Genomic DNA, 241,426 nt, shown 5'->3' with positions numbered 1-241,426 from the left:
TGATGACACATTGGATGATATCAGGGGAGAGTCTCAACTATTAAACTACTGATCTGGACCATAAAACTAGAATATGGACCGCTACGGGTCGTACCGCTACGGGTCGTACCACTACGGGTCGTACCACCACGGGTCGTACCACCACGGGTCGTACCCTCACGGGTCGTACCACTACGGGTCGTACCACCACGGGTCGTACCACCACGGGTCGTACCACCACGGGTCGTACCACTACGCGGCCGCCATGTTTGTTTACAACTGGATGAGCAGGAGGGAGGGGGGATGAGCAGTAACAGGCTCTGTAGCCTCCATCAGTCTCTGCAGGAGGGATTAGAGCCGTAAAAGAATCTTTCCACTTTGGGAGCCGGATTAAAAACTTTGTGGATACAGAGCATCAGAACACTGGTGTCGTGTAAACGGACCCCCCAAAAGTGAAGAAAGTTTTGCGGATACACTCGAATTCGTCATTCGGCCTAAGCTGAGTGAATCCTTTCCAGTCCTTGGATCATGTCCAGATTTTAATCCTGGTTTTTATCACCACTCGTTTAGACTATTACAATGTACTTTACGTTGGGCTCAGCCAGTTCTCCGTCTCACGTCTTCAGCTGATCCAAAATGCCTCCGCTCGAGGATCCAGAACACACCAGCACATCACAACAGTTTTAGCCTCGGTTCACCGGCTCCCTGTTCGTTTTACGATTGATTTTAAAATTCTTTTATTTGTTGTTAAATGTCTCCATAGCCTCTCCTCACAGTATTTGTGCGACCTGCTCCGGCCGTCCACTCCCTCGCTCTCTCAGGTCGGCAGGTCAGTCGTGGTTGTTCGTCCCTCAGACCAACAGGAAGCAGAGAGGCGATCCTGCCGTTTCAGTCGGAGCACCAATATTGTGGAATGACTTTCCTCTGCACATCAAACAGGCCGTACAGCACTTTGGCACACTGTGTAGTTTTTAAAGTGCTCTATAAATAAAGTTACTAGTAGTAGTAGTAGTAGCAGTGAGCTAACTACACGCGTCGCAGCTGTCGCCAATTAAAGGTTAAATCAGCAGAATGCTCCGGTTTAGTAATATTTTTGTGAACTAAAAACGCCAAATTAGTGATAGGAAGTGAAGATTGTCAATAACTTCACCATTTAATCCCTCTTATATTGGAACTGGCATTAAATATAGCGTGATTTTCATCTTAAGACACATTAATAAGTTACCAGACCACTTAAAAGAATAACCTTCCACACCCCAGAAAAACTCTTCATTTAAAACTTACATCATATTCTTGGGTTGTGTGGGTTGATTTTATTGTGACAGATTGGAAAAGTTGTTAAGACTTCAGAAGCAGCTAAACTACAATTCATAACAGCTTTGCAGGATTTAATCAGCCTGTAGTCTGATTAAATCTCGGCTTCATATAAAACTTACATCACAGCTCTGATATATAAATATAATATATAAATGTGCTGCTTACCTAAGTTTCATTGCCGTAAAAATCTCCCGCGACTCCGTTTGTCTCAGATGACGTCGGCTTATTTCCGGTTGTGTGTGTGAGTGTGTGTCAGTTTTAAAATCAAATTTGGAAAATTGCCGCTAGGATGTTACACACATACACAAAATCACAGGTCAGGGTTTTATACTGACAGTCCAAAAAAATCTTATTTATATGATGTTTACAAATTAATGAACATATGATTATTATCCCAGTTGTATAGTAGGTTCATATATTCCTTGTTTTGGAGAAAAAATATAATTTTTTGACCATAAAAGATGCAAAAACAAGTCTTGAATTGGACCGACACTGGCTGTGTCACCCTAATCCCAGATGTCCACTTTCCCCAGGTGAGATGTCAGTCCATCCCATACACACACACACACACACACACACACACACACACACACACACACACACACACACACACACACACACACACACACACACACACACACACACACACACACACACACAGGGTTTCACTGTCAGGAATAAAACAGTGTTAATAGGAACAGAGACTTTCAGTGTTTGTCAGTTAAATGAAAGGACTGTGAACGTCGTCGCTTCAGCAGATTCAAACACAATCACAGCAGCACTTTCTGTTTATTTTTTTCTCTTGTGATCACAAAAGTGTAAATTTGAAATGAATATTCTCAAAGGTCCATCATTATTGCGCACTGTTTCAATGGGATTTTTTTTGTGACAGATTGGAAAAGGTGTTGAGACTTTAAATTTGGTGAGGAAAAAATTGTGCCACCCCGACACGTCATAAGATCCACCTGAAGCAGCTGAACTCCAATTCATAACAGCTTTGCAGGATTTAATCAGCCTGTAGCAGGTGATCTTCCCGTCTCACTGTAAAACAAAGACTTGAGGGCACAGGCACACAGTGTGGAAGTGGGGGTGCTTGTGAACATTGGGAGTTTGTGTTGCGTCACTCCACACTGGCGAGACTGAAAACCCATCCCTCACCAGTGCTGGCAGTAGTTACTGTACCAACATCCTGGGTTTGTAGTGAGGTCCACTACGCCACATGTCACTGACACACAGATTTTCAGACCAAATGGTGGCAAAACTCCCGACAGCACTCACCACACGCACTTCCTGTTCCTGCTCCCGTCAAGGCCCTTTCATGCTACCAATATCCGCGAGGGTCCGCGAGTGTGCGAGGTACTCGTCACGTCAAAATTGTCATCCGCCCCCGTGCGCGAGTGTGCGCTCCGACCCCTCTGCGGTGGACCAAGTGACTGTGCGCACCGACTGCCCATGCACCAGAGCCTACCTGACGCTTGTGCGAGGAGATCCTCCGTCTCCCCGTCTCAACAATAACAAATTAAAAGCAAATAAACATAGACGCACGTCTCAGAACTCCTGAAGTGAAACAGAAACTACTTGAGGAAACGTGGAGAACAGAAGTGGAGATATTTTCAGGATCATTACTTTACGTTATAGAACGCACACGGAAGTGAGCCCGGGGTGGAGCACGGCCACAATCGTGTTGGTGACTGGTTAAAATAATGTATCGTATATATTTTGAATGTGATAATGATTTTCTGTTTGCTGTGTACTTTATTATTACAATTTTTCAGTGATGTTAATTTATCGTGGGTTAAACACCTGTTTTATCCCAGCCTGTCCTGATTGGCCCATTTCAGGGTGGGGCTGGGCCTATTTAAAGAGGCAGAGCTTCAGTATGACAGATGACTGAGAGACGGAGTGAGCCAGCTCGCCGTGAGGCTGGAAGTAAATGTTTGTTGCAACTCTTGTAAAAAGAAAGTTTAAAATAAAACTAATGACATTTTTGGGAAAAAGACGACCTCACCTCATCCTTTGCTCGTCCTCTCGACCACATCCTGAGTCGGGGCGACCGCCTCGGTCCCTCACACCGACCCAGAGAGACGGAGGGACGGAGACAAGCGAGGGGTCAAAATGAGGCACACCCAGAGAGACGGAGGGACGGAGACAAGCGAGGGGTCAAAATGAGGCACACCCAGAGAGACGGAGGGACGGAGACAAGCGAGGGGTCAAAATGAGGCACACCTGTGAAGAACAAGCGACAGAGGGGAGAAAAAAGGAGTGAGAAGACAAACTGCTCCAGAAGAAAGAAAGGAAGAGATGTTTAGAGCCGAGAAGGAGCTGAATGTCTCAGAACTGTGGAGGTGAGCTGAAGCCAAGAGAGCACCTGAATGAGTTTCTAGACTTTCACAGAGCTGGGATTACTTCAGAAATATGTCAAAACCAAGCACCTTTGTTGGTGTGTTAAACACACTGAGGGTGTTAAACCTTTTCAGACCTGCAGATGGCAGCAGTATGAAGGAGACGGAGTTGCAGGTCTTGTTGGTTTCTGATTTGTAATTTGAAAAAAAAAGAAAAAAGTAATATGTTTCTGGTGTTTTGCACCTTAACTGACATGCTTAATGCAAAACATTTAGCAATTACATCACATCTCTTAATACACCATTATTTCTATAGAATTTTATTTTGTTAAATTGGGGTTCTGGAACTGGTCTAATGGTGTGTGTGTGTGTAGAGTTTGATCTGAAACGGTGTGTGTGTGTAAACTCGTTGTTGGAATGTAAATTTCAGCTCATTCCGTGGATTTGTGTGTTTAAGTTATCTAATTGATAGGTTAACATTGAATAAATAAATGCATCTATATATATATATATTCCCTAGATTAAAAATGTTAAAATGTTTGTAGTAGAGATTTCTGTATATTCAGTATATTCCTAACCTATCTAAACTTCACTGGAGTCACAAATAGAGAGAATATTTTCTACTAATCTCCCAAAATGACAGAATATTGCAAAAACGAAAAAAAAATATTTGGTATATATGAATAAAAGGACAGTTTATTACTGTTTTGACCAACTGGTGTATTTTTTTTTTATTCTATTAATCACACACTCACAACTCCATCTCCTTATTAATCTGTTCTTAAACGATCCCATTCAATTTGATGAGTTTGTCAACAGTTTTCTACTGGAACACACACACGGTGAAGGTTTTGAAAAGGTTCCACATGACCACCACATCCGACCGACGGCAGAACTTCTCGTTAAGTTGAAGTTCGTATTCACCCCCACCTGCCTTTAGGGTCGCCAGGTTTACGCCGCAGTCATCTCTTCCCACCACTTGGTAATCAAGTCTGGTGAAATGACGTCAAAGACATTGACATTGGCCGGCTGCCCTAACAATATGAAACATGGCTGAAACAATAAGGTTATGGGAAGATTTCCCCAGCAGGATTCATGTGGGTTCACTATATGTAACAAGGTTTATGTGCTGTATAATTCCACTTGTTGTGATTTGGTTTTATGTCATATTTCAGTGGCTCTATTGCGTCGATCTCTCAGGAATTGTAAGTACAGTATAAGCTGCTGCCAAGCGGCCAGCATTGTCAGCTCACCAGAGGCGTGCACAAGGTGGGTTGTCGATAACAGCACAGTGTATAAAACTCTATATTATTATTTCTACTTGTTCATTATGTAATCCAGTGTCTATTGTAAACCGCTGGAGTGTTGGTTTTCATGCGTTTGATGTGTGTCTCACAAGTTGAAATGTGTGTGTTTGTTTTACACGTTCCATGAGCTAGCTCGTTAGCGTATTAGTAATTAATGTGTATTTCTGTTATACTGTGCTGTGTGTAAACAACCATAGTGAGCCGTGAACCTGACCAGCGAATGGTCATTTTCATACCCAGGATAAGAAAGAACGTCCCAGCCTCCCGTCTTCATTTACCAACAAAATACACAAGGCAGAGTGGAGGAGGTTCTCTGAGCCGGCCTGCCACCGGCACTGAAGTGTGGCTGAGCATGGTCACGTATACACGTTGCTCACTATAGAGCTCAGCTGGTATACCGAACCGGGTTTAACATACCGAGACGTGCAGTTCTGGATGAGCGATACTACAAAGCTGGTAATCAACTTTGATTCAAAACAGGGTTTTCCTGTCATGATCGGTGTTGAAAACTTCCAGAGTGGAACATTTGTGATGCTTCAGTCGGTAGAAAAGTGTTTTTCCTTGCACAGAGTTGGTGTTCACCGACTTACACACAAGCAGAAAAACTAACGATGGAGGATCCAGAGTGTTTGTTGAAATTTAACAGGTCGTCTTACTACACTATCATCTGCATAAGTGGTGACACATTTCTTCCATCCAAATACTGAGTCGACCAACAACAGAGCTGACATGCTGACATCCTGCAATTCTGTGTGTGGTTACATTACTAAAACACAGCTCCCTCTAGTGGCATGGCATGTGAACTACAGCATTTTCAACCTTCCTTGTGTTCTCCTGTGTGGTGATTATTATTAAAATGCTGTCATTGGTTAACTTTTTGAAATGGAACAACAGCTTCAGCCGATGGTTCTGATGGGCCTCGGTGATTCCATTGGTTGGGAGTCCACTCAAGCAGAGGACTGAAGAAAATCGATTTGTTTCGAACAATACGTGGGGTTGTACTTTTTTGTAACTCCCAGTGAGAAGTGCACAACACAACTCGAACTCCTCGGTCAACCACAACTTCGATACCTTTTGATTTCACGACACTTTTCTTCTGGGAAATGGTACAAGGGCTCAAGAAAAAGTATTTTGTTTGTGACTTGCGTCATTCACAACCTATTTCTAATGTGAACTTCAGATTTCACTGTCTTCATTACGTCTGAGGGCATCACTGAGGTTTTATATAAAAATGAAATTGTATTGGAAAGTTGGGTTTTAAAGTGTCAATGACAAATGGAAATCAATGCAGTGGCATCTCAACACACTGTGGTGGAAAAGAAAAATGCAAAAAGTTTATATTAGGTTAAGGTTCAACACAATATGGTTGCGAGTTTGATAAGTTGGTGCTTTCCTGAGGTTTCTGAACAAGTTCTCTCTAAACTGTTGAATTATTATTATTTTTTTCTGAAGAAGCCCAAAGTCCTTTTCTGATCTTTGACATTGTTTTGTTCTGCTCCGATTTCATTTCTACTCAATCAATTTCAACATACATAGATACTTTAAGTTTGATAGCATAACTATCAAATTTAAGCTCAGTCTACTAATACGAACTAGAATATACTTAAATTTGAAACTAATGTCATGAAAGAGTAATCTTAAGTTAAAAGGGATGGAAGTTTTAAGTTTTGGTCATGACCACGCCTCTTAAAGTCCTGCTGCATTCAGGTAGTGTAGGAAATTTTGGGGTTCAACTTTGTGGACGTTACAAAGAAGCTGTGTTCATGTTTTAATACTCAAAACATTTTATATCAGTGATTTGATCCCAGACTTGTTGTATTCTACTAGTAGACTCTACAATACCTAAAAGTTTTAAATCACAAAAATATTGATTTGATGTCATTGATATTAGGATTTATGCAAATAAATAACTCACTAATCTGTTTTACTCTACATGGGCCGAAATTTACTGTCGCCTATTAGTGATTGTGTGATTTTCGTCATTCGGATTATCATTTAACCGATTATTCTGACAACACTCCAATGCAGCAAAAGGATCCAGAAGGCCTGCAACATATTGTGAAAACAGCTCTCTCTCTCTCTCTCTCTCTCTCTCTCTCTCTCTCTCTCTCTCTCTCTCTCTCTCTCTCTCTCTCTCTCTCTCTCTCTCTCTAATAAATAAATAAATAAATAATTGAATAAAGCCTGAATGATTTGATTCATCCATGGATTAGCAAGCTGACCTGGCCTCCAGTGACTGTAAATAGTTCTTCAAGTTCTCAACATTGTTGACGTTAATGGAAAGACGCGTAAAGTTAAGATGATATTTATGTCACATTAGCTTATTTGCACTGGGACTGATTTTGGAAACTGTCGCCCACTCATTCTATGGCATTTGCTCATTGAATTAAAAAGTCAATCAGCTGCTGTGCTGAGAGGCAGGGAGGGAGATGCGCTCTGAATGTGTGTAATTTAGTTTTGTTTTAAATTGTTTTGCATGTAGTCCTCATACAGGTGGATTGTGACGTAAATAAAGAACGATATGAGGCCGACACGGCTGAAAGGAGCACATATTTACGAGCAGGTGGCATTATTACTAATCAGGGCTTGGTGCTCGGATGCCAGAGGTTCATTTTGCAGTTTGTGGAGCCTGTGGTTGATTTACTGCGCTCTTGTGGGTTGCAATTTGCAAAAACCTATTCATCTATCATATATATAGTTATTTGATGCAGAGATGAAGCTCTGGGTGTGTTTCATCTGCATGTGGTATGATTTTGCGGGTTTGGACGGGTGTCTGGCAACTTCGTGGTTTGGTCTGGTTTTTATAGGAATGGGCGAGTTCTAAGACGCGATTGGGCTGGAAACCGTCAATCTGATCTGGCAACACTGTTTGCAGGGTGTCACCTGTACCTCTGCTGCGTGTCATTTCAGCTGTTGTGTCGGCCAGACGTACTGTACAGTGAGGCCTGGAGTAGTTTTTAAGCAGTGGAAACAGCAGTTTGTGTGCCTCGAGACGGGCGACAGGACTCCTGAATCTGGTGAGTGAGCGACCCTGTTTTACTCTGTGGTGGCTTTTGGTTAGCACTCGCTCCAATGACTGTTAGAACAGTGACATTTTTTTTTTTTCATTAGCTAAAGTGACGTAGTAATGTTAAGACACATTTGGCGAGCAGTGTAAAGCATTTTAACTGTCACTTTTCTCTTCTAAGACACATCGAGCTTTAGTAGCAGTTTGTGAGCAGTGAACATGATGTTTTAGTCAAAGTCAATGTCAAATTTATTATCAGTACAGGATAGGGTTGCCACCTTTCAGAAAAAAAAATAAGGGACGCCCCTGGGCCATGGCCCCCACGGGCCCGTCCCCTGTGGGGTGCGGCACCCATAGAACTGTTGTATCTAATTTGTGTCAGTGTTTTCCGTAAAGGGGTGATGAAGAAATCAATTAGTCAAAGTTAAAGCTTGAAATGCTTTATTATAAGGAACACATTCTAATGTGTTATCACTTAACACATTGAATGAAATCTATTATCTGAAACATGGTATTAACAGGAGCACCTAAAAGATGTCTGTATGGAGTGTGCAACAATGAACTTTTAAAAATAAATTTAATCAATTTAAAACATAATGCAATTTAAAATGCGTAACTGACATTCTATGAACACTTAGAGAGGAAAAAAAGAACATACACTTCTAAACATATTCACCTGCTTATTCGAATAAGAAAAAAAAAGTGCAAAACAGACTTAACCGTCTGGTTCATCAAAACCGGTCTGTGGAGTAGGCCACATTTGAACTGATTTCACTCTTTTCCTGCCTGAATCACTTATTTTTCCAAGTGTACTTCTTGTTACTCCTTGCAGAACTGAGTAACTCTTTGTCTTTTAAAGCGCTGTTGTAAAACTCTGAACAGGACTGCTCAAAGTTGAGAGTGATAAGAAGCTCACTCCTCATGAGCTCCAAGGAGCATTTGTTCCTGCATGCACTCCATTTGTTGGCCATTCTGGAAAATATTCTTTAACATTCAATTGAGGCCTTTTTTATTAATTTATTGCTGATGTTTTGCTTGTTTTAGAATTTGAACATCACCTTTTGGTGTATTTTTAAAAGTTGTGCCACAAATTGTTATTGATGGATGAGGGGAAAGTATGTGCATGTAAAAAACAAAACAAAAAAAAAAAACAACAACAACTACTACTACTACTAATAATAATAATAATAACAATAATAATGTTAAATAAAATAAATATGATTATTGTATAGACACATTTTTCTGGGTACCTCCTGAGAGGTTTTAGTACCCCCAGGGGTACACGCCACTTACCCCAGCTTGGGAACCACTGAATATACAGAAATCTCTACTACAAACATTTTAACATTTTTAATCTAGGGAATATATATATATAGATGCATTTATTTATTCAATGTTAACCTATCACTATGATTAATTGATTAGTAACACTGTAATAATAATTATTATTGTCAGACTCGAAAACCTCCACATCCTAAACATTAAATGAAATCCAAGTATATTTTATTTATCAATACAACCATGATGGTCCTTACTGTATCAGCTTCAGGGGATGCTTGAGGGATGAAAAACTGTGACACTGATGCTTGGGTCTTCTCAGACTGAACATATCGACGGTGCTGTTCTCCTGAGGCGCTGTTTGATATCAGACAGTCCACCGTGTGACACTGAAAACTCTCGCCGGCACACCTTGCAACTGGCTTTATAATCGCTCCCAATGACGCTATTTAGCCAATGATGCGCCTCTTCCCACTCTCTCCTGTACTTCTGCAAACGCTTTCTTTTTTGAGGAGGACGAGGTGAGGCACTGGGTGTACAAGACATCTTTAAAATTCGGTTTGTGCAGCGCAGGATCGCTGGTGTGTGTCATCGCTTTCTCTCTCTCTCTCCAACACTCCGTGACAGCGCAAGACGCTGTCAGTGTCCGCGTCCGGTGAAATTAGGGGTGGGGCAGACGCGCCGGAGGAGCAGGGGTCCTATGTATATCCCGCCACAACAATATTGCTGGCCTTGGCATTCCCTGCGTTTTATTTTGTTTACAATTCTCATATTTAGTGGTTTGTGTGTGTGTGTGCGTGCGATTGACGGCCTGATGGACATGTCTGGTTAAATTTATGCAAATACGGAACAAACAACGTTCCGTTTTAGCTCAATACGGGACGCACCATTTAATGACCAAATACGGGACGAATCCGTATTTTAAGGGACGGGTGGCAACCCTAGTACAGGACATACAGAGTTTTGAAATGCTTTTTCTGTCTGACCCCTGGTGTAAACATAAAAGCATAATAAAAAAATAAACAAATACAGGGAAATGAAAACAGCAAACAGAAATACAGAGAAACAGGTCCCTGACTTAATTTCCTATGTAAAAGAGGGTGATAGGGTTCAGTGTAGAAAGGTGGATGGTTGGTATTTGGGGGAGTCCAGGGTGTGTGTGAGTGTTTGTGTGTGTGTGTCAGGATCCAGCTTTCTTGTGTGAGCGAGGCAGTGGGGGCAGAGCAGGGAAGGAGTTGAGTGTCCTCACAGCCTGGTGGACGAAGCTGTCCCTCAGTCGGCTGGTCCTGCCTTGGAGACTCCACAGTCTCCTCCCCGATGGCAGCAGGCTGTTTAGGCTGTGTAACAGGTGGGTGGGATCGCATGCGATGCCGAGGGCCTTGCGGGTGAGGCGGGTGACGTAGATGTCATGGATGGCGGGGGGAGAGGCTCCAATGGTCTTCTCAGCTGCTCTCACGATGCACTGGAGGGTTCTGCGGCAGGATGCGGTGCAGGTGCCGCGGCACATTGTGATGCAGCTGGTCATGAGTGACTCGATGGTGCCTCTGTACAAGGTGCACATGATGGGGGGTGGGGCTCTGACTCTTCTCAGCTTGCAGAGGAAGTGCTGGTGAGCTTTCTTGGCCAGGGATGTGGTGTTGATGGTCCAGGAGAGGTCCTCTGTGATGTGAACACCCAGGAACTTGGTGCTGCTCACCCTCTCCACAGCAGCACCGTTGATTGACAGAGGGGAGTGCTGGGTGCACGCTCTCCTGAAGTCCACAACCATCTCCTTTGTCTTCTCCACCTTCAGGAATAGATTGTTGTGGCTGCACCACATTGCCAGGTGGCTCACCTCAGTCCTGCAGTCTCCCACCACGGTTGTGTTGTCAGCAAACTTGATGAAGAGGTTGGAGCTGTGCGACGGTGTGCAGTCATGGGTCAGCAGGGTGAAGAGGAGGGGGCTCAGCACACATCCTTTGGGGGGCCCCCGTGTTCAGAATGATGGTGCTTGATGTGTTGCTGCCGAGCCGTACAGCTTGTGGTCTTCTAGTCAGGAAGTCCAGTAGCCTGTTGCACAGCGTCGTGTTCAGACAGTTTGGCGATCAGCTGTTGGGGGATGATTGTGTTGAATGCTGAACTGAAGTCAATGAACAGCATTCGAACATAAGAGTCTTTTCTGAAGACCCTTTGGGCCACACTCGTACCTGCTTGTGAACTGGTTTGGTGACTTTAACCAGTGGTCTGTATGCCGGCATTAGCATGACAGTGATGTAGTCCGAGGCACCGAGGTGGGGGAGGGGAAGGGCCTTGTGAGCTCTTCTCTGGGTGGTGAAAACCTGGTCCAGCGTATTGTTTCCCCGTTTAGGAAAGTCTGTGTGTTTTTGCAGTTCTGAAAACACAGTCTTTGGGTTCGCATGGTTGAAGTCACCCGCCAAGATGAAAAAGCCTGCGTGGGCTGTCTGCTGCTCACTGATGTACAGATACAGTTCATGTAGTGCCTTGCTCTTGCTGTTGTTATTGGAGCTCAGACGGATGTAAACAGCTTTGACCATAACTGCTGTAAACTCTCTGTAGATAGAATGGCCGGCACTTAACAACCATACACTCCAGTAACGGTGAGCAGTGCTTGCGAACCATCACAGCGTCTCGGCACCAGGCCTTGTTGATGTAAACACAGAGTCTTACCTCTTTCGATGAGAACTCTGTTTGCTCAGTAGCATGTTAGCCGCTTGAGCTGAATGGCCGGAACGTTGTTGTTAAGCCATGTTTCAGTAAATACAAAAACACAGCAGTCTCTCACAGTCTTCTGGGTGTTTCGTAGGAGACGAGTGCAGTCCAACTTGTTATCCAGAGAGCGTACGTTGGCCAGTACGATGGTGGGCTAGCCGCTAGCCTAGCTCGGATACCTCCGCGCTTTCCCCTCTTCTGCTTCCTCTCGCGCCGCTTGTGGCGCCTCCACTCTGGGTGGAATGCAGGGGTGGCAGTGGACGGGGGGGGGGGGGGGGGGGGGGTTGTCGGTCTCCAGAGCAGACCGCAGCCACGTCGCTCTTCCTTCAGTTCAGGGTTTAACTCCAAAAAAGTGGTTCTGACAACCCGAAGCAGGAACTCACGGCTGGAGTTGCGCCAGACACAGAAGCACGATGAAGACTTAGAAAAACACTGTGACTCACATGACAAAAAACACGGAAACACCAGTTTGTCGGGAGAGAGAGAAGCCACAGCGTGCGCACACGCCGCCATGACGTCAGGTACGAAGTACAAAGTCTCGGTGGTTTGAGCGAGAGTCGGGGGTGGGGGACCTTCACTGCTCACTCTATAAGTGAAAATATCATTGTAAATGGCTGACCCCCAATTTGGGGCAACCAAGACTTTGTACTTCGTACCTGGTGTCTTAAAATATCTGTTTAAGCAACCTTTTGCTAAAATCGTAAATCGAATGGCAATAGCTGTCATAAAAATTGCAATTAGGTTTTTTGTCAAAATCGTGCAACCCTAAAGTGAATTTCAAACAAATTACATTACACAGTTTTATCACTATCCAGAATTAAGAGTCTCAAAATACTGATAGATTGTAGAGGATAACCTAGCATTACTTCCCTGTCTCTTATTTTGTTTGTCTTTTTAATTGTGTTGCAGGTCTCCAGAAGACATGTTGTGGAAGAGAAAAGAGAGCACAGCTATATAAGCACTACAGACATGGGAGCCATGCAAGAACAGAACCATTTCCATGTTTACACCAGGAATGTCTGTGGACCTTCAAATCACTCAATGCACTAAGAGTACACTTATCCCGCCTTCACACCAAAACTTCAGAACAGCAACCAACTGTAGATGTACCAGTAAAGTTTTGTTGTCTGTCATGTGGGTTTGCTGAGTCTTGTACTGAAACCGACTACTTTAGTCACCTGCATAATGCACACTTAGAAGGCAACCATAAACTTATAAAGACTGTGACTTGAAAGCAGCGACTCCACGTTCAAAGCACACAAAAGTAAAGGACACAAGGAACACAGCTGGAAGAGGTTCAAGTTAGAAATCATTGGTTGTGGTTATGAAGGTCTTGATCAGGCAGGGCTTGACATTAAGGACTTTGCCCTTTGGGCAAGTGCTTAAAACTTTTGACTTGCCCGGACAAATTTTTACTTGCCCGAAGTTTAATGGAAATTTATAAGGTTGGGTAAAGTATGAATTCGACCAATAAATAAATTGTGATATGTTTCTGTAATTGTTTTTTGAATAAACTTGAGGTATATTTGACTCCAGTTAAAAATGACTAGACAAACATAATAGGATTTCACAATTATTTTTTACAATTTACACTTCTTTCATGCAGATTCTGACCTAGTATGGAAACATTTGCCATCAGAGTTGATTTACATATATAATTTATTTACACATTAACAGAGTCATTTCAATTACCTTAGAATAGTTGAAAATAACTGTCTGTATTATATACAAGTACTACATTTATGATTTAAAGGGAAGAATTTATTTCTTGTGCATACTAGAGAATTAATGACTAGTTTTAGACAAAAAAAACCCCTGTAGTATCATATATTAAATTATATTATTCAGTGACTAGAGTACACCAATAAAAAGACGCAAAACTATTGCATGACAGAGTCCAGTAATGTATGAAACAAACTGACAAAATGTGTCTCCAGTTGTTGTCACTAAAATATTTAGAAAACAGGTATCGAAGCACAATTCATGGACATTCAAAAGTTCTTATTTCAGGAGTCTGATCGAGGGACAGCTTCAGGAACCTGCTCATCTACGCTGCAGTAGGGAAGCACCGATCTACGTTTTGTCACTTCCGATCCGATTTCAGTTGATGTTGAGTATCAACTACGTCAAGGTAACTTGTTATATCTCGGGGATGGAACCTTTCTCAACGTGACAAAAGAGCTAAAGCATGATATCCTTGAGAAATTGGCTGCGGCCGGGTATGCATTAAATACATAGATGTTGCAAAAGCTTGCAGAACCTTTCGTAGAAACGCAGCCATGTCTTAAAGAAGTGGAGTCACGCTCTGGCTGTGTTGGATCGAAGAACAGTTTGAAGTTCAAGGTTGGAAACTGCAGAGCCAAAGTGTTCAAGCGACTTGACATCACTATCAATGGTGGTAAACGTGGAAGATACTCTACAAATCGTGACCCTCCAAACACGGACATCAAGAAGCCAAGGAAAGGAGAAATAAATGTCCTGCCTCAGTATCCAGAGGGGCTGGATGACCACAGTCTGGAAGCAGCTCCCCAGGTTCTAGTCATTGAGATGATGAAGGCAAAGCCAAATGGGTTCCTTATTAAGAGAGAGTTTGATAGGACCCTTGCTCTTCGGAGGAAAGAAGTTGTGACAGACCAGCCTGCAATTACCCAGATCGTACAGCGATGGCCAGCACTTTACTCTGAAAGCCAGGTTTGTATGCCTGTTTTGAGTATTTACAAGAAGTGCTTTACACTGTATGACAAATCGTGTCGTGTTGAAGGTCATGAATGTCTTTCATTTAACCATGGGCCTAATCATGTTTGGCTATCTTTTATATTTTCAGGTGTTCAGGTGTTTTCAGGTGTTCACCCGAGTGGTGCGGAAAAATCTCAAAGAAAACTTCTTTGAGGCACCTGACCGTTTCTCGCCAAACTTGATGGACGTCTCCAGAAAGAAGCTCAGTGGACAGCTTCTAACTGACCTTTTACGTCAGACAAAGGTAGGCTGCCTAAGCTGACTGCCTCTCTTGCCTCTTTATTCTTCCCACCTTTCTTCTCATCTCATTACTTTTCGTTTCTCTCCCGTTTCTATTTCTTCCTACTCAATATACTTTGCTCTTCTTTTTATCGTTCCTCTTCTGTCCTTCTATCCACTCGTCTCTACTTTCTGTCCAGGAAGTTTGTAATGAAGTAGTTAAATTGTGGTAACTTTCTGGAATCTATTTAACCATATACAGTACGAGTGTACTTAATTGTGTCCACTGTCCTCCAGACCACTGAGCCAACAGACGTCAGGACCCTTTGTCTTCGGGGACTGCCAGTCGTCTTGGGGGATGACCCCTCTGCGTTCTTCAAAACCTGCTCAGTAAGTAACTGGATTTGTTTTGAATATCTGCATTATTGATTCACAACACGACCATCTGATATGAATTTACTATAAAAAATAAATAAATTACTACTACTTACTCTAAATTACAAACACATTAACATTGTACAAAAAATGGATCTTTCACCTTTTCCTTACTTTGTTCTTACTTTTTGAGATTAAAAGAACAATACTGGTCTTAAATGTGTATCAACTGCAACATTTGCATCTGTACTGGAAATAGTTTGGACCCAATGTTTCAGCTTGACTGGGACTAAAAAGCTCTCCATCTCTGCTGAGCTCCAAAACCATTTCAGCACTCAGCTTTTCAAACAGCTCTTGTAAAGCACAGTTCAAATGATGGCCATTTCAAATTGCTCTTGTCATTTCTTCATTGTTGTGGTCCACACAACATTATGGACATTACAATGTCCTCTCTTGTCTGTTTCTTTTTCTGTTAGGATGGAACTGACAAGGACTTGTACAGTGAAACTTTAGTTGGAATCATCTGCATTGACGAACATCCACAACTCAACCCCTCCAGAGTGAGCATCCTCTGGGAAGGGAGTGTGGTGATGGAGGAGCTGGACAACCTGCCACAAGCTTTCTGCCTCCTTGTTGGACTGACTGATGCCTTGCTCTTGGACTACCCCAAGTACATGAAAAGCACCTTCTACTTTATTCAGCAGGTCCTGATAAACCTGGGCAGAGGTGAGCTGAAAGCCAAAATTCAATCTGTGAAGAATCAGCTATCTGTTTAAAACAGGCTGCTGGATACTTACCACTGCTCTGGATCTGAGTACTCGGTTATTTGTAATGTTGCACATTAAAAATACCATGTTTACTATTGGCAGTGTTTGATATGACAGTTTATTATGCATTGCCACTGATGTTGCTGTTTGATTCCATCCTGATTGGGGTATGATTCATGTTATTTGCACTGATCTAGCAGTTTAGTTATATTACTATTTCGAGCTACGGTATGTTTTATGGCAGTGGCACTGATTGTATAGTTTAATTCCACGCTAATAAAAACTGGGTTCTGAATACTTAACACTGCTCTTGATCTGGGTGCTTGGGGTTAGGTCAGAATCTCTCCTGATCCTTTCTGGTCAAACTGCCCTAAGCAGGCCAGATACTATGGGACTGATAAACACTGCCACGGCCTCTTCTCAGAGGCTCTGTCATTGTTTTGCTTCGTGCTATCAGTAGCTACAAAACACAGAGAGCACAGAACAACTACACATTCATTCTTTGAATCCCAGACCGGTCTGCCTAAAAACCCTTTGACCAAATAAACTCTGTTCACATTGGACTAGTAATCCCTTCAATAAAAAGAAAAATGAATGAGACAGAGTCACGTTGAAGGGTCACTGGTCCAATTTACTCATTTCCAAAAGAATTGTAAAACAACCTTTGTGTGAGTTTTCTCTCATGACACTGACTTCATTTCTTTGTATTTAAATAATGTGCTGTTTTAAGTACATTTTTAAAACTTCTGTACAATTTAAATGATTGATTTCTTGTCTAGATTGCTCCATAAGTTGATCCCTTTTACAGAAAATCACTGTTCCATTAATTGGTCCCAGTTCTTGGTTTTATGAAGATCTCCGTTCCTTAAGTTGATACTTTCTCTTTTAACAAATCTGTTCTGGACATTGACTGGCAAAGTTTCTTGATGAGTTTTATACATAATTTGCAGAATACTACAGTCTACTTGTCACGATTCACACTCAGACAGAGACACGGTACCAGGAGTTCTCTCAAGAGTATTTTAATAAATAAAAGGTGGCAAAGGACTCAACCCAAATAAAGACAGCTGAGCGGTTACAAAAGGATAAGAAAGAAGACGGAGAACAAAAGGAGGGGAAGGGGTGACTGAACTACTCAGCAAACACTAACAAACTAAGAAACCGCCAAACTAAGGAAATACTTCAAGAGGGGGAAAAAATCTGAACCAAAGTACAACACAGGAATTATACCACTACTAAAGGTAATGCTCAAAAGTAGTATTCAGGCCCAGCTAGAGACTGTGGGGAGCACACTGCCTGGTACGAAGCGAGGAAGCAGGACGGAGGGCAGGCGCTGCAGCCCGATGGAGGGTGAACAGGGAGCCTTCCGCTGAGCTGTGTCACTGAATGGAGTCACAAGCAGGCCTGGTGCAGCAGGGTTGGTCCAAAGCTGCAGCAGGGGGGAAGACAGGATGAGAGCAGAGCTGAACAGTCTGGCACCGAGTCCTGATCTGAAGCCAGTTTTATGGGGAGAGAGGTGAATTGATTGGTGTAGCCACACCCTGCCTCAGGTGAGTGCACTCAGGTAATCAGACTGCACTCCACACCTCACCAGCGTGCAGCACACGCCCACCTGAGAAAAGGAGGGAGGGGAAGGGAAAATGCTGGCACTAGCCAGAGCCAGAGCCAGAGCCAGAGCCAGAGCCAGAGCCAGAGCCAGAGCCAGAGCCAGAGCCAGAGCCAGAGCCAGAGCCAGAGCCAGAGCCAGAGCCAGAGGTCATGACACTACTGTGTCGTGAAATGAAGGAGGGATCCCCCGTCCGGGTCTGGGCGGGGTCCCGGCCTGCTCAGCCCGAGAGCTCTACGCTCAGTCCGATTTTGGCCTGGTGGCTTAGGTTGGGTCCATGGGGGCCTGTGTCCCTTCTCCTTGTCCTGCAGACTCTAGCTGGGGGTGGTCTTCTCTACGTCCTCCCTCTGGGGCTCCCTTGTGGGGGTCTGGCACTCTCCAGGATGATTCGCTAGGGCCTCCTCGGGTCTGGTGGGGTACTGGGTGCCTGGGTGACACTGCCTGTACCCCTGTCTTCTTAGCTTCAATTCATTTTGAGTTATAACAAAGGTTTTCAAGCTGACGTTCTTCTGTAAAATGGCAATAATAGCGACCAAATGTGATGCACCTGCTAATTTGTGATGAATTGTATTTTGTTTCCCCTCTGACCTTATTCACTTGCATTTGATTTGTTACTATTTTCTTGTTTAGTCTATAAAGGGGCAGATGTCTTTCCAAGCACTTTGTGAGCCTCATTTCGAAGAGGTTGAATAATTAAAGTTATGAAAAACAAACAAATTCTGGTGGAAGTGTCAGAGAAGTCTTTTTGTTTCAGACTAGTGCAGCTGTTATTTTCCCACTGGGTGTCCCTACTGCTTGAATGGCAAATGCTTAAAAATACACAAGGAAACACATCTGTGCAGCCGTGAGCATCCTGAGGGCTCATTTCTCATCAATACTGTACGCACATGCAGATCTGTGCAGTAGTAGTGCTGTGCGATACTGCAAGATATGGTATTGATCCAATACCAAGTAAATACAGGGCTAGCACAGCCCAAGATTAATGCATCATCAAAGTGCTAAATATGTATGAATTGTCATGATTTCTTTTTAATGATTTTTCCTTTGGTTTATTAATTAGTTAAGACGTAGAACAGAATTTGGGAGAAGTTAGGTTAACACAAAATACTTTACCATAACAATTTTTGTCCAAACTACAGCAACAAAACATTTTTTTCCCCGTACATTGTGATGTCTGGATTTTTTTTCTTAAACACAGTGTGCAAAACTATCACTCCAGAACTCATTTCTTGAAATAATATTTTGTTTTAGAGTATTCAGGATGGAGTAGCATGCATGCATACTGTAGAAAAACTGAAACTAAGTATGAAACTCATCGGTTTGGTATCATTCAATATCTTAACGTAGGTATTGATACTATGAATATTTCGATGGATTCAGCCACCACTAGTGCGAAGTGAGTGCGTACAAACATTCCCACGCAAAGTATGGAATTCAACTTTTTATACTTCGGAATGTGCGTGACTATAAGCTCACCTCTGAAAATGCTTATGCACATAATCTAGTGGTATAATGATGAAACTACAAATGAAAAGCATTAAAAGTGTCACATCAGGTGCTCAACAACCTCAACCACATCTATATCCTTTCATTAAAAATACTCAATTAGTATCTTTGAGTAAGCAATAGATGTTTTGTTTGTGGATTGAAAGGCTATAAAAGACAGCAGTGACATGTATTTGAAATGTACATAAGTGCCACAACCTATTTTACGCTGTTGGAAGATTTGGCAAATCGTGTTTTGAAGCCGATGCGAGGAGTAGATAGCGTTTGCAAATCTTATTTTGAAAGGCAAATTGCAGACTTCCCGTTGGACGTAGGTCTGGGGTATCAGCATGTGATTTAAAAACAAGGACTTTTATTTTGAAAAAGTTGGGGTTATTATTTTGAAAGCCAGCTCACTCGTAGTCAAGCTAAACACTTAATATTCACTTTGAAGGTTTATCATTGTCATTATAAAAAACAAGGACTTTTATTTATGAAGGAGTTTGGAGCTTTGACATGTTAGCATGTCAGCAAGTCCACAAACCCCTTGTTGGCATTCTAGCTCTTCCACTAACCGCGTGTTAGCAAGACCACAAATTGCACGTTATCATGTTAACTCGTCCACGAACCACATATTAGCATGTTAGCTAGTCCACAAACTACACGTTAGCATGTTAGCTTGTTTATGTAGCACACGATAGCAGGTTAGCTCATAAACAAGGACTTTCATGGTATTAGTAATCTTGGGTTCTGATTAAAGAGACACGTGATAACATCAGAGTGTATAATTGGTAAACTGGGAGGTGGAAACAGGCCTGTGCCTTTGAACAGGCAAGTCTGCATAAAGACGTGGGTTCATTATTGTACAAGGGCTGAAAAAAACCCAAAGATAAATAAGAATGTAGTTTGAAAGAAAGAGCCAGCAGGAGTGACTTTAGACATTTTGCAGCCTGAGTGAGTTTCTCTCCCTTTTCGCTTCAAACAAAAGCACCAATCTTTTTTTTCTTCAGTAATGTAATTTCTGTTCAGAATTGTGAGGGGGTAAAAAGTATACATTATGAAACATGCAGCTGGGATCCAAAATTTTACACTTTTCACATCCAACATTTGAACTTCTGAATATTTTTTACCTTCTTAAATTTAAAGTTTCAGATGATTTGTGTAGAAATGCTTTGTCCTGTACTGTATGTTGTATTTGTACAGTGACCTAGCTTGTTTACATTTATATGTAGGTCAACACAGTAGTGTCATGGACAGCTCTGGCACCTCACAGCAATAATACATGGTTCAAACCTTGCCTGGGGCATGCTTGCATTGCATGTTGTTCTTATGTGTACATTGTAGGTTTGGGTGATAGTACAGTAAAAAGAAAAAAGAAAAGCAACGGTATCCGTTTCATTAACGTCATTTAAAATAAAATACAAAAAATCCAGGCCTATAGGGCCCTAATATTTTGATAGATATAATTTATTCTCACAATGGGCGGGTCCTTTCACCTCATTGGTTCCCCTGCACATCAAGTCAGAACAGATCGATCCCAGAGAGACGATTGATGCAGAGCTAGTGAAAATATTCCAATACACTGGGTGGCGCTATACACCACTACGTTGGTCTTGGCAACCAGCAAAATCCAAGGGGAAAACGTGGGCCTGCTGAACGCCTCATACGCATGTGATTTGCTGGACAAAATGTCAAAAACTTGCCCAGAGCTGCTCAGAGAGGCAGCAAATTTGATTGAGGAAGCTCTGAGCAGAACTCCTCTGGCTCCTTCGGCTCCTTCGGCTCCTGTGGCTCCGGCGGCTCCGGCAGCTCCGTCACAGCAGATACCGGCCGCTCCATCACGTACACCTGTCCAAGCTAAGCTCAGTAATTTAATGTGAGCCAGGTGTGCTGCTACTAATCAATGACTCGGAACACACGTGTGTGTAAAATCACATAATTTGATGTCGCATGGAAAGTTTTATTTGTAAGAGGCAGGCTCATTGTGATTTGTGATTAATACGTTAGTTGTTAAAGGTGGAGGCATACAACGAGCTCGTTAATGTGCAAAAATCGTTTGAGCTAGAAGTTGAGGCTGTTTTAGCTGACTGGTGACCATTGAGTTGGAATATTTCTCTGTGTTGCAGCCGAGGTAGCAAGGCTCGTATGGCGGTGGAGCCAGAAGAAATATCAGACGATCACTCGAAGTCACTCGAAGAAGCTACACGCACACTTCCTGTCGTTTGGCTGACCACAAGGCCGGTAAAGTTCCAAGCGTACTGCTGAACACGGACCTTCTCACTGCTGGACTTGGAGAGCAAAAAGTTACATTTTCAGGTCAGTATGAAGCTAGGACTTTACCCCCCAAAACGTTTTTACTGGGGCTCATCACTTATTTGCAGTTGTACTTGGCATTGCTTTATATCATCACAAGTACTTTTAAATATTCATAGCCAACTCAAACCTAATGAATACTCATCGTGTGAGTAATGGATATCACAGACTGAACTTGCTTAGCTTTGGTTTGTTTAAGTGTGTCCAGAGGAGTCATGTCTTTTTTCTGTTTCTTTTATACAGGGAGTGACAATGATCCCATGGTGATGTCAAGTAAACTGATGGAAGTGTTTCTAAAGATCCAAGAGGGGGGGGGGGGGGGGGGGGGGGGGCTTTGAATATTTAAAAAATGCAGGATCTACTCGCAGTTGAAATCTTACATTGCTTCAGTGTCCCAGCACTGGATACACCCTTGCCTATCTGAAATATCCATCAACAATGATTGGACAAGCTACAATCTACATATGTCCACTTCAACGGGATCTATCTTTAGATTGTGTACATAACATTTACAGAGACTCAATTTAATTCGTATTCAAAATGAAGCTCAATGCTAATTTTTAATCTTTAATTAAGAGCCATTTGTGTTTTATCAGGAGAGCTCAAGTCCTGCCTCTGGTCCAGTCATCCTCTGCATCACTTGCCAAAAAGAAGTTCCTTTTTCAGAGATGAAGCTTCACCGATTGAGCTGCAATGGGTAAGTATTTTCTAATGAAATGCAAGGGTAGTATATCCATGTTACTTTGGGAAAATGTCTCTCTTAGAGTGTGTACACACAAATAAGGGAGTATGACCATAATTTAGATTTTTGTTAACTTCAGGGACACTCCCACAAGAATCCAACGGGGAGCAAGATGGAGGCCAAAGTGAAGAAAATGATGGAGAGATGTCATCAGTCAGTGACAGTGTTCAGGTGAGGCCTGGAACATCTACTGAGGATGACAACGAGGAGATGCATCATAAAGAAACAGACAATGGTTTATGTCACTGCAGTAGAGTTGCTGTAAGTCGTGCATAAATTGACCTCAGTCAAAAGAAAAATAACTCAACTCCCTTCAATGGAAATGTTAAATTGGAGAATGAGATCCTTGACCAAAACATTGTGTAATTGATGAGCACTACTGAAAACATGCAGTGCACAATTTTCTCCCGTTGACTATTTTTTTCCCTTGCTTTTTAAATATTACCCAATCCTGTTGCCTGTATTAGGCCCTGTTTACACGACAACGTTTCACGTGACAACACCTAATCCGCTAAATAAAAGGAGTGTGTTTCCACTGCAGCAGCGGACACAGAGACAATGATGTAGTTAGTATGCCGGGCCACTGGAGGGCGCTGTTGCTTGATTTTGTAATGAAACTACACAGACGTGTGGGCAGAGAACAATGCGTATAAACGTGAAGAAAATGGAGAGAACCTGACATCCGTATGGACTGATGACACATCGGATGCTATCAGGGAGAGTCTCAACTATTAAACTACTGATCTCGACCATAAAACTAGAATATGACTACGGGTCGTACCACTACGGGTCGTACCACTACGGGTCGTACCACTACGCGGCCGCCATGTTTGTTTACAACTGGATGAGAGTGGGATTAAAAACTTTGTGGATACAGTGCATCAGAACACTGGTGTCGTGTAAACGGACCCCCCAAAAGCGAAGAAAGTTTTGCGGATACACTCGAATTCGTTGTCGTGTAAACGGGGCCTTAGTCAGCCACTGTTTTAACACTGTATATTTTTTCAGGTGACATTGCAGTTGGAGAAGGGGTGATGCGGTACTTTATGACCACAATAATATCCAAACTCCAGTTTGGATTCAGGTCAGTCTCTTTATTATTTTAAAGGTTAATATGAGGACTTTTTTAAATGTATTTAAGAGGTTAATTGTTGTGACTCTCTGCTCTCTTGGTACTTTACAGGAGGAATGGGTGGAACACTGCTGTTTGAGGGTGAACCTGACCATCTTGTTCCAGCATCAGAGGCCCTTATTGAAAGCAACCTCTTCCGGGTTGCAGGAAGGATGTTGGCCCCCTCCTTTCTGCACGACGGCCCCCATGTCACTGGATTAAGTCCTGCTGTGATTCATGTACTGTTCAACGGAGACCCTGAAATAGAAACTGTTGTTGCAGAAGACTGTCCTGACCTGCAGATCAGGAATATCATAAACCTGGTGTGTAACATTAAAAAACAGTATTTTGGCAAATGTAATAACCTGTATGGTCTTGATTTTAGCTTGAACATGAAGGAACAGAAGGACACAGTTTCAGATCATTCCCTGTCTTGGGATCTCCCATCCGTCACCAAAGCAAATACACTCAAAAAAATCTACTATGCAGTTTTTCAGTTGACATATGAAATATGTATGTTTAGCATTAGCATATTGAGTTTCTTGTTGTTAAATGGTTCATTCTAATACATGTTGTTCAGATAATATGAATAAATGGAATTCTATCTACTTAATATGACTACATGGAAATGTGTGACATGATTAAATTACATTAACTCAACAAATTCTTTTTGTGTTTGTGGAAATGACTGAGAATAATTTCTTTCAGTGTCGGCGATGGCGACACAACAAACCTCTCCATGCAGTGAGTTCCTGCTGGTTAAGTGACAGAATTCATTGCTGTAGTTGTTAAAATTATGTCAAGTGTGTGAGCCCTGGATTGCTATGTCAACACTGGCAGAGATGGAAATGGTCACATTTTGCTGAAATTCACACTATGAATGCTCATTTTAGAAGAATATAAACATATTTAATCGTTGCCTATGGTCATGTTAAAGTTCTTCAAAACCATATATTGCATATATAGTTGAACTTCTACAGTATTTCTCTGAGCTGCAAGTGTTGAGAACAGTTACATATTTAACAAAACCCCGATTTCACATTGACACAGTAGGAAAAAACGATTACGAAAATGTAATCCTTCACGGGAAGAAAAACACTATGGCGTAATTGGAGCATCTCAATAACAGAGATCTGGGTTTGTGAATTTGCATTTTGATAATGTACTTTCTAAAAATGTGATGCAGTCAAGTGTTCACCACTGTTGCCTTTCCTTCATTTACAGTGTTTGAGCATTGAAGACACCAGTTGCTGAAGTTTACAAAATGGATTTTCCCCATTCAATCATGTTTTCAGTAGAACAGTAGTGTCAAATGTGCATGAAGCACCACATAGTCTCAATCATTGCCAAACTGGGACTGTGTGTAGGACATGTGTTGATGGGCCATCCTGGAAGAGCTATCTGTATAACAGCATACATTATTCTAAAATGTGTATATGTCTCATTCAGGGTTGGTCTGTAATATGAGTGGGGTCTGTGTCTTAGGTCCTTGGGAGGACCATGCGCCAGATTAAACAGCTGAGGAAGGGACTGAAAGATGCGATGGTGTGGCCCCTGCTGATTTCTGGGCCGGATGTTGTCCCACGTCTTTCCTCCAAAATGGTACAAATGCAGTTCACACCCCAGGTACGTCATTTAATGTGTGACTTAATAAATTTACATGTATTTTCAATGGCTAAGCTAGTTCCCTTTCCATTTGCCAAGAGTGTGAGCTGCATATTCCTTCTCCCAAATAAGATCTCTTTAAAAATAACATGGTGTTCTTGAAGACGCTCCCAGAAAAACTCCTGTGGCCTGTTGAGGATAGTGAGGATGAAGAATTTGACATCGAGTCCACCTGACTGGCTTCCTAAGGATGTTTAGTGAAACAGGTATAAACACCTTATTGGTCAAATGAATTGCTCTGTTTACAAATGCCCTTATGTCCCATGGACATTTATGATCAATTAAAGATGAAATACATTTTGTTGTGAATCCATTTGATGACTTTCAGCTTCATCAGGTACACTGACTCAGCTGCTGACATTCTGGATTGGCTGGGAGATGCTTCCTCCTGAACTGAAAGTGGAGATTTCTGGGGGAACCCTTCCTACATCCTCCACATGCTTTGAAACACTGAAGCTGCCAGCTCGTTTCAAGACCCACACAGATTTCAAGGATGCACTTGTCTCTGCTATAAATAGTGAACACGCTGGCTTTGGACTTTTATTTTTCCAGTCAGATGTCATTACATGAACTATTCAATGGGTAAATTCACACAAGTTCAGTGACTTTGAATAGTTTCACACTGTGCAGTAATTGTATGTTTTAAAACATTTTTTCAATCTACTGAAGCCAAACAGTTCTGCATCTTCAGCTTTCAGTATTGACATAATGGACAATAATAAAGCTTCAAATTATGAGTTTTATTTTTCAAGGAAAGAGTGTCAAGTATTGCTTCCTCGTTTGTCCTGCTCAATAAAAGCATGGGTTGGACATCAGTCTATGATTCTTGACGAAACTTGCACCGTCTCTACATATGATCTCAGTGCATCAGTTACAGAAATTCCTAGAACGGGCAAACTGGCAACCTCTTCATCCGAGAGCTCACGGGCCAGCTGAACTTCAGGGACTGTCACAGCGCCTCCATGAAGACCGTGAGGTCCATTCCACTCGATCCCATAGTCTTCATGAACCTGAATGAAATAAAAGCATGCTCAGTCTTGCACTTGCAAGGGATCCAGATTAGTTTTGGTCTTTCAAGTTGGTGAGAAATTTAATCTAGTAATACATGTTGCCTATTTAGTTTGTTAAATCGGTATGCAGGTTATTTGAGGTGAATTAGTTATCATCTAAAGTAGCACATTCAGCACATTCTTTCCCACAATTCCTTTGTAAAAACAGTTTTATTTTAACCTCAATAGGATCCTCCTTAGGGCCTTGCTCTCTGTGTCTTTTCCAGAGTTGCTGTGGTGACTGATTCCTTTCAGTTCTAAGACCATGGAAGTTCCAAGCTTCTCTGAAAGAGTCGAGACTTTGCTGAATTAGTGGAAGGAAGAACCGGTGCAGGGCAAAATGATGGATTTCATGGTCTGGATTCAGTGTTCCCTGGTCTTCCAGTGAAGTGAAGATCTGATAGAAGAGGTCCAGGGCATGTTCACAGACATCTCTCCACATCCTCTCAATTCTGTGTTTAAGATAAAATTGACAGTATTAATTAAACATATCCTGAAGCTGTACATTCAACTGATTTGTTTGTTGTGTGAGCCTAATTGCCAAACATTTATTTAAAGCTGATTGTGTTTCTTTCCTGTTGGAACCTTTGCTCCTGACCATGAATTCTGCTCCATCTGCATTCTACCCCCCCTGTACTTGTTGAAGTTATTTTCCTTTAAAGCACATGTGTCAAACTCTGGTCCTTGAGGGCTGCAGCCCTGCACGTTTTGCATGCCTGCCTGCTTCAACACAGCTGATTCCAATGAGCAGCTGGTTACCTGGCTTTGCACTGAACGTGGATATGAACCGTCAGGACATTCAGAGGAGGGAGACATGGAAAATGTGCAGAGCTTCGGCCCTAAAGGATCTGAGTTTGACACCCCTGCAAGGATACGTGAGTTGACAAACTTTAAAGCATATTGCACTCGTGGTGAAGGTTTAGGTTAAGATTTGTAAAAATGCAATGTTCCTATTTTGTTTTGAAGCTTAATCTACTTTGAAGTGTTACTAAGTTTAGGTGTAGACACAATATTGTGATGCAACGTTGAAGTACACAGCACTTACAAATGTAAGAATCCAAACTTAAGCCTTAGCTTTCAAGTAGTTTCACAATGTCTCACACAAGCAATAAAGTCCCCAGTGAAACAGACAAAACCGCTATACAAGCTGAACCTAAAGTTACTGAAATAACAGAAGAAGCAGCTGGGCCGTGGAGGGGTAAAAGAGTTAGAACCCTAACAGCAAAACGGAAGGGATTTTAAGAAGAAAAATTAAAGGGTGTACAGCGTTGATACAAAATCCTTTATGAAAAATGGAGATGTCAAGCAAGAATGAGCAAGGGAATATTAAAGTATGAGACATCAACAGAAGATTTAACTGAGCTGATTGATAAGATAAGCTGCACCAGTTCTAATGTAATGAGTGTTTATGAGGAGTTACGTCAGATACAAACACCTGAATCAGATGTGAGGCGCAAAGTTGACTTATGCATGTCACTGCTGGGATTTATGGTTGGTTAAATTACTGTAAGTAATATATTACTGAAAGTAATAAATCACTGGAAGTAATTTATGAAACATTTTAATTATTAATGGTAGTATTTAGTAAAAAAAGTCATTTACTCATTAACACCTCCTAAAGTAATTTAGTAATTACTTAAAAGTTAATAAATTATCGAAAATAATTTATTAATGAAAAATTATTAATTTGAATAAATTTATTATTTATTTATTAATAATAAAAGGGGGGCACCACCAGATAAACTGGAAATAGCTAATACCAACATATCAGTCTTGTTTGTAAAAGGTTTATTTAGGTTATATATATTATTATATTAGTAAAAATCTAACAATGTAAAATAAAAGGGAAGGTGTGAGATCCGAGCACAGAATTATACAAACCAGTGAATTGTCAACACTAAATACACAATAATCACCAAGAATCGTTCAATTCAGCTAACAGGTGTTTATTAACAAAAACATATTAATCCATAAATAATTCTGAAATCATCTCATAAATCAACACATTCAAGTAGCAAACGACATCTAACATGGAGTGTGTGTGTGTGTGTGTGTGTGTGTGTGTGTGTGTGCGTGGTCTTAAATGATGAGGATGATGAGTGTAATGACCCCAAACGTCCACCAGGTGGAGGCAGACGTTGTCGGGTCAATGTGAGTGGGTGTAGCAACCTCGAACGGACGCCAGAGGGAGGCAGGCGTCGGTTTCAGTGTGGTGACCGTGACGACCACTAGGGGCGTGCGGCAGCACGCAGAGGGAGAGCGCAATGACCTGATGCGTCCACCAGGTGGATGTCATGAGGGATTGCGATGACCCACGCGACCACTAGAGGTGTTTGAGTCACACTGTCTGGGGCTGCGGTTGCTTAGCGACCAGATAAACAAGACGCCCGTCACGCGTGCATATGCGAGGGGGGTCTCGGAGCGAGCTGTCCACCGAGGCCGTAGTGAACAAGTGGTTTTGTTGACCCGGTTCTGAGTGCCAGAGTTCTAAGTGGATGTCAGGACATGCAGTTAGAACTCCGGTGATCGAAGCGGATGTGGTCTTGCAGCCCCAGATAGCAGTTTGGTTGCTAAATGTGGCTGTGTGTGTGTGAGCTTATCTTGATCAGATAACTCAAGCGTAGGGGAAGCGCAGACTCGGGTTAGTGAAAGAGGGGGAGATGAGAAAGGGGGGAGAGAAGAGAAAGACAGAGTTCTGGTGAGGTTCGGTTCTGAACCCTGGTTCCTCCACACAGAGATCCCAGTGGCCCTGGAGCTCATTTGGACCTCTGGTTCTGAGGTGGAAAACCTGAGTCCCGGACTTGGGTTGGTGCGCGTGAACGCGCGTACACAAACATATGAGCCGCTGTTAGCATGTTAGCTTCAGGCTCATCTAACAATTTCTGCCCAGGTGCTGTGCGGTTCTGTGAGGCTGCAGTAACTGGTTGTTACCGGGTCGGAATTCAGCGTCCTGAATTCGGACGCTGGCGCTTCAGCTGCAGGAGTGGACAGCGAGGCAGCTGAAAGGGGTGTGGAGACGCTGGCTCCAGTCTCCAGAATCCCCCCCAAAAAAGGGAAAGAGAAGTAGTCCAAACAGCCCGCTCGTCCAGCGGGCTGAAACTGGGTTTGGTCCTATGGTTCCACTTTTGTGCTCTCTCTTCCGTCCCGAGGTGGCAGGGCCGTGTATCCCTCTCGGTGGTCCGATTGAGAAGCGAGGAGCAGTTGGTAGGAAGGGAGTTTCACCAAGTTTGAATTTCGGACCCCTGTGGTGTCCGGGTCGGGTTCGACCGGTGATTGGCTGGCAGTGAGGGCTTCGCATTCGCTGTTGAGTTTCCATTGGTCGCCAACCTGGGGGTTGGAGACTTCCTGGGGTCGTTGCTTTCCTCCCTGCTGTTTTATGGCCTGTTCATTGCTCCTGGTGTTTCTCCTCTGTCTGAGAAAATGCTTGGAGGAGTTGAATGTAATATTAAGGCCCAACATCACTCACTGGATTCATTATTGAAAAGGCTGAAAGACAACTTAAAGGACATGCATCGGAAGAGAAAGAAGAACCTTGGCATGATGTTGGATCAATCTTAGACTCAACTGGTTCTCTATCTATACCATCCTCTAAACAAAGTCATAGTTCCACTTCCTCAAGCGTCTAGTCACCTCAAAGAAACAAATTTTAACTGTAATGGAAGAACAAGAAAGAGAAGCCATGGAGCTACAAAGGTTGGAGGCTGAGAACCTGGCAAAACAACAAGCAATTCAGGATAAGAAGAGAAAGCTTGAATGTCTGGAACAAGTCAAGAAACTTAATGCTGCAAGGGCAAGAGTTAAAGTGTACGATCAAGCCGAAGAAAACTTTGAGAGAAGAAGCTGCCAGTGTGATGTTAAATCAGAAAGCGAGTCTCTAAGTCTTCATCTTACAAGCCTTACATTCATTCCTCAATCAATACCAGTTACTGCACAACCTCTAAATGCTTTATGTCCTCCATTCATCCCACATCTATCAACTGTAAGGTCCATGGTTCAAGTTCCAGAGCCTGCAATATTTACTGGAGATCCTCTGAAATTTAAAGATTGGAGACTGTCTTTTGACATATTAATTGACAGAACATTCCAAAGAATGAAAATCTGAACTCCCTCAGAAAGTATTTGGGTGGCGCTGCAAAGAAAGCTGTTGAAGGATTCTTCTTATGAGGTACTGAAGCAGCATATGATTCGGCCTGGCAGTTATTAGAGAAGCACTTTGTAGACCCATTCATAAATGGTAAGTCCTTCAGAGACAAATTACATGGATGGCCAACGCTCAGCTCAAAGGATGGTTATGAGCTAAGAGAATGTGCAGACTTCCTTAAGAGTTGTGAGGCAGCATTGCCCCATATTAAGACACGTTCTCAACGACTGCAGTGAGAATCAAAAACTTCTACTGAAACTACCAGACTGGTTTAATAACCAGATGCAACCGGAAGGTTATGGAAGCAAAGGATACAAGGGATGAATTTCCGAAATTCAAAGACTTTGTAGATTTCATCTCAAGTGAAGCAGATTTTATCATCATCCCATATCATCAATGCAAGCCTTAAAGGGCATTGAGAGTGAAAAACCAAAACGAAGTCAGACCATTCAAGCAGAAACGATGTACACAAACATGACCCAGAGCAGCATCCCATCATGCATTTTCTGTAAAAGGACAGGACATGTACTCGACAGATGCACAAAGTTCTCTGAGACGACGTTACAAGACTGCATCACGTTTGTACAAACTGAGAAGCTTCGTTTTGGATGCTTAAAGACTGGCCATCAATCAAAGAAATGTCAAAACAGAAACTCTTGTGAAAAGTGTCAGAAGAGACATCCAACATGTCTACATGATGACAGGTTCAAAGAAAAAGACAAGAATAACCAAAAGTTCACACCAGTAAAGGAAGATCGCGATCCAAGAGACAAACCAGATACTTAAAGAAATTACTGCAACAGCAACTGCAAACAGTCATGCAAGTCGGCAATTTTACACAAACTTCTTCAATCGAGCCAGTGTGGGTGTCATCCACAGAACAACCAGATAAAGAAGTTCTTGTCTGTGCACTCTCAGACACTCAGAGCGACACCACCTTCATCTAAGAAGAAGTTGGCCAAGCTCTAGACAAAGAAAGACAATGTATGTTTAAAACTATCCGCAATGTCGTCAAGATCAACGTCCATACAGTGTCATAAAATAAGAAACCTGCAAGTAAGAGGATACAATGTGAAGAAAACGATCCAGTTGCCACCACTCTTCACAGGAGAGTTCATTCCAGCAGATAGGTTGCACATCCCAACTTCTGAAAGTGTTTTAAAGTGGCCTCATCTGGAACGGCTGGCAGACAAGATTCCACCACCCCTGAAATGTGAAGTAGGTCTTCTCTTTGGCTATAATTGCCACCAGGTCCTTTTTCCAAGAGAAATTCTGTCTGGTGAAGAAAGTCCACCATATGCACAGCTGACGGATCTAGGCTGGAACATCATTGGCTGCTCAGATCCTGCAAATAACTACACTCTAAAGAATAAAACATTGGTTTAACAACAGAAATGATGTTAACCTTCTCCACTACAATTTTTAAGCTAAGCCAACTGGCAGAATTCCATTGAGTGATGGCAATATCTTGAGTATGGTGAATTACCATTTCTAAGAAACATGAACGCAACTGTCGCGGGGTCCACCCAACAACCTTCCCAAAAAGGGAAAAACGATGGCGTAGTCGTCAGCTGTGTTGTTTTTTCAAATTTATTTTTCAGGCCTCTCCAAAACAGTGAATCATAATATTTACAAAGTGCAAAACAAATGGAAAAAAAATACCCAAATAGGAAAATAAACAAAGCAAAGAAAACTCTATATACAAATCTGTACAGGTTATATACATAAGAGTTAATCCTCAACTTCAGGATATAAGAATAACGCTCCACAGGTCAGTACTTGTCACCACCAACCGCAAGAAGATGACAGACACCTTCTGAAAGGTTGTTCGGAGTATATAGAGGCATGAGGGGATTTCAAAACCTGGCAACCGGACAGCAGCTAAGGGTGCTCCAAAAGAACAGAAACTCAGATAGTAATTTTCAAATGATTTCGAACCGTTTACTAAAATGAACAGAATCACTAAATCCTTAAAAGCATTTGTAGGATTCTCCTAAGACACTAAACAACATTACTCAGAAGCTTTATGAGGAGGAACAGTGTTATAGAATTAAGTAAAACTCTGTGCATTAATCACCACCCTACAAGTACACATGAAAAGGATCCAAAACAAAAGACAGATGGCTGTACATTCAGGGCACTCATTTCAACATCAGATGAGCAAAGCTTCTTTCAATCAACTTTGGCAATACTAATATCATCTTTTCGGTCATCAATCTCAGACTGCTCACACACCTGACTAACTCCAGGAAAAATATCCAGCAAGAGAAGGCACCGCATATAAAGTTCCAAATACACTAACACCCTCAGAGAACAGAGGTCATCCTTTAATAGCCTGATAACTTCCACTGATTTACACCTCACTCAGTAGGTAACAAAGAAAAGAACAAGTGTGTGCGTGTGCGTGTGCGTGTGCGTGTGCGTGTGCGTGTGCGTGTATGTGTGTGTGTGTGTGTGTGTGTGTGTGTGTGTGTGTGTGAGAGTGATGTGAGCTTCACCGTCACACAAAGTCGATCAACTCTGCTCTAGAAAATACCGTACTTGAGATTCATTACTTTGAATCTGGCTTTTTGTCCATCGAGCTCAAGGCACAGCTTCTGGAAAGCCTCAAAGGTAAATTTCAACTGCTTGGGATAGCTAAGATTAAGAGCATAGATTACTCCCATCAGCAAAGCACAGGATCTGGCGACATCAATGCCCTGCAGCACCTTGGTGCCCTCGACGACGATGGTTGCATTACCATCACCGATGATGGCACCGATGCATCGCAAGGTCGGCGTCCAGCTCCTCCACATCCAGGCAGAAGACATTTAAAGGTGTTAGGATGTACAAGAAACATGGTTCAACCTCTTCAGGGTGAGCCCACAGGAGGCTGGTGCATGGAATTGAAACGACCATATCTCCATGTTGGAGGCTACAGAGACATGCAGTTCAAACAAAATTAAAAATTAAAAGCATACTCAATTACTGACACGGTACTGTTTGGAAAAGGTCCTCTTCCTTCTCTCCAAGATAGACTATGAGGCAGCTAATGGCAATTTCTCTCCGCCTTTCAACTGTGTTGTCCTGATTCATAGAAAAAATAGATCAGGTGTTCAATAAAAATCAGAGACAAGTATAACCCAAATCACAAGAACTTAAAAAAAATGAGTGTGAAGCCCCGTTTTCACCTCGCAGTTTGTTTCAGTTCGTCTCAGTATCGATCCCACTAAAAGGTGGAGCTAAACACTGCAGTCCGTTGATTGGTCGAAAGGATCGTCACTTCCCATGTGAAAGCGGCAAACACAACCCCCGCCATTTTTAAATACACGGTCGATTGTTTATTCGTCTGTATTTCTCCTCGCTGCACACAGCCTTCTCTGAAACAAAACTGGACTGAGTTTTGTAATAAAGAGCCTCATGCCAATGACAAAGTAGAGGAATTGCTGGATGTCTTCCATCGTTGGTCTTTGTTTGTGTCGCGTTTTTCTCCTTTGTTGAATTTATTAGCGGGTTAGCTGTTAGCGATTAGCTACTATCATGTGACGCTATTATGTAGCTGACGCAGCTATCGACATCCGGCTAACACGGCGCCTACCAAATAGGGCATGGTTGGCTGGGGAAGCGCAAACGGGTTCAGGCTTTACCCAACCAAACCGTACCAAACTGTATTGATCCATGCCGGACCGCTGAGTTGAAATGGGGCATAAAAAACGAGTGTTAGTTAGGGACCGAGCCCAGAGGTTTCTGAATCTGCCAGCAATTGTGCAAATTCTGCAAATATGCAATTGACCTCGTCCATAGCCGCCATCTTGACAATTTACATGAAACAGTAAGGCAGAAACATGTATTTAAAATAAAGGTCTATTCATAATAAAGTTAATCATTATACCTCAAGAAGCATGTCCTAAATGTGCCTTATCTTCAGGCCTGCAGCTCCTCCTTTTCATTGGGTCAAGGCCATCGATTTCAGGGTGCATTGGTCAAGCTTGGCCGGAAAGGTTGATTCAAAGCTAACTGTTGTTATCCTTTTAAATTCTTCATTTATCTACAGGGCACCAGTATGAAGGACCAAACATGCACCAAGCATAAACAATTGATAATGACAATTTAAATAAATGTGGACATGTATCCTCATTGTATTACTCCACAGTACAAAAAAACAATAGTTTAATAAACATTTTTTTATCTCACCTGTACTTGCTCCATGCAGTAACTGATGGCATGGACCTCTTTCACTATTTCCTCCCGACGAAGGCTGAACATCTTGGCCATTTTCTGAGCTACCTCCTTGGAGTTGTCCTTTTTCTTCATTTCACTTAGGAGCTCCACTCTCTGTTCTTCCAAACTTGCAGTAGTCTCACCTTGAGCATGAGGGGGTAGGAAGTTCACCTCAGCCTTCTTTGTTTTTTTCAGTCTTTGCCGGATACTAGTCATGTGTTTGTTTCCATGTTTGTTTGTTGAGCGAGTTCACCTTAACTTCAGGGTAGCCGAGACCTCGAAGTTTGCTTCTGAAATTGTTCATCTTATATTTTAGGCACTGTGCCCATCCATAGGACCCATTAAAAGAACCTGGTCCTTTGAGGCAGGGATGCTTTTGAGTGAGGGCCATTGCAACCTCACTGATCTGCAGACTAGATGGATAAGCGGTGTACTCATAAATAGCATCCGCTAGTTTTCCAAGGATGTCTGGGAGTAGTGGAATTAAATCTTTTGTGGGGAGAAGAATCCCATATGTTTTGAAGCGCTCATTGGCTGACTGAATTTGGATCTCTGTGAGGCCAGAAAAGTTGGGAATTGAAAACTGAGCATGCCAGCGCTGGGAGCGGTGGCCTGGAATATCTTCAGATGAAAGAATCAGTGTGTCATTGGTTGACACAGGTGCGGTGTCATCATCATTGTGCTCCTCACAAGGCTGACCAGTCATGTTGGTCACATCAGTTAAGGTTAAAGTTATTGCAGGCTCCCGGTCCTGGATAAACACAACTTTGATTGTGTCCTTATCCTTGAGGTCAGTTGTAGAAACAAGGGTGAAACACTCACCAAAGTCAACATCTTTATAGTGAATACTGAAGTCTCTGGCAATGGAAAATGCCTCACAAATGACTGAGTGAAGGTCATCCACTGTCTCAGGGATTCCACATGGTAGGACATTTTTTATGACATCATGATCAGCAAGGATCACTTGAAGATGAGCCAGTTCTGACATTATGCCTCCTTTACACAACAACATGTTTCAGTAATTTTTAGTAACAGCTAAATGGTGAATAATGTTAAGAGCAGATTATATTTGACCTCTAGGTGTAAAAAAAAAGAACACATTTACTGTGCATGCCAAGTCTGTCATGCCCTCCACTTCTCAACCCTAATTTGGTCAGTTGGCACCATCTGGTGGCCTCCCTGCCTCATGGGCATGACCTCTCACCTCCAATCAACTCAACTGCTTCCAGCTGCAGCGGGGAGTGGCCTTCCCACCTGCACCTCTATATAAACCCCGGCTGACCACGAACCGACGCCAAACCGTAATCGACTTCATTCTGGCCCTCCTCGTCGCTGGATTCCTGTCTGCCTCCTGCCTGCCTGCCTGGAACTACGATTCCCTCTAACCGTCCCACTCTTCAGCCGATTCTCCCCACTCCTGTGCCAGACTCCTCCGCCCGTCCTCTTTGGCTGCGATCGTTTGTACCTTATGTTTTACGCAGTTAGTTTAGCCCCCCCCCGAGCCTGCTTTGTTGTAATTACCTTTTCTAGTAGCTTTTCCGTCAGGAGTTTCCTGATCGTTTTCTGTTTACTTCTTAGTATTAGTTTTTGCCTTAGTAGTTTTTTTTGTTCCCGCTCTTCTTTTGGTTCAAATAAATCCGTGTACCAAATTCTGTGTCTCCTGTTTTGCTGTCTGCGCTTGAGCCTCAGTTCCGTCCCATGCCAAGTCTGAACACAGTAGGGAGTCTGCGTAATGCAAGTTTGAATCATTTCATCTGACAGTCTTCACAAAATATGGACATCTATGGAACATAAATGCTGCGCTTCAGAGTCATAATGCTTGTCCCACCAAAGATGTAAGATATTAACTCACTGACTGCCAGGCATTTTCAGCTTTGGGAAGTGCGTTCTGCCAGCGTTTTCAGGGGATTTGACCCAACTTTGAAGGGCCACAGAATATGCATTTTGTTAGACTATGTAAAACCAAGGGCATCAAATTAAAGATTAGGATCTCTGCTTTCATCTGGAAAAAACTGTTTGTTTCTACCTTTTACCGTTCATGAGCAATCTGCCGTAGAACATAGCAAAGTTTCACCCAAAACACCTGCTTCTGACCAAAAAATAGAGAAAACAAGCTTTTGTAAACAGGAACTTATCAAGCAGAAAAGTGACTTTTATATGCATTTTTGTTGCTTTAGTGACTCCTCACACATCTTAACACCTTTTCCAATATATAAATTATAAAAACATGACTCAGAAAAAATACTTTTGATGGCAAATTTTTGGAAATTTATTCACAAAACAGAAAATGCAACTTTTTTAAACCATCTCAAAAAGTACACAAATTTTGAAACAACAGAAAAATAGATAATAGAACTAGAAATGTATAAACTAGAAAAAAAGTGAGTGTGTGAGTGAGTGAGTGAGTTTGTGCGTGCGTGTGAGTTTGTGAAGAGTGTGTGATTGAGTTTGTGTGTGTGACTGTGCGTGTTAGAGTGTGTGTGTGAGTGTGCGTGTTAGAGTGTGTGTGTGTGAGAGTGTGTGCTTTTTCAATCCTCCCAGGCCCAGTAGTTCGGCTTTGTGTGGTAGAAGGTGAAACAGTCTCCTGTGTGCAAGGGAACACGACACGCTGCGCACCACTTGTTGGTCTCCTTGCGAAGACCCCTGCGTGCACACACCCGACATCTTCTCGTCGGTCTCTCCTTCTTGCTGGTGGCCATCAGGTGTTCCATCTTGTGCCTTTTTGTTTGTCCATCCAGCCTGCTCTCTGGGTCAACCATATAAGGAGCCCTGGTGTTGTGCGCACCCAAGACAGCCCCCACAACAGCAGCAACATCTCCTTCTCCTCCTCCTCCTCCTCCCTCCTGCCTCCTTGACGTCCACGATCTTGCAACACTCTTGAGAAACTGCAAGAGGTGTTTGCTCTCTCCTCTCGTATGATGTCTGGCTCTGAACAGGATGAAGGCATTGAAAATTGCCAGCTGAAAGAGATAGGCCACAAATTTTTTTGACCAATTCAGTGACCGTCTGATGAAGGGGTAGTAGGCCACGTTTTGGTCCAGTTTATCCACCCCGTTCATGGATGTGTTGTATGCCACAACACACGCTGGCTTCCACTTTGGCACCTTCTGCTTCGCTCCCTTCTGCCACACTTCAACCCTCTCCATGGCATCGTGGTGACAGGTCGTCACCATCTTGACCAGCCTCTTGTCCTGCCACGCCACCACCATCACCATTGTGTCGCACAATCCTGTCTCCAACCTGAGTTTTTGTGACCTCTTTTATGATGTTTGGTTCCCCCCGATTTTTTCTAATTGTTCCACACACATTTGTTTTTTTTATGAGTAAATGTTCACTGAGTGACACGGAATTGTAGAAATTGTCCATGAAAGGTGTGTGTCCTCGGCCTTGGAGACGATCCAGGAGGGAGAAGACCGTGTCCTCCAGTGTGGAGCTTGTCCCAACATAGGGGTGCATGTTGTGGCAGTACCCTGCGGCTGAGTCACAAAGGATGTAGGATTTAATCCCATATTTGACTGGCTTTTGAGGGTTGTAAACTCTAAAAGCCAGGCGCCCTCGCCAAAGCATCATCCCCTCATCGATGCAAATGTTCTTCCCTGGATTGTACAACTCCTTGAATTTAGTGACCAGGTAATCTAATACAGGGCGGACTTTGTACATTTTGTCATTAGCATCCTGTGACCTATTGTCATTATAATGTAGGAACCTCCAGATAAGTTGGTACCTGTTCCTTGACATTATCTTTGAAAAGTATGGCGTAGCATCAAGCTCATCCATTGACCAGTACATCTCAGCGCTTGGCTTTTTGAGGTAACCAGTGATGAAACTGAGTCCCAAGAACCTTTTGAGTTCAGGGACAGAGAGCTTCTTCCACCTGTTACTCCGGCTGTGGGGCAAAGGGTCTGGGTTGGCCTCCAAATACTGGCTGGCATAGAGGTTGGTTTGAGCCACGATGTGTTGGAGCAGCTCCTCCGTCACGAACAGCTCCAGAAAATCAGCTGGATCAGCTGAATCCAGCTCCGCAGCAGCTCCCTGGGGTCCAGGCGCTCCTGTGAAGGGCAACTGATTTGGCTCCCACTCGTCCTCCTGCCAGCCATCTTCCCCACAGCCTCTGCTTGATGAACGGGCTGTAAATTTGAAAAATACAATTACTATATTATACTAATAGTATATACTATATTATACTATACTATGGTATATTATATTGCCATGTGATGTGCAAGAATAGAAATAAGTTTATTTACCTCTCTTAGCACAGGAACCTCTTCTTGCACCACCTGTAAATAATAGGAATATGTATATCACTATACCAGGACAATATACAAACAAATAATATTTACAGTGGTATGAGAAGGATTTATCTTTACTTCTGCGAGTTTCCACGCCTCCCCTCCTTTCAAGTTTGCATATGATAGGCAACTTAGCAAGTTCTTACCTTCAGCTCTTTCTGGAGCTTCTGGAGATGAGTCTCTGCTGGATCCAGATGGCAACCACTCATCTGAGGAATCCGGATCTGGTTCGCTGTAAGAGCCCGCGTCACTCGAGCCAGCCGGTGATACGCTCCGTGAGGCACCAGGTGTCTCCCGGCGCCGCGGTCTTCCTCCCCGCAACGCTGGCTCCCCAGATGGACCCTCACCTGGATCTCCGCTATCTCCCCTCTCAACCTCACTCACCGATCCGCGGGTCAAACTCTCCCACAGTGTTAACTGTTTATAACCGCCCTTCTTCGCCATGTCTCTTGCTATCCTGTCTCTCTCTAAACCGCTATCTCTCGCTAATGCTAACTCCCGCCGCTACGCTACCTGCTCACACCATGTTCTCCAAACACTCCACACACTTCCGCCTCTCGGCAGACTTTTGACCCCACCGATCGCGCAATACTGCATTCTAGTGGCATCAATTAATCATTACAGGTAATGTCTCAGTATAAAGGCTCATTCATCAGGTGCGCCAGACATTTCTACAGCCCGCTGTGTAAAAAAATTAAAAAGTCGTCAATGGCAGTGAGCGTTACGATACATTATACTCGTCAAACTCGTCAATGGCAGCCAATGAGTTAAGGGGAACATATCTGATAGCTCAGCTGGCTCTATGACTTTCACAGGACCATTTTTCTCAAGCACATAGCTCCTCAGATGCTCAACTGACCAAGTAGTCAGACCTTTCACAATAAATCCAACGCTCCCCTTCACAACCACAATTTGGATCAACCAGACCACCAGTGGAACCATAAGCTAAGATCATTCCACTGGTGTGCTTGGTGCCCCTGTAACACACACATTTGGCTATCTGGACACATGTCTCACCAGGAAATTTAGCCAGCAGTGCTTCTTGGATATCCTCTCTTAGCACACTAACATCCACTGTAGACAGTGTTGTAGCTTGTCGTAGAGGTCTGACCGCTCTGGAATCATGTTGGTTATAAGCAAGCAACAACGGATGCTTCATGGTGAGTGACCGCAGAATATTTCTAAAGCTACGAGTATGTCTGACAACACGCTTAAAAAAGCTGTGCTTTGCCTCAAACCACATTGTCCACAGTGACACCAGAGGACCATAAACCCTGATCAGTTCTAGATGATGTTCCAGGAAATGGTGTTTTGGGATGAGGCGTTGCTCCGGGAAAACCATGAGAAACCTGTATTTATGCTCAGATATCTTACTATCCAGGAAGCAAATGGTCTTCTCTATGTGGACTGGGTTTACAATAAGCTCAACAATGTCTCTGAGCACAAGAAGCTCTTCCCATGCAGGTTCACCTTCAGGGATTTTCGCTCCAACCTTGAGTGGCAGGAGTCGCAGCAAAGTCCAATTCTCGTGGGCATTGCCGCCCACACTTTTCCGTGTGGCAAAGTTCACAGAGACAGGCTGTGGTGCATCGGTTTTATCTGAGAGTGAAGTTTCTGAATGAATACTCTGAGGCACAGTGCTATTTCCAGGGCCACTATACCTTCAAAGAGAACATGCAATGCATCAGGTGGATACCCAGACAAAACATCAAAATATTTCAGTTTTGCCGTTAGTGCACACTCTCTTCACTCCATACACATGCATCACACTATCATTCACCTGTACAGCCTGAATATGCAGTGTGTGTTGTTCTTTCGTTCTTGGTGGAAATGCCCCTGCTCTCACTTCTCCATCTTGAAACTGACTTTTCACCGAGACAAAATCTGGAGACGTATGAACTGGAAAAGCTCTCAACAAATCCCTTCCAAAGAATGGGCACTGAGATTGTCTGCAACCACACTAAACACTGTGCCTTTGACTCTTTTGCCCAGTGCTGGAACATACAGTCCATCCTCCTCTAAGTACACGAGATCTTTGAGCAGTGGCTCCAACACAGCACTGTAACCCAATCTCTTCACATCCTCAGCCTTGCACTGAATTGCTAAGAAGATTGAGTTTAGCTCAGATCTGAGCAATGAGGGGACATCAGCTAACACCCAATACACAGCTGTAATTTTGTGTTTTTCCTGGATGTACCAAGAGGATTGCTGTTATGGAAATCTTGTTTTGTCTCATAAAGAATGACATGTAATTTTGCCGTCTGTGTTCAAAGATGACCTGTGTCAGCACTGTTCAAACCTCTGTGCTGCTTTTGGTGTCCTTCAATGCAGACTCAAAACAATTCCTGCCTTTAAGAAGGAACTGTCTGACTTCAGAGTGAGACAAGCTCCTGGACAATCATGCAGAGGTTGGTCTGTGACTTTGTCTCTTCTTGCAAGAATAATGTAATACAATTGTCTTAAACTTTCTCAAACGGCTCTCAGTCTGATTCCTGTGTTTTCTGTCTCCATGAGGTTTTCTTACTAGGAAAATTCTCCTGACAACTTGGTCCTTGGAGCCGGATTCCAACGTCCCTCTCGTCTCCAGAATCGGAGCTGAAACGTGCCGCTCAGGCTTTTCCTACAAAACGTCCTCCAGCTGAATTGTTGTAGGACGGATCCACTGGAGGTGAGAGGGGGACGGAATCCCAACAACAGTAAACAAACAGAGACGGATCCAGGATCAACTGAGACTGAGTGAGTTCTCTTTTGTATGAAAGATCCTCTTGTGTGGAAGGGACGGTGTGGACATCCGTCCATAGGGTGAGTAAGGCTGCACAGTGAGGTCAAAGTGAATACCAGCTTATTCCAGACAAATAATATCGGGTCAAACTTCTACTTGCTAGGTATCGGTATTCAAGGTTACCCTGTTTCAGGGAGGTAAAGGCGAATATAATATTATGGACAAACAATATTTGGTCTACTTTCCTTAATGCTGAATAGGCCAGAGTCCCTGTAAGAAGACGACAGGAATAAAAAAACGTTGTCCCGGACGTTAAAGATTTCAAGAGTGTTGGTGAACACTGGCGTGAATGAGAACTGGGTGAATGTGAGTTCTTCAGTTTTTTCTGGTACTAAAGTTGGGTGGTAGATATCCAGCGGTGTCTCAGTGTGAAGTACATTTACTGTGTAAAGTATATTTACTGTGGGGCCACACAGGACATGGAAACACACTGACTGGCCCGGTTGCTCAGGAAGTAATTTGCATACAAACCGGCGGCCGCTGGAGGGAGAGAGTATGAAAATATTCTTAAAGAACGCAATGAGTAAGTCCTGAAAGGGGGGGGGGGGGCAACTAATATGAGAAGTGATGTGAAGTACGATTCAAATGAATCTAAAAAGCTTGACTTTCTTTTACAATAATTCAAAAATAAGAAGTAACAGTTAATTTGAGACTCTGACAGACTGACTGGTGACAGGAGAAGGAGAGAGAGTGGGGGGGGTGGGGGGGGGGGGGGGGGGGGGGGCTCATATCATGAACGCTCCTCATGGTTCATACACAGAGTGAACAAGGGCCACCGAGAGAGACAGATATTCCTCTTTCTGCCTGAAAAATACTGGAAACATTCACAAACTTTTAGACTTTTTAGACAATTTGACTTATTGCCTTTTTCAAATGTTTCTTTCAGTACAGCTGTTTAGACAATTATGATTTGCTTGTTTGATTTGAGGTGTTTTGGGTGATTTAGAGTCTTATTATTAATAAATCAGTCATTTTGAGTTTTAAAAATGTTGTCTTCCTTCAGTACTTTTGCAGTACAGACAGAAGACACAGACAGTCCAGTGTGTGTGTAGGGGACACCTCACCACACTGAACAGCCTCGGAATAGAGAACATGGAACCTAAAACCAAAACAAACAGCAGCCTCCTAAAGCTCCAAAACTAATGTGTGAATGATAACTTCTAAAGACCGGAAGCTGAGTACTAAACTTGGTTAGAGACTATTTTAGTGGTAATAAATTCAACAATTTATTTTAAATTTAAACTTAAAAACAAAATAGATAAATTACGGAATACAATGGATGGAATAAGTGAAACAGAGAAGGTGAGTTCACTCCACAGCTCCTCCTTATCAAACTGCTGTTGAGCCCAGGAAGCTGAATGAAAACAACCATGGAGACACAGCCTGAGGAGGACATGTGAGTGATTCACTAGTTGTTCTGTTTAATAGAGAAATGTAAACAAACAAACATTAATACCAGTTTTTCTTTTCTTTTCTTTTGCTTTGAGTTTTGTTTGTTAAAATTATGTATCGGCAACGCCGCTCCGATCCACCGCTCCGATCCACCGCTCCGATCCACCGCTCCGATCTCTACTCTGCTTCCACCGTCACCAAACTCCAGGGTGTGGACTTTACTGAGACGTTAAGTACAGACACAATGAGAACTTCACTACAGCGTTAAGTACAGACACAATGATAACTTCATTACAGCGTTAAGTACAGACACAATGAGAACTTCATTACAGCGTTAAGTACAGACACAATGAGAACTTCATTACAGCGTTAAGTACAGACACAATGAGAACTTCATTACAGCGTTAAGTACAGACACAATGATAACTTCATTACAGCGTTAAGTACAGACACAATGAGAACTTCATTACAGCGTTAAGTACAGACACAATGAGAACTTCATTACAGCGTTAAGTACAGACACAATGAGAACTTCACTGAGACGTTAAGTACAGACACAATGAGAACTTCATTACAGCGGTAAGTACAGACACAATAATAACTTCACTACAGCGTTAAGTACAGACACAATGAGAACTTCACTGAGACGTTATGTAGAGACACAATGAGAACTTCACTGAGACGTTAAGTACAGACACAATGAGAACTTCACTGAGACGTTAAGTACAGACACAATGAGAACTTCACTACAACGTTAAGTACAGACACAATGAGAACTTCATTACAGCGGTAAGTACAGACACAATAATAACTTCACTACAGCGTTAAGTACAGACACAATGAGAACTTCACTGAGACGTTATGTACAGACACAATGAGAACTTCACTGAGACGTTAAGTACAGACACAATGAGAACTTCACTGAGACGTTAAGTACAGACACAATGAGAACTTCATTACAGCGGTAAGTACAGACACAATAATAACTTCACTACAGCGTTAAGTACAGACACAATGAGAACTTCACTGAGACGTTATGTACAGACACAATGAGAACTTCACTGAGACGTTAAGTACAGACACAATGAGAACTTCACTGAGACGTTAAGTACAGACACAATGAGAACTTCACTGAGACGTTATGTACAGACACAATGATAACTTCATTACAGCGGTAAGTACAGACACAATAATAACTTCACTACAGCGTTAAGTACAGACACAATGAGAACTTCACTGAGACGTTAAGTACAGACACAATGAGAACTTCACTGAGACGTTAAGTACAGATACAATGAGAACTTCACTGAGACGTTAAGTACAGATACAATGAGAACTTCACTGAGACGTTAAGTACAGACACAATGAAAACTTCACTACAACGTTAAGTACAGATACAATTAGAACTTCACTGAGACGTTAAGTACAGACACAATGAGAACTTCATTACAGCGTTAAGTACAGACACAATGAGAACTTCACTGAGACGTTAAGTACAGACACAATGAGAACTTCACTGAGACGTTAAGTACAGACACAATGAGAACTTCATTACAGCGTTAAGTACAGACACAATGATAACTTCACTGAGACGTTAAGTACAGACACAATGAGAACTTCACTGAGACGTTAAGTACAGACACAATGATAACTTCACTGAGACGTTAAGTACAGACACAATGAGAACTTCACTGAGACGTTAAGTACAGACACAATGAGAACTTCACTGAGACGTTAAGTACAGATACAATGAGAACTTCACTGAGACGTTATGTACAGACACAATGAGAACTTCACTGAGACGTTAAGTACAGACACAATGAGAACTTCACTGAGACGTTAAGTACAGATACAATGAGAACTTCACTGAGACGTTAAGTACAGATACAATGAGAACTTCACTGAGACGTTAAGTACAGACACAATGAGAACTTCACTACAACGTTAAGTACAGATACAATTAGAACTTCACTGAGACGTTAAGTACAGACACAATGAGAACTTCATTACAGCGTTAAGTACAGACACAATGAGAACTTCACTGAGACGTTAAGTACAGATACAATGAGAACTTCACTGAGACGTTAAGTACAGATACAATGAGAACTTCATTACAGCGTTAAGTACAGACACAATGAGAACTTCACTACAACGTTAAGTACAGATACAATTAGAACTTCACTGAGACGTTATGTACAGACACAATGAGAACTTCACTGAGACGTTAAGTACAGATACAATGAGAACTTCACTGAGACGTTAAGTACAGATACAATGAGAACTTCACTGAGGCGTTAAGTACAGACACAATGAGAACTTCACTACAACGTTAAGTACAGATACAATTAGAACTTCACTGAGACGTTAAGTACAGACACAATGAGAACTTCATTACAGCGTTAAGTACAGACACAATGAGAACTTCATTACAGCGTTAAGTACAGACACAATGAGAACTTCACTGAGACGTTAAGTACAGACACAATGAGAACTTCACTACAACGTTAAGTACAGACACAATGAGAACTTCACTGAGACGTTAAGTACAGATACAATGAGAACTTCACTGAGACGTTAAGTACAGACACAATGAGAACTTCACTGAGACGTTAAGTACAGATACAATGAGAACTTCATTACAGCGTTAAGTACAGACACAATGAGAACTTCACTACAGCGTTAAGTACAGACACAATGAGAACTTCACTGAGACGTTAAGTACAGACACAATGAGAACTTCACTGAGACGTTAAGTACAGACACAATGAGAACTTCATTACAACGTTAAGTACAGACACAATGATAACTTCATTACAACGTTAAGTACAGACACAATGAGAACTTCACTGAGACGTTAAGTACAGACACAATGAGAACTTCACTACAGCGTTAAGTACAGACACAATGAGAACTTCATTACGACGTTAAGTACAGACACAATGATAACTTCATTACAACGTTAAGTACAGACACAATGATAACTTCATTACAACGTTAAGTACAGACACAATGAGAACTTGACAAAACACAAAGACACACTCCGACATGCATCCAACACTCCACAGGGTGGGGGGGGGGGGGGTGGGGGGGGCGGGAGATGTGGCTCACCCCAGCACCTCCCGCTGGGGTCTCGCCCCGGCTCGGGGTTAGTGCGGCTGGAATGCGGGGGGCGCGCTCCCTCAGGTGTGGTGCTCGTGGGGGGGCTGAGGTGCGGCGCTCCTTCCCCATTCGTTGTTAGATTAGTGTAGAATGGGATCTCATGGTGGCCGGATGGGGGCTGGGCTGGCGGCCTGGGGGGGTGAGAGGCATCGATACCGCCCCCCCCCCCCCAAGTGTGTGAGTGTGTGAGTGTCTGTGTCTGTGTTGGGGGGGTGGGTGTATCTATCAAAATCGGGGCTGTTTCATCATAAGTTTGTATATTTATGTAATTTGAGCCGTACGATGTGCATTTTCACATGTTTATACTTTTCATTTTTGTGGTGGTTGTAGTTCTCACGGCGTTCTGGTACTCACCAAGAAGTTATGATAATAAACGCCCGTTCCAAAAAACAGAATCTGTGTCCATGGTCGTGAGGAGAGCTACATATTCAATTTCTAAATGATAGGCGCTTGTCCAGCACTTGTGTAGGTGTGGTTGAGTATTCAATTGAATTCTCTTAAAACTATGACTAAAATGTTTCTCTTGTTATTTCGGGAGATGACAGTTTATAAAGTTTTTGGATGAGAGTCCTTTAACTCTGCTTCTAAATGAGATACAAGCATGAAATAAAGTGTTATATATAAAACTCCTGACTCATTCTAGCTGCTGTGCTGTGGTTTGGCATGTTCACCCACAGGGGACGACACAAAACATGATAGATTTCCCCAAATTGTCAATGCCAATTTTAAATTCTAACCAATCAGCTGTATTTCTTACCTAGCCAAACCCCCCAGGGCACCCCAACTTTTGTATGCCACATCCCCATTTCTGAGAAACAGCCATTTTTAAAAAGAACTACTTTTCCTTAAAGCTGCTCCTCACTCTGTGATGGCAGAGCCTGTGAGGTATGTAGTTCTTCTGGTTTGTAAACCTGCAGATAATTTCTTACCAAACGTTGTAGTGTAAAAGCAAATTACGACAAACACATGAATGGAGAGCAAAATCAATCAATCAACTTTGTTGTCATTGCAACAAGTACAACGAAATTCATTTTAAACTTGGGGAAAAGGGAGACGACGAGAGAAGAACGAAAAGCAGATTAAACTGTGCTCCCTTACAGAGCACAGTGTGTAATTAGGAAATAAAACACCTCAGCACATTGAAAGCATCAACACAGATTACAACATATCTCCAAGACAAAGCACATGTGGGCATGGTGGGGGGTCGGGGGGCGGCGGGGGTCGGAGCACACAGCCTCAAGTAGGCGTGCTGCTCACCTTCTCCAACTGCCTCTGTGTGGGGGGCGGGGAGGGGTGGGGAGGGGCGGGGAGGGGCCGGGAGGGGCGGGGAGGGGCCCAACAGAGGCGGTGAAGCAGGACCGTTTCTTATTTCTGCGTTACGTTTCCACAATATTTTTAGGGCATTTGAGCGCGTTGCCTGGGTGACCGTGACGACGCCCCGACCACTTTTACCGCACTCACAGAAGTTGAGATTATCCGCTGTCAATAGCTAATTTACAACAATTCACAGACTCATCTCGCTTACAGATTATCCATCGCTGCGATCAGAGTACATCTTCCTGTCGTCGTTTTCCTGCATCTGTTCTTTTTAGAACTTTATTCATTTGCAGAACAATGAATGTACCAATGAGAGCGTGGCCCAATGTAACGGAGTAAAAGAACAAATATTTTGTCAGAAATAACAATGGCTATGAATGATATTTTTGGAATTGCTTTCAGAGCAATCTCAGAACGGCTTCTCTCTCCGTCGCCATGGTGATGAAAGACGATCAGCGTCAGGACTGTCGCAGAACCTGCAGTGATTTTGGTTCATAGTAGTGTAGCGATTATAATGCAAACTGTTCCCACTGAAGGCTGCTGTACGTCTCACTCTATTTCTCTTGTTTCATCACTTTATTAGGTTTTGAAAACTTTTCAACCCAGAATCTAATCACGTCTGGCTTGGAGCCGTCACCCCGCAGAGGGGGTGGGGGCTTGTAGTGAGCCCTTATTGGCTAATTAACGTTAAACTTTTTACCTTTGAGTAAGCCTACCCCCAAACGCAAAGGAGCCAATAGCGTTAAACTACCAACCGACCGGAGGAGTTTTTGTAGAGAAGTACTAGAGCTGGCAACACTTCTGATGTTTACTGGGTTCAGTCGGCGATACGAGGCGTCTCAGCCGGCGAAGGCTCATATGTATTAGCAACAGTTGTTCAGAGCGTCGTCAAAGGTCAAACTCCGGCTCTGCATCTGGATTCGAGCTGTCACAGACTGCTGCTAAATACCATACTGAATGAACAGCTTGAGCTTAAAACATATATTTATACAATCACACACAATGAACCATCAAAATATGAAATGGAATACTCTAATCTCGACTGTTTTCCCAGTTTCTTTACCAATATACCCTTACAAATACAGCAGCAAGTCACAGACATTTCATTATTTTTCCGCTATCAGTTTGGAGGTGTCTCCCGGCGCCAGCAGCACCCTGTCCCCCTGAGGAACCCTGGGTCCTGGTCAGCAGCACCCTGTCCCCCTGAGGAACCCTGGGTCCTGGTCAGCAGCACCCTGTCCCCCTGAGGAACCCTGGGTCCTGGTCAGCAGCACCCTGTCCCCCTGAGGAACCCTGGGTCCTGGTCAGCAGCACCCTGTCCCCCTGAGGAACCCTGGGTCCTGGTCAGCAGCACCCTGTCCCCCTGAGGAACCCTGGGTCCTGGCCAGCAGCACCCTGTCCCCCCGAGTAACCCTGGGTCCTGGCCGGCAGCACCCTGTCCCCCCGAGGAACCCTGGGTCCTGGCCGGCAGCACCCTGTCCCCCCGAGGAACCCTGGGTCCTGGCTGGCAGCACCCTGCCCCCCCTGAGGAACCTTGGGTCCTGGCCAGCAGCACCCTGTCCCCCTGAGGAACCCTGGGTCCTGGTCAGCAGCACCCTGTCCCCCTGAGGAACCCTGGGTCCTGGCCAGCAGCACCCTGTCCCCCTGAGTAACCCTGCGTCTTGGCCAGCAGCACCCTGTCCCCCCACCGGCTCCGCTACAGAACCACCAAGATCACCAATGATTTTCACTTCATCCAGAAAATACCTGGAGATTGTTTTTCCTTTTCTCTTTGAAGGCTTAAGGAGTTGCTATGCAGCTAAACACATGGTACCTGCTAAGAGTAGGTCTTCACAAAATATTAATGCTTGTCAGTGTGGATACACACATCTTTAGTAGGAACTTATAGTCAGTGTTAGTGTGGACTGGCCATACAGTAAAATTAGTTGATGCCTGATTGTCGGAAGAAAAGAAAGACACAAGCATCACAGCATATGCACCGTCTACGCGCTGTCTAGTAGGGAGAGAAGCATGACCCAGACACGAAAATAAGTCCAATTGAAATGTATTAGTTTGAAATTTATTAAGGGTAACATGAAAAAAAGGGGCAAAACGTACCACAGAACACGAAAAATAAATTACATTTTGTGACCATTTGACGAGCGGCCATGAGACTGGGTTGATGACAGCACAGAAGTGAAAGTGAAACTAAAGAGAAGAAGGCAGCCAGTTGGTCTCTAAAGACTCTCGAAGCCGGGACAGTCTAGCTGCTGCGCTCAGAGACGAGCTTCAGAACTGACAATTCATTGAGAATAAACAGTTTGCAAAGGCAAAAAAATGGTGCGCCCTCGGATAATGCCGTAATGTTAGAGGGGCCTTTCTGAACTCTATAAAAGCTGAATTGAGACTCCCAGAGCAGACTGCACACTGCCGCTGTCTGTCTGTCTGTCTGTCTGTCTGTCTGTCTGTCTGTCTGTCTGTCTGTCTGTCTGTCTGTCTGTCTGTCTGTCTGTCTATCTTGATCGTCTGTCCACTAGAATGTCTAGGTTCTCCCGTCGTTAATGCTAAGAGCCGATGGTTCTCTGCTGCCGTGTGTGTGTGTAGTTTCATTACACAAACTAACAACAGCACCAGCTAGTGGCCCAACATGTTAAATACATTGTTTTCAGAAAGTGTAAACTTTTCTGAAATGAAAACACAAAAACTATGTAAACAGAACCTTGAAATCATGAACTATTGTTAAACTCAGAAGTTTCAGCTGTCAGAGCCGGTTTTGAAAAGGTCTGTCAGGTATTTGAATTTATTGTAGTCCTTCATGAGATGCTCTTCAACACACACACACACACACACACACACACACACACACACACACACACACACACACACACACACACACACACACACACACACACACACACACACACACACACACACACACACGGTACAGGGTGGATCTGACAGATGGATGTGATTAATATCCTAATGAAGCTCTGCCGACGGTTCCTGTTTACAGCTCGGTTGCTAGGCAGTGACATCAGCTGATCCCTCCCTCTCTCCCTCCCTCCTCTCTAATCCCTGCTCTCTCTCTCTCTCTCTCTCTCTCTCTCTCTCTCTCTCTCTCTCTCTCTCTGTGGCAGAGTGTGGTGGTATCGGAGAGGAGAGAGCAGGAGGAGGTAGCAGTATGAGGCTGTCAGACAGCATGGTCTGGGTCTGAGGACACTCTGCAACAGACGCAGCAGCAGTAGCAGCAGCAAAGGAGAAGCAGTAGAGTGGTCCTCTCCTCACCCGGACCCCCGTGCACCCGGCAGCTTCCACCTCCTCCAGAAACCCCCGGGAGGACAAAGGAGGTTGGGCTTGTTTATCATTTTTTTGGGGGGGGGAGTGGGCTCCGGGCTGGACCGCATGCATGACACAACGCAAAGGCGAGAAGCCCACCATCAGCATCCAGGAGCACATGGCCATTGACGTCTGCCCTGGCCCCATCCAGCCCATCAAGCAGATCTCCGACTACTTCCCCCGGTACCCGCGGGGCCTCCCCCCTGCCGTGCCCCACATTGGGCCCCTGCGCTCTGCCCTCTCCGCCACCTCAGCCGCTGCCTCCCCCGCTGCCTCCACCGCTGGACCTGAGCGGCCCAATGAGGATAACCCGGACCGGGCTTGTGCCGGAGCCTCCGCCCCCGTGCAGACCAGCAGGAGGGACGAGGAGCCCGACGTAGAGGGATACGACTCCGATGACTCTAGTGAGTGCAGCTTTCATTCTTACTTATCTTATTTTGCCACCAGTTGCCAGGCACCCCTCTCCATCACCACCTGCAGGATTCTTTCACCTTTCCTCCCCTCGGTTCCCCTCATCCATCTCGCTCTGTGCTGCAGCGAACTCGTTCCCGACAGGCGGCCAACTGTTGCTGCTGTGAAGAATGCACCCCCTTCCTCCCTCTTCCTCCCCCCTCCTCCACATCCAGCTGAAAGGATGCTATGTGTGATTTGCCCAGAGCAAACGCCTGTCAGCTGGTGCATGCCAGCGTTCCTCCGTGTCTGCAGGTGGCTCGCTGCATGCTGTTGATCAGACGCTCACCGGTTCACATGTCTTCTCGTTGGTCGCAGGTTTTTCTGTGTGTTTTATTTTGGTGTGCACCTTTAAGGCACTGTTGGCAAGACAGGCAAGACGCATATTGTCTGTTTCTGTGACACTTTCCAAAAGGGTGTGTGTGTGTGTGTGTGTGTGTGTGTGTGTGTGTGTGTGTGTGTGTGTGTGTGTGTGTGTGTGTGTGTGTGTGTGTGTGTGTGTGTGTGTGTGTGTGTGTGTGTGTGTGTGTGTGTGTGTGTGTGTGTGTGTGTGTGTGTGTGTGTGTGTGTGTGTGTGTGTGTGTGTGTGTGTGTGTGTGTGTGTGTGTGTGTGTGTGTGTGAAAGCCTCCACCGAATGCCATTCCTTCAGTCCAACAGGTCTTTGGAGCCTCGGTGCTAAATGGGAAATTAAAAACACGCCGACGTAAATCAAAGACGTGTTTTTCACTCCCAGTAAAATGTGAAATGTGACGCTCCAACCAGGAGAGCAGAGTGAAAGCTGTTGCTACCTGAAGCATTTTTCAGGATGCGCTTGCATGAGCTGGACAGCAAAATGGAGGCAGATGATCGTCTGAATAGAGGCAAGGGGGCAACTGTGTCACTTTCTAATTCCATCCATCCTCTATACTGCTTTACTCAACTTAGTTAAGGGAGCTCATGGTCCCGCCAGCTCCCTTAACTAAAGGCGCAGTTCCATTGCACTTTCTGTGCCGGAGTGTCACGGGGCGGGGCAGGTTTTCCCGTGGCCCCACTGAAAAGTTGTGGATGGCACGGAAAGAATCCACGACCTCCGTACGATTTTCCGCTCCCCCTCTATTGAGGTACCTCGCCCCGAGGAACGGGTCTGTGAGGAGGAGCGACAACGCAGCCGTCTGCTGATTGGTAGTGACGATCGACACTCTCAACTCGCCCTCAATATTTCATCATTTCATCATTTCATCAGCTGTAAACCCAGCAGTTGTTGTTACACATGTCGCTTTGTGCTCAATGGTTGATATGTTAACTGGACTTATTGAAAAGTCAGCGCCCGACACAACATCGTGGTCTTTTAACGAGATACAGATGCTCCTCTCAGGAACAGGAGGAGGACGGTGCTGTTCACGATGAGAAAGTTTAACCTGATTCACAGAGAACTCGGACGGCCGCCGTCCACTTCCGTGTTCTTCATCGGACGCATCTCCAAGTCGTTCACAACCCCGCCTGCATGTTTACCGTACTTTCTGTGGTGGGACCGCGCGACAGAGTTGGTCCTGTGTGCACTTTGCCGTACCGTAACCGCCCATTGCGCCTCACTCCGACACATAATACACGGTGGAACGGCGGCTTTAGGTTATGCAATATAGAACAGTGGTTCCCTACCTTTTTCTTGAAGGACCAACATTATTTACTATTGTAAATTTAAACTTGAAAGTTTTTATTTCAGTATGTGAGCTTCCGAAACTCTTTAGCATGCAGTATGCACTACTGAGCGAGATCGGGATTACTGCTGGTGATTAAGTTGCTGGTGTTGTACGATCTATCGTTCTCTTCAGCTTTAATGAGTACTCCATTCAGTAATTATAAATAAATCGGTATCAGGATGTGTGCATCACTGGTACATTAGTCAAACAGAATTGTGTAGAAGATGAGCGCCTTCCTCAGATCAACATGTCGATGCTTCTCCGGGTCATTCGTCTCCAGCATCCCTCTATGGAGGAATTTTGTGTACAAGGCCCATGTGATGACAGGTTAATGTGTGACAGCAGTGCAGCTTCTGTGGGAGTTAATCCACGCAGAGCGGTGTGCAGCGGGGGGGACTTAGGCCTGCGCTAATCCAGAGTGGACAGGAGGGCAGAGGGCAGAGGGGGGGAGGCGGAGAGTGGGGGGTGGGGCTCGGACCTGGCAGATGTTGCCATCCGACCTCTGCAAGCCGAGCAGGATTTCACCCAGCAGGGAGAAAGAGAGGCAGAAATACATTCTCCTAATCTGTGAAAACAGCCCTTCATCACTGGGAGAGCTGACCTTTATAGCACTAGGGTTTTTTTTTTTCTTGTTCTTTTGTTTCCAGCCATCACAACATAGGGTTTCGTAATGTTCTTGTTGGTGTAGTGTGAAGTGTGTGTGGGAATCAATATCATCGGCCACAAAATGATCGCTCTGCTCGCTTTTGTACTGAAAGACTGATTTTCACTCTCACTCTTCTTCACAGTGGCTATTTATGAATCAGCTCTGTTTTTTACTCCAAAAATACCAAAAGATCCATTTTAAAACCTCAAAACTGTTTAACCTCGGTAACCCTTCAATTGTCAAGAGTAACTTTGGCGTTTTGTTTCAGAAAAGTTTCACGTTTACACGGAAATGGCAGGAACACTGAAAATGATGTAGTTAGCATGCTGGGCCACTAGTGGGTGCTGTTTTTTTTTTGCAATGTAACCAGACACATGCTCAATTTTTAGATTTCTTTCTTTTTCATTTTTTTTTTTACAATCAAAGCATCATTACAAAACATTCAAAGCAGAAAATATTGAAGCAAAATCCACAGAATCTTTCAGATCTCACTCAAAACCAGATAATTATGGTTAAGAGTTTTTACTTATTTTTTTAATCACATTAAACAAAGCAGCTCCAATCAGATTAATTAACAACCACTGGATGCTAAATGTTACTTGATATCAATGCCTTTTCACTTGAAACCTTGTCATGTAAATGGGGCCTCAATCTTGAATTAGACAACATCCTTGTTGCTTTGTAACGTAGAATATAGGGATTTCAAAATTTTACTTATGAAAGATGTGAAACTCGAGGCCCGTGGGCCACGTCTGGTCCGGCACTTCGTTTCATGATTCCTGTGGGAGCTTTGGATTAATTTAATCTAACATGCTGTGTGACAGCGTTAAGTCTGTATAAAATACCTATCCCACAATGCATTTCTCTGTGTTGTGGTGCGGTGCGTGCTGTGACAGCTTTGTGATGTTTTGCCTGTGTGCTTCTCTCTTAAGCTGAAGAGGTTTTAGATTCGAGAACAAAATATCACAAATATTAATGTTGAGAGCAAAAAGGTCAGTCTGAAAGGAACCAATCCTAATTCATGCCAACAGAAATATACCTCTATATGTTGTACAGCATGTTAAAACGTAATCAGAGGCGACAGCAGAGAGATGTCGCGACTCCCTCAAATAAAAGCAGCCGTGGTTTGGTTGGCGACCCTGTCGTGCAAATGAGTTCAGCTCTACTTCCTTCGAGGGTTAAACATTAAATCTTCATCTGTTCTCACCCAGAAAACATCAAACATGATCGCACGTTACTTTCAGATATGGAGGCTTTAAACAAGTACTTGCAAGGATTTGTTTTTTTGCTTATGATGGAACGAAGCCAAAACTTTGCAAACAGCCGACAGAAAAGTGTCCGGTGGTGTGACTTTGTTCCGTCCTTGTTTCCAGTCCAGACGAGACGAGTCTAACTTGTTCCGAGGGGATTGTTTGTGTCTGCGTGTCCCTCTGTGACCTGCTCAGTGCACTCTGCCTTCAGCCTGATGTGTGCAGATCCAAATAATCCTCCAGTAGACGAAGCAGGTTGAAGATTGAGAAACCAGAATGTATAAACCCTAAAAACAGAAGCTGAAAGCAGGAGGCTGTTGAATCGTGGGAGAAATGCTGTTGAACCCAGTGGCGGCTGGTGGTAAAAAGATTTGGGAGGGGGGGGTATTACAACATAACAATAAACTACTTAAACATAACTTCTGCTCTCCTCTCCTTCAGGCCAGCACATCTTTCAATCACTTTCTGATTGAAATCTGTCATTTCCCGAACAAGAGTCTTTTCCACGGAGAGCATGGCCAGAGCATGAAGCCTCTCCTGGGTCATGGTGTTTCTGAGAAAAGCTTTTACTCTCTTCAAGGTTGAGAAGCACCTCTCAGCTTCTGCTGTGGTCATGGTGTGGTGGGGAGGATCTTTCAAAGAGTTCGAGTTTGTTAGACCTCTTCAACATTGTTCTCCATGAAGAGCTGGAAAAGGTCCACAGCACCACAACAGACTCTGGACTCTTCTTTGCTGTAGATGAGACCAAGTTCTGTCTTCTGCTTGCTTCCATTCAGCATTGGGTCGGCCTTCACAGAGCTCTGAGGAACAGCTTCAGGAAGTGACCTGTGGTGTTCCTCAAACCTGTCCCCCTGCAACAAGATGGTCTGTGAAGGAGAAGCGCTCCCTGGTGTCCCAGAATGGTGTTGCAGACCTACACAGAGAATAAACACAAAAACACATAGAGAACAAAATGTATATGTAATTCATTTAGGCAGTTTTGGTGACACTGTTACCCTCTGTTGCTGCATGATTTTGGAAAAAAAAACAATCTTGCAGTTATTTTGACTACTGCAATTGTGATATGATTTGATATAATTTTGAATTGTTTTCATCGTCATAAAGAAAACCCTGACAAAATAGTGCTGATTGGGTGATAGGCTGTAACATCTCTGCAAAATGACAAGGATATATTTAAAATGGTATTTCAAAGTACATTTCTGCTCTAACAAATATTACAACCTCCAAATAAACATGGACTATGACAGATTTCTACAACATAGCCTCACCTCCTCTGCAACCCTTTGACGATCCTCTGAACTGAGTACCCCACGTCTCTTTGCTGGCAGAGCGCCACTGCTTTCCTCACCCATGGAATGGAGAGAATTTCCGTGAAGGATAAATCATGATTATAATCAAAAAGGGGAAAACAGATCATGTAAATAGTGATGACCATAATACTAACAGGAATACTTATGACCTGATGTTTTGTCTGTCCTGCTCAAACTGCCGGACGCTCCCTTTAATGAGAACAGAATCTCTGTTCTTCTTCTGGAGCTTGGCATGGAGGAGGTCCACATGTGGCATGATGTGGTGAAAAAGTTCCAGAAAGAACTGAAAGTTCTGACGTTGCAGCAGCATGGCCATGGCTCCCGCCTCTCTGATGGTAAAGGTGTCAAAGTCACCTGAGTCTCGTTTGTTCTCAAAACACTGAATGAGATCCTCTCAGTGTTCAAACAGTGTTGGTGGCTCGGCCGTGAAAGTTCCATCTGACATTGCTGGATGTCGGTGGTCTACGGGCCACGAGTTTATCAAGAACAGCTGTAGGTCTGGGTGATCTGGAAAAGAAGCTGGCAAATCCACAGAGGTCAGAGAAAAAGATTCTCACCTTGGAAACGTGAGCGGTGGCCTGCCGCATGATCAGGTTGAGTCGATGTGCAGAGCAGTGGATATAGCGGGTATTTGGGTACACATCTGGTTTTTCTCTGAACATCTGCAGTGGCACCCCTCATCCCACTGACTCCATCATACGCCCGGCAGACGAGCTTACTTTACTGATCCTCAGGATCCTCTTAACGCAGTAGCAATGGACTCGGAGGTCGCCGACTGCAGAGGAATGAACTCAAAACTCTTTCCTGCACGTTGTGTTTGTCATCAATGGAGGCAGTAGAAGCACAAGTTGGGACTGTGTTGAAACATCTGTGGTCTCATCTGCCTGGATTGATACAAAAAAACACTCTTTTGAGCTTCTTTGATTGTTTGCTCCCTTGTTCCAGACAGCAAACAGTCCAGGAGCTCCTTTTGAACAGTTTTTGAAGAACCCTTAAAGACAGTGGCGTTCTCAAGGTGCTCTCTCAAAGCTCCATCCAGAGAGGCAACACAATCCACCAACCCAGGAACTACCCCAGGGTTAACAGAGCTCTCTCTCTCACCATGGCCACGTAAAGCCAGCTCAAAGGCCCCGCGCAGTCAGTCTACTGTTCTGGATAGTTTGTGAGGATTCTTCGTTGTGTCTTCTAATGCTAACTCTATAGCCCTCACCTGATTGTTCAGCAATGCTAAATCTGCCCAAAAACTTCAGCTTCATGCTGTTGTCGAGATGGCTCCAGCTACTTTCAGAGTTGTTTCAGGTCCCTTACTCCCATTGTTTTCCACAAAGCTTCGGTGCTTTGAAAAAGCAGACAGGTAAAGCAATAAAAAGCATCGCTCACTTCTAATCCAGCTGGTGTTCAGCATAAACAATGCGGAAGAAGTCCCAGGTGGAACTCCGTCCTCGGTCACCTGCCTGCTGCTGGATCTTTGAGTCTGGTTGGTCCGGTCCAAGCTCCTTTATCCACTTTTTTTTTCTCCAGCGAACACCTTGTGACAGGACTTTTTTTGTAAATTAGTGACTGAATTTTCTTTTTCCGCCGCCATCGTCTCCTTTTCTGGTCGCTGTCCCATTCTTCAGTTTGCGTCTGTATGTTTGAGTGACAGTCACACAAGCACGTATACGCTGCCAGGGGCGTGACTTTGATTGACAAGTGTCATGATGAATCAATCAGATTGGATGAAGAAGGACACAAAAAGCATTGATTGGCCGAAGAGAATCTTTAAGTAGCCAATTAGAGACCAGAATTAAGTCACATGGAAGCCAAAAGTTTAAGAACACACATACACACTCATTTGGCCGACGCCCCGCCATTGAAACATATTGAAACGTATGTCTTTAGGTCCACACAAATAAACAACCCTAAATAAACTCGGTAGGAAATGGGAATGCTGAAAAATCAAAAGTCAGACACATTTTAGGAGTGACCAGATGTGACAATTACTTTTTACTACGTAATTTATGTTTACTGTGTCTATAAATTTTTCCTGCAATTATGATGGGGTGGCACCCTAGCGCCCCCTAGTAACAAGCCGCCACCTGAACTTAACATCCAGATTATAGAGCTTCTTCCTTGTATAACATCCAGATTATAGAGAATCTTCCTCCTCTAACATCCGGATTATAGAGCATCTTCCTCCCACTGCATGAGCAGATGTTTTCATTCATCATTACACCCAGTGTGGACAGCTTTGTCTTTATGACTCTCTAAAGAAGTAACCCATCACTTCAGTGAAGTACCGACACTATAAGTTGATCTGTCACATTCCAGGTTCATACAAACGCCAAAGCAAAGCCGCTCGCCATCCTCCCTGCTCATTAGGCAAATAGACACAAACATCTGCCGGAGCATCGTCTTAATGATTTTGCAATCACCTGAAGAGTCATCACTGATGGCGGATAATTACAATGTCAACACCACTACTCCCCTCCCCACCCCCCACCCCCCACCCCCAAAAAAGAAAAAATAGACATTGAAGGAGCATATGAAGTATATTGGATGAGTTATCCAAACTGTGAGTCATCTGCATGCTTGTCAGCAGCCTCAACTAGTGTCCAGGCGTGAATATACATCATGAAGAAAGAACAAGTCAATGTTTGGGCCGTAAGCAATGCCCCAAATAATCCCAAACTGTTTCTGCTGCTGCTCTGCTGCTGCTACATGTTTTCTACATGACGAAGCCTGAGCATTTTCAAAATGTTCCACCTTGGTAGCCGTTTCCACAAAGTTTCCTTTACAGAGGCTCCGAGCTCAAGTTTTGTGTCAACAGACACCCAGATCCCAACAAAAGTTTTGAGTGAAATCATTGTTGTGTAAACACGCCCTTAAGCTGAACAATCATCACATAAGATTCCTGCAACAATAAGATGATATATCACAGCTTTCTTTTCTGGGTGAGTTTAAGAGTGACTCACAGTAAAACTTCAGACTCGTCTTGTTTTCACCCGACAGATGAAGAACATTTATTTTTTAACTTCTGCAGTTGAAGATACATTCAGCTCGTCGGGTATCCCGGGTGTTGCACACTGACATGTCCCTGGAGCAACACATAAATAACAATGGTTCTTATGGCTACACTATACATCTCTTCCTTTGGTTAGGATGCTTTATTCAGCATGACTTTATTTGCAGCAGACAAAAACCGAGGCGAAGACTGGGTCCTGCTAGTTAAACACCTCAGTGGTGAGAGGTATTTTACACTCTGAAACATCTCTCACCAGCTGCAGATCCTCCAGGAACGTAGCCGCTGTGTTTTGAAAGTGTAGAATCCATTCCAACCCATTCAGGCTGTTGTTGTGGCAGCCCATCTCAGGTAAAGACTTTTAGGCCCCGTGTACACAACAACGACTACGAGTTTAAGCTTTAATGCCAACTACCAAAATCTAACAGCTGCAAAACAGAAATTGAAAACATAATGTCATATAAGCAACCCGTGTCTACTTTCTTCACTTTTGGGGGGGGGGGACTTTTACACGACACCAGTGTGTGGATTCACTGTGTCGGCAAAGTTTTTATACCGGTTTCCAAGGTGGAAAGATTTTTTCACGGTCGCTATTCCCTCCTGCAGAGATTACCAGAGGCTACGAACGCTCTTACCGCGCATGTGCACATCTCTCCCCCTCCCTCCCCCCCCCCCCCCCCCCCCCCCCCCCCCCCCCCTTCCTTCTGCTCATCCAGTCGTAAACAAACATGGCGGACCCGTAGTGGGTCCATATTCTAGTTTTATCCTCCAGATCAGTAGTTTTATAGTTGAGACTCTCCCTGATAGCATCTGATGTGTCATCAGACCATACGAATGTCAGGTTCTCTCCATTTTCTTCAGGTTTATAGCCTTTTGTTCTCTGCACATGTCTGTGTGGTTTCATTACAAAATCAAGCAACAGTGCCCTCCTGTGGCCCGACATAGTAACTACATCGTTGTCTGAGTATCCGCTGCTGCAGTGTAAACACTCCTTTTTTCAAACGGATTAGGTGTTGTCACGTGAAACGTCATGGAAACGGGGCCTTAAAGTTCATGCAGATCCTCATGATGATGTAATGCCGCCGTCATGTTCTGAAACTGACCAAAGCAATGGGTTTGTTTTTAACACACTTGATGAACTGTATGTCAACGAAAGTTTTCAAACTGACCCGGCGACCCAGTAACTCAGTGACTCAGGGCTGGTGTAAACATCTTTAATTGGCTTTGTGAGCTGGCTCAGCGAACCTGTCTGGCCTCCAGAGTTGGTATTGTGTCGGAATGCCGAATGCCAAAATGGCTCAATTATGTTGTTTAAACATTGTTATAATGCAACTGTTGTCATGGAAACACACCAACTACCAAAGAGTAAGTGGCTTGTGTTGAATATAAATTGTGAGGTACAGAGACGAGGGATCTTCCTTCAGGACAGCATTTGTCTGAATGTTACAAGAAAGGTGACCTGACCTTTGTGTACCTATCTGCTTTTTGTTGTTGTGGTGATCACGTCAATAATGCTGTGACATCACAGCTTGTAGAAAAACGTGAAGGAACGCGACCCATCTGTTCAGATTTGAACCAGAAACAGCAGTTATGACACGGCAACGATTTCAAGTGAAACCTTTCGTTGTGTTATGGGTGTCCGTTTACGCCACAATGGAGATCGGGTGTCATCCCAGATAGACGATTCCCAGTTAGATGATAGTGTTGATTTTCCAGATAGACGATTCCCAGATAGACTATTCTCATTTAGACAACTTATTATAATAAGTGAATTATTTGTGACATTTCAGTGACCTCGGGTGAATAGTATTGTATTTTTACACATAAAGAGGGGAGGCGGCCACTGCTGAGCTACTTTATGTGTCTTTATATAACACATGTTTTTAGTCCGACATCGGGACCCAGCTTTTTATTTATTTTTTCTTTCCCTGGCCGTTGTTGCTCTACTTTTTGTCTTTATAAAACATGTGTTTTTAGTCCGACATGCTTTTTTTTTTTTCTTCCCGCTACCTTTTCAAAGAATCTATGTGTCTTTATGTGTAAAAATACATTACTATTCACTCTAGGTCACTGAAATGATACAAATAATTCACTTATTAATAATTTACTTAGTCATCTATCTGAGAATCGTCTATCTGGGAATCGTCTAACTGGGAATCGTCTATCTGGGATGAAACCGGAGCTCGAAGCCAGTGAAAACACAACTTTTTGAAAATGTTCAAGCCCAGTCTCCCTGCAGACTGCAGAAATGCTGCTGCATATAACGGTGTGCACCATGGCTGTCGTAAGTAGTTGTGCAAATGCTCAGTTGCTGGATAATAACAACAATGATTTCCTTCGTGGTGTCATGACAACAATCCAACTTGGTGGTCTGTCCACTAGAATGTCCGTGTTCTCCCATTGTTAATGTTTAGAGCCCGTTGTTCTCTGCTGCATGTGTGTCTGTGGTTTCATTACAAAAACAAACAACAGTGGCCCAACATGCTGACTTACATTGTTTTCAGCATTTCAGAATATTGCCGTCCAAATGTGAAACTTTTCTGAAACGAAAACGCAAAACCGATGCGTTTTCACTTGAAGCGTTGTTGTGTAAACAAGACTTTAAAGTGTATTACACTTAATGGTTGGATTTGATTAACTTGCAATGTGTAAACACCAAAGTGTACTACGAAGCTGGATTTTCTCTTATCGAGATAACTCGAAGGATTAACCCTGGGTTTTCTGTACTACGACGCTCGTTCACTTCTCACTGGGAAAAATCACCCCGGCAACTGACCGGAGCAGGACATGTTCTAGATAGGAGGTCAGAGCTCCACTTCCTGACCAATCAGATATCTTGGAAAATGCCTCGCCCATTCTTAAATGATGGTGATTGCGGCAGAGCGGAGATGAGAAAGTCATTCAGAACAATCTTTTTGACATGATAAAATAAACCCTCGGCTGCAGCAGCAGTGTTGCTTTTAGCTGCTGGATGCGTTTTAATTCTTCATATTATCAGAGAATAACTGATCCTTCAGTAAACTGCTCCTGTAAACTGCGCTGCAGAGTTTCTCCGTGTGTGATTGGTCAGATGCTGCAAACTCCGCCCCTTTCACGTGAACGCGCACACGTAAGTCTGGGTTGAACCAGCGAGTTCATAACCTGCTTCGTAGTAACGGTGATCAGGATCGCGTACATCTAGATAAGTCAACCTAGGTAACAAAGAGATCAGGATATGTTGATCAGGGTTCGTAGAACAGGCCTCTGGTCTCGACTGTTACAGCCTCAAACTTCCCAGAATTCTTGGTCATTTACTGAATGTATATTTCCTGGTATGTTATGTTCAATACAATTCAATTGATAAAAACAGCTGCAAAACACTGCAACTCTCCTGACGACTTAATGAGCACCACAATGATTCACAGGGAAAATTTGCTTTCATTTAAAAAGAACAACATGAAAACATGTAAAAAAAAACCTGTTGCTTCACAAAATATGACAAAAGGGAAGTCGTTTCCTCCTGTTTGTGGTTTTAAAAGAACCGGCGATGCCCCAAATCAGCTCCTGGTAGTCCTGTGGGACTTGATCCAGTATCTGTATGCTTCCCCTGGGGGGGCTGGTGACGGGAGGGTGGAGCAGTGTGGCTGTGTTCTCCCTTGTGATCCAAATCACACTGGGACATCTCGATTGTCGCTGAGAAGCTGCCGACTAATCTGCATAACAGCAGCATTTTCTCATCCGTGGCAACTCAACCTTGATTTTAAATGAAATGGAAAAGTGCATCACTCACCGAGGGTCCGGGCTCCCCCGCCGAGAGGGGTAATCAAAACCGTTTGGATGCACGTATCTGTGCTATGTTAATTAATGATCGTTTGTAGTGGGTGTTGAGGGGCTGCATCCCTGCCGGGGCCCGGGGAAAATGGCCATCGTGACCCACATGGCGAGGCGGGCTCTTGTGTGTTGCAGAGATAAGCCCGGGAGCCATGCGTGTTGACAGGATTGGTGGGGGTGGGGGTGGGGGTGGGGGGTTAATGTATGCACGAGCCAGTGAAGAGAAAAAGGGTCTGAAACAGAGAAGGCAAGGCAGGAACAAAGAATCTGTTTGTCAGTCAATTCAGAAATGCACATTTTACTTTCTTCTCTCCAAGTGAAGATGAACGGGCCTTTTCTCCTAATTCCTTCCTTCACACCATCGTCTCCCTCGTTTTAACTTCCATGAGGAGGATTCAGAGCTACAGTGGATGAAAGCAGCTCATCATAACAGTTCTCAACAAATTAAAGAGAGATCAAGACCCAGTTTCCACCACGTTTCAAGTTAAAACGTATTGCTTTGTGTTTTTGTTCCAGAAATGTTTCACGTTCACGTCACAACATGCTGAAAATAATGTCCGTCGACGGGGCAACGGCAGAAACACTGAAAACACTGGAGCTCGCCTGCGAGGCCACGAGTTGGCTTTGGCACAATCTCCAGCTCAAAAGTTAAATTCTGACACATCATTGACAAATTAAAGAACATTCTAGAACTCTGGCACATTATAGAGCAGGGGTCCTCAATAGCCACCTGCCTGGCCCGCGGCGGCCCTCATCAACAGGAAATAAAGTGCAATTTGTGGGGGGAAAAATGCGCTGCTCTACCTTGTTTGCATCTCATCCCACACCGGAGTCGAAGCAGGCGTCGGAGCGCATCTGACGTGATTACATCAATGCGTGCTCGGCTCGGACGTCCGCACCCACGGATTTTAATTTTACGACCCGCGAAACCACCGTCATTGCGCAGAAAGTCAAAATTAAACAAAGAAACAACGTGGCCCGTTGAACTCTGACTGGACTGAACAGTTTAGTTTTATATTACCGGCCCATGCTTGATCTGCACGCAGACCGGAGCCGTCAGCAAACTGGATCATCTAAAGCGGCACTTCAACTTTCTGCATGCCGCCAGCTTTAATGCTAACTACCCTCCAAAATCCAACAGCCGCAAAACAGAAATTGAAAACATAACCTCATACAAGCCCTCCGTGTCTACGACATGTTGGCATTGGTACAAGAGAGCGCAAAAGTGGCATCATCGCTTGTTTCATGGAACCTTGCCAAAGCTAAGAAACCATTTGCTGATGCTGAACAAAACAAAAAGCACAATTGATGTGGTTGATGCAGTTTTAAGTCACAACGAGAAACGCAGGAAAACGGCTGTGGAGCTGTTAAAGGTGCGTTTACACATAGCGACGAGAAGTCAGGCACAAATCTCAGTTCCTGACCACGGATCACGATTTTTACCTGAATTATATGATTTAGGGCCGAAGTGTCATGCGCCGTCACGGACAGTCTCGAGCTTTTATCAAGCGTCACAAGTAAGAGCACGAAACGGACCACATTCTTTTTGTGACGTAATGCATCTGAATATAGTTCTTAAATGGGCGTGGCATTCTTGATATTCGTGGAACACCGTTTTGGCTGCCAATAAATCTTTCAAGAATATCAAGAGTCCCCTGTATTGGTGACGTTTGCAACTGAGCGTGTGGATTAGTTGTGATGCTTGGTGATGCGTCATACAGCGCGACAGCATTCGCTCTGCTGCTGCATCCTCCTCTCTGCCCAGCTGTATGGAATTTCTCTGGATGTGGTGCGATTTGGAGTGTGTGAACTGTACAGCAGCTGATGGTAGAATAACTGGGGTGTGTGTGGAGCCATATATATATTAGTGCTGTCAATTGATAGAAAAAAGAGTGACTTATTAATTGCACAATTTTCTGTAATCAATTGCAATGTTTTTCTACTGAAGACTGAAACCTGAAATGGATTCAGGGAAAACCATGGAAATAATGTCGACTCAACACACACTTTATTAGACTATATTTAAATTCAAAGACTAACTTTATAACGTCCTTTTAGCTTTGCGTGAATGCTGGTTCTCTCCCAGATGAGCAAGATAATAAAAACATTAATTAATTAATTAATTAATTAACATCTAACATTAGTCTGGGTTTTGTTAGAGTGCAGGTCCAACACTTTGAGAATATGAATAGTCCTAGAAACAAAGTTGTGAACCTATTACATGAACAAAGTGGCAATAATATACTGTAATACACACACATGAGAGAGAGAGAGAGAGAGAGAACAGTGTGTGTGTGTGTGTGTGTGTGGGGGGGGGTTACAATATCTTTTTCCACAGATGATTTTCTTTGCCGTCCACACCCTGGGATGTTCGACAGCACGAGCCGGGGTTTTAGAATTTCCCCACTCTGGGACCACAAACAGCTTGTTTAGGTTAACAGGTTAACCGTCATGCTGGTGTGGACGGCCCCTCAGTCTTGCAGCAAAATTTTCACCTCATGGACTTCAGTGTCTGATGGAACCTTTCCAATGCCCCCTGAGACTCCGGGTGGTAAGGACTCCATTTCTGATGTTTAATACTTAACTCCTTAACCACCTGAACAAACAGTCGAGACATAAATGTTGTGCCTTGATCAGTTTGGATTTCTTTGGGTAGCCCAAATGTAGAAACAGAATGGATTAGTGCCTTAACAATAGGTTTAACTTTTAGCTTGCGTAAGGGGATCGCCTGTGGGTAACGAGAAGCAACACTCATAATGGTTAGAATATACTGAAGCCCAGATTTAGTCTTTGGCAGCAGCCCCACACAGTCAAGCATCACTCTTTCAAATCACTCCCCAAGCACAGGAATTGGGTGCAAAGGTGCCGGTGGAACAGGTTGATTAGGTTTTCCAGCGAGCTAACGTGTGACAATATCGGCCACGTCTGTTTTCAACCGGGCCAAAAGAAACTGAGAAACGCATCAACCATATCAATTGCAATTTTCTTTTTATTAACTCAGCAACAGCAAATGTTTTCTTAGCTTTGGCAAGGTTCCATGAAACAAGCGATGATGCCGCTTTTATGCTCTCTTGTACCAATGCCAACATCTGGTAGACACAGAGGGCTTGTATGAGGTTATATTTTCAATTTAGCTTTTGCGGCTGTTGGAATTTGAAAGGTAGTTGGCATTAATGCTGGAGGCAGAGGCGCCGCAACGGGGTAGGCAACACAGGCAATTGCCTCGGGCCCCGAGCTTCAGGGGGCCCCGAGCTGCAGGGGGCCCCGGGGGACGGCTGACATTAGTCAATTTCAATGACAAAACAATGTAACTGCTTTGAGACGCTGCAACGACAGCGCGTTGAAAATCCCCTTTCCGAGTAGTTGCTGGCTAGTTGCTAGGAGGGGACCCCCGGACACGTTACAATGACACATTGGGAACCTCCCTAATGGGGCCCCACTACTACCGTGCATCAACGTGCAGTCCTCGTTGTCAAACACACTGAAACAAAAAAAGAAGCGGACATATACCTCCTCAGGGCATATGAAAAGAAAAAACTAAGAAGACGATGAAAAGAACAAACGTGACTGTGGTAGAGTGAGAGTGTGTAAACTGTGTGTGTTACATTTTAAAAAAGTTAGTCCCAGTTAGTCCCAGACACTTTGTCCTAAACTCCCAGTCCTCCACCAAGCAGCAGAAAAGTTAACTGCACATTTAAGTCCGTGTAAAGTGGATTCAGCCATTTTCTTCTGAACACATTCATAAAGTGTGTATTTATGTATGTATTAATCATTCCAATTTGACAGTGTGATTAACAACCCACTTCTTTGGTATGAGAACCTTAGAGCACATATTTATTCTTACTTCACACCCATTCTAACAGCTTTATTTAAAGAGTAGTCCAGCATTGCTTACACAGTATAATCACAAGTCTTGTTGCTGTGTAAATACATTCATAGCCACACAATAAGTTAGTCCTTTGCTGCCAATGATATTTTCTCCCAGAATAAAGTGTTTGTTGTCAAATGCTAAAACTGATTCCAGCATCAATGCTGCTGTCAGTTTAGTCTAGAGGCTCATTTGTATTTATTCCATACATATCTCAAAAGTTGAGTATTTGTGTTTATTTGTTGTCTTTTTGCTTGGTTACATTTTTATCATACTTAAACTTTTGCACATTTTGTTTTCTGGCATTTATATATTGTGTATAAAGTTTGCATTCAGTTTAGATATTTATGTTATTTATTATTTATTTTCTATGTTAATTATTTAATAAAGTATTTCTTTACTGATCCGTCGTCCTGGTCTTCATTCATCATCATTCTGAGCCGGGAGGCCCCATAGTCCTTCTTCCCTCGGGCCCCCAGGGGGTCTAGAAACGTCCCTGGCTGGCGGCATGCAGAAAGTTGAAGTGCCGCTTTAGATGATCCAGTTTGCTGTCAGCTCCGGTCTGCGTGCAGATCAAGCATGGGCCGGTAATATAAAACTAAACTGTTCAGCCCAGTCAGAGTTGAACTGAAGCTTTTCCTGGTCGACTTTGCGCTTTTTCACGCTGCAGCCGCGTTGTTTCTTTGTTTAATTTTGACTTTCTGCTTGATGACGGTGGTTTCACAGGTCGTGAAATTGAAATCTGTGGGCGTGGACGCCCGAGCCGAGAACGCATTGACGTAATTATGTCAGATGCGCTCAGACGCCTGCTCCAACTAAGGTGTGGATGAGGTACAAACAAGGTAGAGCAGCGCATTTTTCCCCCCACAAATTACACTTTATTTCACGTTGATGTGCAGCTCATGGGCGCCACGGGCCAGACAGGTGGCTCCTGTGGGCCTGATCTGTCCCGCGGGCCGCCTATTGAGGACCCCTGTGATAAAGGTTTAAATGATAAAAATAGTTAGTTTTTTAAATTTCCTTTTCGTGCATTTCAATAAGTGTATTATAAAGTGTGAAACATTTCTCAACCACGACTGCAGTGCAGGAGCATTAAAACTTTCATTCATCCAGGACTTGATGTAACTTGTGAAGATCAACAGCACTCTGGGGCTCTGCCACATCCTGCCTCCTTCTTAATTAAAATCATTAAAAATTAAAGCTAATGAGGCTAAAACTGATGTAATTTTCTTCCTAAGCCTGCAGAAACTCTTCAACGGCCCAGTGAGAGCAGGCGTCCACAAAAACTGCGATTGTGTCAGAAAAAGGAGGAGCGGCTGAAGTTTCTGCTGTGAGACAAGAATGATGTCCTCCTGATGCAGCTTCCCACTTTATATCCACCACATGTAGGATTTTCAGATCTGTTCAGCCAACCAACTCACAACGTGGACACACACAGTCCAGAATACCAAAAATACCCAGTATTTCTACTTGATTACTTCACAGGGATTCACTTCAGTAGTTTTTTTAGTTACCTGTCCTTTACTTCTTTGATTTTACTCGTTGCATTTATACTATTTTCTTTAATACCTGACAACATTTACTTTCATACATTCACTCAAGTAAAGAAGTTAAGCCATCTATAAGTCTTTCCTTCATCAGGTATCAGTACTTCTACTTCAGTTGAGAACGCAGTAAGTCATTAGGGTCCTGTTTACACAACGTTTCCAGTGAAAACGTTTTTTGTTTTTAAACAATGAAAATTATGCATTTATATTTATTTTTAATTCGTTTCATGTCTGGACACTTTGAAAACAAATGATTATGAACTGATGCTGAGTTTTATTGACAAATTGTTACTGCAGGAAATCTAAAAACTACTAATGAAATCAAGCTGGCGATTCAAAAGATTTACAAGATATCGGAAGTGTCCTGAGTTGAAAACAAGCTGATATTCAGGCCCCGTATACACAACGTCTCACGTGCATCAGTGTTAAGTTTTCGTTTCAGAAAAGTTTCACTTTTCCACGGAAATGGCAGAAAGACTGAAATTGGTTTCGTCAGCATCTTGGTCCACAAGTTGGTGTTGTTTGTTTTTGTGACGGACAGGGAGCAACACATCCGCCATCTGCTCTGGACGGAGCATGAACATTTTCCAAAAGACGTGCTTTCAGTGACCCCGAGCACGATTCTCCTCTAAACGCACACCCAAGTCACAACAAAGGTTTTTACGTTTTCACTTGGAGTCATTGCTGTGGGAACCCTGTCGCGGGTCGGGGGATGCTGTTTCCCAGTGTCAATTTTGAATAAATCACGATGATGCCAAATAATTTGAGGTTGAATCTATCGATGATTCCTTTCAATGAGCGGACATTTTAGACTAACCTTGACTGTAAGCCTCAGCAGCAGTGTGGCCACGCACTGAGCTTTCCCCCCCCAACACACACATGTGTTACACATCCTGATTCCAGCTCTGCACGCTGTTTCGAGTTTCATTACAAAATCAAGTAACAGCGCCCTCCTGTGGCCCGACATAGTAACTACATCGTTGTCTGTGTGTCCGCTGCTGCAGTGTAAACACACGTTGTGGTGTAAACGGGGCATGAGAGTCAGACTCCACATGTCATGAACTGATATCATGACAAATGAAGATTTTCTTTCCTTAGAAATGAACCAACTTTCTGTGGTCTGGTGAGATCCCAACAACTGTGACATACTAAGATCTTGGGACCAAGCTACAAGTGGCAAACTGATAACAAATAAGCCTCTAATAGTCGATTAAAAACTAATAAGAGGATGATAGAAACCATTTCAGAGTTAAGAGTCTACAGGTGCACAGTTTAGGGGGGCAGATAGAAGCAACGCGTCATAAACAGGAGGCATAAACAAGCTCATGTCGTGAAGTTTGGAGTGAGGTGAGTCAGGTACAGGTACAGGTACAGGTACAGGTACAAGTGAAAACCATCCCCATTGAAAAGAAGCTATTACCTTAAAAGAAAAAAAAGATAACTTTTAAACAAAGCAAGAAAAGATATAGGATGCATCAGTAAAAATGCCAAGGAGAAAAGGAATATATATATATATTACTGTCAAGAAGCAAAATCTGCAAAGAAAAACTTTTGGACACCCAGATTTTTGGGGTGGACACACAAAACACTGATTTCTACCTAACACCACGGTGTAACTGTACTGTTCCACCCAGTGTGACTGCTGTCCTGTCCTGGGATTCACAACCAGCTGAACTCTTCTCTGTACCAACTCCTCCAAGGTGTTGGAGTTGAGCCGATGTAATACAAAGAAGTGTGAAACTGAAATGCACATACAGAAAAACACAGGAATGCATTTATCAATAACAACACAAATCGCTTCTGACATGTTACATGTGACGTGTTATTGATGAGTAAGATGAATATAAGCTAAAAATAAAATACAAGTAAACCAGAAGCCTCAAAGCCGTTTTTACATTATAACATACCAGCAGAATGACAGCCTTGTCTTCTAACAACTATAAATATACTTTCTAACAATATTGTCAACACATTTACTCACTTATTTTTCGACTCAAAGCCCTAGAAACAAACGGGAAGGTGGAAACAGGGATTAGCATTCAAGGTAATGAAGCTGGGAGAGCTGCAGCCATTGGTTTCTTCAGCGTCTGCTCAACTGCTTAGTGACAAGGCATAACTGAAGGAACTGTTTCCCCGAGAGGCCTGGTAGATCCACCAAATATATGAACAGTGACGACACGGTAACTGCTCTGCTTTTTAATTGTTTGTAGTCGCTGCTACTGGGAAACAGTTGAGCTCTGATGTGTAAATGCTTTGGTTATCAGACAAAATCTGTAAATCTCCTAAAAACTCCGCCGACTCCTCCGGGGACGCATGGAGCCATCTGTTGCCTCTCCCTGACCAAGAAGCTTTCCTCAGACCTTTGGAGAATGGACGCCTGCAGCAATCCACTTGAAAACCTCCCCTGAGCCTCGTCAGGCTCTCTTCAATGTAAAGAGTGATTCCAGCTCTGCCCTGCCCGAGCACTGTAAAATCCTATTAGGAGTCTATCTGCAAGCTGTTATGCAGTAGTAATGACTCACTGCGGCTGCCCCATGTCTTTCCGTGACTAACCCAGCACTAACAAAGCAGGCCAGATTGTCAACCTGGTCAGATTGTGGGTTATTGTACCTGCTGCTGTGTCTCTGCAGGAATCTCTGAGTGGTTGAAGTTAACTGCAGCTCTGCTCCATCAGATAGAAACTCTGCCTCTGCCCTCCCCTCATCCCACTAATTACATTATGTAATGATAATGCCAGCTATTACACAGATCTATTTGGTGTCTGCGGCTGTCATCAGCAGGGAGGGATGTTATGTTGTTTGGCTTTAGCTTGTCACACTTTGCATGTTGAGGCAGCGTCTGGCTTCTGAAGTCTTTGTTCAAAAGTCTTTTAAAAAAAAAAAAATCCACCTGGTTTTAAAAGCACAAAGTTGTTCAGAGAGAAAGAGAGCATTTCATCGTGTGTCTCCAAGCAGCCAAAGACTTTGCTGTGTTTGAATTAATTTCCTGATTAGTGATCAGTTCTCTGCCCACAACAAGTGATGAATCAAAAGTTAACTAACTTAACGGCACTGAGTGGGCACACTGCCCAGAGAGAGCTCAGCCCGAGCGTTTCTAACTTTTCATCTCATCGCTATCCTTTAGTCTTGACGCATGAGTGTTCAGTTTAATGAGGCCACATTAGGAATGTCAGAGTATGAAAAGCTTTCAAGTTGGTAATTCTGGCTGCGTTCGGTACACAGTGCAATCATATTTATATGTAGTTTTAATAAGGGACCATTAGGGTGCTATCAAAGTACAGAGGGGGTTTCAACTCCAGCAGGGTGAGCAGTGACTTACAACTTAAGAGTCCAGGAACACAATTGTATATAAAAATGACTTAGGATGCAATTATATGGGAAGGGGAGATTAGTCCGGAAAGGAAATGCGCCTATTGAATACAACGGGGGCTTGAGTATTCAGGGTAGGGTTAAAGTTGGAACCTTGCTGTGGTCTCAGGATTCTTCTGAGTTCTTTCTTTGAGCAATAATTACTGTAGATTGAGGAAAAGACCATTTCTATGATCTAAAGAAGTCAAGGAAAACTACATCGAGGTTTTGTATGTTGGTGAGAGTCGGCATGTCCACCAGGTATCTGACTGAACACACGTTCTCTGTTAGAACTGTTCCCACTTTGTGCCGCTGACACGACCCCACAGCCAATAAACTCAATTTTACCCTTTAAAGTTGCTCAAAGGTAGTAATTTCGCACATTCACATACTACTCACGTTTCTGGAATATAGGTTCACTGCATAACATATGTAAGAAACCATGGAGTTGGTACACCCTAATCCATTACCGTAATGGTTTAGTGGATGAGGAAACGCTCAGACCAGTTGCATGTGAGTTAAGCCATCACACGTGAAACCACGCAGCCAATAAAATCTGTGTATTTTAGGGGCAAAACTTTGACAAACGGAGACAGTCTACAATGGAAAAGTCAGAGAAAAAGACAGAATAAAGGAAAGGATTCAGTTCTGTTCATTCTTCACACTGGCAGCACAGAACCTGTGTCTCATTTGCTTTTATTAAAAGTATCAATGTAAAACAGCATTAAGAGACAAACAATAAAGCTTTCGAACAGAAGAACCAGTGACCAGTCCACCAGGACCCTAAACCTGGTCTGAGAGTCCAGTAGGACCAGTCCACCAGGACCCTAAACCTGGTCTGAGAGTCCAGAGTGACCAGTCCACCAAGACCCTAAACCTGGTCTGAGAGTCCAGAGTGACCAGTCCACCAGGACCAGTCCACCAGGACCCTAAACCTGGTCTGAGAGTCCAGTAGGACCAGTCCACCAGGACCCTAAACCTGGTCTGAGAGTCCAGAGTGACCAGTCCACCAAGACCCTAAACCTGGTCTGAGAGTCCAGAGTGACCAGTCCACTAGGACCCTAAACCTGGTCTGAGGGTCCAGTAGGACCAGTCCACTAGGACCCTAAACCTGGTCTGAGAGTCCAGTAGGACCAGTCCACCAGGACCCTAAACCTGGTCTGAGAGTCCAGAGTGACCAGTCCACCAAGACCCTAAACCTGGTCTGAGAGTCCAGAGTGACCAGTCCACCAGGACCAGTCCACCAGGACCCTAAACCTGGTCTGAGAGTCCAGTAGGACCAGTCCACCAGGACCCTAAACCTGGTCTGAGAGTCCAGAGTGACCAGTCCACCAAGACCCTAAACCTGGTCTGAGAGTCCAGAGTGACTAGTCCACTAGGACCCTAAACCTGGTCTGAGGGTCCAGTAGGACCAGTCCACTAGGACCCTAAACCTGGTCTGAGAGTCCAGAGTGACCAGTCCACCAGGACCCTAAACCTGGTCTGAGAGTCCAGAGTGACCAGTCCAACCAAGACCCTAAACCTAGTCTGAGAGTCCAGTAGGACCAGTCCACCAGGACCCTAAACCTGGTCTGAGGGTCCAGTAGGACCAGTCCACCAGAACCCTAAACCTAGTCTGAGAGTCCAGTAGGACCAGTCCACCAGGACCCTAAACCTGGTCTGAGAGTCCAGAGTGACCAGTCCACCAGGACCCTAAACCTGGTCTGAGAGTCCATTAGGACCAGTCCACCAGGACCCTAAACCTGGTCTGAGAGTCCAGAGTGACCAGTCCACCAGGACCCTAAAGAGAGTCCAGAAGGACCAGTCCACCAGGACCCTAAACCTGGTCTGAGAGTCCAGAAGGACCAGTCCACCAGGACCCTAAACCTGGTCTGAGAGTCCAGTAGGACCAGTCCACCAGGACCCTAAACCTGGTCTGAGAGTCCAGTAGGACCAGTCCACCAGGACTCTAAACCTGGTCTGAGAGTCCAGAAGGACCAGTCCACCAGGACCCTAAACCTGGTCTGAGAGTCCAGTAGGACCAGTCCACCAGGACCCTAAACCTGGTCTGAGAGTCCGGTAGGACATTCGACTGCTGCTGCTCCAGAACCTTCTAACAGAGACAGCACAGTACTGTAGTGATTGGTCTCTGGGGAACAGGAGGTTTGGCACAGCTGTGATTGGATTTCTTGATAAATATAAGACAAACACTTGTTGGTGTTTCCCTCCTATTCTCCTCTAAGCTGCTCTTCTTCCTCCCTGAGAGAAACACTGAACCTGTTCCAACTCTTCTGGATCGATGAAAGGTCTCCGACCTCCTCCTTTGGACTGTTGGTACTTGGGTGTCTGGAGGACTGGAGGAGGGAGCAGACCGGCAGTCTGGCCTCAGACGTGCAGAGCTCACCTGGACGGATCCCAAGCAGGAGGAGGATTTCCCTGTATAGGTGTGTTTATGAGGAGCCTCGGTCTGCTATGGAGGGAGCGGTCTGTTTGTCTTGCCAGATGGTCTCCAGACAACTGCAAGTTTAGAGATTACAGATGTACTCTCTAATCACACCGAACTAAAGTTGCACAGAAATTCCATTTTCATGGGAGGTAATACGTATTAATTATGAATGAGATGAGGATAGTGAAGTGAGTGGATAATGGCGCTTTAAATACCACCAGATCATCAAAACAGGATGGGCTCATCCTTTTGGGAACATGAATGCACTCAGGAAATGTCACATTTTCAGCCTGTTGAAAACAAATCATGAAAAAGCTTTTATTTCTGTCTCGAATATGCCTTTGTAGAACTCTCAAGGTGATGATAGCGGTTATATTCTTAAATGGATTTGTGGATTTTCCTGGCTCGCTGCTGCACCCAGGGCTTCTAGATTTCTCAAATCTTTACCAGATGGTCTGAATATGACCCAACGGTATCATTAAACCTCTTACAAATGACTGTGCTCAGGATTCTGTGTTTTTTCAGAATAAATCTAGGTCAGACTGGTGCAGTTTCAGGTGCTGAGTGGACAGATTGTACAACGAGGACACACATTGGCCAAAAAGGGAAAGTTTATTTGGAAACAATAATCAAAAGATGTTTTTTAATCTCATACTTTGACAGAAATCTCCTAAAATTAAAACCCTCAGTGTTGGCAGTAAGGAAATATGCAGTTTGTGTAACAACCACAGGGCGTAATGCTTCATTCTTACAGGTGTTTGTTACCGCTTAAAAAAACAATTCTATGCCCGCTTTATTTGGCAATGACAGAAACACCTAAAATATTGTAGTTAGCATGGTGGGCCACTAGTTGGTGCTGTGGTGTGTTTTTGTCATGTAGCCACACACACACACACACACACACACACACACACACACACACACACACACACACACACACACACACACACACACACACACACACACGCAGCAGAAAACAGGTCTTATTGTCCATCTACATGTGCAGAACAGCTAGTTACTACAGCCGTGGTGACCAGGATCCAGAGCAGCACTTCTGGCATCTACACAGAGACGGAGCTCGAGCATTTTCACAAAGATGCCCTTTTCCCTGTTTCAATGGCGACATTTTTGGAAAAGTTCCTCCTCGGCAGCCATTTCAGAAAAGTTGCATTTTCAGTAAATCTGTGCAACAATCTTGTCGTGTAAACGGACACCAAAACCACTATGAAAGTTTAGATTGTTCACTTTCTCACGGGAAACTTCAAGGGGGTCGCGGAGAGTCACAAGTCTTAATCCTCAGTTGTGTCGCTGAGAAAGAAATGTTTCCACATTTGAAGCTCATCTAACAAGCTTATATTTGAAGACAGTGGTTTCCCAGTGAGGGACCCAGCGCCCCCCATAGGACGGCTCCAGAGATAATTGGGTGTGTGTGTGTGTGTGTACTCTGAGATTTTCATGGATCAAACCTGGGAAATCTGGTTGAATCAACGAGGTCAGCAGCATTTATTAGAGATAACCTGTGAGGGACTTAGACGAAAACAGGGTGTGAAGCACACAGAAACAGCCCCCTACAGGAAGGGTACCTGTTGGGGTCTGTAACAGCTACACGTTTTGAAGGAGCTCCAGTTGATTGGAGTTGATGAGTCATTTAGGGATTTTTGATCAGAGACAGATATGATCCTTTGTGTTTAATGACATTTTGAAAGAAATGTAGGTGTTTAACAGTCCTGAAGAGGCCCTGTTTACATGTTTTAGGTGAAAACGCAGCGTCTTTGTCTTTTCATTTCAGAAAAGTGTCACGTGTCTGCAACGTTCTGGAAATGATATTCATTCCCACAGAAATTACGGAAACATTAATAATTATGTAGATTTCATGTTGGGCCACTAGTTGTTGCTGTTGGTGGTTTTTGTAATGAATATTGTATTGTATTGTGTTGTATTGTATTGTATATGTATTAGATGACTTTGTAATGTAAATATTTACATATATAGAATTTCTTACTTTGACTACATAAAGATAATTCTAATGTATGACTTCAGTATTGGAGAAGGGGTATGTATGTATGTATGTATGTATGTATGTATGTATGTATGTATGTATGTATGTATGTACCTGAATATAGATTTTCAGTTTTTTTCTAAATATATTTTCATAAAATGTAACTTTAATAATATTAGCACTAATGGGTTTATATATGGATTTGTATATTTATATGTATGTGGGTAGAAGGAGTGTATATATGATTGCACACATAAACAAAATAAAATCACGTCAGAAAAGAATTAAGAAAAAAAAAACCACATGCAGCAGAGAACAATAGGTTCTTCAGAAAAGTTACGCATCGACACAGAACTGTTCTGAAAACGATGTCCATTTCAACGGCAACGTCAGAAACACTGAAGACTATGTAGATCTCATTTAGGGCCACAAGTGGGTGCTGTTGGTTGTTTTTGTAATGAAACCTCACACACCTGTGGCAGAGAACAACGAGTTCTAAACATTAACAATGGGAGAACACAGACATTCTAGTGGACAGACCACCAAGGTGGATCATTATCACGGGGACTGTGGTGCTCATGGCCAGTAGCAGCGTTTCTGCCGTTAACAAAGAGAAGGAGCCCGAGCGTTTTCAAAAAGTTGTGTTCTCAGTGGCTCCGATCACCGCTGCCATGTAAACAGAGAAGTCAAAACACAGCAAAACTTTTGTGATTTGACTTGAAATTGTTGCTGTGAAAACGAGATTTGCATCAGTTTTATGATGACACGGAGCTTCAGAAGCCACGTTCTTTATACTGAGTTTATATTCAGGATGCAGATTGACAAACACCTGCTCAGACACAAACGCAGATTTCACATCTGGATTTATATCGAACAGTCCAGTAAAGATTTTGCAGTGACGAAACCACGTCTCATTCCAAATCTGAGGCTGCTGCAGTCCTGGACGCGAGTGCTGCAGCTGATGAAGGGAAAACACTCGGCGTACCGTTTCCTCACCACGACGCAGGAAGGGAAGCAGTCCAGCTGCAGTCCCCCTCAAAGCTTCCATGAATCAGGAAAAACTGTGTGTGGCGACACACAGATGATTTCACACAGCATAACGTTGAAGACAGAATATAAATCACCGTGAGCGATCGTGTGAATGTGAAGCAGGAGCGCTTCAAATATTTAATCTCCACGAGCTGAGCAGAACGTAAACAGATTTAAACTTTAAAGTACAAAGAGATAGATGTTTGATCATTAGTGATCAAGGTAATGTTTGCACAGACCCTCAGTTGAATTTTAATACGGCTGAAGCTTTCTTCATGCTGCTTTAGATGATTGTGTGTTTTAAGTTGTTCCTATCATGTAAGATGAAAGAGAAATGCTCTGCTGTGTGTCGTTCGCATACTCGTGATCATACATTTTGTTAGGAAACACAATCGGAGCAGGTGGAAGCTTAGACCACAGGTGCAAAACCGTAGTGGGCCCCGGACTGAGCCTTGGGAAATTCCAAAAAGACATGAAAGTAGCAAGATAGGAACCTTCTAGATCTGATTCAAACGGTTTTAGTGCTGCAGGAGAGGCTCGACAAGGAGACGGGTAACTTCATATGTATTGCACACTCCAGCAACATGCTGAGTCAAAGAGATTCACGTTAACAATAATAAATAATAATAATAAATAATCAGAAATCAGGATACTATTTCTGAACATTCTTGGCTTTCTTATGAAAATCAAGTTTTTATACGCACTTTTAAATGCAGACGACTTCAGATAACTGTCACATAATATTGTTTGCCCAAGCTGCCGAGCAGGACAAGGGGAAAAAAAAGAAAAGAAAAAGAAAAAGACAAACACACTTCAACCTGGGCTTCACCTCAGTGTTGGTTTGGACTCTAACGCCATCCAGATAAAAGTGGAGACTCGTGCTCTACCTGTTGCCTCTCATAAGCTTCTCTCTGACGAGGTTTAGGCTTTGTTGTGAGACGCATCTTAAGTTTGCTTTTAAGGCTCAACGCGACAGTTAAAGACAAGCGACACAGAGAGAGAAGAGGGACTTGTAATTTTGTGGTATTAGTTTCACCTCGTCTGTCAAATGAGCCTGGATATTGGATTTAAAACAGCTGCTTCACGTCGTCGTGCAATTTAGCTTTATAATGGGTCATCCAATATAACACACCATTACTCAAAGAAGACTTTCCTAATTTTATTCAGAGTGATTTTATTGAAGAGAAAATACTGTGTCAAAGCAACGAATAAGAGGGAGTGAATCTCAACAAGGTTTTCAAATATATAATAATTTACAGATAAGATGTGGTGGAACAAATTTCTCCATTTTTCATCTCCCCTTTGTGGTTAGTTATATGTATTGCCGGCGGAGACAATCATTTCTCCTTGTATTGTTTGTTAAAGAATTACTTTATTGTGTGAGTTTATTGTATTTCGTCATCATATTTCGTTGTTTACACGACGACTACTCCCAAAAAAGCCACGAGACATTTTAGCAGCAGAAACAGCAGTGCCACGAAAAATGCAACTTTTTGAGAAGAGCTCCCTCCCAAGAGGGAACTTTTTGAAAATGCTAACCCAATAAACAAGCAATGCTTGCGGAAGCGTTTCTGCTGGTCATGGGTTTCATTATAAAACAACCAACAGCACCCACTAGTGGCCCAACACGCTGACTACGCTGTCTTCAGAATGTTGCTGTGTGAAATTAAACCTTTTCAAACAAAAACGATGCGACACATCGTGTAATCGGTGGTTGAATGTTGAATGATATTATAAAGATGTTTAAAGTCTCAGCTTGCAGCTGCCTCACGTTGCTCATTTGACACATTTAGGAGTTTGGTGGTAAATTAATTCAAAATATACCCAAAGTGGCATATAAATATTAAATTAGTTTTATTTGATTATTTTTTGTGCTAAACTTTCGACCTGTTTTAGCTGACGACACGTCAGTGACAAAAAAAAAGTCAACTCATCCCTCCTCCGCTCCAAACTAAACTTCATCATTGAGAGGGAGCCGAGAAAGAGCCTGCAGCTCTTTGCCCGACTCTCCATTAGCATTTGTTCTCATCCCACCAGGTAGAAATGTGTGTGAGAGCAGAGGAAGAAGAATCCCACGGAGAGATCCAAACAATCATGCAGAAGACTGAATCATCTCCACAGTTCACCACTTCCAAGAGCTGATGTAGTGATTTTCAAAGACCTGCCTCCCCACAGCTTCCTGTGTGTGTGTGTGTGTGTGTGTGTGTGTGTGTGTGTGTGTGTGTGTGTGTGTGTGTGTGTGTGTGTGTGTGTGTGTGTGTGTGTGTGTGTCTGTCTCGTCCATGCGATTCCGGACAACTCATCCCTGACTATTTATTTCAGCATTATTGATTTGAAGGATTGGATTTCAAAGTATATTTGACAGATTTGGAAGGATTATTAAGTGTATTTGACAACAAAGCATAAACGTTGGCAGCTGCCCAGAGTGCAAACTCAACAGGGGCACACCGTGCACCGGCTCAGATGCGGTCTTCAGAAATACAGTTTTCAGAAAGGTATTTCTGAAAACTAATAAGTCGTAAAGTAAAAACGCAGCTTCCTAGATGACGGCTTTGAGTGATGCGTTCAGGTGCTTGTTAACATGTCGGAAGCCCACCTTCTGACACGTTAACGAGCTGCGGCTCTTACAGTAGCGACGTTACATACTTTTTCAGCATTATTGATTTGTATGTAGACAATGGAAACAATGCTGCTGGTCCTGGTCCAGACGCTGATCCAGGTCCAGGTCTTCATCACCATAGTAACCAGTAGCTGTGCACATGGTCAGTAGAGACAATCAGAACATTGTTTCCTCCGTGGTGTCATGACTCCCAGTCCATAGTGTCCTGGACTTGGTAGTTTTATTTTGACAGTCACTGTAATAACAATCCAACCTGTTGATTTGTCCACTGGAATGTCCGTGTTCTCCCGTTGTTAATGTTTAGAGCTCGTTGTTCTCTGCTGCATGTGTGTGTGATTTCATTACAAAAACAAACAACAGCACCCGCTAGTGGCCCAACATGAAAACTACGTAGTGTTCAGTGTTTCTGTCGTTGCCATGGAAACGGCCATCATTTTCAGAACAGTTGAGCGAGTCTTCTGGTGCATGCACTGACATTAAAATTAACAAATCCCACAGTTCCGCTTGGTTTCAGCAGGAGTTTAAAGTTGACTGGAGGAATAACTACGTTTCATCCCTCATTAGAGCTTCTGCTGGTCGACCACTCACTGAGTCAGTGGACTGCAGGAACAACTCTTAGTTTGTGCGTGGGACTCGTGTCAAGCGGCCGGCTGGGCCGGACCCAGTGTGCCGTGACGCAGGGGAAGCGGAGGATTGTGAAAACGTCGAGTGCGGTGAACAAGGAGCTCTGATGTTTGAATCATCCTTTGCCCGCGTTGAAGCGCTGAATCAAGTCGAAGAAACACCGCCCCTGCATGTGTGTGTGTGTGTGTGATTCCATCAACGGCTCCAACTCGTGGTTCAACATGCCAGCCACAGGATTTTCAGTGTTTCGGCCATTTACGTGAAAATGAACATCATTTTCAAAACTTTGCCGTGAAAATGTGAAACGTTTATGAAACAATGTTTTCACTTGAAACAGTTTAATGTCTGTCGTATGAGATTAAATATTAAAACTGTGGATTAAAGGTTAGGAGATTGGGAGGAAGATGTTCTATAATGTGGTCATTACCTAAAGTTGTTGTGGAAACGGGGCCCCGACACAAAGTTCCTGTGATGCTTCCTGAAAAAGTTTCTGTCGTCAAAATGAACCTTTTGTTGCGAATGTTTGTTTGTCAAATGACGCGTCTGGATTTTATGAGCAGTTTTACTCCATTTACCTTTTTAGATGACGTGTTGGATCGTTTGGTTGAATATGGGCAGACTGATTGGTAAGAAATGATTAAACAGGAATCAGACTGTCGTATAAACGGACTGATGTTCCTTTTTCTCTTGATGCATCATCCAGGTTTTCTTCACACTCTGGTCACATTCTTCTCACTGATGAAGCCGATCATAGAAGTTACCGCTCGTTGTTATGAAACACCATTTCTCCTTGTTCGTCAAGGTCAACCGGCACCTCCTGCACTCCTCCTGCACTCATCATGGGTGTCTGAAGAGCTTCATTTGTGTGGACCTGAGTGCTGTCCAATAGGATCCTGCTGATGATAATAATGAGTGTGAGCTGCTCCTTGATCCCTCTGGAGATGCTTTCAAACCAAACACAGAAGGAAAAGGTCCATAAGCAGCAGATTGGTAACGTCAGCCACAGCTCGACAAGGTCTCCTCACCTTCCAGTTCCTTTCAGTGTGAAGGCAGTCCTCATTGAATTACTGCATTTATTCCAAGAAATTGCAACATTAAAAGTAGTTGTACTGCTCCCGCCTGAGCAGAGCCTAGTAGAAGACTGTGTGTGGGTCCGATGCTCTGCAGAAATGCCAGAATGGAGACATCAAGTGATTTCTTCTGCCAGTCTGGAGATGAATTGCTGGTTACACTTTGTTCTTTAACTCACCTCCATGACCTTCTGGCTCCAGATTTGAAGAATCACATGAAAGACTTACAATTGAGGCCTTGTTTTTTTCCCCAGGCAGCGTATTTGAGGTTCAACCAAACCTGATAAAAGAGGCTCCGCCTCGCTCTGGAAGCTTCAGGTACATGCTTGGTTACAAGCAGGAGGAATTCTCCTGTCAAAGCAAACTCACCCGGCAGCAATCCGCCAAGAGGACCTCTTTGTTTTGGCAGATAGTTGCCCGATTCCCTGGAAAAGTCACAAATTTTATTCCAGCTTAAGTCCATTTAAGCTGCATGTTTACATGCTTTAGTATAGTCTTAAAATTGTTCGATTCAATGTTCAGTCAAAACCACCTGAAGGAGCTTTTACAGAGAAAAACCAACAATTCCACAAACAGAGGAGAAGCATGACCACTGATCCTAAACCACAATAAAAGAGATCATCATGATCGCTCATCTTTTGAAGAAATATGAACGTTTAATGGATTTGTTCAGTGAATAGATGAAATATTCTAATTGTGTGTTTTTTAGGTTTAACACTTTCGGTTGCTCTGTAGTTCCCTGTGAAGTGGATTGGGCACCATATTGAACTGAGTTCAGTTCAAACTGAACTGCAAATCCCCATCAGTCCCTTCATATATGGATATACATAATTATATTTTTACATACCAGCTAATTCAAATTATTAGGTGCTGAAAAGAGCGGAGCTGCACAGCTGTACTGCTCAGCCTCACAGCCGTTTCAAATGTCATTAATTCTTCCATTAAGTTTTCCAAAAGATAGGAAGTAACCTGTGGGGGCTGCACAGAGGTCAGTTCTGGGGCCCTTACTCTTTATATCTACGGTTTTGATCTATGGTGGACGGATGTAAAATGACTGCAATAGAAAGTCATTATGTCTTTGGAGCGCAGCTCATTTATAAAGCAGCAACAAGCAGAGCTCACAAAATCAGAGTTCAAATCTTTTCCCGAGGAGCTGTAATGGGAAGAGGTACAAACATGAGCGAACATGTCAGGAGGCTGAACGGGAACGTGGTGTCCCTCGGAGAACAAATACTGTCTTCTCGCGTCGAGGCAGTCTCTTCAATCAGAACATGAAAAGAGTGAATGAGCATTTCGCAGCATGCAGCTGACTTGTCTCGCTTCAGTGCACTTCATGATGAAGCCCCGGCCACTAAAAGCTTTCACAGGCTCCGTGTGTCTGTGCATGTCCTACGCCGAGGCATTGTGTTGCTTTTATGGCCGCTCCCGTGCTGCGTTTATTTCATGGTCTTTTATCAATGGAGGCAGCGTCTTGCAGGCGATGTTTTCCGTCATTACTGCTTCTCACTTCATGCTTGCTGTGCCCCGGGTGGGTGGGTGGGTTCGTCAAGCAGCAAACTGCACTTTCTGCAATCTGTACTCAATCTGTTCTTGGTCGGGCCTCACTGGGTTTTTCAGACTTTTCGGGTGGCATTCTAAATGTATTTCTCTGGGATGGATCTGAGAGTGGAGAGAGGGAGACAATTATTAGACCAGAGAAGAAGAGAAAAAGCAGGCTGAGGACACGCAGCCAGGTTGAGCACGAGACACAAAGCTAACATGTCATGTTTACATCCCCTCAGGCATTGACATGCCCTCTGAGGTAAAATAAAAAACCACAACTTGGACCGTCGTCTCAAAGTCTGGCTGCAGATCATCTGTAGTGTCAGATCATGTACCCGAGGTTCCACATGACTCACTCACTCACTCGCTCACTCACTCACTCCCTCACTCACTCACTCACTCGCTCACTCGCTCGCTCATTCACTCACTCGCTCACTCATTCACTCACTCGCTCACTCACTCACTCACTCGCTCGCTCGCTCACTCACTCACTCACTCACTCACTCACTCACTCACTCACTCGCTCACTCACTCACTCACTCCCTCACTCACTCACTCACTCGCTCACTCACTCGCTCATTCACTCACTCGCTCACTCATTCACTCACTCGCTCACTCACTCACTCACTCGCTCGCTCGCTCACTCACTCACTCACTCACTCACTCACTCGCTCACTCACTCGCTCATTCACTCACTCGCTCGCTCACTCACTCACTCACTCACTCACTCACTCACTCACTCACTCACTCACTCACTCCTTCCCGTCCTTCATTGTGGCTGAACCGCTCCTCCAGGTCTTTCCCAGCGGTTGTGTTTCCTTCTCGACCGTCTGCACTCTGGTGATCTTCGTATGGCTTTGACATTGATTTCAAAATGCTGCAGCGTAAATCTGAAACTTTTTTGAAACCAAAACATTTTCACCTGGAACGTTGTTGGTAAAACGGGGCCAGACACAGAAAGTGTGTTGTTGAGATTCACGTTTCTCTCACCCTGTTTGTCTTCATCAGTCCATATTTCCAGTGGTTATGTCCTTTTCTGCTCTGCTGCTGTCTGTCAAACACAAGGTCAAGCATTGTTCAAACCCGCTGCGCCTCGGTGTTTCTATAGATACCTGTGTCAAGCCGTGCGTAGAAACCTGATGTGTGCGCTGACGGCTACTGTTTACATGGAGGGGGGAGGTGATGGGATCTGAAGGTTTAATTCCCTCTGACTCCCGTCATCCTCTTCTGCTGCTTCGCAGCTCAGGAACGTGAGTCTGTGTCTTACAGTAAACTCTCTCAGTGTCAAAATAATTGACATTTTGCAGAATAGTGAAATGTGGTTTGCGCCTTATGCCTTCAGGGGCGAGGCTCTGAGTGAAGCTTGGGAGTGACAATAATAATGGCTTGGATTTATATAGCGCTTTTCTCAAGGTGACTCAAAGCACGTCCATTTCGCGCCCACGGCCGCCACCAACATTCATGCACCATTCACACCCATTCATACGAGGCAATGTGGGTAAAGTGCCTTGCCTAAGGACACACAACGACAATGACTTGGATAGTGTGGGATTCGAACCGGTTTTTGGATGACCGACTCTACCACAGAGCCACAATCGGGAAGGAATTGCTGCCTTCATATTAAATTTCCTGAAGTCCTCCAGCAGCTTCACACTGTCACACACACCACCCTCCATAGTGGGTGCTCTGAAGTCAATCGTTAGCTCAAACAGATGTGCTGGTCTGGATCTGTGGGAACATCCATCAAATGTGTGGTGACCTATGCTGACGACACAACATTTATGATCACAATTTTATTCTATTAATCTCATTTTTAGTGTTTCAGGCCTCGTTTACACGACGTTTCAAGTGAAAATGCATTGTTTTTGCATTTACGTTTCAGAGAAGTTTTGTATTTACACTGTGTAGTTTTCATGTTGGGCCACTAGTTGGTGCTATTTATTGTTTTTGTAGTGAAACCACACACACACATGCAGCAGAGAACAATGGGCTCTAAACATGAACAATAGGAGAACACACACTTTCTAGTGGACAGACCACTAAGTTAGATTATTATTACGGTGACTGTCAAAATAAAACTACCAAGTCCAGGAGAATATGGACTGAGAGTCATGACATCATGGAGGAAACATTGTTCTGATGGTCCAGCTGCTGAGCATGTGCAGAACTACTAGATAGTACGGCCGTGATGTGCATGACCGTGCAGCGCTGCTACCAACTTGGGTCTTTATCACCCATTTCCACAGCGATGGCGCGTTTCCAAAAGGCTACAAAAGTTTAGCATTTTCACTTAAAATCGTTTTCTAAATTGGGCCTAAATCCTCTTATTTATATCCCTGTTCCTCCCATGAATTCCACTCTGTTGGGCTCCTACAGGGTGCAAATTACATTGAGTTTACTGTTTATCCATCTGGGCCTGGTTGTTCAAAACTGGGTTATTTTAACCACTGGTTAAGCCCTAACCGCGAGTTAAATCCTTAACCCGCCGTTAGCTATCCAACTGTTAAATATGCGTTGTTTAAAACATGGTTAGTCATCCCGTTTGTTGACGTCGCCGACAAAGTTAACTGTGAGGTTAACAACAGTGGTTAGCGTCCCTGACGCTGCTCCGCCCAAGGCTCCGCCCACTTTCAAGTCTCCGTGCTTCGGTGTTTTGTCTTAAACATTGTGGTGGAGGCAGCGCAGTGTTTTTAATCTGGTCTATAAAACGACCATAAAACATGACAAACTTCGCTGCTGCCAGGATTAAAGTGGAAGATGAAAACTGAGCTGGATGATCGGAGGCATCATGTTGCCTCTTCTTTCTTTAATTTGGACCCGAGAGAACGATCTAGAACGTGGACTGAGTGGCCATAGAGAAAAGAAAAAAACACACGTGGGAATGAGATAATAAGAATTAGATCCTCTCTTTTTCAACCAAGTTGAGTTTAACACGTCTGTATTTCACATGCTTCAGTTAGAAAGCACCAATATCTAATGTGGTCTGTGAAAACGTGGCTTTTAAAGCGGGACACAGTAGTCATGAAAGGGTTAAACCCTTTGATGAACATTAGCACCATAAATCTGGTTGCCGGTGACTTCGCAGTGACGGCAGGAAGGATGTGGGTAAAATGTACGAGCTATTACTCATAATTACAGATGCTTTTACACCTCACGCCTAATAAATAAACCCACCGGAGACAGTTCATTGGCAGGAAGCAGACGACAAAGCGTCTTGCAGTGAAGAGCATGAGGACGGAGAAAAAAAGATAAACGGTGGCTTTTCTTCCTGTAAACCTCTCAGTGTCGGAGAAAGTTACTGGAACATGTGGGAGTCACTGGAAAGGACCAGTTGGGATGAAGGTGGACAAGAAGAAGAGGCGGTTGATGAAAAATGACCATGAGAAAAAGAATGCACTCAGGGGCTCATCAGCATGTTCAGCTGCTCGTCGAGAAGACGGAGACGGTAGATTGGAGTCTTGATACTTTGGAGGAAACATTGTTCTTATTGTACATCTACTGAGCATGTGCAGTACTACTAGTTACTGCAGCCATGGTGACCAGGAGCAGGACTCCATACAGTCCAAACATTTTCAAACAGTTCAACCTTTTTTCAAGTTTTTTTTCAAGGAGCACCGTTTGCGCCCAAGTGTGAACGGACCCACCAAAAGTTTTGCGTTTTCCCTTGAAAACATTTTGGCGTAAATGTTGCATCAACGTTGAGTCGACTTTTTTCAGAGTCGAGGACCGAAGATGTTTTTCCTTTCTGTTTAACTTTGTTTGAGCACCAACGTCCCAAAAGATACCATAGATAGGACCAGAGATAGATCCTTGAAATATTGGCTGTTTTTATAAAACACAAACAAAAAACAGTTTTAAGTGCAATGTTCTGATGTAAATTTTTTTATACATCAATATTAAAGCACCAAAAGTCCCATTTTACCAACCTGCTGGCAACGTCTCAATATTGAGCAGCACAGCTTAGTTTTCCACCCACTCTGCTTCTCATCAGTAACATCGAGCAGAATTGAAATGAACTCAGAAAATGTAAATGTCCACCACTGCCTCCGGATATTTGATTTATCAGGATTGATTTAGAGTTCATTCATGTTTTGGATGCGCACTCATTTGGGCGTAGAAATAAACACAGCAGCGTGCGCTCAGACTCCGACACTTCTATCAGAGGCAACATGTGAAGGAGAAAATAGAATTCAGTCGGTGTATCAACGGAGGAAATCTGGTGCCGCTGTGCAGAAAGCGCTCGGCAGACGTTTTCCTGCTGCTTCCTTCAACACACTATCTGACCACAGACTCCTGCTGGCCAACATAATGTAATTCGTCTGCCTCCTCTGCTCCGTGCTCCCTCTCCGCACGGGGGAAAGAAGGAAAAGAAACCTCACAAACGCTTTTCAATTTAATCAGAAAACACAAAAACAAGTAGCTCCCTCCTTCTTTTACATCAGTGCGCACACGCACGCACACACGCACACACCTCTCTTTCTAAAACGTAGAGCCGTGACACAGTGTGATTCCTTGTCTGCGGTTGGTATAGCAACAGGTTTACAAGGTGTTTAAAATAAATTCTGTTCTTCGAAATCCCGCCTGTCCCTTTGAGGAAGAGGCTTTTTAAACACACCTCCTCGTCAGTCGCATCCTGTGTCCGCGGTGTGAAATGATGGCACACTTTCTCTTCTGCCACTCAGCTTAGAAGAAGCTGCATTAAAGCGTTCCAGGCTCACATGTGGACGCCGATTCTTCTGTTTCCTGGGAGGCAGAAACTCGTCCAGGCACTCCATCCAGCCGTGTGCTGCTCCTTCTCTTTCTCATTTCCCCCGAGGCTTGATGTGTGACCGGCAGAGCAGAGCTCCAGTTAAATCAAATCAAAACAATCTGGGTAGCAAAAAGCTTGAAATCCTTCAACTGTGTTGCCGATTGTCCCTGGAACGGTGGACTAGTTGTTTGCCCTGTCACGCCACTGCAGCAGCACTGTGGCTTTACACGACAACGTTCCCGTTTCAGAAAAGTTGCATTTACATCCGTTTCCATGCAGGCGAAGTCGTGCGTTTTCAAAAAGTTGTGTTTTTAGTGGCTCCAAAACGCGACCAAAGTTTTCTGTTTTTACCTGAAGTGCTTGTCGTGTAATTGAGGCCTTATAGTGCAAAGCCTGAAGTTGAAGATGATTGTGAATCAGTGGTTTGTAATGTCGCCTCACTGAGGCCATATTCCAGGTTTGACACCTGCTGGTAATCTCCCAGTGGAGAGTTTGCATGTTTGTCCTGTGCCTGGATGAACATCGTGTGGGTTAGATGATGAAAGGATGAAGTTTCTGGTTCCTCTGAAGGAATTTTGCCTTTGTCCTTCTGTGATTGGGTGCAGCTCTTTAAATCCTGGAATGCGGAGCCAGAGAACGAGTCTAGTCTGATGGTTCACTTCCTCTCATCAAGTGAGTTTACAAATCTGTTTGTGAAAGAGTGAAAACGACGAGCCAGCTAGAGACAAGCAGGCCCACGTTCAGAGAGAACGTCAGAACTAACATATACTGGGGAACACAATAACAGTGGTTGCAGACGATTTCAAGTGAAAACGCTGAACTTTCGGAGAGTTTTGTATTAAATGACAGCGGTGCCCAGAGCCGCTGAAAAGGTGGAACTTTTCAAAAATGCTCAGGCTATAGTAGACAAGTAGACGGCAGAAACTCGGCTCCTGATCCTGTTCCTGTTCCTGTTCCTGTTCCTAGTCCTAGTCCTAGTCCTAGTCCTAGTCCTAGTCCTGGCCACCACGGCCATAGTAGGTAGTTGTTGTGCACATGTGCAGAGACAATCAGAACAATGTTTTCTCTGTGACTCCGAGTCCATATTCTCCTGGGACTTGGTAGTTTTATTTTGACAGTCACCGTAATAACAATCCAACTTGGTAGTTTTATTTTGACAGTCACCGTAATAACAATCCAACTTGTTAGTTTTATTTTGACAGTCACTGTAATAACAATCCAATTTGGTAGTTTTATTTTGACAGTCACCGTAATAACAATCCAATTTGGTAGTTTTATTTTGACAGTCACCGTAATAACAATCCAACTTGGTAGTTTTATTTTGACAGTCACCGTAATAACAATCCAACGTGGTAGTTTTATTTTGACGGTCACCGTAATAACAACCCAACTTGGTAGTTTTATTTTGACAGTCACCGTAATAACAACCTAACTTGGTAGTTTTATTTTGACAGTCACCGTAATAACAACCTAACTTGGTGGTCTGTCCACTAGAACGTCTGTGTTCTCCCGTTGTTAATGTTTAGAGCTCATTGTTCTCTGGGTGAAGGAAATAGACGAGGGCGAGGTGGTCAGGTGGGATCAGGAGGAGACTTGTGTGGGAGGTCAGCAGCTGATTCATCCAGACCACAGATGATGCCCGGAAGAGGAGGAAGAGGAGGAGGAGGAGGAGGAGGAGGAGGAGGAGGAAGAGAAGGAGGATGAATGGATGAAATTCGGTGAGCATGTGAGGAATGAAAGAGAAGACTGAATGCATGGAAAGAGGTAGAGAAAGAGGAAGAGCTTAGACCAAGAAGGCAGAATTTTTATTTACTCTTTTTTTTCTGCTTTATGTTACTTCAGACAGATTTATTTATTTTTTGACAATGTTGACATGGGAAAATACATTTATACACACACGCTCGCCTTCCACTAATAGGGAACGTGAGCTGGGGTTGTTGCAATAGTGATCCTGCAGGATTACTATTGCAACAACCCATCATCAGTACGGTAAAACTAAACTGTCTCACGACGGTCTAATCCCAGCTCACGCACGCACGCACGCTCGCACGCACGCACGCACGCACGCACGCTCGCACACACACACACACACACACACACACACACACACACACACACACACACACACACACAGTAACTAAAGCTAGTGAACATTGTTGGTGAAAGCTGTGAAACTGTGTTTCTTTCTCCAGATGTGTTAATACGTGTTAACGTACAACTCACCACAAATGATTATTTCTGAAAACTTCAGTGGAGATTTAGAAAACCTCTGTGTCTCCGGTTGCATCTAAAGAGGTGTAGGCGGAGATTTACGTCACAATTCGTGAGGTTGTGTTTTTTCCCAGGATTCTGATTGGCTGTCATGGCTTCTTGCTTCTTGATACACTGCCCCCTACAGGTTTGCCTGCTGATAGAAGCTCTGAACCAGGTGTATATGCAGGTCCGTGTCAATGAAGACGTTTTTGTAAACGTTTAGGGGGGAATAATTTTTTGTAAAAAAACCTAGGGTGGACGTAAACGTGGCCTCAGACTGCAGAGGAAGTAACCACCCGGTCGGCACGATCAGTGAAGGAAATCAAACGCCTCCGCTGTCTGAGAATCATCCGGTGTGTCCTGATGGAGGAAACAGCTGAAGGCGACAAACCCACCTGAAGCTCCTGACTGGATCAGAGCTTTGAAGAGAAAGTCCGGGTGGTTTGATGAGACGGGCAGAGAAAATCATTCTGACAGGATGGAAGCGTCGACTGCTGCTGTCAGGTAACAGACCACCTGGGCTCTACTCTGTGTTCTGTAGACCCCCGCGCTGCTGGGAGAGGTGGTTCCAAATCGTCGGTTCACCTCTGATTCTCCCAGTAAAACCAGGACACTCATGAGTGAATAAGGAATATTTAGCTGACTCAGCAGAATCACATCATGTTATTTGGGTTAATGCAGTTCACCTGAACTTCGAAGAAAAGCCAAGAAACGTTTTCACTTGAAACGTTGCCATGGAAACGGAGTCTTCGAGGATAATCTATTGTATACCACTGCTGTCGACTTCCATGGTGAAGCTCCACCCCTCCTCCTTCATGTTGCCAGATATTTTAGACTTTATCTCCCCAAAGCTCTCTGAAGTGGCTTCACTTTCAGAGACAAATGACCAGAATCCAGTTCCAGCCTGGGAAATGGGAGAACGGCTACTGATTGGTCTGTCGGCGCTCTGTTCAGCCTGGAATGATGTGTGACAGACAGTAGGACAACAAATCCTGTCATTTCTATTGTCGTCTGCTTCCCGTCCGTCTGCAGCCGAAGATTAGCAGCAGAGCTTGTTGTTGTCGCCCGGAGAGAAAAACAAAACAGGTGACAGCATTTTGTTTTTTAAATCTCAGACTTCTCTCAGTCAAACATCCTCAGTGGGTATTCCACAGAGAATACTACCTGGGGAATACTTTGTGGTGAATACTTTGTGGTGAATATTGTGTGGTGAATACTTTGTGGTGAATATTGTGTGGTGAATACTGTGTGTGGTTAATACTGTGTGGTGAATACTCGATATTGAATACTGTGTGTGGTGAATACTGTGTGGTGAATACTCTATATTGAATACTGTGTGTGGTGAATACTGTGTGGTGAATACTTTGTGGTGAATACTGTGTGTGGTGAATACTGTGTGTGGTGAATACTGTGTGGTGAATACTCTATATTGAATACTGTGTGTGGTGAATAATGTGTGGTGAATACTTTGTGGTGAATACTGTGTGTGGTGAATACTGTGTGGTGAATACTGTGTGGTGAATACTCTATGGTGAATGCTTGGCGGTGAATACTATGTTGTGAAGACTACATGGTGAATAGTCTGCGGTGACTACTACCTGGTGATTACTACCAGGTATGTACTACCAGGTGAACACTATGTGATGAATACTCTGCTCCAATGTGTCCAGAACTCTGAACTGACCAGTTTCAAGAACTGACAAATTCGATCGAAGTAATACCTGCTCTCACGCCACGCTGAAACTCTACCACAGTGTGTCCTCACAACTCTCCTGTACAGTTCAGAATGTTAGCGATTGACTGAGAAGGATTTAACAAAGTTGTCCACGTTTCACACCAAGAGCCTCTGACCAAGAGAATTCTGACCATCTTTTCACCCAAAACCATTTCAAACAAAGACCCGTTGGCAGGGAGTGGAACCGACTCGCTAAAGAGGCGGACTGAGCATGTCGCCTGCCAGGAGGCCTCCATCACTACAACTGCCTCGCTCTGGATGGGAGAGGGGAAGAGAAGGAGGAGCCATACGAAGATCACCAGAGTGAGTGAGCGAGCGAGCGAGCGAGGGAGGGAGGGAGGGAGGGAGTGAGGGAGGGAGGGAGGGAGGGAGGGAGGGAGGGAGTGAGTGAGTGAGTGAGTGAGGGAGGGAGGGAGGGAGGGAGGGAGGGAGGGAGGGAGGGAGGGAGGGAGGGAGTGAGTGAGTGAGTGAGTGAGTGAGGGAGGGAGGGAGGGAGGGAGGGAGTGAGTGAGTGAGTGAGTGAGTGAGTGAGTGAGTGAGTGAGGGAGGGAGGGAGGGAGGGAGTGAGTGTTACCTGATAAAAGCTTTTAAAAGAGATGACAGTTTCTTCCTCCCACTACTATACTTATTTGTGAATGCCTGTTTTTATAAATGTAATTCTGTGAAGTTAATGAACCGCTCAGGTAAAGTACTGTGTAGTTTCACGTGTCCATGAAATACAACATAAGTACAAATCTTTAGGACTTTTTCACCTCTTCTGCTTTGGTGACTCATATTTTCATGATAATACTGACACTTTTGAAAGTTCATCATCTCTTTTGCCGATGAAGCTGCACTTTCAAAGATTTGTTCAATTATCTGAAGCCAAAGTCAGACGGGCGAGGGGCCAATCAAATAATCAGTCTGAAGAACAGCGGTGAACTTTAATTTAGCTGGAGGTTCACACCTGACGACGATCGCTATTTCAACACGAGAGGCTCTCTGAAGGGGCAATTTCACATTTCATCCCGGTGGCCTTGAGAGATGGAGTCGTTCCTTTTGATGGAATGAGAGATGGGTAGTTTCTGCTGTCGGTGTCTTCAGCGTGCCGCAGTTATGGTTTCATCATGTATGACAAACGCTTCGCAGTATTTATCCACGCTCTGTTTTATCTTCGCGTCAGACCGATCGAAGCCGTCGCAGACGCTCTACACGATCACTCTGGCCCCGTTTACGCCTCAAAAGTTTCATGTTTACACGGCAACGTCGTGAAAACTATGTTCGTTTCCATGGCAACGACAGAAACACCAAGAATGATGGAATTAGCCTGCCAGGCCATTTGGGTCCATTTCACGGTTTTTAGTCATTTTTTCTCTTTGACTGAGAGAAAACAACGTTTCCACTTTAACCTTCAAACGTCCTCTCTGGACTTTTCCCATCATCTGTCCACCTGGACCTCTCAGCCACCGCCCGGCCAGTCCACATGTAGTTTAAACCCTCATCCACCCACACTCACGTAGTCTGGAAGAATTTAATCTGTGATTTATGGCCTGGAAGTGATTTGTGAGGTGACGGTAACCTCGTCCTCCCGTCACCTAAGTACAGTAGTTATGGTGCCAAATGGAATGAAATTCCTCCTCGATGTTTCTGACACTCGTGAAGCCACAACAACCTTCACCTTCACCCTCCAGAACATAATCAGTTCATCCTCAAACCCGAGTGAACGACACGATAAGATGGATTCACTGAATCCATAATTGTCACACATGAAAAGCCGTAAAAACACGCCTGAAAAACCTGCAGACGTCACTTTTCAAAGCAACGATATGGATTTGACCTGCGATAACACGAAGCAAATATTTCTGTTCGTCTGTCAGCGATAGCGTCACAACGCTGTCATTTGTCACCACAAGGTGTGTGTCAGCCACTTCCTCCTGGTTCTTCTCTCCTCCCTGTTGCCATCAAGTAACCTTGCAGCCAACACCAATTAATCAGAGGGTATCTGTTGGCGAGTCGGGGCTTTTATCTGAGCGGCCACATGGCGTGTAAAGACATGGCGGCGTATCCGGGCCCGCGCGCCAGGTCACACACGCTAATGGACGGTTTATTAGGAAGGAGTTTGCGGATCACGTCAATGTGTCGGCCATATTGGTCACATTCAGCAAACTATGCAACGTTTGTTTGGTGTGGTGTGCCGGGTTGCCAGGTCTTGTTGCTGCAGGTTTATGTGTTGACGTGGGCAGACTTATTGATGACGCAGAATACATGAATAATATCTATGAATAAATATCTTAACCTGTTTTTTTTAACTTCACGCCAAATGTTCTCATCAACTTCCATTTGTGAATCTGTCTCTTTTGTAAAGTTGCCAAATATTTATATTAAAAAGCCAAAATTTAATTCAAACAGCAAAATCAAACGGAGCAAAAATGATTTATCCATCTTGTCCACTGCTGCAGTCAACTCAAACTCTCTGGGTCTCCGAGTCTCCGGGTCTCTGGGTCTCCGGGTCTCTGGGTCTCCGAGTCTCCGGGTCTCTGGGTCTCTGACTCTCCGGGTCTCCGGGTCTCTGGGTCTCTGGGTCTCTGACTCTCCGGGTCTCTGGGTCTCCGGGACTCTGGGTCTCCAGGTCTCTGGGTCTCCGAGTCTCCGGGTCTCTGGGTCTCTGACTCTCCGGGTCTCTGGGTCTCTGACTCTCCGGGTCTCTGGGTCTCCGGGACTCTGGGTCTCCGGGACTCTGGGTCTCCGGGACTCTGGGTCTCCGAGTCTCCAGGTCTCTGGGTCTCCGAGTCTCTGGGTCTCTGACTCTCCGGGTCTCTGGGTCTCTGACTCTCCGGGTCTCCGGGTCTCTGGGTCTCTGGGTCTCTGGGTCTCTGGGTGCTGATCCCAGCTGACTACAGGTGATGAGCTTGAAATGAGACGTTCTTGTTTTCAGGCTAACCATTGCACCACCATGTGGACCAACACGAGAATATATATAAGACAATTTGATGAAGAGGACTTTCTTTTAGAGCTAGGTGATGGAACTGTTTGGTGAAGAAATGCTGAACGGACCACATGAGTTGGCCTGTTTCTGTAGGATTCTACCAGCAGTGTGCAGTTTTGAGGCTCTGTTAACACAACAACGCGTCAGGTGAAAATGCTTTGTTTCTGCGTTTTCCTTCTCAGAAAGCTTCTCATTTACATGGTAACATTCTGAAAATGATGGCAGTCTAAATGGAAATATTTATGAACTTTATTCTTTTAATCTCATTTTGAGTGTTTCAGGCCACGTTTACACAACTTTTCAAGTTAAAACAAATAATTTCTTTCATTTTCATTTCAGAAGAGTTTCCCATTCACATAGCAACGTTCGGAAAATTATGTAGTTTCCATATTAGGCCACTCGTTGGTGCTGTCTGTTTTTGTGATGAAATCACGCACGCACGCACGCACGCACGCACGCACGCACGCACGCACGCACGCACGCACGCACGCACGCACGCACGCACGCACGCACGCACATTGTTTTAGTGAGTATGCCTTTTCTAAACACACTGTTGCTTTACCAATATTATGGAGAAAAGCACCATTTAGCAAAAAAACATAATGCTGTGCATAAAATGTGCTCTAATGTGATGCACAGGTCAATTATGGAAGGAAATGACCTCACAGGAAATTAATAGTGCAAAAATAATAAAAAATCTCATCTGCACCGGAACATTCTCTCGCGATGCGAGTTATCTCAAATTCTTTCTGTCTGGATTTGGTTTGGAAACAGCAGACGATCCATTTCTAGTAGCTGCTTCAGATGTGAGCAGTCAGGTAGGAACTCTGGGGTTCCTCTACAAAACCTGGGTCTGTTACCATGGTGACTGACTCAGATTGTAATTGCTCTTTCTGGAACGGATAACTCCGTGGTAATACTTTCATGGTTGACATACTCAGAGTTTTCACAAAACCCACTTTCTGGATACATTGACGTGGTCCAAAGTTCCTGTTGTTGGTGAATGTGGGCAGCTTGTTCCATAGAAGGCGACTCTGTGTCGCCCCCAACTGGAGAAACAGCCAAGCCAATCAGCGTAGATGAGAATGAAGGTGAAGATACTGGAGAGCAATATAACAGCGACATGAATCTCCCGGCAAAGAGAAGGTGAGCTCGAGGATGTGATCGGCCAGCGACACCGACACTGATGAAACGTTGATCACCGTGCAGTCAGGTTATCATGACTCTGGTTAAGACGTGTGGGGAGGCACTCAGACCAGGTGTTGGCACACCGGCTGTCACGGATGACGAAGTGGACTTTTGACTTGACTCATTATGTTTTCAGCCGACGCTGCAAAGTGTGAGTGACGCCGTATTTATAAAGTTTATTTTCACATTAATTGATTAAGTTTTTTACTTCATCAGTCAATGTGAAGTAAATGACCCGCTTACAGTCTGATGATGACGACTTAATAGATGATAATCAGTCTGACGTTTGATATTAGGGAATGAAAATCCAGCAACAATGACACACGTCACACCTTAGGGGTCTTTTTGGTTCTTGTTGTTTTCTTTATATGGCCATTTTCATGTCAATCTGGCCGAATACTGTCAGTATGAAAGATCACATTTCCTGTTTACATGAACTCTAATGAAAGTGATCACATTACAGATTTATATGTACAAAGAATATTATCACTTTCGGTGTGCCGGCAAACAGGTTCGTTGTTCCTTGGACTTTCCCTTGAAATTGAAACTACAGAGCAAACACAAACCACCATGGGAACCAATCCCATGAGCCTTTTACATGGACTCCAATCACGAACAGGACGACTCCACTTCCTCCCATCTGGAGGTCATTTCATTTGGATAGAAGAGATAACATGACACCACTTTAGGCCCCATTTACACATCAACCTCTCAAATGAAAACACAAATTTTGTGTTTTCTGTTGAAAAGTTTCCCATTTACACGGCGGCATTGTGAAAATGACGTCCCTTTACACGGAAGAAACACTGAAAATGATGTGTTTAGCATGTTGGGCCACTAGTTGGTGCTGTTGTTTGCTTTTGTAATGAAACCGCACACACATACATGCGTGCAGAGAACAATACGTTATAAAATGTTAATGCTGGCTAGTATACGGTCAATCGTAGGCACCGATGACAGACTGGATGCTGTTGCGGTTGACCTGGACAGGTGAGGGCGTTGAACACCTGGACGAGTCACCAGTCCATCACAGGCCTTAAAATATCTCGAACAGTCTTGGCCAGCTGCTCCTCAAACCTGTCCTTTCTTCTCTGATGGCGCCCATTTCAGACATTCTGACCAATCACACAGTAACTGTCAGATTTACACTCAGAGCAGGGTCTGGAGCAAATGACTGTATTCTTTATTATCTTTGTGAACGTTTCGTAAGGTTTTATGCCCCACAAAGTTAAATTTGGAAAAGCACAACCCAACAGAACCAACTTGGCGTGCGGATCACTACACACCCAATGGCTTCAATTTTGAGTCTTAGTGTGTGTGAGTCACTTTGTTCTATTGGCTTCATGCTTGTGGTTATGCAGCGTTCAGGCGGTCGCCCACACCTCCACCGCCATAAGGACCCTGTGTTATCATGTATAATTACCCTTCTCGTCAGTGAAGTGCAGTTTCAAACACGCTTCATGTCGGTCAGTTTTAATACGACTCTGACTTCAGTGAATTCCAGTTTGTAACACAACAAAGAAGCCATGAGTCATCCTCTGATGTGCAACCGCAGGGAGCGGCCTCGCATACAGCATCGTATACAGTCTGCACTTATTACATATGTCACTGAAGGATTACAGAAACAACAAGGAAATGAAAGCAGCTTGGATAAATCCTGAACTTTTTTTTTTAATTAAATCTCTAAAATCTCCTGCATATTCTCCCAGTCACTTCTTCGCCTTCTCTCTGTCTGTGCAGTGGTCAACATGGCTGCCTCTGGCTTTTCAACACATTTGTAAAACTGGCGTCATGCTTCAGGCGTCAACAGTGAAAACATTCCTGCTTTTAGTTCATATTAAAATTTATTCAGGGTGTTTATTGTGTTAATTACAGCAGACCCTCCGCAGGCCTTCAAACAGCCGCCCACTTGATCAAAACCAGACTGAAACCCAGGAAAAGCTAAATAAATGAGAAATATATTAATTACTTTGCTGACAGGTGAGTTCCACCTCGCATCTTGTATTGCTGTTAAACCGGTGGTCTGGCACAGCCTCCAAATCATCACACCAAGGCTTGTTGACTTTCAACGGGTACAATGTTTGGCTAAACTGCATTATACTGGAGAGATTTCCAATATTTGCTCGGTGCAAATTTTACCAGGTCATCGGGACGGATGTCAGGAAGACGTTTCTCTGCCTGTCCAAGTGACTTCATCAGTTCATGCTGTCCACGGGGCTGTCCACGGGGCTGTCCACAGGGCCGGCTCGTCCTGCACTGGCCCCGTTCACACCACAACCTTTCAAATGAAACGTTTTTGTGTTTGATTCAGAAAAGTTTCACGTTTCCACGCCAATGTTTTGGAAACAATGTCCATTTCCGTGGGAACAACAGAAAAAATGAAAAGGTTTTTGCCGAGTTTGCAGCTTTGACAAATCCTCAGTGACTTTAATGATATGAGCCTGTTGGTGTTGTGCTGAAAATGATGTCCATTTCAACGGAAACATCAGAGATTTTTGTAATGAAACCACAAACACACAGCAGAGAACAATGGGCTCTAAACATTAATAATGGGAGAACACAGATATTGTAGTGGACAGACCACCAAGTGGGATTATTATTACGATAACTGTCAAAATAAAACTATCAAGTCCAGGAGAATAAGGACGAGGAGTCATGACACCTTCGAGAAAATGTTGTTACGTCCGCCAACGAAAGCTGGGATGAAGGTTATGTTTTTGTGTACTTATTTTATTCTATTTTAGATAGATAACATCTATCTATCTATCTATCTATCTATCTATCTATCTATCTATCTATCTATCTATCTATCTATCTATCTATCTATCTATCTATCTATCTATCTATCTATCTATCTATCTATCTATCTATCTATCTATCTATCTATCTATCTATCTATCTATCTATCTATCTATCTATCTATCTATCTATCTTTGCATGTATTTGACCAATTTTTCACTAAAACTATTAACCCGGCTAACCATTTCCCCAAAAATCCGGAAAAACTGCAAATAAAAAGTCCCATGGGAGGCACCTCATGGAGGAGGTCAAAGGAGATCAGCATTGGTTGCCATGGAGATGCACTGGAGGGCTGCTGCTGCTGCAGTTAGCCGTCTGCTAGCACATTGCTAACTCCACCCCTCTTCTTCATTCTCAGCCAGTCACACACCAAATTCAAGGAACACAAAAGAATGAGAACCAACAAAACATCATCATTTAACCTTAAAGAGGACATATAATGGAAACATCACTGTCTAATGGTTTTCCTACAGTAATATGCGTCCCCATACCTGGAATGACACCCCAGAAGTGAAGTCTGTCGTCTATTTCTCTGGCTTGTATAATTCTTTCTAAAGTGTGTTGCTCCACTAAGCGATTCAGAAAGCAAACTCTGTGTAGCGTCACCAGGGTTTTTGAGCCAACCCCAATGCAGGTAGACCCTCCCTTAGACCCGCCCACAACCAGGCCGCTCCGCGAGCGCTCAATGTTTTTCCCCTCGCGACCGCTGCAGGTAAACAAACATGGCGACGATACGAGCAAAACACACCAGATGCGCCGTTATTAATCGTATCAACGAGCAGAGGAGTCGATTTTCTACTGCCTTCGTCTGAGCCTGTGAGGACCCGGTGGATTCATTTGATGTTTAATGTGAATCTACCAACAAGACTTCAGAAGGTAGTATCTGTCCGCTCCCAGCACTTCACGGAGGAACATCGGCCAGTACAACGCTGGATTCGCTGCAAAACTTCTAATAAAGCTTGGATCTGTACCAACTATCCATGACTCGACTGCAAATGTGGGAACTGTAAGTAAAATGCTCTGATTCATATGCCTTTATTTTACTTTTAGAAGCACCAGGCTGGTTAGTTTGCAACTGCCGAGGCCACATTTTTTGTTTTGTTTTGTTTATAGTGAGGTATTGTTCATGTCTGCAAAGTTGTGCTAATAGAAACTGTAGATCAAATGTAGGCTTTGCAGTCTGAGGTGTGTGTCTGGGCTTGAACTCATAATGATGACTGGAATGATTTTAAACACTTACAAAGAGTAATGATATACTGAATAAATTCAGTATTATATGAAAAACAGTAACATTTACCCTACAGTTAGCAGGAGCTAGCGTTAGCTACTTGGTAGTAATTAACAACACGACCAAACTAATTAACATATTCAGACACACAATATGTTTTACTGACCTTCTGAAACGTCCTGCTGCAGCAGAGTCGGAACTTCTTCAGGAGCTTCTCTTTCTGGGTCAGATTCGGTTTCAAATTGGTTGGTTGAACGTTGTTTCTCCGTGACATAGTAACAGATAGAATGTAAACAATAGCACATGACACCATGAGAGGAAGCAACTCCTCCTCTTCCCAAGATGGGCATGTGGAGCGGAGCCAGTCCAGCTCCCTGAAACCCAGAAGATTCTGAATGCGGCTCGAATGATCAACTGGCTGAAAATCAAGGACAAGCTGGATTCGGAGTAAAAAACTTTGAATACAATGTTTTTGGACCAATAAGAACCATGTGAAAGTGTTGAAAAGTTGTGTGATATGACTCCTGTAACACTGTAAGGTGGACCAGGACCAGGACCAGGACCAGGACCAGGACCAGGACCAAGAGCAAGAGCAAGGACCAGGACCAGGACCAGGACCAGGACCAGGAGTAAGATCCAGGACCAGGATCAGGACCAGGAGTAGCGCTTCTGAAAATATTTTCATTCGGCTTGCAAGAGTTTTCAAAAAGTTCCACTGTGGAAGCTGTTTTCAAAAAGTTGCATCTTCCGTGACTGTGAGCTCAGGGATTTAAACTCTTCTCGCGTTAATGTTGTTGGGTTTATATGTTGATGGTACCTGATTAAAATAAATGAGAAGCAAAACATTCAGAACCTCAAATATGAACATGCAGTGAGGCTGAGGCTTCTCTAATTATATTCTTCACTTCAGATTGTACATGTGAGCCCACTAAAGTAGCTTGTGACTGCTTATACGCATGAATATTGATGAGATAGTGCAGATCAGGCATTGACAAATAAAATCTTTGCCTGACAAGCAGCAACAATTAGCCTGTAACCGCATGTAAAACAGCAGCTGTTTGGGGGTTCATGTCGGCATGTTGTATGTAATTTTAGAAGACTTTAAGCTGCAGATCATCTTGATTGACGCTGGCTGTTTTTTATTTCATTACTGTTGTGGAGTCCAGACGGCTTAGTGTCTGCCTCTAATCCCAGCATGGAGTTTGCCTCGTGCTATCGGATGATTAAATGTCTCAAAATGTTGCTTCAGGCAAGAAGACGTGCTCTAAATTATTTATAAGGTTACAGTTGATGACTTTTAGACGTGCGTCAGTCACCCAGAAATAAACAACAATCTAACAGAGAAACTTAGAAAAACTCAGTGTAGAGTAAGAAAAAGCAGTAAGATTCTGAATCACGGACAGTTTAATGGTGGTCCTGGTCCTGGTCTTGGTGGTCCTGGTCCCGGTCTTGGTCTTGGTCCAGGTCCTGGTCCTGGTCCTGGTCACCACATTGGTAGTAACTAGTAGTTCTGCACATGCTCAGTAGAGACAATCATAATCGTGTTTCCTCTTTGGTGTCATGACTCCCAGTCCATATTCTCCTGGACTTGGTATAGACCAGAGGTCCTCAATAGGCGGCCAACTGTCTGACCCACGCCGGTCCATGAGCTGCACATCAATGTAAAATAAAGTGGAATTTGTGTGGGGGAAATGCGCTGCTCTGGACCTCATCCCACACCGTAGTCGGAGGCGGAGTCTGACATAATTACGTCAATGCACGCTCTCCTCGGACGTCCACGGATTTCAATTTCACGACCTGCAAAGTAACTCAAAACTAAACAAAGAAATAACACGAGTCGATCAGGAAAAGCTTCAGTTGAACTCTGACTGGACTGAACAGGTTAGTTTTATATTAACAGCCCATACTTGATCTGCACGCAGGCCGGCGCTGTGCGCTGCGGTGGGCTGCTGTGCGCAGCGGTGGGCTGCTGTGCGCTGCTTTGCGCTGCTTTGCGCTGTAGCGTAACGGATTTTTCTATCATTAATCTGTCAGGAATGTGTCAAATCAGGAGACCTTCAATGCTGCTCCAATTTGTTGTTATCCTTCCCCAGATCTGTGCCTCGATATAATTCTGTCCCAAAGGTCTACAGACAGTTCCTTGGACCTCATGGCTTGGTTTGTGCACTGACAATCACTGTCAGCTGTGGGAACTGGTAAAGTGTTATTATTAAATAAAACGTGCAATGAAATTAAATGTACAAATGAAATCAATTGATATCTCAACCTAAATGAAAAGGAAGTCATGATTGTTGGTTAGATTATTGAATTCAAAATACATGAAGTATTATATATACGATTTGTATTGTATTTATTTGTATTATGTATAGTAATTAAAAAATATGGAAATAATAGTTTCATTGTAAATAATATTTACCTATTTATTGTGAAGTATATCAATGAAATATATGTGTATGAGTGTGTATATATATATATATATGTGTGTGTGTATGTATATGTATATATGTAATAGAAATGTACTTATTTAATATATAACTGAACATTTACTGTTTGATATTGTTGTACTTTATTTAAAAACGAATATTGAATATTGAATGAATGAATGAATATTTATACTGTGTGTTCAAGGTTTTTCACCTGAAAAATAAATGGGGAAAAGAAACTTAAGCCTCATCATTTGGGAGTGAATCCCAACAAAAATCTCCAGTCCTGTGGGAACAGTGCACAAAACAGGGTCCACCTAACATATATAGACAGGTATGTACCTTTCCAAATCAAGATAAATCAGTAGAATTTACCACAGGTGTGCTCCAGTCAAGTTATAGAAACATCTCAACAACAATCAGTGGAAACAGGTTGTATTTGAGCTTATAATTGAGTGTCATAGCAATGGGTGCGAATGCTCGAATACTACATGTGATATTTTGGTGTATTATTTTTAATGAAATGGCAAAAAAACCTAAAAAGCTTTTTTCACTTTGTCATCATGTAGATTGATGAGAAAAAATAAGAATTTGATAATATTTAGAATAAGGCTGTAACATTACAAAATGTTTAAAAAGTGAAGGAGTTGAATACTTTTCGAATGCACGGTAGTATCAAGTAGTAATAAGAAAGAAAAAATCCCTGCTCATTACTTATATTCTTATATATTCTCAAAAATGTACAAGAAATCTGAAAAACTGGGACAAATCAAACGTAGTTTCACCAGATTTTATAACATCATATAACATGTCCACCAGTTGGTTCTGCACTGTCTTTCTGGGCGATGACTCGTTCTAATGAGCACCTCCACGTTTGATTTTAGATTTACTTCCCCGAATAACACATCAATTGGTTAAAGTGTGTATTCACCGTCTGTCTCCAGCTATGGAGTTAATTAGTGGCTAATCTGCGGTTACGCGCCGTCCTTGGTTTGTAAGTTACGGTCAGCGACGCGGCGCTAATCGACCATGCGACAGGCGACATTCTGACACGTCTTTGCAGGAAAACCACAGGTGTAAGTAATAACGCTGATAACTGCTGTGAGGAACCCTCATTTATGTTCGCTAATTACGAGAGGCTGTTGCTGAGCGCCATGTCCATTGCTCGCTTAGCGTCCATTGCTCGCTTAGCGTCCATGAGGTTCCTCAGCCGAGAACCTGCAGCGTGCGATGGTTCAATTGAAGCTACTGCAGTGTGGGACTGGGATCCACGGTGGGATTCCTTCAGAATAATGAAATATATCACATCAATGAAGAGTCGGAGAGAGGATACAGCAATGGAGACAAAGTAAAAAGATAAAATCATTCATAAAACACAGTAACAGCCCCGTTTACATGGCAACGGTTTCAAGTGGAAACGGAAAACTTCTGTTGAATGTTGTTTACACGACGATGGTACTCGGAGAAACTGAAAATGAAAACTGCTCAGCAGCTGATCTTCGTCAGGTCTTCATGCAGGAACTCACGGAGCATGCTGACAGAAAGCTGGAACATTAAACGCTGACGAGTAACAAAACTGTTGAGTCAGAGATTATGCACGTGTACAGATTACAAAATACAGTGCGAGTATTCACATAACACATATCTATTTATTTCAATCTGTCTCAATTCATCCATCCGTCATTCTGCTTTTCAAATCTCTATTTCCAATGACGCATCTCTTTACCTATGAAAACATTCTATCAGTTATTTGTCCATCTTTCTATGTATCATCCATTTACATTTATATTTTGAGTCCATCCATCCATCCATCCATCCATCCATCCATTATCTTTATATCCATTTATCTATTATCTGTCCATCCTTCCATCTATCTATCAATCTCTCCATCCATGTGAGAAAGTCAAACCAGAGCAGTGTTGATCATTTCATCAATAGTTTTATGACAAAAATCAGTTTTTTGTGATTAATGCGAGCTCCTAACTGAATTGTAACCATAGTTCTTCTTGTTGAAAACACCCTGAGATTATTTCTAATGAGCTTTTTTTATCACCACTCTGGGATTAATACACACAAATATGACTCATTATGATTTTCAGCCGGATTTTTCTCCTCGTTCAGTTCAAATCTGATTCTTTTCTCTTTTGTTCTGAGGAACAAACGAGTCTCACAGCTTCAGCAGCGGCAGCCACATTGCTCTCGCTTCCACTGGTTCCCCGGGCGATCGTTTAGGAGAGAATCACAAGGTCACACAAGGATATCGCTGTCCACTAAGGCATGTGTTTTATCGCCTCTCCATCCCCGAGCAGCAGATATCCGCAGGGCCGCCTCGCAGAGACACAACATGTTTTCGTATTCAACCCGAGGATGAGAGCGAAATCACTCAAGTCATGTCTGACAACAGGTTATCGATCTAGAGGCAATTTTATTCTTGCATCGGGAAAAAAACCAACACATGCACCCCCACCTCCCCATATCCCCGTCTACTTTACTCATTTCTGTGTGTGTGGGACCAAAATCCTATCGGCACATCTTTAATCCGCCGGCCTGCTGGAACGAGCTGCAACGGGAGGAAACGCCGTTGACGTGGACGTTTGTTGTTGGAGCTGCAGGGCTGATACGCTGCTACACGTCCACTCCTTCACTCATTCATTAGTCTCTGATCGTTACCGAGCCTCTTTGGATTTCCACACGGCGACCTGCAACCGAGACATAGAACCAGTCGTAATCTGAACGTCCCGATATCTCATTTCACTCAAACCTTTTAATCACTATAAAGTCACAATATTAACTGGATTAAACAAAGATTATGGGGCAGAATTACATGCACCATCTGCAGAACAAACATGTCGATGCACCCAAGACAGCGACCCCTACTGGAGAGCGTTATCGTGATAAGAGTAATTATGGAAGCGAATGTGGCTCAAAAATCTTTTTGAAATGTATTAACAGAAATGCTTTTTCATTTTAGGATTAAACTGCATTTTATGACTCATAAATAAAATTAATAATCAATCATCCAAACTGCATTTTAATTTCCTTATACAAGACTGCTTATTCTGTGACTTAATTAAAATGAAAAAGAAAATGACGTTTAATTTTTTATTTTTTAAGATCCCCCAGCAGTAGAGACCAAAATTCATTTTGAAATGTCAAATTTGAAAATTAAAATGCATTAGCAGAAATGCTTTTTCATTTCAAGGTCCTGGCCTCATAGTTTGACTCATAAATTAAAGTATTAATGCATCAACCAACTTTTCATTTTCTTATTCAGGATGCACATTTTGTAACAGAACTCAAAAGAAAACCTAAAGAGGGAATCGCTTTTTCACTTTCATGTCCGTCGCGCAAAAAAGGGCTCAATATTCAATCTGACTTCACATTTCCAAACGGCGCAGGAGAGTGACGTCAGTATCCGTCTCCTTCCTCTGACGGCCTCGCATCTGAACGGTGGAACCAGGAAATTCAGAAACAGCGTAGCGGAGGCGTATTGTCAGGTTCTCTCATAGCGAGGGAACCGTGCTTGTTCAGTGATCTGCTCACGTACTGTGAGGTTTTGCAGTCACTGAACTGACGGTGGTCGCCGAACGTACTGTGGTCGTTAAACGGACCGCGGCTACTAAACGCACTGTGGCGGCTGAACGTACTGTGGTCGTTAAACGCACCGTGGCCGTTGAAGGTATGGTGGTTGTTGAATATACGGTGGTCGCTGAACGTACTGTGGTCGTTAAACGGACCGCGGTCGCTAAACGCACTGCGGCGGCTGAACGTACTGTGGTCGTTAAACGGACCGCGGTCGCTAAATGCACTGCGGCGGCTGAACGTACGGTGGAACAGTCGGGGCTCCTCCAGACGAGCATTGAAGGATTCAGTGAACACGTCTTTATTAAACTGATTCTCGTCATTCAGTCACTCTAAAGAGCTGCTTTGCCCCTCAAGCTCAAATATGCACAGCGCCTCCTGGTGTTTTAGATGTGCAGCACAATCAGAAGAAGTAGAGCCTCTGACGTCGCTCTCCTGCGCCGCTTGGAAAGTCGAATTGAATTTTGATCCTTTTTTTACAGGGCAGATATGAAAACAAAAAAGCAATTCCCTCTTTAGGTTTTCTTTTGAGTTCTGCCATAAAATGTTCAACCTGAATAAGGAAATGAAAATGCAGTTTGAATGAACTATTATTAATTTCATTTATCAGTCAGAAAACGCAGCTTTATCCTTGAAATGAAAAAGGATTTATGCTAAGGCATTTTGATTTTCAAATTTGACAATTCAAAATGAATTTTGGTCTCTATTTGCTGGAGCATCTCTTGAAAATTAAATCCTAAACGTCATTTTCTTTTTCCTTTTCATTAAGTCACAGAATAAGCAGCCTTGTCAAAGAAAATTAAAAGGCAGTTTGGATGATTGATTATACATTTTTATTTATGTGTCAAAAAATGTTTAATCTGAAAATGAAAAAGCCTTTGTGTTAATACTTATCTAATTGATTTTTGAGCCACATTGGCTTCCATAGAGTGATGTTCACTTAGAGCCCGTTTAGAGATAAACGATTCCAGGTGTTTTCAGTGTTTGTTTACATGTCAACGGAGCGAGGAGCCCCTGAACAGGCAACTTTGGAAAAATAGTTCCCGAGGTGGAACTTTTTGAAAACGCTCAGGACGCAATGTAAATGGGTGGAAGCGGCACTTTCTGTCCCGAGTTGATGGCGCTGCTGTTGCACATGTGCCACTACTGTAGCCAGTAGTTGTGCACATGCTCAGTCGAGACAATCAGAACAATGTTTCCTCCGTGGTGTCATGACTCCCAGTCCATATTCTCCTGGGACTTTGTACTTTTATTTTGACATTCACCGTAATAACGATCCATCTTGGTCATCTGCTGCATGTGTGTGTGGTTCCATGACAAAAATGAAATGTTTAATGTTATTGATTGTTAGAAACAATAAATAGATAATATATGCAAATAATAAATACAATTGATAGATCATATATACAAATAAATACCTAATCATAAACTTACGTTACAGTATACACACAAATATGCATTGTTTTATTCAACATTTTACAAATTCAAAGTGTTCATATACTTAATATATGGATGGATAAATAAATAATAAATAAAGTAAACTGTACAGGTAGTTAAAATACGAAATACTAATCTAAGAAAGTTTTCACCACGCCAGGAACGGTGAATGCAACTGGGTGGGCCGGCCCTGCCAGTGAGGAGTCCCTTATTTTCTTCAGGGAGTTGGCAACCCTAACTGGCAGGAAACTCGAACCACAGACTTCTCAATGTGAGGCAGGCGCTCTGCCAGCATTCGAAGAGACGATGTGGTTAAATCCATGAGATAATAACATAAAAGCCATTTATTTTAGTGCTAAATGTAATGCAGTTATTTTAATAACATTACTGTTCAGTTGAGGCGACCCTTTATGTAAAGATCACATTTCATCTCCACTTCATAAAGGAAATGTCACAATCCGACTTTATGTCTAAACACCGATGTCATGAAATGTCGTCTGCTGCGTTTTCTGTAACGTCACATTGAAATAACGCTGCCTATGGACAATGTCTGTGTGCGCCGCAATGCAAATCGCTGAATAAATCCATGAAAGTGTCACTGTGCGTGGAATTAACGGTGAGGCTCCATTCATCTGCCGCGTCTCTTGACCTCCACTCACCTTAAATCATCCTCCACACAGCGACCACATGCAGCCACACACTGCGCTTTCTAATGTGATTGTTTACAGCCAACCCCACCAGATTAGATCAAATGGGGCTGGATGTGGCGAGCTATTTGATGGGGGATATGGAATCGTCTGCGTCGTCCATTCCCCAGCTTGCCCAGTTCCTAGCAACCAACAAGATTAGACCGTCTGTTCCTCTCTGGTTTGGAAAGAAGCGGAGTGCAGGCAGATAGCGTAATCACATTACATGGATTTAATGCATGCACACCGGATGAACATGTATGTGCCTGCACACGCAAACCTGCCCACTTGTGCACACGCAGCTCGATGGAACTGACAAATAAGGACAAAATTCTCATTGATTAGTTGTCGCAGGAGTTCCTGATCCATGGTGTGATTGGTGTCTGGTCGGTTCGAGGTGGACCCAAACGCACACTCAGCAAGTTCCGTAAAAAAACAGGTTTATTGCAACAAAGTCCAGGGAACACGAGGAGACACAGGGGACACGACGAGCGGCGCGACAAGATGACTAGAGGCGAGACATTTTGACGAGACGATCCGACAAGGACAACAGAGGGAGAGGAGTTTCAATACACAAGGAAGGGCTGGACAGAAGTGGAACATTGGTTAATTGGAAACACGAGGTGAGACACAGAGAGGCAGACACAGAGACCTGAGAGTGACTGAGGAAGTAGAAGAGTAGGAGATTTTCCAAGCCGGACTTGAACACAGCATTGTACGCACACGAGCATAATGTCTCCAGTAGCCACGTGTTCGGCTCAAGAGGCTCTGCTTTTCAAAACGCAGAGCAGATTACGCTCGCTGCAATATTTGCTTTGGGAAAACTTCTAATCTGAGGAAGCTCCTGGTTGAGCACTAGATTTTTATCAAGGCAGAAGAGTACACAATTTTTGACATCCTCAGGTCTACTATGACATATCTACATCTCTACCATGACAGATCTACCATCACAAGGTTTCCAGAGAGGAAACTGGGTTTTAATTTAAACATTATTAAAAAAACACTGCGTAGTTGTAGTTAATGGTTTTCATGTTGAAGGAATATGTGAAACAACTGCGATGTTACAATACAAGCAGTTTGATGTTGTTTTGACATCTTTGTTAAAGTTTATATATTGAGAAATAAATATGTTAAATTTAAAGTTTTTTCACATATTTTACTACCATATAAACACACCAAAGTACCGTAAATGGGTACTGTTGAGTACTGGTATTGATTCTCAGGTACCTGGTATCGGTACTGTATTGGTTGAAATGGGTAATTTTCCCATCCCTAGTCAGTGACATGACTGGTATAAAACAAGTTTTTTAGAAAATGTGTAAATGAAAGATGGGCTCAATGGCATGACAGAAATATACAGATAATTGATGAGATATAGTACCTGGGAATTAAAAAAAGCACTTTAGACCTCCGTAACCCGGCAATGTTTGAAGTGAAAACACATTTATTCGTTTTCGTTTAATAAAAGTTTCATGTTTACACAACAATGTTCTGAACGTCTACAAAGCTGGACTTTCTCTTATCTAGATAACTTCAAGGATTAACTCTGGTTTTCTGTACGACGAAGCTCGCTCACTTCTCACCAGGATAAATCACCATGGTAACTGACGCTGAATGTCTAACCTGCTCCGGAACAGGATATGTTCTCAACAAGAGGTCAAAGCTCCGCCTCCTGACCAATCAGATCTCTTGGAAAATGCCCCGCCCATTCTTAAACGATGGTGGTTCAGCGGTGAGCTGCAGCAGAGCAGAGATGAGAAAGTAATTCAGAGCGATCTTTTTGATATAATAATGTAAATCCTGGTCTCTGAGGCTTTGAAGGAGGTTTTTGTTCTTGACTTGTTCCAAGTCTGTTTATCTCTACGAGGGTTGATCTGGAATAACGAGGTTAATGATCACACCTGACAGAACTACAGAAACAGGAATTTATGGAACCAGAACTACTCGTGTCGTCGCGGTGATGAATTAATATTCCAACACAAAACACTCTCACAGCCTCAAAACAGCTGAATGGAAAATCTAAACTAAAAGAAGATCAGTGAGGAAGTTCAACACGACACGTTTCTGCTGTAATAAAGTGAAACTGACTGATCACAGTGCTGTGCTGTCTGTTTATATCCAGAGAGTTGATAACCTGCTTCGTAGTAACGGTGATCAGGGTCGCGCACGTCTCGATAAGTCAACCCAGGAAGCAGGGAGAGATCCTGGATATGTTGATCAGGGTTCGTAGTGCAGGTCACTGGTTAAACAACAAACGGCAGAAATGCTGAAGATGATGTAGATAGCGTGTGTGACCATGAGTTGGTGCTGCATGTAAAAAGGCAGTTAAAGAGAGGAAGAGTCTCTATGGAGGACTGAATGTGCCAACATTTTATAAATAAATATGCTATCAAATACTTAAATAAATGTGTCATTAATCAATAAATTTAGGACATTCGGTCCTCCATGTCTCTCAAACCAGCAACATTTCCCCAAAAAACTAGGATGATGAGATTTTACAAATAGGTGAACTAGCAAGAGGTCAAACTGGGTCTAAAAGAGATTCATTAAAAACAGATATAACTGCAGGAAAAAATAATTCAGATGAGCAGTGGCAGGTGTTTTGAAGTGATTGATGGTTATTACAGCCTCAGTCGCCTCCTTGGGGGCGTGTTTTTGATAAACGACCATTAAAAACAAATAAAGCTGAAATGGCTGTTAAGCCATTTTCTTTGATCAGCAGTCGGGGGGACTGTGGGGGGATGATGGGAGGCATCATCCCTCCACTCCCCCCCCCCCCCCCCCCCACCACACCACATACTCCCACACACACAGTGCAGTGGAGCAGGTAGAGCAAAACATCCAGTCTGGGAGAAACAACACCACGCTGAGCCCCAGCGCGCTGTAGCTGCAGGGACACAACCACATAATGGACAAAGACACGGAGATAAGACGGCGGCAGATAACGGCCAGAGAAAAGAAACATAATGATAGATGGACGGAATTACTGTCAAATAGGCTGATCTACTGCCAGGTAAAACCACAGGTGCGCTGACAGAGAACACACACACACACACACACACACACACACACACACACACACACACACACACACACACACACACACACACACACACACACACACACACACACACACACACACACACACACACACACACACACACACACACACACACACACTCTGATATATATCCAGTAGAAGACGAACACCCAAGGATTCTGAATGTTAAGAAGTGCTACCATGGATCCACAAATTTTGTGTTTCTCAGTCGAGGTGTCTTAAGATTTAAGTAATACCAAACTGATCGCCAGTTTCCACGGCAATGATTTCCATTGAAAAAGCAAAACGTTGGTTGCCTTTTGAATGTCCGTTTACATGACGAAGGTACTCGGAGCCACTGAAAATGCGACTGTCGGAGCCATTTTATGTTTCATATGGGTTCATTGTTTATCTCTGTTTGTGTGTGTCCTCCTGTTGACTGGCCATTTGTTTAGATTTTATATTCACCCACTAGGTGGAGCGAGGGCAAGGTGGAGGTTATAAAGCCTCCACTTAATCAATGCCAGGTGTGCAGGACAGGGGAGCAGACACAGTTTTTTGAACGGTGCAAGGGAGACATGTAAGGGAAGGGTGGCAGTATGAGGAAACATTTATGGTGTTAGAGGAACTCGGTAGTGGGCTGAGCGACTGATGACAGGAATCAACTTTGGACTGAAGACATCAAATAAATGGACTGACATATCCAAAGGAAAACTACGCATTGGACCTGATCATTGTTGCATCTCAACGCGTTCGAAATAGTTCCCCCGTCCTCACCAGAGCGGCACCTGAAATAGGTTACGGTGCCGCTATAGCAACTTTTTGAAAATGCTTGGACGCCGTCGCCATGTAAATGGGCAAAAACGAGACGTTCTGGAAACACTCGAGGCCCGTCTCCTTGTTGATGGCGGAAGCTGTAGTAACTAGTCGTGCACGTGCTCAGTAGCACCCACAAGTGGCCCAGCATGCAAACCACATTGTTTTCAGAGTTTCTGGCTGACGGCGTGTAAAGGAGGAGTAATACTAAAACTCCTCTGACTGTGACACAAACTGATCATGAGCTCCTAGTAATGGGATTACATTGGTTACACTCGCTCCCTGTTCAGTGTTTTGGCTGCCGGTCCTGACCTCGTCCATCCAGCACATGCACACTGTGTATACAGCTGTGCTTGTTGCTCCATTGTCTCATAATCTCCTCATGCTGGCACGCTGTCCACGGGATTGTTGGTGGTGTTGTGTCCACGCTCTGGCTGGAGAAGTGGCTGGATTAGCCAACGTTTCATGATTGGACGAGCCCTTTCACATGGATGTTTGGAGAAACACCCAGTTCTGTGGAGAAATGCGTAAAAGATTCAGACTGCAGACGTGATTCACACCCTTTGGGAAATTAATTTTCATAAATTCTACATTCAGCCCATCCTATTCATATTTAAAGGGGTCATATTCTGCTAAATTCTCTTTCTAATGGTTTTCCAACAGTACTCATCGTCCCCATACCTGGAATGACGCCCCAGAAGTGAAGACAGGCTGTCCTCTCTCTCCCTGGCTTGTTTCAGTGTGTTGCTCCAACCAGCCAATCAGAAATCAAACCCTATATAGTGTCAACCAATCCCAATCAAGGAAGGCCCTTCCTTTGACCCTCCCACAATTAGGCAGCTCTGCTCTGGCACATGGAACCACGAGAGGAAGTAGAATAGAATAGAATAGAACGCTTTATTTGTCATTATATACTTGATATAATGAAATTGCAGGTGCTTCTCCCATTGACATCAATACATTCATATGTTTCATGCAACAGTATGAAAATACATTTAAAATATATATGTACATAAGTTATAGTATAAAAATGGTGTTTTTTTTTAAAAGGTATTGATAAAACACGACAAAACTAAAAATACTAGAGTCCAGATAAAATGTTATTTAAGGCTCTATTGGCCCAAGAATAAAAACGTCTTGATGTACGGGCCTTCATTGATCTGTAGCGCTCGCCAGAAGGCAACAGTTCAAAGATGTAATGTGCTGGGTGGGAGGGGCTTTTATGGATGACATTAGTCCTTCTCAGGCATCTGGAGCTGGCGATCTCCTCCAGGGAGGGCAGAGGACAGCCAATGATTTTTTGAGCAGTTTTTATGACCCTCTGCAGAGCCTTCTTGTCCACAGCGGAGCTTCCAGCGTACCAAGCTGTAACACAGTATGTGAGTACGCTTTCAATGGTGGATCGGTAGAAGGTCACCAGCAGCTTCTGCTCCAGTTTGTTCCTCCTGAGGACCCTCAGGAAGTGTAACCCTTTGCTGGGCCTTCGCCATCATCAATGCAGGTCCAGCAGTTTAATTATCAGAATGTCATGTATTTGGGAAGATTGTGTTGAAAGCAGAACTCTAGTCGATGAACAGCAGTCTTTCGTATGTTCCAGGTTTTTTCAGGCGGCTCAGCATCGACTGGAGGGCGAGGGTGATGGCGTCCTCGGTGGATCGGTTTACCCTGTAGGCAAACTGATGAGGATCGAGCGCTGAGGCAGTTCTTGATGTGATGAGAAATCAGCCTCTCGAAGCACTTCATCACCAGTGATGTGAGCGTGATGGGCCTGAAGTCGTTCAGGCTGCTGTTTGAAGAAGTTTGTGGGACAAAAACGATGGTGGCAGGGACGTTGCCTGAGGTCACGGACAGGTTAAATAACCTGGTGAGGATCGCTGAAAGTTCATGTGCACATGCCACCAGCACCTGTACCAGGATACTATCAGGGCCAGGAGCTTTCCTGGGGTTCACTGACTTAAGTTCATGCCTCAGCTGGTGCAGTTGGAGGGTAAGGGAGGCGCTGCTGTAGGCTGGGGGAGGGGACCAGGGCCTGCTGACCTCTAACTGGGCAAAGAAACAGTTGAGCTCATCAGCCAATGGAGCATCAGCTTTAACATTTGAGTTGGTGCTCCCCCTGTAATTGGTGATGTGGTTTATTCCCTACCAAACTCATCTTGGATTGTTGTCAGCCAGATGTCCCTCTATTTTCTGTTTATATGAGATCTTGGCTGCTTTGATACCCCTCTTCAGGTTTCCCCTGGTGATACTGTACTGTAATGTATCTCCCGTTGAGAAGGTGATGTTGCTGATTTTAATTAGTTGCTGTACTTCACTGTTCATCTAGGGTTTCTGATTTGGAAAAACCCTGACACGTTTTTTTCACAGTCACGTTCTCAGCACAGTAGGAGATATATGAGAGTACAGTTTGTGTGTTCTCTTCCAGGTCCAGGTTTTCAAACGTACTCCACTGTGTAGTCATGAAGCAGTCCTGGAGCTGAGAAAGTGCTTGTGCAGGCCAAGTGTTGATGGTTCTGGTGGTGGGTTTGAGTTTTCTCCTGAGTGGGGTGTCAGCTGGGATAGGGTGCAAGTATAGATGGTCTAACTGTCCAATGTGGGGCTGAAGAACTGCTCTGCAAGCATGTGAGATGTTCCAGTACACATGATCCAGTACGTTCTTCTCCCTGGTGGAACATTTTACATATTGTTTGAATTGGGGGAGAACAGACTTTAACCGGGCCTGGTTGAAGTCCCCAGCAATTATATGCACCCCATGAGGATGAGCCTTCTGCTGCCTGCTTACCATGTTGTGCAGGTGGGAGAAGGCTAGGCTAATGTTAGCATCAGGAGGGATGTAAACAGCCATTGTTATTACTGCTGAAAGCTCTGGGGAGGTGGAACGGACGGCAGAAAACTGTCCGAGCTTCCAGGCCTGGTGAGCAGTCACCAGTTATTGTTGACATATATGCAGAGCCCTCCTCCTCTGCTCTTATTGGAGCCCTTGCCGAGGTCCAGGCAGTGAGTGGCGCACCCCGCTAAGCTGCACGGCCGAGTCTGGGATCGCGGGACGAAGCCAGGTTTCAGTCATGATCATGACACAACAGTCCCGGACAAAGTTGTCCTCTGCTATTCTTAGCTCCAGTTCGCTCATCTTGTGTACGATGGATCTGACGTTGGCGAGGAAGAGACTCGGTAGTGGGGGTCTGTGAGGATGTTTTCTTAGCTGGGTTAGCATACCCGCTCGGCAACCTCGTTTCTGCTTCCTCTCCCTCCTTCGCCTGTGGCGCCTGGTAGAGCTGACAACAATCCACCGAGCTCCCGGTGGTCTGCGGATGTCCGCTGGGATGTCACGGCTCTGCTGAAAATGGTGCGTAACTAGGGAACTACGTTGTGTATCCATCAGGCAGCGCTCCATCTAACACACACACACACACACACACACACACACACACACACACACACACACACACACACACACACACACACACACACACACACACACACACACACACACACACGCACATTATTGGCTCTGCAGCAGTTGAGTTGCTGATTTATTGGGTTGCCACATTAGAAATTGACTCAGTGAAATTCATCATTCCATTGTTCCTGTTTGTAAAATGCTGCGTGAAGCACCGACACATGCTACCTCACTGCCCTGCATGTTTCGCCTGGATTCCTTATGGACTGCGTGATACTTTTATAATATTATTCCTCGTTATGAAAAAGTTATGTTTTCACACACTCGCACACTTTACTTTACTTTTACTCTTTTTGCCAGCTTGTTACGAGCATGGCTGCTATGCTGGTCAGTTAAGGGTCTTGGGCCTTGTTTACACCACAATGTTTTTCAAGTGAAACGGAAAACTTCTACATCATTTTGAGGGTCCGTTGACATGCTCAGAGACACAGAAAATTCAGCTTTTTGAAAACTGCGTCTCTGTGGAAACGGGAAAACACAATTTTTCTGAAACGGTAAAAAAATCTACTGCTCAGTAGATGGATAAAAAGAACGATGTAAACACCAAACTTTTCTGAAACGAAAACACAAAACAATTGTTTTCACTTGAAACGTCGTATAAACGGAGCCTCAATGTTGCGTTATGACTTCTGTTCTTCCTGACCTGCGAGCTGCAGTGGTAAACTTACAAAAAGCAATTCAGTACCAGAAACCAGTGCATGTGCTCGGGAACATTTCCAGGAATCATTGTCTGTGTGCATATTCCACCGTGCGGTTCACAAGTGAATAACGGGCAAAGACGAACTTGTGCCCACACATAAAATGGACTGACGCCGTTTGACTTCTGGAGCGAACAGGACACCTGATACACAGAATTCTTGGGGATTTTCCTACAGACGCCGATCTTCCAGTAAGCTCTGCCCGCCTCATGTCCCCGTGGTTTGGATGTTGATCGGCTATAAAACCAGCTAATGGCTGTAATGCTGCAGTTCTGCCAGTAAGCTTGAAGAATCCAGAAGGTGTTTGTAGTACTGTGGGATCCATTAGGTGATAGTGGAGTTTGAGCAGAATCAATATTCCAAACAGCTGTTTCTGACATTTTGTGTTCATACTAAACAGATCAAATTATCAAGCATGATCGAAGGCAGAAGCGGCAAATATGTATAATCCTGAAGGCCAAATGACAAGTTTAACATCTCTAGAGGGCTGAGCTGTTGATTTACCTCAGTTCTGCTTTACATTAATGTTTAAAAATAAAAAATGATAAAAAAATACAGTATATATATATTTATATATATATTTAAATATACATATATATATATATATATATATATATATATATATATATATATATATATATATATATATATATATATATATATATATATATATGCAGAAAGTCTACAGTTGCGTATTAAAGCCATATATATATATATATATATATATATATATATATATATATATATATATATATATATATATATATATATATATATATATATATATATATATATATATATATATATACTGTATTTTATTTATTTATTTTTATATAAAAATATAAATATATATATATATATGTTTGGCTTTAATACGCAACTGTAGACTTTCTGCATTGGACCTGCAGTATCTTTTTGCAGTTTTTGTGCTATTTGTATTTGAAAATGTAATCCTGAAAACAACAATCCTTTAAAACCTTTGACTTCAGTCAACAGAGGTTTGAATATTTACAAAAAAGTAAACCAAACCAACCAAAGGCCAAAATCTTGCCATGTAAACATGAATCTTTTCTACAATAAAAACCTAAAAACTATGGGTACGTCCGAATTGTCCCTCCTCACTCCTTAACTATCGACTTAACCTTAACCCCTGGATGACGTAACAGGGTTAAAGAAAGGTGTTTGAGGGCTTCTTAAAGGAGTTAGTGAAAGGCGATCACATTAGTATGGACAGTCGGACCGCACTTTCGCTTTGTGACGTCATAATTATGTGACGGCAGCGCAAGTTAGTGACGTCTGCCATGGTGGGGAAAGAACTACAAGTTGCCGAAAATGGACTACAAAAAGCGCATTTGGGTTTTATATGATATAAAGTTGTTCTAGGCAGATTATTGCTTTGGTAACTTACATGATCTGCACTCTTTTCCGACATTGTGAGTTTCCCTGAATGCTCGGATGAGCGGGTCCCTTTAAATGTTGTCGCTGCAAGGAATTGTGGGGCAGCATGAGCTGGTCTCCTTTGGTAAAGGAAGCATCAGTGGTTCCTAAGCTACAGGAGGCTCTAAAGGAAGCATCAGTGGTTCCTAGGCTACAGGAGGCTCTAAAGGAAGCAACAAGCCTCCTTTCCTTTGCTAATTGAGAATTCGGACCGTCCTTATCATGGCCGCCACACAAAACACTTCCGGGATGAAGGAGAAGTCGATAGTTAAGGAGTTAGGAGAGACAATTTGGACGTACCCACTGAGTCTCCACTTCAAACGTTGTCGTGGAAACAGGGCCAGAAGCAGCTTCTGATGTGCTTGAACATGTAACTATAGATCTATAAAATGTAAAGATGTTTGTAATGTTCTCATAAAGTTAGAATGATGAGTTCCCGTCCAGTTTCAGCTTCGGTCCAGAACTCCGTTGGTAGAATTTGTGGTTATGCCTGAAAGCCAACAATAAAGAATTAAAGTTAATCTGCAGTAAAATGTGGACGCTGTCTCGTTGGTTTGGAATAAAAGCTGCTCGCTGGCTTGTGTGCTGTAAATGAGGAACAGTCTTTTGGTGGAGTCCACGTTGGCTGAAGAATGACTTAAATGGAATAAATAATAGGTATGTCCCGATCACACTTTTTGGCCCCCGATGCCGATCCGATTTTTCAGAATTGAGTATCGGCCGATACCGATACTTTCCCGATCCGATACTTCCATTGCTATTGCAAAAATACTCAATAGTCTAATATTGGAGCAACTAAGATGTCTGAAGCTAAAAGCACTATTGGCAGAAGCTTCGTTTAGTTAGAAATTATTGTAAAACTCATTTATTGAATCAGAATTCTTCTCAGAATGACTTAAGAACTTATTTAAACTTTATTCAGTCAGAACAACAAAAAACCCAGTTACACTGTGCAGTCTTGTTTCTCTTATTTATCTTAACTTAAACAACTTCACCTGGATTTTTTGGCAAATAAAAAAAAATTAAACCCAGTGACTCAGTTTGACTAACATATAAACTATAAGAAAACTACAACATAAGCAGTATTCAGTAAAACCAATCAGAAGAACCCAATTCCACTTCAAAGTGTCTTTGGCTGGTTGGGTGGAAAATAAGTCCTTAAAAAGTGTAAATACAATAATAAAAATAAATAAATAAATCTTAAACATAAAAGCTCTTCGGCTCCAATGTAACTTCTTTGTGTATTAAATTTCAGTTTACCTTAAAGCAGTATGAGAGGTTTGACCTGAATGTCACTAAACATTTGCAGTTCAATGTGAAGTATAAACACTTCATTCCACTTCAAAGTGGTAAAACCTGTTTGACTAAAGTACTCTGAACATAGTACTCTCAAGAACTTATTCGGAATATCCCAGTCTCCCTTCAAACTAGAGGAACCTTCTGGGTTCTTGTTTTCACCATATCGCTCCCCTGCGGGGACTGGTCCTTTATTTTAAAATCCTTTATTTTAAAGCCGCCCCGGGTTTTCTGCTTCGGTGCGGCTTGTTCTTTAGTTGTTGTTGTAAACTGAGGAACATCCACACAACGAAAAAACAATGTTTTTTTTCTCCCTGACCTTCTCCCAAAAAACTTACCGTCCACACCTCACTATGAACACTTCTCAACACGAGGCTTCAGGGCATGTAGTACACATGCCAGGCCTTTAGGGGCGCTGTGACTCACCAAACACAATAAAAAAGCAGAAGAAGACAGACCACATAGAAATCTAGAAGTAGACTTCTGCACATAAACACATAAACCACTTTTATAACTCTAGTTTTATAGGTCTATGGCCCCGCTCCGCCTGCTTCTAGCTTCTGCAGCTCGACCGGAGCTTCTAGTCCCTGATTGTTGTGGTTATTAGGGGACGTTGTGGACCGCAGTGGGGGGAGGAGGGGGGCCATTACGTCATCTTTTTTTCCACGGATGGTCATCTTTGCTGAGCGTAGATGTCTTATCAGATTAGTTGTGTTAAACGAAGCTCTGGTGCTCCACCTCTCGGGACTGTGGTGTAGCAAATAGTCCAACTGGCTGCTGGACTGGTTTGGTTATCAACTTCAGAATCCCTCCAGACTGCTGACATTTTATCCTCTCAGTGGCTTCAGGCTGCTAACCTCAGTTACGGCAAGTCACAAACGGGGCTCGATTTACGGCAGCTGACGGGAAAAGATTTTTTTTGTTTGTTGTTTTTAGATCGGCGGGGTGATCGGCTGGATTTGGATTTGGATTTGGACTTTTTCTGCATTACTGTGATGATTGGAAATCTGGACCTGAATGTGCTTGATTGTTTTGCACTCATCAAACTGGGAACTGAGAAAGTTACCAGTTGGGAAAATCCCCACTTGAGTTGGGAGTGTCCACATGTCAGCCCTACAAAAAACTCTGCAGGTGGAATAAATAAATCTTAAAACCCACCAATGGGATGGGACATAAAACAATATACTAATCGACGTTTAGGGCTCGTTGACATGGCAACCGTTTCAAGTGAAAAATGCAACTTTCGTTGCACTTGAGGATCTGTTTACACAACAATGGTGCTCGGAGACACTGAAAAGGCAAGTTTTTGAAAACGGCTCCCGGGGTGGAACTGTTAGAAAACTCCCGGCCTCCGCCCGGCCCCCACCCGGCCCCCGCCCGGCCCCCGCCCGGCCCCCGCCCGGCCCCCGCTCGGCCTCCTTCATCATGTAGCTGGCAATAACGTCTCTTTCATAAATTTTGCTGCACGCCTGGACACCACGACCGTAGTAACTAGTAGTTCTGCACATGCTCAGCAGAGACAACCAGAAAAATGTTTCCTCCGTGGTGTCATGGCTCCTAGTTCTTGGAAATGGTAGATTTATTTTGACAGTCACCATGATAACAATCCAACTTGGTCGTCTGTCCACTAGAATCTCTGTTTAATCCCATTCTTACTAATTAACAACAACAACAACAACAACAACAGTAATACATCAACTTATATAGTGCTTTTACACTGAAACACTCTTTACATAGCAAAAACAAACAATAAAAATAACAATGAAAATAAAGCGTTTATAGGGAAAAGCAAGTTTGACCTGTTGGGCTTTGAGGAGTGTTTTAAAGTTCAGTAATGCGTCCGTGTTCCTGATGGGTTGAGGAAGTGAGTTCCAGAGGGGGGATGGCGGCAGCGAAGGCTCGGTCCCCCAAGGTCCGGTGCTTAGTGCGGTGGTGGGTGTGAGGAGGTTTGTGTCGGCAGAGTGGAGAGGGCGGGTGGAACGGTGTTTTTGCAGGAGGTGAGGTGGGGGGCATGTTATGGAGGAACTTGTTGTCCGTGTTTTCCCATTGTTAATGTTTACAGCCCGTTGTTCTCTGCTGCATGTGTGTGTAGTTTCATTAGAAAAACAACCAACAGCACCCACTAGTGGCCTGGCATGCTTTTTTCAGTGTTCCTTCAGTTGCCGTGGAAACGTAAAAGTCTTCTGAAGCAAAAACCTATGGTCTTTTTGTTGCCTCTCCCTGCTTGCTTCCTTCCACCTGATCCTGAAGCTTTTTTAAATTGTCAACCTGAACGCTGCTCAGTTTCTACCTGAAAACCTTGATTAACCCCAGATCCCAGCACAGCCTGGTGCTCCTCCTGGAGGTTTGATCCCAGTGGAGCCCGGTTACATAAAAGTGATGAGATGCTACGTGGCTAATAAGCTATGAAGGCGTATTGAGTTTGGAGTCCTCTGTGTTCTCTGTACTCTGTACTGTGTTCCTTCAAAGGTCAGCGCTGTCTGCATGCTGCTGCCGGTCAATGAGGTCAAGTCCCGGGTCAAAGTTCAGCCGGATGCACCAGAAACAAGGCTGCTTGGGGTATTTTATGGTTAAATCTGCCAATATACTGCTCATCTGAACATCTCCATGCTCTGCAGGTGGAGGATCTGTTGACCTTTCAGATCTTCTCCACAGCAACAGGTCACTGTTGTCTTCAGGGAGCATCTCATCTCTGTTGGCTGTCAGAGTCACAATTAAAACACACGAGAACAGGAGTAAAGAGACATGTTTACCACACGTCCATATCAAGTACACGTTGTTTCAGTTGTCAGTGAAGGACCTGATCCACTGGAGGTGTGATGAAGCAGCTGAGGATTCACTGTGACCCATGTTGAGAAACATCACACACTTCATGAAGCCTGAAGATAGTGGAAGATACAGGTCTGTTTTAAAGTGAGGTGTAAATCAGACTTCAGATGCTGCTGCTGTTAAATAAGACGCTGGATTTTCTCTTATCAAGATAACTTCAAGGATTACATTTGGTTTACCGTACTGCGACGCTCGCTCACTTCTCATCGAGATAAATCACCTGCAAACTTGCGCTGAATGTCTAACCTGCTCCCGAGCAGGTTACGTTCCCGATAAGCAGTCAGAGCTCCGCCTCCTGACCAATCAGATCTCTTGGAAAATGACCTGCCCAGTTTTAAATGATGGTGATTGGTGCGTGAAGAGGAGAGGAGAAAGTAATTTAGAGTGATCTTTTTCACATAAAACCAATCCTGGTCACTGAGGCTTTGAAGGATGTTTTTGTTCTTGACTTGTTCCGAGTCTGTTTATCTAAAAGAAGAACAGTGAGGATGTTCTGCCTGAAACATTTCTGCTAGAATGAACCAGCGAGTTGATAACCTGCTTCGTAGTAATGGTTATCAGGATAAGTCAACCAAGGAAACAAAGAGAGATCCTGGATATGTTTATCAGGGTTCGTAGAACTCCTGGCTCCTTCTGACCTCAGTGACAGATCATCTCCTCGGTTAACTCTCCAATATCTTCGACAGCTTCGTCCCACCAACACGTTCAGGTCTGCAGAACCCAAATCCCCGGTTCCACATGTTCACTTGTCCAAGTGTCCCTGAGCAAGATGGTGAACCCCAAACTGCTGCCGGTGGACGAATTAGGTTCATTGCATGGCAGCCACCTCCATTGGAGAGTGAATGTGTGCGTGAAGTGTGAGTGTGACACAGTAACTTGTAAAGGCCCTGAGGACCGCTCACATGATGAAAAAGCAAAACCCATTTACCATGTTTATTTGAAAAGATACACTTTCTGACATAAACGGTCCAGCAGTTTAGGGAGGGCGGGTGGTTTTAATGTTTTGGCTTCCTGGAGTGACCTCTGAAGCGTGAACCGGAGCGATTGTTCCCCGGTTCCGGTTCCGGTTCCGGTTCAATCTGGATTGGCTGGTTGACCTTGGAGGTTAAAAGAAAGCGTTGTGTGATGAACATGTGTCGCGTCGCAGGATCATTGCAGATGCAAGTCAAATAGAGAAGAAGAGCAAGTGTGACGGATTCTCTGGTTTTCATGGTAACAGTTGACAGCCTTTCCACGGCGTCAATAGAAGCTGAGTTCCAGAAGACGTTCAAAACAAGAGGAAGTGTGTACACACACACACACACACACACACACACACACACACACACACACACACACACACACACACACACACACACACACACACACGCACACACTGTGAAAATCCAGTGATCGTCCTGATTGAATCAGAGCAGTAGAAACACTCGGCTGGAGGAGAATGCTCGGCACCATGTTGGCTGAAATGACTCATAAATTAATTCGGATTCTCAGAGGGAGAATCCATTATGGTGTCTCTTCTGGTCATGGTGAGCAGAAACACTGACAGGAGAAGGAGCACTTCTTCACATCTCCGCTGGTTTTTATTTTGTTTTTGACATTTTACCCGCCCGGTTGGCCGGTGCACCGCTCGTACCAGTAAACGTCACCACGGAGGCGCAGGAGTCGGGGGAACCATAGAAATGTTGTATTTTCCATCAGCGAGGCGAATCTCTGCTTGTCTCTCTCCTGGCAGCAGAAATCCAGAAGCCACTCACACACTCACAGGCATGCATGCACGCACACACGCACGCACACACACACACACACACACACACACAGGGGAGTAACTGATTACTATTATGGAGACGCATATTACTGTAGAAAACCATTGGAAAGTGAATTTTGCATGATATGTCGCCTTTAACATAACACAATACATAACATAAAGTAACAACTTTACTTTAGTAACCTGCCGAGTACTGCAGAACGAACCAGTCAATACTCGTTTCTGATTCTCCACACATCAGCGCCGTTTCTTTACTGCCACTGCTGTTGACAAACTGTGTCTTGGCCTTGTTATTCTGAACAGTGTGTGGATGCAAAAGCAGCCGTTCACTGGTTCCTGCTGCTGAAACCGTCCAACACCCCCGCCCTCTGCTTCGGATCAAACTGATTCCTTCCAGTGAAACATCCGTCAATCACTGGAAAACTTTAAGGAAGGAGTTTCAGACTTGTGAAAAATGTCCTACATTTATTGATCAGTCCCACAGATTACTGGCTTTTAATTCGTCCAGCCAGACAAGTGTGTGTGTGTGTGTGTGCGTGTGTGTGTGTGTGTGTGTGTGTGTGTGGGTGGGTGGGTGTGTGGGTGGGTGTGTGGGTAGGTGGGTGGGTTGTGTGTGTGGGTGGGTGGGTAGGTGGGTGGGTGTGTGTGGGTGTGTGTTGTGTGTGTGGGTAGGTGGGTGGGTTGTGTGTGTGGGTGGGTGGGTAGGTGGGTGGGTGTGTGTGTGGGTGGGTGTGTGTGTGGGGGGGGGGGGGTTCCACAGCGTGTCGCAGTAACTTGGATGTCTGAGTTTCTTTCCGTTGTTGTGATGAAGCTCGGAACGAAGCATCGATCCTCACGATGGATTTCAACCTCAGGCTGCGTCTGAATAAAGGTTAAAGCTGATTATGAATTTGAATCGGGGGCCGGTGCCGTTATCAGTGACTAGGACAGAAACGCTGTTCTGGAAATCCCTTAGTAATAAATCAGACGCTTAATAATCTCACTGTGATTGAAAGTGAGCGTTCAGTCTGGAGACGGGTCTTTAATAAAAGTTTGACACAAACGCAGCAGACGCCAGGAGATGGTGAGGATTGGATTTACTGATCTCTGGTTATGAAGCTTTGAAAAAGCTTCCTGTTGCTCTCACAGTCGATCTTTGTGTCTCACTTTTTACCTTCCGGATACTTGGTGACTCATCTCAGGTCGAGGCGTTAACACCTCGACGTTACACTCCTTTTTATTTATGATGCGAGCGTCAGATCCCTGTGGACCTGCCAAGGAACCGAGCAGACGTCCAGACCTCGGTGGGAGGAGGACGACTCGCTCAGCGCAGAGACGTAGGCCGGAGGACAAGGGCAGGACAACGGCAGGACGAACGCAGGGCCGCAGAATGACCGCAGACCGACCATTGGACGACTGCGAGATGACCGCAAGGACGATTGCAGGACTGCAGAACAACCGCAGGACGACCACGGCACGACCGTAAGATGACCGCAGGACGACCGCAGGAAGGAAGAACAGCTCCAGCAGCTAAAATAACTAAGAAAACGGGAAAAAAACAACAGAACTAAAACAGCTAAAGTGACAAATGTTCCTACATCTGAATCCACTTCAGAGGCTAAAACTGCTTTTCACTAGAATTCTATAAAAGCTTTAACGGAGACATTTTAAAATGTTGGCTGTTCTGAGATAAAACGTTTTAAGGTTTTCTGGTGAAAACTTCTTTTTTCTCACCTGTTGCATCTGGATTTATAACACATCCTGAGAAAGTGAGATTTTAATGGTTTTTCAACTGGAACTCGAAGTGAATCGACTGGTTGCTTCCTGAAAATATTGCACTACTTTGTTTTACTGACGGAAGTTCAGTAAAGTTCCTTTTCCAGTATTTTGAGGCCGAACTTTATCTAGGAAATGAAACTCTGCTTGAGTCATCCACCCAACAGGCAGCTGGAGCTAACCACTGCACCACTGCACCGCTCCAGTAACCACTGCACCACTCCGATAACCACTGCGCCACCGCACCGCTCCGATAACTACTGCACCACTCCGATAACCACTGCACCACCGCACCGCTCCGATAACCACTGCACCACCGCACTACTCCGATAACTACCGCACCACCCCACAGCTCCAATCACCACCGTCTGAGGACTCATGCAGTGGAAGTGAACAAAGCGGCGTTCATAACCTGACTCGCCTTCATCACGGCGACCTTCTCCTCCATTGTCGGTATCGATCCCACCGTCCTGTTTCCACTGCAGGAGGATATTAGTTCTCTCCTCGTCGGTTCAGATTATTCGCTCGATCGATTCTCCGATGAGTTTAACTGTAAAAACTGAATTCCTTGGTTCAACTTCAGGAACGTTCGGCTGAATACTGATTTTAATCTGGCGGTAAAAAGCTGCACTTCCTGCCAGTCAGAGAAAAACCTGTGATGTTCGTTCACTTCCTCGGTCTGGTTCTAATAGAAGTTTTAGCTGAATCAAGCGTTTGTTGACACATGGTGGATGTTTTCTTCTCAGCACCATTAAACATGCAGATTCTGCACATTTTCTTTACTGTCGCCTTTATTTTGCAGCTCTCAAGGCTGAACTGGAATATTCTTCACAGTTACGCAGCGTGTATTTCTTCTTCTGCAGCCTCCGGCTGTAGGCACATTGTGATGTATAGCGTAAGGCGTCGAAGCCCGAGGCCCGTCTGAAAGATTCATACGTCTCCATCATCTTTCTCTTCTTGCGCTCAATGAAGGGCGACGCTTTTTCTCTCCCTCCCCCCTTATCTGCCCCGCTTACTGCTCTTTGTCTTGTAATGTCTTTTGTCAGAATCTAGTAGGAGCCTCTCTCTACAAACCAAAAATTATCAGCTGGTCTCTCAATGCAATCGACCAAATTTCTTCGACAAAAGGAATGGGCAAAGGAGAGCCCGCCTGTACTGACGGAGCATTTGCTGCCGGAAACACTGTGAACTCCTGGGGGAGTTGGAGGATTGTGTGCCTGTCTGTCATTTCCATTGAGGACATGGAAGATGTCTACATAATTATAATTATGGAATTATGATAACAGCTGCTGATTGGAGATGGCAGTTTTTTGATCTATCACAAAGTTGGGATTACGCTGGCAGCTGTTTTGGGAAGGCTGCCAGGCATTACTGAGGGATTGTGCAGAGCTCTTAACACTCAGACTCATGCAATAAACAAATTCAAAAGTAAGCAGGATGCGACTTTTGAACGTCTACGCGGGATGGAATCCAACTTGGAGAAGTTGACAGCTCGACTTGAAAGCTAAAGGTCCATCATATTGGATATAAATACACAGAGGGACTGAGGACTTCAAGGCCGAGAAAAATTGTGCTCAGCCTGACCGAAAACAATTGTTATTGACATCGACTCCCCCTGGACAGCCAGTCGTCCAAGGATGGTTTATCTCTCTATTTCTCTAGGATGTTTGTGCAGACTGACCCCCCACCCCCCCCACCCCCAAGATCGGTTCATGTCACGTCGACGATGGACTGAACTGTGCAGAGATAAGTGACCAGGATCAACTCAACATCTAATTGTACAACGATCTCAAGTAAAACATCCAGAAAAATTTCCTGCAGAATTATTCAAATCTGCAAAGAATTGATGCTGCTGTGTGGCCCGTCACAGTGATCCACCCATCCAAAATATTTACACTTTAACCTTCTCTTATCACGTTATTACCAGGCCGTTCGAGGTTGTAACATAATCAATCCTAAACAAAGCCGCTTTGACAGGTTAAACTCGGCACAATGACTCATTCCAAGCAAACAAACCACCGATTTTAATGACAGGTGATGAAGCACCGACCGTCATAGTGAGTGTTTCTTCCTCTGCCAATAGATCCACTCAATCCTACACACTGGCCCGTCCACAACAAGCATAACTGAGCCAAGGAGCCCAATCTGAGTAATATGTGATCCTGCAGTGGGGATTTTTCTCAGTTTTACCAGAGAAAGTGTTTGATTGAAAGACGAGGCCGTGAAACAAAAGCGTCTCTGTTAGTCCTCTTCAGCCCTTCTCTCCTTCCCTGCTTCCTCGGCTGGATCAGACTGACGGGTCGTCTGCCGGCTCACAGGAACAAAAGCTGACTTTAACGACCCGAGCCTGTAAAACACCTTGATGATACTGTCGTCACACACGCTGCATTAATCCGCTTATATAGGCACGTGGGAGGAAATCCGCCTTCCCTTTGGAGTGAACCGTCAAAGTTGGACGGATAACACTAATGCAAACTTTGACTGAACGGCGACGAGCAGGGTTGCGATCAGAACTCGTCCCCCTGAGACAAGTGATCTTCGCCACCCTGCTGTCTGTTGGCTGGACAAGGAGACGCAGGCTCATGCTCTGGTTTTAACCCCATCCTGCCTCCGTGAGGTGGAGGTGAGAAAACTGAAGGGAAGGAAAAAGGCTTGTAGATAAGAGACGACGCAAACTCCTGCAGCCTCGGTCGTCCGACCACCTGTCTGCTGCTCTCGGAAGAAAAAGACTTTGACATAGAATAAAGAACCGCAGTGAGTGTATTAGACCCGTTTACACAACCTCTCAAGTGAAAACGCATCGTTTCAGAAAGGTTTCACATTTACGCAGCAACGTTTTGAAAATGACGTTCGTCCCCAGAGAAACGGAAAAAGGATGTAGTTTTCACGTCGGCCCAGTAGGTGGTGCTGTTGGTTGTTTTTGAAATGAAACCACACACACAATACCATGAATATTAGCAATGAGAGTACACCGACATTGGTTTCTGAAAAGTTGTGTTTCCCCCCCGTTTCCATGGAGACGGAGTCAAAGTGGGTTGGATTCCCATCTCCACCTGTCCACATGTTGGAGTGTCCTTGAGCAAGACACTGAACCCCAAGCTGCCCCCAGTGGACAGAGCTCCACATGGCAGCCGGCTCCACCGGTGTGTGAATGTGTGTGTGTGGATGTAAAGCGCTTTGTGGACAAGTACTGCAAAAGTGCTGAAATGCGTTTAACAAACAGTAATATTAGAGAATTGACCGACGCTGAAAGTTATTTTGGAAAAAGGTGCAGAAGCATTCTTCGTACATTTTTATACAATTTACCTTTCTGAAGTCTAAGAATTTCAGGCGGTCAGCTCTGCAGTGAGCAAACCAAGAGTGAAAAAACTTCAGGACGTAATATTTCACCTTCAAAAATATGAAAACCAGCCCATCCTTGATCAGTTTTCTATGTCGACTCCCGGTTCTACATTCTGGAGAAAGGTTTTCCTGTTGTCTGACAGCGGTTTCCGTCACTGTTACCAAGCATCTTTTAACATCAGGAGCTCCCCGTCTGCAACCTGCGCTCATTCTTTCAAGTTAAGTTGGCCCTACTTTTCCCATCAAGCATTGTGAGCGTTCAATAGATGGCCTTCTGCTCACATTGAAATATATCATAGTCCAAATGGAAGTGGAGATGATTTCCTGTGAGTGCTTCATCATGGCGACTTGCTGCATCGCTTCTAGAAGCTAAATAACATTCAGATATGAAGTCATCAGAGACCAAACTTGTTTCACAGACTTTTCTCTTCAGCTTTATTTGTCTTTTCGTTCTAACATAAGGCTGTCCGACACGCGTTTGGAGACAAAATGCATCTTTAATTTAATAGTTCTTACATTTATTGCATGGAGGGGTTGCCCTGCTTTCAGGACGAATAGAAAAGGAGGAAGCAGAGTCGTTTCTTATCCACAAGCCTGACTTGAATGCAAATCGTTGTAGTTCTTTCGTGAAGCTTGAAAGTGGAAATGTATCGCGTCAGAAAAGTTTCTCATTTGCATGGCAACATTTTTAAAATGTCTGTTTCCACACAAAACTGGAAGAAGAGAAAAGTGAGTACTTTGTAAAGTGAGCAGTACTTTTAAATCCTCTGTCAACTTGGGTCTTTTTAAAAAAGTCAGTAATTTCTCAACAGGACACGGTTTGTTTATCCTCTAGTAAACTGGAGTTCACTGAGAAAGTAACAAAGCTTCTCACGGGGAGAGGACTGACATTAATGCTCCAGCTCATCAACGTTTCATATTAAACTGGCTGTGATGGGAAGTTAATACAAGATAAAAAAAAAAGCTTCTGCTTTCTGCCATTTCCATGGAAACAGATATTGTTTTCAGAAGGTGAAACTTTCCTGAAACAAAAAACCGATGCGTTTTCTCTTGAAACGTGGTGTAACTGCAGCCTTCAAACACCAATAAAGGATGTTCAACAAATCTTTTATGAGAAGAAATGCAGCTTGGTGTTAAGAAGTGAAGAAAACGAGTCCAAAAGAGTTTCCAGGATTGAGTTTTTCTCCGGGTGTAACATGTTGAATGTTAAATGTTGAAGGAGCGGAGGGGATCTTCAAATTAGAAGTGTACTTAAACGTGGTAAAAGTACATTAAAGGCTGAATGTTTGTGGATCTTTCTGACTCATCTCGTTCTGTGCAGTGATGTGAGGACATCAATAAAGGTGTCTGACCTACTTCTGCAAGACGCATTGCTTTGCACTCAATTCATGTAATCCAGCGTCGAACCATTTACTGCTAATGGAACCCTAATTGCACCTCCATTCCACACGAACGGGTCCCAAAAGTGACGGGTGGTGGTGAGTGTTTCCGGGCGCCGAGAGTGGCATCTGGGCTCGCCGGCCGCGCCTGTTGCATTCAGAGAGGGAGCAGCGAGGATTTGCTCGGCTGTAGGTTTCTTCAAGAGCTTTGAATGTGGGAGGGAGTCAGTGCGCTGCATGTCAACACGCTCATCTCAGCACGTAGCGTGTTGAACCCAGCGCTCAGTCGGGAGGCGACCGGCTGGTCGGCGGCTTCCGCCGGGAGACGCCTCTGTAGCATCGCCTGAGGGGAGGTCATGAAAGGAGACCAGCCGAGAGACGCTGCTGAAGTTTTTTTCACATTCATGTCAATTCTCTCAGACTCTCAAGATAAAGCTTTCAAATTCTGAAACAAGCCGGTTCTGTGTGTGTACTGGTGAATACTGGAAGAGCTAAAATACAGGATTTAGTCCAAACTCCAGGAAGCACATGCGAACCGTGTGGTTCAGCTGAATGAGAGTCATGTACAGTATTTTTGAATATAAGGTCCCGTTTCCATGACGACGTTTCAAGTGAAGAGGTATTTTTGGGGGGATTTTGTTTGATATAAGTTTTGTGTTTATACAACAATCTGAAAAAGATGTAGTAAGCATGTTTGACCACTAGTTGGTGGTGTTGTTTGTTTTTGTGATTATTGTGATTTTGTGATGTTGAGATTATCCCCAAACATAGTAATAATGCTCGTACTTTGTATAGTGTTGTGGACAGACTGACGTATCCCTCACCGTCAGTACCTCCTGAACTGTTATTGATTGCATCTTGTAATGATTTAACATTTTATTTCACACACATAAATGACACCGATCAGACTGAGAGTCAGTCAGTCGACTTCAGGCATTATGACTGGAACACCTGAGCCTCCACACAAAGATGCTCTGTCTAATCTGGCAGATTTTCAGCTGTTATTCTGTACAGCACTAACCCACATTGTTCAACACCTCAAACCCACAACATGCAGCATTGATGCTCTCAAGTTTTTGAAAGAAGTTTTTAACTGTTTCGCTCCAGTCAACAGCTCTCTTCAGACAGGCGTTTTTCCAAAAACTCTAAAGACAGCCGTTATCAAACCTCTTTTAAAAACGAGTAATCTGGATGCTTCAGTAAATAATATTTACAGGCCCATATCAAACCTGCCTTTCTTTAGTAAGATTATTGAAAAGATGGTTTTTACACAACTTAATGCTTTTATGGCACGAAACAATGACCTAAATGTTTTCCAATCTGGATTTAGATCAAACCACAGCAAAGAAACACTTTTATTAAAGTGCTGAATGACGTCTACATGAGCAGTGACATTTCCAGAGTCTCAGTTTTAGTGTTACTGGGTACTGGATACCAATACTGGTATCGGTATCGGTGCATTCCTACTAATTATGAATCTGAGCAAATTAAAATCCCTTGTGGGGTTCCTCATGGCTCCATCCTTGGGCCACTTTTATTTAACATCTACATCAGGGGTGTCAAACTCTTTTTCACAGAGGGCCGCATCAGCATAATGGCTGCCCTCAAAGGGCCAAATGTAACTGTAAGACAGTATAAATGTAACTAAATGTAACCAAATATAATGTAAAATAAATGTAACTACTCCTCAATTATAAATAACTCTGACTTTATTACTTACTCATATTGCAAATATTCCATATGCATTTGCATAGATATAAAAAATATATTTGCTAGTTGCTCTGTTAAGTCTAACAAAATGCATTGTGGGAAATGTAGTTCATAGTCAATGCAGTTTTCCAAAGATGTAGCGAGCTGGAAGAAACAAACCTCACTACTTGATAAAATGATATTTTGCAATTACTATTGCAACAACACATCATCAGTAGGATAAACTAACCCTCTCACGACGGTCTAATCCCAGCTCACGTTCCCTATTAGTGGGTGAACAATCCAACGCTTGGTGAATTCTGCTTCACAATGAGACGAAGAGCCGACATTGAAGGATCAAAAAGCGACGTCGCTATGAACGCTTGGCCGCCACAAGCCAGTTCTGCCTAACCCTAACCCTTTAGATATAAAAAATATATTTGCGAGTTGCTCTGTTAAGTCTAACAAAATGCATTGTGGGAAATGTAGTTTATTGTCAATGCAGTTTTCCAAAGATGAAGCGAGCTGGAAGAAACAAACCTCACTACTTGATAAAATGATATTTTGAAATGGGTGCAAAAGTGAATAAACAACAGTCAATTCATTTTTTTTTTTATTCTTAACACCGCTCAGCCCTGGGCTTGCACTGCTTCTGGAGGGAGCAGTCGCACCCCCCGTTGTAATTGACGTTGTAATTCACTTGCTGCAAAACAGTCAGACCACCTGATTTAGCGCCTGTGTTCAACAACGTGCTTCTCAACATCTCAGTAATTCTACATATTTGTGGGAAACTGGATTTCCCTCGCTGATTTCCTGTGGGGGAAAAAAAAAAGAATATTAAACCAATTTGTTTGTGAATTACACGACACCTTCTGATAAGAGCCTGTGTTGCATATTCATTCCCTTCCTTGCTTCTAATTATGTAATTAATGCTTCTTCTGCTGCAAATGGTGGTAATTATGGCTTGGGTTTGAATTAGTGAATCAGTCGCGTCACCTTTTCCTGGGAGTTGACAGAAATGAGGCTGGAGTGTGACTCCGCTGCAGGAGAGGTGGCCTGACTGGATTACACTCCTGTGGAGTTGGCATCGCCTGTCGTAATTGACTGTTGTTTCTGCACTTTTGCACCCGCTGCAAAAGATACCATATTTTATCTTTCTTCTTGCACTGCACAGCTTTGAAAAATGGGGGTGCTCTTCAATTAGGCGGTGCTCTTCTTTTGGGAAAAATACAATAATTATTGTGATTTTTATTATGGACGTGGTGTCATGACGTCACGGAGGAAACATTGTTCTGACTGTCCAGCTATTTAGGAACTATTTGGAAACACAAACACCCAGCAATGCTCACATTCCTTCTGAATTGTGTTCACGCCTCTTGTGAGTAAAAATCAACTGTTAACTATGAGGCTTTTACTTTTACTATGGAGACATCCGATATCCCGTCTGCAGTGAAACACATAATGAACAGGTGAATTGGATGTTAGAGGCAGAGAAATGGGAGATATTTGGTATGACTGGGACAGCAGGACGCTCTGCTGCGCGCTCCTGGTCAAAGATCAAACTGGAGGTGGTCTGAGGAAGGAAACGCGGTGACTCATCTGGCACGCCAAAGCTCGTTAACGGTGTTTGCATGGAGGCAAATAATGGCGCCTGATCAGAATGAAAAGGCTTCGTTTAAATCTGTCTGAGAAGATTCTGATCCTTTACGAATGTTAATGTTTCGACGGACAGCACCAACTCGTGGCCCAACATTAAAACCACATCATTTTCAGAATGTTGCTGCGTGAACTGAAATGTTTTGATGCGTTTTCATCACTTGGAACGTTGTCGTGTAAACCGGGTGTGAGCTTCAGTCCTCATCTGTCCCGATGCAAAACCCTGAACCACAAGTTGCTCCCGGCCAATTATCACCATCGATTTGTGTAAAACGGTGAATTTGACGGATCTTGTAATGTGGTAAAAGACGATATATTAGTAAAGTCCATTTAGAGCTGCGACTTCCTGTTAAGCCTCGTTTGGGACGGACCAGAGGTTCGGTCGTCTCAACCAAAGGTTATGTTGCTGTCAAAATGTGTTGGCGCTGCGTTTAGCAGCTGAAGCATTTTTAAAAACAGATTTTGACAGAGTTCGAATGGTTTTAGGCAAGTTGACACTTCTTTGTATTTCTGATGTTATTTTTCTCTTTTTTAGTGTTTTAAACTGTTTTACTCATTTGGGCTGCTTAACCATTAAAAAAGATTTCTTTCCAGCAGTTTAATCCCGTTTGAATGATTTTCCTTTCCACATTTTCCCGATGGGTTTTCCTATTTCTGAAATGTTTTGTCATTTCAGGGGTGCTAATGCTGCTCACTAATTGCAGTTTTTTTGTTTTTTTTTAAAAGCTATTTGTAGCTTCAAGATAAGTGTCATTCTGGAAATGAGTCATGAAAAAAATGAAAGTGTTAATTATCATACCTGTTCGTGAAGGCTTCAGGGAGCCACTACAGAGGAGCTGAAGAGCCACATGTGGCTCCAGAGCTGCAAGTTTAAGGCCCCTGGGATGAACTCATAATACAACATCACGATTCAGTCATATTAAACATAACCACCAAACTTGAAACGTTTCTCAAGAGAACTCAGAGGAAAGATAAGAAGTTCAGATGAACCTCGATGTGTTCGCTCTGCAGAAAGCTCATTTACAGTTCACGCTATTTTGGAAGTTAGTGGAAATCAATGAGGTGTTGCATGGAAATGACCAAATCTCTTCTGTTCCCAAGAACAAAAGTGTGAAGTCTTGTTAGCGGCAGTGTTGGTGACTCCTGTCGACACAAAGAGCCACACTGTTATTTTATTCCTCCATACAGACGGACCTCATGTGGTCCAGCACTCTGGATCGATGGCTTCCTCTTTCTCTTCCAGCGTATTGAACTCCGGCTCATGTTTGGTTACTGATGATTGTTTCCCCAGATGGAGAGACAATTGACATATCAGAGCTTTGTTAGTTAACCCTTTGAGACCCGACGTAACGCCATCAATATAAAGCCGGGGAGCCGTGATGTGAGTTCTGCTTTTTGCCACATCATACATCAAGGGACATCAACTAGAGTATGTTCATACGGTGTCTATAAAGAGAACACACACAGTTCGAAAACCCACACTGTTCATATAATTTATAATCTGATGTAATATCAAATCTCATTGTTCTTCATTTAGTGATTTTAGTTCTTCAGATGTTGATTTTCTGATGTCTATGAACACATCATGAGTCTCACTGGATCGTAGAGCTCAGTTACATCAGTTGAAGGAGGAAGATGCTCTATAATCTGGATGTTAGAAGAGGAAGATGCTCAATAATCTGGATGTTAGTGGAGGAAGATGCTCTATAATCTGGATGTTAGTGGAGGAAGATGCTCTATAATCTGATGTTAGAGGAGGACGGTGCTCTATAATCTGGATGTTAGTTGAGGGAGATGCTCTATAATCTGGATATTGGTGGAGGGAGATGCTCTATAATCTAGATGTTAGAGGAGGACGATGCTCTATAATCTGGATGTTAGTTGAGGGAGATGCTCTATAATCTGGATATTGGTGGAGGGAGATGCTCTATAATCTGGATGTTAGTGGAGGAAAATGCTCTATAATCTAGGTGTTAGAGGAGCAAGATGCTTGCCACCGTCCTCGACCCCCAGAAGTTTTGGGAAAAGCAGCCGCTATATTATGCAGTGCAGCTGAAGGTGAGACTGAACTTGGATTTTTTTCATTCATTAAGGTATTTATTCCTGCTTCATGAGTATCTATCTGTGCACAAAGGCTTTTAATACTGCATTTCTGCATGGTAACATGGTTTTTGTAGCCATAAAAAAGTTATTGAGGGGTGGATTGAGTCAGACCAGCTCTAGTGAAGGCCTGGGTGTGAAATGCACAGCCCACCACTGCTGTACGGACAGTTGGAATTGTGAGCAAAAATAAGTCTTTAGACCGCAGACTGTAGTTATTTCTGGGTTTCTGGATCACATAACTACAAAGGTACGGAGGCAGCAAACCAAGAATTGCCTTATAGATAAACCCAAGCCAGTGAATGTGTCTGCGTACATTAGAGCTGGCCATCCAACATGTGCGTAAAGTGAACAATGATGTGTGAGAGCTCTGCAGCCCGTTATGAATCTCAGTGCTCCATGGTAAACTGTGTCCAGTGAGTGAAGACACTGAGAAGAGGCATTCATATATACAATGTCCCCATAGTCCAAGATGGACAAGAAAGTAGCCTCAACAAGGCGCTTTTTAGTCTCGCAGGAGAAGCACAATCGATTTCTGAAATAAAAACCCATTTTCAATTTAAGCTTTCTCACAAGCTGCTCAATGTGAGGCTTGAACAAGAGGGACTCATCAACTGTAATCCCGAGGTATTTATAAGAGGTAACTTCCTCAACGGCATGACCTTCTAGGGTAGTGATGGGGGCAGATTCGTCTCCCTCTTCCCAGAATGTGAAAACAGCATGACTTTGGATTTCTTGGCATTTAACATTAACCTCAGGTCATTCAGGTTGAACTGAACAGCTGAAAAAGCTGCCTGCAGCTTAAAAAGGGCCTCTTTTAATGACGGTGCACAACAATAAATGATGTAAATTGTGAATAACAATGGCCAAAGGACCGACCCTGTGGAACACCTTAGGACACTGGAAGTAACTTTGAGGTGCTGCCATCAACCTGCACGCTCTGAGTACGTCAAGAAGGATAATTTTGGAACCAGTGAACAGTTTGTTCCTCTAGACCAGAGGTCCTCAATAGGCAGCCCACAGGCCGGAGCCAACTGCCTGGCCTGCGCCGATCCATGAGCTGCACATCAACGTGAAATAAAGTGGAATTTGTAGGGAAAAAATGCACTACTCTAACTTGTTTGGACCTCATCCCACACCGTAGTTGGAGGCTGGGTCTGGGCCCGAAATAAGTCAAAATTAAACAAAGAAAAGCTTCAGTTGAACTCTGACTGGACTGAACAGGTTAGTTTTATATTACCAGCCCATACTTGATCTGCACGCAGACCGGAGCTGTGCGCTGCGGTGGGCTGCTGTGCGCTGCGGTGTGCTGCGGTGGGCTGCTGTGCGCTGTAGCGTAACGTATTTTTCTATCATTAATCCGTCAGGAATGTGTCAAATCGGGAGAATTTGTTATATTCAGTTGTGTATTTTGCTGTGAGAGACGTGTCCAGCCACCAGGACGCACCGCGCACCAGAGGAAATGAGAATCACCATCTCAGGTGCGTCTTGTGGAGGCCGGGTGTTCGCCCAGGGCGTAAAACAAGTCAGGTCAGCAACTGGGAATAAAATGAAATGACTCCACCCCCCCAGTTCTTCTACCAACAGCTACTGAACAGTTCACATCCTCCAGGTCGCTCAGCATTCAGAGAAGTTCCATGGAGTTGATCAGAGAGGAGGATGCTGCTGCAGGGAGGGAATGCTGTCACTCTGTAGAACACATCAACACACATCACTACTAATCCACACGCTCAGTTACTAACTTCACCAGTACAGGTTCTTGATATTCTTGGTAGATTTATCGGCAGCCAAAAAAATGTTCCAGGAAAATCTGGAATATCAGGCCCATTTGAGAACTATATTCAGATGCATTACGTCACATAAAGAATGTCAGGAATGACGGGAAAATGATATTGATAATTTTCTGATAATACTGCAACAAGAAGAGTGGAGGATTGGGTGGAGGAGTGTTCTTCACCTCTGATCACCGACTTAAATAAACAGAATCAGAAACAGACTTTCTGATGCAACATACATCAGAGGAATTTCCTCATCCCGTCACTTTTCTCACTGATTGGTCAGTGAATTTATTCATTTTTGTTTATTTGGCATCTAACTGGTGTATTACAACAAAAATCACAACAATAGTAATAATAAGTTTATTTATATAGCAGCTTTTATACTTCAAATGCAACAAACCACAATTAAAAAGAATAAATGGATGAAATGAGAAGAGAAACCAAAGCATGACTGAAACAACAATTATGGAATTTAAAAAGTAACAAACTGTAAATCTCTCCCTGTATTTCTGTCTCTGTCTCTTTCAGTGTGTAAATAATTAGATAGCTGGTTTTGCGAGTCCTTTTTTGGTTTTACACTTACTTTACAGTACTTTTTTATGTGACCCTCAACACAAACTTTGAAAATCCCAGGCTTAAATAATGACAACAACCACCTTGACTACTATTACTCATAATAATAATGCTAATAAAAACAATAATAATAGTAATAATGGTAACATCAGCTAATATTTATTAAAATTAAAACAACTTTTACTGACATTGTGCAACAAAGGTGTGGCTGCTCCGGCCCTCGGTTTGGCGTGCTGGTCTGATTTTGGCCCTTGGGGGTAAATAATTGAGGACCCCTGTTATAGACCAACGTCCAGGAGTCTCTGTAGCAACTCGTCATGGTCCACTGAGTCAAAAGCATTTGAAAGGTCAATAAAAAGTGCTGCACACTTGTTTTTTGTCCAATGACACAATAAAATCATTTTAAACCTTAGTGGCTGCTGTGACCGTACTGTGCCATTTCCTAAGGCGCAGTAAAGACTTTTCTTTAATACCCCCTGAACACGTAGACTCTTGTTGTCTTCTCCTCTCTGCTTGTTACTGGTGAGAAGTTGAAAATCCCTAAAATAACAGAACAAATTCCTTAATTAAAGTCAATTAAAATACCGTCTTTTTAGCAGTTTTGTTTGTTAGACTCACCCTATTTACAGGTTTTGTTTTAGTGTTTAATATTTGTCATAATTTCAACGTTTCGAGTGAAAATGTAAAATGGAAACTATGCTTTTCTTTGTTGCGGCGCAGAATGGACTGTAAATACTCTACTGACAATGTTGGTATTTCCACAAAAAACAATCGATTAGCATGGAAAATTACTCCAAGCTCAACATAAAGCTCAACATAAAGCTCAACATAAAGCTCAACATAAAGCCAATTTAAACCATCTGGAGCAAAACAGAGTGAAAAATCCAGAAATCTTCTCCTATCGCTGTTGCATTATGGGTGTTTTTGCAAAGTCACAAACTTGAGGAGAATATGAAACATTCCAACAATAAAAATGTTCAAAAGTGTCTTTTTCAGGCTTAGTCGAGGGTATAAATATTACAAAAAAAGGTGGTAATGCTTCACCTAAGGGTCCATTTACACGATAATGTTTAAAGTGAAAATGTTAAACTTTCATCGTGTGTTGGGGCTGTTCACATGACAGCTGAGCTTGAATTCACTGAAAACACAGCTTTTAGAAAACGCTCAGGCTCCGTCTCAGTGTTGACTGATGAAAACGATACTTTCTGGAAACAGTTGGTCTCAGTCCTGAGTAGATGACAGAAATACTGGTCCTGGTCCTGGTCCTGGTCCTGGTCCTGGTCCTGGTCCTGGTCCTGGTCCTGGTCCTGGTCCTGGTCCTGGTCCTGGGCACCGCGGCCATAGTGACTCGTAGTTCTGCACATGCTCAGTAGAGACAGAACAATGTTTCCTCCGTGGCGTCATGACTCCCAGTCCATATTCTCCTGGACTTGGTACTTTTATTTTGACAGTCACTGTTATAACAATCCAACTTGGTGGTCTGTCCCCTAGAATGTCCGTGTTCTCCTGTTGTTAATGTTTAGAGCCCGTTGTTCTCTGCTGCATGTGTGTGTGTGGTTTCATTACATAAACAAACAACAGCACCAACTAGAGGCCCAACATGCTGACTACATTGTTTTCAGATTGTTGCATAAACACGAAACTTATATGAAACAAAAACCAAAAAAACAACACCTTTCCACTTGAAACATCGTCATGGAAATGGGGCCTCATAGTCCAAAACATTTGGTAAATACAACAAAACAACATAAACAACTGGTGGCCCAACATGCTGGTGACATCATTTCTGCCATTTCTGTGGAAACAGGCTTTGTTTTTTAAAAAGTTGCTGTCCAAACACAAACCTTTTCTGAAACGTTGTCGTGGCGAAGCGGCCTGACTGTCTCCTCGCTGTGATGCCACGAGGACAAACTGAAGACTCTGGTGGGTCGACGTCTCTTTAGTCCTCATGAAGCTTTCAGAAATTCACTGGTTCATAACCTACAACCAAAGTGCGTTTCTTCCAGCAGGAAGCCTGAAAAGGTTCTGAGACATGTTAAGAATAAGATCTGATGTGAAAGAGAGATTACCTGAGGACAGGAGAAGGAAACACAGATACAGAGGAAACACACACAAACGCTGTGATCAGCGGCCGGGACAGTCATCAAGGTCGCCTCCTGCAGGTACATGTGAGAACTTCACCTGCTCCCGATTCGCCTAATGTCACATTTCACAGCAGGTCAGTTGCTAATATTTCCAGGAAATAAAATCTAGTTGGTGACATGTTGCAGAAAAAGCTCTTCCTGTGTGATCCCTCATTACTCTATGGTTGGAGGAGAGAAGTACGGAGGAATAAATACATGTGCAGGCTTGAATCAACACCTGAGTGAGAGCGAAACTAAAACTGTTATTTGAAACTGGAGACGACCTTTTAAAGCCCACACATGTTTGCTTTATTTATTGTTGTGGTTGTGCTTTCACCCTGGCAACTTCTCCCTTGTTTCTTTGTCATTTGGCATTTTGGACTTTTAAAGGACAAAGAATGAGCTCATACCTGAAATCTTTTCCACTCGGCTGTCGTGGGTCAACAATCTAAACACCGAGCTGACAAACAAGCTGCTCATTTCCACAAAGCAAACAGGTCAAGTGTTTTCTGTGGTGGTAAAGAAAGAGCCACCTGAAAAACCAAAAACAAGTTGAACTCAAGGAAGAAAGAGGCTCGAAAGCCTCACAGTAGTTTAAAATCTATCAGAGTTTCAAATGACCAAAGTGTGACTTCTTTTGTCCCGGCTTTAAAGAGGTGGGTTTATGTTGCACAGGGAGCATTCGCATAATCTTCTAAGACCTCCCTCACGTGATATTTCTCGCGAAAACTTTTAATTTTTCGCTTTTAGTTTGAGAAAATATTCAGATTGACATGACAATATGAATGTTAAAATGGTAAATGGACTTCACGTATATATATAAAACGCTTTTTAACTGCGCGAGCCGCCCCATAGTACTTTACATCGTTTATCACATCCACCCATTCACACACAAGTTCACACCCCGATGGAGGATGCCGCCATGCAAGGCGCTGTCACTCCAGTGGGAGCAGTTTGGGGTTCAGTGTCTTGCCCAAGGACACTTTGACATGTGGAGTGGTGGAGATGGGAAGTGAACCTGCAACTTTCTGATTGGGCAACGACCGCTATGCCGCTCCACATGACACCCATATGACAGTGTTTGTTTTTGTAATGAAACCACACACACACACATGCAGCAGAGAACGATCTACTATAAACATTAACAACGGGAGAACACGGACATTCTAGTGGACAGACCACCAAAATGGACTGTTATTACAGTGACTGCCAAAATTAAACTACCAAGTTGGATTGTTATTACGGTGACTGTCAAAATAAAAGTAACAAGTACCCGGGGAATCATGACACCACGGGGGAAACACAGTTCTGATTGGCTCGAATGAGCATGTGCAGAACAAGTAGTTACTATGGCCGTGGTGACCAGGACCAGGACCAGGACCAGGACCAGGACCAGGACCAGGAGCAGCATTTACTCCAGTTTCCACATAGACAGAGTCTCAGTGTTCTCAAGAAGTTGACTTTCAGTGTCTCCGAGCACTGTTGCCATGGAAACCGACACCCAAAATGCTCAGGAAGTTTTTTGTTTTCACTTGAAATCGTTGCTAAACAAGCCCAAGTGTCAAAAATGAAGGAAGTGTGCGCCTCCTAAAGTGACATGTTACCCCGGTTCATGAGAGCCACTCAGTGTAGACGGTAGTAAATGTTTCAGAGTAACTAAAGAGTTTTTTATGTGGTTTCAGAAAGTCCTGAAATGTCCTGAAATGTCCTGAGGGACGCTCTGGAGTGGGATTGTTCAGTATCTAAGTGGTGCTTTTGAGGGTTTTCCTGTCCTGTCCCTCCCCCAGTCTGCAGACAGTTTGAGCTGGCAGGAAGCGGCAGGATGGGAGTGATTTAGCTCCAGCAGCTCCTGGTCGAGGTGCCGCTCTGGATGCTCCTTGTCTCCTTCGCCCTGCACTTGTTTTCACTTTTTTGAACGCCGCCGTCATCTTAGCTTGACGCCACGCGCTGTATCATCAGATCTGGACTTTCTTTTCCTTCTTCTCTGATCTAAAACAAAAAACGGTGTCATTGATGTTGAATGTAACACTGGAAAGGATTAAATCACAGTGGAAGTTTTCAACAGAGCCTGTTTGACAGAATCCACTCCAGGATGCGTACTCAGCTCCTCCTGTCCTTAATCGCGTTACCAAAGAAATTGAGACTGAAGAAAAAGCTTGAAATAAAATACCACACGTCCATTTCTGTTCCATCTATTTCCTGATTGACTCTTATTTGCGCAAACAAACAACTGTGAGGTCTCTCATTGGGGTTTTTCTTTCAGATGGTGGAATAATTGTGTTTCTTCCCGCTCTTGTCTTCCAGGGCTTTCAGTGATTGTTTATCTGCTTTCAGCTCCTAATTGGCCTCTGCTCTCCTTCACAGCTACTCTGGGAACCTTGGAGTTCAGTTTGCATTACGACCAGGAGAACAACGCGCTGCACTGCAACATTAACAAGGCCAAGGTGAGTTTCTACCCATCATCAGGGAAATGATCAACCTCAACCTTTCCTGTGTGGCAGAGCGGCCGTCTCCCAATCGGAAGGTTGCAGGTTTGATTCCCATCTCTGCCTGCCTATATCTTGGGCCAAGACACTGAACCCCAAACTGCCTGGGTGAATGCAGTGTGAGAGTGAGTGGTTGGTGGTCGTCGGAGGGGGCAATGGTGCAGTTTGGCAGCCTCGCTTCCATCAGTCTGCCCCAGGGCAGCTGTGGCTACATACGTAATTTACCACCATCCAGTATGGAGGGAATGAATAATGCAATGTAAAGTGTCTTTGAGTGTCTAAAAAGCGCCATATATAACCCATGCATTATTATTATTATTATTATTATTATTATTATTATTATTATTATTATTATTATTATTATTATTATTATTATTATTATTATTTATTGACTGAGTTGCCACATTTCACAACTTCTGCTTCCATTTTATGAGTGAAATACGACACTCGCCATCGCTGTTTTCGTTCTCAAAAAGTTGCGTCGCGACCTTCAGACCACTGCTTCCTATAAATAGGCCTATAGAGCGTAAATATCAAATAAAAGTAAATTGTGTTTTGTGCACCGAGGCTTTTTGATTTTGAGACCATATTACTGTTAATTCTATAAGAAACGTGGACAAACACTGTATTACAATATCAATACCATATTTTCTAGTCGAAAAATCAGAACAGTCACAATCTGTTAAGAAAATGTATCATGAAGTAATAAAGTAAAGATTTCACTGGTGTTTTTTTTTTTGTTTTTTTCATGCAAAGACAGAATTGCTCTGTCAGTCAAACAACAGTAATAAATGTTCTGTGGCAGTGCAGCAGCTTTCTGTGGTCATACAGTGACATCTAGTGGCAACGGGTGGGATTTATCAATGTATTTTAGTATATAAGCTGCTTCTTGAGTTGCAAAACAATTCGGCCTGATACCATGGCAACAATTTCAAGTGAAAACGTAAAACTTTAGTTGAGTTTGGGTCCATTTCCAGGAACGCCTGAGCCACTGAAAACACACCTTTCTGAAAACGCCTTCCTCGGTGGAAGTTTTACAAAATCCTTGGGCTCTGACTCCATTTAGACAGTGGAAACTCTGGTCCTGGTCCTGGTCCTGGTCCTGGTCCTGGTCCTGGTCCTGGTCCTGGTCCTGGTCCTGGTCCTGGGCACCATGGCCATAGTGACTAGTAGTTCTGCACATGCTCAGTAGAGATAATCAGAACATTGTTTCCTCCGTGGTGTCATGACTCCCAGTCCATATTCTCCTGGACTTGGTAGTTTTATTTTGACAGTCACCGTAATAACAATCCAACTTGGTGGTCTGTCCACTAGAATGTCCGTGTTCTCCCAGTGTTCATGTTTAGAGCTCAATGCTTTCTGCTGCATGTGTGCGTGGTTTCATTACAAAAACAAACAACAGTGCCGACTAGTGGCCCAACATACTAACTACATTATTTTCAGTACGTTGCCCTGTGAATGTGAAATTTTCTGAAACAAAAATGCCAAATCGATTCGTTTTCACTCGACACATTGTGTAAATGGGGCCCTAGTTGTGCCCTAGTTGTAAAACTGCTCCCTGGTTAGAGAAGGTGAGTATTTGTCGACTCAGCCCGTCACCACCTCTTTGTAATGGCATTAAAGGGCAGAGCAGCAACAAACCGGCTGAAAAATGTACAATATGTTGCCACATTTAATTAGATAACTGCTAAAGATGCATGTTATTCTTGTTTCATCCTACACACTCTTCCAAAAAGGCGACTTAACACTTCCCACTGTTTTCTGTGAACGAGATATTTCCATCTTTTCTCAGCCCACGGTCACTCCCAAACCATATTGTTCACACATGGAGTTCTTTCATGCACCCAACAGATTAATCCCATCTATTCAACTGGTATGAAGGCTTGTAGTGGAGAGATGGACGTATTTGTGGAAAAAAACATAATTCTTTTAATATACATTTTTAAAATATTCCACACTGAAAGAAAAGGAGGAATTCAGTCACTTCATTTTTGTTTTGTTTTTTCAAAATTTTCAGTATCAATCCAGTACATGTCATTTTTGGCCGAAAGGTTAAAGAACTTTCTCAGGTAAACTTTCCAGTCTCTCTTGAAGAAATTGTGATAAAAAGGTCAACAGCAGCACATCAATTTATTTACGGGGGGGGGGGGGGGGTCTCATTCACTGGTTCTCCTGCCAAGTTAAAGTGAGTCTCCCTCTGCTCAAATATCTGGAAAGGGGGCATTAGGGTAGGTAGCAGAGTGGGGTAGTATTGAGGTAGATAGCACAGTGCGCCCTGGGATATATAGCTCAGTGGGAACTGGGGTAGATAGAGTGGGAACTGGGGTAGATAGAGAGGACACTGGGATGGATAGCACAGTGTGTAGTGGGCTAGAAAGAGTCGACACCGGGGTCGATATCACAGTGGGTCCTGGGGTATATAGGGTGTGCACTGGGGCAGATATCACAGTGGGCACTGGGGTAGATAGAATAGAATAGAATAGAATAGAATAGAATAGAATAGAATATATTTATAAAGCACCTTTCCCAGACATGAGACACAAGGTTTTCTGAGAAGATAAATTCCAATCCTCTGTGATAATTGACCAGGCACATCGGATCCTGGGTCCTATCTGTCCTATATATTTCTATCGGGGGAAGGATCTCACACTGCGTCTCCAGAGGACGGAGGAGCTGTAGTATAAAGGCAACGAGATGCATATTTTCCCTGACTGTACCTCGGAGGTAATGCGACAATGACGTGAATTCAATGAGGTCCTGGCCGGTCTTCGGGAGCTTAAGGTGAAGCACACGTCTTCCCAGCAAAGCTTCACGTCAAACACAAGGGCCACTTCAACGTTTTTACTGCCCAGGGTGAGGCAATGGCATTTCTGAACACTGACTTAGAGAATGCATCCTAAAAAGTGTAACACCACGGTCCGTGTATCTTCCGTCCACTCAATTTTTGTTTTGATGTCAGAAAACGAAAGACCGGAAATCCTCCAATTTCCGTTTTTCGATTTGATATTGGAAAACAAAAAAACAGGAGAGGAGCCGCCTCCGTTTGTCATTTTAAAATTGAAAATTTTAATTTTAATTTTAAACTTCTGGGTTTTCCGGCAAATCAAACTTGAAATAAAGAATTATGGTCGTATTTTATTTCCCGAATTTTGTTTAAGAAACGCAAATCGGGAAACGACCCGATTACCGTTTTTCCATTTGATATTGGAAAATGAAAATCGAAAACCGGAAATCGGACGGTTTCCTGGTTTTTCGTTTTCCAACATCAAAACGAAAATCTAATGGCCGGAAGGTACACGGACCCACCACTCTGTGTAAATTGGGTTATCCATATCTACATGTACATGTTTTGCCTTCAAAGGTGGTTTAGTTGATATGAGAGACTGTCAGTTTGTTTTAGTTTAATTTGCAGGAATTTGCAGTGGAGTTGAGTTTGCTTTTATACCGTTAGTTTTTTTTTCCTAAACCACTAGTAACTAGACGTGCGTTTAGCGGTCCCATACTTAGAGGGTCATCAGTGCTTCATTTGGGGAAGCATGAGTGTGGGCGTGCACGTAGGGAGTATGGTCACTGGGTGGTTTATAGGTGCCATTTTGAACCACTGTCTATGGTTACTGTGTGTTGTGTTTAATTGTATTATGGGTTATTTTGGGTGGATACCAAACTATCTTTACCTCAGTAGTCATGCCAATGTGTGATAACAGTGCACATTGCAGCATTAATGATAATTTAACTTTGGTCTCATGGAACGTCAGAGGTTTGGGTCAAATATAGACCCCAAATATAGACAATCCTGATTTATTTGTCCAGACTTGTGGTATGATACCAGCCTCCTGTCCCAATGTCATCGTTGGAAGTGATTTTAATTGCAACTTCGACCCCATCTTGGACAGGCTGTCAACAAAGCCTCTTTCTGCCATCGCCTCAGTGCAAATGCTTAATGGTTTAATTAAAGCAAGGTATATGACTGATGTCTGGTAGTTACAACACCCTACTAGTAAAGATTTCTCGTTTTATTCTCACGTCTACAAGTCCGACACGAGGATTGACAATTTTTTTTAATTTCTTCTGAATTACTACCCAGTCTTGTGAACTCAACATATCACAATATTTTGATATCTGATCACAGCCCTGTTTCATTTCAATTCAAGAATATCCCGTCTAAATAAAAGTAAAAGTAAAAGTGCATTTAACCAGACAAAGAAAAATATCGATACAGTCAGGACAAAATAATTCACGAAATAAAATTTAAAGAATAAAATTAAAAAGAGACACAAAAGAAGAAGAAAAAAAGATTAAAAATTACACACAGAAAGAAATAAATATAAATACGCACACATGTATACAAACATACAGATATACATTTAGACGAAGAAAACAAAAAGGGGTTACAGAATAATATTGGTAGCTGCCATATTTTCTACATAGGATATGAACGGTTGCCAAGTTTCAAAAATATTTCCTGGTGCAGCCTCTAATGGTATATCTGATTTTCTCTCGGTGGACAAGGCACATGACCTCTCTTATCCATTGGGCATATACTGGCAGCATTGTGTCCTTCCATTTAGACAGAATCAGCCCTCTGGCCATAAGTGAACAAAAAGCCATCACATTGGCTTGAAGCCTACTACAAGAGGCATTGACTGTGGGAACTCCAAACAGCGCAGCTCGTGGAGAGAGGTCAATCGTTGTGCCACATATTCTTGAAAAGGTCTTAAAGATGGAATACCAGAAACTATGAAGTTTAGGGCAGGACCAGAACATCCGTAATAATGTAGCTTACACCGATCACATGATGGGTCAAGATCCGTTTTAATCTTCTGACCAGTGTAGGCGATGCACAACTTTAAACTGGATTACCGTATGACCAAGACATATGGAAGAGGAATAAATCCTCTGAATAATCTTATTCCAGATTGCGTCTGTAAAGGTTTCCCCCAGGTCTTCTTCCAATTTGACCCTCAGGCCATCCCAGCTCGAGGTATTATGTGAAGTGAGCAAGTTATACATTTTGCTTATTGTTTGTGTCATATCTATTTTGCATTTGAAAATTAAATCTAGCAGAGAGGCTGAGGGAGAGCACGGAAAACCATCTGAGTGGGATGAGCCAAAGCTTCTGAGCTGTAAATACAGATAAAAATGAGCGTTGCCTAGATTGAATTCTTTGGACAGTTGTTCCAAAGACGCAAACAGACTGTCAATATAAAGATCTGACAGTCTGCATATTCCTGTATTTAACCAGGTAACTAAACCTTTATCCATTAAAGATAGGACAAAGATATGATTATTTGCTCAGGGGGCAGCAAGTGAGAGGTCAGTAAGTTTAAAGGAGCGTCTGAATTGATTCCATATCTTTACTGAGTGGACTACAATAGGATTTAAGGTCAAAGCTGAAATGCGCTGACTCAGTGGAAGTTTAGACCAAAGTAAGGCCTTTAAGGAGGAAGAAGTAATGGATGTTGCTTCTAAAATTGCCCAACTGGGACTTTATTGATATGTTTATATGCCCTTGAAGGATAATCTGAGCCCTGCTTTCTGAAGAGCTCTCCCATTTAAAGTAGTTACAACATAACTTATCTTGGCCTTAAGATATCCAGAAACCCTAAAGTTTGACTGAAACTAAATTTCTTGGACATGACAGAAAGACTTAAGGTTAATGTAATATAAGGACTTAGAAGTTGCTTCCCCTCTCTATGATTGGCTGCATCAATGCAATCAAAATGGTTGTGCTCCTGAGGTTCTTGTACCTCTTCCAAAACCTTCCTGTTTTGTTACCATTGTCTTTCTTTAAACAACTAGATTCAGCTATTCTCTTGTTTGTGTGGGCCGGTAAAGCCCCTCGCATTTCCAAATCTCACCTGCAGAAAGATGCAAGCAGTGGCGGCTCTGGCCTTCCCGTGTTTCAGCACTATTACTGGGCTGCGAATGCCAGAGCTTCTACTTCTTGGCAATGAGGCTTCGCTGATGGAGACATGGTCTGCCGCCTCTCCACTCTGGCTAAACGTCGAGGCCGTGCCAGTTTCAGGAACCTCTCTTCCAGCGCTCCTCTTTCTAGGTCACAACCCTCCCACGAATTACTCGGCCATAATTTCATTCCTGGAAATTCTGCAGAGATTTTGAATGAATTGAAGTAGTTTCTTTTGTCGACTGAATGTTTCATTGCAAACTTCTATTACATATAATAATTTGTCCAAGCCAGGGTTAATGGACAGTGTTTTTCTGAACGGGAGGAAGGGGGGGGACTGTGCTGTATTGGGGACCTTTTATATTGTCAACAAATTTGCTTAATTTCTTCAGCTCCAAACTAAATTCAATCTCCCACAATCACATTTCTACCGTTACCTTCAAGTCAGACACTTTGTACAGGAATCAATCCCACAGTTTACAACCAAACCAAAGAGACAGATTTTCCATGATTTATTTGTTGCACATCCAAACTCTAAACATCTTGTCTCCTGCTTTGTGTCTGTTTTTATGGCACCAGTGAATACAGATCATCTCAAGGAGGCCTGAGCTAAAGAACTAGGTGCTAGATGAACTGTGGGAGGAGGGCTTGTCTCGTATAAAGAGCTGTCCTATAATCTCTGGAGCATTATTCTAAAACTAAACAAAGTTTATTGAATCAGTGTGTGATAGGTGTGGTACTGCAGAAGGTTCATTATCACACCTGTTCTGGCGTTGCCCAGTACTGATACATATTTGGAGTGACATGTTAACTTTGGTTTTCCAAACAATATGAAGCAAACATTCAGCCAGACTTCAACTTTGCAATATTTGGTAACTCTGACTTGACGAGGCCTTTTCCCTCCCGCCAAAAGCAGGCGCTCAATGCAGGCATGGTTGTGGCTAAGAAATAGATATCGCTTAACCGGATGTCCACAACACCCCCATGTTTCAAAAGGTGGCTCAATGAAATGCTTCTCATTGGTAAGATGGAGCAGATTTGTTTTAGCAAACAGAACTCTCATGATTCTTTCATTAAGGTGTGTAAACCTGTTCTGTCTATGCTAGATCAGCGTTAACTGTTTGCATTGCTGCCGTGTTACGTTTATATTATGTGTAAACTCGGTTTTATTTGGCAGACCGACTGAGGGTTTTGATTGACCCGTATATGTGTGTTGTTGTTTGTTTCCTACCCAGGACTGTTTATAAGAGAGGGGCAGTCTCTTTTTTGACATTCTTTTTGCTGGCTCCTGGCAGCGTTGGACATCCAGCCTCTATTTCTTTCTGTCATGTTGTGTAATACTGCTGGGTGTTCTTGTCTATCCTGTGTGTGTGTGTCTGTTTTGTATAAAAAGCTATAAATACAAAAAACTCCCAGTATAAAACCATTTTCTTCGGTCCCCCTTGTAAACTAGATGTTGCATCTCAAGGTGCTTTCCTTTCCTTACAATAAATTCAATTCATGATTTAACTTGTCTGTTGATTCTCTCGTTGGTCTTTCTGACCAAAAGGTTTTTTTGGGAAACTCCAACAGTGACTCTAACGTTCTGAGCCTCAATGAAGCAGCTCCTTAATGAGATGTTATGGGTCAGGGTTAATGGGAGAAGAGTGGCAGGCCTGAACAGAAACAGGAAGAAAAACCACAATGCTGAATTATCTGGACTGATAAAACGATTAAAGTGTCGGGCTATGTTTCTCTACAGCAGTGACGGATCACATGTTTAAAGCCCGTATGATTATTCCCTGTTTGACATTTAGTCAGAAAACAAATGTCAGTCACTGTAGAAAGGTCACAGATGACATTGCTAAAACAAACAGAGGAGGTTCAAGAAGACGAGGCCGAACACTCCAGCATGGAGAAAAACGTAAATCACGTTATCATAAAATCATCTGTAACAGACAAATACGTCAAGTCTGGAGGATTGAGGACAGCTTAACTCTGATACCGCTCCTCTTGCTGCATGGAGGCACGACGGGTTGTTCCCTCCGTATTCTAAGATTCAGAGAAGAGCCTGAACAAAGAATGATGCAGAATAAAGCAGCAGAGGATAGAAAAGCTTCAATAAAAGCAACATAAACATTTACCTCTGTACAGCTCAGGAGTCGGTGTCTTTTAATATGTCTTCCTTCCTGCTAATGGATGAACGAATTATTCAGTGTTTAAAGTCCTTGTTTGATTATGTCCAGTGTTGCCATAGTTACCTTGAATAAGTAATCAGAATACTGATTACTCGTCACCCCTTTCAAAAATAGCTTAGTTACTTAACTGATTACTTGTTTTTGATAGTAACTAAGTTAGATTACATGTTACATTTTAGTTACTTTCACCAGCTGCCGACAACACCCCCCATCGTCTCAACATGAAAATAAAAAGACTCTGCTGATCACTGCCTCCTGCACCATGTTTATTCATATTTCAATCTTTGACCTTCATTCTTTATTGTGTTTATATCTGACTCATGGTTTTATGATCAGATTTTTACTATTACTGGTATTTATTTACCCCTTGTGTTGTCTGTTGTTGCATTATTTATCTATTCATTTATTTGCACTGTTTGCTCTTAGCCAGTGGCGCCGCCAGGATTCAATTTCATAGTACGCTCGTCCCCCCCGGTGATGCACCAGGCAGAGACAAAAACTCGTTAATATTCATTTTTTTCACACCTTCATAAAAAATAATACGCACGATGCGTACAGGATTCCGGCTGGTGGCGCCACTGCTCTTAGCTTCCATTTAATTGCACCCTGGGGACAACTTAGGTCTTTCATTGATTAATTGATTGAAGAAAAGGAGGGGCTTCCTGCCAATATATCTTTTTACTCAGGAAAATTACAAAAATAGTGTAACATCACTGCAGTTGTGTTCTTGTTGCAATGACAAGGTTTATTGATTATGTTTGTTAGATCGGATTCTTTTGTGTCACTTGAACGCACCGTCAGAGCGAGCTGGCCTGTGACTGGCTGAGAGTGGAGAAGGGGGCGGGTCAGGTGAGCGTGTGGTGTGTGTGTGTGTGTGTGTGTGTGTGTGTGTGTGTGTGTGTGTGTGTGTGTGTGTGTGTGTGTGTGTGTGTGTGTGTGTGTGTGTGCGTGTCCATTTGGAGGAGAACGAAGGAGCAGCCTGGTTCTGTTTAATAATAAAGCGACTTTGCAGAGAAGAAACTCGTCCTGCGGGACACCACAACAGTAACGCACAGTGACTTGGAGAAGTAACTTTAATCTGATTACTGGTTTGGAAATAGTAACGCATTACCGGCATCACTGGTCATCATACGAACATAGTTATTACAGACACACGCACGCACGCACACACACACACACCTGTTGTCCTTCAATTAGGTCTTCAATCATCACCTTTCTCCATTCCCCCTTTGCAGCTCCATTATTACACAGTCAATTATATGTCATTTCCCGTCACTCTATGTGCTCCTCTTTTATTTCTTTGAGTGCTTCATGTGATTCGGGGAAGAAGGAACAGTAATTTGCTCTTTTTTTATCCTCATTAGGACACATGCAGTCACTGCAGCTATATTTATGTGGCTTGTTTTGCTCATTATATTCCTCATTAACACGTGTTTGTTCAGTACAGAGTGTTTTCATGAAACTCTCCTGGAAACACTTCTACAGCTCTGTTAACGCCACAACCTTCCGAGTGATGAAAGCGCATTGCCTTTGCGTTAGAAAAGTTTTGCACGTTCACTGCAACGTTCCAAAACTGACATAGTCCACTAGTTGGCGCTGTTGTTATTTTTTGCAAAGAAACCACACACACACATGCTGCAGAGAACAATGAGCTCTAAACATTAACAACAGGAGAACACGGACATTCTAGTGGACAGACCACCAAGTTGGATTGTTATTACGGTGACTGTCAAAATAAAAGTACGATGTCCAGGAGAATATGACCTGGGAGTCATGACACCACGGAGGAAACATCTACTGAGCATGTGCACAACTACTAGTTTCTACCAATGTGGTGACCAGGACCGGGAAAGGGACCGGGAAAGGGACCAATGACCAAATGTCCTCAAGGTTCAATCTTGAGAGAGGCCCGGGACAGGGGTGTCCACTCTCACCATCTCTCTTTGCAATTTTTATCAAACCGCGAGCAGCAGCCATCAGACAGAACAATAACATAAAAGAAATACGAACAGTAAATGTAAGACATAAAATATGTCTCTATGCAGATGATGTGATACTTCTCCTGCAGAACACACAGACTTCTCTTCCAGAAACAAAAGGGTTAATAGACAGATTCTCCTCAATCTCAGAATATTCTATAAATTGGAACAAATCAGTCGTCTTGCCTATCAACTCTATTTTTCAGCACACACCTAACACCCCACTAAAACCAGGGAACATCAAATACCTCAGCATTAACGTCTCAGCCAAGCTGTCAGACTTGGTACACTTAAACTACACCCCCCTTATTAAAACATTGGAGGAGGACCTCACTCGATGGAGGACACTCCCTTTATCACTTATGGGGAGAGTAGCAACAATCAAAATGATGGTCCTGCCTAAAATGAACTCCATCTTCTCAATGATCCCAGCAAAACCACCAAAAACCTGGTTTAACACTCTTGATTCTCACGTCTCAAAATTCTGATTTTGCGGTGCTCCCTCCCTCCACACCAGAGGTGAGGAAATTTCTTAATGCTTTCATGGGATTTGTTAGCAAGACAAAACTGCGGCTCTTCAAGCTGATCTCCATCACAACTGATGGGGCGCCTGCGATGATGGGCCACACCAGTGGCTTCATTGAACTGTGCAAACAAAGTGAATCTTTATCAGATATCCGAATTATCATTATATAATTCACCAGCAAGCATTGTGTGGAAAGATTTTAAATATGAAAGAAGTGATGGATATTGGGATGAAGATTGCTTGTTCAGTTCGAGTTTGCAGAGGAGGCTTTTTAATGTACCCAGTCACATACTCAGCATAGTCCTGTGCTGACAGAAGAGTCCTCCAGTATGGCTGCAGCTCTAAACACATCCCAGTCTGTCCTAGTAAAACAGTCCCTCACTGTGCCCTCAGTCTCTGGGGTCCAGAAAAATCCACTAAACTGAAAACGTTTGAGAGCGGAGCGAACAAACACGTGTACCACGGTGGGTGCCATATTGCATACTGTTTGTTGGAACAGGTGGATCCACGAGAGCAGGTCAGGTAGCTGGAGTCGAGAACCGGAGATCCAAAAACAGAGCAGCACACGCTGAGTCACTTGGGTAAATGGACGATCTGGCGACGAGAGTAGAGTGATCCAGAGACTTTATGGAGGAGGTGATGACGATGGCTCTCAGGTGTGCAGCTCAGCTACAGCGCAGGGCATGTCGACTCCACCCACCACGCAGACACACAAGGGCAGGGGAAACACAGGAAAGGGACAACAGGAAAAGCACGGCAGAAGACCTGTTTACAACTTGCTCGTGTCCTTTCCTCCCGCCGCCTCCTACAGAATGGCCTTTCATCGCGCTGCACCCACACTCCTGCAGGAGCACAAACACGCTGCCTCCGTTTCTCCAGCAGCTTTTTGTGTTCGTTATCCTCGTCTAGTGTCGCCGTTCGTCATTCATGACAAAAGAGCCTATAAGAAACGGCTCGTCTTCATTTACAACCTCTCCTCACCACAAGTGAAACAACAGAAAAAAACTCAGAGAAACACTTTATTTTCTTTCACGTCCCGGCTCCTCATTTCTCGGAGTTGAATATTGATGAAAACGTCCAGCGTCGGTTCCCAGAAGGCCGATGGGAGACGACGAGGCCGCTGGCCGCTGGGTCAGAGCCGCAAGCAAAATCAATTCGGATTCATATCTTCACATTTAATTCTGCTGCTGTCAAGCTCCAGACAGCGAGCATCTTGGAGATAAGCAATAAATAACGAGAGTGATTAGCCCACTGAAGCGTTTCTTTTTTTTTTTCTGGGCTTTTGTTTCACAGATGTGCTGTCAATTCCAACCATCATCAATTCAAAGGTTATCTTAGAGTAATGTTCCTTCTTCTACCACCGAAATACTTTTATAAAAGGAGCCCATGTTGCATTTATGAGAAATAGAGCTGGCAGGCGGCTCATCCTATCTGGAATAGAAACACAGTAAAACCTGTGATGTAGTGACGCCCTCAAATCCAAATGTCCCCTGAGGACAGCAGGCCACTCTTCAGAGGGTCGTGAGAATAAACCAGATAATATTATTGTTATGATCTCAAACTGAATATTCGGACACCACAACCACAGAATATTCGGATAATCGGGTCCAGCCCTCGTATTTAGTGTTGCTCAGGTTGACATTTGCAGGAAAACCAGTCTGTTGTCTGCATTTGGCTCATGAAGGTGTGTTACAAATAAAACTGACGATGAGTACCGGGCATCTGCAATCGAGTCTCTCGCCCGAGGTTCTATTGTAATAGATTACCAGTAGCTTGAAGTTGTGCTGATGCCAGTTTACTGCAGGTTTGCTGTTACTTTGATGACACTGTGATACGGGTTTATTCTGAGTTGGTATCATCCAAGCTTTTCGTCTTCGCTGCTAACACAACTCAAATCAACTCAACTCCACGATGCATAACTGCGTTACATCCTGCAGTTACTTTTCCCACTCATATGTATTCATGAGTGGGAAAAGTAGTCGGATAAATATGAATATCCTAAACTTCACCTTAGTCTGAACACAGCAGTGAGCAACAGTAAATACTAAGGTGGCATCCATATAGTGTTGTGTACTTCATAAGAGAAAATATTGAAATGTTAACAGTTTTGTTGTGAACTCGGGACACGCTTACAGTTACTTGCTGATACCAAGTTAACGCTATATTGATACTAGTTTGCTTCATGTTTTATTTTCTAATCACATTTTTTGAAGTTGCAGGCGGTGTCATTTCCTGTTGGTTTATTTTTGCCACTGAACGACTCCCTCCATCAGGATTGGGGCGCTGACACGCTATTTGTCTTAAAACTAAATGTCTCTGCCATTGTGTGAAACACTGTCGCTATAATCCTCTGCAGCAGCACGACGACTCTGAGTTTAAAAACTTGCCAAGTGTCGTTTGAAATCCAAAGAATTCAAAACCGATGGTGAACAAATCAAATCAAAAGGTTTGTGGTGAAGATTAATGTGTCAACACAGCGTTCAGTTTCACTTTGACTTTCCTCAGTCTCTCTGCTGGGAAACGGAGCCCAGCAGAACAGCGGCTCCTGCTCCACAACAAAGACTCCTACTTGTTTTTATCTTCATCTCTGTCACACTTTCTCTGTATTTGTTTGTTTGCATGCTGATTTTAATTTCACTCAATCTTCTTTCTTCTTCTTCTTCTTCTCTTCCACCTTTTCTCACCTCCTTTGCATGCTTTCATCACGTCTGTGTCGCGGCTTTATGTTTGCTGGAAAAACAGCTTCCAGTTCCCAGATACAAGAAGGTAAGCTGCAGAGATTAACCCCCCCCCAACCCCCCCGCCCCGCCCCACCTCCACCCCCGACCCCCCAGCCCCTTTAATCGATGCTCCAGTGTTGCCTCACAAACATCCGGGCCCTCAATCGAACCCCTCCATTCCTCGGCGTGATCCCAGCGTCTTCCCACTACAATAACTCCATGTTTCCATGTATGAACGTTTAGTGTGTCGCTGTGTTTCTTCTCCACCTGCTCCGAGGTGCACGCGCTCAATAATTACTCACCAAGACAAGTCAGCTAATTAAAAACAAACGGCGTGATAACGAATGGTGACGGAGGCGAGTGAAGCAGTGCGACGATCGAGCACAGTAAAGATAAGCCGCTCCTCTCATTACTGTCAACTAAACTCCACCTTTAGAGGCAGAAAGCGTTTACACGTGGAGTAAAAAAGGTCTTGACGTTGTGTCGGATACATAAAGTCCAGATGACCCATCAACCTTCTGCACCACTTCATCCACCCAAAACATTATTTATACTCCATATTTGGATACGTAAAGGCTACGATTTGATGGGGGTGAACCTCCAACTGACTCTATGCCCTTGACGCAGAATGCAAATAGTAAGACTACAAGGGCTGTGATTGGTCCTCTACTACATCATGGAGGGCTGTGATTGGTCCACTGTACTACCGTCTCTTCAAATTTTTCCCAAATCATCCTCTCAGGTTATTTTCCATCAAATCAAGTCATTGTTATCGATGATGTGACTGGAATGAAAACCAGTGTGACCCTGCACCACCATAACACCCCCACCCCCTCTCCTCTTCTTCCTCGTCTTCCTCCTCTCATTGATGGATGGGTTCCATCTGCCAGCTCTCCATGTTGTCTTCTTCCATCACTCGCCTCAAGTAGTCTGGACCCGCCTGCCTTGGCCGGCCGGGCGCCGCCCCCCACACATTAACCCTTTCTGGAGCTGGAGTGTGGGTCAGAGATCGATGCTCCTCTCCCCTCCGCCCTGTAAGCTGCTGCTGCTCCTGATGATTGATGCTTCCTCCACCCGCCTGCTCCCACATGCTAATGAAGACGTATGGCCTGGCGATGATGGCGGCCGATAGCAGCTCAGAAAACAAGCATGTCTGCAGGACATAAAGAACACACATGAACTGTTAATTCATTTAATGGAGTCGTGGGCAGACATGACAGGATGCAGAGGTTATAGAAATGTGATGCAGCGGAACAAGAGTGAGAATGTTTTGTCATCAGTGCTCTCCAGGCTGGTTGCTTGATCGTCCCATTGCACAGTGTTTGGGAACACGTAGACACGATAATTCAGATAAGAACATATTTATCAGATGGTTTTGTCGACACAAATTTGAAGCACTAACGCAGATTAACCTATCATCATAATTAATCCGAATAACAAAATTATCACAATTAAATAAACCCGTCTGTAACACAGAATGACTTAATATCCCTGAAATTGAGTTACCGTCACATGCTGCCGCGCATGTACAAATGAGCCGTCGATCCAGTGTAGAATCATATATGGAACCCTTGAAAAATGGACCCTTGGATTGGTGGCCAGCTCATTCAGGAGCTGAAGACAAGCCGTCACTGCTGGCGCCATGTAAATATCTCACCACTCCTTCAGCCACTGCTCAGTGAGGGAGGCTGATTTCAGCTGCAGCAGCATTGTAACTAAGACACCATCAGCTGTCCTCTCAGACAGTGTCAACCAGGTAGATTGTCTCAGTAGCTGCTGAAGGAAGAACAGGAACATGAATGAGGATGAATGTTTGGTTTGAAAAATGTTGTTTTTATTAACATGTTCATATATTCCCTTCCTTCTTGAGTCTGTTTGCTCATGCAAAATGAAACCCAATTAATACAGATCAAAATAAACAATATCATTAACTGAATTGAATTTATAACAACCCTGTGATTAATCATATTTTTAATTGGAACACTAGTTTTTACACAAACTTTTTACAGTCACTGTGATAATGGCAGCAGAACGCCAGCAGCATGCAGCAGACCGGTCACCGTAGTAACCAGGCCATATGGGTCCGAAGAAGATTTTGGTGGCAGAGGAAGAGGAAGACATTTAAAAGTCACTCAATTTCCTATCTGAAGAAGTTTCTGCTGTCAGACTGCAGCAGAAGAGCATATTGGACCTGGAGGAGGAGATGAAAGTTCTGCGGCTACAGAGAAGGACAAGCGGATGGCCTACTTGGAAAGCAGGGTGGGGGACCTGGAGCAGCACACCAGGATGAACGACGTGATCATCACCGGGCTCCGGGTTAAACCCCGGTCATACGCTCGGGATGGGACCGCTAACAACGGGGCCGAGTCGGATGATTGGATGCGAGCTCCATGGAATGTTTGCTGGTTGAAAGCCAGCTGGAAAAAGGAGTGAACCAAGAGTTGCTGGCATAAAGCCAGGAAGGTAGGAAATCTATGATGATCAAATATAATGAGTATAAGGCCAAGATATAATTTTACCACGACACAGGGAAGGAAATTAAAAGGAACAGACGTCTTCATTAACGAGCACCTTACCAAGAACAACGCAGACATAGTCAGAAGAGCACGGTGCCTAAAGAAGCAGAACGAAATACAGAACACTTAGACTTTAAACTGTAAAATATTCTTTAAACTAAATGGAACACCGGAGGGAGCTAAAGTGCTGGTGGTTGGAAGCATCGCGGACCTGGACAAATATCAATGATCATCATGAGCTGGACAATAAAGCAACAAGCAAGAACATCTGCAACCATGACACTCACAGATAGAACTCCGTTTGCAACTGAAGACCATAAACACACAACTCAGGAAATAAGTGGACAGAATCAATCCGGATTGAAAATATTTCATTACAACGATTACAATTTGAAGGACTTGGAACAGGAAATAGACCCGGACAATTACTTCTTTTCCTCCTGCAGCAACAATTGCCACTACTACACTGATGAACAGTACAACCGGAACATTAAATCAAAAGACAAATGATCAATTATCCACTTCAGCAGCAGCAGAAGCTTGTATGCAAACTTCAATAACATTCAGGAATTTTTACAGAAATGTTTACACCCATTTAACATTATTGCAATGTCTGAAACCTGGATAAACACAGAACAGGGCTTGGACTTTGAGCGAGAGGGTTATGAACTGAGGGGCAACAATAGGCAAAATAAAAGTGGAGGAGGTGTAGCAATGTGTGGGTAAAAGGCTGGACTTCAAGGTTTTAGAGAGCATGACAACTGTGGTGGACAACCTAGTAGAATTCATAACAATTGAGATCAACAATGGGAGGAATAGAAACATCTGCATTAGCCGGGATCAAGGATTGACATTTTCAAGGACCTGCTGGAGGGCATGTCTTCAAACAAGGGTAACAAAACTGTATTCATATGTGGAGACTCCAATATTGATCTGTTAAATCCCAATAACCATCAAATCAAAGATGAATTTGCCAATGCAATGTAGAGTTTGAGCTTGTTTCCAAAAACCACCAGACCCAGCAGAATCACATCTCATTGTGCCACTCTGATAATATCTTCACCAATGATATTGACAATAACACAGTAGGTGGACATTAATCAATGATATCAGTGATCACCTTCCAGTTTTCACAGTATATGTTAACATTTTCAGGAATAACAAGCCAAACAAACAAATACAATAGAGACCAGTAAAGACAGAGGAAGCCATCAGAGCACTAAAGAACGACTTGCTGGTACAGAACTGGGCTCTGACCTGATAGCGCATATGAAACATTCTTGGAGACATTTAGGTCACTATATGATAAAAATTGTCCAATCAAAGAATGTCACAGGAATTCTAAATACAGTAACTGTCCATGGATCACAAAGGGAATACAAAATACCTGTAAAAGGAAAAATACACTTTACAGGGATTTCATAAGACAAAGAACTAAAGAGGCAGAAAATCAATATAAAACATATAAGAATAAGTTCACTCATAGTATAAGGAAAAGTAAAAAAGAATATTATAGAAAAATACTTGAAGATAACAAAACAATATTAAAGGAACATGGAATATACTGAACAGTCTTATAAGAAATAGCACTAGTCTAACAACGTATCCTCGGTATTTCATTGATTAAGATAAAGAACTTGATAATATAGAGGACATAGCGAACAAATTTAATACTTTCTTTGTAAATATTGGACCCGACTGAGCAGCAAGAATCTCAAATCCAGGAGCAACTGGAGAAAAACCTGAAAGGCTGATCGAGAGGAATTCAAGCTCAATGTTTCTTGAACCAGTGGACGAGAAAGAAATACTGGATATTGTTAAAGAATGTACAAATACTGATATGAATAACATTGATATATTAGTAAAACAAGTCATTGAGGGAATTCCATAACCTATAACATACATCTGTAATTAATCATACCAAAAGGGTTCAGTTCCAAACAAAATGAAAATAGTAATACCTCTATACAAAACCAGGAACAAACCCTACTTCACAAACTACAGGCTTGTCTCACCACTTCTGCAATTCTCCAAAATATTAGAAAAACTTCAACAATGGATTGGATTCACTTTTAGAAAAGCACTACTTACTCACAGCCAGACAGTATGGATTCAGATCTAACAGATCAATATCATTAGCAATCATAGAAGGAGTTGAGGAAATCACAAATGCTCTAGAACAACAAAAACAAAAACGCAATGGGGTTATTCATTTATTTGAAAAAAGCTTTTGACACAATAAATCATGATATATGAATCAATAAATTGGAAAGGTATGGCATCAGGGGTGTTGCATTAAAATGGATTACAAGCTACTTAAGACAGAGACGCTTTGTGAAGTTGGGTAATGTCAGTTCAGTATGTTTGGACACTGCTTGTGGCGCCCCCCAGGGGTCAGTGTTAGGACCAAAACTTTTCATACTCTATATCAGGGGTCTCCAACCCTGGTCCTCCAACCCTGGTCCTCCAACCTCGGTCCTCGAGGGCCCCTGTCCTGCAGGGTTGAGCTTTTTCTCAGCCTTGGTGATGACATCATCATTAGATTCAGGTATGCTGAAGCAGGGAGGAACTGAAACATGCAGGACAGGGGTCCTCCAGGACCGGAGCTGGACACCCCTGCTCTATATAAATGATATTTGTAAAGTTTCCAAGCTGTTTAAGTTATTCCTATTTGCAGATGATACAAATATTTTCTGCTCTGGTGATAATTTAGATAAACTATTAGAAGATATTACTACAGAAGTGAGAAAAATTAAAACATTAGAAACAAACTATCATTAAATCTGAATAAGACAAAAATAATATTTAGTTACTTCAAACTAAATACACACGTCCAACTAGAGATAGATGGTGTTCAAATTGAAAGAGTTTGTCAGCATGAATTCCTCAGGGTAATAAAGCTGTTGAATTATTAACTGGAAATCACAGATTAAACATGTACATAATAAAATATCAAAAAGTATTTCAGTATTATACCAAGCAAAGCAGGGTCTGGATCATAAGTCACTCTGCATTCTTTATTGTTCATTAGTCTTACTGTGTGGAGGTTAGGGGCAATAACTAACAGACTTTGATACAGTCACTATTCATCCTCCAAAAAAGGGCAAGAAGGATAAATCACAAGGTTGAGTATCTGGAACACACCAACTCCAAATTCTTACAGTCCAAATAATTTAAAATCACAGATCTGGTGGGGTAACACACCTTCAAAACCTGCAGCTCCTGTACCACCAGGAACAGTTTCTGTGTTTCAGCCAGTGGAGTCAGACTGTGGAACAGTTTGAATGAGGAGCTAAAGCAACGTCCAAACATACACCAGTTTAAAATACAGTATAGAAATATGATCTTTACACAATCTAAGGATGAAGAAGGGGTTTGACTTATGCCAGGTGATTACAGAAGTTAAGGTTTATCTTGTTAATTATTTAACTTATTTAGGCATGTGTATATGTGTGCATGTACTGTATATGTAGGTGTCTGTGTATATGTGCATATATATGGATATGTGGGTATATATTTATATAGACAAATATAAATAGGTAGTATCATATTTGTATATACTTTTAATGTATTTTACATGTACAAACACGAATTGAATATTATATAAATAATTAGGAAGCCGGACATTACCACACTATGAAACAATAATTTATGGAAAAGCGGTGGGATTAAATAAGTGTTTGTTCACTTCTTCTCACTCCTTTTCGAGTATGTAGATGTAATCCAGAAGTTTGGAATAATTATTTTGCTCTATGAAATAGTTTTATAGGTGTATGTATATGAGTCTATGAGTGTGTATATATATATATATATATATATATATATATATACACATACATACATACATACATACATACATACATACATAATATCCATGCTTATTGACTTGATACTTGTGTTTATATATTCAAAATAAATATCTCAATCAATCAAAAATCTAAAATAATCCAACTTGGTACTTTTATTTTGACAGTCACCATAATAACAATCCACCTTGGTGGTCTGTCCACTAGAATGTCCGTGTTCTCCTAGTGTTAATGTTTAGAGCCCATCGTTCTCTGCTGCATGTGTGTGTGTGGTGTCATTACAAAAACTAACAACAGCACCCACTAGTGGCCCAACATGATCACTACATCGTTTTCAGTGTTTCACTGTTTCCGTGGATGTGAAACTTTTCTAAAACGAAAACACAGAAGTGACGTGTTTCGAGTTGAAGCATGTAACCAGGGTCTTAGTTTTGTCGGCTTCACATTGATTTGTTCTGAAAGATGAAGCTGGAACGTCGACATTACTCCTCCTCCTGCTTTCTCCTCGAAATCCTCCGTCCCTGGACTTTCATTTCACAGCATTTAGTGTGTGTGATTGACGAGGAGCTCTCCTCACCTCGGCGGGAGCGATGGGAGGAACATGGACACGCTCCCATCTGCCTCCTGCGCTGGTCAGCTCTCCTCCACAGCCACCATAATTATGATCAAGCAGTATTCACGGCACACTTGCACAATCAGCGGCTCGATGCAGCTGTCCTTTCATCCTCGTCCAAACACACACACACACACACACACACACACACACACACACACACACACACACACACACACACACACACACACACACACACACACACACGCAGCTCATCTGCAGCTCAGGTGTTTGCTGAAGGGAACAATAGAAGAAAATGAGCGCTGCGCCTTAACCTCCCCAATCAGCCCTCATAGTGGCGTGTTAATGGCTGATTTGTGTGGAAAAACACAAGCGAGCGACTGAATATCAACAGAAAGTGTAACATTCCAACAGCCAGCGGCGCCGTGAAGGCAGAAAATAACAATCAGTGAAGCAGCATCTCTGGGCGAGGAGACACTTCGGCCTCCAGACGGTTTGCGTTTGGATTTTCTACACACACACACGCACATGCACACACACACACACACACACACACACACACACACACACACACACACACACACACACACACACACACACACACACACACACACACACACACACACAGAGGTGGCGCTGGTTTCACAGAGCAGAATGTTTAACTGGTGGAGCCGGGAGGAGGAATCAGGGAGCAGATGGAGGCGCCGGGGTCACGGCTGGGAGAGATTGGGGTTGAAAAAGTGACTGTTGACTGTTGCGTCGCCTCTTTTTCATAATTCGCTGTAAAGCGGCGCAATCTTCTCCGGCTTTGCTTCGCTTCTTCCTCCCGCTGCTCCGTCACTCGTTTTATCTCCCGTTTAACCCTTCGTAGAGCGGTTTGCTGGCTCCTGTATGTTTTCCCAGTTAATATCCAAATGAATAAGTGCAATGAAGCAGCTGTAGATAATGAGATATCTACCTGAGCAGGCTTTCTCCACTGTCTATCATGAAAACATGCAGAGGCATGGATCGAATGCTGATTTAAACCTTTAAATCCAAATTTTTAAGCTCGCTTGAGGCGACTTCAATGGAAAAAAGACATTTTTATGAAAAAATACATTAAAGATATGAGTTTATGTTAAACTGTTTGTCAAATATGAAAGGCTCGTAATAAAGATCTTTGTTTGTCTTTGTCAGTGTTCCTCCAGTTAGACGACAGTAACGAGTAAATGAATTGGTGAACCCTTTCAGACCCATTCACACAATGCTTCTGGTGAAAACGCATCAATATTGTTTTTAAGTTTCAGAAAAGTTTCATGTTCAGACAACATTTTGAAAACAATGTCCATTTCCACGAAAACAGCAGACACACCGAAAGTGATGTAGTTTTCATGTTGGGCCACAAGATGACGCCGTTTGTTTTTGCGATGAAACCACACACACACACACACACACACACACACACACACACACACACACACACACACACACACACACACACACACACACACACACACACACACACACACACACAACAGAGAACGATGGGTTCTAAACATTGACACTGGGAGAACACGGACATTCTAGTGGACAGACCACCAAGTTGGATCGTTATGACCATGACTGTCAAAATAAAAGTACCAATTTGGATTATTTTTGATTTTTGATTGATAATATATTAATATATAATTAATATATATATACACACACACACGCACGCACGCACGCACGCACGCACGCACGCACGCACGCACGCACGCACGCACGCACGCACGCACGCACGCACGCACGCACGCACACACACACACACACACACACACACACACACACACACACACACACACACATACATACATACATACATATACAAACTACCAAGTCCAGGAGAACATGGACTGGGAGTCATGACACCACAGAGGAAACATTGTTCTGATTGTCTCGACTGAGCATGTGCGCAACTACTTGTTACTACGGTAACCAGGACCAGCATTTGCTCCAACAACAAGGAACATTCCCAAGAAGTTGTCACCCATAAGCCTCCCAAAAGTTTCGTTTTCTTTGACATCAAGCACCATCTTCGTATAAACAAAACCCCAAAAACGCAGCAAAAGTTTTGCGTTTTCACTTGAAATCGATCTGAGCGGGCTTTAAAGTTCCTCTACCGGAATCCACATTGGGGGAAATTTTAAATATTGATTTACATCTCTAATACATTGTCAATACCTTTCTGAAGGAAACTCATCATTACACTCATACAAACACTATTTCCAGCATTTCAATTTCACAGAACATCCCCGGGTTTGTTGACATCTTAGCATCACGGGAACTCCCAAAGATTCCTGAAGCATCGTGTCACAAGATCCTGTTTGCACACTGGATCTCATGAGATCTCATGAGATCTCATCATTCTCACTGGGAAATGATCAACGATCAGTTTCACAACATCTCAGACTATTCTTGTGGCTTTAAGACTCTTTCTTTGAGACAGGCTGGTTTTTTTTCAGGCTGAATCGGCCAAATGTTGATATTTTGGCTTCAGCTGCTGCAACGCCATCTTTGATATCCCAGAAACCCTTGCGGCAGGTTTCCAAAGATGACGTCAGTCAGGAAACATGAACACAGTGTTGGTTGGTTTGTAAACAGATGGACTTTGGTTTGATCGATTTAGGGAACTGCGGGGTGGAATTGAATAGAAATGAGTGGTGATGGTCTTGTTTTGGTGTTTTGGTTTGTTCCCTGTGCAGAAGTGAGCCTTTTTATAGGAAGTATATGTTAAAGAATTGTTCGTGTTGAGCAACTTTAAGTCACCATTTTAGGTAGCTTTTTCATTTTTTTAAAAGAATAATTTTAAATTGATTCTACTAACATATATAACTAAACTGGTGAAACAGAAGCTGTTACTTGTTGTTTTTTTTCCTAATTTCTTTAAATTCACTTCACCTGAATAATGCAATGAAATTAAATATGAATAAACTATGAAGAACTAGTAATCTGCATAGAAGACTAATATGCCCAATACTATGATTTAATCATATGTAGGGAAATGTTTTGCAGATAATACATCATGTAGCAGACTAGTGGCATGAGAGCATGTGGACACGCTTACAGAAATCTAATTTAAAGATGTTTTGAGCTCAAAATAATGAAATATGTGTCATCTTCAGTTAATAAGCTGCTTTATCTTCAGTAATTAGCACATGTGGTTTACAGTGACTTTAAAGTGCTGAATATATTTGCTGGGCTCATGATCCTATTGTTCACTCACTCTAATGGGGGGGGGGGGGTGACCACGTTTTCTTTGAGAACAAAGAAAACATGTGGTCAACCATGGAAAAATTTGCCATTGGTAACGTGACCCCCACCAGGGGGCCCCCTCAAACCCCCTCGAAATTGCACCCCTGCACCTCACCACCAGGGGGATCCACCAACTCCGCCACGACAGGAGGAGGGCGCGGGTCTCGGAATCTGAGACCCACGCAAGGAGATGCAGCCTGGCGCCTCAGGAGGGGCTTTTCCACCGGAAAGAACCAGGTGCTAGTTCTGGTCCAGGGCCAGACTTAGCACCAGTTCTTTGTCTTTCCACCACCAAAGCCCCGGCCAAGCAGGGGCTGAACCGGTGCTACGCTGGCCCCACTTCATTGCTGGGCCAAAGAGGAGCCAGACCGGGGCCCGACATGTCATCAGCTGGGGGCGGAGTTATCTCTGGAGTTATCGCGACCTACAAGGCGGAAGCGACACTGAACCGGCTTTCTGAAAACTACAGCGAACACGGAGCCCCGGAGTGGTTATAGAGGAAAAAAATTGAATTAACACGTGGGAACAATAAAATAAGTCGCTCCCTCAGGTTAATAATACGAGGAAACGAGATCATTTAATCCCCGATGGCGGAGCCGCGGATCTCGAGAGCGCTGCCGTGCTCCGCCACTGTCAGTCAGCTGCGTCGGATATAATTTAGAAGCAGTTTTCCATTGTCGGTTTTTCTCACGCTTTTCATGGTGACATCATTGTAACTAACTTCACTTCCATGTGTTGTATGGCGTTCTGACCGCAGGCTGAGGTCTGCATGAGGCTGCATTGCGCTATGAGATGCCCACTATTATTTTCTAACCCATAGAACTTCTTTATATTGAAGCCAGACTTTTGGTTTATCTGCAACTAAAAAACAAACTACAAACTACTGTAAATGAAAGCTTTGACATTTTTGCCATAAAATTAGCCTTTTAACGGCTTCATGTGAAAGAGAACTTTAATCAGTGTTTACCGAGGTTGCCATTGGAAACAGTTTTAGAGCGACGTTCTATCATTCTACACCTCCATTCTTCTCTGATGTTGAAGAATTTGATTCAGACACGTCCAGAAATAAAGTGAAAGGAGCAGAAATTCTCTATGTAATGCCCAAATGTTGAAAAATAAGCCCCAAACTCATACACGCGTTATTTTTGTTCCCCTCTATGTCCACTCCGGGGCTCCGGACTAAAACAAGACGGACGTGAAAAAACACAAATAGAGTGACGAAGAGACGTAATGTTTTCTGGCTCTTTGGTGCATCAGAGGTTCAGGTCAGACTAGATGGAGCGACCTGGACCAAACCAATGAATACAGTCCGTCTCCTGGTGAAATCAGTGACGTATCACGTTTTGGAGTGACGCAATGACATGGCTTTCATTTGGCTCTGTTAACGGTGGAAAAAGAACCGATTCTTTGGCGGTGCTCATTTAAGAACTGGCCCTGGTACCGGAACTGAACTAGCTCCTGGTTCTTTTTGGTGGAAAAGCCCTAAGGGTGCCTCAGGACGAGCACCAGGTATAAAACCCGGATGCGGCGAAAAACCCCTTTAACTCCAAGTCAGATTTAAACGCTGACTGTAACAGATGAGCTGTGCACGGAGCCACAAGCGGCAAGTGGACCCACAGAACCAAACCGAGGTTCAGCACGCTGGACAATCAGGGCACAGTTTGGAATACTTTTTCTCTTTTTTCTTTTATTTCTTTGACCCTTCGGACGCAAGCCAGCGTCTCTCCGCACCGCTGCACACTGTCCCAACTTTTCTAGAATTCGGGATGTTGAATTCAGACCCGGTGACCAACATGTTACCGTGGCCTCTCAGAACCGCGCAGCCCCAGGAACCAGTGCTGAACAACACAGCGCAAACTAACAGTAAGCGCTTATGTCTGGGCAGCATCGTTAGATTAGCCTGCGTGCATGATTGTATTCCAGCTGCACTTCTGGGCTCACTTCTGTGAGCTTTCCATAACGATCTCGAAAATATCTCCACTTCTGCTGCCCGGCGTTCTCCACCTTTCCTATAGTAGTTTAGGAATCATTTCAGGAGTTCTGAGCCGTCTGGCTCTTTAATTGCTTTTAATTTGTGATTGTTCAGACGGGGAGACGGAGGATCTCCTCACACAAGCGGCCAGTAGGCTCTGACACATGCGCAGTCGGCAGCGCACAGGCCGTGCTGGCATAAAATTTGAGCTGCGCGCGTTTGACCGCAGTGGGGCCGCAGCGGACCGCAGTGGGGCCGCAGCGGACCCTGCACAAAGGGGCGGATGACGATTTTGACGTCATTGGGCACTGCGCAAACGCGCACTGTGGAGAGCATGTGAAGGCCTTATCGCTGCAGCTGCACAAAGCTGCAGACCGTTTGTGAACGGGAAATTCACGCGCACCATTGCCAGTATGAAACGTGGGTTCTCCACCTCAGAAACCAGAGAACCAGGTAAGCTGAAGGGACACTACGATTTCTGTGTGGAGGAACCGGGAATCGGAACTGAACCTCGCCAGTACTCTCCTTCTCTTTTCTCCCCCTTTACTAACCCCCGATTTCGTGCGTGGGCCCTGCGGGCGTTTGGCGCTGCTCGCATTGTATCTGATCGAGATTAGATAAACACACACAGAAAGTCACAAGGAGCAGCCAAACTGCTATCTTGTGCCGCCATACCGCCGTACAGTCAACAGAGTTTTAACTGCATGTTCCGACATCCAGTTAAAAGTCAAGCGATCGGAACTGGACCAACCAAGCCGCCCAGTCGTCAGGTGACCTCGGAAAGCGCCATCCTATCGCCACGACAACTCGGCTTTGCGTCGGAGCAGCTGGGCCACCATTTTGGTTCTGTGAACACGCCACCTGAGCCGCCATCTTGGATGAGGATCCGAACTCATCAATCACCCAGTGGACGTTCGAGGTCACCCCCCTCATCATACACATTCCCCACTCAGTCGCACACACACACACACACACACACACACACACACACACACACACACACACACACACACACACACACACACACACACACACACACACACACACAGACAGATTAGTTTACTATTTTTTATTCAAAAGCCTGTGCATATAGGAATGTTTTAAGTTTAAAAGAGGTGGTTGTGTCAGTCTTCAGGTGTTCAGGAAGTTTGTTCCACAGGTTTACTTCCTTAATAATTAAAATTTTTCAGAAAATTACATCCAGGGATTTATTACTTTCAGTAATCCATTACTTACAGTAATTTAATGCTAATAACCAGCCATAAATCCCAACATGTTTTTATAACACTCTGTGGTGTTTCAATGTCTGGTCTGTGAAGGTTAAATCATTTCCTGTTTGTTATTGAGCAGATTGTGTTGCTTGTTGTTTGTTCTTCTCAACGTTTAAACGATGACGCAAAAACCTAATGAAGATGAGATGTTGGTTCCCGCGTGCTTCCTTCAACCTTCCAGCGATTCACCACTCTTCTGTCCAACTGAATTTCCATCGACGTGGGTGATTCTGCCTTTTTCATTTGAGCAGAAAGTTGTTGTTTTCTCTCGAGATGAAAACAAATAAAAACGTTCAGCGGGACCGGAGTGCACGTTTAATGGAATTAACGGGATGAAAAGAAATGTGTCCATTGAGCAGCTTTTTACCTCCGAGCTGAATAAACAACATCCACCTGAATGAAAGGAGGTTGTAGGCGGATCAAGGCCTTCTCTGCTATTTCACAAGCAGAAATACATATTTATATAGTACAGAAGATTAGATTCATTTCTCATTACTCATTTAAAGTGAATGATTGATTCATCAGTTCATCCTTCAAAAACTTTCTTTATAAGCTCCTAAAAATAAAACAGAAAATCAATGCCTCCTTTATCTCCTTATTTCAGTTTTAATTTATTTTCATGTTACTGTGAAATACAGTAAAACCTCTGATGTAGGGACACCCTAGAATCCAAGGGCAAGTGTTCCCTGAAGACAGGTGTTGGGCTTAAGACTCCATTGAACTCCTCCAAGCAGTTTTTCTGACAGAGGAGAAACACCGGGAACAATGAACAGGCCATAAAACAGCAGGGACCAAGGCAAAGACCCCAGGAAGTTCCCAACCCCCAGGTTGGCAACCAATGGTGATGGTCGAACCCGACCCAGACACCACAGGGGTCAAAAATTCAACTTGGTGAAACTCCAGTCCTACCAACTGTCCCCCGCTTCTCATCCCAGCCACCGAGAGAGACACTTGTCTCTGCTGCCTCGGGACAGTAAAGAGAGCACCGAGTGGACCCAAGGTACCGAACCAACGTCAGCCCGCTGGACGAGAAGGACACAGTTTGGACTACTTCTTCTCTTCTCCTTTTTCCCTTTTTCGGGGGATTCTGGAGACGTAGGCCAGCGTCTCCTCACCTCCACACCATCAATTGCCTCGCTGTCCACTCCTGCAGCTGAAGCCAGGCCTCTGAATTCAGGATGCTGAGCAACCGCCGCGTCCCCAGAAAGAGCGAGTCAAACGCCTCGAGCGGTCGCGTGGATCATCGCAATCCCTCTTGACGTCCACCTGGTGGACGCATCAAGTCATTGCGCTCTCCCTCTGCGCGTCGCCGCACGCCCCGAGTGGTCGTCACGGTCACCACATTGACCCGCCAACGTCTTTTTTAAAAAAAAAAATTTTTTTTTTCTTTTTCTTTGCCCTTGTCCTGTTCGGCAGCTTGGGCAAACCATATAATGTGATCTAGAACCTTCTGGAGTCAGAACAGTTTTTGCTCTTGCAACAGGGAGAGACCTGGAGTCTCCTCCTGTTGCCTCCTCCATCAGAAGTTGGCATGGCTGCTGTACACGACCAGGGGGGAACGCTCAAAGAGAGAGAGAGAAGAGAAGAGAGGTTGAGGGGGAGGGGGGGGGGGGGGGGGAAGGGGATAACATATATTATTTGCAGTGATCACACTGATCCAAATACTTTACAACTGTTATTAGATTAAACCAGCCTGAGCAGCTCTATCGAGACAGTAAGATGATTTCTTAGATTAACCAGCCTGACCCGCCAACGTCTGCCTCCACCTGGTGGACGTTGGAGGTCATCACACCCACTCACATTGACCCGCCAACGTCTGCCTCCAACTGGTGGACGTTCGGGGTCATTACGCCTATCACACTCATCACTCCAGACCATCCACAAACACACACACACACACACACACACACACACACACACACACACACACACACACACACACACACACACACACACACACACACACACACTTTGTACATAGGGTTTGCTGTTTAATAGATTAGATCTCCGTGTTAGATGTCGTTTGCTACTTGAATGTGTTGATTTATAAGATGATTTATGAATTATTTATGAATTAATACATTTTTGTTAATAAACGCCTGTTAGCTGAATTGAATGATTCTTGGTGATTATTGTGTATTTATTGTTGACAATTCACTGGTTTGTAACAGTCTGTGCTCAGGTCTCACACCTTCCCTTTTATTTAAGATTGTTATATTTTTACAAAGAAATATTAACTAACTTAAATAAACCTTTTTTCAAACGAGACGGATATTTTGGTATTAGCCATTTCCAGTTTATCTGGTGGTGCCCCCTTTTCATTATTAATAGATAAATAACAAATTTATTCAAATTAATATTTTGACTGTGGTCGCTGGTCTCCTATGCCTCTCCACACAGGAGAGAAGAAACCTCAACAGCTACAGCTCAGAGACCTGTGAAGCAAAGATCAGGCAGCTGTTAAGCTATGTGAGGAACCCGGTTGGTCAGGTAGAGCTCACCATTCCGGATGTGTTAGGCCACATTGCACATCTCAGCAGTCTGGAAAATGTCCAGCCAGATGGACAAATTACCCCAGATATGCGCATTCTTGAAGCTGTCCAGTCAGGTGGACAGCCTCCTCCAGGTCTATACAGTCCTGAAGTGGTCCAGTCAGGTGGACCGCCCACCACAGGTGAGTACAGACTTGAAGCTGTCCCTTCAGGTGGACAGACAGCATCAAGCTTCCCCGCAGCCATGGCGAGGGGGGGGCTTGACACACAGCCAGGGGGGCATGGCACAAGACACCTGCCCAGTGTTGTGGGAATTGACTGCATCCCACTGAACCGACACCCAATCCCTCCAGCTTTTCACTTTGAGGACCACAGGGTCCCGGTGTGCTTTTGGCGAAACTCAGAATGACACTTCATTCGTTTTAACAAGTGTTTGCATCAGACTGTATTGTAGGATAAAACGGGGCAAAATAACAGGGTTACACTTCCAAGATTTCCTTTGTTTTGCTCACAGTGTATGTAATGAAAATGTCTATATTTTTTCAAGATCAAACAGTTAGTACTGAGAATTATTACAATCTCAGCATAAAGTCAATTTCAATGAAACATTCTAGTGCAAAATACAATGAAATATAAAAAAAAATAAAATCTTGTATAAATCCTTTATAACCACCTTGCTTGGTGGGACCAGATTGGAGTCTCTTGCCGGTAGGTTAAACTGTCATGTGAAAGAACTTTATCAGAATAAGAAGGAGGAGGATGCTCTATAATCTGGATATTAATGGAAGAAGATGGTCTATAATCTAGATGTTGAAGGAAGAAGATGCTCTATAATCTGGATGCCAGAGGAAGAAGATGCTCTATAGTCTGGATGTTAGAGGAGGAAGATGCTCTATAATCTGGATGTTAGAGGAGGAAGATGCTCTATAGTCTGGATGTTAGAGGAGGACAATGCTCTATAATCTGGATGTTAGAGGAGGAAGATGCTCTATAGTCTGGATGTTAGAGGAGGAAGATGCTCTGTAAATGAGGCCTAAAAACAGTAGAAATGTTTCCAGTCGGAATCTGTTACAATAAAGTTCTTGAAGTATTTCGGGGCCTGATGAGAATATCAGGTTCTGGGTTCGTCCCTTGAGTTTACACATGGCGGCGTCACCTTCAGTAATCCCGACCTCAGACGCTGTGTTGAGAGAATTCAAGACGTCAATCTGCTCTCTGAAGTTTCTCTTCCCTGTGAACTGCTCGATTTCGAGTCAAACATCCATTGCTGCAGAAAATCCTCAGAATATAAAGCGGCTGAAGCTTTTTTTTTCTTTGACTCATGAATTTTTTTTCCACAGGGGCTCAAACCGATGGACCACAACGGGCTGTCAGATCCGTACGTCAAGCTGCACCTTCTGCCTGGCGCCAGCAAGGTTGGTACCCAGAAGATTTAAACCTGCTTCTGTGTTTCTGTCTCCGCTCCCCGTTAATCATGCAGCTTGTGGGCTGCTCGCCACGCTCGCACTGTCATTTCAATTCAATTCTTTGCGTAGGCCATCACATCACCATCAACATCTCGAGGCTTTTGACATAACAATCAGGAGACGTTATGAAACAGAACATCTGAACTGGATGGGACCTGAACAGAACAAAGAGACATGTTCAGTTTTGGGTTTCTAGTCGCTCCAGCTTGATTTTAGAGATCAGCCGCAGAAAGCATGGAGAGCGGAACGGTAGAACCAGCCTGGCTGCGTTCTCTTGATACCTGGCTTTGTTTTTTACACTGCAGCTTCAAGTCATGGCATTCAGGAAGGGCCATAACAGAAATCAAAACTAAAGTTCTGAAATACTTTGAGCTGTTTCAATGTTTTTAACAGTTTTTTTTTTTTTTGTGACTTAGCCTTTTTTAGCTGTTTTAATTATTTTTGCCTTCTCGTCAATTTTTATATTTTACCTTTCTGTAATGGTTCAACATCTTTGAAGCCGTTTTAGAGGTTTCAACATTTCACATTGCATTTCTGCTCATGTGTTTAATGTACATGTATTCTGACGTAGATGTCGGAGGGCCCAAACTTCCATGGTTCATGCTGTCCTGACAAAAAAAAAAAAAAAAAGGTGTGTGTGTGTGTGTGGGGGGGGGGGGGGGGGGGGGGGGGGGGCGTTCTCCTCAGAACAAAGAAACTGTGGTGACCGCATGCTTGAATATGCCCTCCACATATCCACCAACTCCACCACACCCAGAGGAGGAGACTGCTCTCTGAAACTAAGGCCAGCGCAAAGAGATTGGTTAAGATGAAGCCTGGCGCCACAGGTCCCTCAATACATCATCCGGTATAAAACCCTGATGCGGCGAGCCCCCCCCCCCCCCCCCCCGTAACTCCAAGTCAAACCGGTTGACGGTAACGGGTGGACTCCGCAAGGAGACACAAAAAGCCATGTGGACCCACAAGGACCGGACTTTACTTGCTGGCAAAGTAAGAAAGCCGTGGAAAGCTCTTTTACTTTTTTTTCTTCATTGGATTCGCGGCGCACGCTGCAGCAGATCTGAGCGTGCGTGAACAGAACGTTCACCATCACGAGCACGAGAATCTGCTCCTTCACCTCAGACACCGGAGGTCTGGGTGAGCTCCAAAAGTCAGTCCGATCTCTGTGTGAAGGAACTGGGAAATCAGAACGCACTCCTGTCCTCCAGAACTCCTCTCCTTTCCTCTCTCTTATTATCGCCGACTTCATGCACGCGTCCCATCTGCCTCCCGCTGGTGGACTTTCGAGGTCATTACACACACACACACACACACACACACACACACACACACACACACACACACACACACACACACACACACACACACACACACACACACACACACACACACACTCTTCCTCCAGGTTCCGCCAGGTTCCAGGTTGTTGTTAGTGCTTGAAAAGGCAGTGCTGTGTGAAGCATTGTGTAGTTGGGTCATGCAGCTGATGAGGGATTTGAAGACGGCGGCTTGTCGAGAGTGACGTAAATCGGCTGTGTTTTGCTCCTCAAAATGGGAACCGTGCTGTAGTGCTGGGTATCCCAACGGAAGGGTGACGGAAGTTCTTCACCCTTGGATACCCTTTTTTCGGTACCACAACTTTTGCAGTGGGGATGCATGAAAACCTGAACCGTCCCAAACTGTCCCAAACTGTCCCGAACCGTCCCGAACTGTCCTGAACCGTCCTGAACCGTCACTGGTCGAGACACTGAACCACCGAACGGCTCCAGGTGGAAGTGTGGGAACCTGACATGGCGGCTGGTGACCTCGGTGCGATTATGTTTGTAAAACACTTTGATTGTGGTAAATATGGTGAATCTGTGCTGTAGAAATAATAACATCTCAGAGTCCCACCCTGCAACATTTGGTGAGGACCTGAAAGAATCTTTGGTTGTTTGTGTTGTGTTGTTTCGGGTTTGTGTACTTTTGAGAAAAATCACGGAAGGTCATGAAAATACAAAAAAACTAACCTTTTACAACTTGCACAGCTTCATAATACATTTACAATTCGATTAAATGCAAATAAAAGAAATACCATTTCTAAAAATAGAAGTCTGTTAAATTGAATCAAAGTTAATCAGTTATAACATAATAAAAATTATTGCTTCCATAAATGTTAACGGCTTCAGGCCATAATTTATTACATCACCAGACCAAGCTCAATATTCGTAGACAAAAATGGACGAGCAAGTCGTAAAGAGTTTTAAAAATGCGGGAAACAAATCTTTTAATTGTGTGAAGGATGATCAGGTTCATACATTGTTTTCTTCTGTTTTTTATGAGAAATGTGCTCATTAGGTCAACGGCTCCGTTACAGCCGGGTCGAGCAGTTTAAGAGCAGCAGAACAAAACTGGGCATCAGAAGAATGAAATACTTTTCCTGTTGATTTCTGCTAAGAAATACCGATAATTATATATATAAATATTGTTCATAACATAACATTAATTGCCAAAATAAAGTATGCTTCATAATCCACCTGAGAGGAAAGTCCAGACCTTTCAAGTGAAAACTGAAAGCTGTTGTTGTGTTTTGGGCGTGTGTTTACATGACAACAGTGTTCGGGGCCACTGAACACGCAACTTTTAAAAATGGCTTCCAAGGTGATACTTTTACAAAACACTGACTCTGTCACCATGAAAACAGAGAAAAATGCAACTTTTTGAAAACTCTGTTTCCATGGAATTGTACTCTGTAAATGGTAAATGGATTTCAATTCTATAACCCTTTTCCACTGCTCAAAGGGCTTTACATCCTTAGTCCCATTCACACACACACATTCACACACCAGTGGAGGCGGCTGCCATACAAGGTGCTCAGTCATGCTCTGGGAGCAGTTTGGGGTTCAGTGTCTTGCTCAGGGACACTTCGACATTTGGATGGGCAGAGATGGGAATCAAGTCATTCCCAAGACTAACAACAGCACCAACTAGACATCGTTTTTCGAATGTCGCCATGTAAATGTGAAATTTTTCTCAAACGAAAACGACGTGTTTTCACTTGAAAGGTTCCCGAGACTTTCCGTACTGGAGGACGAGCTGTTGGGACAATGGTAAAGCAGACAGTTGATCCATCACTATCGGGCAGGATTACAGACGTAGGAGTGGTGTGAAATGAAAGCTGAAGCTATACAGAGGGAACAGATACACAACAATTATAGAGGTCAGATTCAACAAGAGAAGAGTTTGAGAAGAAAGAGACGTGAGTCAGGTGGACCAATAATTGCAGCACTTTGCCTTTCAGAAAGCTGCTTTAGTGGAACGCACTCATTCAATGGGTATAACGTAAATTCAAGGATCTTAATGAAAGGATTAAATCCCCACCAGGGGCTGGAGTCAGATGCACTCACGTTGAAGAATCCACCTTCTGTTTTAAATCAAGTTGACTATGTTGGGCTTTTGTTGAAACGTGTGGGCTGTAAACTGGAGTGTGACGAGCTGAGAGCCAGCAGAGCTGCTGAAGCTCTGACCGCTGGAGTGAATCCAGTCGTGACGCCGAGTCGAGCGAAGCCCGAGCAGCGCCGGGGAGCGAGTACCAGGGTTCGGCCAGTTAATGTCTACACTGATGAAGCTATGCACTGACATATAACCACACTGCAGAGTTCCGTGAGTCGTGAAATAAGTAATTACCCTCCTAGAGCGATCTCATCAGAAAACCTCGAGAAAATGTCCTGCATGAACTAAGTCATCAAATCTGACTGAGGCTTCATTCACACGACAGCGTTTCAAGTGAAAACGCATCATTTTCTCTTCATTGTTTCAGGAATGTTTCGCGTTTACACAGTGACTGTCAAAATAAAACTACCAAGTCCCAGGAGAATAAGGACAGGGAGTCATGACACTACGGAGAAAACCTTGTTCTGATTGTTTCTACATAGCATGTGCACAACTAGTAGTCACTACCAACGTGGTGACCAGGAGCAGTTGCAGAGATTTCCCCGTCTCCGCGGCAACGGAGCCAGAGGGTTTTGCAAAAGTTCCACTTGAGAGGAAACACTGTTTTGATTATCTCTACTGAGCATGTGCACAACTATCAGTTACTACGGCCATGGAGACCGTCACCAGAGACGGACCCCAAGCAGTTTCGAAAAGTTGTGTTTTCAGTGGTTCTGAGCGCCATTGTCATCTTAACGGACCCCAAAAGGCTATAAAAGTCCTGCTGCATCCCTTGAAAACATTGTTGTGTAAATGGGGCTTCGGTTCGACTCCGTCTTGCCTCATCTTTGAGTTCAAGGTGTTCAAGGGAAACCTTGAACCTCAAAGTCCTCTCAATGGTTTCAGAGCACCTTGGATGGCAGCTGCCGCTTCATGGTGTGAGTGAACCGGTCAGATTATATCGAGAGTACATTTAGGCTAGAATAGATAGAATCTCAATACATTTATTGTTGTAAGTTCTTGTGCAAACAAAGCTTTAGCACCTCGAGCTGAAGGCAGAAACAAAGAAGTGTTTGTTGATCCAACATTTAAGCCTCTTAAAATTGACAGATTTGCACAGAAAGCTCTGAAAGCTGCCAAAAAGCCTCACGAGAAACAAAACTCTGTAGTTTAACAGCAAAGACACATTCTTACTGTTGGAAATGTGATTATATTAGAAAGAGGCTTTAATTACGGATTAATGCTGTATTTTGGATTTTCTGAAAGATTATTATTGGGCAAGTGAAATTAAATTTACTCTTCTTTTATCTCCTTATTTCAGCCTCTTTTTGTTGTCCTGTTACTGTGAAATATTAGCTGAGCTGGAAGCATTCGCACCGTTTGTTCTGAACGTGTGTGTACTTATGTTGAATGGGTGGGCAGGTTAACGTTTCAGCAGGTGTTGCCAAGCGTTTCCTTGCTTTTTATTACTACGAGCAGCTGCTGGAAAACACTCCCCCTCATTTAAGAAACTACACGGTGACTAATTTTAACAAGAGTAAACTTCGTTCACATATTAAGAAATAAAGACGAGCGTGCAGATCTGAACGTCTGCTGAATAAATGCCACGTCTGTAATTACTGAGACACTCTTGAGACTGATAGCTCGGTAATCGTTTCCTGATTCCAGGCGGTGCCCCACAATTATTAACGAATGACAAATTTATTTTGACAATTTTTTTTAAAATAATTCATTCGCCTTATAGTTACTCTACTAGAAAAAAAAATCTTTAAAATGTACTTCCCATAAAAAGGCTCACTTCTGCACAGAGGAAAAACCAAAACACCAAAACAAGGCCATCACCACTTATTTCTGCTCATTTCCAACCTGCAGTTTCCCAAATTAATCAAACCAAAGTCCATATGTTTACAAACAAACCGAAATTATACTTCAAGATGGCGGCGCAGGAAGATGCTGCAGTTCGGTGCTCTCAGTTCAGCAGCAGCTTTCTTTTGTTTTGGTGTGTTTTCTACCTACTTTTCCGTACACTCAGTGCTCAATTAAAGTACAGACGAGCCGAACTCCTTCAAATCGGAGCTCGACACCAATACTCTGCCCTGGAAAACAAGGATTTTATCCCTCCGGAGATCCAATGCCAGAGAGACCATGACGGCATGATCACCGTCGCCCTGCTGAGACGCCGGGGGCAAAAGCGCGGTAAGCGTGGCGGTCTGCAAGCTAGGCTAAAGGCTAACCCGCACAGATCAGCTCTACCGAGTCTCGTCATTGCCAACTCCCGATCAATTGTCAACAAGATGGACAATCTGTGGCTAAGGATCACGTCCCAAAGAACAAACAGCTGTGTGATGATGATCACGGAGACTTGGCTGGACAGCATCGTCCTGTGCGCGGCCTTCAAGCGACCAGAGCGTTCCATTCATCGAGCGGATCCAACAGCCGCGTCCGACAAGACGAAAGGTGGGTGTGTGTGTGTTTACACCCACAGCAACTGGTGCAGGGCGACAGACACTCTTGGATCTTACTGCTCTCTGGACTTGGAGTACTTGGCTGTTAAATGCCCGTTGTTCCACGTGAGTTTTCTGCTATCCTCATCACTGTTGTTTATATACCGCCGCATGCAAATGCTAGCATAGCCCTGGAGGAGCTGCACAGCGTCATTAACACCCAGATGACTGCTCACCCAGAGGCAGCAGTGATGGTAGCAGGAGACCTCAACAACAAAGACCTGAAGACAGTCATGCTCAGATTTTACAAGAACATTACATTCCCAGCCAGAGAAAATAACACATTGGATCAAGTCTACACCAACATTCCCACAGCCTATAAAGCTGCATCATCTCCACACCTGGGCCTCTCAGACCACCTTTCTCTGACCCTGACTCCATCTTACAGGCTTCTGATGTGCAGAACCAGACCAACCACCAGAACTGTCCAGGTTTGGGGGGAGGAAGCCACCTCGCTCCTGCAGGACTGTTTTGAGGGCACATGCTGGGAGGTGTTTGCAGAGGGAGCAGATCTGGAGGAATACACCTCAGCTGTCCTGGCCTACATTCACTTCTGCACTAAGGCAGTGCTGAGCACCAAAACCATCAAGGTGTTCCCGAATCACAAGCCCTTGATGGACAGTCCTCTAAGCTCGGGATGCTGCCCTCAGGTGACATGCAGGCCTACAGCCACGCCTGGAGGGATCTGAAAAAGGGCATCAGAGAGTCTAAACAGAGGTACAGGCAGCGCATTGAAGGACACTTTGCCCACAACAACCCCTGCAGCATGTCGTCTGGCATTAAGGCCATTACAGACTACAGGGGCAGCAGCCCACAGATCAGCCCTGACAGCACACTGCCTGATACCCTCAACTATTTCTTTGAGCACTTTAACATGCAGAACACCCGAGCAGATCCTCAAACCACCTCACCTGGAGAGGAACCAGCACTTGTCGTGCAGCCTCACCAGGTGAGATCTGCTCTGAGGCGCCTCAAAACCTTGAAAGCAGCAAGACCCGACGGGGTGTCGGGCCGCACACTGCAGTCATGTGCTGACCAGCTAGCGGGGGTGTTCACCAACATCTTTAACCTCTCGCTGCAACAAGCTGTTGGCCTCACCTGCCTTAAATCCACCACTGTCATCCCTGTACCAAAGAAAACATCCGTGACCTACTTAATGACTACCGCCCTGTTGCCCTGACCCCGGTCGTCATGAAGTGCTTTGAGAGGATCATCCTGTCCCACATCAGAGACATCATCCCTGCAGACCAGAACAGACACCAGTTTGCCTTCCAGAGGAACAGCTCCACAGAGGATGCAGTCTCTGCTGCTCTCCACTTGGCCTTGAACCACCTGGAACAACCTCATACATACGCCCGGATGCTCTTCATAGACTTCAGCTCCGCCTTCAACACAATAATCCCTAATAAAATGGTCCACAAACTCAGGGATCTCGGACTCACCACCTCACGATGCACATGGATTATGGACTTTCTTACCTGCAGACCACAGAACGTCAAGTTAGGAAGACACACATCCTCCACCATCATCCTGAACACTGGTGTGCCACAGGGCTGTGTGCTCAGTCCAGCCCTGTTCACCCTCTTTACTCAGGAATGCTCCTCCATCCACCCCTCAAACACTATAGTGAAGTTTGCTGATGACACCACTATAATTGGACTCAACAGTGAAAATGAGGAGGCTCACTACAGAGAGGAGGAACATACATCCCCTGACTCAATGGTGTTCAGAGAACAACCTGCTTCTGAACACCACCAAAACCAAGGAGGTCATTGTGGACTTCAGGAGGAGCAGGAAGACCACCTCCCATCCACTGCACATAAACGGTGAGAGGGTGGAAGTGGTGGACAACACCAAATTCCTGGGACTCCACATAACCAAGGACCTCTCTTGGACCGTCAACACCTCCCACCTGCTGAAGAAGGCACAGCAAAGGCTCTTCTTCCTCAGGAAGCTGAAGCGGGCTGGTCTCTCCCCTCAGCTCCTGGTAAACTTCTACAGGAGCACTGAGGAGAGCTTCCTCTCTCAGGGCATCACTGCACCGCACAGAACAGGAAGGTCTTGGCTCGCGTTGTGAAGACAGCCCAGAGGATCATCGGAGCTGAGCTTCCTGACCTGGATTCTGTTCATGCTGGACGCCTGCAGAGGAGAGCCACCAGGATCTCCACCGACAGAACTCATCCCGGACACCACCTGTTTGCCCCGCTCCCATCAGGGAAGCGATTCTGCAGCATAAAAACATGGACTAGCAGACTGAGGAACAGCTTTTTCTCCAGAGCTGTAGCCTCCATCACCCCTCCCCTCCCCCGGCCCCCACTCTCACACTCACCAGCCTCAGCCACAGACTGAGACGCAGACTGCTGAACTTTCCGAACTTTAATCGAAAACTGCTTCACTTTACATAAAACTGTCTTCACTTTACATTGTAAATAATACAAGATGTTTACTGCTGTTTTTATGTGCCTACTGTTCTTACTTTCTTATTTTTATAGTCAATCCTTGCTGCTACCGACTGGTTGTCACCAACGAAGTTTCGTTGTTTATTACAATGACAATAAAGTTCTGTATGTCCTTATGTCTTAATTCAAAGCCATCAAACTGTTTATGCTTCCTGACTGACGCCATCTTCGCAAACCTGCCGCAAGGGTTTCTGGGATATCAAAGATGGCGTTGCAGCAGCTAAAGCCAAAATATCAACATTTGACCGATTCAGCCTGAAAAAACAATCCTAACTTTGTCAAAGAAAGAGTCTTCAAGCCACGAGAATAGTCTGAAATGTTGTGAAACTGATCATTGATCATTTTCCAGTTAGAATGGAGATCTCATGAGATCCAGTGTACAAACGGGATCTTGTGACACAATGCTTCAGGAAACTTTGGGCATTTCCGTGATGCTAAGATGTCTACAAACCCAGTGATGTTGACACAAAATTTAAGTGGTGGAAATAGTGTTTGTGGCAGTGTAATGATGAGTTTCCTTCAGAAACGTATTGACAACGTATTAGAGATGTACATGAATGTTTTAATTTTCCCCTGGGGATTCTGGTCGAGGAACTTTAAGTAATTAATCTATTACTTCCTGTAATTATTCATGAGTAAATGACTACTTATTCCAAATCTCAAAATGGGCTTAGATTTAACCCTGTAATGCCTGAACCCAGAAATAATGGACATAAAAAATTCAGATTTCTTGAATCTGGAACCATTATTTGGCCCTTTCACAAAATTTGAAAAATAAAATTACAAAAAATGATTTGCATATATTTTTTTCCATTTGTATTATAAATGATAATTGTGCATTACATACAGTTCTAGCAATACAACAAGAACATCAGCCTCTTTAGGCCTCTTGTAATGATATGTAGAATCTAGAGTTGGTGTGAGGGCCCAGGAGCAGAACCAGAGGATCAGTTACAGAAAGTTTATTGAGGAACAGAGGAGCGGGGGGGGGGGGGACCAGGGAGACTCGACGCTGGGAGGCTGGAGACTTGGAGAGGCACACGAACGAGACAACTTCTAGAGGACTTGAAGACACACGAGGGCTTGAAGACACACAGCGAGCACGGAGAGGCACACTCGAATAGGAATCTTCTCACATCTGCTTAAGCTCACCCAGATGAGAGCTTAAGTAACTGTGGTGATTGCCCTGATGACCTGCAGGTGCACCCAGCTTCTGTGAAAAGTGCAGGAGAAACAGCTTGCAGCAGGAAATGGCTCCCTGGAGCTTATCACAATAAGGGCAATCACCACACCTCTTTCTTTTTCTTTTATTATGAACAGTGGGAAGCATGAAAACAGTAGTTGAGGCTATTCAACAAGAACATTGGCCTCTTATTTTTTCAAAATGCTTACCTTTTCCAGTAACTTTTCCATGTATTATGAACAGTCAGTAAGCATGAAAACAGCAGTTCAGGCGATACAACAAAACCATCGGCCTCTTGTTTTTTTTTCAAACTGCTACCTTTTCCAGTAACTTTCTTTTTTTGTGGTATTTTTTTAAGTGGTAATGATGAAAACAACAGTTAAGGTGATAACAAGAACATCAGCCTCTTCATTTTTTTAAACTGTGACTGTTTCCAGTGACATTTGTTTTATTATGCCACATGGTAATCATGGAAACAGTTCCTGTCCTTGTTCAGGCAGAGATGGACATTGCATTTTCCACAGTGCACATGGGGAAAGGGTCCTGTGCAGTGCTTGCACCTTTGTCACTTTTCCCAGGATGGGAAGTGGTTGACCATATCTCTCCTCACATCCGGAGGCACACTGGTCAATCGTTGGTCATTGTGCCGGTGAGAAATGTGATGGAGAGGATGCCGGTGGAGAGGAGAGTGGTCTACCAACCCTGACTGTTGCTTTTCCTGGGCTTAGCAGGGAAAAGCCAAATAATGCCTGAACTCTTCTCAGGGGCATGGCATTTTTCTCTAGGTCCAGGGCCTTCAGGTCTCTTCCGTACCATGGGACCAAGCATTGATGGGTGCCACTGTGACACTATGCCACCAGATATACAAGTCCCATCTTCTAGTTTTGAAACTGTATTTGTACAGGGCAGACAGCATATCTATAAGATCCCCCCCCCCCCCCCCCCCATGAATCTGTTGTACGTTTCCACAACGGATGGTCTTGGAACCATGAGATATTTTTTGGTCTTCCAATCCCAGCATTTCACGTGGTCTTGGGGAGTGATGCCAACAAAAGAGGACACCAGGTTGATGGGTTTGTTGTCACACCACCTTACAACTATCACATTGTTTTGGTTGACTCTGTAATTCATGGACCCTCGTCCCTGTTTCCTCGGGTCTGTTTCATCCTTCATACTGCAGTTGGGTACCCTGTTCATTTTGACGGTGCCAAGGTAGTATACCCCTCTCTGCTGCAGGTGTACCAACAATGGGAGTGATGTAAAACAGTTGTCTGCGAACACTTTGTAGTTACTCCCTGCAGGAAGGGTTGTTGTCAATTTGAGAACAATATCTCCACTCACACCAACCTCAGACTTTCCTTGTCTGGATCTGCAGACAAACATCAGTCATACAAAAAACCACTGCACGTCCCCACAATTAAAATCTCCATTTGTGGGGTACCGTTTAGCCATCTAAAGTACAGAAATATAGGTTTGTCCATTTTCAAGTGCAATTATTTGTTGTAAATATCACATTTCAATCTGTATTCTGTGTAATTGATTGATTTTTTTTTCATTTTTGTGATACACAATGATCAATATAATGAATTTACTAACAAATTCCACTTTTTACCTGTAGTATCACATTTGAACACAGATTTTATGCACAATTTTACTATATACTAAAATGCAAAAAAGTAAGTCATTATAACTTGCTTCAACAGATGAAGTACTCATGTTAGAATATTACAAAAAATTTCATAGAAAATGTCACTGGAAAATCGGAAAAATTGCAATTAGTGATAAAGGTGTCCATCAGGGGGTGGAAGACAAGTATCAGAGTGGATACAAGAGAGTTTTGAGTGAAGTTTTTACCTTAAAGTGATGCAATAGGTCTGGTTGTATCAGATTTGATGCATTTGGCATTCTGTTTCACCTGTCCGACCCACTCAGGATGATATTGGGTCGGTTGTGGACCCTGAACTAGTAAAATGTGTTTGACAACCTGATTTAAGAATCATAACTTTTATTTTCTACTTAAAAATAGGCTAGCCTGGCGAGCTCAGTTGGTAGAGCATGAGACTTGCAATCTCAAGGTCGTGGGATCATGTCCCACGCTGGGCGCTCACTACCCGCAGAAAGGTTCTTAATCGGTGCAGTGTGATCTGGGTGACGGTGCTCAGACTGCCACCCACAGGACCCCCAAATGGATAAGCAGGAGAAGCTGGATGGACTTAAAAATAGGTGAGTCAGCATTTAATGCATTTATGGCAAAAAACTAATAAGCTTCTTAAAAAGTGTTGATATTAAAAGTTTAAGCAGCGGGAGAAAAAAATGGAGGAGCGTCAGGAAGATGAATCGTTGAAAAACCCCAGTTAGAGAGTTACAGAGGATTTCTCTTCTTTGGCATTATGGACACAATTAGTTAAATTCCTGTTTTGTGGTTCAGTGTCACCAGATCACCAAACACCCGGAGACGGAGTGTCAACCCAAAGAGTTTATCCTCAGTCTGCAGACGCCTGAATATATTTCACCTCCAGACCGAATTGATGAATGAATGAATAGATTTTAGCGAAACACTCATGTGGCTACAGAAACTGTCCTCCTGCATCCAACCCTTCAGAACAAGCATTGGGGAGCATTTTCCCTGTAAGAGACCTTATTTAGAATCTATCCAGTTTTACACTGTGGGAATTGATTTGTGTGTTACTGATGGAGAGAGAGTCTGAGCTCGGTTCACTGTGACACAACAAACTGCCTTCGTCCAGCTGAACAATAATAATCTGACTCAACACTCAGTCAGAAACTCTGACCGACCGAGACGCTCCGATCTCTGCAGGCCGAAGGAGGCCGGCTGTTAATCTGAGCCTCCCTGTTAGCTGTTAATCTGAGCCAGTTTGTATCTGAGCCACCAATTTGTGTGGAATTGTGTTTTTCATTATGAGCGTGTGAGTTTTTCTGACATTATAAAGTTAACTGCCGGATTTGTACCATATTCTATTCTCGGCACGTGTTCTGACCTCCACATCCTCGTACTGTTTCTGCTGGAATAACTCCAAACAAATGTGTCAAAATGGGATTAAATGGCAGAATATGTGTTTAAGGCTGAGAGTTCAGCCTCTACACACGCAGACAGTCATTTTTATGAATATAGTGTGTTTGGCTCACCTTAAAAATCATTATTATTTGAGAGGAAACTGATTTTTACAGTCTTAGATTAAATTGAAATTAAAAAAACAAAGTGTGATCTAATTGTCACGCAGCAGATGGAATAAACCCATAAACCAGATCTGCTTGGTGTTACTTACTTACTTACTTACTTACTTACTTACTTACTTACTTACTTACTTACTTACTTACTTACTTACTTACTTACTTACGTACTTACTTACTTACTTGGTGTTGGTTTGAATTGGACGTGTTCTCCCCACTTTAATCTGCCAACTGGAGATATCATCTGTGATTATATCCACCTGGCAGATTCCATCCAGGACAAGGAATCTGGACGAGGAGCGGCCAGGCTGGGTTTTGTCCAGAGAAGGAGAAGGTCTGATCCCCCAGGTTGTTCACGGCGAGACGTCGGGTTACGGCTGCAGGCGATGTTTGTTCAGATAAACCAGCTGCCTGCTTCCAGGCTAAAAATACCAACGGACACACAGCTTGACGTCACGCTGTGATTCATCCCTTCATTGGTTGTAACGGATGTTTTGCTGAGTTTCTCACCAGATATTCACACGCAGAGTTTTGCATTAAAAACACAGTTAATTGTTGAAGGTTCCAAACATCCGCCTGAGGGCCAAGTGGACCTCTCGGTCTTTACAAACTCAAACTGGACGTATCAGTCACAGAAACTCGGACTCTTTAGGACCTTTACTTACAGGATCTTCTTTTACTTTTTGTTCCTAAAGTCAAAACTGAACTGGGAAAAAAGGTGATAAGGTTGCGTCTCCATCTGCTTGGAATGGACAACAAAAGACACTGAAACTATGGGGTTTTATTGGACTTGGAGACAGACACATCTGTCTGCAGATGTTTTGAATAGAAGACTTTATTTAATTTGTGGGCAATTTGTTGAGGTAATTTTCAAGTATAATGTATTGAGATTTTTCTTGTGTTTGTTCTGCCTGTTTTGTCTGAAACGTTGATGTACTGCAGTCGATCTTGGCAAGGACACTCTTGAAAGAGAGATTTTTAATCTCAACAAAGTTTTTCTTTTAAAATAAAGCTAAGATAAAATTTTGGGGCTAAAATGGTCTCAACATGATGAATTTGGAATTTTAAAAAGTTTGTGTCCCTTTCCATCTTCTGAAAACACATTTTGGCCCAGTTTACACAACAATGTTTTGAAGTCACTGTCTGTCTCCATGGAAACGGCACAAATGCTGAAAATGATGTAGTTGTAATATCAGGCCACTAATTGGTGCTGTTGGTTGTTTTAGTAATGAAACCACACACACAAGAACAATCCCCCTTCAAACACTAAGGCCCCGTTTATACGACAACGAATTAGAGTGTATCCGCAAAACTTTCTTCACTTTTGGGGGGTCCGTTTACACGGCATCAGTGTTCTGATGCTCTGTATCCACAACGTTTTTAATCCGGGTCCCAAGGTGGAAAGATTCTTTCACGGTGCAAATCCCTCCTGCAGAGACTGATGGAGGCTACAGAGCCTGTTACTGCTCATCTCCCCCCTCCCTCCTGCTCATCCAGTTGTAAACAAACATGGCCGACCCATAGTGGTACGACCCGTAGTGGTACGACCCGTAGTGGGTCCATATTCTAGTTTTATCATCCAGATCAGTAGTTTAATAGTTGAGACTCTCCCTGATATCATCCGATGTGTCATCAGTCCATGTGGATGTCAGGTTCTCTCCATTTTGTTCTCTGCACACGTCTGTGTAGTTTCATTACAAAATCACGCAACAGCGCCCTCCAGTGGCCCGGCAGACTAACTACATCGCTGTCTCTGTGTCCGCTGCTGCAGTGGAAACGCTCCCACTTTTTTTTTGCGGATTAGGTGTTGTCATGTGAAACGTTGTCATGTAAACAGGGCCTAAACGTTTTCAAAAAGTTCCACCTTGGGTCCTTTTCTTCTCTCCGTTGTTCTTTAAGTTTCCCGTCCACACAGGGAACATCTGCGTTCCCGTGTGGCAGTAGAGCACACCACCGTTGGGTTCACCCACAGAGGCACTGAGTCAGGAGTTTCCAAAACCATTACTTTGTTAAAGTAAATCAAAACACAAACCAAACACGGCCACTGCTGCCTCTCTCAGGCTCGTTTGCATGTCTGTCTGTTCTAGGGTTGCCAACCGTCCCTTGAAAAATGGAATCGTCCCGTATTCGCAAACAAAAGTATGCATTTCGTATTGAGCTGAAAAGGGATGCACTCTCCCGTATTACCTTGAGAATCAAAAATAGTCCGTAAAATGTCAATGGAATTTATGACAAACTGGGCACTTTATATCCAAACTTATAGTAAACTTATTCCACCACCTCTCCTGCTCTGTGACCAATGAGCTGACAGCATAGTCACACACGACTATGACAATACAGAATCCCGCTTATCTCGTTGGTTGAGGTACAGTTGCTCACCAACAAGATATCGGCAGACGACAGACGAGCCTACAAAGCAGCATGGTGACAGACTCTAATAGTTCACCTCCGACCAGCAATGCTCCTCCAAAAAAACTAAAAAACAGGCTGCAGAAATGCAGGGAGGGATGAGAAGAAGTCAACATCTGGGAGGAAATAGTGCGTGATAGCACTTTTTGATCCGCCTGCTCTCTGCATCTGGGAAAACTTCCTTCAATGACATGGAGAAGATCATTGAGCAGCTTTGCCTGGTTGGCAGGTTAAAATGAAACAACTGCCAGTTAAGTGATAAACCATGTTTAATATTATTGATAGCTAGAAACAAATAAATAGATAGATAATATATACAAATAATAAATACAATTGATAGATAATATATACAAATAAATATATATAAATATAATCTTAAACTTACGTTACAGTATACACACAAATATGCATTCTTTTATTCAACATTTTACAAATTCAGACAGTTCATGTACTTAATATATGGATGGATGAATAAATAATAAATAAAGTAAACTATACAGGTAGTCAAAATACTATACAAAATTATAAATATAACCAATATGATTTATTTTCCTTTTATTCACCACTTTAAATGACTCAGGTCAACTTCTGATATCTATTGGCAGAATAAACATCTCTATGGATGAGCTTCATGAGGAGTGTGTGAGACTGCAAACAGCCTTCTGGAGAACCTCACTACAGAACCTCACTACATAACCTCACAACAGAACCTCACTACAGAGCCTCACAACAGAACCTCACTACAGAGCCTCACTGCAGAACCTCACTACAGAACATCACTACAGAACCTCACAACAGAACCTCACTCCAGCGCCTCGCTAGAGAACCTCACTGCAGTACCCCACTACAAATCTCACTACAGAACCTCACTGCAGTACCTCACTACAGAACCTCACTACAGAACTTCACTTCTGTACCTCACTACAGAACCTCACTACAGAGCCTCACTACAGAACCTCCCTGCAGTACCTCACTGCAGACCCTCACTACAGAACCTTACTACAGTACCTCACTGCATTACCTCACTACAGAACCTCACTGCAGTACCTCACTACTGAACTTCACTGCTGTACCTCACTACAGAACCTCACTACAGTACCTCACTACAGAACCTCATTGTAGAACCTCACTGTAGAACCACACTACAGAGCATCACTACAGAACCTCAAAAGAAGGAAACAGTCCAAAAGAACAGCAGAGAGGTTCCAGTTCCTCCCCAACTTCCAGGCTGTTGTGTCCTTTGCCCTCAGCGTCCAGCTCATACTGTGTTTGTAGAGAGGATTCCTTCTTACAGGGCCCCCGGCGAGCTCAGTAGGTAGAGCATGAGACTCTCAACTCAAGGTAGAGGGTTCATGTCCCACGCCGGGCGCCACCTTCCTGTGGGCTCTCCACCTGCAGGAAGGTTCTTAATGGTGCAATGTGAGCTGGGTGACGGTGCTCAGACTGACACCCCCACCACCCGGAAACGGATAAGAGGGAGAAGATGGATGGATGGATGGATGGATGGATGGATGGATTTCTTCTTACATGAAGAATAAGTGGACTGATGTGGTAACAAACGTTCTGCTGAATTAATTAGAAGTGAGCTCATTGTCGCCTTAAATGATGAAATGTCTTGATCAGAGTTTTACTCTGTAACAATGAAAGACAAACACGTCCTCCCTGCAGCTCAACAGAAATACTAATGGAACAATATTCTGTCTTTACATGATGGAGCGTTGAGCTTTTAGGTTCATGAGTTCCATCTTTGTTTCTTTTTTACTTCAGCTGTAGCCTGCTGTCATTCACTTAGAGGAACAAATATACTTCCCCACAGACTTTCTGTTTCCACTTTGCTTATTGCACTAAATGTGCATTATTGTAGGAATTATTGTTTTATATTAATCTATTGTTTTATATTAATTCGCACAATTTTAAGTTAATTTTCATTTATTCTGTTGTAATTTAAACCAGATCGAGTTCTGTTAAAGAAATTTTTGTTTTTATTCTATGATTCAAGACAGGTTTCTATTTTAGTAAAATACAGATTTTATTCTGTTAATTTTGGTATTTTGCAATAAAAAAAATTGCTAAATAATTTGTTTTCAATGTGTTCATAACAATACGCATCTACTAAAATTCAAGTTCAAGTCAAGATAGTAAAAGAATTGTCGCCGGCCGGCCCTGCCAGTGCCTTATTGTTTTTTTCAGGGAGTTGGCAGCCCGAGTCTGTTCACTCCCGCCTGTCACCCTGTGTCTGGTCAGCTCCTCCTTTATGAGCAGAGAGGTGAGGCAGCGCACCTGATTCCCATCAGGGCTTAGTCACCTCTCTGCCACAACGTGACACCATGAAAAACTCTCAAAAGGATGTAGTACATATGCCTGGCTGATAGGTGACGCTGTCACGCTGCCACAGGAATACACCAAAAAATGTAGAACAACACACGCAGCATGAAAAGACGGAGAAAAAGAATAATCCACCATGTGGCCTTATCATCAGCAGCTTGTGCAGCTCCACCCTGGAGCAGGTCGTCCGCCATGTTGTTGTTGTTCAGTGACATCACAGAGAGGGTCGCGATTGGGTGATGACATCATCATTTTTAGCTAATGTACATCTTGTCCGTCCACACATCGAAGCCGGGGCAGCGTTTTCTAATTTCTCCACCCTGGAACTCGTTTTTAAAAAAAAGTTTTCAGGCTCCTAAAATGCTGCATCGTCGTGTGGCTGATCAGACAGAAATGACGGTCATATGAAACGGCAGCGGCGTGTGGGTGGGGCCTAACCCTCCTGTACTCAGAAATAGAGGCGATCCTGAACTCGAGCAAAATTCACTCTGAGAGTTTAGAGGTCATTTCACTCTTTGATTTGTCCCGTGGTAAAATGATCAGAACGGAGACGTTTGTCTCGGGCAGGACGCTCACTGTCAGAGGAACCGCCCGTCTCCTGGATTGATCCATGGATCAGAACCGTCTGAGTCCTCCGTCGATTCCCACCGAAGGACCGCTGCCGCCTGGAGGGGCCGTCCTAAAGGGAGCATCAGGTGGCTCCTCAACATCTTCAAACACACACACACACACACACACACACACACACACACACACACACACACACACACACACACACACACACACACACACACACACACACACACACACACACACACACACACCACACACACACACACAGTTCTCAGGCGTTAAGTGGAACATTTCTATCAAAATATAAGAGGTGACAGGAATAAATTACTTCCTGAAAGTCGCTTTGATTTGTTTTGATCTTGTGATTTTACACACAAACTCAGAGTTTCCTCCTTCTACCTGCTTCATAAGTGTTTTGCTTCTGTCTTTTCAGGCATGTGGGTTTTATTTCCACGATACTAACTGGCAGATGTTTCTGTTGCTCTCTGGGAACGATCAGTAAACAGTTTGATGAGAACAGACTCACCAGAGAGATACACACTCGTCTGGTTCACTGACTCCTGTGAGTGGAAATGCCACGGACTCGGATTTGACCTGGATCACGTCACTGAATGACTCGGGGTGTGTTCACATTCCCCTGTTTGATCCAGACCGGAGTCTCTTCAGGGAAGAACTGTATCATGTGGGTGACGTGAACACGCCTGTGAACTCTGAACTGGAGCGAACAAGAGATCTCTGGTCCCCTTGAAAATCTCGGTCTGGCTTCATTTACAAACCATCTTTCTAGCGGGTGGGGGGAGAGGACGCGACGTGGTGCGCAATGCATTCTGGTTGTAAACAAACCAAGCTAACCGCGTGAATCAGAAGAAGCAGACACAGAAAGAAAAAGTTGGAAAATATCTGGCGGGCAGACGTGGAGTAGTGAGTAAGAATTAGTGAAAAGGGCGCTTATTGATATCTGGTCTGAAGACCAGATGGTTGTTTGTGGCTAACCATTAGCCATGAGCTAACTAGCCTAGCCACCACGGGCTAAAGCTGTGAGACTTCAACTTTTGGAAAAAAATTTAAAATAAAGTGCCATCACCGTCTCCTGGCTCAAATTTCCTCTCCGCTTGTTCTGAAAATAAAGATTGGCTCGTCTGAGAGCCTCATTAGGAGCCACTAAAGAGGTCATAAGTTCTGCTGGCTCTCTAATCAGAAGTGAAGTTTCACGCTCGGCTGCGAAGCCGAATTGCAGCTCTGCCTCCTCCGAGAGAACAATCAAACACAATGAAATGTCTGTAATTATTGCAGATTAAAGGGTGGAGTGATGACAGCAACACCTCGGTGAAACTGTGATGCTCGGACAGAACGAGTGAGAAGTGTGAAGACGAGCCGAACCGGAAACACGTCCACTGTCGTTACGCCAGAGATTCTGTGGACGCTTCAGGATTCCTTCGTTTTCAGTCAGAACATCTGGGCCTCATTTCTAAAACATTGTGTAGGATGCTTACTAAAAATGGATGCGTGCCCAAAAGCTGAAAATGGCGTGCGCCAAAGAAAATTTGGATCAATAAAACCGTGTGTACGCACTTCTGCACACACTTTCCTTTTATAGATCACAGTCCACCTGGAAAGTTGACCATTCAGGCCCCGCCCTCAACTCGCCCACTTTTTTATCATAAATGGTCAATGCAAAGTGCCTCGTCAATATTTTTGCATCTCATTCAGCCTCATGCTCGCCGGCATTTGACGCTGAATCCTGATAGAAAAGACGAAGAAAAGGAATTTTACGGAGAGAGAAATAGTCATGGAGGAGGTGGAGCTCAGGAGATGATATTATTTGGTGTCACAGTAGTAGAATCACTAATTAAAGAAATATGAGCGATCGGCAGCACGTCTTCACTGCTGTAAATAGTGTGAGAGTCACAGAGAGATCAGTGACTGTAGAGGTGGAGAAGAAGAATCTGATCTGAAGGTGGAGGCCAGAGGAGGGTGACATCATGGGTCGAGGACACCGCTTGGCGAAAAAACAGCCCCCATGGTTGTGACGGCCATCGTGTGTCAGAGTGTCGGAGAGGGAAGGAGACATTTTGTTGGAGACACAGCAGACTGATAAAGTTCAGTTTGATCTGTTTATTAAATGTATAAATTAGATATTTGAACAGGGAAAAGACACAGTGGATTTTGTGTTTTATCCTCAGTAACTCGAGAATTGGAGGCGGAGGGTGGAGGAGGTCGTCAGTCTCCAACAGGAGTGCGTCGTGAGCACATGACTTTTATGGCTTTTATCAGGATTTACAGCCATAACGCAAAAATATACTAAACTGTATCACGTATGTACAATAATATAATAAGCAATATAAAATCTATAATTTCCTTATTTTGTAACCCATTGGTAAATCATCTCAATTGCAGTTCTTTTTTCGCATGAGACTTTCCTAGAGACTCACATTAGTTGTTACCGTGTTCATACAGTTTAGTATATTTGTACGTTATAACTGTAAATCCTAATAAAAGCAGCTTGACAGAACAGACGTCCCCAGAGACAGACAGTCAGTGTGCGCTCCCGACACTGCAGCTTTACACACGGCTATTACTGCGCTATTTATGTACTTACTCTGAAATTAGACTGATTGTTACACACCTTGTCACAATTGATATCAAGCAGTTCAATCCACCGCTCTGGATCACGTGAAGATGAAAGTTTGACATATGAACAAGGAGCTGCTGATTCAGCAGTAACGTTCCACTAATGAAACATCTAGAACTCTGCAGATTGACTGTTTATGATTATTTGGATCTGTAAGTCTGATATTTGAAGATATTAAACATGTGAGATGAATCTGGCTTCAATTCCCCACCTCACCATCAGCGCTGCAGGTTCCTCGTCTCCAAAATGTGTGTGTGCAAGGTTCAAAGTTTGTGTACCGGTACACACAAGTATATTTTTGTAAATCACAAACTTTGCTTGGGAAGTGGCGTACGCATCTTTCAGGACCTATTTTGTGCATAAGCAGCTTTATTAATGAGGCCCCATGTGGTCTGTAACACCTGGAAGATGTGGGGCCACATGTGGCTCCTGCTGCTTTTACGAAATTATCTGTAAATAAGTATTTATTTTATTTGGTGACAAATGACATGTGTTGAATAACCTGAACTCAAATGTCACACTTAGGCCGCGTTGGAAAATGGCTCTCAAGGTAGAACTTTTTGAAAACCCTCAGGCAGTGGCGGACCTGGCTGGTTTTCCGCCCTGGCCAAACAACCGACCCACCCCCACCCCCTCCACCCCCGCCAGTGCACGAAGATTGGTCTTCTTTGCTCACATGACCCCCTCCCCCCAATCCTTCGGCACTGCCGTGTGCTGCGCATGCACGTTTCCAGCTTGCTGATGACTGTATCAGTCATATTTTAATCATATTTAGTATGTAGCCTCGCTACTGTATGAGCCCCGCAACTCGTTAACAGGTTGGATGGCAGGCTTACGTGATGCACCTGAACGCATCACTCAAAGCTGTCAGCTACGAAGCAGCGTTTTAACTTTTCAAGTAGTTCAGTAATAAAAGAAAAGTTTGTGTCCGAGCCGCGATGTTGGTCTGGTTTTAACTGCGGGACCTGACAGCGGTCTGCGCAGACAGGGGGCCGAGTCATAAGACCGTATCTGAGCCGGTGCACAATGTGTCCCTGTTGAGTTTGCGCGCTGGGCAGCTGGCCTCTTCACCCATGGCAAAATCCGCCTCTGCCCTCAGGCCCCGTCGCCATGGAGACGGGCGAAAACACAACATTTTCAGTGAAAGCGCATCGTTTTTGCATTTGGAAATTTTCCTGTGTTCATGGCAACATTCTGAAATCAATGTCCATTTTCCTGTTGTTTGTTTTTGTAATGAAACCACACACACACACACGCAGCAGAATACATCCATCATCCTGTTCAGGGTCGCTGGAGCTGATTTCAGCTCACTATGGGCAAGGGCAGGAAACAATCTGTCACACGGCACACACACGCACACACACACCTCGGGGTATACTTGAACCCACAACCTTCTCGCTATGAGGAGAGAGCGCTAACCTCTGAAGTCGTTTCTGTGTAAACGAGCCCCAAGCATTCCAGAACGGTTTTAAGTTTCTCCCTCCGACACAAATCTCTTCATTTCCCTCATTTCTGAGGTTTTTTTTAACCCGAACGAGACAAACAGAAATCCACGTGGGAGTGCTGCGATCAAAGCCTCCAGAGTGAAGAAGCCCTCTTAACCTCGGCTGATGAAATGATGGCGACAGCAGTTGCAGGATCGCAACGCCGTCTGTGAGCAGGTGACTTATTTCCTCTTTATTGCATGCTGATCCCACATGGAGAAGAAAAGCCTCCTGCGGATGTGTTTTAATTCTTTCATCACTCGGCGGGGAGTCTGCAGCGACGCGTTCTGAAGGCTGTGGACCGTTCGGGGCTTTGTAACCCTTTAATTAAATCACACCGTCAGATTATCCCCCCACTCCGTCGTGATTTATTGACGTCTCTGTCCGTAGACCGCTGGATTCATCGCCATTGAAATTCAGCCTATCTCCTCAGCTTTTCACCGCCCTGCCAACAATCCACTTAGTAAGTCGCAGGAGGAGTGTGTGAAACGAACAAGGTGACCCCCTCCATCAGGAAGAACACCCTGACGTTCATGCTGTGTTCCAGATGCTGCTGCAGACTGTAATGAAGTGTCTGAATTGACAGGTGTGTTAACCCTCGATGACTTATCGATGGAGAATCATAACCTGAAGTACATGAGCGTGAACCTGCAATGGACTGTTGATTCGTGCAGGGTGGAACCTGCCTTCACTCATTCTCTGATCAGCTGCGATTCTGCAGGAAGCTGCTTAAATGACACCTTCACACAAATACATGGGCACTCAGTTTGTGTGCATTTTGCAGGATTTACTAAGAATCTGTGTTGTAGGACACAAGACCGAGACCATTCTTGTCTCGGTCTTCACTGAAGGGTCCCACATTCTTTGGCCGTCTGAGACGAAAGATTGGATCGTGGGAGAATCGTTGGTCGTTGGGCTCAAATCGGTTGGGTTTTCTGCTCCTTCCCAGGACGGCCGTGAGTCCACTATCAGATTGCGTCTGAAATTGGGGGAGTCATAGCAGAAGCTGCGATCACGTTATCTACGCGACACTCGAATGCTAACGTAAAATGCTAGTACATGCTTACAAGTACTCATTTAAAGACTCTGTAAAATTGGCATGAAATGGCGATGCCAATATTTCTCTTCCCAAGCCACCATGTGCTCCTTTTCCTTTTGTGGGGATTTTTTATCAAACATAAGAAAACCGCTCTTCTGTCCACGTTAACGCCTTATGACATTTTATTTTTGTGTCACTCCGTCGACTCGAAGCGATTGGGTAATCACAGCGAGTCGACACAGATTCAGCTCACACACTCTGCAAAAACCATTTTTTAAGTCTGTTTTGCACAGTTGTGAAGAGTGTGGAAGCTTTGACAACTCTGACGGCAGAAAGCCTTCAGTTTGGGCCCCATAAAGTCTTGGGGTGCGTCCCAATAGTCCCTTCTATCTTCTTTCCTATCCACTTTTCCTTAACCCCCGGAAGTGTTTAAGTGGCGGCCATGATAAAGAGCGTTGGCATTCTCTGTAAACCAAGCAAAGGAGGCTCAATGCTTCCTGTAGAACCTCCTTCAGCCTAGGAAACACTGATGCTTCCTGTAGAACCTCATTTAGCCTAGGAAACACTGATGCTTCCTGTAGAACCTCCTTCAGCCTAGGAAACACTGATGCATCCTTTATGAAAGGAGATGAGATCATGCTGCCCCACAATTCCTTGCAGCGACAATTAAAGGGACCCGTTCCTCTGAGCATTCAGGGAAACTCACAATGACTGAACATGCAGCAGATCATGTAAGTTACCAAAGCAATAACATGTCTTGAACAACTTTAAATAATCTAAATCCGATATTCCAACTATGAATGTTGTGCAGATTTTGTAAAACACAGTAAACGTTTTGCGCAGCCTATCCTCAGCTTGATTGGTTATTTATTCACCTGGCAGCCGTTTCACTTTTATTCCTCGTAGCCTGGTTACCTCTTTTCCTTTCATTTCAATTCAACCCTTGTGATATTTGAGATCATATCAGTGGTTGGAGGCACAGGGGAAATTTTTCGATATTCACTTTTTATAGTCCATTTTTGGAAATGTGTAGTTTTTTCACCACGACAGACCTCACTAACCTGCGCCCCCATCGGATTATTATTACGCCACCTAGTGGAAGTGTGATCGTCTTTCCCTAACTCCTTTAGGAAGCCTCCTAACACCTTTCCTTTAACCCCGTGACGATATCTACAGGGTTAAGGAAAAGTGGCTAGGAAAGGAGGTAGGAGGGCCTATTCGGAAGTATAATATTTCCTTGCATTCCAACAGAATTACCACGTGCTGCTTGGATCTTAATGCAATTGCTTTCAGACTCCAGAAACTACATTGCATGTTAGCATGACTTCGTCCCAGATTATGCGTATGACCTGAAACAGGCCAGATATTCCACCGTCATGAACAAAGTGTTATTCTCCACGTCAGTCAGACTCACTCTGAATGCTTCCTGTTGCTATATGTCAGACTCCACGCAGTATCACGTTTGTGCTTTCATACATTCAACAATCCAGAACATGGAGTCCAGAGGAGGCTGCGATGGACCCTGAAGCTGACTGAGACCCCGTTTACACCAACGACCTACAACCACTTCAAGTGAAAATGCAAAACGTTCTTAGTTTTTTGGGAGATTCTTTACGCTGTGGTCGGAGCCACTCAAAACACAACTTTTCAAAAAAGCTTGGGCTCCGTTGTCGCGTGGAGCGGGAGTAGCTGGACATTCAGAACAATGTTCCCTCCGTGGTTACACGACTCCCAGTCCATATTCTCCTGGGACTTGCTAGTTTTATTTTGATAGTCACCATAATAAAAATCCAACTTGGTCATCAGTCTACTGGAAACAAACAAACAAACAAACAAACAACAGCACTTATAGTCGACCAACATGAAAACTACATCGATTTCAGTGTGTCTGCCGTTGTCATGGAGATGGATATTGTTTTCAAAAGGCTGTGGTGTAAACAGGGCCTTTTAGTCTGTGTAGCCTTATATATATATATATATATATTCCTGCTTGTTCGCTTGGCTGAAGGATTCATTCATAATTATTCTGAAGTCAAATATAAGAAATGTATATTTGATTAAAATAACGGTTATTGTCAGTTTATCAATAAATTACAGTAATAATCAGTAAAAATCAGTAAAGCAATAAATGTCCGTGTGATGCATTTTCACTTGAAACGGTGTGTAAACGAGGTCCAAAGTTCTGTCTGAGGGAAGAAGATCTTTATGTGGAATGCTGAACAATATGTCACCAATTATTCATCATGAATCAACATGCACATTAAACATACTATAGAAGACTGAACTGTGTAAACTGTTTTCATGCTTTAAAGAATTATGACAAATTAAATGAATATAAAAGAAAAGTACAATGAATTCCACAAATGATGTGACGACATCATGAAAAGTCTGGATTGGATTGAGAGCTCTAATTATTTTCTCCTTGGTGGACACATCTTTTATTCACTGTGGAAATACAACAGACATAAATCAGACAATTCAGATCATTGATTTAGGCTGTAAATGCTTTTTTTTATATATAAAATGTGGTCATTAAACATAAAAGAAATATTTCTCAGTAGAGACGTAGTGAACAAAGAAAACTATAAGTGATAATATTTCTGTGTTTACCGGCTTCTATACAGGCGTATGTGCACGTGGTGGTGTTTACATATAGACAGTGTGTGTGTGTGTGTGTGTGTGTGTGTGTGTGTGTGTGTGTGTGTGTGTGTGTGTGTGTGTGTGTGTGTGTGTGTGTGTGTGTGTGTGTGAGTGTGTGTGAAACACCTTCCTGGTGAGCAGCATCCTCTGATTGAGGAGAAACAATCTGCGAGTTCCTTGTTCGGTGCCTTCAGACCTGCAAATAATCACACCAGCTAATTGATTGAATTCAGCAGAATCCCGTCGCCTCGCCCCGGCCTCTCCTTGTCTCCTCACCTCCTCAACCTCCTCGCCCTGTTCTCCTCCCCTTGACGCCGGTCTCCCAGGATTTCCTTCGGCGTTGCTCGTTTTCACAGAATTCCAAACAACGTAAGGATGTTGGTTGTTTAGAACCCTGGATGTACGTCAGTGTTTATTGAAGCTGATCAAAGCCAAAACATTAAAATCACCTGACCAGCGCAAATACTGAAATATCCCCATTCGTGATCATTTGATCAATATGAAAACAATTTTACCAATCTGATACTAAAATACTCTCAAACCCAGGCCATGTTTCAAGTGCTGTCATGACTCCCAGTCAATATTCTCCTGGGACTTGGTAGTTTTATTTTGACAGCCACAGTAATGACAATCCAACTTGGTAGTTTTATTCTGACAGTCACCGTAATAACAATCCAACTTGGTGGTCTGTCCACTAGAATGTCCGTGTTCTCCCATTGTTAACGTTTAGAGTTCAGTGTTCTCTGCTGTATGTATGTATGTATGTATGTATGTATGTGTGTCTATGTATGTGTATGTGTATATGTATATGTATGTTTATATATATGGTATATATATTCAAAATAAATATCTCAATCAATCAAAAATCTAAAATAATCCAACTTAGTACTTTTATTTTGACAGTCATGGTCATAACGATCCAACTTGGTGGTCTGTCCACTAGAATGTCTGTGTTCTCCCGTTAATGTTTAGTGCCCCATTGTTCTCTGCTGCATGTGTGTGTGTGTGGTTTCATTACAAAAACAAACAACAGCTCCCACTAGTGGCTCAGCATGGAAACTCCACCGTTTTCAGAAAGTTGCCTTTAAGCCTCGGATCTCGGTTATGGCCCTAGAGAGCGGTTTGAACAGTGAGTGACAAAGAGATGACGGAGAACCATGAATGATGTTCCAAGGCGCCTTAAATACAGTCCACTCACCTGGGTGAAACCATTAAAAACTCTACAGGTGATAAAAGGTAACATTAGTTTCATAAAACTAAGTTAAAATCCTCCCAACCAAAACCATAACTATAAGTTAATGAAAGAAAACCCATATTAACTAATAAATCTAAAAACCAAACACCTGAATAATACAGTAAATCCTAAACTCTGCTTAAACTACAGTATGTGTAACACCCCCCACTTGCTCCTCCTCTTGGTTCAGACCGGAACCATCTAAAAACATTCCCAGCACACACTAAAGAACTTAAAGAACCAGCCAGTCTTAAATACACACATATATATATATATATATATCACAATGGTCAATGTATCAACTAATTGTTGCGTTGCCTCCACAGACGACCGGATCTATGGACGGCAACAGAAGAGTCAATATCAAAGTTAAAAACAACAGTTGTGTGCAAAATTCATTTATTAGTGCAAATAGCGTCATCTTTAAGTGCTGTGTGCTACTCAAAGTGCTGGTGAACATTTAAAGTGCTGGAATAAAGTGTTGTGAGTGCTTAAGTGAGGAACAAACTGCCTGTTCGTTACACTGCTGCCTACAAGCAAAACTTTTCTGAAATGAAAACGCAAAAACAATTTGTTTTCATTTGTCATTGTGTGAAACGTTGCCTAAGTTTTCACTTTCATTCTCAGACCAGGTGAGAACAGATCCAGTAATAAAATCAGACCTGGTAAAACAATCTGAACATTATTGTGTTTATTATTCCTCCTACCGATTATTTCAGTGACTCTAGGCACCACCTTGTGGTGGAACCTTGAACTGCTAAACTCAACAGGTTTGTAGCAAGTAGAGAAAACTTGTTGGCTTTGGTAGATTTACAGCCACTTTACAGATCCAAACGCTTTGCCATTCTGATGTATTGTTCATAGAAACACAACATGCAGTACTTCTGAGTGTTTCCTTGGAGCTTCAGCGCTGCAGCTGATCCTCACAGCTGTGTGAAGCTTGACCTGGTGCCGAGTGTCTCCTGGCTGCAGTGGGATCACTGTCTCTTCCTCGCTCAACACTTGTCACTTCTCGTGAAGCGCCGCTCTGAGCCAGTGGTCGCACGAGTGCCGTCAACACATTTTCACGGCTTTTGTACATTTTCAAGGGTGTTTGCGTGATTCCCAGCTGCATTTCAATCAAGGCGACAGCTGACGGAGGACGCTCGCTAAACCGTGAACTCAACTCTGCATATTTCTTTGTCTTCCAGGCCAATAAGCTTCGAACCAAGACGCTGCACAACACACTCAACCCCGTGTGGAGCGAGACGCTGACCTACTACGGCATCACAGACGAGGACATGGTCCGGAAAACGCTCAGGTACGGAACCATAGACTGCTAGAAGATGGGTGGAAGGTAAACATAGCTGACGAGTAACTGAGTCGGGCGAGGACGTCCACGTGATGACAACCACTCGCTACTCTCACAGTGAGAGTACCCTGATTCCATCCCGGGGTTTCTTTGTGACTCCACAGTCATGTGATCTGCCTTGTGCCGATCAGATCTTGGTGACAGAGCAGATATTGGTGATTTGTGAGTGACCGGGAATCGGCAAATCCAGCCGATCACCCCGCCGATCTTAAAAAAAATAAAAATAAAAAATGTTCACGTCAGCTGCCGTAAAGCAAGCCCCGTGTGCGACCTGCTGTAAACTGAGGTTAGAAGCCTGAAGCCATTGAGAGGATAAACCAGCAGTCTGGAGGGATTTTAAGGTTGATAACCAAACCAGTCCAGAGGCCAGTTGGACTATTTGCTTCACCACAGTCCTGAGAGGTGGAGCACCAGAGCTTCGTTCAACACAACTAATTTGATAAGACATCTAAAAAGTAAACATGCGGCGGCGTACGCTCAGTTTACAACAACAACTAAAGAGAAAGCCGTACCGAAGCAGCAAACTCTCCACTTCAAAATAAAGGATCAGTCCCCACAGGGGAGCGATATGGTGAAGAAAAGAACCCAGAAGGTTCCTCTAGTTTGAAGGGAGACTGAGATATTCTGAATAAGTTCTTGAGAGTACTATGTTCAGAGTACTTTTGTCAAACAGGTTTTACCACTTTGAAGTGGATTGAAGTGTTTATAATTCACATTGAAATGTAAATGTTTAGTGACATTCAGGTCAAACCTCTCATACTGCTTTAAGGTAAACTGAAATTTAATACACAAAGAAGTTACATGGAGTCTCAGAGTATTTATGTTTAAGATTTATTTATTTATTTTTATTTTTGTATTTGCACTTTTTTTTTTACTTATTTTCAACCCAACCAGCCAAAGACACTTTGAAGTGGAATTGGGTTTTTCTGATTGGTTTTCCTGAATATTGTTTATGTTGTAGTTTTTATACTTTATATGTTAAACTGATTCACTGGGTTTCATTTAAAAAAAAATTTATTTGCCACAAAATCCAGGTGAAGTTGTTTAAGTTAACATAAATAAGAGAAACAAGACTGCAGAGTGTAACTGGGTTTTTTGTTGTTCTGACTGAATAAAGTTTAAATAAGTTCTTAAGTCATTCTGAGAAGAATTTTGATTCAATAAGTGAGTTTTACAAGAATTTCTAGCTAAACAAAGCTTCTGCCAATAGTGCTTTTAGCTTCAGACATCTTACTTGCTCCAAAAATAGACTGTTGAGTATATTTGCAATAGCAATGTAAGTATCGGATCGGGAAAGTATCGGTATTGGCCGATACTCAATTCTGAAAAATCGGATCGGTATCGGGGGCCAAAAAGTGTGATCGGGACATCCCTAATGATAACCCTTTTTTGAGAAACAAAATTAATATCTGGCACAAGGGGGGTTAGGTTTAGGGTTAACCAACTTCTCTCCTGGCAGAAAAGACCAAGGTTTTAAAATGTGGGCAACAAAGGGCATTTGTAAAGTTATGGATCTATATAAGGAAGGCAAACTAGCTCAATTTGAAGAAATTAATATGATATTCCTCGGACACACTTATTTAAATATTTACAGTTGAGAAGTTTTGTTTATGCACAGATGCACTCCTATTAACAATCCCCTTTGTCCATATTAGAAAACCTAGCAGTGAATAATTGTACTGGCAAGGGTCAGATATCCATTACTCTGTAATATACTGGTGAAACACCATAAAGACTCTACTGAGCACAGGAAAACTCAATGGGTAACTGACTTGCAAAAAGATATCCCGGAGGAGGACTGGACAGAGGTGTGCTCGAAAGCTCAACTCCTGACAGTCAGTACCCATCTTAGACTGATTCAATATAACTGGATTATCAGAATTTATATTACTCCGGATAGACTGAATAAGACAAATCCAAATAGTCCTGATATCTGTGTTAAAGGCAATGCTGAAAAAGGCACCTTAATACACTGTCTGTGGGACTGTCCTGAGATACAAGAGTTCTGGAATGAAGTTATAAAATGCATTTCTCAGATGACCCTGAATCCAGTACCGGACTGTCCTGCACTCTGTATTCTTAATCGATATCCAAAGGATTGTATGCTGAAAAACAAAGAGAAGAAATTACTGACTTATGTTTAGTCCAAGCTACACACTTGAGGTCTCTTTGCTGGAAAGACATCAAGAGACCTTCAGTAAGTCGTTGGGTCAAAGAACTATCAGCATGCCTTGTCCTTGAAAAGTTAACATACACAATAAATAAGAAATCAGCCAAATTCAGAGAGATCTGGAATCCCTTTCTTTCATTCTTAGAGACCTGTGAAGTTGAGGAAACTCTGGAAACTTGAAGGTGTTATGTCTCTAACTGATGATACCTCAACCATGTGATACGAAGCTGTATATGATTATGTAATGTCGTTACCCAGGTTTTTTTTTTTTTATTTATTTATTTATTTTTGGTTCCCTTTGGGTTGGGGGAAGTGGATTATTCTATAGTTTGACTGTTATATACCTTGTTAAATGTATTAAAAGGTTTTGTTAAAACCCAATAAAGAATAAAGCCCAGGAGCCACAACTGGCCGGGAAGATGTCACAAAGTGGAGAAAACTGAGAGAAAACTGTCTTTTCTGCTGGGAGGATTACAGAGGAGCTCAAGAGAGCTACGATTCTGACGAAGAACCAGAAGCATCAAACCCCAACTGAGGCTCCCTTTACACCATTGTTGGAACCCGGCCTTGGGCCTGCTGGTTCCTCCCGGTTCGTTGATCCTGAACTTGGTTGTCTAAAAGAGTCTCAAGACAGCAAGATACGTTTTACCATTTATTTGAGTAGATGTAGCCAAATGCAATGAGCAGCGCTGGACACCAAGAGAACTCACGCAGGAGGACACCCAAAAAGTGTCCAGAACTTCCCGGGACTCCCAGTTTTCTTCTGGGCGTAGGCCTCGCCCCGACTTTGGGTTTGTCTTTTCGTAAACGGTCAATTTTGGATTTTGACGTCTGTTTTCAAGCTAAATCAGACGTTGCATGTTTGATGAAACTGTGTGTGTGTGTGTGTGTGTGTGTGTGTGTGTGTGTGTGTGTGTGTGTGTGTGTGTGTGTGTGTGTGTGTGTGTGTGTGTGTGTGTGTGTGTGTGTGTGTGTGTGTGTGTGTGTTGTTTCGCCCGGAGAAGCAAACGAGGCAAACTAATGAGTCTAAAATTCTTTCGTCGTTCTTATCTCAAGGACACCGTGACTCCCCAGCAAGAGCTTCCTGCAGGTGTTTTATCTCACGGACACTGTGGTTTCCTGGCAAGAGCCTCTTGCAGGTGTTTCACCTAACTGAAACGGATGTCTCGACCACTGCCTGTTTCAGGCGTTTGCAGTATCATTGCAGTTCAGTTAAGCATAATACTTGCCATCCCTTCACCGTTTCAGCTGAAAATGCTTCGTTGCAGAAAAGGTTTGTGTCTACAACGTTTAGAAAACGATATCCAACACAGAATCAGCAGGAACGTTGAAAACAATGTAGTTTCCTTGTTGGGCCACTCGTGGGTGCTGTTTTTTTGTGGACTTTATTATAAGATATTGTGTAATTTTCACTCTGTGATCACTCACACTCAGATCGTTTACATGAACGCAGAATAACGGATCGGATCAGATCGATCTGCAGCTTTATGGGGAAAAAAATCAGATTCAGTAAATGGACCAACTCCACGATGCTTTGCACCTTGATGCTGGTGTGACGTGATCCCACATCCCGTTTTACCCAAAAACAAATCAGCATTGATTGGTCAACGAGACTAATTTAGATTTCCTTTATAGGTTTAGGTCCCGTTGACATGACGATGTTTCAAGTGAAAAAACGAATTGTTTCAGAAAAGTTTCGTGTTTACTTGGAAATCTTCAAAAACGATGTAGTTAGCATGCCCGGGCATTCATGAAGTAGTGGATAGTGCGTGAAAACGCATCGTTTTTGCCCTTTTGTTTCCGAAAACTTTTGCATCTACACGGCAACGTATTACTAACGATGTCCATTCACGCAAAAATGGCGGAAATAATAAAAAATGGTGTAGTTAGCATGTTGGCCCATGCTGTTGGTTGTTTTTGAAAGCCAGGAGCAGTGTTTCCGCTGTTTCCGCTGTTTCCGCTGTTTCCACGGTGACTGAGTCGGAGCCTTTTCAAAAAGCTTTTTTCCGTGACTCTAAGCTCTGTTGCCGTGTGAACGGACCCCGAGGCTACGGCATCAGCTTCCTAAAGGCACTTTGCTGTCGTTTACTGGTTCTTTCTCCAGAGCAGAACTGCAGCGTTGCTACGCTGAACACTTTAACAACAATGAAGGCAGCCGAGACGGGATCTGACTGGACAGACGTTTGCACACGAGCCTCCCAAAAAAAAACCATCTCTTCACCGGCAGAAGCTCCATGAACCATTTTACAGAAACGTTCGATTGTGGGTTAGGGTTAGAGTCGTCACATTTTAAGCAGCGCCGCTCCGCTCGCTCCTGTCTGGAAATGGAAAGTAGAGTCCTGCAGCTCCTGTGTGCTTTCCAGATACATCATTGCTATTATTATTGCCATTACAGTGAGTGTGATGACACGCCGGCGCTGCTGCTCGTCCCCCAGGCCGCCGCCTGCTTGTTTCCCTGCCTCAGCCAGCTGATTATTCAGGGAAAAGCCCCAGAAACAAACGGAGACGCAGCGGCGTGTTGATGGTGTTGCGTCAGGGCTGGGAGCGCTCGCTCGGCGACGCGCTCTGCACTCAGTCAAGATCTACCTCTGCTCCCAGCCCTGTAATTGACTTTCATTATAAATATAATGAAATGGCAGAAAGGAATATGGATCTTTCTGGGAAGTGGTGCGCATCCAGTTCTTTATGCTTTGAGTTACAAACACTGCAGGATACACATATACTCTACATACCGCAATAACGTGCTGTCCTACTTTCTAATGATTAGTATACATCATACTTATCATACTCATATATATTGCACTGAACTGTATTGTACACATGAAATTGTACTTACACTATATTGGCAAAAGTGTTTATTCAACTCTCCAAATCACTGAATTCGGGAGTTCCAATCACTCCCATGGCCACAAGTGTAAAGATCCATCACCTCAGTATTTCTACAGACAGTATGCTACAGTTTAGACCAGGGATCAACACTCAAATACACACACACACACACACACACACACACACACACACACACACACACACACACACACACACACACACACACACACACACACATATACACACATATATATATGGCTGGTACAGGTATCTTTTTTTTATTGTTTTAACGTGGCCGCGTAGCGTCACTGTGTTGTAATTTGCACCGAGGAGAGTCGTCAGTCGCTCTGTGGGGGAAGAGCCGGCCCGCTTTTTTGCTTTTTGGGGGGGGGGGGGGGGGGGGGGGGTTTACGGGATGTTTCGGTGATTCAGTGATTCAGTGATGGTTCTAGGGGTTAGGGTTAGAGTCGTTACATTTTGTGAAGTGATGGTTCTAAAAACAAACCTATATATATATATATATATATATATATATATGGGTTTTTAGAACCATGACTGTGAGTGGTGTGGCTCTCAATGTCATTCAGTAATGTAATTACAGGTTATTTATTTCGGTGTTTTGTAGTGAGCATCGCTCAAGTCCGCAATATTAAAATATCTTATCTGCCGTAAACATTCCGATTACTGTTCACATACGCTGCTTTGCACACACTGGTTTTTTGTTGACTGGGTTCATTGAAACGTCGGCGCTCCACAGCACGGCGGTCTTCTGGTGAGGTTCAGACGCTCCTCTCAGTAACAGGAGAGGAGGAGATCCAGCAGGAGATGGACGCTGCAGTTCAGATTGAGAAAGTTTTCCGCTGTGCCACAAATAAAGGAATCTCACGGCTTTGCATGGCCGCTGAGCTGCGGCTGCAGGGAGCTGACAGCTTCGGACGACCGTGCAACAGCAGCTGCCGTGAGCCGTGACCGTGCTCTTCGCGCTACTATTGTTGCGTAATGATGCTACAACCCCGCCTACATTTTACCAAACTCGCTGTAGTGGGACCATGCAACACAGTTGGTTCTGGGTGCAGTTATTAGGTCGATCATTTACGAGTACGAGTTTGAAACGCTTACTTTAGCAGAGAAAATTAAGGTAAATAGTTGTAAACTGTGTGACAGGAACATTTTAAGAATCTCATCAGTTTGTACCTTACTGGTGGTCGAGTGGCTGAACTGCCGGTGTAGGTACCAGATCTGTCCGGGGCGGGGCTTGCGCATGCGCTTGAACTACCAGAGCTGTCCGGGGCGGGGCTTGAACCCGCGGGCGGTGATGACGTTTCACATTATGATTGGCTATGACGGCGTTTCGCATTTTTACTGGCTATAAGTTTCTCCCGTCACAGTATGAAGCTAACATTAGCTTTCACAGTTAGCTTCGTAGCTCCGTGAAAAGCTAACAAGGCTGTGTGAGGTGAACAGGACGCTACGAGTGGTTTTATGTCTCTGAATGTCCCGAAGCAGCAGTGATCTGCCTGGTATAACTTCAGGAGAGTTTAGAGGCTGAACGTGTCTGCTGGAGCTTCGTCTGATTTTATGAAATGTCCTTTCTTTACCCACTTAATTCTGTAAAGAGCTGTGATGGGTGACAGAGACATTTAGTCTGTTTCTCATGTCTCCAGCAGGTGAAACAATAAACTGAATGTTTTCCAAGACTGATGATAAATATTGTGGCCACATGAATGAGAAGGAATGCACAGGTATAATGTAGAGATAAGTGACTGTTTTCATTATATTTCCAAATACATACACAATATTATAATATTGGACATAGTGACAAAGGTAGAATTCTTAGGAAAATGTTTATCAATCTATCTATCGATCGATCGATCGATCGATCGATCGATCCAGCCCATAATGTAGTTTGTTAATATGGCATTGCCGTAGATAATATTGTGTGTGACGTCTTTGACAGGCGCAGGCACGAACTCCGCCCCGGACCGATCTGGTAGCCCGGACAGATCTGGTACCTACACCGTCTTTGAAACACTATGACCTGGTTCCAGTGTTGTTTTTGGCAGCCATCTTAGTTTTAGTCTAAGTCTTAGTCTTATGGACGAAACTGCTTATTAGTTTCAGTCATATTTTAGTCATTTCAAAATGTGATAGTTTTAGTCGACGAAAACTCAAAGCGGTTTTAGTCTAACTTCAGTCAGGTTTTTTTTTAGCGTATGAGTCTTTTAACATTAATTTAGTTGAATAAATGTTCGAAATTGGAGTCAAGGTTTACAGGTTGTATCAGGTGTTAAAATTCATAAAACCAACCGTGAACCGTAAAGCTATCACATAACCAGAATCCTTTCTTTGTCAATTGTGGCTTTATTACTGAGAATTTTCAAAAGTGCAATGAACATACAGTACACACTAGTGTTGTAACGATACCAACATTTGGTACCGATCCCATGTATTTCGATAATGTCGATACTTTTCCAAATAAATAATATTGGCTTGTATTTATATAGCACTTTTTTCGAGCTGACTCAAAGTGCGTACAGAGACCATTATTCATTCACACCAGTCCCACCAGTGATGCTAAGCTACGTTGTAGCCACCGCTGCCTTGGGGCATGCTGACAGAGGCGTGGCTGCCATTTTGCACCAACGGCACCTTTCATACCCATTCATAGGAGGCAATGTGGGTAAAGTGCCTTGCCCAAGGACACAATAACCGTTTGATAGAGTGGGATTTGAACCACCAACCCTCCAGTTATTGGACGACCGACTCTACCGCTGAGCCACCATCGCCCCCAAAATAAAAAGAGAACACAGTTGCGGCCTTGTGGCTGGAGCAGCAGCCATTGTTTGCCTTATGTCTCTCTCACTCTCTCACTCTCTCTCGCTCTCTCTCTCTCTCTCTCTCTCTCTCTCTCTCTCTCTCTCTCTCTCTTTTATTCCTCTCTTTCGCCAGACTCTTGCTCTTTGCTGCTCCATTAGTGATGCACTCGATTTGTTTTCACAGAGTTTCCACGGGTTGTTTGATTCAGTTACGCATGCTCACTCTCACATGGAAGCAAACGCCATGTCATTTACGCATGCGCATCCGGTATTCTTTTCAAAGTACAAGCTCGGTTGGAGGAAGATTGTCTTGAAAATACGTTGTTTGACTTTTATTTTGAAGTTGTGTCCAGGAACGTTGTTGGTAAATAAGGTAGAGTATGAAGCGCAATTGCGGATCTCTCGGTAGAGCACGGGAGCGCGCGTGCACCCAGTCTCAGCCATTTTTTTCACACCTCTCGTAAACCGGATCGCAATTAAAAAGTAAAATAAAATATGAATAAAAAAAGAAACCGGAGCGCTGTTTTCCGCACAATTATCTGAAACAATCGTTTTAAAGGTGTCAGTACCGTGATACCAATACAGTACCGGTATATCGAACAACCCTAATACACACATGCCCAAAATCTTAACAATGGATGAGTAACTCGACCTGCCAAAGCAATTAAGAGTGTATTATGTATGCTTTGTAAAGAGGGCGAGTTGTAACTTATCTTCGAATAAATATCAGCGTGGAAAGCCTTCAGGTGCCGCTTCAGATTGGTGGTGTTCTTTACACCTAGTCTGTCGCCACATTTACCAGCGTCTCCCTCTACAATGCACTCGCTCTTTCTCTCCGATGGATGGTAATGGATGTGTATCCAAAGTGTACCCTCCCACCACCAGGCCCCTTCCATGAGGCCGCGGCCATGCTCCCTCGACAGGTTAACATTAATCAACTCAATTCCCGCTCAATGTGCGCTGCCTTGCTCGGTGGTGGACGCGACAAAACAAGGAAGTAGCCGCGGCGGCATTGCCGGCTTTTGACAGACAGATTTCACAGACAATAGGAGGAAATGTGAAGCATTTTGAACGTCTGACAGGCCACGCACTGAGGTTTTAGTCCCGTCTCGTTGTTTCAACAAAAACTCACACATGTATAACGTCACGTTTTAGTCATAAGAGAGACGTGTTTAGCTCGTCACCGTCTCGTGATCGTCATGAAAAAAAGGGGCGTCAACGAAATAATTTCATCATCGTCGTCGTTGACGAAAACAACAATGCCTGGTTCAAACCGCATCATTGGTATATTTTTTTTTATTGAATTTACTTTTTTTTGATCGTCTATTTCCAAGGCTCAACATTTTTACGGGATTAAAACTTTTATGTTTGTTATATTGTTGTGTATAAAGTTGGGCACACACTTTACTTTGGAATTCAGTAGTGTCACTCGACCTGAAACAAAATCTTGCCCCACCAAGTATTTACATCTAGAAACGCCACTGTCCACCGGATCAATGAATCCAGCCTGGAAATGTTCTCACATTCAGCTGTTAGTAGGACGACTAGAGTGGCAGAGACGGGTAACAACAGCAACTCATCCAAAAATACTGCACTGTACCGCACTGTACTGCACTGCACTGCACTGCACTGTACTGTACTGCACTGTACTGCACTGTACTGTACTGCACTGCACTGCACTGCACTGTACTGTACTGCACTGTACCATACCGCAATATATGATACCATACCATACCATGCTGTACTGTACTATAAAACTGTATGCTATACTACCCAGTACTGTACTATGCTATACCATACTGCACTGTATTATACTGTACTGTGCTATGCTGCATTGTACTGTACCATAATATACTCATACTATACTGTACTTTACCGAACTATACTATACTATACTTTGCTAAATTATGCTATACTGTAGTTTGAAATATTTTACTGTGTTATACTGTGCTTCACTATACCACACCAAGCCATACCACACCACACCACACTATAATATTAGATTAGATTAGATGACACTTCATTCATCCCACAAATTCAGAGAAAAAGGAGTAGAAAATGCAAAATACTCTATACAGAAAAAGACAAACTCTCTACTATGAAACATTTTAACAATACACAACATTTTAACAATATACCTATGCCTACGTTTTGTACAAATGTAGAATGAAGTAAGTGCAACAATATTTACATCAGCAGGTATGGAGATTAAGGCACTGGAACTATTTTCTCAGTGATTATTTAACGGTACCGCTGTACTATACTGAAGTATAGTGTGTTTTAATACACTGTGCTTTGGTTTTGAAAGAAGTATCTGTTGTTGATTTGTTTCTTGTATTTTTCTTGTAGTTTCTTCATGAACCCTCATCTCTGTGTTTTGGTGGAAACAGGCTCATCAAACCAAACATCACAGACACAATCCAGTTCAAACTGGATTTTATATTTGCTTCTTTCAGGCCGGAAAGCCTGATGATCCCTTCACTTCCTGTTGTAGTGACGACCTCAACCCTGCATCAGGGAGCTGCTGGACCAGCGCTCGTCTGGAGGTTAAGAGCGCTGCTGGTCTGGAGGTTTAGATTGGAGCTGGTCTGGAGGTTTAGAGTGCTGCTGGTCTGGAGGTTTAGATTGGAGCTGGTCTGGAGGTTTAGAGTGCTGCTGGTCTGGAGGTTTAGATTGGAGCTGGTCTGGAGGTTTAGAGTGCTGCTGGTCTGGAGGTTTAGAGCACTGCTGGTCTGGAGGTTTAGAGTGCTGCTGGTCTGGAGGTTTAGAGCGCTGCTGGTCTGGAGGTTTAGAGCGCTGCTGGTCTGGAGGTTTAGAGTGCTGCTGGTCTGGAGGTTTAGAGCGCTGGTCTGGAGGTTTAGAGCGCTGCTGGTCTGGAGGTTTAGAGCATTTCTGGTCTGGAGGTTTAGAGTGCTGCTGGTCTGGAGGTTTAGAGCATTTCTGGTCTGTAGGTTTAGAGCGCTGGTCTGGAGGTTTAGAGCATTTCTGGTCTGGAGGTTTAGAGTGCTGCTGGTCTGGAGGTTTAGAGCGCTGCTGGTCTGGAGGCTTAGAGCGCTGCTGGTCTGGAGGTTTTGAACACTGATGGTCTGGAGGTTTAGAGCACTGGTCTGAGGGTTTAGAGTGCTGCTGGTCTGGAGGTTTAGAGCGCTGCTGGTCTGGAGGTTTAGAGCACTGGTTTGGAGCGCTGCTGGTCTGGAGGTTTAGATTGGTGCTGGTCTGGAGGTTTAGATTGGTGCTGGTCTGGAGGTTTAGATTGGTGCAGGTCTGGAGGAGCTGCAGAGATATTTGAACCGGTGTGAGCGAACTTAATGGGCTGCGGGTGGAAGATGATTTTATGCTTCCTCTCTGCAACAAAAGCCTTCAGTTTGTTCTCGTCTCACTTCTTCTCCGTCCTCGCAGGATTTCAGTGTGTGATGAAGACAAGTTCCGCCACAACGAGTTCATCGGGGAGACGAGGATTCCTCTGAAGAAGCTCAAACCCAACCAAGTGAAGAACTTCAACAACTGTCTGGAGAAGCAGCTACCTGTGAGTCGGCCACACACACACACACACACACACACACACACACACACACACACACACACACACACACACACACACACACACACACACACACACACACACACACACGCTGTCTATATGTAAACACCACCACGTGCACATACGCCTGTATAGAAGCCGGTAAACACAGAAATATTATCACTTATAGTTTTCTTTGTTCACTACGTGGATAATTATGTCACCAACAGTTTTCACATTCTTTTTTACAAATTTTTTCATATTTTCCTGTTAAAAAATAAACAAATTGTAAAAATTTTTAGATTTAAAGAGACAGACAGAAACGTGGATGTTACCAAATTGTCACTTCTGGTTAATAAACTGGTATATTTGTGCAGACATTTCAATAAACTGAACCATGCAGATCATTTAACGGACACGATTGATGCTTCAGCCTCCACCGTCCGTCAGGTGGAGACGGGATGAAGCCCTCTGGATCCACCGGCTCATTTTAAACCGCATGACGGATGGCAGCGGTGGTTCTGGAGCTCAGAAGTGGGCTGCTGGAGTGGATTATGTGTTATGAGAGCAGGGGAGTGGACTGTAGTGTCATTGAACTGTGATTGAATATCCTCGGGAAACAGCCCACACATTTTAAAGACATGCAGTGTATTTGTGGACCGTCCATTTTGGGAGACCAGAGCTGTGCCTCTTCCTGTTTCTTTGTTGTCTGTGTAGGAGTGAGGGAAAGCTTCCAAAAATACTGGAACAGGCATGATGCCTTCAGACAGTTTTATTCTTATTTTACTTTATATCCGCAGCAACTTTACATCCCAGTGCTTTGACAAGAGAGTGGGCGTGTCCAGCAGGGTTTGTCCTCATCGAGGCCGTTCACGCCACAACATTTAGAGTGGAAACATAAAAGCATTTGTTGTGTTTTGGGGTCTTCCTCCTTCAGTTCACTGTCACTCTGTGAATGTGTGCGGTGTGACGAAGAAAAAAAAAAAGAGATGTGTGCCGGTGTTACAATGAGTGTTGGCAGTAGATGTTTTCATTTCCTCCAGAACAGAAATGGTGCGATTACATGACGAGTCCAGCTGTGTTTTTACCTCCATCGACACTAAATGTGAAAAATCGTTCAGGAAAGATAAACCGGCAACATACGGCCTGCGGGAGGGGGAGGGGGGGACGGAGGAGGAGGAGGAAGAGGAGGGTTGGAGGAGGAGGCGGCGCCTTCATTTCTTTAGTGTTTCCTCATCACAGCACATTCAAACCATCTCATCATTCAGTCTGAACAGCTGTTGGCCTCACTTAGGGCTTTTCCACCAAAAAGAACCCGGTGCTGGTTCAGGGCCGGTGCCAGGGCCAGTTTTTAAATGAGCACCGCCAAAGAACCGGTTGTTTTTCCATTGTCAACGGAGAGCCATGTCATTACGTCACTCCAAAACGTTGTACGTCAATGGTTTCACCAATGTAGCGCTGGCAGCGCGCATACAGGAATGAGGAGACGTACTGGATTCATCAGTTTCATCCGGGTCGCTCCATCTAGTCTTGCCTGAACCTCGGATGCAGACCAAAGAGCAAGAAAACACTGCGTCTCCTCGTGGCTCTATTGGTGTTTTTTCACGCCCGTCTTGCTTTAGTTCGTGTCAGCACTCCTGGTGTGTCGAAAGGCCTCTGCGTACTTCAATAAGAACGCATAAGAACAAGAAGAAACGTTCGGCTGTGACGTCAGCCAGCTGCCGGAAAAAATTTGAGTTTGTACTCCGTGAAGAAGCTGTCAAACTCGTAGGCCACGCCCCCTCACGGCAGACACACGCCATCGCCCGCCTCGTCGTGGTTGCCGTCGCCCGCCTCGTCTGCGCTGCCGTGGACTCGGCCGTCACCTCCGCCCACCTCGTCCGTGTTGCCTTGAACTTGGCCGTTGCCCCGACTGCTGCTGCTGCTGCTGCTGCTGCCATCTTTGGGGACCGCGCTGTCCAGTCGAGGCCCCGCCTTTGTCCGCGGGGCCGGGACCGGACCTACCCGGCTGTTCTTCCCCCGGAGAAGGTCTGTCGGCTCGCCGCCGCCGCCATTCTGGCCTTCAGCGAAGTGCGCCCTCTTCCGCAGAGCCTGGATCGGCCGCACCACACTTGCCGCCCGCCCCTCCTCCCCTTCCAGGGCACGGGACGGCGGCGGCAGCTCAGCCAGCGCAGGGCCCGATCTGTCCTCCAGGACCCACCAGGACAGCAGCGTACTGAGGAGACATGCTTGCTTGTCCTTCTGCAGCAGGAGAGCTGCAGCTCATCCTGAGCAGCCTGCTCCTGCTGCAGTCGGGTGAAGTCCTTCAGCCGAGCACATGCCTCCTCCACCGTCGCCTGTGGAGCCGCTGCTCCTGGGCGCACCTCCGCGCTCTGTGGGTTCGACGGGGAGCCAGTGGAGCAGTGGAGCATACCACCATCAGGTTCACCCACAGAGGCACCGAGTCAAGGGTTTTCTTTTATTAAAGTAACACAAAACCTAAACTCTCATATGCTGACTCTGCAGTCCTGCATAAGTTTTTTCCGCCCGTCACCCCGAGTGTCTGGGCGGCTCCTCCTTTAGGGGCAGAGAGGTGAGGCCGCACACCTGAGTCTCATCAGGGGCTTCATCACCTCTCTGCCACAGTCTCCTCCTCACGTCATCACCTCAATGTGTTCCACCCGTGGCCACGTTTACACGTACACGGGTATTTGAAAAAACTGTGATATTTCTCTGCGTTTGGGCCACGCATTTACACATAAATGCAGCTACGACTCACCACAAACGATGATTGTGGGAAACTCCGGCCACAGTGGAGATCTGGATGAAAACCGTGTCTCCGGTTGATTCTAAAGGGGTGAGGCGGCTATTTATGTCAGAATTCGTGACGTGGTGTTTTTTCCAGGATTCTGATTGGCTATCATGGCTTCATGTTTCTCGCTACACTACTACCCCCTACAGGTTTGGCATACTCATAGCAACTCTGAACCAGGTGTATATGCGGGTCCATGTAAATTACGATTTTATTTTTTTTTTAAGGTAGAGCATGTAAATGTGGCCTGTGTCTCATCTCCTCATGTATATTAACCCCCTCCCCCAGTGTGTCTGTGCCAGATCGTCTTCGTACTTCGTGTTGGACATCCAGCGTCTCTCATCCTCCCAGTGTTCCTGTTTTCTTGTTTTTGGACTTCTCCGTTAAAAAGCACATTTTATGGCTAAAAACACCAAGCTTTCATTCACAGTAGCATGTAGTTTGTTTTTAAGATGCAGATGAACCAAAGTCTGGCTTCATTATAAAGAAGTTCTATGGGTAAAATAGTGGAGCGTCTCATGGCGGAGCACAACGCAGACCTCAGCCTGCGGTCCTCATAACGCGATACAAGACATGGCAGTCAAGTTACAATGATGCCACCATGAAAAGAGTGAAAAAAACGACAATTGAAAACTGCTTCTAAATGATATATCCGACACAGCTGACAGGACAGCGCAGGAGCACGCCAGCACTCTCGAGAGCCACGGCTCCGCAATCGCACATTAAATTATCTCGTTTCCTTGTATTATTAACTTCAGGGAGCGACTTATTATCTCATTCCCACACGTTATTATTATTTTTTTCTCTATAACCACTCCAGGGCTCCGTGTTCGCTGTAGATTTCAGAATGCCGGTTCACCTCGTCGGTAGCGAAACCCCGCCCCCAGCTGATGACGTGTCAGGTCCCGCTCTGGTCCCGCTCTGGCCCAGCAATGATGTGGCGGCAGCATAGCACCCATTTAGCCCCCGATAGGCCGGGGCTTTGGCGTTGGGAAGACAAAGAACTGGTGCTAAATCTGGGTCTGGCTCTGAACTAGCACCTGGTTTTTTCCGGTGAAAAAGCCCCCCCCCCCCCCCGTCAATGAATCTTGGAGCGGAGTGTGTGTCATACATGACTTGCCCCCTCTGTCCCACAATGAGGGGCTTAACTGTCGAGCAGAGCCACAGATTTGTGTCCCAGCCGGCTGCCAAACGAGGAGAAACATCGGTGTAATTGTGTGTTTGGATTGTTTTATCACCTCATTACAATCATGCGAAGCCATGTTGGAGAAGCTGCTGGTGTGTGTGTGCGTGTGTGTGTGTGTGTGTGTGTGTGTGTGTGTGTGTGTGTGTGTGTGTGTGTGTGTGTGTGTGTGTGTGTGTGTGTGTGTGTGTGTGTGTGTGTGTGTGTGTGTGTGTGTGTGTGTGTGTGTGTGTGTGTTGGAAGCAGCAGAATGTTGTCACTGAGCTGAAGATCCACAGCAGAGGGGCGGCAGTCAAACACATGCTGCTAAGTTTGTCACTGACGTGAAAAATGGAAGTCTCAATTCCTGCGAGCTCACTTTGTGGAAGACAAACATTTCCTGTTGTAAAACCCAGAGAGAGGCCTCATGTTCAGGAGTATTGATGGAGGCTTGGTGAGAGACTGAGAGGAACCGGAGCGGCATGATGATTCAATGAAACCTTGGTCTTGAATATGATTCTAAAAAAACATTTGAATATTAGATTTCAAGTGGAACACATTGTTTTTGAGTTTTCCTCTCAGAAACGTTTAAGATAAGATAAGATATCCCTTTATTTATCTCGCATGTGGAGAAATTTGTAGTGGTACAGCAGGATAGTACAGAGAAAGAAGCACACATAGCAGGAACTAAAAAAAGCAGATAAAGATACAATATAATAGAAAAATATGCACACGGTGCCTATAAGTGTGGACATGTACAGAATATGAGGGTGGATGTATTTTACACAGTAAATACGTTCTTATAGATTATTATTGTTATTGCACCACTTCTTGTCCAGCAAGAGTGGAGTTTACACTGCAAAACAATGTATATCCTTGTCATTGGCAGGAAGATGGGAAATGATGTAGTTAGCTTGGTGGTCCACTAGTTGATGCTGTTGTTTGTTTTATAATGAAACCACACACACATTCAGCAGAGAACAATGAGCTCTAAACATAAACAATGAGAGAGCACGGACGTTCTATTGGACAGACCACCAAGTTGGATTGTTATACGGTGACTGTCAAAATAAAAGTACCATGTCCCAGGAGAATATGGACTGGGAGTCATGACACAATGGAGGAAACCTTGTTCTGAGTGTCTCTACTGAGCATGTGCACAACTACTAGTTACTACCAACATGGTGACCAGGACCGGGACCAGGACCGGGACCAGGACCGGGACCAGGACCGGGACCAGGACCGGGACCAGGAGCAGCAGTTCCACCTTCAACGAGGAGGCAGAGCCCGAGCGATTTAAAATACTTGTGTTTTCAGTGGCTCAGAGCACCGTTGTCCTGTAAACGGTGCGGCAGATGTTTTTGTGTTTCCACTTGAAATTTGTGTAATTAAAGAGCCACACATGCCTCTCTGGTTTCAGACTCTTTCGCTGGATCAAACAGAACAAGTGAAGGAAGAGGTGTTCCTCTGGTTCCTCTCACTGATGTAGAAGAATTAACATTACGTCCAGAATAGAAAGAAACTAACCCAAACATCCTGAAAGAGACACAGGAGTGATGAAGTGTATCGTAGAGTGTTGTTGACCACTGAAAGCGTTCACAGAAAGTCTTCATGGGAAAGTTTTCAGAAGTGATCAGAAGGATCACAGCACCCGTGTAACTTTCCATCCTTTGAATTTCTATCAGCCAATAAGAGGATCTAATAAAAAAAACAAGTGGAGTCTGTCACAAACATTTAAATGTCATCTTCCTGAAGCTGATCGTACCTTCAAAGGTTTTCTAAAGTTCAGATGCAAGGCTCCACATCCGGAGGATTGTGCTCGACTTTTCTAAGCGTTTCAGGTTTTCCCCTCGTTAAAGAGATTATCAACATGTCCTCTGCAGTGCTCCTGAAGATAGTTGCCCAGTGGGTAGAACCCGTTATCTCCTAATCCCAATGTGAACGGTTCGATTCCCCGTCAATACATCCAACAGTCCTGAGGAAAAGAGAAACACACCTCTGCTGGTGTGTGAGTGAATGAGTTTAGTTTGTCGCGTCCACACAGGACCTGAGTGACTTTCTCATCCCAGAAAAAGAAGAGTCGGGCGCTTTCAAGCAGCCCGAGGCGTCCTTTACATGGCGACGATTCAGGTGAAAACATGTGGCTGAAGAGTTTTCGTTTCAGAAAGGTTCACTGTACGATTGAACCGCTGACCGGTTTACAGTTTGTGACTATTATTGATCGCTGGCTCCGAGGTTCGATGGGCTCGCCTGCTTCACTCAGCCTACTCGCTCCGTCTGTTGCTGTGGTAACCTCTGTGTGATGGCAGGAGTCGGACACGGCGCCGGTCGCTGCCTTGCTGCCGCTCTGCAGCTTTGTGTACTCAGACGTATGTTTTGAGGCGTCTGCTTCTATTTAATGCAGCGTGCATTAAATTGAAGCACTGCAGATCCTCCACAGTTTCCCTGCAGGCGACGGTCCAATCAGCCGGGAGCCACTGAGCAAACGCCACTATTTGTGTATGTAAATTGGTTTTGTGTTTGAGCAGATTAATGGAGCGACTGGAGGAAGAGCAAAGGACTCAGGATTAATGAAGTTAGACTCTAATCAGTACTTCATCCTGTCATCTGCACCCAGAGCCTCACATGAATGTTAGTTACAGATTAGAGTTACTCACAGTACTATTTGAATAGCTTTTTTCTTCATATTTATGAGCCTAAATACTCAAAGTACTGTAGTAATGTAGTACTCTTATGGCTGGAAATAACAAATAATCACATTAATATAATAATTAGTATTCTGTAGTACTTGAACTTTTATGAGTAAAATTATTATTACTGTATTCATTGAGGTTTTTGGGACATTTTTTATTTTTATGAATGACGAATCCAACATGGCCGTCTGTCCACCAGAATGTTTCCGTGTAAATTTAAAGATATGTTCATGATGGAAGAATTAAATAAAATTACTAAAGTCCAATATAACAAATGTACATTTAATGGCAGTTTATAAATAAACAGAATGTAAAATACGTAATGATATCAACTGGAGACAGCTTGAACTGAAGTGATGGAGGTCCCAGTCCCAGTAACCCCCTCCCCCAAACACCCACCAACCACACACACACACACACACACACACACACACACATGCACACGCACACCCACACACACATTTGCTCAGGCACTATCCATAAGCTTCTGATAAGCTTGAAGTTGTTAAACCTTTGTGCATTTTCCTCTGCAGATAATAGCATATATATATATATATAGTGGTTGAATAAATGCTGAGTAGGAGGGAAAAGTGGGACTATATTCATGTAATCAGCAGCTGCACTCATATGGTCTGTAAATTGGATTTCTAAGTCACAGGCCGACAATCCAGGAAGAGAAACAAAGCTCCAACTGCTCTGTGGGACCTGCAGTTTGCTCATTTTCACATCTGGAACTTTGTGCTTTTCTCACTGGAAGAGATGCAAAATATCAAAATTGAAGAACTTCTAGAGTTGGGTGATTGTGTGACTTCAGGCGTTGTTTTCACTGAAACAATTTCGAGTGAAGATGCTAAACTTTTGTTGCATATTGGGTGTTCATTACCATGATGACGTTGCTCTGAGCCACCGAAGACCTAACTTTTTGAAAACGCTTGGGTCCGTCACCGTGTCGATTGCTGAAAATGAATCTCTTTGCTGGATCGGTTACAAAATGCTTGTTCCAACACGAGGCCATATAACGGCAGCAGTGACATTTCCACCATTGCAAGTGCTCATGTTTGTTTAGGTGCAAATGCAGAGCAGAACTGAGCCTTCAGCTGAACACAGAGGGGAGATGAATGGTGGACTGAACCTGATATGACAGCCAATGCAGTTATGAACTTATAATTGACTGATTGAGCATAAGCAGGGATCTCATTAGTGATGTGTCACTAGAACACTCAGCGATAGTGCAGCCTCCTCGTTGTGGCCACGTGGCTGTGATCACTGTCTTTGCTGGTTTCACGCCTAAGAAAATGTCCAACTTTTCTCTCAAACTCACATTTGATCAGGTTTCCTCTCGTGTGATGGGAATGTGTGAGGCTTGGTGTCGTCTGCAGACCGACACTAGTGGCAGTCTGACTGAGTTTATCCAGCGTGACTAAAGCGTGAGAGAGATGGAGGGTTTCATACGAGGCTCGCTATTCAGGCTTCCACTTTCTGGTTCAAATATATATATATATATATATATATATATATATATATATATATATAGTAAAACCTCTGATGTAGGGACCCCCTAAAAAGTGTGCAAGTGTCCCCTGAAGGCACTTTAGGGGACACTTCAGGGGCTGGCTGGCTGGCTGGCTGGCTGGTCGGTTGGTTGGCTGGTTGGTTGGCTAGTTAGATAGCTGGCTGGTCGGTTGGTTGGTTGGATGGTTGGTTGGCTTGTTGGCTGGTCGGTTGGTTGGTCGGCTGGTCGGTTGGTTGGCTGGTTTGTTGGCTAGTTGGATGGTTGGCTGGCTGGTCGGTTGGTTGGTTGGATGGTTGGCTGGCTGGCAGGCTGGCTGGTTGGTTGGCTGGTTGGTTGGCTAGTTGGATGGTTGGTTGGCTGGCTGGCTGGTTGGTTGGTTGGTTGGCTAGTTGGATGGTTGGCTGGCTGGCTGGCTGGTCGGTCGGTTGGTTGGATGGTTGGTTGGTTAGCTGGCTGATTGGCTGGCTGGCTGGCTGGCTGGCTGGCTGGTCGGTCGGTTGGTTGGCTGGTTGGTTGGCTAGTTGGATTGTTGGCTGGCTGGTCGGTTGGTTGGTTGGATGGTTGGCTGGCTGGCAGGCTGGCTGGTTGGTTGGCTGGTTGGTTGGCCAGTTGGATGGTTGGTTGGCTGGCTGGCTGGTTGGTTGGTTGGTTGGTTGGTTGGTTGGTTGGTTGGTTGGTTGGTTGGTTGGTTGGTTGGTTGGTTGGTTGGTTGGTTGGTTGGTTGGTTGGTTGGTTGGTTGACTGGTCGGTTGGTTGGTTGGATGGTTGGATGGTTGGCTTGGATGGTTGGCTGGCTGGTTGGTTGGCTGGTTGGTTGGCTAGTTGGATGGTTGGTTGGCTGGCTGGTTGGTTGGTTGGTTGGTTGGTTGGTTGGTTGGTTGGTTGGCTGGTCGGTTGGTTGGTTGGATGGTTGGCTGGCTGGTTGGTTGGCTGGTTGGTTGGCTAGTTGGATGGTTGGTTGGCTGGCTGGCTGGCTGGCTGGTCGGTTGGTTGGTTGGTTGGATGGTTGGCTGGCTGGCTGGCTGGCTGGCTGGCTGGTTGGTTGGTTGGTTGGTTGGTTGATCTGAACAGGTATTTGTATTAACTCGTAGCTCTGTTCAGTTGGAGCTGATCAGTGAAAGAAAGTCACTCTTATCACGCAGGTTGTGTTTTTCTTCTCTCTTCCAACGTGACAAATTAATTCTGATGAGGCGATTACCTCCTCATCGACATTGGAGAAAGCATCAATCAGCCAATCAGGGTCTTGCTGATTTTCAAAATGCACATCAGTCAAAGGAAGTGCTGATGTTGCTGCTGTTCACTTCCTTCACTCAGGACTCAGGTTGCAATCTGGTGTCTGATGCAGTTTTCAGTGAAGGGAAGCTGATCAGTGTCTTTTCTTCCCTGCAGGTCAATAAGACAGAAGACAAATCTCTGGAGGAACGTGGACGCATCATGATTTCTCTCAAGTACAACACGCAGAAGTCTTGCCTGGTGGTGGGAATCATACGCTGTGCTCACCTCGCAGCCATGGACGCCAACGGCTTCTCTGACCCCTACGTCAAAACGTCAGTATGCAAACGCCTGCAGACCTCCAGGCCTGCTTCCTCATCTGCTCAGACGTTAATCTAGATTGAATAAGCATACATTCTAATGAGCATAACATTTAAAAAAAAAAAACTGTCTGAGGCTCCGTTTACACATTTCAAGTAAAAACGCATTGTTTTTCTGTTTTCACTTGAAATGGTTGCTCTGTAACCGGAGACATTGTTGTTTAACCTGCTGCAGAAGTGTAGGAATGGATTATCTGGCGGTGCCAATGTTTCAGCAGAGAAAGAGGCCGACTTCCTGTGATTTTCTGCCGCCTGAGAGGCCGTCCGCCGAGCTGCAGCTCTGAAGGAGACTCGAATTCAGCACACCTGAACATTTCCCAGCTCTTTCATCTGGCTAAGCAATGAAAGTGCAATTAATTTCTCAGTCTGCTGTGCACACCGCCAGAACAAAAGCTGCAACTCATTTCAGAAGGAGAGGAGTGTGTGTGTGTGTGTGTGTGTGTGTGTGTGTGTGTGTGTGTGTGTGTGTGTGTGTGTGTGTGTGTGTGTGTGTGTGTGTGTGTGTGTGTGTGTGTGTGTGTGTGTGTGTGTGTGTGTGTGTGTGTGTGTGTGTGTGTGTGTGAAGCTTGAAGGACGCTCGGCCGATCACAGAGCTGAGGAGAGGAGAGGAGAAGAAAGAGAATGTACACACCATTAGATAAACAAAGCATCCATCACGTCTGTCACCCAAACAGACGGTGCTTTAAAATCCAGCCTAGATTTGTTTTGTTCGACGAGGAAACGCTGTGAAGAAACGAGTGGCCTTCCTCCCTGATGGCTCCTCGGTCCACGACAGCAGGACATCACGGAACCGGGACGTACGGATCACTTTGTTATTCCCACTACAACTCTTAGTTTTCTTCATGACGTCGGCCAGAAATCACAGCGTTTGCATCCTCACTGAGATGGCCTTGGATTGTTTCAGCCCGAGGCTGGCAGGCTCATTACATGACAACAATTAGGTTTGCTGCAAAAACATCATCAACAACAATTTGGAGTCCCTCCTGCTGCCCCCCCACCGGGAGCAGGTTGGTGAGTAGTAACCCACTTAGCTTCGCTTAAAGTCTTTTTGTTACCTCGGGCGAATCAAAGTGAGAGTGGGTCCAGTGTAACAGATGGAACACTATAACCGCAGTGGAAGATCCGTCTGTGGAAACGAGTTATACCACCTGAAACTGTCCCTTTACTCAAGTACTCAACACTTTTGATTCTGTTACTGCCGGCCAGCGACAGAATCAACCGCAACACTGCCAAGAAGCAATGAAGCTGAGCTTTGTGTCTATGACTCATGATATTCCCCTCAGGATCTCTGCAGTGCCTCACGTGTTTGTATCCAGAGTGGCCAGACGCCCACAGGGGGGCGCAAGAGATAATAATAACACCTGGGTTTTATATAGCGCTGTTCAGGACACTCAAAGCGCTTTACATTGCATTATTCATTCCAAACCCAATGGTGTTAAACTACGTATGTAGCCACAGCTGCCCTGGGGCAGACTGACGGATGTGAGGCTGCCAATCTGCGCCATCAGCCCCTCTGACCACCATCACTACATCCACTTTGGGGTTCAGTGTCTTGCCCAAGGACACTTTGGCATGCAGACGGGCAGAGATGGGAATTGAACCTGCAACCTTTCGATTGGGATACGAACGCTCTATCAAGCGCACCATGCCGTCCCCGGGTGTTGCAAAGCCCTCTTTATATTAAAGCAGGGGAGTCAAACATCGGGACTGTGGGTCAAAACCACAAAAGGCTCCAATCCGCCAAACCAAGCAAACAGTAAACGTCTCAAAGAAAAGATTGTTTTTTTAACACATTTTTTAACAGTGGCGACACAACACGACACCGGGGGCGGAGCTTAGATATTGTGGCGCTGCCATGAAAGCGAGCTGTCTAGTTGCTATCAAACTCGCCCCAAAGCCATGCTGTCAGGGAGAGTTTGTAAAAACTCCCAGAATGCAACAGCTACAGAAGTTTTCTGGACATTTCATTGTATTTTGCATCATTAGAATTGTTTTTATGTTGAAATTATTGTCCTTTTGTTGTAGTAATTGTTTGGTTTTATGAAAATATCAAGAAGGAAGGAAGGAAGGAAGGAAGGAAGGAAGGAAGGAAGGAAGGAAGGAAGGGAGGAAGGAAGGAAGGAAGGAAGGGAGGGAGGGTTAGAAACTCTCCTACAGGCATGAAATCAAAATAAATCCATATTTCAGAGTCATAAAAGTGTTAAACGTTACTTATTACGAGGAAGTTGGAGATCGGAGCCTTTAGCATGATTATAAATGCAGAGCAGCAACAAAGGTCGAACCTTCACACAAACGATATAAACAGATCATTATGAAGAAACACAAGTGGAGCTTGGCTCAGATCACACAGATCATAGCTTCTCTTTCAGGCCCCGTTTGCACGTTTCAGCTGAAAACTCTTCGTTTTTGTGTTTCATTTCAGAATAGTTTTGCATTTACACAACAGTCTGAAAACGACAGAAAACACTGAAAATTATGTTGTTTTCATGTTGCTGTTGTCTGTTTTTGTAATGAAACCACACACACATGGAGCAGAGAACAACGAGCTCTAAACATTAACAACGGGAGAACACAGACATTCAGACAGGCCACCAAGTTGGATTGTTATTACGGTGACTGTCAAAATAAAAGTCCCAAGTCCCAGGAGAATATGGACTGGGGGTCATGACACCACGGAGGAATCATTGTTCTGATTGGTCAGCTACTGAGCATGTGCAGAACTACTTGTTACTACGACCGTAGTGACCAGCACCTGGACTGGAGTTTCTGAAAAGTTTAAACATTCCCCCCATTTCCATGGAGATTTAGTCGGAGTATTTCCAAAAAGGTCCACCTCAGGAGCTGAATCCCTAAAGTTGTGCACACAGACACCCAAAGCACTATAAAAGTTTAGCGTTTTCAAAAACTCTGCTGTTATCAGAAGAGGCTTGTACATAAATAATGTATTGATCCAATCAACTACTGGAACTCTTGATGGGATTCCTCCAAAAAGTACAACTTCAACTTTCAGACTCATCAAATAGACAAGCGACCAAAACGTGTTGAATATACTCATTTCAGTTTTTGCCCGTGTTTTTATGGAAGTGTATTTTGATCCCAAAGGAAGCCTGTGAAAGAAGCGAGTGACATCTGAAAGGAAGAACAGGTGAATGAAGCTGTAAGAAAAGATCAATTTCAGATAAAAAGTCACAACGTAAAGAGTTTGAATGAGCTGCACCGTGACAATGAATGAAAAGTCTCCTGGTTATTATTAAGCGAAAACTTTTGAACCATAAGGAAGTGAAAAATCACACAGCGGCTTCAGATTTACACCACAGAAGAAAAACTGCTGAGATCAGTGTGTGTGGTTGAGTTTAGTTAGTGGACGTCGGGCAGTACTACAGCGCCCCCCGGAGGCCAGAACTATACAACACCCCACAGAGAGACAGAGAGAGTGAGAGAGAGAGACAGAGAGAGAGAGACAGACAGAGAGAGAGAGAGAGAGAGAGAGAGAGAGAGAGAGAGAGAGAATCAATAAATAACTAAAGGAATGCTGTATTGTGATTAATATATACACATTTTCCTCAGTTGAAACTGAAAATCACGAGTTTGAAAGGAGCTGAGATTTTTTGTTGAAGTTCTTTGTTCACACCGGATTCTCATACGAGGGGGCGCACCCCAAAACAGGAGGTTTAGGTTGTCATCAACACCGGACGCTGATATCATAAACCGCCTCTGTTAAATTTAGCCGCGAGCTGCTAACAGGACGAGTATAAACGTTCAACCATGTGATTTACAAATGAGCCTGTATTTCATTTTAACTCTTTGAATGTTTGTCGACAGCTCCATCGTGGTTTTTAGTTTTGGTTTTCATGTGCGCAAAGGACTGCTATGCTATCACTATGCTATTGCTATGCTATCGCCATGATTGACAGTTCCTGCGTCCAATCAACACGTGCCGAACATCCATACCAGTCAGAATGTCACATGCACTTTCGCCAGATTTGATTTAAAGACAATTTAAGAGAGACTTCATACGTGAGAATACCAGCTGATGGCTCCTTTAATGCTCCTGGATACTGAAAAGGTAAAAAGCGAGTATTTAGTCGTGTTTGTGCTTCCTGCTGCAGTGAAGTCTTTCTTCTCTCTGCAGATACCTGAAGCCTGACGAGAACAAAAAGTCAAAGCACAAGACTGCGGTGAAAAAGAAGACGCTCAATCCCGAGTTCAATGAGGTACGCAGCCTCTGCTTTGTGTGTTTGTGCCTCTCAGTGTCGATCCAAAGCCTTCAGCTGCGTCTGCAACCCGGAGGAAGGACCTGAACAGACCCAACCTGGGAGGTCAGCGTCACTGTCTGATCTCTGGTCCTTCGTTATGAGCTGTGTGGGGATGAAAAGGAAGATTACGGGTGACCTCATCTCCTCCTTGATGTTTTCCACCAAATATTCAGTTCATGAGAAAATCCAACCCTGGTGTTACAGTAAAACTCAACAGGACATTTTTTCTTCACCCACTGGTGGCGGACTGATGTTCAGGGGTGGGAAATAACTAAGTATTTGTGTTTAAGGTATCGTTGCTTTACTTGAGTAAGTGTAAACACAAATATCTGTACTTTCTTTCCGCTTAAGTTTTTCAAATTGATTGGCTGGCTGGCTGGTTATCTCCACCGTCTCCACGGCAACCGAGCCCGAGTGTTTCCAGAAAGTTCCACATCGGGAGCGTTTCCTAAAAGCTGCATTTTCAGTGACTCCAGCCACCGTTGTCGTGTAAATAGGGACGTTTCTAGACCCCCTGGGGGCCCGAGGCAAGAATGACGATGAATGAAGACCAGGACGACGGATCAGTAAAGAAATACTTTATTAGATAATTAACATAATAAATAACATAACTATCTCAACTGAATGCAAACTTTATACACAATATATAAATGTCAGAAAACAAACACAACTGAAATGTGCTAAATTTTAAGTATGATAAAAATGTAACCAAGTAAAAAGACAACAAATAAACACAAATACTCAACTTTTGAGATATATATGGAATAATGAACATTCATTAGCAGTAACAACTTTGATGCTTCATGTTAACATTTTATTTAACGTAACATTTAGGCTATAGCAGAAAATTTATGGATATATTACTATATTATCGTTCAATTCTAAATACAAATGAGCCTCTAAACTAAACTGACAGCAGCATTGATGCTGGAATCAGTTTTAGCATTTGACAACAAACACTTTATTCTGGGAGAAAATATCATTGGCAGCAAAGGACTAACTTATTGTGTGGCTATGAATGTATTTACACAGCAACAAGACTTGTGACTATACTGTGTAAGCAATGCTGGACTACTCTTTAAATAAAGCTGTTAGAATGGGTGTGAAGTAAGAATAAATATGTGCTCTAAGGTTGTTATACCAAAGAAGTGGGTTGTTAATCACACTGTCAAATTGGAATGATTAATACATACATAAATACACACTTTATGAATGTGTTCAGAAGAAAATGGCTGAATCCACTTTACACGGACTTAAATGTGCAGTTAACTTTTCTGCTGCTTGGTGGAGGACTGGGAGTTTAGGACAAAGTGTCTGGGACTAACTGGGACTAACCTTTTTAAAATGTAACACACACAGTTTACACACTCTCACTCTACCACAGTCACGTTTGTTCTTTTCATCGTCTTCTTGGTTTTTTCTTTTCATATGCCCTGAGGAGGTATATGTCCGCTTCTTTTTTTGTTTCAGTGTGTTTGACAACGAGGACTGCACGTTGATGCACGGTAGTAGTGGGGCCCCATTAGGGAGGTTCCCAATGTGTCATTGTAACGTGTCCGGGGGTCCCCTCCTAGCAACTAGCCAGCAGCTACTCGGAAAGGGGATTTTCAACGCGCTGTCGTTGCAGCGTCTCAAAGCAGTCACATTGTTTTGTCATTGAAATTGACTAATGTCAGCCGTCCCCCGGGGCCCCCTGCAGCTCGGGGCCCCCTGAAGCTCGGGGCCCGAGGCAATTGCCTGTGTTGCCTACCCCGTTGCGGCGCCTCTGCGTGTAGGTCTTTCTCCACCTGTTGCTGTGTGAACGTCTGTTTTCCCGAGAGGCCGGGTTCCAGACTGCAGCTAAACGGAGGCCCAGGCCACGTTCCCTCTGATATTTCTTGCGCTCGGTTGCCTCCGTCACCTGCTGGTCTTTCAGTCAGGATGTAGACAGTCTTCCTCCACATCCAGGCAATGGTCGGATTGCAGCGGCGGGAAGAAGCACTCGGCTCTGCTGTCACACGCTGAGGATCAGGAACATCAGGCCCGTTTTTTAGAAGATTTAGAAGACCGCGTAGTTTATGGATTACTCCCTTCGTTGGAGTACTCCGCCATGTGTTTCACATGTTCCTTTGTCTTTTTGTCCATCCATCTGTCCATCTGTCCGTCTGTCCATCCATCCATTCATCCATCCATCCATCCATCCATCCATCCATCCATCCATCCATCCATCCATCCATCCATCCATCCATCCATCCATCCATCCATCCATCCATCCATCCATCCATCCATCCATCCACGTATCCGTCCGTCCATGCATCACATCATCGTGTGGAACGTTCTTGTTTCAATCAGGAGACGGTGCAGATATTTGTCTTCACGTCGGGGAAGTAAAACAAAAAGTCCTCAAGTGAAGTAAAGATACTTTGAAAAGTAAAACTAGTTTGTGAAATCTGTGTCTTCAGTCTTCTCTTGAAGCCGGTTGGAAAAGATGAGCTGTGTGATTGTTTGAGTCTCACCGGGTTGTGTTTGTTCACAGGAGTTCTGTTACGACATTAAATATGCAGACCTCACCAAAAAGACCCTGGAGGTCACCGTGTGGGACTACGATATCGGCAAGTCCAACGACTTCATCGGTACGTAAACTCCCAGTGTCTGCAGAGACTCATCAGCGCCAGAAAAACTATAGTTCCTCAGTCCGGGACCCTCTGGAACAATTCCTCTAAACTCCTGCAAGCTCTGAACTCCAAACTCCTCCTAATTTCTTCAAACTCCTCCACACCCCTCTAAATTCCTTCAAACTCCTCCAAACTCTTCCAAACTCCTATAAACTCCTCCAAACCCCTCCAAACTTCTCTAAACTCCTCCAAACTCTTCCAAACTCCTATAAACTCCTCCAAACCCCTCCAAACTTCTCTAAACTCCTCCAAACTCTTCCAAACTCCTATAAACTCCTGTAAACTCCTCCAACTCCTCTAAAGGCCTCCAATCTCTTCTAAATTTCTTCATACTCCTCTAAACTCTTCTAAATTTCTTCAAACTCCTCCAAACTCCTCTAAACTCTTCTAAACTCCTTCAAACTCCTCTAAATTCCTTCAAACTGCTCTAAACTCCTCTAAACTCAGTCAAACTCCTCTAAACTTATTTAAACTCCTTCAAACTCCTCTAAATTTCTTCAAAATCCTCCAAACTTCTTCAAACTTCTTCAATCTCCTCTAAATTCCTTCCATCTCCTCTAAACTCCTTCAAACTCCGCTAAACTCCTCCAAACCCTTTCAAACTCCTTCAATCGCCTCCAAACTCCTTCACACTCCTCTAAACTCCCTATATCTCGTCTAAACTCATTCAAACTTCTCTAAATTCCTTCAAACTGTTCCAAACTCCTCTAATTTCCTTGAAACTTCTTGAAACTCCTTCAAACTCCTCCAAACTCCTCTAAACTCCTTCGATCTCCTCTAAATTCCTTCAAACTGTTCCAAACTCCTCTAATTTCCTTGAAACTTCTTGAAACTCCTTCAAACTCCTCCAAACTCCTCTGAACTCCTTCGATCTCCTCTAAATTCATTCAAGCACCTCCAATCTCCTCCCAACTTATTCAAACTCCTTCAATCTCCTCTAAATTTCTTCAAACTCCTCTAAACACCTCAAAACTCCTCTTAACTCCTCTCCTCTCTGAACTCCTCTTCACTACTTCAAAGAAACAAACTGTATTTCCACATTTTGTGAGTTGTGTAGTGCCTTCCACTCTTTCTTGTCTTCCGGTAATCTCTGAATTGGAATGTTTTGTTCTCCTGTGTGTGAGTGTGTGACTCTTCCTGCCTCTTCCAGGCGGCGTGTCTCTGGGCATCAATGCAAATGGCGAGCGGCTCAAGCACTGGTTCGACTGCCTAAAGAACAAGGACAAAAAAATAGAGCGCTGGCACACGCTGACCAATGAACTGCCTGGTTCATTAAATGACTGAAGATACCCCCCCCCCCCACCCCCACACACACACCCCCCACAGCCCCCCACCCCCCTGCTTCCGGGCTGTACCGGGCCGGGCTCCTTCCCTCATCCTCCGGACTCTTCTTCTCTGGACTCCCCTTACGTCGGCCTGTGATACCTCTCCTTGGGATTGCAGTTCCTCTCATCAGGGCTCAAAAAAAAAGTCTCCAGATTTTATGTTTTTCTTTCCAATACACAACAAAGGTTTTATTATTCGTGATTTTTAATCTTTTTTTCCTGATGAAATGCTGTTTGACCAGACCTTTTCCAGTGTTGTTTTTAACCGACGGCACAGAAAGAAAGAAAAAAGGCCCGTGCCCCGCCGTCCCGGTGACTGTGAAGTAGAATAGAGCTGCAGCAGGTCGAAAAATTGAGAAACAAAGGATGTAGCAAATGTTTCACACTGTAAACAGAGAGAGAGTGAATGAGCCGTCATCTTCCAGAAAAGCCTCTGACGTTGGTTCAGCCGGCTTTCAGTAACGTTTGTGTGTCAGAAGAGCAGCTGAGGAACAAAGGATGAAGACGTTGCACTTTAATATGGTGGTGAAACAATCGAACAGAGGAGATGGTCTGACGCGTGAATCCAACACGTCACGCTGAAGGTGTCACAGACTTTGTCAAGGCCTCACTATGCTTCAAACAAACACCATCAGAACACGAGGGGCAGGTCCGTTAACACCCGCTGCTCAGAGGTCGGACTCCTGTAGTTTTCATGGATATATTGTTAGCGATGACGTCATGATCACACAACTGAAAGTAACAGTGACATACCTGTTGTGGTCAGTAAACCCAGACAGCGGAGCTTTTATCGCCGTGTTCAAGCAAAAAAAGAAAAAGAAGGAATGGCAGGAGGGCAAGATAATGAAATAAAGTGCTCGGTGTTCTCAATAACACACAAAGGGATGGTTCAGAAAATATGAGTTAGGAAAGCTAAAACTACATGAAGTAGATATTAAAATGAAACTCCAGTCATGACCACATCAGAAACCTTTACCACCATCCTTGGTAGTCATGGAAACGTGACTTTGCACTTGTGGTCATGCTTGGTAATCATGGAAACATAACGTTCTACTTGTCATAGAAGCGTGACGTTCTACCTGCCACCGTGCTTGGTAGTCATAGAAACGTCACATTTTATCTGTCATCATGAAAACGTGACAGTCTACCTGTCATCATGCTTGGTAGTCATGGAAACATAACGTTGCACCTATCGTCATGCTTGGTAGTCATGGAAACGTGACAGTCTACCTGTTGCCATGCTTGGTAGTCATGGAAACGTGACGATCTACCTGTCGTCTCATGTTCAAGGATGTTTCATTTCCATTTGGCGGTATAATAGTGACATTTTGCAAATTGACAATCAGTTTTGTAAGAATGGAGGCTGTTTGGCGTGTCTGAAGGAACTCTATCATAATAACGGTCGTGTCTCCCGGCAGCGTCTGGACTCCTCCGTGTGAGCGCCTGCTGCAGGATTTTGGTGTTTCTATCAGCAGCGGCTGTAACCGGCTTTCTGCAGCAGTTCGTTACAGCGGATCCTTTTTCCAGTCACTTGTAATGGCGGCAGTGAATTGTGCCACATACTGGAGAAGTGCAGCACCATAAAGTTTCTCAAACTGGCACTGAGCTGCTGCTCGGGACTGAAAAACGTCTTACCGGGCAGCAATTTCACTGCTCCGACATCGATAGGTGGAGGAATGATTCACGGTCAGACTGCAGAGGCCGAGCTGCTATCCAGCTTGCCTCGTTCTGACGGCTCCGTGAAAGGAAACACAAAGGAAAGTGTAGAGTGACTCTTCACGCCCCGTGCAGGTTAGTTTCCTTGAATCCTGCTCACACTGCAGGTTAACAAACAGAACCACTCTCATCAGAGCCACGTCACGTCCCTGTTTAATTATTAAAAGCTGATTAGTTTCACTTTAGGATGATAAATCCTCAGGATGTGTCGTCTAAAGGTCACAATTAATGTAACGTCATTTGGAGGCTGAGCAGGTGTGACAGCGACTAGAAAACAAGTCTTCCATCGTGTAAACCTCACCCATCCTATATGCCTCTCTCTCTTTCGAGTTTCTGTTTCCACAACAATGCTTTCACTGAAAACACAACTTTCCAAAAACGCCCCCAAGGTGGAAGTTTTTGAAAACGCTTCGACTCTGTCGCATTGGAGACGGACGAAAAAGTTACTTTGTGACACGTGTGTGTGTGGTCTCATTACAAAAACAAACAACAACAACCTCCCGTGGCCCATCATGCTGACGACATCATTTCCAGTGTTTTTGCCAAATCAAAATTCTAAATCGTTGCGTTTTTACTTGAAACCTCTCGGATGGTAGGTTTTGAGTCGTTACATCAGGAATATCTTGTTTGAAGTATACTCAGGCCTTCTCAAGTCTCATGTTTTGATTAAAACACTTTTTTTTTCCCCCCAGAACTGCACCACCACCTCTTCTCGTTTAACGAAGTGAATCAGGTTTTTAGTTTCAGGTTTCAGGACATTTGGAGGATTTGATTCTCTCCTGTTAACTGGTGTGTTGCCTTGTTTCCACTCGTCCTCAGACGACTTGCATGAGTAAACGTGACAAGACAGACGAGCTCCACACACTCTGATACAGACTGAGACCTCTGACCTTGGGTTCTGATGGGTTTTAAACTGAAGTGGACAGTTTAACCATGTGTCATGACCACCGCAGTGGTTAGCACTGTCGCTTCACAACGAGAGGACCCCGGTTTGATTGCAGGTTCTGGTGACGTCCGTGTGAAATAAGCTTGTTGTCACTGTGACTGTGTCGTTGACTTCCAACAATTCAAAGACATGCGTGTTGGTTTTATTCATCCATTCATCCTCTTTCCCCTGTATAAAGGTTATTAATGATTTAACCTCAAACTAGAGATGCACCGATACCGATACCAGTATTGGGTATCGGTTCGATATGAGGCATGAGTACTCGTACTCGTACTCACAAAACTGCCACCGATATGATGACACCCGATACCACTTTACGGCAGCACGCGGTTTACGGCACTTCACTGCAAAGCGCGGCGGCCAGTGAGGAGGCACAGCTCGCTCAAAGCTGTTCCACCGAGTACACCCCATGTGTATTGGCCTAAGTACTCAATATTGTTATCGGTGAGTGCTCTAATGCAAGTACTCATACACTACTCATTTTGGAAAAAGTGGTATTGGTGCATCCCAACCTCGAACACATGATAGTAAAATCAAAATCCTGTCATTTTAGACATGACGGTGTAAATATTATCACGATATTATCATTAAAATCAAAACTGTTCAGCTCATTTGGACTCTTAAAGGTTAGAACTCCTGGCATCGGTGCGTTCTCTAGTTTTAACCGTTTCTTTGTGTTTTTGTAAAGTTCACATTTGAGGAACTTAATTAATGAACCTCAAATGCATGTCTTTGAACATTTTGGGAAAAACAAGAAATCTCCACTCAGAACCCAGCAGGCACTCAAACTGGGTTTGTCCCTCATGTGAGGCAGCAGTGCTCACCACTGCACCACTGAGCAGACTTGGAAAAGTGACAGCATAGAGATGGGGTTCAGTGTGTGTGTGTGTGTGTGTGTGTGTGTGTGTGTGTGTGTGTGTGTGTGTGTGTGTGTGTAGCTTATTGTTTACACTACAGAAAATGAGTTTCCACACCAACTTGGCGTTTCCAGCCATGGATGGAAATGTTCCTGCTGTACATCAAAAAAGGGCAAGAATTTAAAAAAAAAAAAAAAAAAAAAAAGGGAAAGTTTACGTGTTTAAAGAATCTATATAACCACAACAGAATCATGTATTGTTTACAGGAGCCTCCTCTTGCTGAAGTTCCAGTTTGCTGCTGACGCTGTGTTCAGACATGCAATGCAAGCTCTTTTTTTTTTTGGGGGGGGGGGGGGGTGGGGTGTTGGCGGTGGGGGGGGGGGGGGGGGGGTTACACCGCAACGACTTCAAATAAAAACCTAAAAGTGTTTGGTGTGTCCGTTTCCATGACAACTGAGCTCAGAGACGCTGAAAACTGCTCGGGCCCCGTCAGTGTTTAGATGACGGCGACGCTCCAGGTCATGTGATCAACGGCCACAATCACCAGGAGTTACTGTGGCCTTGTACACATGCACATTAGAGACAATCAGAACAATGTTTCCTCCGTGGTGTCATGTATTCTCCTGGGACTTGGTACTTTTATTTTGACAGTCACCATAATAACAATCCAACTTGGTGGTCTGTCCACTAGAATGTCCGCGTTCTCCCGTTGTTCTCTGCTGCATGTGTGTGAGCAGAATTAGTGGCCCAACATGCCCAACTACATTGTTTTCAGTGTTTCTGCTGTTGTCGTGGAAACGGACATCATTTTTCATTATGTTGCTGTATAAGCGTAAAAGTTTTCTGAAACGATGAGCCTGTCGCACTGTGTTGTTACCATGTTTCACCGGTCGGGGTTTTATTTTTTAAGCGGCTCCGTTAAAATTGTTTCAAACCGAATGTTCATGTTTGACTGTTGACATTACGTACCGGAGCGTCTGCCACTCACTTTAGAACTTTTAATTTTTCTCTTACCATAATTTCCCCCTTTATGAACATTTATGTTGAAGTTTTGCTGCCACTGATCCCGTTAGCAGGACAGTAGATTTCTTGTGTGTTTGTGATTTTGTCAGTTTTTTATTTAACCGCATGCCTCCTCCCTCACTCCCTCCCAAATCTCAACCTCTTGTGAATTTGTGCACTAAAGAAACAGCTCACCAACAGTCCCACAGTCTGGATTCCTGTTCAGGTCTGGGTGCGAGTCTTGTAGGGTCCTGCTCTGAGGCCCCGTTCACACTGCAACCATTTCTAGTGAAAGCACAAAACTTTAGGAGCGTTTTGTGTGTCTGTTTACACGATGTTTACACAAAAACACAACTTCTCTGAAACGCTGCTGCAGGTCCTGGGCTACGCAGCCGTGGTAACGCGTTGTGTACATGTGCATGAAAAAGTGGCGTTTTTAAGTGAAACTAAGGCCCCATTTACACGACAACGAATTCGAGTGTATCCGCAAAACTTTCTTCACTTTTGGGGGGTCCGTTTACACGACACCAGTGTTCTGATGCTCTGTATCCACAAAGTTTTTAATCCGGCTCCCAAAGTGGAAAGATTCTTTCACGGCCGCTAATCCCTCCTGCGGAGACTGATGGAGGCTACAGAGCCTGTTACTGCTCATCTCCCCCTCCCTCCTGCTCATCCAGTTGTAAACAAACATGGCGGCCCCGTAGTGGTACGACCCGTAGTGGTACGACCCGTAGTGGTACGACCCGTAGTGGTACGACCCGTGGTGGTACGACCCGTGGTGGTACGACCCGTGGTGGTACGACCCGTAGTGGTACGACCCGTAGTGGTACGACCCGTAGTGGTACGACCCGTAGTGGTACGACCCGTAGTGGTACGACCCGTAGTGGTACGACTCGCGGTCCATATTCTAGTTTTATGGTCCAGATCAGTAGTTTAATAGTTGAGACTCTCCCTGATATCATCCGATGTGTCATCAGTCCATACGGATGTCAGGTTCTCTCTATTTTCTTCACCTTTATAGTGTTTTGTTCTCTCCACACACGTCTGTGTAGTTTCATTACAAAATCAAGCAACAGCGCCCTCCAGTGGCCCGGCATAGTAACTACATCATTGTCTCTGTGTTCGTTGCTGCAGTGGAAACGCATTCCTTTTTCGCGGATTAGGTGTTGTCACATGAAACGTGGTCGTGTAAACACGGCCTAAAACAAAGTGATTCATCACATGCACTCTGAAAGGTGACAGTACCAGTTTTGAACAAGTCAGTTAAAATTATTGAAATTATTTTTGCAACTAACACATTAAATTGCTGGACGTTATCTTTCCGTAACATTTAACAAAAATCCAACAAAAGTGCACACCGTGACAATTTTATTTGAAATTCAAAAATAAGTAATTTGGTGCATTTTTATTTATTTTAAGTGCAACAAACTTAATTCATCTCCTATAAAGCCTGTATTTCAAAAAGGGCCCTGTGAAGGGTTAAACGTTTTCATTTCTGTTCTGTGAATGAATCCAACATTTCAAAAGCAGCCAACAGCACCCCCTCATGGCCCAACGTGAAAACTACATTGTCTTCAGCGTTTCTGCCATTTCCGTGGAAACAGACATCGTTTTCAGAATGTTGTACTGTAAATGTGAAAGTCTTCTGAAACAAAACGATGTGTTTTCACTTGAAACGTTGTCGTGTAAACGGGTCTTAAATTCACATGTATTATAAACCTAAGTAACAACTATGCTAATTTTAAGAATAACTAATAAATGATGTATTTTGAGACTATAATTACCTTCAGTGGTGAGCAGTCAGGGGCAGCAGGGCGAGCACTGCCAGCCCGGTCAAAAAGGATTTTTCTTTTTTTTTTTATATAGTTAAAAAGTGATTCTGAAATCTGTGTCTGGAATGAATTAGGCTGCTTGTTCAATATGCAACTTTATCCAGAAAATAAATGGTTATTTTTGTGGAGCTCAAATCTCCTGTGTGCTCTAAACGCATCACAGCTCCTTTCCTCTGCTGGGGCCAGCAGTGACTGCATCTAACCTCTGATGGAAGCTGGACGCTGCTGTCAGGTTAAAATGTTGAGTGACCGTATCATCAGCCAATCAAATTTTGATGTGTTATTGACGGAACGCCCTTGGGCAAGCGGAGTTTCTAGAGCTGGTCTTGGTGTCGCCATTGAAATGAGCTTGACTGATTGGCTCATGGGAAGGTGCATGATGATGCACTGTTATTGTCTGCTATTCTGGAGGTGATGGCAGCTAATTTAACAGCAAGATTGGGTGATACGATAGCGGACCTGCTTCGGGGGCCTTTGTCAAGGCGCCCGTTTGCAGAGAAAATGGAAATTGTGGACAGAGGAAGACCGACACCAAAAAAGATGGGCTAACTCAGACCAACAAAGGCTTTGTGTGGCATTTTAGATGATGGATTTCATCTACAAGTGATGGTGAGTGCTAGTTTCTTTTCACTTTCTCTGGATTAGATTGGCGCTGCTGTTGGCCTTTGGTGCTGTTTCTGATTGTAAAGTGGTGTTTCCCGTAAAATCGTGGCGGCCCGCCACGATTGAATTACGTCAGGTTTTGGTTCGCCCAAGGCAATATCGCTCCGTTCATTCATCTCGGCATAGCGCTCTTTCTCTGTTATTGCCACTCACACAGACAGACGAGCGAGCATGCATGACAGTAGTGAGCGAGACTCGCTACGATCTCAGTCTCAGTGCAAACCTGTGGGAAACACAGGAAGATGATCTGATGGTGATGCTGCTCAGTGGTGTCTTGATGTGTTGTGCTTGTTGATCAGCTGTCATGTTGGTGTGGATTAAGTATTGATGCATAATAGAGGCCTTACATTGGATTCGGATTGTGTTTTTACTGCAGGACATAATGTGCGGCTGTTGCTGTATCGGCATAGGCAACAATACTTTTTCTTTTAAATTATTTTGTTACTGCTGGCCCTGACTGAAACACCACCGCACACTACTGATTACCTTCCATTGTTGGCGTGTGGAAGAGACCAGATCTACCGTGTTTTCTGGACTATATAAGTTGCTCCTGAGTAAAAGTTGGATTTAAAAAAAAAAAAAAAAAAAAAAAAAGCATCATAGACTAAAAACACCCCCCACATATAACTCACATTTATGTTTCCATGTCCGGATGTAAGTGTTGATCATCCAGCTGCTGCTCTTCCAGAACCTTCTGGGATTTTGCTCCTCAGCTTTTAGCCAATGGTTTGTTTTCTCCCTCACAGTAACAGTTTGTTTTCTTCATCACAAGTTTCTCACTCGTATTTTTACTTTGAATTCTTCTGCAATTTTATTCATGGAAATTTCCCAGGTGAAATTGTACAGTTTAACCAGTCAGTCGTATTGGTCTGTGATCATTTCTTCTTCTTCTTTTTTTTTTTTTAAAGATAAAAAAAACTAAAACAACAACAAACAAAAAAGCAGCTTTCCGTGGACATACAGTGACCTCTAGTGGTCACAGAGGGCTTGTACCATATACTTTAGTATACAGTATATAGTGTACTCATGAGAGTGAGCCGGCCGCCACAAATCCAGCCCTCACATGTCAAACAGTGTGACTTCTAGTCCAGATAATACGGTAGTTACCAACCTGGTCAGTTAGAAAAACACCTCGGGACGAATGAGTTTCCTGGGAATCTCTCCGAGCAGCCGCTGGATCGTGAACTTCTCCTGCTACTTCACCTCCCAAACATTCATTTTTCACATTTGGTTCATCAAATATTTTCATTCTTTGCATTTTGGGAGAAATTGTGATTTTTGAATTTTGTGTTGATTCATGAGGCACAAACAGGCTGTGAAATCTTATTAACATCTCAACAGTAAACCTCCTCCTCCTCCTCCTCCTCCTCCTCCTCCTCCTCCTCCTCCTCCTCCTCCTCCTCCTCCTCTCTTTTTCCTCCTCTACTCCTCTCTCTCCCTTCCTCCTCCTCCCTTCTCTCTTCCCTTATCTCCTCCTCCTCCTCTTTTCTCTCAGAATATGTAAAGAAAACAACGAACATGTGATATTGATTTTGTAACCCGTATGCCTTTGTATGCAAGCTCAATATTACGAAGAAGAAGAAGAAGAAGAAGAAGAAGCAGAAAACACATAATTGCATGCGTATGTTCTTGGTTTGTCATGACATGACTTTGCCTAATGTTTGATACTGTTTTTCTGTATAAAATCAAAGTATATGACTGTGGATTCTCTATGATTGCGCTATAAGTCGGTATTTCTTCTGGACAACATTTTGTACCTTTGAACCCTATCGCATTGCCTGTTTGGCTGCTGTGTTGACTATCTGGAAGTGTGACTTGATGTGAATTAAAATCTCTCCTTTGTTGTTTTTGTTCATTTCTAACACTCAGGCACTTGGTTCCCGCTCTCGGTTTGTTGAATGTACGACTGTAAAAGCTCAAATTATATTTTAGTTATCCTCCGAACCTTGAGGTTTCTGTGCACTTGCTTTATTCTTGCAGTCTTGTTGTTTTGGTTGTTTTCACTCCTGACAGGCGCCGGCATCAACTGTGCTCTTAATTCCTGCATGCTAATGGCGCCCGGGCCCGGCTCGCCCTGGTGCTGCCCGTGATCTGCAACGTGAAAGCAACAGGAGCTCGTCACTGCAGAGCCTGATACTAACGGGAGCTTAGTGCATCACACAAACCTGCAGAGCTTTAAACACCTACGCACACGCTCTCTTGATGTCATCATGCTGTTTGTTTTTAGTCGGGACACACCAACACCGCTGTTTTAAGGTAAGAGTATGAGTACGAACATTTGTGTTATTAGTTCTACTAACTCGGACGTACGGTCACATTCACTAATGTAGAGCATTCGAGGCAAACAATGATTTCAAGTAAAAACGCTAAACTCTCATTTTGTGTGTCTGTTTACACAAACAGAGCTTCGGGCCACTGAAACATTTCGAAAACGCTCCGACTCCGTCGCTATGTAAACAGGTGAAGAAGAGACTTATCGAGGTCATATTATGCAGCTTTTCAACACTTTCCCATGGGTCTCGGTCCCAATCTTTTTTTTCAAAGTTTATTGGTTCTCCTTGATTTTCCTCATTTGAATATTGGATCATAGGAGCTGCATTCAGAATCTGCTGTGTCTGTGTGAGCTGGACTGGCTCTGCCCACACATGCCCATCTTGGGAAGAGGAGGAAGTACTTCCTCTCGTGGTGCCATGTGCCAGAGCAGAGCTGCCTGATTGAGGGAGGAGTCAATGGGAGGGCCTACCTTGATTGGGATCGGCTGAACCCCCGATGACACTATATAGGGTTTGATTTCTGATTGGCTGCTTGGAGCAACACACTTTTTAAAACCTGAAACAAGCCAGGGAGAGAGAGGACAGACTGTCTTCACTTCTGGGACGTCAGTCCAGGTATGGGGACCATTATTACTGTTGGAAAACCAGTAGGAAGTGAATTTTGCATCATATGACTCCTTTAAGGAAAAACTTGGACGGCGTCTCCTTTTTGATGGCGGAAATGCTGCCACTTGTCCTGGTCCTGGTCCTGGTCACCAAGGCTGCAGTAACCAGTAGTTCTGCACATGCTCAGTAGAGAACAATGTTTTCTCGGTGGTGTCATGACTCCCAGTCCATATTCTCCTTAGACTTGGTACTTTTATTTTGACAGTCACCATAATAACAATCCAACTTGGTCGTCTGTCCACTAGAATGTCCCTGTTCTCCCATGAACACGGACTGCTGCATATGTGTGTGGTTTCATTACAACAACAAACTACGGCACCATCTAGTGGCCCAACATCCATCCATCCATCCTCTCCCTCTTATCCGTTTCCGGGTGGTGGGGGTGTCAGTCTGAGCACCGTCACCCAGATCACATTGCACCCATTAAGAACCTTCCTGCAGGTGGAGAGCCCACAGGAAGGTGGAGAGCCCACAGGAAGGTGGCGCCCGGCGTGGGACATGAACCCTCTACCTTGAGACGGAGAGTCTCATGTTCTACCGGGGCGAGCCGGGGGCCCAACATGCAACATTGTAATGGAAATGGCAGAAACTCTGAAAGCTTCATCATTTTCAGTGTTTCTGCCGTTTCCATCGTTTTCAGAAATTTGCTGTGTAAACAGAAAACAGGCACAAAACTGAGACAGTTTAACCTGAAATGTTGTGTAAACGGGGGCTCAGTCTTTGTTGTTATTGTTGGAGTGCCGTCAGATAACCAGCTCTGCCTCACAGTTTGAGATTTAACTCAATTCAGAGTCCAGCAGCAGTCGGCGCGGATGCATAGGAAACCTTTTTTTTCTTTGTTCATGCATTTATTCTCAGTAGGTTGGATTATTGTAACGGAGTGTTTACAGGCCTCAGTAAAAAATCTGTCAGACAGCTCATCCAGAACGCTGCAGCCAGAGAGTCCTCACCA

At 43.7% G+C, this 241,426-nt stretch overlaps 1 protein-coding gene across 1 annotated transcript; it reads left to right on the top strand.

Moving 5' to 3' along the window:
- Positions 1-50,411: 50,411 nt before the first annotated feature.
- On the top strand, positions 50,412-231,324 carry doc2b (double C2-like domains, beta). The gene is made up of 10 exons (XM_080482677.1): positions 50,412-51,006; positions 141,964-142,043; positions 155,415-155,438; positions 172,637-172,711; positions 201,038-201,147; positions 212,413-212,539; positions 222,082-222,239; positions 226,417-226,498; positions 229,056-229,152; positions 230,345-231,324. The coding sequence occupies exons 1-10, from the start codon at positions 50,673-50,675 to the stop codon at positions 230,476-230,478; spliced, it is 1,221 nt and encodes a 406-aa protein (XP_080338803.1). The 5' UTR covers positions 50,412-50,672; the 3' UTR covers positions 230,479-231,324.
- The last annotated feature ends 10,102 nt before the right edge of the window (positions 231,325-241,426 follow it).

Source organism: Lipophrys pholis (assembly GCF_963383615.2).
Source record: "Lipophrys pholis genome assembly, chromosome: 16".
Classification (NCBI taxonomy): Eukaryota; Metazoa; Chordata; class Actinopteri; order Blenniiformes; family Blenniidae; genus Lipophrys; species Lipophrys pholis.
Note: the sequence above shows the minus strand (reverse complement) of the source record. Positions and strands in the feature narration are given on the sequence as shown.

Coding starts and splice junctions, on each gene's coding strand:
- doc2b (XM_080482677.1), top strand. CDS start 50,673: ATGACACAACGCAAAGGCGAGAAGCCCACCATCAGCATCCAGGAGCAC. Junction 155,439..172,636: donor CAGTTCCCAGATACAAGAAG/GTAAGCTGCAGA, acceptor TTTTTTCCACAG/GGGCTCAAACCGATGGACCA. Junction 172,712..201,037: donor TTCTGCCTGGCGCCAGCAAG/GTTGGTACCCAG, acceptor TTTGTCTTCCAG/GCCAATAAGCTTCGAACCAA.